Source organism: Emydura macquarii, unplaced genomic scaffold (assembly GCF_026122565.2).
Source record: "Emydura macquarii macquarii isolate MOO-44397 ecotype Brisbane River unplaced genomic scaffold, CSIRO-AGI_Emac_v2 contig_691, whole genome shotgun sequence".
Taxonomy (NCBI): domain Eukaryota; kingdom Metazoa; phylum Chordata; order Testudines; family Chelidae; genus Emydura; species Emydura macquarii.
The window spans coordinates 12,210,579-12,460,807 of record NW_027130828.1 but is presented as its reverse complement, the minus strand read 5'-3'; the positions used below and the strand labels follow the sequence as shown (position 1 = coordinate 12,460,807).

The following is a 250,229-nucleotide window of genomic DNA, read 5'->3' as shown; positions in this document are numbered from 1 at the left end:
ATTGTGATGGCTAATTCTACAAACCCCAATAGGGTTCTGGAGAATGGAGTAAAAGGAAAAAGGGTTGAGCCCCTTTTGGTGTGATTTTCCTCTTTGCTGCTATTCTTGTATGCTTCTGTAAACAGCTGATCTGTTTAAACCGCTCTGTGACGATCATCTGAACGGAACTGTCAAGCCGTTGGTCCGTGTAGCTCCTAGAAAGATCAATTACTCTTGACTGTACAGTTCCATTTATAAAGGGTTAATAAATGATGAATGGATGTTAGAAGCATGTTACATACATGAGCAGCAGTATTATAAGCACATCAGTGTAAGCCGTATAGAATGTAATGAACCCTGGTTATAAGTCACCTGTGAGGCTCTCTAACGAACAACAAGAGATTAGCTATTTATGAGAACGTCTGTTAATCATTTATTAACCCTTTATACACTATAAATGGGACCGTAATAGAAAGCGTGACCTAAAAATCTGGATGGTAACTTAACAGCACGTGGTTGTACCATTTAATGGGAGACGTTTGCTAGACAAATAACTAGCAATGCAAATAAGCGGAGCGCTGAGGTTTGCTTTTTTTCACCCCTCTCTATTGTTTGGGCTGTGGAAGAACTTGGCAATGAAATTTCTTCCCCTCCCAGTTCCATCCTTTCCCATCTGGCAAGCAGGGACATTTTCCAGTGTTTTGAATGGATCTCTGCACTGCCTCTTGATTTAACAGTAGCATTAACATCTGGGGCACCTTATCTCACCACAACGTCCTTGTTTGTGCAGGAGTTGCAGGGATGGTGTCACAGCAGCACCGGGAAAAGCATTTGTTCACTCCTGCTACTGTGCAGGCAGCCCGGGGAGCATGTGGCATTTTGCTTGTAGATACAGATAGTGGCCACTATTTTTTTTTTAATCAATTTTTCAGCAGAGGAGTCATGGATTTAAAAAAACAAACACACGGGGTACTGGGAATCCAGCTGCCTTATGTTCAAATGCAACTTGACAGTCAGGACTCCGGGGTTCTGTTCTTGACGCTGCTGCTGACTTGCTGTGCCGCCTCCCTGTGCCTCAGTTTCCCATCTATAAAATGGGAGTCACGGTCGTAACAGAGCTCATGGGCATTGTGAGGCTTAATTCACTGTTTGAGATCCTCACATACGAGGTGTGCAAAGGATTATTACAGCCTCCTTAGATTACACCAATATAAAAGTGTTAGATTTTGAGCCTGAACTACCTGCCAGGACCCCTTTAAGGGGTTCGAAGTATCGGAAGGCCCAGACTAAAGGAGAAAAGTCGCTCTGTGCCAGATCCTCATCTCAGGTAGCTCAGGACCAAGCACTCTCTTCAATCAGCACAGAGGCCCAGATCCTCAAAAGGTATTTAGGCACCTAACTCCCATGGGAATCAAGAACTGAAAATTTGGGCCACAAGCTTTAGGTGACCAGTACGTTCTTTAGTGGTGAGAATTCAGTCCCCATTCCACCTGCTGCTGCCATTTATGAGCTGCTGTGAACTGTCGACAGAACAAATCTGGCAGCCTTGACTTGTGTAATTGCTTCCTAGTGATTCCTTGTGTCTGGGATTGTCTGTTCAACCAGCAAGGAGAGAATGTTTTGTAATGATTTGTCAGGGAATAAATATTGCTCGGATCTCAGCCTCCTTGTTTCTATGAATTTGGATCTTTTGTCATTCCAGGGCCTCGGAGAGGCCTGGCAACATCTATTGTTCGAGCCCTGCACATCTGTGGATATCCGCTTTATATCTGCAGGTGCCTGCGGGCCATTTTTGCAGATCGTGAATGGATGTGGACCCAAATTTTATACTGTATCTAGAGCCCTGCAAACCTGCGGAGATCTGCTTGATATCCACTGATATCCGCGGCCCGTTTTTGCAGCTCGCGGCTCGGATGCAGATGCAGCTTTTGTATCTGTGACTGTGCAGGGCTCTATCGGTAACAATGGAATGGACTTGAGTCACAAACTGTTTTGTGTCCTCTCAGCCGCCAGCGCTGTGAACTTCCCTCAGCAGTGCCAGTGCTGGCTCTGAATACTATGAGCTGCTTCCCAGTGCTCAGAGTTCTCTCAAGGACTCCAGTGTGAATGCTTCTGAAAAGGGGACTCCAGCACAGTGTGAAGTGGTGGGAGGTGCCCAACAGCAGCGCCCTGTCTGGGTCTGCCAGGACAGTTGGTAGAGTGGGAGGAAGAAAGGTCTGATGGGGAAGGCACTTAATCACTCTGCGAGTTTGCCATGGGGATAATACTCCTTCCCTGTCATTCAGGCGTATTGTGAGGATACAGCTATTAATATTGGGAGTTGCCCAAATATGCTGGTGATGGGGGCTGGATAAGAAGAGAGAGAGAAGGTCAGGGCCCTGGCAAAATCTGAACAAAACAAGAGAGTTGACCAATTTCTGATTCTGGGTGATGGCAAACGCTGCATGGAGGGGAGCAGGTCTCAAAAATCCAGTGCCAGCTGGTTTACAAAGGGCAGCTAGAAAGAAAGCAGCAGGTGCTGCTGTGACCAAGGAGGGTGGCTGGTCAGTTCTGCCGCACGAGAGCCTCTGTCAGGTTTTTGGGTGTCCACCATCCCAGCGTCGTCCAGCACAACTGGCCCTAATTAGCACCTTTGTTGCCAGGCTCAGCAGAAGCCAAGCAGTGAATGGGCCACAGAGACTGAACTCTCCTCTCAGCCCTGCAGGGATCAGAGACGTTGGCAGGGTAGCACGCTGGACGCTCGCTGGCTGTGTTACATCCGGTGTGTGGCTAGAGGGTGGCAATCTCCAGGGCTGGGATGCCAGCACTTTTCCTGAGCCTTCAATTCACTACTTAGAAATGAGGGTGATAAATAACGGAACAGAACCATGCCTAGGTGCTGAGACCTCCAAGAGCAAATGATTTCTATCCATCTCCCACGGGAGACACAGGGACCCACCCGAGCAATGATTCTGTTTGTTGAAATAGGTAAGTACATTTCTGCACAGAGGAGGAGCTCCGAAGTTCCAGGGCAGCTCTCGGTGTGGCAGAGACCAAGCTCCTCTGCCTTCCCATTTCTTCAGCTCCTTGTTACCAACACAAATTTAATGAAGGGATCTTCAGAAAACCAACTGGGCAAGATTTTCAGACGTGACTAGTGAGTTTGGGTGCCTCAGTGTTTGGGGGTTCAACCTGAAACACCTTCACGGGGGCTGGTTTTCGGGGGGCCGGTGATCAGCACTTTCTCGCAGTCGGGCCCCTCTAAAGTCAGGCCTTTAAAACCAAGGCACCCCAAAATGACTAGTCCCTTTGGCAAATCTTGGCCCATGTGTTTGTGTGTCTCGGGGCAAATTAAAACTCAGACCAAGTTTGTGTCATGCTAAAACACACAAAACAATGTCAAACTGCAAAGAGAAGCAGGTCGAGCAGCTGGCCTCTCTCAGGGTGCGGGGCCAATGTTGGGGGGGAGCCATACAGCACAAAGGGAATCAAACCTCTTCCAGCTCCCATCCCTTCATCAGTGTGGGTCTATCAGAGCAGGTGCTCCCTGGTTTAGATCCATTTACTACAAGTCATACCTGGGGTTCTGACCGTGCCCCACGGCAGGGAGCGTATAATTAGACACGGGGCTGTGCGCTGATTTGGGGTGCTCTGTCTGTACAGAACCTAGGATCGGGTGGATTTATACCGAGGCAGAAGGCTCCTCTCATTCACAGCATTAGTATTTTCTTGATGTCAATTGCCCTTCGCTATAGCACCCTGGGAAATGAGCAGTTAAATTGCCTATGGCACAGCTTCCTCATCTGAATAGTCCGGTATCAGGATTTCAAACCTGCAGCTGACACGACATTCAGCTCTTCAACGAAGTAACCCTAGGGAGTGATGGAGGGATAGCGGTGCTACTGGTGATGCAGACCATACGCTCTTTGGGAAGGGGCCATCTTTTTGTTGTATGTATACAGCCCAGCACGGTGGGGCCCCTGACCCTGGCCTGAGGCCTCTAGATACTACCTCATTATACATAAGTACTGCACACGGGTGGGCTGCTTTGGGACTTTTGTGTGTGTCTTCAGGCTGGCGGGACAGTGACACTGGTGCTGGCCCTATGGCAGGATCAGGGCTGCTGATGCAGCCATGCTAAATGGAAAAAGGCCTGACTCTGCTTCCTTATGGTGCAGGAAGAAGGCCTGAAAGATGAACACCCACTCCAGAGACAAGGGGAATGTCTGTATTGTACACTAGAAATTCAAGGTCTTGCCTTTTGCTCCTGGACTCCGTGGCCCACTGGAAAGCTGGGAGGACGCTGGCACCCAAAAGACACCTGCAAGTGGAACCCGATTAACTGAGAGGACAGATGATTTGTATCCAGCCCTCTGAGGGCACAGGTAACACCTGCTGGGGGGTGGGAGGATGGTTCCTATTGCCACTGCAGCAGCCGCCGGCAGTGGGGTGTCTGCTAGACCCAGCTTCTCAGCCTCATTTGAGCAGCTTCATGGGCAGGTCCCCCCAGGTGTCTGCCCTAGGCCTGCAGTGCAGACATGGCCCTGCTGTGGCCGGGGGGCTGGGCTTGCTCTCCTCTCTCCCAGGCCCTTCCGGTTCCCACACTTGGATGCTGCTGTCTTTGGGGAGCAGGCAGACCGCCCACCGGTCCTCCTCCGTGTAAACCCCTCTCCCTAGGCTGCCCTGGGCTCCAGCCTCGGCTGCGGTTTCTCCTGCCTGCCCCGCCCCGGTTTGAATTTGGGCTTGGCACGAAAAAGCAGCAAACAAGGCACAGAAAACGCCTGGGGCCACAGGTGGCTAACTACCCCCCCGCTGAGAACTGCAGTCCCTGGTCTGGGACCCACAGCCTGCACCTGCCCCCCCCGCCCCGATCCTGCAGCTGGGGACCCACAGCCTGCACCCCCAGATCCTGCGGCTGGACCCACAGCCTGCACCCCCAGATCCTGCAGCTGGGGACCCACAGCCTGCACCCCCAGATCCTGCGGCTGGGGACCCACAGCCTGCACCCCCAGATCTTGTAGCTAACCAGCCCCGCAGCTCCCAGCCCCCGTAGCCCTGACACACGGTCTTCAGCGGCTCAGTGCAGCCCCGCCCCGCTCCTGCAGCCCTGGACCACAGCTCCCAGCCCCGCTCCCGACCCTCTCCGCCCGCCGCAGCCCCAGGCGCAGGGGAGGAGGTCGCCAGAGCCGGCTCCTCCTGCCCCAGCCCGAGCCAGCGGGAGGAGCCTTCCCGGCCGGGCCGGCCCGGCCCAGCGCTGCGGGCTGCGGCATGGGCACGGCGGAGGCGAAGGACTATCTGTGCCGGAGGGAGATCCCGCGGCTCTTCGAGGTGAGGGGCCGGGCGCCCGGGCAGCGATGGGCGCCCCCCGCGCTGGGAAAGCCCAGGGAAGGGGCGGGCGGGGGTCCCGGGCTCGGCTCCAGCCCCCTCTGCGTGCGGACCCCTGGTGCCCCGGCCGCCTTGCCCCGCTGTAGCCCCTGCCGCCCCCCCGGTAACCCCGCCCGAAGCACTGCCCCCCGTGTGTCCCCCGGCATAGCCCCTGCCCCTAGCCCTCCCCTTCACCGCCCCCCACACCTCCTGCCCCCCAGCCCTCCCCTTCACCGCCCCCCACACACCCTGCCGCCAGCCCTCCCCTTCACCGCCCCCCAAACCCCCTGCCCCCAGCCCTCCCCTTCACCGCCCCCCACACACCCTGCCGCCAGCCCTCCCCTTCACCGCCCCCCAAACCCCCTGCCCCCAGCCCTCCCCTTCACCACACCCCCTGCCCCCAGCCCTCCCCCCACACCTCCTGCCCCCAGCCCTCCCAAAGCGCTCCCTACCTCCCCCATCCCTTTTCCTCCTCCCCCCACGCTCCCTGCCTCCCCCATCCCTCCCCTCGTGCCCCCTGCCCCAACCCTCCCCCCACCCCCGCCTCCCTCCTCCACTGCCCTACCCCAGCCCTCCCCATTCTCGCTCACCCTGTGCCCTGTCTCCATTCTCCCTTTTTACCTCCTTCTCCTGTATGAGCTGTTCACTTACCCCCTTTCTCATTTACCTTCCCCCCAATCCTCACTCTTGCCTATAGACCCTTCCCCCCACCCCCATGTATCCCTTCACCCTGTATCCTCCTGCCTCTGAACACTGTCCACTTCTCCTGTGCCCTCCTCTCCTCTCCCAGTCCGTCACTTTCTTTCCCCAAGCCCCCTTCCCGACCCTCCTTCGGAGAGGCTGCTTTGTGTAGATCTGGTCCCATGGGCAGGCTGTTTTGCCCAGCCACATCCAGCGGTTGGAGAGGCTCAGAGGCTGTTTCAAAGAACATGGAAGGGCCAGGCCTTATCTGATCTGGAAACCTGCTGCCCCCAGCGCTGGCCTGTCTCCGATTAGAGATGCAACAAATCTCCATGTGTGGATTTTCCACCCATGCCATCAGCCTCCCAGCTCTCCAGTGGGCCACGGAGTCCAGGAGAAAAAGTCAAGACTTCAAATTTCTAGTGTAAAACGCAAGCAGACATTCCCCCCTCTGGACGGGAGTGGGGGGGGGGGGGGATCACCTTTCAGGTCGTCTTCTTGCCTCTAGCTGATGTACTGATCCAGCATCCCCTTCACTAGAAGGGACGTCCTGTATAGAATTCAGAACTGCTGTACATTTGAAAGGGGCAGCTGCTTGAGTGATCTATCAGCTACTTGGTTTCGAGGGGGCTTCCTCCCCGCCCACAATACCCCCCTGCAGTGTCCCTGCATTTCTTGGTCTGATAGATTGTGTGCTTCCTGTTTAACAAGGCCATGCTGCAGCGCGGGCAGAAGAACCTAGGGTGAGCAGCTGGCAAGTGTGAAAAATGGGGACAAGGGGCGAGGGGTAATAGGCGCCTATGTAAGACAAAGCCCCGCATCTCAGGACTGTCCCTCTGAAATCGGGACATCTGGTCACGCTAGAAGAACCAGACCCTGTGCTACAACCTAAATGCAGAGTAACTTTACTGATTTCGAAGGACTCCTGATTTACACTGATGTGATAGGATTGTGAGTTTGGCCCTATATCCCCCCCATAGGTATATGAAGCACTACCAGCGTAGCACCAAGGCCAGCATCAGATAGTCTTGATGATTGAATTACCTGAGACACGCAGTACTGTCCTTACAGATAAGGCTGACAGTGGCATGTGCAGCAAAATCAGCTCCAAACTGTTGGTCTCCTGTGATGGCAGCGGCAGGAATATTATGGAGCATCTATAAAATGGGCTCCAGCAGGAGCAGCTCTGGCTAATAACCTTATTCATGGTTTGTGAAGGGTTTTCCTTTTGTTGGACAGTAACAACTGGCTTTAAAACACAAGGCTGAGCAGAGACAGGAACTAAATGAGAACACAAATCTCCAGAGACCAGCCCCAAATTTCCCTCTGGTTTCTGTAGTCCCTGTCTATTATGCACCTGGTCCATTCTGCCCCAGGAAGAAGAATTTCATCCTGACCACAGCTGGTGATCACCTTGAAGCATGAGGATAAATAGCCCTTGTCTTCATCCTCGCTAGGAATGTATGGCCTTCCCCGCTGCAGAAAGCTGTAGATCATTCCTAAGGAAGGGTGACATTCAAAGCCCCTCCACAGCACTGTAACCCTTAGCCTGACGCTTCACATGGACCCGCTGTGCTGGTGTAAACGTCACCCTTGCAGGGCAAGAGAACCTGAGTGACCCCAGCCCTTGCAGCATGGGGATGACTGGCCTGTTTTGTGCTGGTTCGTTCTCAACTGCCCGGAGCATTCCAGGGATTACAAAAGAAATCTCTGTGAAGAACATGCTGCGTTTGCATCTCTCTGTCCTCCGGCAACATGTCTGGGCAGCCCTGGCACCTGCTGGATACAGTGTGGGGCCTGCAGCAGTGTGTGTGTGCACCACAGTTTGTTCCATTGCAATGTGGCTGTAATACTCCCTGTCCAGGGCGCTGGGCAGGTTGACCAGTGCCCGGGAAGCGCCAACACTGTTACTGAGACAAGGGGCTGGAAGAAAACCCTGCTGCCTCCTACCACCTTCCAGTGCGGGGCTGCTGGGCTCCAAAACCAGCACGTCACCAAGCAGACGTCATGGCACTGGGCCTCCAGCACGGGGCTTGCTGGTTGCTGGAGTGTTTCCTCTTAGAAAGAATCTAGCCGTCTCCGGGATAGGATAAGAGCAGGAGCCAGGCCTGCGAGTGGAGTGCCCCAGTCCGGTCCCCTCCCCGGTGGTAGAGACCGGCTTGTTTGCTTTCCAGGGGAAGTTGCCTGCTGTGTGCCAGACAGGAATTGGGTCACCTGACGGGTTCATTCTTGGGGACCGGGGGGAGCCTGAACTCAGCCTTGCTAAGGGCGGCCTTGGCAACTTGCCAGGACCCCGATTGCTGCTCAGAGGCCCTGCTCACGCAGTCACCTTGGCACGTCAGGCTAGGAGAACGGCTGAGCCGTGTCTCTCCCACGGTTCGTACACAGCGCCCATCGCTGGGGCATCTGGGTGCCTCTTCCTGCCCCCTGTCCTCACCCAGCTCTCCAAGTGCAGCCCCCAAGATGTGGCTCTCCCACCCTGGTGGACAGGGGAAGAGAGTTGGTGGGGGGAGACATGGGGAAGGGCGGGAAAAGACATGGGGGGGGTCAGTCTACCTTGGTGGCGCTGCCCGTGCCCCAAGGAGTGGCCCTGTAGATAAACGGGAGCTGCAAGACCTGTAGGAGTGCAGCACCCTACCAGGGGCTCTTCGTGCAAAGGGCGTGAAGTGATGAAGGGAGGGGGAGCGTCTCCTGGGCGTGAAGCTCCAAGGCAGAAGCCCCCAAGTTCCCTTCCTGGAGCTCTCATTGACGTTCTCTATGGCCTCGGGCAAGTCCCTTCCCCTCTCGGAGTCTGGCCCCCTGAGTAGAAATACCTCTGTGGGGAGCAAATCCCAGGCACTACAGGGCACTTTACTGTCCAGAGAGTGGTACAGCAAGAACCGGTGGCTGGAAGCTGAAGCCAGACAAATCCAGAGTAGAACTAAGGCCCCAGTTTTTTTAAGCAGTGAGGGTGATCAACCAGAGGAACAATATACCCAGGGCAGTGGTGGATTCCCCATCGGGTGATGTTTTCAAGACAAGACTGGGCGCCTTTCTGGAAGATGTGCTTTAGTTATTGGATTTAGTACAGGAGTAACTGGGTGAGAGTCTCTAGCCTGTGTCATACAGGAGGCCAGACCGGGTGATCTAATGGTCTCTTTTGGCCCTAAAATCTCTGACTCTAAAACCTTTGCAGAGTGCTTGGAGATCTTCAGAAGACAAGAGCTAGGGGTGGATTATTCAATGACAGAAGGCACTTCAGGACGGGGCCCATAGCAACATGCAGACCTCTGTCTCCTGACTCAGAGCACTTACCGCTCCCAGGCCCACACTTGCTCATGCAACATCACTTTGAAGAAACAGCTGTGAAAGGAGCCATGGCACCGATATTCCCTGCAGCCGCCTTTGATCCTGCCAGGTGCAGCCTCCTCCCTCCCTGACACAGGCTGTGTGTTCCAGTGGCTGGGCTGAGCGGGTTCAGCTCCGCCCTGCCCCCAGTTTTGTTCCTAGCTGCCTTGAATGGTTTGAGGTGCTTCTCATGGGCTGTTAGCAATCACTGAAGTGGAAATGAGCGAGCTGTCGCTCATTACTAATACAAGCAAACAACATTGCCAGCAACGTGGGCTCCGCTGGGAATCAAAGGGGGCGATGTTCCCACCTGCATGGAGTCGCTTGGCAGAGTCCCCCTATACTTTGCTGCCTTGGGGGACTTGTAGGAGACCCTGTGGTCATGTAGCTAAGAGACTGCATTTGTCTCTCATTGTTGCTCCTTGGTAATCTACGGGACCGTCATGCAGCAGTGCTGCGGTGCTAGCAGACCCTGGCTGTCACACGCTGCCAGAGACACAGGTGAGCTGAGTGGTTGGAGCAGGGGAATCAGGACACCTGGGTTCTCTTCCCTGTCTCTTCTATTGGCCCTTTGCCACCTTAGGCAAGTGATGTCACTTCTCTGTGCTTCACTTCTCTCCTCTGTAGGTGCCTGCAGGATCAGTTCGTTCATATTTGCAAAGAGCTTTAGTGACACCTGCTTGGCTAAGCACTGACACACAGGGCTGGATTCCACCACCTTCCCGCACGCCAAGTAGGACCTCATTCCACCTCTCGCCTTGCTTTCTTCCCTGGTGTGAGTTGCACCGTAAGGTGCTCTCAGCAGCAGGGTGGCAGAATCTGACCCACAGCCAACGTGCTACAGCCGGGCCTCTCTGTGCCGGTTCCCGCACGCTAGCGGTGGAGGCAGCCAGTCACGTCTCAATGCGCGGCTTTTCTACCTTTCTGCCACCCTCTCAGCCCCCTTTCCTGTCCAGCACCCACATTAGCCAGGCGTTTGCTGCGGCTTTTCTTTTTTTTAGCGTTCATGAGAAACCTGAAGGCTGCCGCTACTAGCCCTGACTCCCAGAGCCCCAAATAGCCATTCTCCTGCCTCGAGTCCCTGAAGGAAGCTGGGAGGAGTTTGCTCCTACATGCATGGAATCTCTGTAGAGGTGGGATTGGTTTAAATCCTTTCTCTTCCTGCCAGTGGATGTATTTGTGGTTTGGCCCCGTGCTGGCACTGAGGGACTTCCTAGGTTGCTTTTCCTTCTCCTAGGAACATAGGAACTGCCAGCCTGGATCGGCCCCATGGTCCATCTAGTCCAGGGGCATGTATCTGCAGTCAGCAGTACCAAATGCTTCAGAGGAAGGTGCTCTCTCACACCCGAGAACAGCCAGGGCTTGCTCACTGTCTCCTTGGACTTCAAAATGCCCAGACTTCGAGCAGCATAAAGCCAAAGCACCCAGCAGTGCAATGAGAGCGTGAGTCCCTGAGCACAAACACCCGCTAGGACTTGGACTCGGGTGTCCTGCTGGGCTCCTGGAGAGACAAACCCCTCCCTTACCTGCATCCCCGCCGTGCGGCTGGCTCCCCTCACCCCCAGCACATTAGAACCATGCAGCTGTCCAGAGGAGCGGTCAGAGGTGATGCCAGCGTTCCACAGATGTCCTCACCTCCCAGCCGCCAGGCTGTTTTCTCCTGCCCTGCTCTGCACAGTCTGTCCACCCAGTTCTCTGTCTTTTCCCTGCTGTCTCTCATCCTGCCTCGTCTGACCCATTACTGCTTCCTTCCCAGAGCATGCTAACGGGCTTGATGTATTACCGCCCTGAGGACCCCATTGACTACCTGGAGTGCTGCTTGCAGAAGGTCCGGGAGCTGGGTGGGCCCGAGAAGGTGCAATGGGACACGTTCATTGGCCAGGAGCGGCGGACCTTACCCCCCATCAATGGCGGGCAGGGGAAGAAACCCATCTTCTGGACAGGTGAGTCGCACCTTGAGCTGGCGTCTGTTCAGAGTGGGAGGGGCTTAGAGTCCCCACATCAGGGGCAGGACTGCTCCTGGGCAAACTTTCTGGGGCGTCTGAGTGCATGCAAGCAACCCCCAGACAATGCAGGTGCCAATACACACAGATCCGAATGCACACGTGTGAGCGCGTCTGCCCACGTGTTGGCACAGAGCTGTGTTCACCTGCACAGGCCCAGACACGTACCTGCTGCCCACCTGCATGCACAGCTGTCTTAGCCGGCCCATCGGTGTGTTCACACCTATATCCTTTGTGCCACTCAGGTCAGCTCCTCCGTATATCAGTAGCCACCTGAGTGTGCCAGGTGCAGTCCACTGCAGCTGATGCTTTGCCCCGACTTTCTCCTGCAGACCCCCTTGCGGGGCCGTACCGCCGGTATGGGTGCCTGCCGCCCATCCAGAGCCAGTTCTCCATCGAGAGTGACTCGGACATGACAGAGTCCACTGGATTGATCCAGGAATATGATGTGTTCGACCCCAGCAGACCCCGCCCCAAAATCATCTTTGTGATTGGTGAGAAGCTTGCCCTTCCCTGCAGCTGTGGGATGAGCCGTGCAGCTCGGATAACCCCTCGGGGGAGAGGCAGAGGGATAAGTGAGCATGGGAGAGGAAGGGGATGGGGGAGGGGAGAAGAGAGGCAGAGGAAGGATGGGGGGACAGAGATGGGAGACAAATGAAGGAACATCCCATAATCACCAGCAGGTTTCCCTATTACACAGCCACGTACCAAGAAGACAATCTGCAAGTCTCTGTTTCCTCATCTCTGCAGAGCACCAGGCGCTGGAACAATTTGTAGGGTGGGGGGTGCTGAGAGCCACTGAACCAAAATGCAAACCCTGTATATAATGGAAACTACTTCAAGCCAGGGGGCGCGGCAGCCCCCTCCAGCCCCACTAGTTCCACCACCTATGCAGAGGGCTGGGGACTGGAAAGGGTTAATTCATAAATATGTGTTAAGCACTTTGAGATCCTGGAATGGACGGTGCTGGAGAAAGATGATGCTCCCTCCTCTATTTCCCCACCATTCCCAAGGGGTTTGGAGGGTGTTGGAGTGTTGCTGTTAGCGTAGCTATTGAGGGGAAACGGCTTTCTGCTCCTTTAACGCCTGCGGCCAGCTTCTCCACATGCTTACACCAGTGGCTCTCCCCTGGTTTCCTCCTGATTTACACCCGGCTAGGTGAGAGGCAAACCAGGCCCTTAGTACTGAAGGATGGGAGCTCAGCTGCCCTATCAGAGCCTCCTTCATCAGTTCAGCGAGGAAGGCCAAAGCTGGCTAATCCCATGCAGGGGAATCGACCCTGAGGCCAGGGTGTGACCTGCTGTCATGAATCCACATGCTGCAGACAACAAACCTGGATGCTTGATAAATCCCACCAGTATCTGGGGACCCTGGAGCAGAACCCATGTTCTCCTGCTCTATGACAGTGGCATTTACCCTCCTCCAGTGCCAGGCGTAGGTAACTGACTTGTGCGTGCACGTTCCTTGGGGAAAACCTTGGCAGAAATGAGCAGGGCACGGAAAGATCCTCCTGGCCAAGGCGTGGGGGCGCTCAGGCACGTATACTCCTTGGCTCTTTCTTGCTTGGCAGGAGGCCCTGGCAGTGGGAAAGGCACTCAGAGCACCAAGATAGCCTCCCGCTTTGGATTGGTCTGCATCTCCGTCGGTGAGATCCTGCGCAAGCAGATGATCCACCACGCCACCAGCGACCGGAAGTGGGAGCTGATTGCCAAGATCATCGCCAATGGGGAGCTGGCCCCACCGGTCAGTCACTGAGGATGGGGCCTCCCTCATCCACCCCTTCAGTGCCAACCGATGGGGCTTCCATCCAGCCCACGATAGCCTCCCCACCTTCTGCACTCACGGCCCTGAGGCCCCTTCCCCCAGCCTCTGCCTGGTCAACAGGACCCAGCTGCCGTGGGGCAGATGTCTCATGGCTCCACAGCCTGCTTGGGGAGGCAGCAGGGAAAGATTCTCCAATCTCTGCCCTCCTACTTGTGCTGAGTTCATGTCAGTGGCGGCTCCCAGTGCTGGCACCTGGGGCCCAACATTTTCATGCTGGGGATTCCCGTCTCCCGTCGACCCTGAGCTGGCAAGAGCATCCCCTGTGGATGTCAGCGAGATAGTGGGCAAAACGGAAGCCTGTTTCGGGTCCGCCCAGTGTCCCTGTCGGGTCTTGTTTGGATGTATCCTCGGGAAAGGGGCTGGTAGGTCAGCCCTGGTGGGGGGGCAAGTATTGAGCCAGCAGCTGTGCAAGCTTCCCATGGCACCTGGCCAGTCTGCCTCTCCCTGCCCTGGAGGGACCCCCCTACGGTCAAGAGGGGAGTTAAGGCACCAGGGCCCATTCAGGAGTCTCTGCTGAGCCTGCCAACAGGAGGACGATTAGTGTCAATTAGAAACGTGGGTTTAGTGCTCTCTACACTGTTCCATCAGGAACCGAACTGAGACTCGCATCCTTGCGGCCGTCCGGCAGCCATCAGCTGGGAATGACTTCGGGTCCCCTCTGGGCCAGGCTGGGTTCAGCCCAGCAGCCCGTGGGTGAGAGGCTCAGAATCCATCCCCCATTCCCGGTCCCTTGAGAAGTTTCTTTGCCTTGCAGGAAACCACCATTGAGGAGCTGAAGCAGCAGTTCATCAAGCAGCAGGACGCTGAAGGCTTTGTGGTGGATGGGTTCCCCAGGGAGATAGGCCAGGCCTTCACCTTCGAGGAGCAGGTGGGGTGCAGGTTTTACAAAGCTTTCCTGTCCAAGCTGGGCTGCCCCTTTCACATGGCCTGCATCCTCACTGGCCACTGGGTTCCCTGGGGCCCTCTCTGAATGTGTGTGCACCTGGCACCCTGCCCCCCCGGCCCTCTCCGAAGGGGGTCCCCTCACCCGGCAATATACCCCTTGGATGTCCTGCTTTGTCCCTTCCCTTCTCTGGTTATTGCATGTTGGCTGAGCCCCTCCGCCCCCGTCCCCTCCTCCCCCGCCTAAGGACGTTTGCCCCTGCTCCAGTCCTCTGCTCTCTGAGGACACAGGTCACAGCCTGGCATTACCCAACTGCACAGAGGACAAAGGCCATTGCTCTCTGGGTCCCTTTGCTGGCCAAGGGCAGGTGTGCGGCTCAGTTTTCCCCTCCTCTCCTAAGACTCAGACCTGCGGTTCTCCCCCCCTCGCCCCATGGTGCAAGGCTGTGCTTCGGTGCTGCCACGGTAGTGCCTGAGAACGGGGAGAGCCCGCCCAGCACCACAGAGGGGGAGTCACGTCTGCACGCAGGGTCTCAGCAATGATCACGGTCGATTCACTTCAGCCCTGAGAGTCCTGGGAATGCCTGGGCCCTTCCAACCCCTGAGAGACAGGGCCACACTGATTCGGGGATGCTTCAGGGCTCTTCAGATGGCACGACTCCCTGGAGAGCTGCAGCTCCTCTGTGGAACAGGGGGGGGTGTTGATTTGGAGGGGCTCAGAGCAATCAGAGCCCTTTGCTGACGGGATCTCAGCTCCCAAGGGGCCCTGAAATCCTCAGTGCCCCTTTCCAGCCTCTGAAGGATTCCCCAGCACCCCCTGGAGAGAAGGGGTCATGACTGTATTGCCATCGCATGCTTGTCTCTGTCTCTCTGGAAGATTGGCTCCCCAGACCTGGTGGTTTTCTTGGCCTGCTCAAACCAGCGTCTCCGGCAGCGTCTGGAGAAACGGGCACTGGAGCAGGGCCGGCCAGACGATAACGCCCACGCCATTGACCGGAGGGTGGAGACCTTCAAGCAGAACATCCCGCTGATTGTGAAATATTACCAGGAAAAGGGCGTCATCGTCCGGGTAAGACTCCGTCAGGGCAGCCAGCAGCTGTATTGGGTCGCAGCCTTTCCCACTGAAGCTGGTCTGCTTAGCAATCCCAGACACCAGCACTTGCACAGATCCACGCCTTGGGTCTTCTCGTCCTGGTTACCAACTTCATTTAGGGTCCTGACACGTTCTGGGTCCAGGTACTGAACACACAGGATAAGCGTGGGGCGTCCTCACAGGTGGCCGGTCCAGGTCACCTGGCTCTGATCTGCATGATGTGCAGTATGGCCTTGAGGTCTTGCTCTTCTGAGATGCAGGTGGGGGAGTCCTGAACCCCAGAGTGCAGTGGGGTTTCGGGGTAGATCCTTTCCCAACAGTGGAGTCCCCAGTCTCCCTTCTCTCACTACACCCCTTCCCCACCCCCAGAACCCGACTGACAGCCGGCCGCCTCTGTCTTTCCTCTTTCAGTTTGATGCAGACAGAGAGGAGGACGATGTATTTGTTGACATCAGCTCTGTGGTTCAGGAGCGGCTCTTCCTGCATGGCATCGATCCAGCAGGTGAGAGGGGAGCCCATTAGGCGCAGTCAGGATGGCTGGCCAAGGGAACTGGGCTGCCCATGGGAAGACAGACCCCTGGCTGTTGTGGCTCCATGTCCGGATGGGACCCCCTCACCCTCTCTGCACAGGGCTAGTCCCTTAGGGCCGGCTTTAGAAATCTGGGGTCATTCTGGGGGCTCCCATCCCCTCCTTCTCTTCTCCCTCCTGTCTCTGCTAGAGCCTTGCACAACTAGTGGGGGAGGCGATGGGTGTGCTCAGACAGTGATGCACCCCAGAGTCTCTGGTCAATGTGTGAGCGTCCCTGCAAACTGGAGGCAGCGCCGGCCCGTGAATTGCGGGAGCCCCACAATGCCAGTGTCCTCATCCCACTGCCCCATCTGTCTCCCAGCCTCGCCGGTGCTCTGCAGCCCAGCTCACGGTGCTGCCTTGTCCTGGGTTCGCCCAGCGGCACCGTGAGAGAGGCAGGTGGGAGACTTGACTCCTGCAGGGCCCAAGGAGCAGCGCTCAGCTGAGTTCAGGGCATCCGGCCGTCTGGGTAATCCCTGAAATCCTCTCGTCCTTAGGGAATCAGCACATCCTAATGGTTAGAGCAAGGGCATGGGAGACTAGAGGTCTGACTCTGTACCGGGCCCTGCCATCCACTTTGTGTAATGCTGGGCAGTTCCCTTCACTTCTCAGCTTTCCCCCATCTGTACAACGGTGAGAATGATACAGACCCGGCCCACCGTGAGCTGCGAGGACTCATTAACGAGAGGGAGATTTTTAAAGGCACAAAGGGATCTTGGGCACCCAACGCCCATTGAAAATGAATGAGACCGGGGTACCTCACGGTGCTTTGCAAGCCTCCCTCTGGGTGTTTGCAAAGCGCGTTGAGATCCCTGGGTGAGAAGGGCGCAGTGTAATTATTCTGGGTCCCCGAGTGCCGTCCGAGGGAAGAGCTGGGAGCGCCTACCTGCCTGCTGCAGGAACGGTGGCTGGCAGAGATGATCTGCCTTTGGAAGCTCCCGGTGCACCATCCATCGTGGCTGAGCGGTGCCTGCTCACCGTGGAGATGCGTTCTTGTAGAAGCCTCTCCGCCGCTCTCGGGGGCATGTCGCTGCGCCAGGCGAGGGCTGTGGCTGTGCAGATTACGCAGCCCTTTGCTTTCGGGGCGTCTCCCCTGGGAGCCAGAAGGGGAGTACTTTCCAGCTGCAGCTGACTTGCTGGTGGGGAAGAGTTGCCTAAAGCAGCAGAGATCTCCTGGCTGCTTTTTTAACCTTCTCCAAGACACACCTCATCCTGTGACAGAGAGGAGCCCGAATTCCCCCTCCCCAGAGGGCCCATGGCGTCCTGGCTCATTCAGCGCTCCTGGCCTCGCCGTGTGTCTGGCAGGGAGAGACGAGCAGGGATGAGCTCCTTTCTGCATCAGAGCTATTGCACCAGGCAACATGGAACCCCAGGACAACAGGGATTTTTGCACGAGGCTGGCATGCAGGGCACTGCACCCACACACGTGCCAGGGCAGGGAAGCAGCTTGTGCCTCCTCTGTGCATAGGCTGCTGGGGGCCGTGCAGCTCGTGGCACAGGCTAGGGCGTTCACAGTGCCCCCTGCCATCCAGCCCACTAACCAAACACACTCCTGTTCCCCTAGACTTTGCACATCTCCCCAAAGATCCGACTCCCTATAAGGGAGCCCTGGAGCTACCAGGGAGGCAGTACTTATAGCCTGGGGTAAGCCATACTACCTCCATACGGAAACTGAGGCACAGAGGCATCATGTGACTTGCCCAAGGTCATAGTGGCAGAAAAGAATAGACTTCAGATCTCTCGACTCGCAGGCCAGTCTCCTGTCCACTGGGCCTTGCTGTCTGCAGCCGTGGGGGCTCTTCTCCTCCGCTGCGCTCAGTGCATCTCAGCCTCATCCTAGCCTGTTGGGAAAGGGTCCATTGATGGGGCACCCCCCAAACAAGCCCCTGGCTCCCCACATCTACCATGCCGGGGCTTCCAGCTCCTCTCTGGCTCTTCTTACATCAGCCCACTGACCTCTAGCTTGCTGATGCCACTGTGCACACATGCATGCACACACACTGTGCACTGACCCTGGACTAATCTTGCTGGGACACTGATCTCAGCCCCACTCCCTCCTTTTAATATCTGCTTTGTAACTCTGCAGGGCCCAGCTGATTAGCCCTTTAAATCTCACTCTCTGTGCAGTGTAGCCTATTGCAAACCAACCCTGAGTGGGTGCCGGGGCTCTGAGGCACCTGGGATCCAGCAGACACAGTCTGATCCTATAACAGATCAGCACAGCTGGCTCAGATAACCCTGAGAGGAACAAGGAGCCAGGGATGGCCTGGAGGTCGCCTAAGGTACAGAGGGTTAGTCATGGCTCTGATAAACAACTGCCCTTCCGGATGCTGATGAGAAGACTCTCAAACCTGTCCTATGGCTGGTATTTCCCCAGGTGACTGAAGGGCAGGTCAGAGACCCGAGCCCTCCCCTAGAGCCCTGGGGTGTTTGCCGTGTCTCCCTGGTGACTGCTTATCTCTCGGGCTTAGGGTCTCCGCAGTTGGCTCCGTTAGACTCGCCTTACGGTGCAGACCGAGACTATCCTCAGGAGGAAGATGAGGAAGGGCAGGTAAGGCTGCAGTGACGCTCCCTGGGCCCCAGCTAGCAGCGCAAGGGAGAGGCCATCGGAATTTCCAGGACCGGGATTGGAAATTAACAAAACTTCCTCCTGAAGGATCAAAAACAGGAACCAGGGAAGCTCCGGCGGGCCTGTGGAAACACCCAGCAGAGTCCACAGCTGGCGCCACCAGCAACCAGTGGTGGGCTGAGGTCAGGAGCAGCCGCAGCCCAGATCAGGGACCAGAGAATGCCGCGTGGGCGGGGACGACGACCCAGAGAATGCCAGGGGAGGAGAGAACAGGGCCGGGAGAGAAGGAGCAAGGGAGCGTGGGGGGCTGGAGAATGGGGAAGGGGCGCTGCTGGATGGGATCCCACGGGAAGGGAGGCAGCACCGGGTGGTGCGCACAGATAGAGGGGCAGCATATTCTGGATTGTTCTCAGCGATCCCTGGGGGGGGGGATGTAGAGGGAGGGGGCCTTGGCGTGTGCCTGTGTGTGTCATGGTGTGTGAGGCTTTGGGCCGCTGGCTAGTAGACGTAAGAGGAGACGGGCTGATGGCAGAGCTGTGGGGAGAGTAAGCAGCTGCAGGTGTGGGGCCAGTGCTTAAAATGGGAGGGGAGTTGGGGGGGTCATAAGGGGTCGCAGTTCGACAAAGGGGAGATTTAAACTCGCTCTGGGTTGCTGAGGGATGCACTTTAACCCTGCCTTACCAAAGCTGCTGCTTCCCAATTGTGAGAGCCCCTCCTTTCTTTCAGACCACTTTAAACCAGGAGGGTAGGGGAGGGGTTGGCCCATCCCTCACTCGCTGTCAGCTGTGCTGAGCCGGACAGCTGACACTGCTCCAACTGGGTCAGCCCCCGATGGATCCTGGCTCACGCCAGCGCAGCAGGGCACGGGGAGTGGCAGGCTGGCTGCGTTTCCTCCCTCTGCTGATTCCTGATCGCCTGCCTCATGCTAACCTGGTGGCCCTGTTTGCGGGGGGTGAGGGGGTGGGGAGGGCAGCGCTGTGTTGGGTTCTCTCTGCCTTAAACCCCCCCCCCGGCTTAGGTTGTAAAACAGCCTGTGGGGACTAGTCCTATCTCAATCACATGGGGCAGGAGGGATGACAGCAGGCTATGGATAACGCCCCCCACCCAAAAAAACAAAACAAAACATTCTAAAGCCCCCGAGGCCAGGGGCTGTGTTAATGTTTCGTGTCAGTAATTGTTGTTTCATCACTTCTTGGCGCTCCAAGTAAGTGAACACACACAACAGAAGTGAACAAACGGAAACAATCCAGGAGTGATAACCAAGGTGCTAAGCGGCTTTGTCATTTAACAGTAACGCTTTGCACGTCTATCGGCCTTTCCATCTGGGGCTCTCATGGCACTCTATACGCACGAGGGACTTGAGCCTCACAACTCCCCTAACTACTATCCCCAGGGGGGGAAATGAGGCACAGGGAGGGGAAGTGACATGCCCAAGGCCATACAGCGAGGCAGTGGCAGAGCTGGGAATGGAAGCCCAGTGTCCTGACCCCCAGCCCTGTGCTCTAGCTATTCGCTCATTCCTTCTTCCACCTGGACACACAAGAGAAAGGGAGTAAGATGAAGAAAATCCTACAGCAGCATTTTAGCATCTGTGCTGCCTGATACACTGGATGGCTCCCCCTTCTGGTTCTGCTGTCCCCATGCAGCAGGCAAGTCCTTTGGGGGTGTTGCGTGCAGCGGGGACCAGCAGTGCAGGGGCTAACTCACCCTGAGCACTGTACCCTGCTTGGGTGCAATTCTGGGGGGGGGCCTGGCTGATGGAGGGAAGAGGCTGTTGGAGCTGGAGTATTTTAGCCACACCTGCAAAAACGACCCATTTGGGGGTATAATGAGCTCTCCCCCTTAGACTGAGCATGGAGCGGTTTGGCCGCCCCCCCTCCCCCCATGGCCCTTCCTGGGCTGGGGATTTGCAGCCAGTTCCTGGGGACGAGGCCCCCGCCCCAGCACCAAAGCTGAGCTCCCCGAGTGCTGCTCGCTGGCCTGCGGTCGCGCAGAGAGGCCAAGGGCTGAATAGCGCAGGGAGACCGAGGCTCCCCTCCGAGCACCAGAGGGGGTCCCTGCAGGGCGCGCCGGCGGGGCGGCATGTGGGGGAAGCTTGCCCGGCAGCTGCCCCTGCTACAGCTGATCTGAAGATCAACAAAGAGCCTCGCCCCCCCCCCCCCCCCCCCCAAGAGCTGTCCTACCTTCCACCCACCCTGACCACAGTGCTGGAAAGCAGGGCAGCAAACGGTGACCCAAAGCTGGAGGCGGCACTTTGGTCTCCTTTGTGCTCACCCCCTTCCTGGTGTGTACAGACCGGCTGAGCACCACTCCGCTCTCCGGCACGCAGCTGGGAAGCCGCAATAGCTCTACAGGCTTCCAGGGACTCACCCTGGATTAAGGGCCAAATTCTGGCCCTGTCGTTTTCAGAGGGAGCAGGCTTGGGCCCCGAGCACTGAGCTGAGACTGGGCCCGCTCTCCCTGCTGTCACTCCAGTTGCGTCTGTGGGCTTCCAGTGAAGCGAGCGCCTCCGTGCTCTCCCTGGCCTCTTTGTCTGCGCCGCACGCTCCCCCCACCCCTGGCCGTCCCTCCTTCACCCCTAAATCATTGCTATGCAGATCACATCCCCGGGCCGGGAGTCAGGTGGCTCTCTCCGCTGGCTCGGCTCAGAGGCAGTGAGAAATCCCGCTCCCGGCATGCCGTGCGGATGACAGCCTTATATAGGGTAAAAATAGCCAGGCAGGACATGCAGGGCAGCTGGCTGCAGAGAACCGGACCCGGCTGCTCGCTGCCTCCTTGCACGTCTCCATCCCAGCGCTGAGAGGTCAGTACCACAGAGCCCCCAGGGCCTGCGCTGGAGGGCGGGGGAACAGGGTTTTGCCGGGTTTCGCTGGGGGGAGGATTGCCTTGGACGTCTCCTTGCTGCAGCTCAGAGTCTTGTTTTGTTTCCCATCTGTTCTCCCTCCCAGGATCCAGTGGGGCGGGGGCGGGGGGCTGTTATTTTGCTGGTGAGGCAGCTAGGGGGCCAGCAGCGGCTGTACCAGGCTCCGTGCGTCTACTGGCAGGCTCTGTCCATAGCACTTTGTCTCGGGGAGGCCAGATTCCTTGCGCTCCCTGGGCAAGTTGATGTTTATCCCGTTCACTGCGTGGTTTGGTTTCTCTGGCTCTGCACACGTGCACGGGGTGCCTGTCCGGGTTCGCCTGTGACAGTGGTGAAAGCACCAGTCTGGAAGTCAGGACTCCTGGCTTCTGAGCCCAGCTCTCTCTGCCACTGTCGCACAATGACCGTGGGTGGGTCACTTGACGCCTGTGGCTCAGTTTCCCCATCTGGATGACAGCACCTACCATCCCCCACTCCCAGGGAAGTCCAGAGGCTTAACTGAGGTTGTCCAGGTGCCTTGGTGTCTGTGGCCAGACAGTGCAAGAACAATGCAAAGTCTATTATTACTGGTGCCTGACGGTGACTGTTGGCTGGGAAGCCAGCGTGTCCATTGTGTTGATGGTGCAGCATCGCTGGGCTCTCCCGTGCCTGCCGGATCCGCGCCTTGCATGTGTCGGCCTGTGATAGCAGGAGGCTTTGCTGCTCCCTCTGAGTGTTGTCTGCCCGGCTCAGTGATTGTTTGCTCCCCTTTCTCTCTCGGGGTGTATCGCCAGCCTGGGCGCAGGAGGGGCTCGAGAATGGAACAGCAGAGGGCGGAGCAGGTGGGAGACTCAGGCTGGTGTGTTTTGCTGAGCTGCCAGGGAAGCCCAGAGCAGGGGGTGCTGCCGGCACAACAGAGGGGCCTTGGTCTGGAATAGGGGGCTGGGGATTGCAGAGGGGCCATAGCTGCTGCTGCAGCTCAGGGCTGAGGTGCATTGGCAGCGCTGGGCGAGGGGCTCAGGACAGGCGTAGCTGGGTGGGGCTGCAGGTCAGGACCAGTGAGACGTTGGGAAGTTTGCACAGAGCCTCCCTGCACCACACTGGGAGCCCCGCACGGTTCTAGGCCCTGAATTCACTCACTGCTGCTTAGAAGAGGAATCACGAGGTGAGAGAATGGCTGTCCCCCTGCTAGCACTTCCCAGGCTTCCTTTGCACAGAGCCTTCCCAGTTCCCAGCTGGGTTTACTGGGCGGATTTTAGAAGGAGCTGCAGCTTCTCCACAGACAGGGCCTGTGCTTTGCAATCAGGTGGAGGATTAGTGTGGCAGGGGATATTGTCCTGCTGGATGCCCAGTCCCAGGTTCATTTCCACCTTCAGACACAGCCCTTCCTAATTTGGAGTTGCTTTTTAATTTCTCCCCCCTCCCTCAAATGGCAATGGGGGCAGGGCAGGCCACGGGGAGGTGTGGAGTCAGCACGGGGCAGTCAACAGCAAATTGCAGTGTGCATAGCTAAGGGTGATGGAGAGCTGTGTTCATGTGGGCTTGGGAGATGAGGTGTGTTCTGAGCGAGGAACTGCAGAGCCCACGTAGAGAATTCCCCTGGCTTCTCTGCCAGGAGTAATGGCTGATGGCAGATGTTCAGCTGGGGGAATCAGAGGTTCATGCGTCCAGCCATCCCTCTAATCTGTGGGTACCTAGAGGGCTCCCGTCTGCAGGCGAAACCCTCCAGCTCCATTCCTGAGAACTACGGTGGCTTTTAAAAATGGGAAAATAAATAGTGGATCTAGTCATTGGTAATATGGCTGCAGCCAGGCCAGTCAGGGCACGGCCACGTTGTGCTTTGTGCTGTACTAGCACATGGGAAGAGACAGGCTCTGAGCTTACAATATACGTACTGCACTGAACGAACGATCCTGCAGAGTCTGCGGACTGGGACAACACGGCCTCTTCCAAAACCTCACTAGTCTGGGGATGGAGACTGATCTGTTCATGACCAGGCGGCTATGACAGGGTTGCCTGCAGTAGCAGAGCACTGGACTCCGTGACCCAAGAGATCCCTTCTAGTCCCGTCTTCCTAAAAGCGATTCTCAAACGATGCTCTGTCTGCCCGGCCATACCTGTACCTGCCCCGGGATGTTGGTTTTGGACCATGCCCATCACTGCGGTACCTGGTCTGGGGATCAGCAGTGGTGGATGGTGAGTTTTGGGAGAGGAGAAGGGATATCCACTGGCCTTTTCACAGCACAGTCAGTAGGGTGACGTACCGGCAGCCGCCCGCCCCCTGCAATCGCTGAGCCCTCCGTGTGGGGGGGATGCTGTCCCCGCCCATGGGTTCCATTGTTAGCCATCATGGCTTGGGTCACATTTGTCCCTGTGAGGCCCTGAGCTCCCCTTCCACGCGTTGGCGCCAATGGGGCGTTCAGCCCGTTGCAGGATCGGGCTCCGTGGTCTGGCACATAGCCCTGGAGTTGAAGGACAGCACTGCACGATGCAGTCCAGCTCTGAGAGCGCCAGCCGCTCCCGCTCAGTCTGGGACGTCAGGGGAGGTGGAAAGGCCCAGCCCTCATGGGAGGGGAGGGAGGGTGACTCTCACAAGGGCTTTATTGTTACAGGGCCCATCTAGCACACAGACCCTGACCCCCACCAGGACGCCGGAGATCAGAGCGGGTGGGGCATGGGGCACACTGGGACTGTCAGGCTGGAGCCCTCGGTTGCCCCGCCTGTGTCCTGCTCGCTCTGTGAGCTGACAGCACTGGAAACCACACCTCTAACGTGCTCCCCCCTTCCGCCACTCTGTGGTGTGGGAGGGAGAGATGCTGGGGGGGCTACATGCCCATCTTGGTCAGCCAGAGGAGATGGAGGGGGTCAAACCACAGCTCTGGGCTCAGAGCGTCCCTTCTCGGGGCTGCGTGAGGCCCGGCTGGTGGAGGGGAGAGTCTAGAGGTGTCAGAGAAGGGGCGGCTATCCTGCCATTGCAGCGTGCTGCGCGATGGGGCACGGACGCTGCCTGGCACCCACAGGGTGTGTCGGGCGTTAAACTGATGGGATGCTTGATCTGAGCCAAGAGGTTGCTTGTCGGGGGAAGTTTAGGATTAAACCTGTCCTGGAGCCACTCATATTTGGGAGCCCCTCCCTGCCCCCTGCAAATACTGCCCTGTAACCCCAGCTGGATCCTTTTTCCTCAGCCTCCTAGATATCGTCCCCCAGCTCCCTGCCACGAACGGAACTGTCCCCCAAGCCTGCCCCATTGCCTTCCTGGTGCCCTTGTGGGCCCACGTTAGGAGCAGGTGCAGCCCCAGAGGAAATGCCCCCCCCGGGGCTGGATTAGGACCAGAGCCGCTCACTTTGGGCCCCTCTGGTCACAGGGGCAGCCCCCAAGCTGGAGGGCAGAGGACGGGGCCTGTGGGGCTGTTCAACGCCAGGGGAGCTGAGGGGCTGCGATTTCAACACACCCTTGGGCTCCCTGCCCCCTCCACCGTCCTCTGACTGACTGACCTTTGGGGAAAGGGCGAGATTCTGGCCAGCGGCGCCTTGGGGCCGACCCCCCTCTGGCACAGGTGTGGACGTGACCCCTGGAGGATTTATGTCTGGGCCATACTTAGAACCCCGGCACAGGCTGAAGGGCATCTGCCCTTTTTAGGCTGTAACCCGACCTCTGCTCTTCCCCACAGAGGCTGCGGTTGCTGGGGGGGGGGACACGGCGTGCGCTCTGGCAGGGCAGGGATCTATTTTAGGGCTGGGCTGCCCGAGCTGTTAATGCTCCAGGCCTTTTCAGGCTGTCCCTAGGGTCAAAGGTCTGGGCATGAGGGTGGCCCTGAGGTGCCAGGCAGGTTTGCTGCCCACAGGCGACAACCCCCTGTGGGCTGCAAGGGGTTGGGCCCTGGGATGTCCCCTAGTGGCAGGAATAAATGACAAGACAAGGCCGAAGAGGAACCAGGAGCCACTTCCAGGCCGACTGCCTGGTTCCCACTTTACTGAAGGCTGAGAGCTGCAGCTCCTTGCACAAGGGGCTGAGGCTGGGGGGGGCTCCTGTATTTGGCTGTGGGAAGATGAGTGGCTCTCTGTGGTGGGTGGGCAGCTGCGGGAGGGTGCCTGGGAGCTCGGCAAGTCGGCTGCTGTGTGTGGAAGGTGGGTGGGGAGGACGGGCTGTCCTGTGCGTGGCAGGAGTGTGGCGTCCTCTCTTTGCTCTTCATACAGAGGGGCACCGCGGGTCCCGAATAACGCCACGCTGCACACATCTAGCTGCTTCTGAAAACACACCCACACACCCCCGCCACTAGAGGGCTTGCAAACTATTCAGAGGGACACTATCCTGTTCCTGCACACTACAGACTGGAGTAAGGCCCTGGCTGCACGGGGACAGGGGTGTGTGTGTGTGTGTGTGTGTGTGTGTGTGGGGGGGGGGGGGGGGGGGGGGGGGGGGGCTATTGCACTAGTGTAGCTGTGCTGGTGTCCCAGGGGATTTACACCGACACTCAGGGTAAGCTGCAGTGATGCAAGTCACTTGTTCCAGTTGTGCAACGCGTCTACACTGGTGCAGCTGCATCGGCGTAACAAAACCGGTGCACTAATCCCCGGTCTAGACCCACAGTCGGGGGGTGAAAATGGGAGCAACTTCACCCCGTCCCCACCCTAACTGCATCTGCCTTCTCTTGTCCGTTTTTCCTCCAGTGCGTCTCTTCCCCGTGCTCCCGCTAGTGTTCACATGTCTGCATCACATTTACCCACACTCCACTAGCTGCTGCAAGGAAGTAGGGCCGTGCAGCAATCCGTGTCCCCACCAGTTTCACTCCGAGTGGAATTTGGCCCTATACCTTGAAGAAGGTGCTTACTTGGGCGGACTGTCAATCAGATGGCTTAACTTCCTGCTAGAAAGGAAGCTGGTGAGAGCTGGTCAGTGAGCAGCACAGCGGCAGGTAACTGCAGGCGTCCGATGCGAGGATTGTGTTTCCAACCTAAGGCGGCTGCATCGTGAGCTGTCAGGCCAAGTGCATTCCTAGTCTGACACCCAGGGGTTAGTGTGACCCTTCAGTGGAGTAAAGTCCGCTCTAATTAGGCTCTGTGTAAGGGTGGAGCCGTGACTGGGATGGAAGGATACATAGTGGAGGCTGGGTCATACCACTTCCTCTCTGAGAATCGGTGGGAGGGGGGAAGCTCTGAATTCTGGAAGTGAACGCTGAGATGTGCAAGGTCTGTGTGAGAGAGCATCCCTCAAGGAGGTTCCTATCGCAGGTGAGCAGCGCTGGGCTCACTCCTGCATATACCAGTTGGCTCCGTTTCCAGGTGAACGCAGCGATGCTGGCTCTGGCGATTTTATCAGAAGACTTGTGATACTTGGTGGGTTTTTTTAAAGCTCCAGCTCTTGGAGTCATGTGATTAGGTGAGAATCTCGGCTTTTGGTTGTGTGTGTGTGTTTGGTTTTTTTAAAGTCAGTTTCCAGTCCTCATCATGGCTGCAGAGAAAAGCTTGAAAACATGAATCCAAGTGTAGCCCAGTGACTCAGAAACCAAAACCCCCAACATTTATTATTTTAAAAGTCTCATAACTTTGAAGCAAATCTTCTTTTTTGGGGACCTGACTCATGATTTATGAACACTTTGGTTTGGCCTTTCTGGGGACACTCTAGGCTGGAGAAAAGTGACAGAGACTGTTGCTGCAAGTCGAAGAGTTTGAACAGGGGCTGGATGGGTCTGCTGGCGTGCTCATGGACGCGACTCATTCTGGATGGGTTTTGCTGATTTGGGCAGCTTAAGGGGCTGCTACCCACAAAGGCACTTCGACCTCTTGAGGTCCCTTCCAGCCCTACATTGGTATGATTCTCTAAGAGCTGGAAGCCCTGGAGGATGGGGAACCATTTACCAAGGGTCATGTTGGATGATCCACCACCAGCGACTTTTAAATCAAGCTTGGATGTTTTCCGAAAAGATCTGCTCGAGGAATTATTTTGCAGGCGTTCTATGGTGAGGTCAGACTAGATGATCACAATGGTCCCTTCTGGCCTTGGAATCTATGAATCGAGACAAACTCCCCTCCCCGCTAGAGTCCGCGAGGCAGATGTGCTCCATCAGTTGCTGACGGTATCACGGGAATGTTAGGGCCTGGCATCGTGGGTACCTGTGGGGAAGGGAGGGCTGAGTTAATAAAGGTGCATGAGAAACACGTGTATGTTCCAGCTCTGGGGCCTCCCTGAAGGCAACCAGGACGCCCCATTTCTGCTGGCGCCCTGAGCTGCTGACCTCCCCAGAAGCCCTGCGGCAGGTCACAAAGTGAGGGGAGGGGCTGCGGGACAGCCCCACCTGGGACTGGTCGTGTCAAGGCAGACATACCGCTGAGTGTAGGAAGGGAATTTGGGGTCTCTCTTCTAGTGGGGAAATGTACTGAATGGGGCTGCCCTGAGCTATCCCCACTATCACTTGTGTCCAGTCTCAGGGCTCAGGGGGTGTCTCCCCAAACTCCATCTCAGATGTTTCAGTAGTAAATGTTAAAGTGGTCCTGTTACCTGGCTCCTCTGCCCTCCTCGATTCCTGCCCTGGAAACGGGAGGCCCAAGGAGATGGAATATGACTATCAAGCTTGTTCTTGCCTAATATCAAACCCCATGGGCCGAGTATGCGTCGAGCCCAGCAGGGCAGAACTACATCTGGTCACGCGCAGCAGGACCAAATGCTCCTGGGCTGTTTGAGTACAGCGCCATGGAGAGGAGTTGGTCCTTTGTGAATCAAACACCGTGGCTAGGCTTTATCTGCAGCTCTTCCTGAGAAGCACCAGCCACCCTCTTGGTTTCCACCCCCAAACTCAACTTGAGAGCAGCTAGTCCCTCAGGTGAACGCTGCACACAGGAAGGGAGGTCTGCCTGCTGCTGTGCAGATGCCCCCTGGACATCACCCGGGGCTCCCAGCTGGGCCCCTAGCAGAGTCTAGGTGTGGGCTGCCAGCTGTGGCAGATCTTCAGCCAAGCGCTCTGCCTGAGAGCACTGCTCTCCACCTGCTCCGAGGATCTGGGTGTGCTTCCGCTGGCCACAGCACAATCCGAGTGTCTCTTGTCTGCTGGGGCGGAGCACTCACACTGAGTCACAGGGCTGGAACAGGTTCTGTAGGATGCTGCTCCATCACCTGGTCTCCCACTGTAACCCAAGCAACCCTTATTAAATATGCAAAGGCAGCCGCCAGGCTCTGACACCAAGAGCAGCTGCTGTGACAGGCAGGACTGGATCAGCCGGGTTGCGACTGGGTCTGACTGCTGGCATCTGTCCTCCTGCCCATCTCTGGCTCTCTCTGATTTCCCGCTGCTCAGAATCTGTCCCACAGCTCCTGTCTCGGGTGGGTTTTGTCTCCTGTGTTTTCTCTCTTGCCCTGTCCCTCCCTGGGTGGAAGAGGCGGCAGGAAGAACTGGTTGTCACAGTGACGTGCCATAGGCACTGAGATGCTCCCAGGTGGCCAAGGAACTGCTGTTCTCTGAATCAGACCGCGTAGCAGAAGGCAGCTAGAGGAAGGTTCTGAAGTGTCTGTGTCCATCAGGTAATGGGACCGCTGGTACAGGGACACTGAGCTAGAGCGGGCTATAGGCTGAGAGCCTTCTGGGATGGCGGGGAGGTCGGGGTGCCCTCCTCTCATGTCTTTGGATACATTTTCAAATGCACCAGCTTCCAGTAAGTAGGTGCCTGATTTCTGAGCAGCCAGGAAGCTTCAGGGACCTGTGCCTCTGTCCCCAGCCTCGTCCGTCCCTCACGGGAACAGAAAAGGAACCAGTTACTAGGCTCTGCGCTCACATGAGGGTAGCCGTGTGTGTCTGCAGGGGAGCTGGCCTGTCCTTCTGCTCCAAGATGCTAGCAGCCGAATGAACGGTGGGACTCCCCTTCTTCCATTCTCTAGGAAACGTATTTGACCAGCAAGGGGTGGGGAGAGATTGAAACCCAGCATGCTAAGGGGAATGCATGAGCACTGGGAAGCATTAAAGACTACTTAGCCTCGGGCGCGATGGGACTGGGGCCATTTCTGAAGGCAAGGAAGCCCCTTCCCAAAGCTCATGGCTGGTCCTCCAGGGCCTCCTGCACTCTCTAACCAGGAGTTCTGTTTCCTTTCAGACTGAAGAGCTTCTTTTTCCAGATCTCCTCAGGATGGCAACAGGTGAGAGCTACCCCTCCCCCCCCATGGGCACGTCTCCTCTTCTCTACCCGTCTGTTTCCATCCAATTGTCTAAGCCAGAGCACTGGGCCTGAGCCCCCAAGTGCAGATCCAGGGCGTGGGGAGATGTTGGATCCGGAGTTCCGGCACAGGGCCATCTCTGCTGACCAGTCTCGGGTTCTGTTGCTGCGTTTTCCCCTTTTAGAAGCCTTGTCCCTGCTTGCTTCTCTCCCTTTTTTCTACTCCTATCCCTGCCAGCTCAGTACAGCACAAATGCCAGGCTCATGCCTGCTGTAAGGATACGGAATGGGAGAGAACTGAGCATGAGCCAGGCGCTTTCCTTGGACAGTTGATTCCGGCAGCACCCATGCGTGATCCTTGCACTTGATCCTGGTGTGGGGATTTGCCGCTGTCAGGGTGTTTCCCCCCTCTCCCTCTCTCCGCTTTGGGTTTCACCTGGCTCTTTACCTGCTGTAGCCTGGAGGCAGTGGGTTGCATTGTGCTCCCACAGCCCTGTAAACAGAATAAATCCTTTGACTTCAGTGCAGTTAATCCACATTTACAGTGGAGTGAGAGAGAACAGAATCTGGCCCAGGGAAACTTTCTCCCAGTTCTCCTGCTTTAAATGAGTTCAGTGCTGGTGCAAGGTCCAGTCCGAGTCTGGCAGTCCTAGAGACTAACTGGGCTCAGTTAGTCCCATGAGACCTCAGCACTGCCCTGCGGGAACTGTTCGTAGGGCCGCGAGGGGTGTTCAGTCTCCGTGGCCCAGTCAGTCCTTGGCACAGCGGCTGCCAAGGAAGCTGATTAGTGCTGGTTTTGAGGGTGGTTTTTGTGAGGCCGGCACTTGGTCACTAGGACCTGGACTGAGAACCACTCAGCTTGTTTCTCCCAGGCCAAGGAACAGCCATCAGATGATGATGACGACTTCTGTTACTGCCAGCCTGAACCGGTGACAGGCTATACAACCCAGAACCAATCCCCTATCAGTACACCTCTGTCTTTGGCCCCATTGCCATGGGGTCTGAATAAACCTTACAGCCTCCCTAGCAGGTGTGAAGTATTATTGTCCCTGTTTGACAGGTGGGAACTGTGGCACTAAGGGAGGAAGGGTAAAAAAATTAAAATACACCCAAGGCCCATTTTCCAGAGTGACGTAGGCACTTCGGTGTTGGCTTTCAATGAGAGTTGAGGCTGCCACATGCGGAAGTTGCTTTGGGCTGGTCTACAATGGGAACTCCGATCGGCATCGCTACGTCTCTCAGGGATGTGAAAAATCCACACCCCGAGAGATGTAGCTATACCGACCTAACCCCTGGTGCAGACATTGCTGGGAAGAATTCTTCCATCGAGCTAGTTACCACCTCTCAGGGAGGTGGATTGTGGGCTTGTACACACTATCTCTTGTGTCGGCATAACTTATATCGCTCTGGGATGTGAATAAGCCATCCCCTTGAGCAACATAAATTACTCCGACAGTGCTATCTCCCACCGACATCGCTACCGCCTCTCATGGAGGTGGTTTTATTATACCAGTGGGAGAGCTCTCTCCTGTCGGCATGGAGCGTCTTCACCAGACGCTGTGGCACTGCTAGTGTAGACTAGCCCTCTGCGTAGACAAAGCCTTTGAAAATGGGCTGGGAGTTAAGTTCCTAAGTCACTTGAACGTTTTTGAAAACCTTGCCCACAGTGCAAATCCGTGGCAGAGCCCGGAATTGAACCCACCTCTCTTGAGTCCCAATATGGTACCTTAACCATCCCCTCCCTCAGTGCCCAGTTTTACTCCGGTTCCTGGAGAACATCCCCGGTGTCTCAGATAGTGCTTGCAGCCACTGTTCCCGTCTGCTCAGAGGTGTAATTTTAGAAGGCTGTAATCAGAAGACCTCTTATTGCTGGGAGCGGCAGACGCCGAGCCTCAGACAGCTCTGAGAACGCCCGGCTTTATTTTTAGCACTTCTGCCTTGTCCTTGCTGCACTCGAGACGGTTACATTCACCCAGTTTTTGAAAATGGTCTAGTGTGCTTGGGAAGCGGAGCTCTCTGTCAGCTCCATGCACTGGAATGAATGGTGACTTAGAAATAACTTGCCCACTCCCAGGGTGGTTGTAACCCTAAGGGACCCTCTCCGGTGTAGTGCTGGGGTGTTGGCACAGACTGTGTGCACCTTACTTTCCCTAACAACGTGAACTGGGTGGGGGAGGGCGGACAGATGGGATGTTGAGATTGCAGCTTTTCTGAGAGGGTCAATGGTTTGTCGCTGTGTCTCTCTTGTCAGGCGTCACTCTCTGGCTTTTTGGAGGGGTTTCTTCCCTGGGGTGGAGATTTATAGCTGCTGCCAAATGCAAGTGAGCCAGCGTTCCCGGTGCTAATCCACTGTAATATTTGCTGTCGTGCTTGGGAATCGAAAGGTGGCCTGGGGCCAGCTTCTGCTCTCAGTCACGCCAGTGTAAAGCTAGAGTAACTCTGTGCAGAGGCTGGGGGAGCCATCCAGGCTATGGCCCGACCACTTTTTGGCCAGGCCAAACCTGAGTGGCACTGCAGCCCCCACTTGCCAGGTTGCAACACTGCTCATTCAAATTTGGAGGGGGTGAGTGTAGACTTCATGGGCCGGAGGGATCAGGCTGCTGGTGCAGCGGGCACCTGAGAAGGGAAGCGAAGTTTAGGCAGGTGTGGGGGTGAAATCTGTGGGCACTTTAAATGGTGCTCCACAGCCCCTCACTCTCTGTAGCCCCGGGGAGTTACTTTAGATTTATACTGGTGTGACTGACAGCAGGACTTCACACAGGGAGAGCAATGGCCAACGATGGTGTTGGAGGAAAAGAGGAAAGTGTATCGGAGCTAGTGTGTGTGTCAGGTGGTGGGCGTACCATGAAAAGTGGGCAAATCTGGGGTGAGGGGCATGTGTAAGAGGTAGGCCCAAAGGATGGAATGGAGCAACTGGAGTAGGTGGGTGGTCTGGAATTGGTGGGGTGGGCTCAGTAGAGCTGGTGGAGGTATTGGCTAGGGCGGGCCATGGGCGGACAGGCAAGGTGAGCGGTCAGGGGGCAGAGATGTCTGAAAGGGGTCAGAGTTTGTGAAGCACCTGCCAGCTGAACGGGAGCCACTGGGAAGGAAATGTGTCCCAGGAGAGAGGAGAATCACCGTCAGATTTTGTAATGTTAAAGGAGGAGGTGTCAATCTCCACAGGCGGAAGGAGCTTCTCCCCTCCCTAGAAGAAAGCACCCGTATGCTTCTTCCCCCGGGGCACACCTTTCTCCCTGGGCTGATGCCCTGCCTCTCTGTTTGTTTCCTTGGTCTCCTGGTCTCACTGGGGGGGCCTGGATTTTGAGTTTACTGACAGTGGGCCAAATCCATCCCTGGCATAGCTCCAGTGAAGCCAGCTGAGTGTCACCAGGGCAGACTTTGGTCTGCTGTCTGGGCGTGCCCGAGGCAGTGGGGCAGAGGCTGATAGGAAGTCATCCCCTGGTCAGAAGGAAGATGGATGCCACCCAGTGTCCTGCCTTGTGTGTCTGGGAAACCTGGGCTTTCCTACCACTTTCTCCCCTGTCCTTATATATACATCAAAAGCTACAGCTCTGTGCTATGGGAGTGGGTCCCGGTTGGCACTGGCGTGGGTGTTGTATCTGGGAGGCTCATGGCTGTAGGGTACCGTGTATAAGGCTGTTCAGTCAGAGGCACCGCAGAGCCCATTTACACCAGCCCCCCCCTGGAGTCACTCTGGATTTGCCTCGGGCGAGCTGAAATCAGAATCTTTGCACATTGGCTTCTGTGAAGTGGCTGAGGCTTGGCTCCTGCCGTATCCTAGCAACCATCTCCGTGGCAATGTGTGTTAGCTCTGACCACAAGGCTCCAGCCTGGCCCATCAGTGAAGGGAGGCCGCTGGCTCAGGCCTCAAAATGTGCTGAGCGGAAACGGCTTGGCAAGAAGGGGGGGAGGAAAGGAGAACGAGAGCCATTGAGTCGGAGAGATGGGGACAGAGTGCTCCTGCCTGGCCGCCTCGCCGGAAAAGGCTGGCAAAGGTACCTGGGGGGGGGGGGCAATAGCCCCAGAGCGCCCTCCATGGAGCCGCCACCGCACGGCCCACTGCTGGCCGTTTTCTGCTCCGATTAATCCCCGGGGATCTGGAGGTGGTTCAAGTCCTCTCCTCCTCCCTGGGGATCCCTGTAAAGAGAGATTTGTCCCAGCCGGGCGGAGCTTTCCTTCCTGTGATCTGGCACTCGCTCTCTGACTAACCCTGTTCTCTGCTTTTCCTTCTCCCGCAGAAAAACTGAAGAACAGCAAAATCATCTTTGTGGTGGGTAAGTTGGCACTGGGCTCAGGTAAAGGCTGAGTGGTCTTGCGCGGTGCTTTCAGTCATGGCTCAGTTGCATAAAGCCCCATCTGCTGGGCTCTGTCACTCAGTACCTGTCCTGAAAATGTTCAGCCAAAGAGACCTGGGGTTTCAGGGGTCCAACTTGAGATGCTGTAAAGTGCCTGATTTTCAGCAGGCAAGTGCTTGGAGCTTTCTGCTCATCAGGTGCCTTTAAGGTGTCCTAAGTTGCACACTAAAAATCGCTTGTCGTGTGGCCCTGGCTTGATGGCCTCCAAGAGGAAGTCATGTCTATCCTCCAAAACCAGACTGGAAAGAGCAGATGTGAGTGTCATTGGCACTGAGATGGGGTAGAGGGTCTGTGGGGGCTTGCCATCTTTGCTTTCTGTGTTCTTGGGGAGGGTGCCGTGAAGGCCACCAGTTACCCCCAGATCAGGTACAACACAGGAGACAGCTTCCTCCACCTGCTGCCATTGCCTCCTTCCTGACCTGAGGAACCATCTCTGGAGGTGTGAGCGGGGAGCTCAGTCTCCAGGGCCCATTCAATCCTTCGCCCCTCTCTGCTGAGACTGCCAGCTAAGTGCCGTGTGTTGGCCACGCATCCCCTCCCCATCCCACGTAGGCCACCAAGCAGAGTCAGATGCTCAGTGACTGTCATTCCCAGCTTAGGCTAGGTTTGAAGTGACAGCTGAGCCATAGAGTTCAGGCGACATCCTGGGCAGCTGCTATTCAAAGACATGCTGATGCTTTATGGGGGAAATGTGGCTCCAGGTACAGTACTGTGGAGGCAGTTCTGCACGTATCTCTATTTCTCTCCCCACCGCTCACCTTTCGTCACTAGCAATAGTGACTTGAAGACAGGAGCTTTCTGGCTTTAATTGGGGTTCAGCTGCTGCCTGTTTTGCTACACACTGAGTCCTTGTGATCCGTTAATGCGATCACAATAATCTCCCCAGAGCTGGGAGAAGGCTCTGATCTCAGCAGGAGCCCTGAATTCCTTAGCTAAGGTCCCAGTTGCATGTAGATGCCCCTAGTAAGTAAGAACAAAGAGGAGGATGAAACAGGCTATTTCTAGGTGGGATTTTTGCCTAGGAGGCACCTGAGCTCTTTTCCCCTCCACCTCCTGTGCCTTGTCCTTGTGTGAAATCCAGGTGGGCCCGGCTCAGGGAAAGGCACCCAATGCGAGAAGATTGTCCAGAAGTATGGCTACACCCACCTGTCCACCGGCGACCTCCTGAGGGCAGAGGTCAACTCTGGCTCGGAGAGAGGCAAGAAGCTCTCTGCTATCATGGAGAAGGGAGAGCTGGTGCCCCTGGTGAGTCTGCACCATTTCTGCAGGGGGAGGAACTCGGTCTTAAAGCATTACATCCTGGTGCACATTCCCAGCTACCCGTGCCAGTGTGTGAGAGAACCCGATGCAGAGGCCATCTCAGGATGCCCGCTCTCCTGATTGTGGTGCATTGTGGGTGGCTGAGGCAGGTGCGTGGACGGGGCTGCAGTCGGGGCACCTCTTTCCCAGTTCTTAGGGGGTGGCTCATGGACCTGGTGTCCCAGGTGTTTGGTGGCTCCCGGCAGTTCCAGGAAGGAAGTACTCTGGCATCTGGGGAGGGGAGCAGGTTAGGATATAAAACGGGGGAGGATAAACTCCATGTCTGTGCGTGTCGGTGCCCAAAGACCACAGTGAGCAGCTTCCACTTGCTGTACCTCCTCTGGTGAGACAGGAGGGAGTGCACACGGTCCCTGGACCCTGCGAAAGGATCTGTCGGTTGGTGCAGTTGAGGACAAACACTGATGCTCATGTGGCTTTGCACTGACAGGTGGGGGCTGCCCATCGGGAAGGGGAGCCCAGCGGCTGTGGGAGGGGCCACCTTGCCCCGCTGGGGTAAAGGGAGCCCCGGGAGACTCTGCAAAGCTGCCAGGTAGCGGGAACTGAAAGCGCTGTCCCTAACTCTGACCTAAATGCCTGTGTTTCCCCTCCCCCAGGATACGGTGCTTGATATGCTGCGAGACGCCATGGTGGCCAAGGCAGACGTCTCCAAGGGGTTCCTGATTGACGGCTACCCCCGAGAGGTGAAGCAAGGCGAGGAGTTTGAGAAGAAGGTGAGGAAGGGCATGGCAGAGGCTCCATTGACCTGGCGTGACCCGGACTAAATGCATTACCATTTGCACCAACCAGAACCAGAGCCACACCAGAGGGCAGAGCAGGGGCTGGGCAGCCGCTTAGTGGGGCAGGAAAGGGATACGCTCACCAGGAGAGAGCAAGGGAGACAAACATCGAGCATAGGCAGCAGCAAGAGCAGTGTATTCTCAGCCCCCGCCCCCAACCACTTGACATCACACCTGCACTAGCTGTAGTCTTGTCCCAAACTCTGCGTGGTGAGGCTTGCTCAGTAGCTGAATAAGGCGATCTCAGAAACAGGGCAGTGGTGGGGTCGATTCACTGGGGCACACACATCTCTTCGGACTTGAACCAAAGCCCCAGCATGGCGCTAAAGGACGCTCTGCTGCTGGAGGCACCATCTTTAGGCTGAGATGTCAGACCAAGCTCTGGTTCGTCGCTATTTTTTATAGAAGGGGTTTAGACCCTGGTGTCCCAGCCAAACTTGAGTAATTACATTCTGCCTCCGCCAGTTACCCCAGTTACTTTCAACTGAGTGTCAGATTCGTCTTTATTTCCCATCCTAAACTGCTGAGGTAGTGTTGCTGCGTGTGGTTAAACAGCTGTCAGGCTCCACTCCGGAGGGGCTGCAATGAGCCCTCTAAACCGCCTGTAAAGTGTTTGCCGTGATAGGTTATAGAGAAGGTATTGTTCATGGGGTTAGAGCATTAAGGCTGTTCCGTGTGCTGCCTGGGAGCATGGCCTTGGAGGCAGGTTTTACTGTCTGCTCCCGGAAACTGTAACCCTGCTAGCACAAGCCTGGAGCGTCCGGGGAGAAAACTTGTGAGAGAGGAAGGTACCTGCACTGACGTGATCACTGGCTGTAATACACAGGACTGGCACAAGGTGGTGCAATGGCTGTTCCATAGTAACAGCTGGAAAAGCAATAGAAAAGGTGTGAACATGTGCAGAGTAACAACCAAATGGAGCCTGAATATGCCCCCAACACACACACAAGAGCCAGGTCCAGAGCAAAGGCAGAGCCAGGTGTTACTATGGGGTGCAGAAGGGTCGCCCAGTACTAGGAGGATCCGTACTATCCCCCATCTGTTTGCCATGGAAGAGCTGGGGTGAGGGCGTGTTGGTGCACACTGGGGTAACAGCCCTGACTCTGGTCTGGACTGGGTCAAGTGGTAGGGTGACTGCTCCAGAACCAGCTCTCCTTCCCTTCGCCCAGGTCAGGGTGATTCAGTGAAGGCTCGGGGCATGGTCTTCCTCACCCCTCGGTCACCATGCTGCGGGATTGGTGGAGAAAACTATGAACCCGGTAAAGGAAACGCTTGATCAGATAGAGAGAACATTTCCCTGGTTCTCCTCCCCAACAGATCGCCCCGCCCACACTGCTGCTCTACGTGGATGCCGGGAAGGACACCATGGTCAAGCGTTTGTTGAAACGGGGTGAGACCAGTGGGCGGGTGGACGACAATGAGGAGACGATCAAAAAGCGCCTGGACACTTACTACAAGGCCACTGAGCCAGTCATCGCGTTCTACGAGAAGAGAGGGATCGTCCGTAAGGTATATCGTCCGCAAGCCGCTCAGCTCATGACTGGAACTGGGTACAGGTGGGGGTGGAACTGGCCCTTTCTCATGTTTCCATCTGCTGAGACTCTGCAGAGCCCATTGTGGGTTTGGACAGGTCCAAGCCAGTTTCCATCCTTGTGTCTCAGATGGTCTGGGGCTTCCTAGGGGCCAAAGGGGCAGAACGTACCCTCAGATACCTCTGAGCAGAGGAAATCCCAGAGCACGCCCTGCGACTGTGGATCAACAAGGAGGGGGGAGGGCTAACGAGGGATGCGGCTCTGGGAAGGGAAGAGACGCATCAGAGGGGACTTTCCAAACTGGATAGAGACAGTCAGAGAGCTGACTGTGCTGGGAGTGAGGGGAGAAGGACCTGGTTGGGTTGGGAGGGAGGGAGTGGGGAGAGCAGGACCTGGTTGGGTGTCAGAGAGTGAGGGCCTGGCCCCCAAAATTCAGGCAAGTGTCAAATCATCCCCCAAACTGCTGAGAACTCCTCCATGTGCTTGGAGGCTGGTTCCTCACTCTGACACGCCCTGCCCCTCCCCCAGGGCCCGAGCTGACAGGGGCCCACACACAAGACGCACGTCCCCAACCTCAGAAACCTTCCAACTGGAAACCGGGCCTGAGACGGATCCCCTGGGAGAGCCCCTTGTGGACACTGGGCCAAATAAATCCCTGGTGCAGCCCCATTGCCCTCAACGGGGTTACACCCAGGTGAACTTGGCCTAGTGTCCTGAGCTCAGGCTAGCCTGATGCTGGATGGTGCCATGGTGCTGCGCCCCCAGAACCAGCCAGGCCTCAGGTGCTGCAGAATGGGTTCTGATGGCATTGCGCCTGCCAGAAGTAGATCCTCTGGCCGGCATGGAGACCTGGGAAGCTGGGCTGTCCTAGGCCTGTGCAGTGCTGCACGGTGCAGGACGTAGCCTAGGGGCTTCTCTAAGACCCTGTCCTTACTGGATCTCCCGCTTCGCCCCTACAGCTGAACGCAGAAGGCACCGTGGACGAGGTGTTCGTGCAGGTCTGCACTCAACTGGATGCCCTGAAGTAAAGCATGAAAGGGACTCCCTACCCCTCACCCCTTCCCACCCAGAGAGAACGTCACCCCCTTCCTAACCCCAGAGCCCAAGCATTCCCCCCACCCCTCCTTCGAGCTCCATAGCAGAGACAGCGGATGTGGCTTTATCCTGTTTTCATGGCCAGAGCCCCGAGGAGGAAATTCAAGGACATTGTGTTTGGCTCCTTCCCTTCTCGCCACAGTAAAATTCACTTTAATGAGCCCAGGCTTTATCTTTTTCTTCTGCACCAGGAAGTGAGTTTTTCTTTCCAGAGATTTTGTCCCCCCTGCTCCCTGAGGTTGATTAAAGACAGGAAGTGCCTGTTTATCCCACTCCACCGCATCAGCAGCAGGAGAGGGGAATCTGCTCTGGCACAGAGGGGGAGGATTCTCTGGCAGCGCAGGCCACATGCTCCCTCTTTCAAGCAGAAGATGCAGTTGAGAGTCTTAAAATCTGCCTGGGATAGAGGGAATTTGAATCAAATGCAGAGAAAACTTCACTTGAGCCAGGGCTGGGCAAAATCTCCCCGTCTGAGTGTAGAGCCAGACACCAACCAGTGTAACCACTGCTGACACCCAACCTCTCCCCGCCCCCCGTGTGTGAACATTGGGAGAGAGCAGTGACCAGGGGATGCCCTGGGGCAGACTCCGACTCCCCCATGGGATGTATAAAATCCCTTTCCTCCCGCTCCACTCCCCACTGTGATGCTGCCTGTTCAGAGCCAGCATCTGCCAGCAGAGTAGCCCATCATTAGCATCAGGGAGCCCAGGGTTGGGAGAGGGAGGGGGCATATCTTCTGCCAGAGTCCGGTGCCCTGGGCCTTTGTGTAGCTCTGTCTCCAGGGAAGGCGTTTGAGGCTGACATGCATCTCTGCTGAAAACCCCTCTCAGTCTGCTTTTTCCCAGCCCTCCCTCCCAACCCCTCCCTTTCCCCAAGACTGCCTAGCGCTTTGGGTGGGTTACTAAAGGCCAGGGGGACTGACTGATCCTGGGGGCTACCCCAAAAGGCTGCGAAGTGAACACTGTGCCTCATTCGATCTCTGTCTTACTGTGCTTTTTATTGCTCTGCTGCTCACGCACTGCATGCACACACTGTCATGTTTCACAGCTCCCCCCACACACACACACACGCATTCTCACACTGTCTCCAACACACTCATTGATGGCAGCTCTTCTCTTCATTTTTTTTTTTTTACAATGGTTTATAAACAACAGTATTTATGAATGAAAAGCACCAACACCGCCCCCCCCAGAGTCTTAAAGGCGGGATATTGCACCCGCTGCCCGAATGTACATTGACATATCGTTATTAAAGAGTGGCTGAAAAGTGCTTCTTGGTGTGAGCTGTACCTTTATTTGACTTCCACCATGCTCCGTCCAGTGCTGACCATGTCTAGGGGGGTAGGGGTGGGAGGAGTGCATCACTGTCCCAATTTGCCCAAATCCTGTCTGTTCTCACCAGGGCAGGGCCTGTCCCCACCGGGATAGGAGACCTCTGAGGAAAGCGCAGGATGGGGGAAGGTACAGTAGTTGTCCTCCATGAGACAATGCCCTCAGCATAATGTTAGGGGGCTCTGGGCCGTGAGTGGTGCCATCTTTAAGTTGCTATGGAAACCTTCAGTCCTCTGCCCTCGCGCCATGTGGTGCTTTTCACCAGAGAGGTATCAGCCCCTGGTGGCCTGGCCAAACTGCAGCCAAACATCTGACTCCCACATACACAAGACCCCTTGTCACTGCTCAGGCAGCAAGAAGGAGCATTAAAGAGTGTGCAGCAGCTGCTTACACCCCTTTCCGCTGCTGGCGCTCATCCTTCCTATCCGCAACGGGTCGAGACATCTTCTCCAATCGGACCAAGAGCAGCAGAGCGTGGGGGCCTGTCTGTGCAATGTGGGCAAGCTACGGTTGCCAGGAGAACCTAGTTATGCCTCTCCTGGTGATGTGCCATTCATATCAGGGTATTCAGGAGGGGGAGAGTTGATGAAGGGCTGTGGGGATGAGAGATGCTGAGTGAAGGTAAGTCACGGTGGTCCCTGCGTTTTCAGCCAGAGACACTTGAAAGCCAGAAAGCGCCCAGTTGACAAGCCAATGAACTAAACAGACCCATTGCCTGGGGAATCTCCTGGGTGGCTCATGGGCCAAGTTTGTCCTGCTTCGTGCCCCATTGGCGCTGCTCTAGCCATGGCCCATTGACCGCTACTCCAGGGCCAGTGGGTTTAAGTAGGTGCGCACTGGGCCAGGGCATGGTGTGTCACGCAGCAGCTAAGAGACGCAACGGCCGTGAACTGTTCTACCCTCCAAAGGACGAGAATCAGTGGGAGGCCTTTGTGAACTTGATCCAACGGCCACTGAAGTCAGCAGGGCTTTTTCCTTTGACTTGAAAGGAGTTTGGATCAGGCCCTTTCTAGAAAGTGGAAGATGCAGTAAATCAGCCAGCAAGGGCACGGGCAGATCCAAGGTCGGGGGAAAAAGAGGCTGTCTGGAAGAAACAGAAGTTGCTGAGACAGTGACGAGGAAGGAAACGAGCAGTAAAACATGCTTAGATGTCCGACGTGTTATGCAAGAGCTTGGAGTCTGGGTCACAAACAGGAACAACCGGTGAGTCTGCGACAAGCAAATAACCCCAGTCTGGCTGCTGTTGAGAAGCATCAGTCGGACACAGCGTGCGTCTGGAATGTGAGGCGGGAAGGATGTAGCCCATCCAGTCTGAGGGCACATTCCATCAAAGGCTCCTCCTGCAGCCGCTGAGGGAGGGTGTCAGGTGGTCAATGAAGCAGACGATTGTGAGGACGGGGAATCTGTCAGCGTACAATTTATGAAGTCCAGCTCGAGTTTATGAACTGCCTGTATTCTTAGGTCTTAGGGCTGTCGACAACTGTATTGTCCCTTCACACTCCTCCTGGGATGGTGCTGGATGTCTGTCTATGGCTGGCTGTTAAAGACTATCAGCGCCTGGATAGATTTTGCCCAGGAGTCACTGCCTCCTAGACAAACCTTCTCTGCAGCGAGCTAGAGGCTGAAGGAATGGAACTGCCCTGGGAGAGGGAACCATGAGATGTGTCCATCCAACCCTTTAGAAACACAGGGACTGGGTGGGTCAGAGACACCCAGGAAACTTGGGGCAGGAGAGAGGAACAAAGGGACCCGGTTTTTGGAGGGAGAGGGGCCATTTGATTGCAGGACCAGCCAGGCTGAAGGAAGTGGGTGCAGGAGGAGGTCAGAGAGAGCCACCATGGTGGTTTGGAGGAGGAGACGGAGAAGTCAGGAGGAGGTGGAGAAGCATGGCCAGCAGAGGGGACCAGGAACGAACACTGAGCCCAAGCCCAAGGAATGCTCCAGGGGTGAGGAAACTGCGGCAGGGATTTGTATGCAGGTGCTTTGTCTTTTGCTTGGATTTGTGTCCCTCTCCTGCTGGCCAATGGTTCGGTGATTGTTCCAGAAAGCCCTTCTGCAAAGCCAGGGTGTTATGTGCGTCAGCTGTCATGTGTCCCTGAAGAGCTGCCCCCCAGGCAGGAGCTCTGGGCTAAGGGTGGCCGTAAGCAGCTGGGAGGCTAGGGAGGGCGGCCAGGTGTCAGGGCCTAGGCAGCTGGACTGTGCGCTCTGGGCTGTCAGAAGGGGCTGCGGTGAAAGGTTTGCCTCGAGCGGCAGAGGCCGGGGTTGAACTCTGCTCCGGTGGATTCAGGGAGGCAGTGCCCAGGGCAGGGACCCAAACACAGAAACCTGGTGAATGCCCAGAAAGGGGCAGCTTGACCAGGGCTGTGGCCAGGACTATGGGCACTCAGCCAGCAGCATGGGATCTGAGCGGGTGACTGGTGGCTAGCATAGAGGGGAGAGGAAGCCAGAGACAGGCGAGCTTCCCGGGGCTGGCTGTAGATTTGTGTGCAGCTTTCCTGGGCTGCTAGAAGGAGGTTGCACGACATCCTGGTACCCATTGGGCAGGAACCCCAGGGGACGAGCCATCTATACATCCATAGATCTAACTGGACGGGACGCCAGCTCCCCCCCCCTCACTCCCATTGCACAGTAGAGTTAGCGGGTGTTCCCTGCAGGGAGAACCAGGCCTGAGAGGTCTATGCTACTCTCCCCAGCCCTCCTAAAACCCCATTGAAAGCCATCCTCTTCCTCCCATGGCAGCATGGCCTAGTGGTCTGAGCATGGAGCTGGGAGCCAGGAAATCCTGAATTCTAATCCTGGCTCAGGTACTGGTGCCCTTTGTGGATTTGGACCATGTCACTGCCCTGTGCCTCAGTTTCCCCAATGTGTAAAATGGGGATAATGCTGCTCGACCTCATGGAGGACTGGGGAAAATAATCAGTTAATGTTTGTGATGTGCTGACTGTTGCTGTAGATGGGGCGGGTGGTACCCTGCAGGGGCTGGCACTGAAATCATGCCCGAGCACAGGTGCTCGCCATCATTGCAGGGAACGACCTGGGAGCCCAGCACTCTGGGAAAGGAGGCTGGGTTCACGTGGAGTGAATTTCACTGGAAGAGCCTCTCTCTGTGGTGGCCGGACTGAGCTAGGAGCAGTGCTTAATTTGTGCCGGGGCTGAGCCCCGGCACGTCTCGGTTTGGCAGTTCATAGCCCCGGCACCTCTGGGCTTGTTGTGTCGGTTATGAAAGTAAAAACATTGCTAGAGCCCTGGCACCTCTCTCGTTACAAATGAAGCACTGGCTAGGAGCCAGAGGCAGCCTGGGAGAGGAGATGCCCTTTGGTTTCTTTCAGCGAACTCCCTACCCATGCCTGGCTGTGGGTTGTTTGTCCTTCCCCTAACCTGGCAGCCGAGTGAGCGAGGAGGAACGAGAAGATTCTGCAAAGCCCAAACAATCTTGCAGTCTAGGAGCCTGGGGGAATTGAAGTGCTTAGAGAGTTTCTGGAAAACAAAAGCAAAGCGTATCCAGGAAATTCTTGATGTGGGGCCTCTGCCTGTTGCGTGGTCAGAATGAGCTGGAGTGGAGAGGAGAAAGGACCAGGGCGCTGTACACTGAGTGCAAACACTTCAGGCTTAATTATTGTCAGTGCTGGTGAGTGGCTTTCCCTGCTGCTGGGGTGCTCAGAGAATCTGCCCCCGGAAGCCCAGAGCGAGGCCTAGTCCCTAGTCAGAGAAGCATTGACCTTACCCTAACCCTAAACGTCAGTACCAAGGCCATACGGCTCCTGTCCCCAGCATTCCCCGGACACAGGAGGAGCGGCCTAGCCCAGTCTCTTCGGGCCGGGCTTTTGAAGGTATTTAGGCACCTAAAGATACGGATGGGGCTTCATGGGATTTTCAAAAGTGCCTAAGTGCCCAACTCTGACTGAAGTCACTTTGGTGCCTAACTCCCATTGATTTCCTTCCCCCTGGACCAGTGCCATGGGCCCTGCCTGACTCTGCTCTGCCTCCTCCATTGCCCATGTTGGTAAATCTACCTACTGCCATCTTGGCAGCGTTGCCTTGCCGCGAACCCCAGCCAGATGAGACGTTCGGTAACGCCCTGGCTGCTTCCCTGCAAAGCTGGGGTAAGTGCATCTGCAGAAGTGCTGTTTCGTGGCACTCAGGGAGGGGTCCCTGGTTCAGGGGGCGGGAGCAGCTTTGCAAGGGGAAGAATGACCCAGTGTGTGATAGCTGCTGGGACACTCGCTGTATGTAGGGTGATCACAACTGTCCTGGCTAGTGTTTATGTACCATCACCTCCTCCCAACATCACAGGTCAGCACTTACTGCAGGAGCCTGGTTATCTTGTGCCTTGGGGAGAGTGGAAACCAGTCACCAGGTTATTCACCCTGCGCTGTGAGGAATAATACTCTGCACTCACAGAGCACCATCCATTCAAAGATTTCTCCAGCTAGATCTCCCAGACCCCCTGGGCGGTAGACATTGGCCCCATAGTACAGCTGGAGAAACTGAGGCCCAGAAAAGTGCAAGGCCTCCTGGTCTGTGGCAGAGTTGGAGTCAGGTCAGAGCAGGAAATGTTTGCTAAACAAGCGGCTCAGTCACGCCGTCATCAGCAGTTTTACCAAGGCCAACGCCTGAGAATGCTTTGGGAGAGCTGTCTGGAATCAGCTGTGTGCAGCATGCAGAGAGGGGTACTCCTGTGGTTTTGTAACTCTCCACCAGACCCTGCTACAGTACCTGGCTTTAAACAAGGCTTTTACCAGCGTCCCAGCGGAGTGCCTGTTGCCATTGCTTTTCCGAAGCAGTCCAGGAGGTGGCAGTGTGCTCTCACAGGAGACAGCCCTCTGGTTTCTCAAGATAGAGGAATATTTCCCAGTTGAAAACAATGGATGCTGGGTTGGGGGCCAGTGCCCACCTGTGATACTGCACAGCTCTCCAGCACGTCACGTGCAAGCACAGCTATCCCCCGGGAACCAGCCACGGCGGAGAACAGGTAACACACTGAACCCTGGGTGCCTGTGCCACCTACAAACACAGCAGAGGAATCAGGAATACAGGAGTTGCCAGACTGGGTCCCTCTAGTCCAGCAAGCTGCCTCTGGCAGTGCCAGCACCGGGGGTATCAGAGGAAGATGCAGGAAACCATGTGGCAGGCAGATGTGGGATAATCTGCCCCCTGGGAAGGTCTCCTCTAATCCCTAAGCGTTGGCGTTTGGTTTAAACCCTGAAGAAGGAAGGATTTTATCCCTTCCAAACGTTTCTGTGAGCATTAGCTATCCTAGCGCTGGGTCTTCTCCACAGAAATTTCTGATCCTCCTTTGATTTTATTTCAACACATAAACAGGTCTTTTCATTGCAGGGGATGGACCCCAGAGAAAACCCTAAAGACCATGTTTTCAAAAGAGCTCAGCCTGTTAGGTGGGGACTGAGGTCGTTCAGTCATGGGGCCGAGAGAGAGAGAGAGAGAGGGAGGGAGGGAGGGAGGGAGAGAGAGAGAGAGAGAGAGAGAGAGGTTTTATGCAAACATTTCTATTAGTAGTTAAAAAAAAAAATCACCCTTAATTTTAGCCCTAAAGTTCCCTGTGTGATCCAAGAAAAGAAATATGCATCATTTCCCATGTTGTCTTTGTTATTGGAAATGATCTCTGAAAACCCACGGGCCATTGGTTGCTCCTGGAATTGACCTGATTAGAAGAAACGGTTAAAATGTACCAACACGTAGAATTTCAGAGATTTACAGGGAGAAAGCTGTGAGACCGTGCTGTGACCCGTGCACAGCTGACAAAATTAGGACATCCCAGTGCACTTGCAAATCAGGGACTGGCCTATTGAACCCTGCCAAAGCAATATTTTATCCATGCTTTTGGCAGTTAGCAATGACCATGCAAGGAGCACGGCGAGGGAGAATCAGGCCTTGACACCCAGTCCATCCGCCCAGGGCTCAGGCACCTTTACAAATCTAAATTTGACCTACTAGGCCAACGCACTACTCTGGCCAGGGCCTGACCGACTCTTGTGCGTGTGTGTTGGAATGCTGTGACAGTGTGTGCGATGAATGGGCTGTCATGTTGTTGTGTAGCTCTGTGTGGGATGGAGCATCTTCTAGACACTTGTGTGCTGTGTCACACCCAGTGTGGTGTGTCCTGTGCGTGTCCATATGATGTGCCCTGAGTGCAACACGATGCTGTTTTTGTTTCACTTGTACTCTGTACAGTGGAAACTTCAGGGCGTTTTCCCTTTCTAAAAGCTTCACACCCAATCATTTGCATGAAAGCACAATTTAATTTGCAGTACAATTTAAAGCAAATTTAGTTGGGGTTGGTCCTGCTTTGAGCAGGGGGTTGGACTAGATGATCTCCTCATCTCCTCATCTTCTATGATTCTATGATCTGGCATTGGTCACTGTTGAAAGACGGGATACTGGGCTAGATGGACCATTGGTCTGACTCAGCATGACCATCCTTATGTTCTTCTGTGTCATCAGCACATCTGTACAATACTGAGTAAGAACGTGAATGACTTTCACATCAAATAATCTATTCCCACTAGAAGTCTCTTGCAGAGCAGACAAGAAGAAGGCAGGTACAATTAAATTCACTTGCAGCAAAATGCGGGATTCCTTTTATTTTAAGGCTTTCCCTGTAATTCACTGTATTTAGTGCACTGTGATAAGGGCTGGCTCGGTACAGGAGTAACAGGGTAGAATTCTCTGGCCTGTGTTATGCAGGAGGTCAGAGTAAATGATGATAATGGTCCCGTCTGGCTTTAAAATCTGGGAATCCAGCTGAAGTCAATGGCAAAGCTGCATTTCAAACAAATATCAAAAATACCACCTGCAGCTGTCTGGATATTCATATCCTCTTAAGCACAGCTGTGGCTTTTTTGCCCCCCTTTCAGGCAGCACCATGGACTGGTGTAGCCCAGTGGGTCATTGGCAGAGCTGAAATTAGAGCTCAGGGTCTCTCAACCCAAAACCTGACATCTGTGTTCATGCCTCCTGGCCGCTCTGCCCTTGTGCTTGTGTGGCAACCCTGTGAAATGGAGCAGACGTGAACGCTTGGTGACCGACTCCAGCTTGAGGCAGCATTGGGCTGTAGAAGGGGTTTTATGACCAGTGGGAATACACAGCCAGCCTCTTTTGTGCTGTAACGAATGCGGACTACAGTAAACTGCGCAGCAGTCAGTGTAATTGCATCAACAGTGACACGGGGGCAGGAACGGAGCTGGGTAGGTTTATACCTGTGTGCTCTGGGCACGATTCTCTTCTCACATACACTGGTGCAATTCAGGAGTAACTCCACTTTTGTCAGAGGTAAACTGGAGTAAACATGATGTGAGAAGAGAACTGATTCTTCTGTCCCCAGGGGACAAAACTTTATAAGAGGAGAGAACGGATGGCCCAGTGATTTGGGGGCTGGCCTGGGACTCAGGACACTTGTGTTAAATTCCTTGCCCTGCTATGGACTTCCTCCGTGACCTTGGGCAAGTCACTTAGTCACTCTGTGCCTCAGTTTTCCCATCTGTAAACTGGGATAATAGCCCTGCCATGCCTCATAGAGGCATTGTGAGGATAACTGCATTAAAGATGGTGGGGTGCTCTGTTACTATGGCAACAGGGGCCATGTAAGTACAATTGATGGATACTGTCTCAGGCTATTGGCCGGTGGCAGTATGATACAGCCTGGGAAGAGGCTGATCTTTGTTACTGTGCTCTGACACGGGCAGTGTTCTGTGGCTGCTGTTCCAGATGAGCAGGAAAGAGAGAGATGGTAACAAAGGGCTATGGACGCGAAGATGCACACAGGCAGGCTCAGGAAAGGACGTGTGTCATAGGCAGCAGGGAGCTGGACTGCCCCCAACCGTGAACGTAAACAGAAAAGCAAAAATAAAAAACTGCCCCATGCATAAAAATGGCAGGCCAGTGAAGAGCGCAGGCTTCTCCTCCCTCCAGGGTAAACTTCACCACAGCTACGTACACAGAAGCTTTTGGAATCCAGCTTCCTGAACGCTGTCGTGCCGCTTGGTGGATGCTCCAGAAACTGAAGTGGCTTAGCAGAACTGGGAATGGATCCCGAATTGCTTTGAGATCACAGCTCTCAGGCCCGCAGGCCCAGTGCTGCGAGATGATGAGCACCCTCTGCTCTCTGCCACCTCTCGGGAAGGAATCACCAGCTGGAAAAGCCGGAGCTGAATCTAAGTGTATAAAGATGTTAATGACGGCCAAAAGATGGCCGCAGCGTGGGGTGTGGCGTTTCCAGCAGCCAGGCCCTGGTGTATGGGATCCCGTTCTGACTGCAACCTGTTATCCTTTCTACAGTCAAGGAGCTTGCGCTGTTTGAGGCCCATCCCAACCTGTAAGTCAGGGTGGCTTGAGTTGGGGAAAATTGATCATAACAGATTTGTATGTGTAGACATGGGCACTTCCCCCCACCTGAAGGACAAATTGATCTGTCGATCTAATCGAGACAAGGCCAAAGACAGAAGAGGGGGGAAATGCATCAGCCCCGCTGTGAATGAAGCTAGGCGCATGTGTAGGCGGCGAGCACCTTTACGGGTGTGTCTCCGTTGAGTCTTTGACCCTCCCAAAGTGAATAGTCATTGGGGAAGGCGTCTATCCAGAAAGCACAGTCAGCACACACCAGCGTCCAGGGACGGACCCCAGCCGAGAGCCCATCGGCACGATAATTGAAACCAGGTTGCAGCTGGGTCCCCAGGCCTGTGTACTAACCATTAGACAACACTCCCCCTCAGGAATCCTAAAGGAAGGATTCAGTGCCCGGGGCTTGAGAACAGGGCTGAGTCCACATACATGCTGCAGCTGCACTGAGGCGGGCCCACGAGCCCAGTGATCTGTCTCCATGCCTAATCTGCCCGGAAAGCCTGGAAATCCCTCCCTGGCATAACCTGTGCAGATGTTAGTCGGGATGCAGCCATGCCAGGGGATAATATCAGTTACCGGGTTGGCTGAGGGCAGGAGAAAACCAAATGCAGGCCCACGTGGAGGCCAGGAAGTGGAGCTGCTGCCAAGAGCTCCAGATGTGCCGGGAGCCCCATCTCGGCTGTACTCCTCTCTGCAGAAAGAACCAAAAGTGCAAGGCGGCCTCCCTTGCTCTCCCTTTGTCTTGAGCCACGGCTCCCTTCTTGCTGTCAGGACGTGACCTCCAGCAGAGGCTCCAGGCCTCTGAAAACGGCATTTCCTCTTTCCATTTGGCGGGCGCTCGCTTGGCAGACTCTCCTCCAAAGGGAGTTAATTTCCTGCCGGGCCGGGTCATCAGGGCTGGGTTGAGTCAGTGCTACACATTCAGGCGTTGTGAGTCCTCCACCGCACATCCACTCTGCAGAGCAGCCCGGGCACAGCAAGCTGCGGCCACCTCGCCTGCCCCCAACGACCTGCTCCTGTTCTCCTGCTGCCTCCCCTTCTCCATTGCCGAGAGCTCTGAAACTTCCCAAGGCTGGAGTGGAGAAGCTTCCTCTTCCTCCGTTTTTTTCTCCTCGGTCCTTTAGCGAAACAGTGTGGCCCATCGGGGGTTCCTGGTGCGAGGCCACTGCCTCTGGACACAGGCTAAGAAGAGCCGGGACGCTGAGAAGAGAGGCAAAGCGGGGAATCGGCATTCTCACCCCATGGAGGCTGGGCTGTTCCTAGCAGCGCTGCTGCTGTCTTGCCCACTGATACGCACAAGTGAGTGGCTCCTAGTCTGCGTTCTTGGCGGGCAGCCCTGGGTGCGGGGTGGTCGGTTTGATTCCGTATTCTCCTGCCTGCCTCGGCCCCCTCCTTCCCGCAGCTGCATCTTTACATTAGAGCTGAATCCAGGTTAACCAAGCTCTCCGTTTTTTATGCTTCAAGCAGCCCAAGGCACTTTCGTGTGTGCTTGTGAACTAGACCCCGGGCCGTGTGCCGCTCTGTCCCCAGCAAACGCAGCCAAAGGTCCCGCTTTGCACCGGGAATTTGCATCCGGTGGGGACTCCACATTGCTCCTCTCGCTTTCTGTGGAAAGCCCCATGGCGAGAGTGAAACCTGGCTTTGCTTTCACTTCTGCCCACACCCTGGTGACCCCACCATGCTGGCTGGCTTTTTACTCAGCTCTCTGCTTAGCTCTGTCCCCGTCAGCGATTCCCTTGGTCAGCCTGGGAAAGCCGAGCCAGCACCGCCTCTGCTGTCCGCCAGCTGAATTCACTAGGCCTGAGTTTGCCGCACTGCACTCCCTGTGGCCGAGGGGAGAGTGTGTGGGGGCTGCGGGAGGCTGGGATCTGAGAGACTAGGGCTGTTGCTTTCTCAGGGGTGCTGTGCAAAGACTTATGTGTGAAATACCCCCGTGGGCGCACACACGCTGGGGCCCGAGACTGCAGCGTCAGGTCAACAGCCTGTGGCTGCCAGAGCCAGATCCTGTAAAGTGCTGAGTGCTTCCTGCAGCGCCTTCCGCGCCATTGGCTCCCGTGGGAGGCCAGGGCAATCTGCAGCTCCCAGGCTCAGGCTCATCCAAAACCCCCTGACGTCAGGGGGACGTCTGTTGTCTTCCACGGACGTTGGAGCAGGCCCATAATTAGCATACACGAAAGCAACTTACAGAAAAATAGCTAGAGGAGGGAAGGAAAACTTCTCCCCTGGGCCTGGGACAAGGTGTGGGTTTGTGACTTCCCAGTGACCCACCAGATAAATCTCAGTTCTGTGGGACCAGACAACGCAAAGCCTGTGTAAGGCCAGCTGAGCAGCTGTTATGGGTTTCCTGGGCTATGCAAGGCATCAAACTGCGGTGCTGCTTCCATGCCAGTGTTGGGCTGGGGTTACTGAGAAGCACACTCAGTGCTGGGAGATGCAGGGGGCCGGATCCTCAGCCGGAGTGAATCAGCGTATGCCCCAGGGGCACTGCTTGGCCTCGCTCCGCAAGGGAGGGAGGCTGATCTGGCCTGTTGCGTTTGGTGTAAAACATCTTTTGATTACTCGGTCAAATCAAGCTTGTGTGGCTGCAGCCAGAGTGTTGAGAGTTGGAGTTTTGCAGAGGAAATAGCTTGAAACGTTGGAAAGAGAAAGAGAAAACCACATACAAATGTTAGACAAGTGCACATCCCAGCTTTGTTGTTCTCGCTTTGGGATTGTAAAGAGGCAGCATGGGAGAGGCGAGGGAGAAGGGGAAATGAAAAAAACGTGTCCGGCTTTGAAAACTGACACTGTGAAGGATTTGGGAATGTGGGCATATACCATGGATTGGGATAAATCCTCTCTCTACAATCACCTACTCTGGGAAAGTGAGATGTCTGGGAAATTCCCCAGCTGCATTTATTCACCCTCATAAAAGACTGCACGTGTTGAGACCAAAGAGTAGAGCAACAATAGGAGGGGAAAGTACAATTCAGGATGAGCAAAAGTTTGAAAGGAACAAAGGTTGTGAGCGAATTAACAGAAATACATGGCAAGGAAACTAAACGAGCTCAGGGGAGAGCGCGAGAGCTGTTAGCACCCTGAAGAATGAGCGTGGAAGGGCAGGTAGCAGAGATGGAATTGAAATCTTGCACTGGAAATGAATTGTGGCTTTGCTGACGGGTCGGCCTATGTGGATCTGTCTAGAAAGGCAGAGTAGCTGTGTAGCAGGGACGTGCTGTGAAAATCAGCACTGATTCCACTCTGGTTTATAACACTGAGCTCAGGGGACACAGCCGGGCCAGCACTGTGCGATGCCCCCGTCCCACAACATGGCAGGCTTCGCCATGGAGACTGGTTCTAAACCAAGATCAAGTCTCCAGGGGGATAGCGGGGGTGGAGATAACATGGTTATGACATACCGGGGTACAATCCATACCAGTGAAGGGCTAGGTCACCCCTACCCTGCAACCTGGGGTGGCTCCCAATGCTTTGCTGCTGTAGCTCACAACCTGGGCTCCTCATAAACACCCAAACAGCCTGAAGGTCACACCCTTGACTGTCAGTGTATAGCCACAGCCCTGGTCCAGCAGCCTTGGTTACTACTGGCAGGGTGACCCCAACACACGCCCAGTCCCGAATCTTCCCCCAAGAGCATGTGTTCTGCACCGTCCAGCCCTCTCCTGGACACTTCAGATATATTGGGTCCATTGCCCCTCTAAGGGGCTCAGTGCACGGCTTGTCCAGTTCTAGCTAACCAGGGCTACGCAGGTGTGAACGTGTGTCTTTAATATCATACCGGGGGATTTCATGCCTTGACACACGAGGTTGCTCTGTACTTGTTGATATTATTGACCAATGAATGACTAGTTTTCAAACGATACCTCACATTTTGTACAAAGCTAATGCCAGTCGTGTGTGGGGTGTGAATACAGGGGTGCACGGGCTCACAGTGGTTACAGATGGTTTTTAAATGTGTACGCCCCAGAGCCCCAGCCCACAGAACGTGAGAGGCTGACAGGCGTGGAAGCATCTTCAGGGATATCGTCTGCAGTTTTCTCTGCTCAGGCGTGATCACCTCCGGGATAATTGCAAGATTCCCACTCGGCAGGGGCTAGGGACGAGGGTGGAATTTCCCTGAGTCCGCTGACTGGGAGAGCAGTGTGAAATCCCAGGACTTGGGGGGCACGCTTCTCTGCAGAAAAATGGTGGTGGAAATCTGTTAACAGGGCAGCCCCCAGAGAATGGGAGATGCTGCATCCTGAGATCGTGAGTCACTAAGGGAAGGCGCGTCCCTAGTGCCTGTGTGATACCTAGAGCTGTGCTAACCCCAGCACTGAGATCAACAGAGTAAGGGGGCTAGTTTAAGTGACTTCTCAGGAAGAGCTCTCGTAGCTGGATAATCTGGTTCAAATGGGAACAGACGGTGGCTAGACAGCCTCACTGGGCCAAGTCCATCCCTGGTGGAACCCAATGACTTCTCTGGACTTGCACCCGGGGGGAATTTGGCTCAGTGTCTGCACTAAAACCCCAGAGCGTTCTCGTCCTCTTTGGTGGCGCCACGAGGCTCGTCCCTTTCACCCCTGCCATTGAGGTTCCACATGGCAGCCCCCGTTCTCCCGGTGGACCTTCCTTTGGAACCCTGCAGGGTCACCGGAGGGGGCCGTGTGTTGAATGACTGGTGGGGATGGACACGCTGGCTCAGTGGCTGCTGCAGTGGCATTAGCCCCAGGCCAGCGTGTGTGTTTCCTGTTGCCCCTGGAAAGCATGAGGAGCACCCGGAGGAGTCTGACACCCACGCCTCCGTGTGACAGAATCACCCCGGGATGAGACGCTCTCTCCCTATATACAGGCAGAGGTGAGCCAGGCATTGCTAGGTGTGGCACTTCCCACCCACAGCACAGCGAGGCGACCAGCTGAGCATTACAGGGGGTCACACTAGATGATCCAATGGTCACTTAAAATCTATGCATCTGCTAGTAGCTGCCATACGAAGTGTGACAGATCATGCCCTCCTATGCACTACCTTTGGGGACCGGATTGTGTTGCACACGTAGGGACTGTACGTAACTCCAGTGGGGAGGGCTACCCCAACTTCTCCAGGAAGCACAAACCGCGGGAGATGACTGTGGCAAAGCATTCAGGTTGTAACTCTTCCAGAGAGATACAACCGCTTGGAGACATTTGCATACACTGATTCCAACTGGATTGGCTGGAAGCCATCAGACAAAGAAAGGACATTTGGATAAACAGTGGGATTCGCACAGGCTCAGGCCTTCTTTCTGATCCAGCAAACAGACAGGACCATGTGTCCAAGGGTCCAACCCTTGCAGAAGAGTTGGAAAGACTTTGGCTTGCTAGGGCCCGATAAAGCTGACGAGGGCAAGGTGTTAGCACATGAACGGGAATGTTGCTTTGTTACCTGTTTTCGCTGTAAGGCTTTTACCTTAAGAATAAAGGTGCTGGCTTAGAAGGAGCCGGGTGGCACCTTGTAATTGCTGGCGACGCGCTGTTCAGAGCCCTCGGACAGAAAGCGAAGCACAGGTGCTGGTCTCTAGGCAGACTGGCTTGCGGGGGACGTCACGGTGTAAGGCACGGAGCTGTGCGGCCTTAAAACACTGGTCAGGGGGGAGAGAACTGCGGGTCTCTGCCCAAGGAAGGTGCTGGCTGGGAGCCAAAAACCTTAAGTAGGTGCCATCGAGGGACCTTGGCAGGAGATACAGGAGCAATTACCCTGCCCCAGTGACACCGAGTATAGCTGCAAAATGAACATCTGTGCCCCTCCCCCGTCCGCTCCCCATTATTCCCTGTCCCTTACTCCATTTTTCACTTCCAAAGTAGATAATTGGTCATAAGAACATAAGAATGGCCAGATTGGGTCAGACCAATGGCCCATCGAGCCCAGCATCCTCTCCTCCGACAGCGGCCAATGCCAGGTGCTTCAGAGGGAATGAACAGAACAGGCGATCATCACGTGAGCCAGCCCGTCGCCCATGTCTTTAAAACATGTGAGAAACCCTGGTTATGGAAAAACTCAAAAGCCTCCAAAACAAGTGGGGGGAAAAGCTACACTCCCCAGCTACCATCTGGGCGTCTGTAGCACCATGTGCTGTGATTCTGCTGGCTGGCCCAAGCTAAATAGCGTTGGACTGCATGATTGCTTAGCGGGGCGACCTTTCAGAGCCCCCCTGCGGGAGTCGGTGGTGCAGTAGGTGGCATTCTTCCCTTGGCCAGAACCAAAATCATGTCCTAGGAGACAGAGCTCTGGTACCTGTAGCCCCTGACACCCCTGGCAAGAACGGCACAATGACCTCAATTCCCGGGTGGGTTTTTATGTTCCGCCTCCCTCACATTCCAGCTGCGGTTTCCGATGGAAGAGGCATTTCTGACTTTGTGTCCTAAACTGTAGCTGAACGTTGGTGCTTGCTCTTAGGCAGCTGCCACGTCCCACCCCAGAGGTGGCTGTGTTTCAGTGACTGTTGGAGCGAGCCCTGTGTATACTCTGTTTATGAGTCGGTAAAGTGTTGCGGGGTGGAAGGCACTATGTGAATGGATGATCCCCTCGTCAGTCAGCTGCCTCCCCTTCTAACCAGACCTCCCTTCTCTAAACCCCACCCCTGCCTTCACCACCCTTATGTGTGCATCACACCCACCACCCTTGCCTACCCTCTGCTCTGAATTGGCATCCCACTGTATTGCTGGCCCTTTACTGGCATTGTTTTCCGGCTCGCAGAGAGGATCTGAATCATATGATTGAGTCCCGGTGTGCTGATCTCCTCCAGCCAGTACCGTAGCAGTGACATTGAAGGGGGAGCTGTGTAACGGGTGTGCTGCCTTTGGTGGAATTAGGGGTTGTCCTAGGGGTCCTCAGGTGGCAGGGTTTACCCAGCTCTGTCTGGAATGGCAGCCGGGGTAGATTCTGCTGCCCTCATGTCATAGGAAAGGAGCCGGACAGAATGAGCCACAGGGAATCACCAAATTCCCATTCATGGCAACGGGACAACGGTTTGGCCTCATTTCCCTCCACCCGTGGGGGCAGGAGGGAGGCGTCTAGGAGACCAAGCGATCGTCCCGGTTACAGTTCTGGGGTGCTGCTGGATTCCCAGCAGCAAAAATCTGTGTTGTCTCCCTGAAGCCCCAGGCCCGTAAAGAGGCTCAGCAACCCAGAGGCACCCCGGCGATCTCCCAGTTTTGTAGGGGCCGGAAGAGACGAGCAGAAATGATATTGCAAGCCTCACAAGGGGAAGGGTTTGTTCCCGTTGCTTAGCCCCGGAAATAGGCTGGTTCCTGGGAAAACAATTTCCCCTCACCTCTGGTGATAGTTTTCTTTAGCCAAGTGTGGCATCAAGCCTGGGAGAAGGAAGTGGTCTGAGACAGCTCTGCCCTGCTCCATTGACCTGGAGATGTCTATCGCCGCAGCGTGCAGGGGCTGCTGTTAGTGAGCCTAGGAAAATACCGTCCTGGCTTGATGTGTTAACACAGCCTGAGCTGCAGCTTCCTTGGGGTCCGGGCGGGGGGCTGGCTAAGCCAGTGTGCTGCTGAGCACCTGCCCCTGGAAGCTTTCCAATGTCACGTGCGCAGTGGAATTTCCTACAGGCAGAGATGCTAGTTGGTCTGTGTGCCCTGGCTAGCTAAATCACGGGCAGTGAAGGGTTCTGAGTGCTGAGTCTGGACTTTAAAGTGACACGGTCCATGTAAAAAACACCACTTTAAACGAACGTCTTCCCTGAGTTACTAACAGCACCCTCAGTTATTAAAGCTAAGAGTCATGAATCCTGTTGGCTTTTCACCAGTGTGTTCATTCTCTGTGTTTCTCAGCCTGTACAATGAGAATCAATGTCACCAGCTGTTAGTGTCATTGGGGAATTGACAAACATATATATACCCCCAGGATCACATTTCCTGGCCTCAGGTTTAGCCTTACAGAGTCTGTCTGTGGGGCTGAATTGGAGCTGAGAGAGCCCAAGACATGGAAGGGAAACAGCTTGATTCAGAAACAATTAAATAGTAAATACAAATGGACTCCCAGTGATTCCACCGAGGAACCTGGTAAATGGCCACCAACTCCAAAATCTTCCCCGATGTCTGGCCAGTCAGCCCAGCCCAGGTCTGAGTGAGTGTCTCCAGGGCTCTGTGTGTGTATTTGGTTTTTTAAATGATTCGGTGCTGGTGAAAGCCCTAGGGGCTGATGATCTCTGCTCACCCCTAAGGAAGATCCAGCCTTGGCAGTAGCGGAGTACCCTTCTCCCCCAACTCTGCTTCCTGCCAGGCACACACAGCCCTGTAATGGTGAGCTGGATGGAGAGAGGCCAGTTAACATCCCATGGCCCAGGCAATCTTTGCCCTCTCGGCTGACACAGCCAACGAGGGACCGGTTAGTGCCAACGCTGGTCTTGGTTTTTGTGACACGTGGGCTCTCGTGCCAGTGGTTCCTGGACTGACACCCACCAGCTCATTCCATATGTGCCAAGCCAAGATGCTTCTCATGGCCATGCTGGTTAGTCACCGCTTGAAACCATCAACCTAGAGGTGAAAGGCTCCAAATCCCATTATCGATCCCTGGATCCATTCAATTCTCCCTGGACTGTGGGTCTTATGTAGGGGTTCTCTGCCCCCCCCACCTCGCGATCTCTGCAGTTGGTTTCCTCCATTCACCCTATCACTGCGCCCCAGGGTCTGTGCCATTGTTCTGCACTTGTTTGGTTAGCGTCTCCTTGATCTGCTTACAGAAAACAGGACTTTCCCCACCCCCACCATGCCCAGGCTCTGGGGAGACAGGGTGACGCGTCAGGGCCTTCCCAGCTCCTTGGTCTCTACGCTGGAGTAGGGGGCTGGGAGGGAAGGAGTTTGAAGGAGATTTTTTTTTTTCTCAAGTACAAAAATAAACCCTCTCTTATCTGATGGCCCTGGGGCCCTGCAGGCTGGGCCCAGCTGAGCGTTATCTGATCATTACATAATGCTGGAGCCAGGCTGCCTTCCCCACTGACGGGATACCAGTGGGGCCTGGGCAGGGCGGGGAGCTGCCAGCCGTGTTTACATGGAGGGAGCTGCTGGGCCTGAGTGTAACGCTGCCAGCCCTGAGCTCTTGGGGAAGGATAACGCCCGTTCGGTCAGTGCCTACAAGAGAGGCAGTGAGGTTTTCCCTTCTCAGCTCAGCATCTGCACCCGCTGCTCCCGTGGAAGGGAGGGACAGTGGAGAGAGAGGTGGACTCTGGGCCCCGTAGGAGCTGGGGCAGGAGAGGAGTCCAGCTTTGGGAGCGCTGTGCTGAGGGCCCCTCGATAAAGGGGCTGGAACGTAGTGATGTGGGGGTGTTGGCCAGGGCAGGGCGGTGCTGTGGGGGGTGTGATGAACTGGGGACATGTGGATGTATGCAGCCTGAGGCAGCATAAGGAGGGTTAGGTGATACCAGGACCAAGCATAATTTTTTCAGGCCCAGTACAAACTTGTAACACGGGCCCCCAGCCACACACATACCCAGGGGGGTTGGCCCCGGTAAAGTGTACCCTTCCCCCCCATGTGGGGGCCCCGGGTGATACAGGGGTGTGTGGCGTGCGAGGGCGTTGGGTGATGGGGGTCTCTGATGGCACAAAACGGGGGGATGGCGTGCGAGTGAGGTTTGGGTGCTGTGTGGAACAGAAGGGGGCAGTTAGTGAGGTGGGGGGTCCTTTTGGAGCCGGAGGGAGGGTTAAGTGACATGTGGAGCTGATGGGTTCTAGGGGGAAGGTGTTTCACTGACTTGCGCCATCGGATGCTAGTGAGTTGTTGGGCACAGCAGAGCAGCCTGATGTAGCGCTGGGGGACGTGGGGAATTTGATGGAATGGGCTGTGAGAGAAAAGTGTGCTGGGCAAGGGGGGGATTTGGGGAGGGGGGGGGCTCAGAGTTGCTGGAGCAGAGTGAAGCCTTGGCCTATCTTCTCCTGCAGTCACCAGAGGAAAGGGGCCTGCCGAGGACCCCTCTTTGAACGTGCCGGCGGCTGGCTCCTCCCCGCTGGCGTGGCCCATCTGTCACGGGGCGGGTGGGAAGGTCGCGCACTCGGGCCAGACGGCTGGGTAATCTCCCCTCCGCCATAAGCGATGGGTGCAGTGCTCCTTGGCAGCCGTCTCCGAGCAGCTCCCCGTCGCCGCGCAGATCTAATCTCTCCTCTTTGTGTGCTAGTCCCTGAAACCTCTCAATGCGAGGCGAAATCAGGGCCGTAATAATATCAACCGATAAAGCCTGTCTGTGGTGCTCTGGGCAGACACGGGAGGTCACTGTCTAGTCCTGGCTGAATTACCCTAGACTGGCTGCTTGGGGTAGGGCTGGAGGGGAAGAGTGACGCTGCCTGTGGAGCCCAGATAAGCCTCTGTTTATCTTCCTCCTGATGCTGCTGACTGCATGGTTGGTCTAGGTTGGTGTGTCGAGGAAGTGCAGGACAATAGGTGGGTAGTGGATGCAGCGTCATGGACGAGGCCTAGGCTGTGACCCTAGAGTACGGGCTTCTGTGCAATCTGCCGTCTCCTTGCTTGACTTCTCTCACATCTCCTCCCCCCCCCCTCCATTAATTCATCTTTTCAGCTGTCATGCTGTGTAAGTTACAGCTGCGGCCGCGTCTTCTGCAGACTCGGGGCAGGAAACTGGGCTTTGACATTGACTGAGCCCATTAGCAGGGCTTGAAAGATCTTTACCAGAGGAAGATTTCCTTGTCGTGTGTGTGTGTGTTTGTTACGTTGCGGGGCGGCAGGGTCTAAGCCATCAGTTTCGGCAGCACATAAACTGTCATTTAAAGGTGTGTGCCGGGGCTCCTGTGTGGATTTACCCAGGATATTTCCTAGTTCTGATACTGGTGAAGAAACCTTTCCAGAGAAGAACAGAGCATAAAGGGATGCAGGGCTAGTTGTCTGTGTCTACAGACAGACAGCTTCACTCCTCTGCTAGCTCTGCCCCACAGCAGAGTGCAATTCACAAGATGCCGGTCCATTTTCACGGCTGCTATTCAGACCCTTTGAGCAAGCCAGGAAAACGATCAAGAAAGAATCATAAGGCCAGAAGGGACCATTCTGATTATTTCATCTGAGCACCTGCCCATAACAGACCACAGAGCAGGGATACTCAGAGCGCGGCTCACGAGCAACAAATGGCTCTTTAACCTGTTTCCTGAGGCTCTCTGCAGCACAGGATATTAAAACACGGCGTGATTTCATTATTAACTAATCTACGTTAGTAACCAGTAGGGATGCTTTTACTATGTTGTTAACCAATTATGTTACCAACTGGCACTGTTATTAACTTATTTGCTGTGAGAATAGTAGATATATAAAAACAAAATATGTCCCCTGTCCTACCGTTTAAATATGACTAGTACTGTAGTAAGTGAAACAGTGAATTCTCGCTGTTGTGACTCTTTTGGGTCATGTGGATGGCTAATTTGGCTCCCGAACCCCTGAGGTCTGAGTATCACTGCCGTCGGGTGTTGCCCAGTAGATATCATCACTGTCGTGTTTCCATTGATTTGGGCGAGCTCTGAGCAGAAACTGAAGCAGGTGAGCTAGTGCTAGGCTGGGGGAGACCCACCTGGACCCTGCAGCTTCCAGGAGGCTGTGGCTGGAAGGGATGGTGAGGACAAAGCGTGCTCCTTCGCGGCTGGTGGAGGAAGCCGGGCAGTGCTGTCCCAGGACTCGCTGCTGTTACTAACACTGGGAGGGGCTGGCCAGCACGGGCAGGGGCCTCCAGCCAGCACAGTGGGCTGAGTACCTGTTGCTGAGTGCATTGCATCGGGCCCAACTCCTCCCCAGCCTGACTGTGTCTGACCTGGGACGAGCTACACACAGCCGTGTCCCAGCCTGGGTCCTTGGGGAAATGGCTGAGATGGAGACTGGCTTTAGTGGGAACCGAGTGTGCAAGTCCCTCGGCGGCTGAGCAGATCTCAGCCTAGGGCTTCCAAATACACGTCCCTCCTACTACGGCCAGTCCAGGATCCCAGGGGTTGGGGTTGGGGCTGGGGCTAGGAGGCCCCTGGGTTTAGCAACTCCCTGCACTGCTCCAGCCTAGGCGCCTCAGTCCCCTGAGTGGATGCTCTGGGCTGTTCTCTAGGCTTACCGCGGCTCTAGGTGGGATCTCTATGGTTAGAGTCCAGGACCTCAGAGCAGTCGTGGGCAGGGCTGTAGGAGGGCAGCAGGCCAGGCTCAGAGCCACCATCCTCCTAGGAGCTGTGACCAGAGCTCCCCTGCCCTGCCCAGCCAGGGAGCTGCCCAGAGCCCCCCTCGCACAACCCAAAGAATGGCAGCCTGGGCCAGAGGCTCCTGTCCCCCCACCCTCAGGAGCAGCAGACCGAGGCCCCCCAGCAGGAAGTTAGAGGCCAGGAGCCGCCCCAGCAGCCCAGCCATAGCAGCCATTAGCTGACAGCAGGGAGCAGCCAGGTCCCCCTCCCTGCCCCCTCCCTGCACTCCCAGGGCAAGCCGCAGAGGTCAGCAACCCAATGCTGATCCCCACCTAGCCTAGGACAGGGAACAAGGAGGGGCAGAGCCGGGTCCCGGAGCAGCCGGAGTTCCCCAGGCGCCAGCCAGGCCAGCCGGCCGGCCCTATGTTCCTACAGCTCCTTCCCTGCTGCAGGCTTGAATTCTGGGAATCGGGACACTGCTGGGAATGTGTGTTAATCAGATATGCAAATTAAGGGATTGTCATTTGCATAATACCTGCATCCTGCACTGGCAGCTTCCTTGTGCCTTCCCCCTTATACGTTCTCCTCCTCCGGCTCCCCATCCCCCACTCTCCGGCTCCCCATCCCCCACTCTCCGGCTCCCCATCCCTCACTCTCCGGCTCCCCATCCTCCTTTCATTCAGCACGGCTGACACGTGTGTGTAAATTTCCATTCCCATTCCTCTTGCCTTCCATTTCCTGTCACTCGCTGGAGCTGCAGATAGCATCGTCCAGTCACCCACCCTTCTCCCCCTTCAACGTCAGGGCGTCTGGACAATCCGGGCCTCACATCCGGCCCAGCCCCTCTGCCTCCAGACTCCTCGGCTTGCATGCAGTTGTCTGGAGCCACTGGTGAGCGTCAGTCCCCCGAGGGAAGTGATGGAAATCCTTGCAGTGGCTGGCCATCTCCAAAGAAAACATTACCCAGAGAAGGGCAGCCAGGCCCAGCTGTTGAACCCCACCTCACCCGCCTCTGCTTCAGACTCCTTCTCCCTTCCTCTGTGTGTCGGACTCAGGAGGCTTGTCAAAGGAGGGACCATCTGATATTGCGCTCCCTTTAAGGAAGGGCTCGTGTTGTGTTGGATGTCCAAATTCCCCACCACCGCCTTAGGGAATTCTTTGCTACCTTAAAATGCTGTTGTAAAACATCTGTAGCCACCTAAGGCTTCACAGCCATTGCTGTGCTGAATGCCAGGGCCACTAGGAACTTGACAGAAGCAGCAGGGACATCAGAACTTGCTCCAGTCGTCCAGGCCTGTGTGTCAAAGCAAAATCTCCATTAGCTGTTGGCAATATAGGGCCTCTGACACACAACTGACCAATTCTGATTCAATTCAGTGAGAGCAGTCTCTCTCTCTCTCTCTCTAACGCACACACACACAATTTAACTAGAGCATTTTCTTTCTTTGCCTTCATTGTCTGCCTGCAGGAAAGGGGTCTCACCACCATAACATCCTGCCTTGGCCCTTCACATGGGTGGGCAGAGAGTTGTCGCCCTGACTGTCATTCTCTATCCATGGAGCCTGTTCTCTCCCCACATGCACCTAACCCCATTAATAGCAATGGGAGCCACAAGGATGCAGAAAGGGGAAACCGCCCTCCCGCCATCATCCAGAGCAGTATGGGCAGTGCCTGCCCTTCAGCAGCAGTGAGTGCTCAGTCACAACATGCCCTGAGCTGGGGACTTGTTCCTGGGGGGGTACGGAACCAAATTCCTCCAGGTCACTGGTCTGAATCCAGCTCCGCTTGGTAGTTACTGTCCGGTATCTCGCCGGAGCGTCGCCCGCTTCTCTGGGTCTCAGCATGAGCAGGATGAAATTTTTCCAAGTGCAGTGCAAAATGGCAAAAAATAATATATTTCTGTCAGGCTGGATTTGTTCGGTTTTTATTTTATTGTATTTTTATTTTCAGCAACATTGTTGTGTTTATTTTCCTGCGTTTTGGCCAGGTCTACTCTGAGCTTCTGCCAAACAGAGCCGGGGGGCCATATTCCGATAGCCTTACTCACACCGAGTAGTACCCTTCTCCTTAAGAAGTCCCACTGCCTTCAAGGGGACTACTCCCAGTCATCTTCATTGCAGTCTATGGGACTGTCCGTGTGAGGAAGATCTGCTTGCAGGATCGGGTCCGTACGTTGCCTCTTACAACAAGGATTCCACATGCATTCCAGTAACTTCGATTGGCTGTTTCGGTTTTTTGAATTGCACATTGTTTACCGTTCCCTCAGTAAAGTGTTGCGTGCCCCAGTTTTTAGATGATTTAAATAACAGCGTCAGATCTTTCCAATTTCCTCTTGCCGTGCTGCAGACCTGGGGTTGTACGTGGTGGGGAAGGTGGGGGGGGGGATAATTTCTTCTCCAGCTCAATTGTTTGTGAAAAATATAGCATGATTTTGGCAAGAACCAGTTGTAGCAGGGACATTGCATTTTCCATACCGGATCAGAGCTTTATGAAGTTCAGTCGCCTGCCTTGGGCAGTGGCCAATATGTGACACTTCAGAGGAAGTTTTAAAAACACCCAACAAAGAGCACTTGGCTGGTTGTGAAATGCGATGTGTTTAGGGGGGGAGGGAGCAGGGCTGCAGTTCCTGACCTTCGGAGGGAATTGACCGTTCATGTCCTGAAGGGTGAGATCTGATCACGCACAGTTTGTGTGATTCACAGATGTCTTTGGGCTCTGGTGTGCTGAGATCTCATCATGGACTCCTGTTCAGTTTGGTATGGATGGGTCTGAGCTGCAGAATTTCACTGTGAATAAGGTTTGGGATTTCAACCCCCGAAGTACCGGGGTGTTTTAAGGTGGAAGATTTGCGGCTGAGTAGGCCGTGTGGTGTACTATCTGCGGCTCTGGGACAGGTGAGTCTAGGCCCACACAAAACTAAAGGCCCCCTCCCCCATAGCTATGGGGGAGCAACCACTAAGCTCAGGCCCCAAGGGAGTATATGGAGCAACAAATTTAAAGACCAGGGAGTCAGGTCAAAGATTGAAAATCAGGGAACCAAAGGGGCTCACCGAGCAGAGAATCCCGGACAGCACCCAGTCCCCCGCAAAGACAGCTAAGGAGTCAGTGGACACTGCCCAGAGGACCTCTGCCCCATGAGCTTATACAGGCTCTGTGGCACAAGGGAGCGTGCGTTGGCCTTCCAGCTCCATACCAGGTGCAGTTAGTCAAAGGGTGTGGGTTTGACTCCCACCGGTGTCATGTTTTGCGGGTTAGACTAGATGACCCTTGTGGTCCCTTCTAGCCCTCTGAGTCTATGATAAGGCATTGGGCTGGGGATCAGGAGACCTGGCTTTTGTTCCTGACTCTGCCGCGGACATACTGGGTGATTTTGGGCAAGTCACTTCATCTGTGGTTCCACTCCCACCCTTGTCTACGTAGATTGTAAACTCTTCAAGGCTAGGACCAGCTCTTGTTATGTGCTTGTACTGTGCCCAGGGCCCCAAACTGGACTGGGGCCTCTAGGTGCTACAGGGATATAAAGCACAGCAGCACATGTGGCTGGCAAGGTTATCCTAGTGGATAACCCACTGTTCAGTGAGTTAGCCATTCCCTCTCTGGGGCTGGCTAACCGTGGATCTGATTGCACTACAGGAAGCATCTAAAGGGGTTATCCCCTTCAGCTCACAATTCTAGTGCTGGGACTCTGGTGTTCAATGCCAGGGATGACCAAGGATGTCCATCGTCACACAGGCATAGGGCAGAAGGAGGGGGTGTAGCCTTCAACTTGGAATTTCCTCTCTATCAACGTAGTTATAGTGTCTGAATTATTTTGCTGCTGCTTTTCCCTGGAGCTAGTCTCAGAGTTGGCCCTTACAGACCCTGATGAAAGTCAGTGCAGCCACACCATGGACAGAGTGCGGCCTGCAAACATGTGGTAAAGGTCATATTAAGAGAGAAAAAAACACCTCCCTGATCAGATCCATCCAGGTGGAAAGACAAGATGCTGTCTCCAGAGAGAGGTGTATTAACGGTAAGCTAGTGCTTCCTCTCTGCTTAGCCAAAATGCTGGGAAGAAACAACAGAAATCTGATTGGATATGTTTTTAAAGCGCGGTTACAGTTGATTGAGGAAATGCATTTTTCAGTAACCTACGAACAGTTCAAGATATTTGGTCCTTCTGTCCTTCCTTGCTTCCTTCCTGTATTTATGGCCTCTAGAACAAACCCTTCAGGTCTAAGTGTTCTGCCAGAGCAAATTTTTAACCTTGACGTTGTAAACCCTTGGAAACTGGTGCTGAAAACACCCCTCCCCACCACACGTTGAACCCCAAGCCCTTATCCCACTGGCAGCATCTAATAACTGACAGACGTGCTTCCTAAGTGCTTCCCAGCCCCCCGTGCTCAGACACATTCTGCCCGTCCCAGCTCCTGCTGCACCTCCTTCCTATGGCCCCCCCACCTGGAGTCCCTTCTTGCTGTATTGTGCAGGAGACGGGCTCCCAGGAGCCTCTTGTTCCAATAAGGACAATGCACCACAGCCTTCTCCCTGCCCACCACACATGGCTGAGATAGTGCTTCAGTTGCCCTTTGATCTGTATCCTCTCCGGACCTTCCCACTCCTGACCCCTTCTCTTCCCTGGCCACTCTGTGCTCCTGCTCGCCTCCTGAGGTCCCAGGCCCTTCTGTCTTCTCCCATCCTTCTATGCTCCTTGCCCCCTGGAGCATCCCTTCTCACTGTAATTGTCCCATCCCTCAGGACTGCAGCGAAATGACTCACATGGAGTTGCTTTCCCCGTAGGTCCTGTGAGCGCTGATGATTGCATCCTTCGGCCGATTGCGAAAGACCAAGGAGACAAGGTGTCTTACACGACAGGCAAAGCTGTGAGTGGCTGCGTGAGCCGCAGCACCATGCGGGGAGACCAGGAAGTCCACGTACTCCACGTGAAAATAAAGGAGCAGGTCAGTGATTGTGGGGCTTTGGAGGGTGGGGGAGAGACACTGTGACACACTGTCTGCTTCCCGTCAGCAGACAGACCAGGCGCTTTCACTTTCTGTGTCATATGCCCTTGGAACTGGGGGAAATCTTCCCCAGCAGTGAGGTATGGTACAGCTGTTTTGGGAAGGATCCTTTATTTATAATGGGCTGGGAAGTCATGCTGTGTGCTACTGCGCTGGCAGCCTGAACTTGATTCCCTGCCAGGCCGGGGGGAAGAGGGGAGCAGAGCAGAACTAAGAATGACTGGTGCAGTGTGGGCCGTGTGCACTGGTACTCCGGGGAGAAATGGTGTGTGGTTAAGCCATCAGTGAGGTGGGTAAGGGGGCTGGGTGCGGTGGTACCACTGGGGTCAGGACATGGCAGCTGTACAGGGCAAGTGGCAATCATAAGCAAGGACATCTGGGTCACTGGCACCACCCAGGTGGTAGAAAGCTGGCACATGAACTCAGGGAAGCCCCTCCGTGAAATGTCAGGAAATGCCCATGGTGAGCGCTGAATGGACAGGAATGTGGTAATCCCAGCGCTGATAAGGGATCTGTCCCTATCTCCATCTGTGCAGCCCATCTGAACTGCCCCATGAAGCCCAGGGACATTTCTGCGAATCAGTAACAGTGCCCTAAGGCAGGTCTTTGTGCTCTGGGGCTGATGCTGATTCCTGGCTGGGCTCCCTCCCGATTGGGATGTGGTACGACAAGGGCAGCATCCTTGGCTTGTTGTTTACACCTTCCTCTTAGACCCTTTTAACCAAATTCAGAACCAGCTAGTGCATGGTTGGCTCTGACCATGTGTGTCTCCATGTGCCCATGGCTAATACTGGGTTCGTAACCATGGCAGCTAACGGTGGTTAGCTCCCGCTGGAGGTCTAGGCTGGCCCCTGAGTCTAACCCTGTAGTGGTCTGGCCTGCTAGCTTTTTCGCAGTTCAGACGGCTCACCCGGGCCATGCCTTTGTAACTAGTTTGGCTGAGCCGCTTTCCTCCTGGCTGGCTGTGCGGCGTGCCTCGCCGTGCACGCTGCTGGTGCTTCCTTGTGTGCACATCCCCAGCGCGTTCCCCGTGCTGAGGCGCCATGCATGCACTGATACAAGTGCAGCGCAGAGGGCTGGTAGGTGTAGTTGTGCAAACACGGTTGCGACGGCAGAAAGCTGCTGGGTGGACAGACTGCACTTGCAACCAGCTCAGGCGATTGTATCTGTAACAGGTCCCAGTCACGGTGGACAGGGCTTAAAGCATCTTGTGTTGGTTGTTGGCAAGGACAAGTTACCAGACTGGACGGATCATCAGTCTGTGTTCGAAGGGCTCCTCCTTTGTCCTTATGTGAAACAGGAGCTCTGGTAAAACTCATTCACCAAAGTCAGTCAAATCTAATAAACTGGGATCCAGAAACCTTTTCTGCAGGTGAATTTAGTGTTGATGAAAGGTGTCAGAGAGACAGCCCTGAGCTGAAGCCTTGTATTTATCCTGCTAACTGGTATGGCAACAGCATCGCAAGCTTCCCTCACAAGTTATCCTGCTAATATGCCTCAGCCCTCAGCTGGCAGGGCCCTGTCTAGGAGCAAAAGGAAGTTCATGTCCCAGTCCATCCTTGCCTTCTCTGCTGAGACAGCCGGCTGGAGGGGACCAGTTGGTGCAAATTATGATAGCAGTTTCTGTGAAGGGTGGGGGAGGGCATAGTTCAAGTCTGAAATGCTCAGTGCGTATCGCGCCATAGCTGAAAATCCACAGGCATGGTGTGACTGCTCTTGTCCACATTGTGTATATGCAGGCAGCTAACATGAAATTCACAAGCATAGCAAAGAGCGTGGATCTTGTGAACTGCACCTTGCTCTCTGCAGAGGCGAGCAGAGCAAGGTCTATAGCAGCGAGGGAAGGAGAGGGAAGTGTTATGTGTGTGAGAGTGCCTGTCACCCTTATGTGCATGGCTATAATAGAAAACACAACAGATTTGGACCTATTTTTAGCTTGTCAGCCTTGACTGTTTCCTTGTAAATGATGGACAAGAGAATCAGGGTATGTCTATGCTGATGCAGCAAAGTCGCTTTGAACTATCTGGATCGACTGAGTGACCAGTGAAGACCTGCTCAATCGATACAGAAGTCGACTCTGGTAAACCACCCCTCAAGTGGCGTAGCGCTGCGTTGACAGGAACGCGGTTCCCGTCGGTGCAATGCAGTGAAGACGCCGCACAGAAGGGGGAAGCACAGCAGTCGACGTGAGTTACACAAGCTACTCTGCGTAGTTTGCATAACTTCCATCGACTGCTGCTGAATCGCCAGGTCAGTGTAGACCAGGGCTCAATGGATGTCAGGTTTTAATTTGGGCTCTACAACTTTTTTTTAATTATTCTGGGTTTCCACTAAATTGTTCTGAGTCGCCTGAAGTATTTCTCCCATTTAACTGAAGCCACCACTGTTTTTTATCAAGGGGGATTCCATTAAAATAAAAAAGTGCTAACTACCTGAAAGCCTATGCTACATAAACTATAAAGATTCTTGTCTGAAATGAATTCCTGCCCCGGACTTTCAAGGGAACAACCTTTACAAAACAGGCTCTGATTCTGAGTTTTGGCAAAATCAAATGGCACTAGAATCCCTCTGTTCTCAATTTAAAAATCATGGGCCTGAATTTTCAGTAGGGCTTTGTCATTTTGGATTACTCCACTTTTAGGTGCCCATTTCAAGACACCTTAAGGGGCCCTGATTTTCAGAAGTGCTGAGCCCTGGCCCTCTGAAAATCAGGCCCCTTGAAGATTTCCTAAGTTGGGCGCTTAAAATCGCAAGGCACTTTTGAAAATTTAGGCCCATTATTTTTTCAGTGACACAGCTTATATTTCCAACCCTTGCTTTAAATCCATTAATAAAGACCAGCAATTTCAAAGGTGGAAAGCTAAATTTAGTGACCTAAATCCAGTAAGTGGCTTCTTCCCTGTGCTCTTTAGCACCCGCTACACATATTGAAGTCAAGGGAGATACACTGGGGTAAAACCAGTGTGAGAGAGAAGGGTGTTGGACTCCGAGTCTCTGAGTGTTATGCAGAATATTCAGTGCCTGATGATAAAAGGGTCATTTCAAAGGGAGGTTTAGATTGGTAGAAAACTGCATACTCTGTGGAATCGGCACTTGTAATTTCCCCATCAGCTCTGTTGATGATTATCTAGTTCTGCTTTTGGAGGCGGGCTGGGGTGAAGGGAGGCTGGAAGTGAAAGTCAGTTGTTCGTAAGAAATGAAAGAGTTTCCAGAATGGTGGCGACAGTGATCTCTCTCAGGGTCTGTGGTACAAGATCACTGGATGTTTAAAAGGTATTTGGAGGTGCCATAAGCAACCTCTCTCTTTCAGCCCCTTCCTTCATACCTGCTTTTCTCCTGAATTCCTGCTCAGAGCTGATCTCCCCGGCAGTGTCATCTCATCTGCTCCCACTTCTGCACCTGCTCATGTACCATTTGTATTGACTTTGCCTGAGTGAAGCTGTAATTTCTCTGGGGGAGGGAATCCTATTTCTTTGTGTGCCGAGAAAGGGCGGTCGTGCTAATCGTGCTCTCTAAATAACCTATTTATTGTTCCTTTTGTCCCAAATAGTTTTACCAAATATTATTAAAATACGACTGTTCTACATGCACGAAGAGCAGAGCACGTGGCTGTTAGATTAAGAAAAAATAGCCAGGAAGACCAAAAGTGAAGTCTCTGAGAGAGAGAATACATGGTGCGTGATTCCTCCATAACTGGGCGCACCCACTCCGAGACCACAACTGTGTTTTGATCTGTGTTTCTACAGCACTTAGCGCAGTGGGGGTCCTGGTCCATGCCTAGAACTGCTAGGCGCAACAGTAACACAAATAATAAACGGTAACAATAACAGCGGCTGCTATCTCTGCATACTCACAGAGCTTGGAAATTCCAAGGCGCCGTGTGCAGGGAACAAAAAGCATCCCGGCTTCTGAACTACGTGCAAACAAATGCAAAGTGCCAAGAGAAGGGTAGGGCTCAAGACTTTTTCTGTTTCCTCTTTAACTCTGTGTCCAAGGACTGGGTGTGATATTTACATTCTTTGTCGTGTCCAGTGGGAGGAAGGCTGCTGGGCTTCTCCCCTTCGCTCTGCTTTCTATGGGACGCGTCACCCGTTGGTGGATGCTGAGCCAGATCCTCTGCTAAAGCCAGTGGCACGACATCAATTGACGCCAGCTGAGGGTCTGGCTCACTGATTTCAGTTATAATTTCGGGGTCCAGAGGCCTTTTGGGCTTTGGGCACTGGGAAGAATCAAACAGTGCAGCGGGGAGGCTGGCCAAGGTGGTTTTTATTTTTATGTGAATTTTCACCTGTGGGTAACTTATTGCAAAACAAGGAGGTGAGGAGCCGTTAGGGCCTGTCAGCCGTAGTAGAGAAAAGTCTGAACCCAGTTGTAATCAATCTATCGGAAATTGTGTATGGAGGCTCTGTCACATTCCGGGGTGCAATCCAGCTCAGTGAAGGGCTGTCACCACCTGCCCCATCACCTTGGATGCCCCACAATGCTTTGCTGTTGTAGCTTCCCGCTTGGGCTGCTCACAACCAGGTACCGTCGTGCAAGTCACACCCTGAAGTGTCTGTGTGCTAGACAGCCCTGGATCAGCAGCTCTGACCCCAGCAGCCCATCTACAGCCCCACTGCCCCGCGCTGCCTTCCACCAGCCTTGGTTACTACTTGCAGGGTGACCCCAACATGCTCCCAGTCCTGGATTTTCCCCAAAATGTCTGTTTTGCACTGTCCAGCCTCTCCCAGGCAGTTCTGAGAGATATTACAGTTCGCTGCCCCTTTGAGGAATCAAGATTCAATAGCGTGTTACTTTCACTGGCGTTACCAAACAGTTCAGTTTAAACATAGCACTGGGTTGGTTTAGATTAAAAATAAAACAAATGTATTAACAAAAGAAGATAGGATTTGAGTGAGTTCATATATAAGAGAGAACGTGAGAGATGGTTACCAGCAAATAAACGTGAAAACACAACAGAAAGTCTCAAACTTAAACTAGCCGGTTTTGGTTCCAGGCTTTGTTCAGAATGGCCTTTCTCATCCCCCAGTCTTTCAGCAAGCTGGTGACCGACCGTCTCCTCGGTTAGGATCTCTCCCAGGTGCCCAAAGGTGCTGGTGCCTTTGTCCTCTTGAGTGAAGGAGATAACTGGAGGTTTTCTGCCCCTTTCTTTAGAGTCCAGTGAGCCTTTGAAATGGATTCATTTGAAGGATATCCCTCACAGTCAAGTTTATTCAAACAGTGAGGAAGGTGACATGGAGCCTGGTGGTGAAAGAGGCTCCGTGCTCTTTTTCCTCCCACTTGTGTTAGCTGAAATGGAAATTTGTTCTGTTTTCTACCATCTCCTTCCCCTGCTGACTTGAGGACCCTGTTTATTACTTATATGTAAAGTGAGGTAAACACACATTTCTGTGTTTAGGATAGACGATTTAACAACTTTTGCCTAGGCAGAGGTGACTGGCTTCGAACACGTGTTTATCACAGTGGAATTCATGTAGTATTGCTATATACATTTCACCATGATACCACTGACCAGGGATTTATTAGTTTTCAGATGACACATATTTTGTACAAAGATTATTACACTGGTGTGTAGGGTGTGCATACAGGGGTGCTTTCCATCACAGCCTCCTGGATTCAGCCAAACCTTGTGGTTCTCATGGACCCTGTACCTTAGGTTTGTGCATTCCCAATTAGTCATTTAAAAAGAGGAGCTAAAACCAAACTGAATTATTTACGTTTTGAGCCTCCAGGGCAGTCACAGATAATTTAATTTTGTGGAGAACTGTGAATAACGCAAGTGATAAAATTAAAAATGTTATTTATTATAAAATAGCTAGTTATGTAAACAGGCATGGCACCATAATCATACACTGTACTGATACTCACTTTCGAAGAGGAAATGACACATTTTGGGGTGATCGGTCCCTAAATGGGGTGAATGGGTATAATCATGTCTCTCACAGTGCCTGGCGGTGGAGGGGTGTGCCTAATCTGCAGTTAGCCTGCTACCCTTTGTATAATCAGTTATAATAATACCCCATCATTAATTAACGTTAAATCTACCTTTTACCATATCCGTATTTCCACTACCATAATTCAGTATTTTCTACTTTCCTACTGGCAATTTATCATTAAGCATCATTTTAATTGACATGCCAATAACTAGCAATAGAGAGAACATTTCCCAAAGCATGAACATTTTATTTAAAACACTTGTAAGAACCAGTTAGGACCAGAACAGGGTCACAACATAACCTGTTGTACGGTTATAAATACGGTTATGCCCATATTTATCTCCAACTTGCCTCTGAAATGTCTCACTTCACTTTACTCATCTTTTACCAGGCCTCACTTGGTTATTGTCAGCTCTGTTTTTAGGAAATAGGTTTTTGAGCCTGCTTACATTTTCAACACATTTTTATGTAAACATAAGCATCATCTCCACAGGCTACAACATGGGCTGACTAAGATCACCACACAGGGTGTCTTTAACAATGCAGTCATGGAAGGGACCACTGACTGCCCTTCAGACCCCTGGTTAGCTCCTCAGATGGATTACATTTGGGTAGCTTAATCTTCAAAAGAGTAAGGCTGATTTTTGCTAGCTGAGCGTCTGTGTAGACTGTGTAGGGTAACACAACTCTCACTAGCCTGTGTGGGTGAGCGTCAGGGGGGCCAGGCAGGGTAGCATTGTCATGTAGAGTCTGTGTCAGCAGCTGCATTGAGATGGTGCTTTGAGTCATAGAGATTCAAGTCCCACACGAAAAGTTTCCCTTCTTGCCATTCTAGACTATCTAAGGATCGATCTCAGGTATTTATCTGGCCCCATCACCGCACTGTCTCAGCACCTCATCATCTTTGATGTACTTATCCTCCCAACCCCATGTGAGGCAGGGCTGGGTTGTTATCTCTGTTTTGCAGACAGGAAACTGAGGCACAGAGAGACTTGCCCAAGCAGGGCTCAAGCATAATGTTTTCGGGCCCAGTACAAAGTAGTAACACAGGCCCCCTGTCACACACATACCACAATCCCTCGTCCCATACATACAATCTCATGAGACTTACGACTGCTCGATCACTGCTTCTGACTGGCTCCAGCAAATCTTACAGGATCTGGACCATAGATGCAGGAAAATAAATTTCTATCAATATCCTCAGGCATGATCTACAATTTAGCCTCAATTTTTTCCTCATGGTAATGGGGGTTGCAGCCTGGGCCGGGTCCCGCAAGGCCTTTGGGCCCCAGTAAAGTGTACCCTTTTCCTCCCCCCCACGTGGGGGCCCTGTGTCCAAGCAGGGATTGGAAGCCCTTCCCCCAAGTCTCAGGCTAGCACAGAACCACTGGCCCATCCTTTTATTCCAGGAGAGGAGCCTGAACCAAAAGCCTGCCCGGGAGCTGCCCCAAGCCGAGTAGTTTGCTTCGGGAGCCACACCGGGCACCTCTCCGCAGGCTATGCTGTGAGTCAAGGCCAGCGACGGCAAGGCCTCAAGCGCAGTGTGTGTGCGGGTGCAGCCGGTGTCTTCATCTGCTGGAGGACCCAGGCCAGCTTCTGTGATGGCGAGGCTGAGCACCTGGCTGCGAAGGCAGGAGACAGCGGGAGACCTGGTACACGTGGGAAAAAGAATTGGGCCGTGTTATACCATGTAAATAAATAGCACGGACGTGCCCCTTCCCCCCCACTCTGTGTATGTAAAGAGGCGATGGGGGGAGCCAGCCACTGATGTCACAACTGTGGCATTCAAGATAGCTGGCACCGAGCCCCGACCGAGGGGGGGGGGGGCAAGCGTGAGGGAGCGAGACCAGGCTCCGCTTATAGAAGAATTACTGGAAGCCGGTTTCTATAAGCAGATCCCCATGAAAAAGACTGCACGGGGTAAAATAAAACCTCCCACCACTCTGGAGGAGAGAAACAATGGCCTCTGGAAAAAACAGGTGGTAAAAATAGAACCAGGGCCCAGGGGACTGACCGGCTGGGGTCCTGTGGCCACCCACGCAGTAATATTTACTGGACGTCTCGTGCCGTCGCATCACAATTGGACCTGTAGGAGCAGTGAGTTATTAGTAAGAGACTGGTGCAGACTTTTTGGCAGTTGATTTCCAGTAGCTGCTGATAAGATCAGCTGGTAAAGGCAGGGCATGTGTTTGTGCAGCATTAATAGGGTTGCCAACGGGCCGGTATTACGAGGAACGTCCCTTATTTAAATAGAAGATTGCCTGTCCCTCGCTAAGTCAGCCCAGGGTGCCTGCCTTTTATTCCTGGATTTCAGCATATTACAAAGATTCTCATTATGCACAGCCCGTTTGATTATGCCTGTCCCTTCCAGTGCTGTACAGTCGGTGACGTTAGACGGTGTAGTAATGCTGAATCAGTCCCATGAACCAATGTACCTTATAGCGCCGAGGTTCCCAAACTATGGGGTGTGGAGGGGGTGCGATGAGGTTATCGGCGGTGGGAGGGGGCCACAAAGACCTGGTGGGAACACACCGAAAGGCTGGAGTCAGGAGGGGGCTCTGTCCGCCGGGGGAGGCATGCAGGGCTCTGCTCTTGGCTGCCAGGAGCAGGCTCCCTGCTCGCCTCTGCCCCCCCTCCCCCCCACAGCAACCACCACCCAGCAGTTGTGCTCCTCTGCTGGGCACATTGGCAGAGACTCTGCAAGTGGGGAGGCCACGCCCCGGGAGTACGGGCCCCCCTGCCAGGCAGAGCTGCTTCCCAACCCTGGTCCATCAGCGCAGCTCCAGGGCACCCAGCCCTGTCCAGTTGCCCTGCCAGACAGAGCCTGTGCAGGGAAAGCAGACGGGGCCACGCTCAAGGGCTGGATTCATCGGGGGCCCTGTCCGGGGGGGGGGGTCCAGAACTCACAGGTGTATCTCTCCACTCCCCTCCCGACCCTGGCACTTATTCGCTCCCGGAGCTGGGTCCCGACAGCCCAGGCTGCCTGATTGCTGCAGAGCGTGAAAGGTTTCCACCGCTGCCATGTGGTTAGTACCCCCAGCCCCTGTGGTACTGGGCACCCCACTCCTGGTCCCCATGGGTACAGGGTACTCCGCCTCCATACACCGGCTAGGAAAACAGCCCTGTATTTTTGAACTACGATGTTAGCCACCCTGTGCGGGAAGCTCTGCCCTATATCACAGAGCCTGCACCCCAACCGCCACCAGCTCGTCAGAGCAGGGTCAGCCTGGGGGGATTTCTAGGGAAAATCCGGCTCTGGCAGGAAGCGGTTTGAATGAGTTGGTAGGGGGTGCTCTGCCCTGAGTCAGTGCCCTGCGTAGGGAGAAGGTGCTGAGCTGCTGGAGGGCCTCTCTGTTAGTCCAGTCCATCCATCACTGGGGTGAACTCATGGCGGTTTTCCATCCTGTCCGTAGCAGCTTGGTATTTGGGGGGAACAGTTTCAGGGCAGTTTCCAAACTTGGTACCTGAAGTTTGGAGCCTAAAGCCCGGTTTAACTCGAAGCACCCAAGACTGGCACAGAAGTTTTCAGTGTCTTAGGACCCCATGACTGTCTTGAAACTAAAGAGGTAGCAGAACTAGATGGCCACTGAGCTCGTGAATCTATGTCTACAGAGGAGGGGTGGCTGGGGGGTGTGTGTGTGCGAATTCTGCATGTATTTCAAGAGTGGCCAAAGCATGACTAGCAGGCTGCAGCGTGGCTCGCCGCTGCCTTAATTGTTGATTCGGAAATGCAGCTCACGGAGCACGCAGTGCTTCACCTTCATCTGAGCGGAGGCGAGCGAGGTTCTCCAGGCCACAGGCCCAGGGGGAAGGTGGGTGACTGCAGTCTGCTCTGCTTCATTTGTATTGCTTGCGGCTCTTGTGCTCATGGCAAGCTGCTGCGGTGGCGCTTGGGTGGGCAAAGTTGGGACATCCCCGGGCTTTGGGATTGGTTGAGACAAACGTGGGGTTCCCATCCAAGGTGGCGGAACGGCTCTCCTGACTGCCGTGCCTCGGACTCCCTGCACTGGGAGGGCGTCTGTGGAGGGAGTTAGGTGTTGGTTTAAATTGTAGGAGGGGGCGTCAGGCAGGAAGGGCTGCACAGAGCCTGAAACTCCCGGCAAACTCCTGCTTTCAGCTCCGCACTGCGTGGCGGTAAACAGCACGCCTGCCTTGGCAGGGCCTGGGACTGGGGAGCTCCCAGGGGCTGCAGGTGCAGCCGCATTGTTTGAGCTGACATAGGATGCGCCAGGCAAGGTGGGGTGGTGGCTTCCCGGGGCAGCTGTGCGTGTCTGTGCACTGTTTACAGCAACCGGCGCTTCCACTGAAACGAAATCAAACCACCTGGGAGGCACATTCCATTCCCCCCCCCCTCGGAGGAGAAGCGTGATGACCTTTTTCTCGTGGCTCGCCAGTCAAACTCACACGTTCCCCTCCTGCGCCAGCCAAGGACTCAACTCCCGGCCCATGGGACTTGAGAATCTGGGTCCTGATCTTCCCTGCTCTGCCAGTAAATCCAGCCCAAATTAGACTTTCTTCCTTTGTGACATCAACCCCCTTCGCTCCGCTCCCTAGCTGCCTCTTAGCTGCTGTCTAACTGTGGTAGCCCAAGGAGAGAGGCCGTGCCAACACGCAGGGGGTTTTGTGAAGATCTTTCCCCCTGGCACCTAATCTTAACAAGTCCCGCTGGATCTTCTCAGTTGCTTCTGACCTGAACGGGAGCTCTAAGTCGGGAAAGGTTCTCCTGACTCTAGTAATAGAAAGAGTTTGCGCTCTTTGCACGGCAGGGTAAATGGAGAGTGTGGGGGTACTGCGGGGTCCAGTTCAAGATAGCACAGAGGGGCAGACTTAACTGAGGGCCTCTAACAACAGGGATTGGGTCATACACGCATCAGCTGAGCATAGTCAAGGTCTCCTTCTCTCCTCCAGCGACCCCAGAGAACGGATCTGGCCTCTTCCGTCCCTGCCTAGGTCCGGGGCAGCTGCCATGAGGTGCCCAGCCCAGAGGCAGAATGGGACCGAGCCATACACTTTTGATTTGTTTCTTGCAGTGGATGTTTACTTTTAGCTTAATCTGCAGCAAAAGTAGCCTCAGCTGAAAAGCCCTTGTCTGCCCTGTGTGGTCGGCCAATGTTCTGACAGAGTCGTGGCTCGTGTAGATGTGGATGTGAGGTTTCTTCCTCTCCCCTGCTATCAACTCAGGCCCAGCCCGCTTTCTCTCCACTTCACTGCACCTGTCTACAGTAAGCAGGAGTGATATGATCCCCATTCTTTCCTCCAGATAGGGAGCTTCCAACTGAATGTGTCGTCTGCGGGAAGAACCGCCCCACCTGAGCGGAAGGTGCTGTTTGTGATCATCTGTGACAAGTATTGTGCAGTGACGGTTCATTCGGCGGCTCTCGACCTGACCTATGTCACGGTGAGTATTGTACAACCCTGCATTACACCCAGAAACGTGTTAGCAGCATTGCGCAGAACTCCCGAACACACGGGACAGTCATACGTAATACCAGATGTGTTCCCACTCCCGTTCGCTTGCTCGGAACTTTTTCAAACCAGTTCCGTTGGGGCTGATGTTTTCCAGGCTCAGTCTTGCTCCATGGAGAATTTTCTGAGCATGTTTGAGTAAAGTCTGAGCCAGCCCTTGCTGACCGATGCGAAGATGGAATGTCTGATTAGAACAGCAGGGGAAGGATACTTCACGAGCGCCACACTCAGCTCGCGAGGGCAAGTCGGATTTAGTTCAGACTTTCCCCACAAAAACACATCAGACTGGGCTGAGACCGCACCTGGAGAATTTCACTCACAAGGAATTTGCTTGAGACAGTTCTGAGCTGCTAGAAGAGGAGGGGGGAGAATGGAAGCTGGAACCCCACCTCCTACTAGCAAATGGGATAGTCTCGGAGTAGCACTGCGTACTGCTGGGGGGGAGCCTCCTTCTTAGGTCTTGTCCCCCGGTCAGAAGGGAATCGGATGAAGCTCAGCCCATGGTGGGGGAGGTGGAGCCTCTCACATCTCCAAGGTCTGGCCCTCCGTGGTTAAAGAGCAGCATTCTGTATCTTCATTATTGATTTGTTATCATGGCAGCACTTAGAGGCCCCAGCTGAGCTCAGGGCCCCATTGTGCTAGGCACTGTACACACGGAGAGTGAGAGGCAGTCCTTGCCTGGAAGAGCCGGCGGTCTGAATATACAAGACAGAGGGTGAGAGTGACTTGCCCAAGGTGACCCAGCAGCTCAGTGTCAGAGCTAGGAATAAGACTCAGGTCTCCTTATTCCCAGTCCAGTGCCCTATGCGTTAGAATACGCTGCCTCTCCAGTCCTCCTTGGCTGAAAGGAGGGTGGCCACAGTACAGGGCCTCCAGGTTCAGGGACATAAATATATGAAAAATGGGGACCCCTTGGGCTCCCTGTAGGGCTGTGAAGGCTGCCCCAGCCAAGAAAAGGAGCAGATGTCACTGTGACCGATTCAGCTAGGCAGGTGAAGGACAGTGCATTCAAAGAGAGAAAGATCCAACCTTCTTCTTCTTCATGTTCTAACTAGAGGCAGGCTGGAGGTGAAGTGTTAGGTGCAGGTGCTGATTTCCCCTGACCCCCACCCCCTGGAAAATGTGTATCTTGGGTGTTGGGTGTCCCTAGAGTGAGTACACTCTGTGCTGTTCCGTGATCTTGGCCATGTCAGTGGCAGAGGCAGGAATAGAAGTGGGGCTGGTTCTGCCAACTGGCCAGGACAACAAAATGCTCAGAATCTGTGTGTGTGTGGATTACTGTGGCCTGATAGGGACAGACATTTGGAAGGATGACCCCGTGGTTAGGGGGCTAGCCTGGGGCTCAGCAGACCTGATTTCAGGTCTCAGCTCTGCCACAGACCTTCTGTGTGACCTTGGGCAAGTCACTTATTCTCTCTGTGCCTCAGTTCCCATGTGCAAATAGAGGATAACAGCACTGCCCTGCCTCGTAGGGGTGTTGTGAGGATAAATCCGAGATTGTGAGGCACGTTGTGGGGGACATATAAGCACCTTAGCTAGATAGAGCTGTTGATTTGCAATCTGAAGAGCCCGCTCTGAAAAGAACTCTGGAGTTCTGGATCTGCTCACTAGACAATACTACCTCACTCCATGGCTACAGTCAGTAACATGAATGTTGTTGTCACTAACATGTGCTGGTGCCTTGACTCCCTAACCCCCCAATATCTGACTTTGCTTCCCTTGGGACTCCGGTCCCTGACTAGTTCCACACCAGCTCCCTTCTCCTTACAGGGAGGGAGGACAGCTGGGGACAATAAATCCCTTACAGGGAGGGATATGTTACTAAAACAACACCAAAGTGTGCCCTGGATCGGAGGGAGGGGAAGAGAGCGGGAAAGAAGGAGAGAAGGAAATCTCTCTCTCTTGTCTCGGTCTTTCTGGCTCCTGTGTCCCATTGTTTGTCTTCGTCTGTCAGTCGATTTTTCTGGCAAGAACTGGAAGCAAACAGCTGGAGGCATCTGGGAGGGCAGCTCAGCTCAGCTCCTCTGGCAGGGTTGTGCAATGGGCCCCATGGAAGGGGGAGTTCTTGGCCCGTTAGCTGCTGGCTCCTGCCACAGCTGGAAGAAATTACAAACCAAGCCCCCCCAGGACCCATTGGTATTGATAACAAACAACAGGGGCTGGAGGTGGCATGTGATCCCATCAGAAACATGTGCGCTGCCTCCACGTGACTGAGGAAACAGCCCAGCTGAGAAGCCAAATCCTGCACCCCTCGTCCTCCTCCTTCCTCCGCAGCCGGAGCAGTTGCGAGTGCTCCAGGAGCCGCTGGGGCCGGGCCGGGGACTGGAAGGAATGCGGAGCTGGGACAGGAGGTGAAGCAAGGACTGTAAGGGCCGCACTGGCGGTTAGGCAGCAGGGAGGGGAGTGGCCAGGCCATTTATCAACAGCCCTGGCACAGCTTGTGTTTGGTGCCAGAGGTGGCTTCACAACTCAGGGAGCATTTTGTGGTTAATAAAGGCTGAGTTGAAAAGGCCCCCACTTTTCTCATGGGACCAGGGCCCTAATACCCTACAGGGGAGGGAAAGAGAGGCCCTGACTCCCCCTAGACCCAGAGAGGGGGAGATCAAAGCCCCATACACCCAGCAGGTGGGAAGGGGGGCCCTGAGTGCGCTACATCTAGCGATGAGCCCGGAGTCCCATGCACTCCACGGTGGGTCCCGATGCTGGCAGCTCCTGAGCCCCGTGCAGTCAGTAGCAGGCCCTGAGCCCCCTTCCTCTAGGACTCAACCCCCTACGCCCAGCCTCGGTTGGCCACGCTGTCTTGCATCCCTTTCCCACGGCTGTTTAATGTGAAAACACAGGCCTAGATTCCCCCACCCTCAGCGCTCCCCAGTGCAGCACCCGCTTCCCCAGCAGGACACAGGCACCTGCACAGCCCGGGGGGACCCCCTGAGGAAAGCGTGGCAACGCGCGACTGGCTCCTGGGCCAGGAGGGCGCTCGGGGGAACTTGTCGGAACAGCCCTGAGCTGGGGCTCGCTGCGGAGGACACCCTGATGCTTCGCAAAGGCTCCGCTCATCTTGCTTGTGGCTAGCAGGGTTGGCCGCCAGGCCACCGCAGCCCAGCTGCTCTCAGGGCTCCCTCGCTTCTTCCTCCTCAGGAAGCACTAACTGCCAGGGCCCCTCATCCAGCTGCATCCATCCCCTTTCTACAGCTGCCTTCCTGTTAGCAGTGCCCCCTGCGGGGCCTTTGGGCCCCTGCCCTCCTATTGGGAGGCAAGCCAGCCCAGACCCAGACAGCAGCAGCTGCCCCGAAGCGTTGGGGCATGTGGAACTTCAAAGGGCCGCATGAGGAATGGCAGAGGAAGAAGAGAACAGCTGGGTTCATCCTCCCGCCAGCCTGAACTGGAGCTTGGCGTGCTGCAGGCATGGTCTGCTTGGGAGGTCCTGGCCCGCTCTTCTCAGGGGTCTCCCCATATGTGTCCCTGGCTCCATAAGGTGTCCCTCTGCCTCCCTCTGTCTGTCTGAGTCGGGAGAGGCACTGTCAGAGTATTAGCAGTGTGTTAACAGAGTATTAGCCTGTGAGATCCTCTGTCTGCAAATGGTTTTAAAATCCCAGTCCCCTGGGGCAGCCTGGTCCATTCCCAAGGCAAAGATGGGGCTCGTCCGAAGCTCGGTGTTGCGTCCCGGGATAAGCGTTGCCTGCTGGAGAGGACTTAGCAGCATCCAGGGCCTGAATCCCCCAGATCTCCACCTCCCTGCACATTAGCGCCGCAGCGTCGTCCCCCCCGCAGCTCCGTGGGTGTCTCGCTGACACCAGGAAGTGGCTTCTGGCCACTGTTCCGTGTGGGACAGATGCTGCGGCCATTTGTGCCCCTCACCCTGCTCCCGGAGACGCCCCAGTGGGCTGTGTTGGCAGAATGACTGCCCCCGGCAGAGCACCTCCTTCCTTCCCCGGCTGGCACACTGTCCCCATGTGTGCGTGGGGTCACGCAGCTCACCCCTCCCCCAGATTGCCCCCCCAGCTGGCCTGTCTCCCGCTGCCTCCCGCAGTGACCCCTCCCCCTTTGGCTCAGGCCCTGCACCCCCCTGCCCTGTTCTGCTGCCTCCTGCGGCGGGTCCTTCTCTGCAGCCCAACGCACCGTACTTGGCCCTGGCTGGCTTCCCTGGCTGGCCCTGGATCTGAGCGGAGGCCCAGTCTGAGCAGCAAGTGACGCACAGAACTTGAAAAAGCTCCCGTTTCCTCTGCCTGTTTGGAGGAAGGTCCGGGATGGGATTTGGCTCCAGCGAGCTCAGCCGGGCTATGAGCTTTGTTAGCAAAATAAACCTCCTTCCTATTTGCGTCTAATAATAAACCGGGCTGACAATGGGGGCGGCAGGGGCAGGGTGCACAGTGCTATCAGATCAAACATGGCACCACTCCTGCTCGCGGCCCCTGGCTCCATTCAACCCCCCCCCACGCTCTGTCCGGGGGGGGGGGAGTGACTGGCCAGCCCGGCTCTGGCGCACTCTCCCCGGCCCCCCTCCCTGGCGTTTGCTCACCCGGCCAAGGTGAACCGGGAGCTCAGACGGCCAGACCGGCTGGATGCTGGGTTCCTGGAAAATCCCCATGCCACGCCAGCTGATTCAGCCTGCCTGTCGGGCGCCCAGCCCCGCCGCTTACCAGCACCCAAGCACAGCCAGGCTGCTTGCGTCTGAGGGGTGAGCCTGCAGGGCTCTGGTCACCCCTGTGGGAGTTGTGCCGAGCCAGCGGGGCATCCAGGGCAGGGTGTTCCCTACAGCCAGTGACTGCGCGGGGCCTTGGTTTCTGGTTGCTTGGTCACCCTTGGGCCTGATTTCCAGAGATGGGGAGCGCTCACAGCTCCCATGGACCCACTGGGGTGTTTGGGTCTAGCCCGATATTTGATAGTTTCTATGCTGTTGCTGGGTTTTTTTCCCTCAGCACAACAGCTTTCTCAGCAGAGCGCACATCCCGACAAGAAATTTGCCCCTACGGGCTGAGTCCGCCAGCGGTGAGAGGCTGATGCTGCAGGTGAAAGAGCATTATAAGAACATCACATCCTTCACCGAGCTGGAAAACCCCCACTGGATCCACTTCCAAGTGGGCAAAGGTGGGTCCTGGAAGAGCGCGGGGCCTGCGGCTGAGGTGATGCCTCAGGGAAGGACATGGCCCTCTCCCTCCTTGGCGGGCCATCGCTCAGGCTTTAGGCTGTTAAAAGAAACGGGTCGTTTTTACAATGAAAATCCACGTGGGTGAAACACGTCTCGACTCGGGAATGGACTTTCATTGAAGGCTTAATAAAGACCCGGCAGTTTTCGGGGGGGGGGGGGGGTGTTTGTTTGTGTTTGTTTGTTTGTTTGTTGGTGCTGTGGCCTTCCTCACAGCAGTGTCCTGTCCACGCCAGCTGGCGTTTCAGCAGCTTGAGCGTCCACACAAGCAGGCGTTCCTTCTCATCGCTGCCTGCCGGAGCTGGTTTGGAGCGAGTCCGGCGGAGGCCGAGTGGGGACGGGTGGAAGGCGTCTCTATAGGCAAGATGCCTCGATGGCAGATTGTGCCGCTGGCAATCTCAGCGCCGTGTGGGTGTGTGTGACCCACCGCTCTGACGCCCGTGGAGCTCAGGGAGTAAGGGGCCAAATTCAGCCATGGTGTAAGCGGCTGCCCCTCTCACTGGAATCAGTAGACGCTGGGACCATTTCTGCCAGGGTGCAATGTGACACCCCTCTTCCCCCGTCTCTCTAGTCACAGCGTGGAGGTGAGGGGGCTGGCCGCCCAAGCCAGACATCGCCAGTGCTCTTCTGTCCATCTTGCTCCGTCCCGTTCCCTGGCCTGGCGGTCCCTGCAGCTCTGCAGTTCCTCACGCTGGAAAACATGGTTGATTTTTCTTCTCTCTCCCAGATACCGCCAGTCCTGAGGAGTGCATCGTCCAGCCTGGATTCAATGCCCGGCAGTACCTGCAGACCGAGGTCTTAGTCCAAGAGGTTAAACACTGCACAAGCCCCAATGGGATGAGGAGGAAGGAGGCTCACATCTTGCGCGTGCAGCAGGGCCCAGAGGAGCCCAGGTAATTAGTGTGCCGCCCAGGCTGGCATCGTGAAGGCCTTCTCCGCCGTGGGCTGCCCCAGCAGAACTCACCTGAGGCTGTCTGTGAGCACGTGGGGCAGGCTCTGCCCTGGAGGCTGGCCCAGCAGTTGGCCTGAGGTTAGGGTTAGGGTGGGAGGTCCATGGGGCCGGGAAAGGTGTGGAGGGTCTTGAAACCCTCTCTGGCTAGGCCCGTGTGTGAGGGGCCTGAAGTTGGCAGGGGCTTTGTTAGCAGAAGAGACCTGCTTTGCGGGGAGGGTCGGGGGGGGGCCGCATCCCCTATGGAGGTCTTTGTCCAGGGTCTGGCTGTGATGGCCAAGAAGGTAGCCACAGAGGAAGGCCATGTTGGGTCACGCTCCCACCAGTTTATTCTGTTGTACCGGGGTTTCCGTTGCAGCGCTCAGCCCGTGGAGGTGAAGATGAGTGTGGTCTGTCCCGAAGGAAAGCCGCTGCAGGAGCTAGACATGCTGCTGGTCCTCCAAAGCCGACCCAGCGTGACCTGGAACATTCATATAATACAAAACACCGTGAAGATCTTGGTAAGGCAGCAGTGAAATGTTGATCAAAAGCTCTCGCTTCTATGGTGCCTTTCAGCTCGAAATGTCTACAGGGGGCCACCCCACCTGAAAAGCAGCCACCTCTGGGGCAGAACGCAGCAGTTGTTTTATAGCTCACAGCAACGCTGCAGAGCACTCTGGGCTGGGGAGTGAAGCGTTCTGCATCCAGCTGAAACAGCAGGAGGCATTTAGGGAAGCAGAATGTAACTGAGGGAGAATTTGGCCAAGCCAAGGAGCTTAACAACCTTAATCTCTGTGGAAAGCGTCCTGGGATGTTCACAAGCCGTAGGCCGCCAGCACTTCTGGCCAGGGCGCATACGAAAAGTGGTACCTGCCAGCGGCACAGTGCCACCCCGGGCACTGGCTCAGCACTGACTCGACCAGAGGAGCACCATGCAGAGGTTAAAGTCAGAGAGAGTGGAAGGAAACGCCGCTTCCCCTCTTCTCCTGGGCAGCGGCAGGGGAGGCACCGTGATCAGGAAGGTTTTCCCAGGGCGAGGCTCATTCGTTGCACCGCGGGCATGCTGACCCTGGCGATTGCCCCAAATACGGGAAACTCGACTGCATAATTCGCGCTTTCCTGGGGGGGGGCTCTCTGTCTCTGGCCCCCCGCTCCTGTTTTGATCTATTTGAGCTATTGGCGCCACCTATTGACTCCCCAGCGCTATTGCCTGTACTGGAGAGCTCTCTCTCCAAGTACCAGCCTGGCCTACATGGGTCCAACGGGCTCCTGGCACCAGAAGAGAGCGGCTGCTCCGAAGGGACAGGCCACTCTCACCTGGGCAGCAGGGGGCATTGCAGCCCTGTTCTGCAAAAGCACAGCTTTCGTTTTGCCAGAGGGGCTTCGGTCCCGTGGGAAGCGGACATCCCTGTGGGCTGCACCACGCCGCCAAGTGGAGCTCCTGGCCTCCTGCCGGCTTCGTCTTGAGGCTGGCGAGGGCTAGGAAGGCTGCAGAGGATGCACCCGATTGCGCCCTCATTCAACCTGGCTGAACGGTGGCAGGCCCCCCCTCCCCCTCTGCTTCAGCCAGCTCTGTGAGGGCTCGCGGCTCAAAGACCAGCATGCAGCAGCCCACCCCCACCCTCCCACCAGCACATCACGGCCTGTCTTCTCCATCTCCTTCCCTCCTCATTCGCGCCCTCCTGCTTCTCCTTCCACAGACCTCTGGGAGTTACTCGATCTCCAAATTCTTCCCCATGCAAATAAATGGCAGCGTCCTCCCTGACAGTGAGCTGGGCCTGATCGACTTGGCCCGCCAGACGGGCTTTGATGACATCACTTCATATGCGGACATCCCGTCCGCTAGCCACGTGACCCTCCAGCTGCACAGATGTGGTGAGTCTACAGTAGACGCTGCCTGTTAACCCCCCGTGGCGGGCCCACGTCAGCTGACTCGGGCTGGAGTCCAGGCTCTGGGACCCTCCCCCACTGCAGGGTCCCAGAACCCGCGTTCCAGCCCATGCCCAGACACCTGCATCACAGCTAAACAGCCCCGTATTGCAAGCTGGAGTCTGCTGACATGGGCCAGCCGTGGGCGTTTAATTGCAGAGTAGATGTACCCTAAAGGCACCCCAGACAAAACTGCTAGGTGGCTCAGGGGGTTGGTAATGGGGGGTAGAGCCTCTCACCCCTGTAGTCACTGGTTCAATCCCGGCCCAGCTCAGTTGTGACTGAGGGAGGCTGTCATCTGACGGCTCTTTGGTGGGCTCAGTCCAGGGCCCGTTGACCTAGCGTCTGCATCAGAATTTGCGATAATTGTTTCCCTTATTAGCAGCCTCAACCGGATTGCCCAGGATTGGCTGGGCCATGGGGACTGGCCTGTCGCCCTCCCCCCCACTCCAAGAGATGGCTCCCTCCAGCTCAGGGTCATGGCCCATTGGTGGGGCAGCATATGGGAAGCTGGCCCTGCTACTGTCAAGATAACTTCCCCCCCCCACAGCTCAGTCAGCCCCTTTCCCCAGCACGAGCTCAGACCCTCTGGGTTTTATCGTCACCTGTGCGCTCAGGGTTACTCTTGAGTTTGTGGGGCGACCCCCAGTGAGTTCACTGAGTCCCAGGGAGCTGTAGACACCAGAAACCTCTCTCTGGGCTGCCAGAGGCACCCAGCCATTCCAGCCCAATGCTTTCCTGATGTCCATTTCTATAGAACCAGAAGTGAAGACTTTGCCACCGACATCCGCACAGCCCCTCGGTGCCGCCACTTTCATCCCAGAGGTTTTTAATCTGCTCCGACTGTGGAACTGCACAGACGACTCCATTGAGATAGTTTTTCCGAAGATTAATATGAACTTTCCGGTGAGTGGCGAAGCTAAAGAGCATGGGTCGGAAGAATGGCGAACTCCGTCCAGAACTGAGGCAGTACAGACCAGGGCCTGGAGGGGAGGGGCTCAGCCCTTGCAGAACTGGGCTCATGGTTTCTTGCTGCCTCTGACATCTGGACGCTGGGGGACTGAGGATTCTGCCTTAACTCTGTCCCTACGGAGGGGGGAGAGAGGCAGCAGAGGGACCAACATGTTTTCCACACACAGGGGGCACTGGAGGGGGTGTGGGGGGGATCTGGGATGCTGCCTGTAACAGGTGATGGATACGTTGGTATCTTTCTCTTAGCCTTTAAATAACATCAAGGATATCACATTGCTCGACACCCGTTGCAGAGCTGAACAAAACAAAACTCACTTTGTGCTGAAAAGGTATCTGGGGGACTGCGGCACCGAACTGGAGGGTAGTGGCCAAGCCAGGAATAAGGTCAGTGAAGATCCAGCACAGTGCTAACATCTATGTTCTTATCCCCGTGAACAGCCTGTTGTTACAATCCACCCTCCAGCACATTGATTCCTGGTCTGTTGCTCTGGGATATTGTCCCACCCACCCCTCCCCTGGTGCAGAGATTCCTGCTGTACGTAATCACTGAGGTATTAATCTGCCTTCCTCGTTTGGTTCAGAGATTCCAGGTGTATTTCACTGAGACTTGGTCACCTTCACGTATCAAGGAAAGTCCTGGCCCATTTCACAGCATGGGACTGTTTGAGCCCCTTTCTGTCCCCCAGTGAACGGGTGTTTTTCCAGTGCCTTCAGTGGGAGCAGACTCAGACTCTTAGCCACTGGCTTTGTCTCAGGGCGCTGTCCAGGGTGTTTCACTTAATTCCAGCCCCCCTCTTCTAATGCACTCCCGGCCTGATTTTCAGAACAGCTGATCGTCAGTAAGGCTGACTTCAGTCACTGGCAGCTGTGGATGCTCGGCGTCTTTGAAAATCAGGCTAAAGATTAATAACCCAGGTAGCAGGACGTAGTCCAGAAGTCTTGAGCGACATGCTCATGAACACTTGTTCAGCCTGCCACTTCTGATGTCTCCATTTCAGCCTCCCAGTGGTTAGATGGTTTGTGAGTTTGCACCTGGCCACTTCCCCAATCCCAACCCAAGCGTTGCTGCTTTGAGCTCCTAGTAATTGTAGGAAAATCAGATTTGGCTAAAAGGAGGGACTCAGTGGGAAATGTTACCTGCTAAACAGCCCTTGTCTGTCTGCTCTGGCTCTGCTAAAGAAAGTGGTCTTTGGGCAAGTTGCATGAAACACTCACATTGCTTTCCTGGAATGAAACCCACACGAGCTGTCATGCATGGCAAGTGACGCCAGCCACTCAGCTTGAGGAACAAACCAACATGCAGCACAGCTAGATCAATTTGATGGGAGGAAGGGGCGGAATTTCCAATGATCAGCAGCTGACTGGATTATTATTTATATAGTGTCAAAAATATGCTTCTATGTCCCCTGCCCTGGAAAGCTTCCTCCCAAAGGGCTCTGCCTGCAAACCACAAACACTCGCTCACAGGATTCTTCTCTCAGTTCGCTCCTGTATAAGACATGCTCAGTTTCTAAGCAAGAAGCTGCTGTTTTTAATCTGACTGCCAGCCCTGCAGTCTGACGGCAACTTGGTAAACCGTTCTGTTGCTGATGCATGATAAAAGGAATAGACTCCAACTCCGTCTCTCAGAGCTGTGTTGGTGCTGCTGGGCTGCGAGCGGTTAAAAAAGCAGTGAAAGCATCTCTCTGTCACTGGAGTAAGCAGATATTGATCTCTCCATTCAGGGACCAGATTGGCTGAGTAAGGAGGAGCCATTTTTCATTGTTGATTTTTGCGCTAGAACCTCGGGTTAGAGAAATGGCTCCAAGCTGTCGTGTTAATTAACAGATGTATTTAAGGAAAGCCAAGTGGATGATCCTGTCTTGGAGGAAGGTGTGAGGCCCTTAAGAGAAGAAGACAGACCCTTAGTGCCATTCAGAATTGCCAGTTTCTTGGTTGGTCCCCAGACGTCCATTACTTCTGTTAAGCAACAAAAATGGACTCAGTCACTTCCAAAAAATGTCCATGTTTTTCACATCATTCTTAGGCAACCCAAGTAAAGGACTGATCCTCGTCTGTGTGTCCCAGCCGCCCACGGCTCCAGCAGGCAAAACTGCATAGTGAACCAAGTGGCTAGAAACCAGACCGTCTTCTGGGCTTTTAACCCTTTTCTACCCCAAGTTATTAGCTACCACATCTGAGAGATGCCACACACGGCTCTTCGGGAAACAGGAGCCAAAGAACTAGCTGCTGCATCAGTTCTGTGCACCATTCACCAGAGTCTCATGTTCTTTCTTTTCTCTTTGTGTTACCAGCTGATCGTGACGCAGGTTTCATCTCCAGAGAAAGTTGAGGTAAGAGAAGTGTGTTTGGTTTTTTTAAGTTCCAAATCTCCAAGAGCAGAGAGGAGGAGTGGAGAAACGTTATCTGGAGAGCTCCATCTGGCCAGCAGGAGTCCCAGGCTGGGATTCGAGGGGATTTCTCTCTCTCTTGGTCGCTTTCTTTCACTCTTTGCTCCTCCTCACTGCCCCAGAGAAAATCCCAGTGACTAGAGAACACTCTTCCTTCCTCCCGCCCTGTCAGGGGTTTTACAGCAAAACCCATTCGAGGGGAAGTGAAAGCTTTTGCAATTTGCTCGCGACTCAGCTAGAAGTGACTGAGATGGTAGAATTTTTGTGGTGCAGCAGCAGAGAGCATCGCCAGTGGCCGTGGGGATAAATACAAGATTTCTACCCTCCTGGAGGCTGGCTGGTGTCACAGATCCCAGCAAGTGCCCCCTTCCAGCGGCCCACTAGGAGTGCTGTGAGGGGACGCCAAGCCGCTGCTGTTCCGGATCCCATGTTTCAAGCCCCCTGGATCCTAGACAGAATCTACCCACTGCCCCAATCTCAGGGTCCATAGGCATGCCCTGATCCCGCAGACCTTCTATCTGGCAGCCCCCTCCAAGGGCTGGAACCCCTTGTCTAACCCCTCTGAGCATGGCCCTGACCCCTGGGAACTAAACACACCCCTCTTCCAGAACTTCACTCGAGCGCTGGGAAGGATTGCAGTTGTCTTCCCGTCTCTGAGCTATTCCTCCTAAGGCTCCCAGGAGCGCAAGGCCTAAGTGCTGGCTCTGGCAGCTAAGATGCCATAGTGATGCCTGCAGTCCAGCAGGCTAAACCAGCCCTCGTGAGCTCCAGCTTCCCATGGAAAGCCTGTCAGAGAGCTGGCATCCTGTCGCTCAAGCCTGTGTCCTTCCCTCGTAGGTGCCGTTCAAGTGCGACCTGCCACGGAATCCCCATTTGCAGCTTTACCGGACCCAGGACTTCAAGTGGCCTTCTACCACCGTGCTGGAGGTCAACAAGCCGGCTTACATCCAGGTACCGTGCACCTCTCCTGCCGCCGCTGTGCCCGGCTTGGCTGGGCTGAGTTCATGAGGCCGTGTGAGGCGCTAGGAGGCACCATGCCATTCGGAGAGTGGCTTTGCCCAGCCCTTCCCAGCACCTTGGCTTTGTTGGTTCCCCGCTGAGGCTGGAGGTTGGGTGATGCCTTGCGAATGGGGCGTTAGTGCAGTCGCCTCTTTGCCTCTGGAAAGCTGGACTGACATCCCAGGGGGGGATCTGAGACTGGAATTATTTGTGCACCTCGTCGAACGATCCCCCGGTTTGGCAGGCTCTGTCCGGGGAAGGCCCAGGCCAGCACTTACTGTAGAGCCTTAAAACCAAGAGTTAGAGGCATTGGCACAACCCCGTAGATGCTCCCAGCACAAACCAGGCGTGAGGTGCGTTGGCAACGCCACAGGAGCTTAGAGCGGGATTAACCGAGTCCCGCAGCTCGGCACGGGGGGGCTCAGGCAGAGATGTGCGGGGCTGTGCACTTCGCTAATTGTCTAACTGAGACGATTACAGGCTTAACTGGGGCCAACTCACTTGGCTTGGCAGGGCTTGTTGCCCGGTCTACACGAGCCGCCAGCACACCTTGGATTACAGGGGAGACATCCCCCTAGGGAGAGTGTCTCAGTGTTAGATGGGGACAGACTGTGCCATGGATCGACCCCCGTCATAACATGCCCCCGTGTATATACAAGGTCCGGTCCATTGCCCCAGTTAGACAGGTATAGCAGGGTAATAAAGGTTTCCAGCACATTGCTGCCTTGGGAGCAGGGGATGGGACCTCATCCTTCTAGCCTACCCGACACGTCTCTGATAGCCAGGTCTCTGATGACTCAGGCCTCGGTCTTTAGTAAAGATGTTACTGTATCACTTAGCAACCGGGATCGTATCAGGGGGCTCTGCCAGCTGCAAACACAGCCCTTCGGCTTGGTGTCTCTCTCCTTCCCAAACCCCAGCTGTAAGCGTCTGATCCTTGCTGTCGGGTCCCGATAGCTCATCTGGGCCTTCCAGCTGGGAAGGTAAATAACTCCCTTTCCTTTCCTTTGTTCTCTCAGAGCCAGGATACACAGTGCATGTCAGACAATTGACTGGGAACGTGTTCTTTGATTCCAGATGGTTCAGGCTGCCCCCTCCTTCCACAAATCTGGTTTAGGGGTCAGGATGGATCAGGGCTGATCGCTTTTTTCCAAACAAGGTGGCTCCAGCCTCTTCACGTGCTCATAGCCTCCTGCTCGAACTCTTCTGGCTCAGGAAGTAGGACTCTAGATTTCCCGACCGTTTATCAGCCATCTGAAGGGTTGTCTCAGAAAACCACACTGGGCAAAATCTGCTTGCTGGGTGTCTGCTGACGAGCCTGCCCCAGGAACACAAGGGCAGTCTTTGGATCTGGCTCTTCCAGCGCGGCCCTGTCCGCACAGGGGGAATCAGAGCCAGGCCAGCCACAGCTGTGTATTGAGCACTGCCGTTGCAGTGTGGGTGCTGGTACGTTGTCCTGGACTGAGTGGATAGGGAATTATTATGGTCTGAAGCCAGGTTAGAAACCCAGATATAAGGCGGTGGACTAACTTGGCAGGCAAGTAACGTGTGTGCGGTCGACAAAGCCTTACTGGCCGGGGTGAGGCGTAGAGCACGAAAGCAAAGTCGCTTACCCTGAGGAAAACTCCCCGCTGTGGGGCCCAGCCCTGTCCTGCCGTCACCGAGCGCAGAGTTCCCCTGACTCAGCAGCATCTTCCCCTCTCTCACCATCCTGCAGCCAGACCACAGCCTTTGTCCTTGAGCACCTGGGCTAAGCTAGAGTTAACCCCTTGTCCAGGGGGGAGCAGGTAGCCTCTCTAGATCCTTGGGAGGGCGGGTACTCAAGGGCTGGCGTCCACAACACGCCGGTGGCTCAGGTTTCCAGCAGCTGGCACACACCGCCCGCTCTCTGCTTTCCCTTGTACACGCACTGACTGCACCCAGCAGTGCTTGGCAGATCCCTTAATGCCCACACCTTTGACTAAGCTTGGGGGCAATGACGGTTTATTCTGCTTCTGCCGTCCTTACTGTCCCTCCCTTCTGGGCTACCGTCCGTCCAGCTGCCTGGCGCATGGTGCAGGCGTGTTACTCCGGCACGGGGCTTGCCACATCGCACAGGGGGAAGTGATGCCGCAGGGGCGAGTCGGGCGTGATAACCCCAAAGTCACTTGGCCAGCTGAAAAGCAAAGCGAAATTGGAGAGTGGCTCATCCCGTGCAGAGCGGGGGAAAGGCGACACGCCTCCAGTATTTGCGTCTGGCTCAAATACCACTGGGTGGGCTAGAAAGTTGTATGACGGTGGGTCTGGGAGCTTGGGGGAGCAGGCGGATTGCTGTGTGCACTGGTGACAGAAACCCTGCTACAACTCTGCCACGCCAGCTGTGTCTGAACAGGGGTGGGGTAGCCCCGTTCTGATCCCAGCGTGGACGGAGCTTCACAGCGTCCAGGGCCCATGCCTCGGAGAAGCACCCAGCCAGGCCTTGGGGTGGCTGTATTCACCGATGAATGGGGATCAGGGCTGGATTGCCCCCTCCAGTCCTCAGCCTTGGCCGCTACACGGCTGGATCCTTTGGCTTCCTTCCCTCCCAGCCCAGCTAAGGAGCCGAGGCGAGGTACAATCCCCGAGACTCGCTAATCAGACTCTCGTTCTCCGGCTGCCCCTCTGCAGGTCTCGTTCCGGGCAGCGAGTGCCCAAGAGCGCCTGGCACTGAAGGAGTGTTCGCTGCAGGCGGCTGGCGAGGAGCGTAGGCCGATCCTGATCCCGCCGGACGTGAGCGTCCTGGGGCCGACCCAGGACACGCTGGGCCGGGAGCTCCATCGGTTCAGCTTTGTCTACAGCCCAGCTGTGGGCAGCCCCTTTCCGCCTCGCGCCACCCTGTCGTGCAGGGTGACCGTGCCTTTCAACGTGAGTGAATGGGGGGGAGTCTCCTTCGCGTGCACCCCCTCCCCCCCCCGGAGACCAGCTATCCCTGGCCTTGTTGCATGACATGGGGCCTGGGCCTATCTGCCCAGCAAGGGAGCTATTCCCACTGCCCTAGCTGGGCGGGCTGGGAGGCACACATCTGTTCCCGTGTCCCGCTGCCTGGGCAGCGCGCTTCCATTGCCCAGGACACACACACAAGGCTGTGTGGGAGCTAATGGGGCTTAGCTCTCACTGCCCGCCCCCCCCTGAGCCCGGTGGTGTTTGCCCGGGATCGGCAGTGTGCAGATGAGCCCTGGCGTCCCTGCTTCCTGGCCACCGCCCTAGCCCTCGCACGGGGCACCAGCCGGGCGTGAAGTCGCCTCTTTGTTCCCAAGAGCAGGGGAGCCACTGCCAGGGGAAATCACGTAGGGGAAATCACGCTGTGCGCCTGCTGCCCAAGCGTCTAAATGTGCTTTGCAAGCAGGAACGAATCAGGTTGCACACCAGCTCTGGGGATCATTATCCCCATTTACAGAAGGGGAAATGGAGGCATGAGGCAGGGAATAACGCCCTCCTCAGGCTCACCTGGGCACAGGTTCTGTGCCAGAGCCAGGATCGAATCCAGGTCTTCTGGCTCGCTGTCCTGCACCTTAACCACAAGGCCGGGGTCTCTTCCCAGTGTGACATCTCATCCCTCCTGCCCTGCGGGGATCTGTGGGGCACTCAGGCCTCCCCTGCTGGGCGCGGCAGAGATGTGTACCTCTCCTCCTAACGGTGTTGTTTCTCTTCTCACAATCACAGGGTAGCACCATCAAAGAAGCATTTTTAGAAGTGACACTGCAGGATACCAGCCTGTCTCCCAGTGAGTTCACCAGCGCCTTGTCTTGCCACATAGGGGCAGAGCTGAGAGCTGGAGCCGAGCCGCACAGGAGGGTTGGGGCGGGCCGGAGCCCAGCCTGCACTGGGAGTGGGTGGGAGCAGAGAGTATCCCATGGTCCCTGATGAGTTTCAGGTCGCTGAAGGATCTTCTGGCTTAGCTCCTTGCCCGGCTGGAGAATGGGAGCTGGCGAAAGGGGGAGCGGGGTGAAAGACCACGTCAGAGAGCAATATTGTTGGGTGCAGCAGGAATGGGCAGTTGAGCAGGGAAATGAGTGATCTCTGATGGGGCCATGCCCAGATTGAGAGGCCTGGCAGGTCAGGCTGAGTTGCCTTGTAGCCCGTGAGATATGGACAAGGCTTGTGTGGCCAGAGCGTGGAGGGAGCCATCGTGAGAACCGGCCATCTCCGGGCGCCTGGGTTATCCAGGCTCCAGAAAGTGAGATCCCGTCCCCCCCAGGGCAAAGCTCTGGTTGGGGGTTAGCGGGAAAGGGGCCAGGCTGGGAATGAGCGCACGGCTTAACCCCAGGCTTTTCCACGGAGCCGTCCCACTGGCGCTCTTATTGAATTGCTGGCAGCTTCCTGCTTTCCTCCTCCTCATTCCTCCTCGAGCTGCATTCCCTGCTGTAGCTGGTGTGATAATGCCGTGCTCCTAGAGAGAGCACTGACCTGTAGGAAGCGTTGCACTGTGACTATGCATAAATTGTCCGTGCCGGATGATAGGCTGTGGGGGGCAGGGAAGGGAAGCGATGGTCTGATGTGAGCTGGAGCCCATGCAAACTGTCTTGGAGTGAGAGGAAACAGCACGACTTGGAGCAGGCTCAGTCAAAAGAGCCCGGTGGCAATTAGACGCAGTAGCCTTTACTTCCTGTCCCAAACTCTTGTGTAGCCTTCCTATGTTGCTGTTAAACAGCAGCCATGTCCCACGCAGAGGTCGCTGCATTGCGCTGATGGGGTAGTGATTTCACTAGCTAGCGTTTGTAAAGTGCCGTCAGGTCATTCTGAATGAAGGATGCTGCCTGGAGGTAGATGTCTTAGTCCAGTTGGGTGTTTGCATTACTATTGACCAAGACATTTGTATTCTCCTCCTAAAATCCTGGCAATCAGAAGCTGAGTGTGGGGGAAACGCTCTGGATTATTTGGTTCTCTGATAGCCAAATGCAAGATGGCCAAGTCGTGCCATTTTAACACAAGTCTCGTGGGGTTTGGAGTGTGTCTGAAACACCTGCTCCTGGAGTCACAGGATGTAGGCGACCAGCTCAGCTTTCATTAAAAAACCAGGACGTTTCTGGCCTTGGTGGCTGCAGAAAGAAGCTTGACAATGTGACCCCCCCCCCCCCCCCAACATCTCGAAAGCCAGCGGGCGAAGCAAAGACCCCGGGCTGGCTTTGGTGGGGGCTGGCTCATGCTTTTTGAAGATTTGGGGTTGGCGATGCTGCAAAGAAACAGTGACGTTGAACTCTCTGGAGCAGGGACAGGGCCTGGGTGTGAACAGCACCTGGCCCATGCCAGGTGCTTGGGAACGAGAGCGAATGAGGGATGATATTGGACAGGTAAATTCAGCCCCTAGTGTCTCCTGAGCAGCCGTTTCCTTGTGGTGCTAGTCTCTCCTGGCTGAGGCCGCGTCCTGCTGCTGTCTCCAACGCGCAGTGATCCTTGCGCCACGAGGGGCGGGCGCGCAGCCCATCTTCCTGCCCAGCTGAACCCTTTCCAGGCAGGAATGAATCTTCAGCCCTTTCCAAGTATGGATGATTTCCTGCTTTCCTCCCACTGCGCGCCCCTCTTCCTGCCTCTGTTTGCTGAGCTCCCCCAGGACAGCCACACAACAAAGCAAGGAAAGGCTTTTGACACAAGCGACCCCGACTGGAATGCATGCCGCACATCACGCTCTCGGACACACACGTCTCACCGCCCCGGTGCGGTAACGAAAGCCGGGGCAGCGAGCCAGCCACAGGGCGGCGCTGCGGCACTCAGCAGAAGAGAGCGGCTCCCTCTGGAAGCTGCCCGGAGGGCGGTGGAATAGAGAATTCCATGAACCAAACCGGTTTCTCCCTCTTCCATTCAGCTTGCACCCACCCATCGCCCCCGCCCGGTTGGCAGCGCCACCCAGCTGAGCGAGCGTGGGAGCACGCACAGTCGAACTAAACCAGAGCGAGGGTTTGCTCATTCCTGGGCGAGGGGCTGCCGGCAGCGGCGGTGTGATGGCGCGCTGCTTTTCTGAGTCACTGTGGAGCCAGTGTCCCATGTGTGCCGGCGGGGCCCTGTGTTACTGGACTTGCCCGCTCTGGAGATGTGGCGCAGAGATCCTGAATACCTGGGCGCATGAAAGAGCCCAAGAGGTGCAGCCCCCTCCCGTGTTCAGTTTAACTACCTTCAGCCTGACCTGCAATCCGCCGTGTGGCTTCAACCGACAGACATTCCTGGTTAACTCGCACCGGGGGAGCGTTCCTGTGCGCTGCAGTTCAGCCATGCCCCACAGCAGGCCTTGGTGCCTGCACAGGCCCGAACGGTCACAGTGGGCGGCAGTTTGCCGGAAGCTGCGGCCCGAAGCGAATGTTCGGTGCTGGAGGAGAAGGGCTGTGAGACTGCCTCTTGCAGAGACCAGGGGCGCGTCCGCCTGATGCCGAGGGGACAGGGGATAACGCCCCTGAAAACCCATACACTTCGCTCGGTCACACACACGCTTTCTCCTCCCCGCCCGTTAAGTGGGTAATTGCCAGTCATTGGAAACCCTGGGCCCCGCCCTCACGCCTGCTGTCCTGGTGGGGTTGGCGCTGTCTGCTCGCAGACTATTGCACAGCCTGGGAGCGGCCAGTCCTGCTCGGCGCCTTGCAGACCTGGCCACACAGGCCTTTCAGCCGGCTCCTCCCCGCAGGGCTAGATCTGGTAGTTCAGTTCCCACCACGTTGTTGCCTTGCCTGTGCTCTGAGCTGTGCGGATGGCGGGGGGGTGGCGCTCTGGGGCAGGAGGAAGCTGCATCTCTTGCTGGCCCTCCACACGTGCACGGGATTCAGGAGACATTTGTACACATTCTCCTTGTGCTGGTGCCCGCTGGGTGGAGAGAGACGGCTCCATCGGGCCTTAACCCGGCTGGAGCCTGGAGGGGGGGAGGCGGGAGGTCTGTGCCGTAGGGAGCGGAAGGGACCCTAGTCTGGGGAAATGGGCTGACTGTTTTCCATGCTCCTCTCTCCTTGCTGACGGCTGCTTGCCTCCTGTGCGGATCAAGGCCTCAGGATAGAAGCAGTTGTGGGGATCACCTTTGCAGCGTTCTTAATCGGCACCCTGCTCACCGCCGCGCTCTGGTGCATTTACTCCCATACCCGTGAGTATCTACTGGTCAGCCTCGGCCCTGCCCCCATCACCTCCCTCTGCCCCCGCCCCCCCACCCCATGGGTCCCAGCATTGTGGCTCTACTGACCAGCTGGGACAGTCCCGACGTGGGGCTTTTTCTTACATAGGCGCCTATTATTCCCCCAGCTCCAGCTGGTCGCCCTGCTCTGGGGTGAGCCTTAGTCTGCCCCACAGGGGCCCTGGTCTCTCCTTGGTGTGCTGGGCGGGGGGGAGGGATCCTCACCTGACAACTTGCTGTTCAGCTGTTGGGCTGCTCCAGCGTCAGACCTGCCATAGGATGTGCCGCAGCCCTAGCGCTAGGGCCAGCTCCCCAGTGGGTGCCTCTGCCCTGCAGGGCAAAGCTCTCGCGTTGGTACAGTCCTCCCGGCCGGTGCCTGAGGCCTGCAGCTGGGCGTGCTGATGTTTGTTGCCATGGGCAGGCCCTGCTCTGTACGGGGCTCTCATGGCCTGTCGCACTCTTGCCTTCCTCTCCCACGCTGAGCAGGAAGCCTTGCTCCTCTTCCCAAGGACTGGCGCAGCTGCTCCATGTGGTCCCTGTCTCCGGCCGCTTATCAGCATCACGGGCCAGGATCGATAGCGCGACGCCAACACACTCAGGCAGCCTCTCGCCTTATCGTCTGCCTCACGAGGCCGGCCAGGCCTGGCCCCGTGGGGACAAGATGATGGGTTTATCTCTGGCCCCTCACTCCTTTTCCTTACAGTGCCTGTGGAAACGGGGGACATTGGCTTATCTCGCTACTGCAAGGGCTGTGATTGGGCGAGGGCAGGGTGAGCCCCCCCCATGCTCTGTTCCCTTGGCAGCACCTGCTTGGCTGTGAGCAGCCCCCAGGGCCGGGCAGGGGAAACAGACGCCCCTGCCTGCCTCATATTTTCCATTTTTTTCTGACATGTAACATACGCCAGGCCCCACGGCCAAAATGCAGCCGGTCTCCACCGCCACGCCGGCCTCCGAGAGCAGCAGCACCAACCACAGCATCGGCAGCACGCAGAGCACCCCCTGCTCCACCAGCAGCATGGCCTAGGCAGCAGGCCACCCGGCAGCCCCCAGCCCCAGGGGAGAGAAGGGCTGTCCGGGCGCTCCCTCCCACGGACCTCAGCAGCGCTGCAGGCACCCAGCATCAGAGCTCCCCCACCCCGGGCCATCAGTGGGGGAGAAGACAGCGGGGCCAGGCTTTGGTGCCCATCCCTCGGCGTCTGTGCCGCTGGACAAACGCAGCTGAGAGGAGCAGCTGCACCAGGGCGTTTTAACGTCCTCCCCTTGCAGCCCAGGCGCCACGCCTGGGACGGTACCAGCAGGCGGGGATGTGAGCGGGAGGGCTGGCAGCCAGCGGGGTGGGAGAGCGGGTGGCTCAGGGAATGGCGAGGAGACGGTGCCTTTTACCGCTAGGTCAGGCGGTCGCCTCTGCCCAGGAGCCGGCGTGCCCGCAATCCCTGTAACGCTCGCCTGCAGCTGTTCACTGGCCAGCGGGAGAGGAGCTGGGGACAGCTGGCCATTTCCTGAGGCAGGGATGTCCCCACTGGCGCCCCATGGGCCTGTCCCCTTTTCAGGCTGCCCCAGGAAAGGGGCCAAAGCCTGAATGGGTGTAGGGACCGACCTCGCCTCGCCAGCGTCCCGCGCGGCAAGGAGCAGGCTCGGCTCATGCTGCCCGCCCCGTGAGGAAGGCAAGCCGGTTAATCTCCTGAGACCATGGCCTGGCCAGGCTGGAGCTAGTGTTGCAAGCCCAGCCTAGGGGTGAAAGACCCGCCCCCCCCCACTCACTTCCAGGCCCGCCAGCCACCTTCGCGCCTGCTGCAGAATTCATGTCTTACCCGCCCACAGCATCGCTGAGCTGCGTGGGATAGTCAGGGAATGACGCCGTTGGCTCACACACGCTCCCCTCGCGCCCTCACACACACACACACACACACACACACAGGCTCCTGGCCAAGACTGAGCCCAACCCATCCCCCCCACTGGGCTCCAATCAAACACACCCGCACTCCAGCCCCTCCCCTCCCCCCACCCCTTTAATCCACCTGTAGCACGTCCCAACGAACGCCAAGGCGCTGCCGCATGCCCAGGCCCGCTTCGGGGCAGGAGAAGCAGCTGAACTCAGGCCTGTGACTCAGCGCTAGGCCCCTGTGGGTCGTGCCCTCCCGCTCGTACGTTCCGTCTATAACCCTAGCGCGCCGCCCCGTGCATGCCGGGGCTGTTCGTGTCAGTTCCAGGGTCAGGATTTCACCCATGTACCTATTTTTTTTTTTTTTTTTGGTACCAAACAATGACTCAGGCGGGGGGCAGGGGGGGGCTGGGTAGAGCTGGGAGCCGAGCTGCGTTCAGCCTGAGCGAGCGGGTATTTGTGGGTGTGCCGGACACAGCCCTAGCCGGCAGGCAGGGCAGGGGCGCAAGGCAGCGGGGAGGGACTGAGGCCCCGTGCTAGCCCAGGGGCCCGGGTGGCACAGCAGCTGGGCCAGCTTTCCACGGGCGGCAGAGCCGGCGGCTGGGAGTCGGGGCTCCCCAGGCCTGCGGCAGAGGGTTGAGGCACCCAGGCTGGCCTCGGCAGCGTGCAGCGGAGCTGGCCGGGCTTTTCGAGGCTTTGTCCTGGCCCGCCGTCTGCACAGCTCCCGGGGCCTCGCCGGCCGCTGCCCTCCCTCACCTGGCGGCAGGGCTGTGTCTGGGCACCGGCAGGCCGCAGCAGCACCTGCCTTCGGGCTGTAAATATTTGTGCCGACCCCCTGTAACCACGGCAATGTATAAATATAATTCCTCTTGGGTTGACTGGAGCCTGTGGTGTTGAGTCCTGTCCCCGCCCAGCCCCCTCCAGCTCTGGGAGGGGGCCCCTGGACACACACCGCGCAGCACTCGCCCCCTTTCCGGCGTTTCCTTGTGTAGCCCAGCCCGGGTGCCGCCACCTTGGCCAAAGCCAGCCCGTGCCCCACTTGCTGCATCGAGCAGCCCCCTGCGCTGCTGTCTTGGGGATGCCCGTGCGGCAGCCCCCCTGCACAGCGAAGGAGGAGAAAGCAGCTCCCGGTGCCGGGGTGAGTGGGCGCGCCTGCGTTTACCCGGGCAGCTGACCCTGCAGCGGTGTGTGGAAGGACCGAGCCAGGCTGCTCACAGTGAGAGGAAGCTGCAGGGGAGCCTGGACTCAGTCACCGTCAGGGCCGGTGTCTGGTGTCAGCCCCCCCCCCCCGAGCTGCTGCTGTCGGCTAGCCCAGCAGAGCAACACCCCCCCACACACCTTAAATGGCCCTTGAGCAGCAGCACCCAGGCGAGCGCGGGGGGCAGGGGCCAGCGCTGCATTCAGCCCTCCGCCCCATTTACTGCTTCCACACCAGCTGCCCCAGCCCTGCAGGTCCCGTGGAAGGGGGGCACCTGCAGAACCGGTTGGTTGGGATCCAAGGATGAACACGACTTGGCTAAGCCCTGCAGGAAGCACCTGGGTGCAGATAGCCATCCGCTAGGCAAACACCTGGCCGGGGCCCTGGCTCTACAGAGCAGGACCCAGCCAAGATTTGTTAATGGCCATTACAAAAGCCATGGCGCTCTGAGCAGCAACTTCCGCCCTGCCTGTGCTGCTAACAGGAGAACCCAGCCCATGGCCCCAGTGCCCTTGGCGAACGCAGGGACAGGGAGGCGCCGTGGCCAGCAGCTCCTTTCGCCCCAGGACGACGGGACAGAGGCGTCCTCTCTCTCTCTCTCTCTGCAGCCTTGTAGCTCCAGCCGCACATTTCCCTCCATGCCCACCTATGGCAGGCCACCACCCCTTTGCCTCATGTCCTTTCCAGCACCCCTCTACATCAGCAGGCATCAGAGCAGCTGGCAGCCTCCAGCCAGACGCCTCCTCCCCACGCCTACACCCTGCTGCTGAAAACCTCCCCTTCTCTGAAAGGGCACCAGTCAGCGAGGTTTCACAATCAAACTCGGGGTGCAGTCCGGCTTCTGACTCGCAGCCAGGCTCGTGGCACACTTAGCGCCAAGCTCCGGCGCAGATCAGCAGGGCAGAATTTCATTATCAAAACACTGATTGATGCTCCTCCGTTCTGAGCTCAGCAAAGCATCAGCCAAAGCTGTGGGGGCGCACGCCGGCCCCTGCTGTGATGTCTTGGGCAACACAGGGGAACCCTTTGAAATCAGTGGCCAGCGAGAATGCTCCTCTTTCAGGAGCAGGCCTTTAACCTGGCTCAGTGTCCCCACGGGAAGGGGGCGGTGGGGTGTCATTTTCTTGCCCCAACAGGCTCAGTAACAATTTCAGTACTGCTGCCTGGCGGCACAGCTCCCGGCCTATGCCCACCCGGGCACCCCACCGCCGGTCCACACAACCCAGGAAGCATGAGACACCGCACGGCGCTACAATGAGCATGTTTTTTATTTACATCAACAGTTCAGTGGGTCAGATGCTCATGTCACAGCAGCACCATCGTTTCATGTTCAAAACTATACATCTCTTAGAAAGAAATCTGGAAATCTAGGCAAAAAGGTTTTTGTTTTAAGTTACAGAAGATTTAATTAAAAAAAAACCTCTTCCCAGTTAAATTATTTGAGACTCGGTAACATTTAGCCTTTAAGCATCATCGGAGGTTGGGCGTGGGCAGCGTCAGCCAACCTTTCTTCATGCCTGAACCCTACCAGTCTAGGCTACAATCAAGGTGTGATGTCAGCGCAGGCAGACATCACCCAGACCAGCTGTGGTCTAGCGAGCGCAAGTTAGCACTGGCAGTGAAACCAGAGCAGCATGAGCTGTACACACCCGCCCAGGACCAAGGCACTCACTCGGGCCAGCCCAGGCTGCTGGTACTGGTGCTAGCTAGATCCAAGCTAGCTCAGGTCTGGCCATCCATGCTGCACCGCAGCCGCAGCCCCATCTCCCTTCAGGCTAAGCTGCGCAAAGACAACCACAGCCAGGCCTCAGAACCGTCCTTCCTCTATTCTGAGTACCGGGGCCCCAGCCCGGGTTAGGTAACTCAGGGGAACACTGCCCAGCTAGCAGCGCGTTCCAGCCAAGGCACATGCAGGCGTCACAGCCCCATCTCCCTGCTGGGGACGCCAGCTGCTTCACGCATGGCTTGTGTGTGGCCCCTTCCTAAGGGGCAGGCTGCCCTACGGAGCTGTATCAGAGCCGGGCCTGTGGGTGCGACTGTGCCACAGCCCAGCTCCGCGGCAGCACAGGGGGGGCCGTGCCGGGGGGGCCCGAGCAACAGGCTTCTCCTCCCATCCACGCAGCCAGGGCCAGCGTCACAACCTGGCCCTGGGGAGGGGCACGGCCCAGCAGGCCCCGCCTGTCAGTAGTTCGTTGCTAGACCAGGGGCACAGGAGGCTCTGCGAAGGGGCGCGGGTCAGGCAGTAGCAGAGCTCTTCTGTCACCCAGACCCCCACGCCGAGCGGGTGGGCCCGAGGCAGTCCACTGGCTTTGGTGGTGGTGGTGGTGGTGGTGGTGGTGGGGGGGGGGGGGGGGGGGGGGGGGGGGGGGGGGGGGGGGGGGCAGAAGGGGAACACGAGCGCCCAGCTGCCCAGCAGCGCCAGGCTGCACTTGCTATGATCTGTTCAGGGACTAGACGGCCCGGCCCCAGGCTGCCTGCCCAAACACCCCTGCCCGGTGTGCGTTCGAGGATGGGGTTCACACCACAACCCCACAGCCTGGCCCTATGTCCGGGGTGGGACTGCACAGCCTGGCACAGATTGACGCACTCCAGTGTGAGGGCACAGACAGACAGATAGACAGACAGACTGATTGTGTAGTGCACCCTGTGCGACCAAGACCTTTGCAACAGCATCTCACCCATCCTCCTCCCACCCGGGGCTCCCACGCCCGGATCTCTGTAACAAGCTCGCCCCAGGCAGGCTAGCTGCTCTAGTGCAGGGTTAAGCAGCCATCTCGGCGCATCCTGCCCCACTGGCAGGAGCCCAGCTCCTCTGAACCGTTCCCAAGTTGGGGCTCAGTCCCTCTCTGTGGCGAGTGTCTGCAAGGACCGCGCCCCGGAGGACAGCAGAGATAATGGCCAAACTGTGATGACACTAGGTGGCTCACAGCCCCATTTCCACAACCCGTGCACCAGAGGGACTCGGCTCCTCCAGACGGGGGCTGCCTGAGGTCCCTGCTCAAGCTGACAGATCAGGCCGATCCCCAACACCCACTGCTTGCCCAGGTGCTGCCGGGAGGTGAAGCTGTCACCCAGAAAGCGACCTAGGCAGCGGGCCAGCCGGCAGCGCAAACATAACGAGAACCCAGAAAGCAGGTCGGGGCCTCAGCGGCTAGGGTTTCCCAGACCCAGCCCGACGTCCTGCCCACCAGTCGGACACAGTTACTGCCCAGCAGAGACAGCGGGCCCAGCCCGGCTCGGCCCATCCGGGTGCAAACCGTGGGGGCGGAGGGGAAGGGCCATCGCCCACTTTGCAAACGGCAGCCAGACAGTCCTCAGACCCTGGGCCGGGGGTCTCGGCCCCAGTGCACAGATCTCTGCACTGGGGGGGACAGGGCCAATTCCTGCACGAGGACCCCTGTGCGCTCAGGGCAGACCTGCCGACACAAAGCTGGCATTCGTGCGCATGGACCCCCCTGCCTCGGGGCTGGCCTGGGAGAGGCTCCACAGCACCAGGGCACCAAGACCACGGCACGAGACTCCTCGGCTCTAAGACGCACGGATCTCACCCCACAGGTTGTGTGAACATACCCGGCACCGATGGGTGGCAATGAGCACGCCTCCCGGCTCTGCGCCCTGGTGCACAGCTCCCGTGGGGTGAGCACAGCCCCAGCAGGGGTCTGCAGTAATGACTCAAACCCAGGCCCGGACCACGCACTGCTCGGCTCGTATGGCTCAACGGAACGGACGCCAGGGAGGAGACAAAGGCACCAGGGCGGGGAGGATCCCCCCAGGCAGGCTCTGGGTCTGCAGGCGGCCAGGGCGCCTCCCAGCAAAGGCAACGCAGCAACCAACGGAGGCTGACTCTCAGCTGGGTGCATGCCCCCGACACCTCCATCGACCTGGGCATTGAACGCCCAGCAGGGGAAGGCCTCACCACGGCAGACGAACACTGCCTAAAAAACTTACAAGAGTTCGGACAGGGAGAAGGCAGCACAAGGGCCAATTCCAGTCCAGGCCAAGCAAGAGCTCCCCGCCCGTCTGTGCTTGGGCTGGCCAGGGAGGGCGAGCTCCCGGAAACAGCAGCGCCACGGAACAGCAAGTAACGTACTGCACAGCCGGCCCCCGCGTGCTGCACTGCGGGCTGAGATCAGCTGCCGTGTCCTCACCCCAGACCCCATGCAGTGGGCCTGGAAAGGGGAAAGGGCCAGGATTTGGGCTCGGCCCTAAGAAACGGATCCTGCTCCGGAGATGCGGCATCTGTGAGTCCCGGTGCCAGGGCGTGGCTGGCACTGCTGAGAAGGGCTTGGCACGAGATCCTGGCGCTGGGGCGTGGCAGGATTCTGGCGGCACCAAACCCAGGCCTAGGGGTGGATCCCGCTGTCACCAAGGGCTCAGCGCGAGAATCCCGGCAGCACATGCAGTGGCCAGCCCCTGTGCTGGCAGCGCCCCAGCTGGGGGTGGAGGGGGCAGCAAGCTCGAGGAACAGCTGGTAGAAGGTGCCCGGGAATATTCAAGTAAAGGCTGGCAGGGAGGCCCCGCCCACAGGCGCCTGCTACTGCGAGAGCGATTGGTCGAGCAGCTTCAAGACGCCGCCCACCAGGTGCAGGCTTCCCGTGACCAGCACACGGATGGCGGCCGCTTCCTTGAGCAAGACAGCCCCGCTGCCGGCCACGGGGTGCAGGTGGAGCCCCTTGGTGGCGGGCGCCTGGAAGTGTGGGTCCCGGCCCTGGGTGATCCACTGCAGGGCGTGGGAGATGCAGGGGAACACCAGCGAGTTGGAGTTGAGAGGGCGCTCGGAGGAGGGTACAAAGAGCAGGGACCCACGCAAGGGGTCTGGCTTCAACAGGCCCCCCACCTCCTCCACCTGCAGGGGGGGAGACAGCCAGAGGTCCTGCCCCACCTTCTCCTCCATCAGCCGGTTCCACTTCTTCTGGTTCTCCAGGCAGCGGGTCAGCACGCTCTCCAGGGTGACGTTGAAGTTCTGTTGGTCTGCAAAGGAGAGAGGAGCAAGCTGGCAACAGAGCAGCCTTGCAGACGCTCCCACCCAGCTGCCGTAATGGCCTCTCCGCCAGACCGCTGCACCCCACCAGCCGGAAAATCCAACCCCCCGGGGCAGGAGGGTCACAGATGAGGGGGGAATCCTGGAGCAGGCCAACAGAGCAGCGCTGCGGAGCCAGCAGAGTCACCCGCAACGCCAGCCTGGGCTTTGTAGGTCCGAGAGGGTGGCTGGCCCAGCCCGTGGGGGCTGCATGCTTGACCCTAGGAGAGGGAGCAGGACCAAAGTGATCAAAGCCACCTGGCCAGTGCTGCAGACAGGGCCTGAGCAGAGCAAGAATCCGCAAGAGACCCCAACCCTCTGCAGAAAAATCCAGCGAGGAAGTTTCCAGGGGCAACTTGCCCCCACCCCAGCAAACCCATTGCCCTTGGGGCAGGAATATTCCCCACACAGACGTCCCCCCTACCCAATGGGCAGGAGCAGAATCCAAGCCAGCCAGGGTATTCCTGCACCGGCTAGTTCCCAAGCAGAATCCCAATGGACCCCAGAACGCCCGGTACCGACCTGCGTTCCCCACCACAGACACCTCCGTGAAGTTGGGGCAGAAGACGGCGTAGTCGAACTGGCACGGCTGGGGCACAAGAGACACGGGGTCAGCACAACCATCCACGCCAGCACAGGGCCTGTGTGTGCAGCCTCGGGCAACCCGCACGAGGGGGAGGGGAGAGGAGGGGAGGACAAGGGGGGATTCAGGAACGACCTCAGCTACGGCTCAGCACCAGTCATCATTTGTCTGGAACTGTTACAAACCAGCAGGGTTTGGGCTAGAGCACAGAGCAGGAAGCTGACGGCCAGGACGCCTGGGTTCTATTCCTGCAGGGGAGACCAGGCAAAGCAGCCAGCCAGTCACTGGAACACCCCCCAGCCCTCCCTGTTCTATTTCACTTCTGCCAATCCAGCCCCCACAACGCGAACCCGGGATCGTCCCCCAGCCAGCGCACAGGGCTGCTGGACGGCCCTGAGAGTCCCCGGGGACCGGCAGTTACAGGGCGATGGCAGCAGCAGGGGACGGAGGTGGACTGGACTCTGGTGGGGACGGCTGGGGGACTAGCGCCACCAGCTGGCGCCCTGCGGTACACGTCAAAGCAGGAGAAGAAAGCGCCTCCTCGATCTGCCGCCAGCCCATATTCTGCCCTCCCCGGCACCAGCCTCCACCCACCAGCCTGTGTCAGGCCCTGCCCCACGGTCCAGAGAGACTCTCACCAGCAGCAGCTTGAGCAGCGCAGCCGTGTCCCGGTCCCCCGTGGCGTTGAAGAGAAGCACCCGCACCTCAGAGCCGCTGTAGACGAGAAGGGACCAGGCTGGTCAGCTCAGGGGCCTCTTGCTCCCAACCCCCCCTCCGGAGCTGGCTGTGCTAGCTGCTACCGCCTCGCATGGCCCAGGAAGTGCAGCAACCCCGACCCGAGCCTGTCCCGCTCGGTGTTAGGGCCTCGGCGGGACGGCTGGCTCCGCTCCCCGGTGTCCTGGGACCACGCCATTGCCGAGACAAAGCCTCGAGCCTCCTCCCCACCTGCCACCCCCAAACACACCCCGCTGGGCAGGGGCCCACCCCCACCTGCAGCAGGGGAAGGCAGCCCAGCAGGCACCGTCTCTGGGACGTCCCCACACAAGCCTGCTCCCTCCAGCCGCCCTGGGTGGGCCTCAGGCAAAGCCTGTGTCAGCAGAGCAGCGGATCTCCCTCCCCATCCGGCCGCCCGCTCCCCCAGGGCCTCCTTACTCCACAGGCTTCTCCTGGTGGAGGGCCGCCTGGCGGAACCAGCGCACGCAGGCCTGCACGCTGCTGGTGGTGTGCGCTCCGTCGATGTACCACGTCACCGCCCCGTGCTGCAGCACCTGCGTGCGGCCCAGCCACTCTGTGTCCTGTAAACCTGGCAGGGGAGAGCGGGCAATGAGGGGCCAGGCCCACGCAGCAGAGACTCACAGCCGGGCACTGCCCGCCCCACGCTCCCCCTACGCACCCCAGCGCACACATCCCCGTCCGCCAGACGAGTTACAGGCTCTCTGTCAGGCCCGGCCCAGCTATGCTGCGGCAGCAAGAGGGAAGAGGAGACAAGGGATCAGAGAGCAGGGGCACAGGGCAGGCCTGGCTGGTTAGGGAGCTGGGAGCGGACATGGGGCCCGGCTGACAGCGTGTAAGCTGTCCACTGTGGGGCCTGCACGTAGGTCCATTAAAGCCACACAGAGCCATGCCTTCACCAAAACCTGCCTGGGGCATTTCACTGGGGAGACCCCGCCACCCTCCCCTTCCCCATGTGCCCCCCCAAGCCCTGTACTGTGCCAGCCCAGCCTGCCCCCCTCCTCTCCGAGGGGCCATGGCAGCCAGCCTCAACAGATCCATTACGTCCGCTGCCTGCCCACCTCACGCCCTGCCAGCTCCCAAGGGGGCGGGTATGGCTTCCAGAGACCCAGCCACCCCGGCCTGCCTGGGCTCCAGCCCTCACAGCAGCAGCCTGGGACCGTGGTGCGGGCCGGCTCACTGACCCCAGGGGAGGAAGGATGGTGCCGGGCTGGGGAGATCGGGATTCAATTCCCTGCTCTTCCACCAACCCCTGTGTGCCCTCGAGCCAGTCACTGCGTCTCCCTGTGCCTCAGTGTCCCCCTGGTAAAATGGGGAACAGCCTCGCTATTGGTGGGGAGGAAAAATACTCCTGCAGGGACAGGCCCGGCTAGTGGCTGCTTTGCACTGACTGGGGACCCCCAGTGGGGCAGGAGCACAGCAGAGAGAAGGCCCCACTCACTCTGCAGCAAGGGGGAGAGCAGTGGGAAGCCCTCTAGGGAAGGTGGTGGAGAAAGAAGGGCCCCCAACCAATGAACTGCGTTACTAGGGGGCAGGGGAGACACCCAGCACAGGCGGGGGTGGGGAGAGAGTTTGGGTTGTTGCTGGAGGCTGGTGACGTATAGTCACCCTCAGCACTTGCTGGCAGTCCAGAAAGCCCCAAGCTTCGAAGTGTTAAAAGTGAGGAGCAGGAAGAGCTAAAGGGTGGCAAATTCACCCTGTCAATGGGCAGAGGTGGGGGGCGGAGGAGGGACAGTCCAGGGCTCTGACCCTGTGATCGACACAGACGCGGTTATTTCCCACAGCACTTCCTTACCTCTAACAAGCGGCAAGTCTGAGCTGACCCCACTGAGCCAGTGCCAAGGGCAGGCACTAGCCCAGGGGACTACAACAGAGCACTCAGGAAGTGCCCAGGGTAGGCAGGAGGTACCAGAGCAGCAGTGGGGTGTGACACACCCATGACCTTACCCTGTACCATGGAACGGCTGGGCTTGAACACAGGTGCCAGGGGCACAGGTCTCTGGCCTAGGAGCTCAGCGCCCGGCTGCAAGTCTTTCAGCGCCCCAGTCCCTGCAAGGAGATGGAAGCCGCCCTGAGTCACCCTTCGAACACCCCCACACGGCCGCCTGCAGCCCCCACACCCGTCACTCACCCCTCCCGCCTCACACCTGCTTGGTCAGCAGCTGGACTCCAGGCAGCCGGGGGAGCCACCCCGGGGGTCCATGCCGCAGAAACGAGGGGGGATTCGTTTAAATCAAAGCCATTTAAATGTAAACGTCTCCGTGTGTACGTCTGTTATTTTGCATTCTCGCGGGACGGAGAGACGTTAAAACGCTGATTTCCAACGATAGGAAACTTTGACACTGGATTTGATCCATCTTTTTTCCAGAGTGCTGGCTTCACGTGCTCTGCCCAGCAGCACACCCCCTCCCCGCCTGGAGTCCCATGAGCACACGCCTTGCAGAACAGCGCAATCCTGGCTTTCCCGGGACCCCCGCGGGAGAAATGCCCCAACCCAGGAACTACAGCAAGGCCTGGAATGTACCATCCAGCGTGGGGCAGGGCGTCCCTGGCCCCGGGCTCCTCGCACACACACAAGCTCCCCCGTGCCGGGGCCATGCGCCTTACCTTGGTAGTCCAGCTGCTGCAGCCACGCCCGTGAGAGCTGCAGGGCCAGCGTGGCATTCGAGCGCTGGTGCTCGCCCGCCAGCCCCAGCTGCAACGCGTTATCTGCCTCTTCGAAGGCATCCAAGTCAGGGCAGAGGTAAAGCGGGCACTGCACAGGGAGAGGGGCAGAGGGTGAGCCCTGCCCAGCTCACCCGCCTCCACAGGGCAGCTCCACCAGCTGGCTGAGCCCCAGGGGTGGGTTCTGCCCATCTGCAGCAGCAACGGCAGCAACCCCACCCCCAGGGCCCTGCAGCTCATACTCGGGAAATCACGTTGCTCTCTGGCTCGGTCTCTCCAGGGATGGACCCCGAGAGATGCCAGCACAAGCAGCGCCCACACCCAGCTGCTGCAGGGGAGAAACATGGGCACCCCTGGGATTGCCGGCTCAGAGGCCAGGCTGCAATGGACCCAGAGTGGGGAGGGAGCCCTCCCTGGGTAGGGGGGAGGGGTCTGGCGAGTTCTGAAGACCCTTGTGCCAGCACCATCCAAGGGGGCACGAGCCATCTGATATCCCAGCCCCTGCATCTGGAGTGGGTGCAGGCGGGAGAGTCACCTCGCCCGACCCAGGGCACGGGGCCCAGCGACAGCAGCAGGATGCCCTCAGAGGACAAGCACTACCGGCGCGCGGGGGTAGGGGATCCCGGGGGAGTTGCGTACGTTGCGGGAACTCACCGGGCTCTCCCTGGCGCGCTCCCTCAGTACCTCCAGCGGCCGCTCAGGCTGCGGCACTGTGAATGCCGGCACACCAGGCTGAAAGCGACGCAGACGTAATCAGAGGCCCCAGCTCAACGGCCTCCCAGGCTGCCGCCCAGTGCCAAGGCCCCTTCCATCCCCCCAGACACCTGGATTCTGGTTGGGGCCAGATTCGGAGCCCCAGGGACCCCTCACTCATCCCCCAGCCCTCCATGCTGTCCTATGCCCTCTGGCTTAGGACCTGCCCCCTGTGCCAGGGAGGTTTCGCCTCCCAGCTGTGGGCAGGAGCCGAAGTGGCCACGGCAAACGCTCAGTCCAGCCGAACCACGAATGTGGACCAGCCCAGCTCGAGGCGGTCACAGACCGTCTCTCCCCCACAGAGCCTGGTGGTCTCTACCTTGAAGATGCCTCCTTTCTGCCAGGCGATTTTCTCAATGGTGTCCCCCAGGATGCTGGTGTGGTCGATCCCCAGAGAGGAGACTCCACACACGATCGGCTTCCTGGAGAGAGAGAAAAAGTGAGAGCCCAGTGCCAGGCAGCCTTCACTCTCCAGCTCGGCTGCCAGCCATTGCCCAGGAGACCCCAGAACTCAGGCCATGGGGCGCCCCGGCTGGCTCATGGGATCAGCACAGAGCCCTTCACCTCCTGCGGCCCAGCTCATAGGAGCTTCCACCATGCTGGGCTGGGTGTCTCCTTAGGGACATGCCATGGCTGCATTAGCCAGGCCTCCCCAGCACAGCCACCAGGCATAGGGCCTCCCTGTCAGCAGAGGGGTCAAGGACTGACCGAATTCCCCTACCAGGCCCAGCTGGGTTGAGGTCCATTGGCAAGGCAGTGGTGAGCTCGCCCTGCCCAGCTGTACCTGCTCTGCGGAGAGCTAGGAGCCTCCACACACTCATTTCACACCGAGGCAATAAGGAGGCAGGCGCCTGGGTGCCGTGCCAGGTCCCGCCTGCGCCTACCTGATGATGTTGGTGCAGTCGTAGGCACCACCGATGCCGACTTCCACCACAGCCAGGTCCACCTGGAGAGGAGACAAGAGCGTGTTAAGGGGCCACGTGTGGCATCCGTGCCCAACACGCAGGAAACAAACAGCCCCACGGCCCAGTCCTGAGCAGGGAGGGAGGCTCAGCCACCGTATGCAGCAGGGCATGTTCCTGGACGCCACTCGCAGCAGCCAGGTGGGCACACGGGACCCCGGCCTGAACACCCAGGGCAGATCCAGACTGGTAGGCAAGCGTCTCCGGCACACACAGGTACCTGGAGAGGTGCCCACCTGCCAGACTGCAGCAGACAGACACACAGCACAGGCGTCAGCCCCTGGAGGGTAAAGGAGAAGCTCCACTTCGTCAGCGGTATTACAGCTTTTACCCTGTGGGCCGCAGCCACTAGCGAGTGGGCAACAGTCACACACACAGGCAACCCCAGGGGGCTGCTGCAGCTGTGCAGATCCCAGGACTCGCCTACCAGACATCCCTGGGAACGGAACCGGGACAGGCAGAAGAAACCGCAGGCAAGGCAAGGCAAGGGTGGGGAGAGACAAAGCCCCTGCCCCATCCCAGCGGCAGATGGCTGGTGAGAGGGGCCAGGGAGTGACAAGGCCCAGGGCTCTGGTGTCCAGACCCTCTCCACACACAGCTCCCGCTGGAGCCTATGGGGGCTGCAGGCACTTGGCACCGCTGGGCTCCATGACTGGGGCGCTGGCTGGAACCTCAGCCACCCGGCCATGAGGGGAGCGAGCGCTGTACCTTCTCCTGCAGGAAGACGTGGAAGGCCATGATGGTGAGGAAGCGGAAGTATGCGGGCATGCTCGCGTAGCCGGGGTCCTGCAGGACAGACAGTTACCTGAGGGGACTGCAGGGCAGCAGCACTCGCCCAGACCCATCGCTGAGCCACAGCCACAACCAGCTAACTGCCACAGGACCAGCCAGGGACTGACCCTCTCCCTGCACCGCTGGGACTCCGGCCAAGTCACCAGGCAAGAGCAGGGACACAGCACGTCCAGGGCCCAGCTCATCTGAGACATTTACACAAACAGTCAACTCCGCCATGCAGCTGGGGAAACTGAGGCACGGCCTGGGGAAACTGAGGCACAGTGCGGGGAACTGACTCGCTGAAGGACACCCAGCAAGGCAGTGGCAAAGTAGACCTAGGGGTCCCCTGCTCTAAGCACTAGCTAACCTGCCCCCAGCCAATCCCTACAACGCGCCAGCCCGGGGGCAGCAATCTGACTTTGCCTGGCTCCCCTCTGGACCCAGGAGCACAGACTCGGTTACTGGGCCCCACGGGGTGACTCCCCAGTGTGGGATCTTCCTGGTCTGGTCACAGGGCACACGCCTGCCGAGGAATGGGCACTCCAGTTCCTTATAGGGTCTCCAGGAGGCAGCAGTGGCTTACACCCACCCGGGGCAGCAGCAGCCCCCTCCCCGGAGCTGCCCCAACACGCACCTTGGTCTCCTCCAGCCGGTTATACACCTGCCAGAAGTACTTGCTGAACAGCTCCTTGCTGATGGGCTGCCCGTTGATGCGGATCCTCTCACGTACCTGGACCAGGTGGGGAGAGCTGGGGTGATGGGAGAACAAACCATCAGCACCCGGGACAGCTCCCCCATTGCACCCCCCACCCCCGGGGTGCAGTTCAGCACCCGGCAGAGACCGACTGAATCCCTCCCCCACGGGCTCCAGGAGCCGCCGTGCCACCCACCTGTAGAAGCCCGTCTTCAGGCCGTAGTTGCGGAGGATGTGCTCCGTGAAGGCACACGTCGAGCCCTGGAAGAAGTCAGCAGTGTTAACCCTGCAGCCAGCCTGCCCCACAGTCCTCCAAGGAGGGGCACCGGGACCGCCCCAGCAAAGGCAACCCCTGGATTGCCCTCCACCCACCACAGTGCCCCTCTAATAAACCTCCAACAACCCCCAGCCCGAGTGTCCCATGACCCGTCACAGGGCCGAATTATTTCCCCTCCCTCACCCCATTCCCCAGCCCGTCGCTTCCCCAGGGCCCTGCGCCGCACAGAATCCGCCCACCCCCACAGGCCCTGTTCCTGCAGTGCCCCACACAAGCCCACCCCAACTCCCCCCTTACCTTGCCCTTTGTCCCAGTTACATGGATAATGTTCAATTGATCCAGGTCTTCGACCTACCAGACAGAGGTGAACAAACCCATGAGAGGGGGTCAGAGCTGGGGAGACACCCCCGCCCGGCACCGTGCCAGCCCGGCAAGAGGGCTCACGGCCAGTCCCACCAAGAGGAGAGGCCGGTACAGCCTGGGACGCCCCCTCCAGCCGCCCATCCCCACCCACCCTGCAGGGAGCAGCACCGGGGGCTCCGCTGAGCCAGGGAAGGGGACACAGGACAGCTGCCTCACCCTCACCTTTAACCCACTTCGCTGCAGGAAGCCTTTCATGGCCTCCAGCTGCACCCGGGGGTCTCCTCGCTCCCGCTTCACCTGCTCCAGGTAACTGGCGTTGGTCTGGAGGGTGTTCAGGGTCCGGATGGCATCCTGGAATGAGAGGCACAGATCAGCGCTCCGTTCACAGGAGGGGACGGGTGGGTACCAGCCCCGACGCCAAGAGCCAATGCTCGACACCCCCCGTCCCGCATCCGCCTGAAGGGGTGGGGGGGGTCAAAGGAGCCCCTGGACCCACACACTGACCTCAGGGCTGCCAGGCGGCCCAGGCCCCATTGCACCCACCCGTTAATGGCTCACAATTCAGAGCTGCCAGCCTTCCGGGGGAGGGCGACATCACTGATCAGAGCCCTCCTCACCTCCAACCCCAGCGCCACCCACCCCGTCCATCTCCGCGCCCAGGTACCCTCCACTGTGAGTGAGGGGGCTCGCCAGCCATCCCCTTTGCCAAGGACCTCGTCCGCCCTGGACCAAGAGCAGTGCTGGAGCGTGACAAGGGGGAGCAATCCCCCGCCCCAGTGAAGCAGCAGTTCCAGGGGATGCAGTGGGATTTCACTCCTCTCTCTGCCAGGTGAGCGCTGATCAGAGCACACCATCGCCCCTCCCCCCCCAGAAACTGACCACAGCTTTTCCTTCCAGCGGGATCAAACAAAGGCTGATGTCAGAGCCAGGAGGAGGTGCACAGCCCCTCAGGGCAATATGCTGCACCACTGTTTACTCATGTGCTGGGAGATAAAACATAGCGGCCAGATCAGAACCAGCCACTAGCTCCGTCTGCTCCACAGCGGCCCTTGGACACACAGAACAGCAGCACTTGTACACGGCCAGCTTCTCTTGCCCCACTATCTTTATGGGTCTGCAACGCCACAGTCCCAGGCTGGTGTTTGGAGTGGGGGGGGGAAAGACAACTGAAATCCAGTGTTCTTTCGAGTTTTTCCCGCTAGCAAGGTGATTTGTAACTCTTTAAAAACACACAAGATGAATGACCACAAAAATAAGAGACACAACAGACATCCCAGGTGAAGCAGGTGGGAGATCCCCACAGAAGCAGCACTGGAGAGGAAGAGGATCAGCAGTAATTCAGAAAACATGACAGGAAGCTGCCACAGGAGGGGGAGAGGGGGAAGGTGCCTGAGATCAGCGCTGGCAACTATTTCCAAGGCCCAGGGAATGGGGACGGAGCATACGCCCATCACAAGATGAGCCCTAGGAATACAAACTGGAGCTTTGGTGTAACAGAGCCCCAAGGGGTGCTGGGTGGCTTCTAAGGGCAGGACAATCTGCTCACAATTTGCACCAAACACTTCAAGTGCAATATATTTCCATTATCATTATAATTCGTATTGCAGTAGCACCTAGAAAGCCAGAGAGAGACTGGGGTCCCATTGTGCAAGGCCCTGCAGATATGCATGTGAGAGACCCACTTTGGCGAAGAATTTGCAGTCAAAATAGACAAGACAGCCAGAGGGTGAGAAGGGAAACCGAGGTACAGAGAGTGCCTCCTGGATTAGAACTCAGGGCTCCCGACTTCCAGTCCAGTGCCCCAACCACTGGGCCATACTAGTACAGCAGAACCTCGGCATTACGAACGCCTTGGGAACAGAGGCTGTCCATAACTCTGAACAAAATAGTAGGACTGTCCTTTCAAAAGGTTACAGCTGGACAGTGACGTCCACAGCTTTGAAACTTTACTGTGCAGAAGAAAAATGCTGCTTTTAATCATCTTAATTTAGATGAAACAAGCACAGAAACAGTTTCTTTACCTTTATTTTTTGTTAATAGTTTGCATTTAACACAGTACCATGCTGTACGGTATTTGCTTTTCTTGGTCTCTACTGCCTGATTGCATACTTCCTGTTCCACCCGAGGTGTGTGATTGACCAGTCAGTTCATAAAACTCTGCTCTTCATAACTGTGAGGTTCTACTGCAGTATCTGGATCAGAGCATTTCAAGGGCTATATATTCTCACCCACTCCCGTCACAGCCCGGGTTGGGGCAGGGTGTTTTAAGGTGCTGCTTTTCCAAGGCCCAGAATAGCCTCTTTAAATGCTGACTAATGCATTTCCCAGAGATGGGTTTGGTTCCCATCTGCCTCATGCAGAGTAGCAATTTATTGGGGTTTCTTAAAGTGCCGCTGGGAGTAGACTGTGCAGCTCCAGCAGGGGCCGGACAGTAACCAGATATACTCCCCCCAATCCACCTCTATAAAAAGCACTAGCCATGCTCCTCCAGATACATGCGGCTATTTATACTGGGTGGGACACTGTATCTCCTAGGAGCAAAGATGGACACACATTCCACCTCTCCCCTTCTCTCAGATGAGTCAGAGCTGGACGGAATCAAGTCTCCCTATGCTGTACCAGAACCCTGCTGTCCCCACATCGCTTCCCTTCCCCAGCAGGGATAGGAAGCCAGCCTACTACCCATGTTATCCCAAGCGCTTCCTAGCGACACCCAAGTACAGAGTAGCTCATGCAGATTATTCTTAGGCACCACCACAATACAAGGAGGGATCCCCACCACAGACCAGGCTCGTATTGTGCTAGATGCTGTATGAACACGTCATGAAGAGACACTCCCTGCCCCAGGACTGTAACTCACCTCCCTCCTCTGTTACTGACGACGACTGACACCAGGGATCACCAAATCACAAAAGTGACACTACACCGAATTAAGCCAGCTTTTAAGACTGTGAATCCCATGTGACCGCACTCACTCCCTGCCCCCAGCATCATTTAATTAGAGACAAAATCCCCTCCACAGTATGTTCATATGACATGAAGCTGCACGGTCAGAGTTGTTGGGGGGGAAAAAAAAATCTGAAGTGTAAAAATCATGGTTTCCACAGCAATGTTTAACATGGCCACATCCCAGAGCTTTAGACTTTATAGGAGGAACTGAATAAGCAACTCAGTAAGCGACACAAAAAGGGAGCGAAGACATTAGAGGGGAACAGCTAGGCACATTAATGGTGTTTTGGAACATTACCAGACATTCCGAGTCAATTCAGCTACCTTCACATTGCGTTAGCAGCGGTTTTTGCATTTCATTCCTCAAAGACAGTAAACTTCTTGTATTGGCAACCTCTTTCACACAACAAGCCTCTGAGCGTGACCCCCCCCTTGTCAATTAAAAATACATTTAACACTATTTTAAATGCTAATTATATAACCCGATAGTTTAAAATGAATTTACTTTTTCTCACCACTTTTAAATTAAGACTGAAATACAATTTTATTGAATTATTGTTATAAGCAGAAAAAGTATTTTTTTAAATAGTTACTGTTTAATGCCGGGTGGTGCAAAGACACTTGGTCAATATCACTTTTCACAGCAACGGTAGTGCCCCATTGGCCACCCTGACTTCTGCACTGCTACTGGGGGCGGCGCTGCCTTCAGCGCTGGGCAGCTGGCGACCCCCACATAATAACCTCTGCTCTAAGACCATTTACATATATTCAAAGCCCACACTTCGGAAGAGTACACACATACAGATCTTCAGGTCACAGAGAAGGGCTCTCCGATATAGAGACCTCTTCTACAGGGCATGCTCAGTATGCAATTTTGAAGTGTAACTAACTGGCAGGTGACAGTTTCCCCTGCCCAACTTAAGTCATGGACATACTATCAGCATTTTCTATGTTAAGACTCAGCTGTCAGCTGTTGTGATGAAAAATGAGTGATTATTTTATTTGTACAGGAGTGATTTAATTTAACTTGACAAAATTCAGGAAGCATGGCTTTGCTGGTTTGGAGGCAGGCAGAGGATGAAGGAAGGACAGCTGGTGAGGGCAGCATGGCAGAAGAGGGTGAAAGGAAAGAGATGCTGTGGAAGTGATGGATGGATTGCATCAAAGACGAAGGTAAGCAGCTGGACCTCAGGGCCGCCACGGACACTTGCTTGACAATCCAACCCAAGCTGATGGGATAAGAAGTGATTTTGTTTATTGATTGGGTCTCCCCCATAAATCCAGAGTTGGTTGAATGATTTTCCACACGTGCTTCCCAAACTTTGTTTTACAAGTAAGGTGCCCTTTGCCCAAAGCCAACTGAAATCAGCAGAGACTTCCTCTGAGTTCAGTCAATGAGAAGACAGTTATGAAAGGAGGAAGACGGGGAGCACAAGCAGAAACTGTGATGCAAGCTCAGCTATTAGCACTCACTAGGAAGAGAACCTGATGCCAGTCACCCTGAAACTCATGGTAAGCCCATGGAGCTCCGCACAGCATCGGTAGGAGACACAGCACTGACAATGCAAATCCTTAGCGCAGTCCCCCCGTTCTGGGATCAGACTGGAGAAGGGGGGGGGGTCACCCATTGAGGTTTTGGCCATGACAGATCTGCATCCTAGTCCCGCAAACAGCAGCAAAACCCATTTACAAACAGCACCGACCCCCAGCACAGCGCCCTGCCGCCTCCTCTCACAGCTGCCCCCCAAAAGCCCCCCATCCCCCCCCCACATGCCTGAGCCCCCCATCCTCCCCCCTACAGAAAGCCCAGACCAGCCTCCCATTCGCTTCCATCCCGCTGCAGCTCCCCCAAACCCTGCCCCACACGTCCCACTCCAAAGACGTGCCCATGGAACGTGCTGCCCCACATCCGCCCCCCAGCCCAGCCCAGCCCAGCCCCCCCCGTCCCCACGTGTCCCGGCTGATGTAACCCGCGGCCGGCCGGCGCCGCTACCTGGTACTCCATCCTGGGCACGCGGGCCGGCCTGGTGCTGAAGCGGCGCTGCCCGCCGGCGCCCGCCGCCCCCAGCCGCAGCGCGGAGTGCAGCAGCACGCGGAGCCCGGGGGAGCCCATCCCTTCCCGCCTCCTGCTGACGGTCGGCCACCGGCCGCCACCGCTCGGCGCAGCTCCCGCCGCACCCCTCCCACGTGGGGGCCGCCCCGCCCCAGAAGCCGCCTCCCCCTCCCGGCTAGCGCGCAGGCGCGGCCCGCCATCTTTGTGAGTGGCAAAACACAATGCGAGGCCGGGAAGAGCGCGGGACGGCCGCCATCTTTGTGAGGGGCACCGCATTCTCTTAAAGGGCAACGCTTAATGATTTCATGACCCTGGCTACTGTTTCCCCTACAGCAACTTGACACGACCCACAACATAGATGCAGCAGCTTTCCCCCACCCTGCACACCGCTTTGCCACGTGATCAATTCACCCCCAACCTAAGACAGCCCCATCTCTGCAACCAGTAATTACATTGGAGGAGCCATGGCAGGTCCCTCGCTGGAAAGGGGCCTGTGTCCCGCTGGCATCTAGAGAGGCACGTCCTGTTCGCACACACCACCCGCCTAGTATCCGAAGCCCACCAGTGCACATGGCAAGGAAAAGGCCATCGCTGCGTGTGTTGCGGAGTTCAAGCCAGCTGGCACCGATGGGCCGCTCAAAGTCCAAGGCGGCGGCTGGCTCCATAAAAGCTGCTTTTATTACCAAATGGAAGGTTGCGGCGATGCCACGGGACAAAACCGTCACACCCCCACTGACGGCAACATTCCACTGCTGCCATGGGGCCTGAGCCACTCCCCACAAAAATACACAGCATATGCACCACACTTTAGTTGAACTAAACACCGTCCCGGCACTGTTTTCTCCCCACCTTGCAAATTCACGGGTGGGATGTGCATTCCATCACAGTTAAATAGACAAATGCGGAGATCTTTTCTAAAAGGATTTTGGTGAGAACCAAAACAATGAACATTTAATAGCAAGCTTTAACCACGCCCAAGCAAGATACACCATAGTTGGCACATTCCAATTAGAGCCTCTATTAACTAACAGCAAGAGGTGCAGCCAGCTGTACCTTGCACTCACCATTCCCAATTCTTCACTGTATTTATAGCTTTCGCAGTGAAGTTAGTAACAGCCCCAAATCTAAAACAAAAGGAAATTACCATCTCAATTCCTCGGGTGTAGGGGGCAGCTCCACATTCAGCCAGTCTCTCGCCTATGGTTTGCAGGGCTATTGCTCCATGTGGAGATTCAACAGAGATTGTAACTGTAGCAAAGACCAGTTTTTAATACAGGAAGGATTTGTTCCTGTTCCGGATTATTATCCGCTGCCTGTGTCATAGGAGCCCTTGTCATGAAGCAGGGTCCCATTGTGCTAGGCACTGTACAAACACACAAAGACAGTACCTGCCTTAGTGAAAAACACAGCAGTGGGAAGGGCAACTTTTTTTTAAATAGCACTTTTTGGGGAAGTGTGGGTCTGACCTGGCCATCCTCTAGGATTCCAGCAGTGCTCTGGAGAGAAATGAATCATAGCAGGAGTTCAGCTGGATTTTGTTCTTGCTTGTGTCTTGATGGAAGAGCTAATTTGTTAGCATTGTTCAGCATCATCTTTGTCAAAGCAGATTCATCTCAAGAAAAATAATGGTTTCTGGATCCAAAAGTATTTTCTAACAGAGATTTGAGTTCCCGCTGCCTGAGCTGCTGCCGAAATTCATGGCCAGCACCTGTTCTTATTCAAAACTAATCGTAGTAATTCCCCACCACTCTAAAAACTATTTTCTTCAGGGTAAGAACAGAGCAAACAGCTCCAGCCAAGCCGTTCAAGGGGACATCATTAATTTAATTACAGTTGTCTACACTTTTACCTATTTGCACATACAGCAGATCAAAGAGTTGCAGTTCCATAGCACTGTCATCAGCGTCCCCATTTGTTCAAAACTTCATACAGAGGAGAGAAATAATTTTAAAACAGGACAAATGATTGTTTCTTCAGAACTGGCAGAGGGCACCAGGGCTAGTGCATTGCCTGCAGCTAACTTAATTCATGTCCCTTTAACACAAAAGCTTCCCAACAACTCCCCATTGTTTCAGAACCCCGTCCCAGAGAAGAGATTACCTTATACATGTCCTTTATCATCCTTACTTTCTGCTCGGATGTGAGTTTGATCTCTGCTGCCTGCTGTTTACAGACATCACGCTAGTGGGTGTTGCTACTAGCCCAGTTGAAGGACAAAGGTTATCAGCGGTTGCATTCTGCACACATTACTCTCATTTCAAAGGCCCAGGGTTTTTCTGGTTCACCAGCACCACAAAGCAGCTGCTTCTTCACAAACAAATTCCCAAGAGCTTCTGAACCACCCTCTGTGGGAGACTGACTACCTGAGTAAAGAGAGTTTCCCTTCAGCACAGGAACCCATCCAGAAAACCTCCAGAGAGAGTTTCTATTAGGTGCAAGTCCGGTCTAATAAGCTCTATTGGCTGGATACATATTGCCGAAGTTAAATGCAGTCCATTTAACATGCAGTGCATTTGCCCTCTGCACTTGGAGAAAGTCACTGCTCTTAATCTAGACCCATATAAGCACACCCAGGTAAAGCGACAGGCACAGGAATGCTTGTAAGAATACAGCCAAGTGTCTAGGTGGGCCAGATTTCGCAGTAGCAATAGCTCATTGAGCATTGCCACTCCTTCGTTATGATCAGTGCCAAGGAGAGTTGGACAGACAACCTGCGATCCTCCAGTCACATCCACCCTCAGACTACGAACAAAATGTGTCCAACTCCCTTCAGTTCTGAACTGGTGCTGTCGCTGCACTGGTTAGTGAGTCAGAGGAACACACAGCAGACCAGGTGTCTAAGAAAGGGAACTTTAATCGCAGTTTACAACCAAAAGTGGCAGTACGCTGAACAGAAAGCAAGATGAGCTTTTATTGAAACCAACAACTCCGACAGATCCTGCTGGTCAGAGCAATAACAACGAGCGCTCTCACTCGCTCCTGATTAGTCACTGAGACCCTTTGTTTCTCATCGGCTCCGACCCTGTCTGAACCAGGAGGTTTTACGACAATCTTGAACTTGATGCAAGCTAGTTCTCAAAATCTGGAAGCGTTTTGTCGGTACTGCTGGCTCTGCACAAGGAAGACACCCACGCAAAGCTCAGTGGCACTTGGCAATGCTGCACTCACCCTGCACATAGCAAGGGACACTCCCTGCAGAAGAAAGGACCACACTGGGAACTGCAGCCACATGAGAACAATTCAGAAGAGATTTGAGGCCATTCTCAACGTGGCCCAATCTACCCTGCCAGCTGCAGCAGCAGTTCCCAAATTCATGAGTCGCCCCAACATCTCCTCAGTGCTGTAAAGCTTGGGTAGTGACAAAAACCTCCAACAGTGTCTCCCCAGCAGAAATGACCATTAGAGCCAACGACTGGTGAAGAGATGCTCTTTCTGGGGGCTGAGTCAGAAACTCGGTGCCAGATGGGATGAGAAATGATCCCAGGCCCTTGGAAACAGCTTCCAGAGACATCTAAGTTAGTAAGCACCCTTTCATTATGCACATGACTGTTCCAGACAGCTCGTCCAGCCCGACATCTCAGACTAGGGCCTGCAACTCCTTTCCATCAGACCTGCTGCTACAAGATACTGCAGAACTCAAACGGAAGGTCTTTCACCTTGAAATCAGAGTCGTTTAAAGACAAAGAAAACTCAGTCTGCTCCCTACTCAGTTTTTGAGGCCCCTGAACAGTCAAAACACTCTGTCAAACTCTGTCTGATTGGTTGCAGCTGGATTCCTGCCCTGATTAGCTGGCTGCTGGGGCATGTGTCCGCCTCTTCTCCTGGGGGGAGCCAGGTACTCAAACATTGATTGATTGTGAGTGGAGAGCATGTTCTTGAGATCAGAGGGCATGGGGTCTGACCAGAAGAAGTCATGATTCAGTGCATCGTCACTGTCTATTCTTTGGGCGGGATCCAGAACGAGCAGTTTGTCTATAAGATCCAGAGCGTATGGGTCTTTCACATACGCTTTCAGGCGATCTTTAACCTTGCGCTTTTGGCCCTTGGGCAGGTCCAGTTTCTGGTACAGCTCATACTTATCCACATTTGGCCAAACCTAGAGGGTCACAAGGGAAATTAGCTTTAGAGAGAAGATAGTTAACCCATTTTAGAGCCTGATGTTGGTGCTCTTTTCTCTTTAATCTAAACCCCACATGAATGTTTTTCTCATTAGAGCTGAATGCAGCAAACAAAAGTTATTTCACTGAACAATCTCTAAGACCCCATGACATCCATTAGGGATTTTACTGTTGGAGTTTAAAGTGGAATGCATTCAGATACTACAGAGATGAGCAGCAGTACAAAATCCAAAACCAGATATTGCACTTGGAGACACACAGAAAAAAAAAAAATCAAAGGGAAAAAAATCTAGCAGTGTCCCTTTAAGCTGCTTTATGACACACTAATTCTCACAGACTTCAGAGACCAGCTGTACACTAACATGAGAATTACATAAAAGAAAAAAACCTACCAAACAACACCTTTTATCCCAGCAGAGCCAAGAGCCCTTTGCAAACACACTCTCCCCCCATCAATCCAGCTCTGCATGGAACATGGAAGTGTTTGTTTATTTTAAAGGGTTGACGTTCACCTACACACAAGTGAAGGTCACAGGCTGGCAACCCTGGATCAGCGTTGTATTTATCCATAGAACAGGTACAGACAGGCAGCGGCAGTGTAAGTCTATCTACCACACCCCGCTATGTCACACCCCTGACCTGAAGGGACCATCTTTACGGGTTAAGACACAATAGCTAATTCAAGATATCGGTCTCTTTTCTGAAAATACCTGCAAGGGAACAGGGTCAACTAGACCCAAATATGGTGGTGTTCTGAGAAAGAATGGTCAACTAGTAGTTAGGCTGGGACCAAATTCATTTCACACAGACAGCCACAAGATGGTACCAACCAAGGCAAGTTTACTAATGTGATTGGTGCCACGTATTGGACAGATTCAGACCCACAACCTAGAAAAGCACTCTCCCCTTTCTCTCTGTAATATTAAGTAATAGCCTATTGCCAACCACCCTAATATGGTAGCTGTTGAGGATTGTCTTGAGGCAACTGAAAGCTGAGAGACCTGGGTTCAGTTCTTACTGACTTGCTGAGAGATCCTGAGCAAGTAACTTCAACTCTGTGCCTCAGTTTCCCCAGCTATAAAATGGGGATGATACTCACCTCATGGAGTAGGGGACAGAGGCTAAATTTGTTGCTTCATCTTTGGAAGAGATGCTAGAGAAGGGCAGTGTATCATTCTGGATGCAGTAAACATGCTTGATATCTTCAAGGAGTATTGCAAACCTTAAGTACACCTCTCACCTCTACTGGGATGTAAGGGACAGCCCTTTTAATGCACTAATAGGTCATAATACTTGCACAAGGTCACCCAACCGGTCAGTCTCAGAGACAGGATTAGATCTCAGGATTCTTGGTTCCTAATCCCATGCCCATATGGTTTCACTGCAGCTTCCCACAGATGCTGCATTCCCAGGCCTTGGAGCCTCTACCTCTGGAGTGATGGATCCACACAGCTGGCTGATGAGTGTGAGCTGGTGCTGTTCCGTGTTCCCCTGCATGATGGGGCTGCGAGTCCACATCTCTGCCATGATGCAGCCTGCGCCCCAGAGATCAATGGGGGGCCCATAGTCCCGTTCCCCTAAAAAGAGCAGCACCAGATTAATCATTTAAACTCTAATATTAACATGCTCCTCAAACAGCTTCGCACCCCACAGACTCAAAGAATGAAACTGAAAAGGGGACAGGGGAAAGAAAAACAAACAGAAGATGGGAGAATTCACTGTGCAATTTCTTCTCTCCCCAAGCCTCTCACCGACCTAAGAGAAGCTCTGGAGGCCGATACCACAGAGTAACCACCCGGTTGGTGTAGCGGTTGGGCTGACTGTTTTTTGCCAGGCTGAAGGCTCGAGCCAATCCAAAGTCCGCCAGTTTCAGGACCCCATCTCGGGTGATCAGTACATTTGCAGCTTTCATATCCCGGTGCAAGATCTGCGCGAAGAGGGAAACTGAAAGGTTAAGCCAATAAGTCATCTGCTGCTGGATCTAGCTCTATCTTCATCACAAAGATCCCCCTCTCAACAGGAAGGTGAATGGGCAATTCAGTCCCTGGAAAAGAAACATCGGAAAGTCTAGGATTGGACCTGGGTGAACACTACAGAAAATAAACCCGTTGGGAACAAACATCTGGGAGCATCTCCCTGAGCATGGAGCTGGCTGGAGAGTGAAATTACAGCTAGAGGATCCAGAACGGGTGAAAGATTCTACAACAATAACCCTCCTGTCATTCATGGGACAGACAGAGCGCAGACAGAAGCATGGCAAGCATCTCATCAGCTAATATGCCTCACCCCTGACATGAGAGAGCCAAGGTGAGTTCAGGTAACACAGCCCAGTAAGTCCTGGGCCCTCATAGGTCCAGTCACAGGGCAGCTCCTGGACCTAGAACACAGGCCACTTTAATTTGGCTTTCAGGGGCAGTGCTTCTTTGAACATGCTGCTCTGCAGAATTACGAACACTGTGGCGGGTTGGGAGTACTTGATAAAGATAAGGATCTCTCTACTCTGCAAATACATCTTATGTTTTTACTTGGCCATCACTGGCTCTGCTAAAGCTTCTCCCCACCTCCCATCCATGACCTATAAAAAGAAGCCACCCAGCATCAAACACTGAGAACAATCATGACCGATTCATTGCTGAGCTACACTGAAAAGTACACGTGTCCCAGAGTCTCAGTTGGTGCGGAACTGGCAGCCCAGGTAGAGACACTGACCTGTGCCCAGATGCCTATATCTCAAAAGGGCACACACAACGCCATTGCAATCTCAGCCCGCAAGCCCTGGGGCAAAGCAATACAGATCCTGTCCTTTACCTTATTCCTGTGGATATAGTAAAGTCCATTCAGCAGCATCTGCATCACTTTCTTGATCTCGGACAGTGTGAACTTCACGTGTGCGTTGCTGAGGAGGCCTGCCAGGTCGTGCTCACAGAAATCAAACACCAGGTAGATGCTGCCCTTGCAGCGATTGTATGGGGAGGCTACAAAAGAAGTGGTGTGTGGCAGATAAGGAAGTCTATCAACCCAAACAGTTCTCGCTCCCACACTATCAGGACGCTAGCCAGCTTTGGTTCAAACACCATTCAACTCAGGACTTAAATATTGCCACATGACTAAGAAATAAAAAAACGATGCGATTCCATGTTAAGGTCACACAGCTAAGCAATCAAGAATCAGGTGAACTCGCAACTTCAACCTGGCCTGCCCTCTTTCATCTCTGCCCCCCCAGATTATACAATTACACAATCATAGCTATACAGAGAAATGGTGACACGCCTCCCCCACCAAGGACCTTAGCATCTAGATACTCATAAGGATATTCAAAGGAGAGGTGGGGGAACGGAGGAGGCGGCTTATGGCAGTGAAGATCATCCCATGTGGACATAACAAAGCACATTGTTTTTCTGGTCACCCATGTTCAAGAAAGACTCATTCAAATTGGCACAGAATGGGCTACTAGGGTGACTGGTCTTATGAGAGGGAATGTTTATTAGCAAAATGAAGCTGAGAGGGAATGACTGCTCACTATAAATACATCCCAGGATGAACAGCAAGGAGGGAGAAGAGCTATTTAAGCTAAAGGACAATGGTGGCACAAGAACAAATGGGGATAAAGTGGCCATAGGTAAACTTGGGCTGGAGATTAGAAGGTCTATAAACCATCAGAGGAATGAGGTTCTGGAACAGGCTCTCAACAAGAATAGTGGAGCAAGGCACAAATCTGGCTTTAAAATGGAGCTTGATAAGTGTATGAACAAGATTAGATGACAGGGCTGCCTGCAATAGCAGGGGACTGGATTCAATAACCCAGAAGGATCCTTCCAGTTACGTTTTTATGTTCTAGGGGGCACACCCAAAATGAAGCCCAGCAACAGAAGACTGAGCAAAATGAAGGAATCTTCTATTTCCCAAATGCTGTATTATGTAATACAAGGTTTTATGCAGCCGCCAATCACATGATTTGCTTCCAGGAGCGCAGATGCTAGCACTATACAAGCACAGAGGCAGTACTCACTGCCCCAAAGAGATAACGCTTACAATGCAGTGGGAGGACAACCAGGCATTCAAGTGACTGCACTGTGAAACCACAAAGCCTTTGAATCCATGTACCAAAGTGCTTGCAGTTACCACCAGGGGAGGGGAACACTGAGCAAATCAGCTGCAGAGCGTGTCATTAACACAAAGTTTATCAAAGAGTCAACCTGTGCTAAACCATGTGTTAAACAAGAGAAGGGAGCACTCCAGCTATTAATGGGATATTAATACCATTTGTCCTTTCTTTAAAAAAAATTTGTAATATCATATAAATAAACCAACCAGGCTGAGAATGTTTTTTTTTTGTTAGAAACCCCAGAAACATGAGTTTTGTAACCTCCCACGCACACTGTCAACTGTGGTAACATAGCATTTCAAAGAAGCTCACAAAGGCATCTTCCATTAGAGCTGCAATGGAGTCAAATCTATACTAACTGAGGCATGGCTACATCCCCACCTCGAGCAGATCAGGTATTAGCTCTCATATAATAATGCCACCATCAGGTAGTTCTTCTATAGCACTTCTCATCCACAGATCTCAAAGTGCTTTACAGTGTCATTTAGCCCAGTTTTACAGATGGCACAGGTAAGGGAAGTGACTTGCCCAAGGTCACTCAGCAGGCCACAATTATTCAAAAGAGACCAGTATCTACCAAAACCTTTGGATAAATCAGGCTATTTTGTATTGGGCAAGTACATCTCATTGAAAGAAAAAATAAAGGGTACACCTGAGGTCAGCTGATGTGAGTGAACAAAATAAAAAAGAGGAACTAAAACATGCTACCTTTGGTCCTGCAGATTTCTATAAGGTTCACGACATTCTCGTGCTTGAGCAGCTGAAGGATTTTAATCTCACGCAGGGCTGTGATGGGGAACTAACAAAGGAGACAGAGAGCCACAAGTTAGAACTGCAAGAGAATATCCCAAGCTAGCCTAGAGCAGGTGGGGAGAGGGAGAGGAGAGATAATCGTGACAGAAATAGCAAAGAGGAGCTGTATTCAAGCACAAAACACAGCTAGAGCCAGAGCAGAAACTAAAACCAACATTGTGCAGTTCCAGATTCAGTGGCTGAGACTTCCAGTGCCAGTCTGCTCAGTTTACAAGTCAAGATAATAGACAGCTGATCATGTGGGGTGCTGAGTACGCTTAGCATCTAGTAACTTATGTAAAAGTTGAGTGCCCTGAACACCACACAGGATCTGGTCCTTAGGGTGAGGCACCAGCTACTAGAAAACAATGTGAGCTGTGGAAGAGAATCCAGTCTGTTTTCTGCTTCTGATGGTATCACCAGCAATACAGATGTTTATCATCAGAATTGGACACAGTTTGTTGATGTATGATTCGGATTAGAATACAGCTCACCATCTCCTCAGTGTATCAACTCCACCATGTTCACAGAAGTAAAATCTTATCTGGCTCAACAGGGATATGACTCAGACACACAAGAAGGCAATACAGAAAGAGGTATTGTTTTTAAACTAAGGGTCTTTCCTGATACAGAGAGAAACATGACACTTTCTAAATGGAAACAGTCTTGTATATTCTCTAGCCATTTCCATATTGGTGTTTACTGCAGTAAGTCCTGCAAAGTTACACACAAAATGAATTTCCTTGTCATCCCCACAAAGACACATGCCCAGCTCTCAAACCCCTGCCCTCCCACCCAGTAAACACAGGCCCATCCATCTTACCCCCTCCTTCTCGTTTTCCATCAGCACTTTCTTCAGAGCCACCTTCTTGCCCGTCTGTCGATGTTTTGCTTTGAACACTTCCCTGGGGAGAGGACGGAAACACATGAGCTTTCCTGGAGCAGTCGAAAAGGCCAAGTGGAGCAGGCGCGACCCCAACCCACGTCTCCCCCCTTCATGCCGAGCAGCACCATGATCGCCTAGAGAGCTGGCTCTCAGAGCCCAGGCATGGAGAGAACGGCTCAGGGGGGGGCTCACTCAGCTCCCCAAGGGGATACAGGGGGGCAGGTCTTGCAAATCCCAAGAGATGTAAGGAAGAGTCTGGGAGGAACCTCAGACACCAGACACATTCGGGGGGTGTCTCTCTCAGATCCAGAGCATTGGGGGTCGTGGGGGGGGGTCTCTCTCTCTGAGACACCCCCAATGCCCGGGATCTCTCGCAGATCCCAGCGGGGACAGGAAGAAGGGGATCGGGGGCGGGGTCCCCGGATAGGCGGAGGGCTCAGAGCCCGAGGGGGGGAGGCGCAAGCCTGGAAGGCGGGGCCCACATCCCGGGGGGGCAGAGGCGGGGGGCGGGCCCGGCTCTCACCCGAACGTGCCCTGCCCGATCTTCGCCAGCTTCTCGTACTTGGACACCTCGTCGCAGAAGGGGCACTCCACCGTGTCGTACTGCTTGGCCATGCCGCGGCCGCCCAGCCCAGCGGCTCCAGCCACCGCAGGCTCCGGACTGCCGGGCCTCGCTGCTAGGCCCCCTCCGCCTATCGCCCCGAGCGACGGCGCCTTTCCTGACGTCCTGCGCCGGGTCCACTTCCGGTCCCCGCACGCCGTGCCCCGCCCCTTCCTGCGCACCGCCGCGCTGCCCCCTGGGAGTTGAAGTTCTAGAGACGCCAGAGCAGGCCGCGGAGGGGAAAGGCCGCGTCGTCACGTGGCACCCCTGCATCCTCACGCCATGATCTGTGTCACCATGACGTCACCACGTGGCACCCCTGCATCCTCACGCCATGGTCTGTGTCACCATGACGTCACCACGTGGCACCCCTGCATCATCACGCCATGGTCTGTGTCACCATGACGTCACCACGTGGCACCCCTGCATCATCACACCGTGGCTTGTGTCACCAAGCTGAGGCATGGCATCATCACACAGCATCCCAGCAGTCTCACACTGGGCTCTTGTGTCATCATCACACAGTAACACATCCCCATTGGCTTGTGATGGCCCCGTGTCATCGCACTGCCTCCGAACCTTCTCCCGGGGCACCCCTGTGACATCGCGACATCTGGGGACCGTGTCACGTCAAAACATGCACAGGCCACGCATGCGATTCCTCGCTCTGTGTCTTCAGGTCATCGCTGTGTCCTCACACCGCTGTGCTTCATCGCCCCGTTTGTCTGCATTGGCCACGCGCTGACACCGTACTCCCATTTAGCTCAAGAGCACTGCGGTGCATTTCTATGCGTAGCACATTAAAGCCTCCTCCTGCTGGGACCTCTCTTTATCATATGAACGGCCTCGCTCTTGCCCCGTGCTCCCCTCTCTCTCAGATCTCTCTGTTGTTTCTCATCTTAAACTCGTAAGAGCATAAGCTGTCTGGGGCAGGAACCTTCTCTTTATTATGTGTGTGTTCAGCCCCTCGCTGCCCTAGTCTGTGATGGAGGCCTGGCTATCAGGTGTTAGTGTAATAATAAAATAATAATAATAGTATTTGCATCACCAACATGTGCCCTGGCATCACTCCAAAATCTCCCAGATGCACGTGGTAAAATGAGAACATCGGAACATTACCACATCGTGTTTCAGCACCAACACATCCCTCTGCAATATCCCCATCAGCTCATTGCACTGCATCCAAAACATCACTGGCATGTCAAAGCATCATCCAATTGCATCGCAAAGTTAAATCAGCTGTCGCTGCCCCCCTCCCTCTGCTTCCTCTCTCACTCATATGTACACACACTCTCTTGTGCATATGAGACAGACGCACATTGCCTATCTTCTCAGTGCCTTTCCCATTCTTGGCTTTCTCCCTCTCAGCCCACACTTGCTATCATAACTGTCCAATGCCCTGATTATTCACAGCTCAGCAGCATTCTCAGATGCAGCCGCCAGCAGCATCTCTCTCAGTGGCATTGATGGCTACAAAAGCAGAAAGCCAGCAGGGGGAGCTTTGAGACAAGCCATCTGAAGAGGGTCAGTATTAGCAGCTAGGCAGGTAGAGAGGGAAGTTTAGCTCTCACAGCAGTCCAGAGACAAAGTCAAGGCAAGATTTCAGGCCTGCAGAAATAGTACCGTGGGGTGCCACAAGTCCTGTCGCTGGGAAAGGAGCGAGACTAGATCACTGGAGTGGTTAGGATGGGCAATTGGGAGTCAGGCCTGACTTTGCCACTGACTGGTGGGGTGGCCTTTGGTAAGTCATTTATCCTCTCTGAGCCTCAATTCTATGATTAAGGTGAAAAGGGAAGCCTAGAGGACCAGTGTCAGAAGCCTATCACACATGCAGTGTTCACTTATAGGCCAGGACACAGGAGAACCAGAAACAAGGGGTGACCTGCATGGCTCCTGAGAGAAAGCAAAACACACTGCTCAGTTTTCATAGAGCGTTTCCATTTTGCCCTGACTGGCGTGCTGTGGCGTCCTAGCTACTCTCTGAGCCCTCGCATACTGCGTCCAACGCATCCTCTAGCTGTTGTCTGATCCTTTACACCTGGGGCCCCAATATCTAATCTCTGATCCATTGGGGGCTCTGTCAAATGCATTCCTGCGTACGTCTGGGGCCAGATCCTCAGCAGGTTTGAAGTGGCATTGCTCTAGTGACTTCATGGACCTATGTCAGTTTACACCATCTGAAGAGCTGGCCCTTAAAGTTTTGTCCGCTTGCTGTCAGTGCCAGTACGCTAGGCCGCCTACAGATGGGGCAACATGCTCGTTTCCTGACCTCTTGGGGAGGCACCAGGTGAAGCAGAAACAGTTTTAGTCCCTGTTCAGGGCAGTACAAAAGGTAACTCCATCTCCAAGCCACATCGGCACCAGTGCACCAGACTGAGTTCCGGTTCCTACCTGCACAGGTGATTCTAATGTCCATTGGTCTCAGGAACACAGAGGGTCTGGGAAATGAGTTCTGAGCTGGCCTTGCAGTTTGTCTGTCAGTGCTTCTGTGAGCCATTATTATAGGAGAAGGGGTCAGTTTTTCCCAAGACCAGAAATGAAGGTGGCTTCTCAATCCCAAGAGGAGGTCCCTGAATAAATAATTCCAAGGAGAATTCTGAGTGGATTCCATCAGCCCCCTGTATTTTCCATTCCCTCTTCCCAAAGCATGTGGTTCCCAACGCTCCATCAGTGGCCTTTCCTCAGGGACCCAGGCTCTGTGCTTTCCTGACCCTTGAGCAGGCTGTGTCCTGTGATGCACTTTGCCTGCTTGAGTGGTTCCGTTTCATTCTGGACACCATCTGCTGATATTGACTAGTTTCCAAGCCAGCCGCTGCCCATCTTTCACCCGGTAAGCTGCATAACAATGGAGTCATTTGTGTTAGGGACGGAGGGAAGTCTGAATGGCTTTGCATCAACCTCACTCAGTCACACCACGGGCACTGGCTCTGCAGGGGAGCAGGCGGCATGTAGGGTTTGTTACAGCTCTCCACCGGATCCACTCACCCTCCTGAGTGACGCAGTCATTAGTAGGCCTGATGAGCCTCTTGACAGCGCTAAGGAATACAATAACTTTCCACCTTCCTTGAGGAAACTCCCACCCAGGTCAGTTCACATGCCCTGCAGAATTAGCTGCTCCAGGCTTCTTTTCCTGTCAACACACAACATGTGCAATACACATTGTAGGGAACAGTTCTGCGCTGGTCCCGGGAGATGGACGAGATGTGACCTAACAGTCTCTTGTTCTTATGACTCTGTGATCCCTGCTCTCCCGGCTGAGGAGAAACTTTCCTGCAATAAACAGGATTTCACCTTGCTATGCTGAGTCGAAATATTCTTTGCATATCCAGAGATCCCCACCCCAGATTAGCAGCTACTCTTGCAAATGTGGTCCCTCCTTATACCTCAGCTTCCCTTCTTCATCAGACGGGGAGAGGAACGCTGCCCTGCCTTTGTCAGGTCCTTTGAGATCTGTGAGTGAAACATGTTCTGCCATCACCTCCCTATCAGGCGTGCGGGAGCGGGAGAGCATGTGCAAGGGACAATGTCCACGTGCATCCAAGAGAGCACGGTGCAGGACCCCGATAACTGACACCTCCTTGTAACCCAGGCCTACTGTTTGGCTTGGTGGTTCAGGCCCTCAGAACAGTTCTAGCAATATCAGGGCTTCCCATACGTCTCTGTCGACAAAAAACTTTGTGGACGCAGAGCAACAAGGAGCTCTCCGGAGCACGGCCAGCTGATAAAGCTGCTTGTTTATGGACAATAGCCTGTGGGGAGAGCGCTCCCGTCAGGAATGCGGTGTGCCGGCTCCCCTGGCAGCCGGCTCCCCTGGCATCCACACTCGAGCTGCTGCCGAGTGAATCATCACCTCTCCTGGCTCCAGCGCATGTTGGCCCCCCTCATTTAATGTGATCAATGCCAGCAGAGGCGCAGGCGTTTCACTGAGATGCAGGAGTGAGCCGTTGCTGCCAGGGCTGCTGCTCTCCATCCTATTGTATCATTTCCCTGCGTCAGGGGCCCGCAAGTGGATTTCTTCCATTGCCTCCGGGGACTTTGGCAGGAAAAGGCACAATAAACAGGAGCAGACAGTGAGCTCAGCTTGTGGGGGAGGCGACTCGTTAGATGCACTTCCAGAAACAGGGAAGGCAATGTAACAACACTGTGTTAACGTAGCGCGGGGGAGAAGTGCCAGATTGCCGGGGCCTGGACTTGGATGGCGTCTGTTTAACTAGCCAGCAGGTCTAGCCCATGCAGCAGGCACAAGCAGTGCAGGACAACGCTCTCTGGCGCCCTGACACTGGGTCTCCCCCCACCTGGCACAGAAGAACCACGCTGGTTGGCACAGGACCCTCCACAGCCCCCAAGGCAGGTGTGAGCCCAGATCTAACACTCAGGCTCAGGATCAAGGACACACAGCCTCCCTGACCTCAGAGGGCCCCACGAGCACCTGCTCATTCGCAGCTCGGGAGACCTGTTGTGAACTAGGACAGACGGGTCAAATCTGCTTCTGCGACCCTGCACTTTGCTTTCTGATTCAGCTGCGAGTCGCCGCACCCTGGAGAGGGTACAATGGGTCCCCAAGCCAAGCGTAAATGTGCAGGTCACTAACGGGGAGGTGGAAAGGACTTGTTGACAAATTTGAGTATTAGCCATCCAAATCCCACCTGCCCTTGGGCACCCGCTTTTCATTGTCCTGGCGCTTTCAGCCGCTTTGTAGCGTTAGGGGTCAAAGACTGAGAGGCCATCGCTTGCCCTGCTAGCAGAAAGCACTGTATCACATCATCTGTTACTCACGTCACCTGATTTATGCACCAAGAGATGTGACATATACAAACTGCATTGGCAGTTTGACTTCTCTGTGTGTGGGAGGGCAAGGGGCTTAATGCTATTAATAATAGGTATAGGTCTAACTTCTGGATTTACTGATTGCTAGTGGTACTGAAATTACAGTGGACTTGAAATCACAAATACAGTTTACGATCATTATTTAATCACCCTTAATTTTTTGTTTTAACTTAATTATTTGTCATCTTTCCCAGCTACCACTTAAAAATTAACATTAGCATAAAAACAATTTCTTGAATGAACAGAACCGAACACTTTAATGCAACTCTTTTATTAACCTTACTAAACTGAAATGCAATCCTTTTATGACATATGTCAAAATATATGTCTTTAAGAAAGACCGGTAGATCAGATATTCTCTTTCCCTACATCACCTTTTTAGAAAGCAATACACCCTGTTCTCCTGGGCTGGGAGGGCAATGGTCTTTTGTTGTTGTTCAATAAAACAAGTGTAAACTGTTATCTCAGCACAAAACAGACCCTGTCCAATCATTACAATTTTCTTCAGCACGTGCAATGCACACATTAAACAAATCCATTGCTAAAGCCTGTCCCCTTTGCCCATCTGCCTGAGCATATTCCACTCACATTACACCTTCCCTGTTCGCTCTGTCACTCACCTGGGCCCAAGGCAGTCACTGCACAGATGTTTGAGAAGCAGCTCAGATCTTATGTACACTCAGTGTTACTGGTGCTGATTAGACTGTGGTCCCCATGCCTGTGTTTCTGGGGCAAGTCTCTTATTTTATAGGCTAGTAAAATTGGAGCAGCCCCCACACTGAAGTTCTGCCGTGAGGATCAGGAGCTGCTCTCCTGCCTTCCCATTAGGCAGCCCAGGTAGGGAAGCTGACCTGGACACACAGAGCACCTGGCACCACCGCTCGTGTCCCCCCAACGTTCCTCCATGGGGAGCAAGCAGGGCCAAATAGAAGGGAGAAATCTGGGGGCCCCCTCACACATCGCCTCTGGGACATATCCAGTTTGGGGGGGCCACGCACTTCCATGCACTCCCAGTCTCCGTCCATGATTGCAGTCCATGGGTCCTGTGCAAACGAGGGTGTTTGAAAGCACAGCATATGCCAAGACTTTCATACAGCCTAGTTGTATATGCAGAAAGTGGCATGGACAACCTTGTGTTTAAGGCATTGTTTTGGGACTCAGGAGCACTGCGTTCAAGTCCCAACCCTGCCACAGATTCCCTGAATGACCTTGGGTGAGTCACTTAATCTCTCTGTGCCTCATTTTAGCCATTTATTAATTACCTCAAGAGGAGCATAGCAAGAATGCATTCTTGTTTTTGTAAAGCACGTGGACATCCTCAGATCAAAAGTGGTGGAGAAATGCACAGTCTTGTATAGTTACTACTTTTTGGCCCAGCGGCCTAGTCCAAGTCCAGAGCCCTGGGGATACTCAAGCTGGGAATAGAAATTGATTATGGAGTCTGGCTTTTTTTTTGATGCAATCTTGCTTATTTACAAGGAATAAATAAAGTCCTGCTTCTCCAAAGGCAAAAGGAGCAGTTTCTTAGCTTACAGACCCAAGCTTCTATTCAGCCCTGATCCAGAACCTCTCTCTAAGTTTATCTCAGGGTCAGACTGTGCTTCTAGGCTTCTGCTACTGCTTCAGGCTGTCTCTGTCTCTCTCTGGTTCCGTGTTCTACCTTTCCTCACCTGTCCCCCACCCCCATGCTCTCATGCAAAACAATACTCAGCAACAAAAACCTCTCTGCCCACACAGTCCAAATCTCCCAGGTGGGCTCACATAACCCTTTTGTCTTAGGTGGGGGATCGTGACTAATTATCCTTACAGTTATGTTAATTGAAGGGTGTGTTCACACCCATCAATCTTCATGAGGCTTTAATTCAGCCCAGAGCCAGGTTTTACTTCACACAGCACATAACAGTATTTTGAACCCTGCAGGGTTGGCAGAGGAGGAGGACAAGCTAATCCAAGTCCAGTAAAAGAATCTCACACAGCTCCAAGGACCTCTCAAGATTCAGTCTAGAACCTAGTGTGATAGACGCATCTTCCACACACCAGGGTAGGAGTGAGATACTGGGACTGTGTCTGCTGTGGTGAGAGCCCTGCTACGACCGGCAATAGCTCCACCCAGCCCAGCCGTGGATATCTGTAGCCCAGGCCCCTCTCCAGGAGCTACGCTTTGCTCTCTAACATGCCAGCTGGCCAGATCTCCTAGCCCACAACAGCTCGCGTCTCAGTAATGCATTCCCCGGCATTTGGCCGGGTGGGGTTAGCCCTGCAGGGTTCTGACACGGTGTGGGAAATGCCGATCAGGTTACAGGCCCTTTCAAACCCAGCCAGCCCAGCTGCTCCTCCGCAGCTGTGTGCGCCGGCCGGGCCTGGCTCCCAGGGGCAAGGAGAGCGCAGGCGACTTTCCCAGCAAGCAGAAGGGCCGGGGCTTCTTCAATCCTCTGGATGAAGGTCAGTGTCCCAGGGAGATGGGGAGCACGTGCAGTCATCAGAATGGAGTGGGCGACTGCGGTATGGGGAGTGGCACAAACCCTGTGTATGTGGTGCCCACCTCCTGGCATGGTCAATAACGAGCGCTCTCCTGCAACTCGGCCCGCCTGCCACAACACCACACCACCGAAGGGGTGGTGGGAGCCACCGTGTGGCCATGGCTCCCTCCCACATGCCCCGCCCGCCCCCTAGCCCTCCAAACATCCCACCAGCCCCCTCCCACACACCCCACCCCACACACAACCCTCCATTCACCACATCGGCCCAGGCTTCTCAGCACCACCCCTGCCATAGAACCCATCTGAGGTTCATTTGAACGCCCCTGCCCCCCGCCCTGCCTCGAGGTGTCCCCCGCTCCCTCAGGACAAGGACGTTTGGGAGGAGGGGTCCCAAGTGCCAAAGAAAAGCTGGAGGCTGGTTCCTGGACTCAGATCAGGGGCACTGACCTTTTCCCCTGGTCCCTGGCTGGGCTGTCCTCTGGATAATTCTTTGGCCCTAATGACCAGAGGAGTTTGTGTCCCCCCTCTGCATGGCCATCGCACCCAGTACAGAGCCTCCCTCATTCCACAGGCCCTGCGTTGCTCTGGCGTTAGGCCTGGCTCTGATCTACACCAGCCCGGGCCAGGGTTACAGAGAGCAGGAGTCTAATCCCACCAGCTCGGCATTTCCTACTTCGGACCAGAAGCAGCTGGTCTCCCTCTCCCCCATCGAGAGCTTCACGGCCCACCTGGGTCTTTCCAGGGCTACTGCTCCCATCGGGATGGGGATAAAGCACTCGGCAGGCAGGCCTGCCACCCTCTCTTTCCACGCGGTGCTTGCCACCGTGCTGCTGTTGCTGCAGCCGGATGCTGTTTAAACTGCACGGAAAAGATGAGGAGACCCAGCTGTAGGGAACACAGCCGCCCCGCCAAGCCGCCGGAGACCATGCAAAACGCTCCTCTGACTGCAGTCCCAGTCATCAATTCCTGCACAGCCAGCCTTCACTTCAACCTCGCCACTGCCAGCCCTCACTGCATCGCAGGCATCCGGCTGAGCTGGCCACTCCGGTATTTATTTCAACCCTCGAACAGGAAAACTTGATTCCATTCCAGAGATCCGGCTCTGAGACAACATCCCCCGAGATCATAACTGGGCCCAGGAGTTCACACCTACTCACGTCCTAGGAACTCACTGATTCAGCTATCAAAGCAAGGTCCCATTCATCGCCTGCGTCAGCTAAACGGGCTAACTATTGCCCATCAGTGATAGCCATCAATGTCATTGCACTGGGGGTACCTGGCCCTAATTACGGGTAGAATGTGGCTCTTGTGATCTGTGCATGTGCACACACAGTGCATGTGCACACACAGTGCGGGGGCTGTTCTCTGGTGCTCATTCCTTTCAAATCATAGGATCTGCTTTATCCCATCAGACCTTTGATCCATCCGGCCCAGTTTCCTGCCTCTAACAATGGCCAACGACTAATGCTTCAGAGGATGCAGCTAAACTATGCCATTAACCATCTATTGTTTAGACTGTTCATTTGATGTAGCTTTTGCTGATGAACTGATTACCCCTTTCGTGGGCATCTCACACATGACACCTGTCCCAAGGGTAAAATCCCATTTTAAACAGAGTTTGGCAACAGGAAATGTGCCAATGGGCTCACTGGAGATGGAGAGTTCTTTAAACCTCCTCTTAGCAAAAGGAAGGCATTGCTGTCTAGTGGTTAGAACAGAGGAGTCCGGCCGAGAATCAGGTGCTGTTCCCAGCCCTGACACTGAATCTCTGCGTGCCACTCAGCAAAACATGGACTCTCAGTGTACGTAAAACAAGGATCATGCTACTCACCCACCTCAGTAAAGTGCTTTGAGATCTCGGTTAAAAGGTGCTGTATCAGTACAATGCATCTATTATTCAATAATAGTATTTACTGAGTTATTATGAGTCCTACCACTATTATTACCTTCCACCCTCCAGAATTCTTCTTTTCTTCTCGTCAGAAAACCACTGTGTAGAATTAAACAGCTGTCACATTTTATCTCAGAGGTGGCTGCATTTCAGTGTTGGCCGATTGATTCCTGTATATAGGGCTAAACTCCAAACTCCAGTCTCCAGGACATTGATCAAAATCCGCCACAATCAGCGGCGTCACTCCAGAGGTACTCCAGTGTAAAGGAGCACAGAGCTGGCCCCGTTGTTTGTAAGGTGCAGTCAGTCAGTGAAGCTCGTAAAAGCACTTAGGCACCTATTGAGATAGTCAGTACAAATGCACAGTCATAACCAGCACTGTCACCCTTCTGTCTTGTTTTGCAACTCAGACCACAATGACGGGACCAGATGGCTTAATCCCTGAGCTCAGATGGGCAACATCAAACCTGACAAATGTCAACACGAGCAGGAGAATCGTGTCCTCTGCGGAGCCAGCAGAAATCACCCAAGCAGCAACGTTCGGCTCTGCAGGACCACGTGCCGTGGGAATGGGATCAGGCCCTAAAAGGACCAGTGAAGATTCCCCCTTGTCCAGAGTCACTAGCCAGACAACAGTCTCCCAGCAGAAACCTCTCTTGTGCCCTGGTGGACAGAGTCATCAAGGGCAGAGAGGATCTGACTATCTGCGCAGCAGGCTATAATCCAGCTAGCGGGATCCTCAAGTGCATGGGACATCACTTTGCAGCGGGGAGGGGGGAGTGGTTAAAAAGCCCTGGGGGTTCAATGATAACCTTCTTCCTCTCCCTCACGTCCTCCGGGAAGGCCCAGCTTTGATTCCTGGTTAATGCAAGAGCAGATATTAACCTCAGAATATGGGCCCTGGACTCCATCTTCCTCTGTGGTTGTGTGGGACCCTGGTCCTGACTGGGGGCTAGTAAAATACAGCTTATGCTAGCCCCCTGCTCACTGTGCTTGAGTCCAACACAGGACAGCAGGGCAGATGGTGACAACAGGGGGTGATATCCCCATGTGACGACAGCAGGGGGAGGGGGCAGGGGCTGTGAGTCGATGATGATGGCATTTTTCAAAGATAGAGGAAATGCTGAGTGAAAGAGAGAGGGGGCGGGGGCAGAGGAAGGGAGAGTTGATAAACTTAGACAGTGTTCGTTTCGGTGGCTCCATCAGACGCTGAAAATGGCAGAGAGCCAGAAGAGAGGGGCCTTCAAAAAATTCAGTAAGTAGCTCTGGGGAATGCGTCGCTGGGCCCTTGTGCACGCGCCTGGAGAAACCTGCCAGCCAGGGCTTTAAAGCAGGGCAAGGCAGAATGGAGAGGTTGTGGGGGGGGGCACTGTGTGTGCTTGCGTGTGTGGGAGTCACAGCTGGGGGGGCGGGTGTGTGTGCCCGCACTCTGTGTCTCAGCCTCCCTTGGAGCTGGGCACTGGTCCGGTGGGAGCCAGCCCAGGGGCTGTTTGCAGGCGGCACCGGCGGAGGAAGCAAACCGCCCGTATGCGCGCCGGGCTCGTGGCTGCCAGGTGCTCACCTGCCTTTCAGAGCAAGAGTCAGTTCTGCTTCGCTCTGAGTTCGGACGGGGCTGGATTTGTGATGATGGGGCCTCGCGGGTTTCTGGTCCCACTTCTCTCAGGCTGCGATAGAAAAAATAATCCAGTTCGTCAGCCACTCGCTGAACTGACCTGTTGAGCTGGGACCAGTTTGCTCAACTCCACTATGAAACTGGGTGCTGCAAGAAGCACAGGACAGGTGTCTTTCTCCTAACCCCCAGAACCCCCAAACCACCCTTAATCCCGCACCTGGATGGAGCCACACCTACCACATAAGGCAGCATGTGGTATCCCAGCCAGGGGCCGTGGTGGGACCGTGTGGAACAATGGAGTCAACCCAGACTGACTCCAGTGTGTCTAGACTCTAGGCTAGAGCTGAAATCCTGGCCCCATTGCAATGGCAGCTTTCCCACTGTCTTCACTGGAGCCAGGATCTCACCCTATATGTGCACAGGGCTGATAAGCCCTTTGGATTTGGTCTTGGAGGAAACGAACCAGCAGCAGCAGTGGGTTGAACTGGGGTTGTCCTGGGGTTGTCCCCAAAAAGTCCTTAAAAGCAGCTACTCCAGCATGTTTTAATTTTCCGCTACCTCACTCTCTTCCTTCCGGGCAAGCCTCCCTCACATGTAACTTGGCCTGAGGTGATGGCGCTAGAATTTTAATTTGCATTTCCCCCCATTTCCAAACGCTTGGTGTCCCCCCCAAGACCTTGCATAGAATTGTCCTTCCACCACAAGATCACTCAGTGCTTTGAAAATAGGAACTAATCCAGCCTCACAGCACCCCCATCAAATAAGGATTATCCCTGATTTAGAGATGAGGGAAACTAAGGCACAATGGCATAGCACACACAGACACACCCCCAAGTCAACAGAGGAGAAGGATGGTCTTGAAGTTAAGGCATTGCACTTAGGAGATCTAGGTTCTCTTCTCAGCTCTGCTACAGGTTTCCTGCATGACCCTGGGCAAGTCACTTAACGGGAGATTTTCAAAGGCACAAATGACAATTTGCTGCTTTCAGCTTTCCCCTCTAATCTCTGTGCTTCAGTTTACCACCTGTTGGCTGTTTAGACCAGTGGTTCTCAACTTGCAGCCCAATCAGCACACAGCTGCGGCCCATGGGACAGCCTCAGGGCCATACAGGTAGTATATATATTGTGTGGATGTGGCTCACATAACACACGGAGAGCTGCATATGCAGCCCACAATGGTAAATAGGTTGAGAACCGCTGGTTTTGACTGCACAATGTTGGGGGCAGAGACCATCTCACTATGCGTTTGTCCAGCCCTAGCATGATGGGGCCTTCATTTCAGTGGGGGCCTCCAGCTGCTACCAAAACGCAAATAAACCATAAAAGTGAACTGAATCCTTCTACGCGTGCGTTAGCCCCTTCTTTAAAATGGACTACGAGACTAGAGGTGGCTTGATCTAGTAGTTAAATTCAGCCCTGGGAGGGAGGTCCCTGGGAAACACTAGTTTACCGTATGACCCTGGGCACATAACTTCCTCTCTCTGGACCTGCGTTTTCCTGCTGGGGTTTTGGGAGGCTGAACACGTGAAGGTTTGCAAAATGCTTTGGGATCCTCCAAAAAATGGTGCTGGAGAAGGACAAAGCTTTGCATTGCAAAGCTACAGCCAGGGCTTCCTGGACTCTGGGAGCAGAAGGGATCACTGGAACTAGTCTGATCTCCTGCTAACCCAGGCCAGAGAGCGTCACCCAGTGATTCCAGCCCCATGTCCTGGCCCCACGCCCTGGAGTAGCACTACACTGAGCGACACTGCAACCTCCTATCAGGGAAACAGCAATCCACACGGGATGCCCAGTTATCTGCTCCCTGGACCATGCGGGGATGCTAATGGCACAGGAAGATGTCACCACTCGCCATTCTCGCACCACCCGGGCAGCGGGGTACCTCAGCGAGATTGTGTTCCGCCCTCATGTGTGGGGTGCATACGGAGAAAGGGTGGGGGTGACAGGCTGACCCTGTGCTGTGCTATCCTGCAGAGCAGAGCTGGGGTGTGAAACGCAGCCCATCCTGTGGGTTATAAATACGACTCCGCTGAACGCTCTACACTCAGCAATAACAGGTGGCAGCTGGGAGAAGAAAACAGTGCTCGAGAGGGTCTAATTGCTCGCTCGTTTAGTTAAGGAAGTGGGTAGATTGTATCCTTCCCACAGCGCATGCTGCTAGCTGATCGCAGACTGAACTGATAGCTGGGCTGTGCAAAGGGGCCCTGAGCTAGTTAGAAGGAAAACTCTCACAGACATGGTCCCTCACACAGGAACCTAGTCCCACACGAACCGACATACACACTCATGGGCACATGATCCCACCCACACAGGAACCCGACCCCACATGTACCGACATACACACTCATGGGCACATGATCCCACCCACACAGGAACCTGGTCCCACACGTACTGACATACACACTCATGGGCACATGATCCCACCCACACAGGAACCCGACCCCACATGTACCGACATACACACTCATGGGCACATGGTCCCACCCACACACTGACATACACACATGCTACTACACACACACACACAGCTACAGTGTCTCGCTCACACTGATCTACACAATCCTGGTGCACCGTGTACCAAAGACAGACACACATACACTCCCCTCCTCCCTCCAGAAATATACACACACTCATGGGCACGGGCTGTCCCATACCTACATACCCATGGGGGTCATATCATCAGGGCTCACTGGGTGTTACTGATCACAGCTTTTCAGGTTCTGCCTGGCTGAATGTATAGGCAGCTAGATCTTGGAGAAATGTGGGCTGTTTGATGTGGTGCTGTCCTGTTTGGAAGCTGAGCTTATCACAAGGCTGTTCCCTGCCTGAATCACTCTCTGACTGAAATAATCTCTTAGACGCAATGTGACTGAAATGCAAAGTGGATGTAAATGCCGGCAGATCAGAGCCGTTACATTTGGCACTGCGAAGGGGTTGACTCACCACTAGCACCTCCTTCTGGCCAGGCGTGGTGTAGCGGCTCTCTGCCTGTTCGGTACCTGCTGCCCATGGTTGCTCGGACACTGTGGTAGTCCCTCTCCCTGTGACTTGGCCAGGTCACTTTATAGTCTCTCCCCACCTGGAGTAGACAATGAACAGAAAGAAGGAAATGAACACGAATCATTCGTCCCAAAGTTGGGCTACGGCTCTCCTCCATCAGAGGCTGCTCGTTGGGCTAGGGCCCTGACCTGAGGTCACAGGTCATAGTGGTGTCTGTCGTGGGGTTGGCATGCCCCATCCCAGGCACCTACCTCGTACGGACATACTGACGACACAGGGTGCAAGGCAGAGGAGAATCAGGCCCTTAGTAGGGCCCCGCCCCGCCCCCCCCGTCACATGGGTGTCGTGCCGCTGACTTCAGTGGGTGCTGCACCAACGGAACCGAGGGCAGGATTGTGACCCTGTTGAATAGTAGGTGGGGGCAAGTCCCAGCACTCTGCCATTGACATCCTGCCATCGCTGCTGGAGTTGGTCCAGCCCCTCCCACACACAATGCATCCCCCATCACAGATTCTGGGGTTTAACTAATGTGCACAGGCCCTGAGCTGAGCAGCCCTTTCAAATGCTGGCTTATTACACACTGTGCAGAGCACACCCAAAACCACAACAGTGCAGAGCGGACCCGGGACCCACAACCATTCTCCCCGGGGGCAGAAGAGACCCCTGCAGAGAAAGGCGCAGAGGGCTGAAAAGAAGCAGTGGGGGCGAGAGGCTACTAGAACCAGGCTGGTGGCGATTTCCAAAGGGTGGATCCTGAGCGCTCTTATTTAGTTATTTGTACCATCTCTCCGGGCTTGTTTCCTGCTTTTTATCCTGCAGCAAAGGGCCAAGGCCCCCGGCACAGACAGGGGAGGTGGGGGGCAGACGTGTCATCAGTTTGCTCAGCAGCCTCTTCCCCTGCAGCTGTCAGTGTTTTGCTGCGTCTGGGAGCGAGAGCTACCCGGAGGGGGTAGGCGCAGGGGTGCCAGGTGCCCTGTTTACATTCCTGTGACCAGCTGGGAATCTCTTTCCAACTTGCTGCCCATCCCGGGCACATACCCAGGTGGGGGGGGGGGCTGTTCTCTATGGGGTAATGAAGAGTGTTAGATTTAGGTCCATCTCTTGGGGATCTGAGAGGAACCCAGCTCTGGGTTTGGCCCTCAAAAGCCCACTGGGCTCCCAGCAGGGAAAGGAGCGGGAAGAAACACAGATTAGTTTGTTGGTGGGGCGCCCCTCCCTTTAGAGCCACTCTCATCCTCCATGTGTCTGGGGGCTTCCCCCATCCCCACCAATGCTGTGCCTGAGCAGAGCAGTGATCAGATCCCTACACGTTTCGGTCAGGCTCGTTCTCCCCAGGGTCGAGACGACCATGCCCCAGAGCCAGCAAACAATGCAGGGGAGGCCAAAATTCCCCAGCAAAGCCGAGCTGCGATAGTGCCAGGCCTTGCAGCCAGTGGGCAAAGAGGGACAGCGAGCCCTAATTGTGTTGGCTCGCCTGGGCAGGATCAGGAGATGCCCTCTTCCCCGGTCTGCTGCTCCTCCACTACGTGAATTCCAGCAAGGAAACACATCTGCCAGATCTCTCTTACCGACAGCATCGCCCTGCGAGTGTGTCTGAGAACTGGCTGCCGCACCTCTCCTTGGTTTCCGTGGAGCCCACGGCTACGGTGCTGATTTGGGTTTCCTTGACAATGGGGCGCCGGGTTTGTTTCTCTTACCAGGTGTCTAGAATCTGGAGAGGAGCTGCTATTCCTCCCTATTACCCCAGTGGGGTTCTGTGGGGCCACGCTCTCCCCTGCCTTGCCTCTAAGCGTGTGTGAAACACAGTCACCTCCAGTGTGAGTGAGTGAAGGATTCCAGCTGGGCAGCGTCTTGCACGGCTGTAAATATTAACCATCCCTCGCTCCCGCATAGCACTTAGCATCCATCACTCTCCAAGCACTTTTCAAAGGAGGCATAGGGAGATGACGTGGAAGTGCCTTCATCACCATCTCTGTCTCATATCAAGAGCCAGACCCGGCCCTGGCACCCGCGTCCTCCCAGGAACTGACCCCAGATCACGTTTCCTTTTCTTTTCCAGAGTTCTTTAAGTTCAAAGGCTTCGGGAGCCTCAGCAACATCCCTCGAGCCTTCACCCTCCGGCGAGCGTCCGTCATCCCCAGCAGCCCAGAGATCCTGGGGACGGGCGTCCTGCATCCCAACAGCTTCCCGGAGGGCACCCTGGAGAGCACGCAGGATGACTTGAACACCATGCCCAAGAGCCCCTCCCCCTACGCCAGGTCGTCCGACATGTACAGCCACATGGGGACCATGCCCAGGGCGAACATCAGCGGGGCAGGGAAACGGATCAAGAACTCCCAAAGCTGCCGCGAGAGAAGGGCTGCAGGGGACAGAACCCCAGGCACGTCCCCACCCGCCAACCCAGAGTCAGTAGCTCCTGCTGTGCCTGCCCTGGCAGCAGATGCTTCCTCGGCAGCTGGAGAATCAGAGACTTTGCCATTGAATAACGTCCCCAGCCTGGGTGAGTCGATAAGAACAGAGGCCAGGGGAGGATCTGGCTCCTCCGGGAACAGCCCTCAGCCTGGGCAGGCATTTGGGAGCACAGGAGAGGGACAAGCTGCCAGTCCAGCCCAGGAGCCTATCCATGCTCCTAGAACTGGCTGTAGCAAAGCGGATCTGTTGCAAGAGCCCATCCAGTTGGAAGAAGGAAAAGAAGGAGCAAAGGAGGAGCTGCCGCCAGCCTCGGGGGAGAGCCCACAGGGGAGGTAAGATGCAGCTTGAGCGTGCTCTGCTACCCCAGTGCACCCTTGTTCCACGGCTGAATGAGGCTCCGCAAGCCTGCAGGGCGCGGAGAGCTCTGGCCCCAACCCAGCAAAGCATTTAAGCACCTGAATAGTTCTGAACTAAGCACATGCTCAAATCAAGCACCTGCTGCAGTGCTTGGCTGGATCGGGGCCAGAGTACTTAGCACCTGGCAGGATCGAGCCCCTCCGAGGCAGCTCCCTTGGTATCTAGTGATGGATTTTCTCCAGAGGTGGTAAGAATGCTGTGTTCTGCCTGCCCCAGCGCCTGCCAGCTGGGAAGCTCCAACTACTTCCCCACCCCCACGTTTCACACACCCCTGGCAGATAGGAGGGTATTACCCTCATTTTACCAACCAGGGAAAATGAGCCACAAAGAGGCAAAGCGAATTGCCCAGGTCACACAGCTAGCCTAGACCCCAGGAGGCTGGCCTCCCAGGCCTGAGTGCTAGCTACTAGGCAACACTCCCTTATATAAACACCTGGGAAAATGTGGCTGCTTATCAGAACCTTTCACATCTGCAGCCTGCAGTTGGAGACTTCATGTTTTCCCTGGGGATTTCTGGTCTTTCCTGCTTCCGGTCGGGACGGAAATGTCTCAGGCAGCCTTGTTTAGTCCAGTATTCCCGGTGCCTTGTGCTCCGTTTAGTTTCAAGTTGTGGCTTTATCGGTTTGCCCCACTAGAGAAAGCTAGGGAGCTAGAGGAGCTGCGTCGGGGAGCACGGGCGGAATGGGGCAGCGGGATTGGGACATCTCCGTTTCGTACACTATCCTTTTCTCTTTCCTTATCCTTTCTTTCTCTTTTTCTCTCTCTCCTTCTGGGACAGGAGTGTCACTTGCATAACGTAACCACAGTCTCTGGTTCAGCCAACAGCTGGGGAGACGGCACATGCAGCCACTGGGGTTTCTCAGACTCCAGCTGCCCGTGACTCCCAGAGGACAGCACTGCCCCTGGGCCTCACCCCTGGGCCTCTCCGCTCCCCCACAACTATTCGAGCCCGTGTCGAATCCATAAAGGAGGCCTCTGCTTGGGAACGCGCTGGTCTGTGGGAGCCTCGGGATGGAATGCAGCCGGGGAGGGGACAAGCTGGGATGAGTGGGTGGTTGCTGGGAGTTACAGCTGGCACGGACTGGCCCCTGCCATGCTTTTGTGATGAGAGTGGGGATCTCATCAGCATGGCCCCCAAAGCCCTAAAGGATGGCAACCCCCTGCCCTCCCCGATTTCATCCCCTGCCTGGGAATGAAGCTTCCCTCACCTTTAACTCAGCCAAAAGAGGAGACTTTATAATGGGAGCTGCATTGCGCCTTGGCGTCTCTCACTTGGAGGGCTGGCTACACTGAGACCATCTGATCCTGGTACACACAGCCATGAACACACACACACACACATGCACTGAAGCACTGGGCTCTGCGATCAGAGCCTGCCTACCCTTCTGCCTAGGAACTGGGCTCTCTTGCCTCGCGGGGCTTTGGCTGCTCCCCTCTCCCCGAAGCCCAGCCATAGGGCACAGCTTGTGGGGGAGAACACAACCCGGCCCAAGGGCAGCAGGGGCTCCCAGCACCGCAGGATCCATCTCTTTACCATAAACACCATCCTCTCAGCGTCGCCGCTCAGCGTGCCCGTGTTTCTGGCAGAGCGAGGTGCTCTGGATCCGGGCACGAGGAGGCACGTGTGGGTGTGACACAAGGGGCAGTCACAAGGGGGCAGTTTCCTTGGTTTAGGGGATTCTGACCCACTGCTTATATCTGACTGGGCAGTTGTCTCCCTGGAACTGGGTTTGCTTGTTCAGATGGTTCTGGGCTCTGGCCCGATCTGAGGGGTTTGTCCTGCCGCCTGTCCGCCTGTCCTCGCAGCATCTGGACACAACCCAGGGGCCCTCAGCTAATGCCCTGGACTCCCTGGTGTCAAGTCAGTGGGTCTGCACTGCTTTACACCAGCTGATTCTCTGGCCCTTTGCTTCTCCAGCAGGGACCTGCTCTCCCTGGGACTCAGCTGCTTGAGCCAGGCCTGATTCTGGAGTCTGGGTTTTACACCAGAGTGGCCCAGGCGGAGTCACTCCCGATTCCCAGGGAGGTTAGCGCCCGCCCCTGCCTGCCCCCCGGCCGGGGCCGGTCTGGTTCCCAGGGATCTGGGGTTTGTTTTCTCAGGCGGTTTGCGGTAGGGAAGGGACTGCAGTGCCAGGAGCATGGGAACGGAGAGGAATTCCTCCCAGCTGTGGGAGCCGGGCCCCTGCGCGCTCTCCTCCATTCGGGGCCGGGCGGAGGGGAGGGAGGGCCAGAGGCAGCTGGGCGGAGGGGCGGGCCCGGGCCGGCTCAGCCCTGCCCAAATTCAGCGCTGGCCGGGCAGAGCAGAGCCTGAGCAGGGCAGCGCTCCAACTTTCTTCCCGGCTGGGTGCGCGGCGGCCGGCGGCGATGACCGAGGTGGGCAAGAGACACCAGGGCCTGGGCTGTGGCAGGTGAGCGCCCCGCGGGCAGGGTCTCGCAGGCCGGAGCGATGTCCCCGTGCGCTGCGCTGCGGGTTGGCGCAGGGGCGCGGGGCGCAGGAGAGGTCTAACCCGCCGCGCAAAGTTACCCGCTCCGCTCCGCTGCAGGGGGGACCCGTCCTGAGAGGGGCGCCGGGCTGCTGCGGGCGGCTCCGCCTGGCAGATGCGGTCCCTGTCCCAGCCCAGCGGGCTCCCGGCCAGGGCCCGGGATGAGGTCACCCTGCGCCAGCCCCTGCGCGGCTCCCAGCCCGGGCCCAGGCGCTTGGCACAGCCGGGGGGGTTGCTCTGCAGACTACGCCCCGCTCGCTCCCCAGCCCTCACCCCGGGAGGCCAGGGCAGCCCCTGCCAGCCTTTGCCGTCCCCCTCCCCGGCCCGGCCAAGGAGGCAGGCAGGGGCAGGGCGGCATGGCCCTGCACAGCGGGGAGCGGAGCGGGGTGGAGGCTGGAGAGGCGAGTTCCCCGGCGCTAGCCCCTGCAGAGCAGGACATGGCCCAGCTGGCTCCTTTCGACTGAAACAGTCGGGCTGACTGCTCCCGGTTTCTTGGGGAAACTGAGGCACGCAGCGGTTTCAGTGACTTGGCCAGGTAATGTAGTGGCAGAGCAGGCCTGAGGCAGGAATTCTTGTCTCTCAGCCGCTCAGGCCCCATTGCCAGTCCGGGGGAGGGGAGAGGGCTGGCATGGGTCGAGGCCGTGAGACAGGCGGAGGCACCTGGGCTCCCAGGGTTGCCGTCGGGAAGAATGTTGGGCAGGTGGGAGCATCTCGCTCTCTCCTGGGCGGGGCATGTGCAGGGGCAGTACCAGCCATCTACACCTCAGACTCCTCAGAGCCGCCGGAGAGGGCACAAACCACGGTGCCATCCACAAGGACACCAGCCCGGCGCTGCAGCTGGGGCCTGGGCGAGGAGGGGGAGGAAGATGTTCCACAGGTGACTGCAGCTGGAGCTCCCTTCTCATCCTAGATGGACCATCCTGGCTTTCTGGAATGTCTCTCGTGAAGGGGAGAGTGGCTATCTCTGCCCCGGGACAGCAAAGGCACCTTTCCCCTGCTCTGTCTGACGCTAACTAATGGCCAGTGAATCATATTCAGATAAGAGTAGGGAGGCCAGGGAGTTCATCCGTGAGATGACCCGTCCCACCTTAGCCCCCCCCGGTTGGGCCCGACTCTTGCAGCACCGAGTCCATGACTGAATGCACTGATCCGCGCTCACTCTGGGGCCTAGCACTGCTCTGCCAGTGCACCTCCATCCGGCCCTGGAGCAGCCCCGGCTATTCTGATCCTGGTCCTCTCATGAGCACAAGTGGTCCTAGTTCTGCGACGTGGACAAACATCCACCAAGGTTTAGGCTGCGACCATCATTCGTGTGTAACCTGTGACCTAATCCGAGGAGAAAGGCTGGTGCTCCAAGCAGGTGTGCCAAGCGGAATGAAGTCTCTGGACAGGTCCTACTGTAGGTCCATAGCTGGGAATAGTGACGCTCTGCCCTTAGCTCATAGGCCCAAGGTCTTTGTTTCCTGAGTGTCCCCCTCAAGCATCCTTGTGACATGGGGCAGCCCCATATTTTGGATCCATCTCTGCTCCCACTCCGCCGAGGCTGCAGTCGAGGATTTAGCAGGATTTAGCTGGGTTATGGAACTCCCCATGCAGCATTCCCACTGGCAGGAAGCACAGGAAGGCTGCTGATCAGGAAAATCCTACGTGGATAATCTCCACTCCTCACTGGGACAAGACACCATCTGGGGAATAATCCTCCCAAAGAAACATGGACCAGCATTTCCCCCTTGTGTATTATCCTGCCACAGTGGAACTGACACTTCCTAGTTGATCCTGTATAAACAGCATTTAGCCACACCTCTTCCCCTGGTTAATAATCCTGTTTAAAGGTAGATAATCCTTCTCCGGGGCATGTCTTGTAACAGTAGCCACCAGAGTCAGTGGATCCTGTTACCTGTCAGAGGCTTTTCATCTTTGCAACTCTGACCCTTGTCAGGTGACTGGAGCCAGAAACTAAAGTTCAGTCTCTCCCCAGCATTCCTGTGTGCCCTGCTTTAGGATGTTGGGGGAAGCTGAAGCATTCACGATAATGGAGCAAATGCAGCTTCCTGAAGTGGGGGAGAACTGGAGGAGTGAATGCAGGGAGTCGAGGAATCAGAGGGTGAAATCTTCCATGCTACATCTGGCAGCGGAGAGCTACAATCCATTCCCGTGGGAGCATGAAGGGAACTGCAGACTGCTAGACCAAGCCTTTCTGAAATTTCAAGAAGACTGATCCAGGTGTGAATGTCGCTGGGGAGAGCATGTTTTCTTTTACAAGAAACCAGCTGCCAGATGAGACCATTGAGCGGTGTGTTACAGACACATGTAACACCTTGAATGTGAACTCTGACCAGATGGACTAATCAGAGACTGAATTAGTCATGGTGTAATTGACAAGCAGCAAAAACCCCAGGTTACTGTAAGAAAGGAATTTGACCTTTCTGAGAACAGTGGACATACACCGGGCTAATGAACACTGTACTTCCAAAAGGAAAGTGGTGACAAGCAGTTAGCTAGCTGCCTGCAGAAGCTGTATTGCAAAAACCCGTACCAAGATACAGCACTTTTATAATGCACTTTAAGATCCCTTGATGAAAGGAGGCAACGGTTGCTATTCCCATTTTACAGATGGAGAAACTGAGGCACTCAACACTAAAGTGACTTGGCCAAGCTCACCCAGCAGGCCAGTAACAGAGCTGAGACTAGAACCCCGCTCTCCTGAGTTCCAGTCCAGTGCTGTGTCCGCCGGAGCACAGTGCAGAGCAGCAGAGGAACGCAAACGTTAATACGGATGTGAAATGCAGGTGGGGTAAGGTGCACCTCGTAGGGGGAGCACCTCCGTGAGGTGAAACGCAAGGAGCTGCAGCAAGAGCCATTTGAAGTAAATATGGATCAATTCTGAGACCAGCGGCGCCACGCTGAGAGGTTGAATGCAAGGCGCCCTGGCCTTCCGCTGGTTGGCATCCTTGCGAGCGTCGTGGCGGTGCCACTGAGCCTGCCCCTCCCCCTCCCCCAGGAGGCATTCCAGGCCAGTTGGAAGGGGCTCCCAGACAGCAGGGACTCGCTCCAAAGGGAGCGCTGGAATTTCTCCCAGGCGCTTTGATGGGCTTCAAGAATGTTTGAGTCTCATTCAAGAATCCTCCGTCCATTCAGTCGCGCAGCTCGCTGCATATTGCAGCTGCCAGCACTCCTGTGCCTCTCCCAGGGCCAAGCGCCGGCCCTGCATCTGCTTACAGTTAGGAGAGGGGGTTATTTATAGTAGTTTCATTCTTCCCCGGCGCTGAGTGCAAGTTGGGGCTCTCTGGCACCGGATGCTGGGATGTGAGCGTTGCAGTTCATTAGCCACAGGCCCCGATGGCTTTGCAGAGCACTGGAGAAGCTCGCAAGACCCTCTTAAATTCCACTTCCCAGCTGTTCTCATGCTCCCAATTTCCTGCCTGGAGTCTCCCTTCCCCCTCCTTCTGTCTCTTTTTCTCACAGATTCCCAAGCACCAGCCGGTCTCTCTCTGGCCCCCTGAAACACGAAGGCTGGAAGGCGGCACCTCGCAGTTGGTGCAGGGAGGGGGCAGATTTTTAGAAACCTCGCCAGCCACAGCCCGTCCTTGCCATAACATCCTGTAATCACCTGGAAAATGCCAGCTGGGCTGGCAGCAGGAAGGAAAAACATCCTCTCCCGCTTGCTCTGACAGCACCCGGTGCATGAGCAGTGGCTGCAGCTAGATCTTCTTCCAGGAGCGTTACCCAAGGGAAACCAGCTTTTAAACTGAGACTTGCTCTAGGTCACTGTGGCAAACTGGCTGGGTGGCGCTAATCCCCTGCACTCTGCCAGGGCACGGCTGCTGGGTCAGCAGGGAAACCCTCGCTAAAGCATGGGAGTGGGCTTTGGAACAGGCCTGCTGGGTAGCTCATTTTGCCGCTGGCCTGTGAGGCTGCGGCTCCATTGACTGTAAAGCTCTTAGGGGCTTGCTGGGGAGTGGTGACACTGACTTCACTTGGGTTACTCGCGTGCTTAAAGTGAAGCACGTGCTGTGCTGGATCGGGACTGCCCGTGACGTACAGCTCCATGTGCTTTGTAACGCTGTTTGGGTTAAGAAGCCCTTCGCAGCCGTAGAAAAGCAGCCCAGGAGGAGGGGCTGGGGGAGGATGGTTTCAAGCCCCCCTTTGCCTGCTTTGGGTCCTAGGCTGCTGCAGGAGCGATAACATGCCAGGCTCAGGGGCGGCTTGAACTTATGGCAGCCTCCTGAGGGCAGCATCGCCGCCGGAACCCTGCAACGTTCCAGGCTAGGTGCGCACACCCGCTCTGCTGGGCCCTGCGAGGGGAGGCTGTGCAGGGCTCTGTACTGCTCTTGCACCGATACAATTCTTCCCCAGGCCCTGCAGCTTCTGTCCAGCCCCCTGTATGCCTTCAAACAGCAGAGAGGGGCAGGTGCTAGAACTGGCCCCTTGATCTCGGCTTGAAATGCCAGCCTTTACCATTTGCACTTCCCAGCCTATTGGGGGGGGGGGGGGGACGGGGACGCGGCTCTGTACAGTAGGTGTATCTCTGCTTGTTTTACACGCACACCCTTAAGGAACCTGACATCCCCGAGGGGGGCTCTGACACTACGGATGTCTAACGCAGGACTCCACAAATGATTTTCCTCCGGTCGAGTTATTGCTCTGACACTCTCAAAGAATGTTACACTTTCAAAGTTAAACCGCTATGTTTAAATATTGAATGTCCCTCTGCTTCTCCTGGTTACTGATCCTGTCTGCAGGAAGAGAGGGGGGAGGAGGGGAGATGTCTCCCACCACCACACTGCAAAGTGTCACCATTTAAAAAAAAAAAAAAAAAAAAATTAAAATCGCTGCCCCCCTGCGCCTGACGTGCTGAGTCTGACTGGAATTAAAAGCTCTAGCATTTCAGATCACTGCTTGGCTTGCTGGAGGTGGCAGGGGCTTTGGAGCTGCTTTTTACAGACCATAATTAAGACAAGTTAACAGCACTATGCCCCCCCTACGGACAAAGATGCAAAGGCCATGCATGGATCATGTCAAGATGCGAGGATTATGCGTCGACTATGCCCTGTCGTGTCTTGCACCTGCCGTATGCACGCCGCACAGTTGCCGACGTGGGCAGCTAAAACTGTCTGTCTGTTCCCAGAACGTGTAACCAACAAGGGTCGTGCTCAGAAACACTGACAGCAGTCGAGCAGCGTATTCCTCTGCCCTGGGGGCCGCACAGCCATCTTCCAGGGGAACTCTCAGCAACACACTTCAGATCTTTCAAGCTGCTGGGCTGAGCTGCTGGAATTCTTGATAAGCTGCTGTTTCCCAATTGATCACTAGTTGGCGCCTGACTGGTTTGCAGAGAATATTAAACTGGGAGCAGCAGTGACACCTCCTAGGCTGTGGCTACAGGCCAGAGCCCCTGCAGACGTAGCTGCCCCCATGGGCACAGAAGGAATTTTTCTGCCTGCACTTCACTCCCCCCAAACAGCGTTCGCTACAGCGACCGAAGCACTCTGCCGTCAGCGTAGCCATGTCGGTTGGGGTACGGGTGTTTTCATGCCCCAAGCACCATAGCTACGCTGAGAGACGTTTTAGTGCAGGCCAAGACCTAGAGTTTATAGTGCATGTCCCGTGGCTTGCACTTGTGTTACCTTGTGCTGTGACAAGCTAAGGACAGTTGTAATAGCTCAGGACTTCGCTGGAAGACCTCCAAAGAGACCCCCAGAAGTGGGGTTGGTGGTATTCCTTGGTACCTACCCAGTGCCCCTGCTTGGTGTTAGGGGTGGCTGGATAAGAAACTAAACTGAAGTTTGGGGGGGGTTGTTTGTTTTTTTTAAATGGCGAGGACCCCCTGCTGCTGGTAAGAATTGGGGGCTGTGCTAACTCCCATGTCCTGGCCAAATGGTCATCACAGTCCATGTCCCTAAACTACCCCTGCAGTTTCAGCTGGATACAGAGTTCAGCTTCGCTTACCCTCGACTTGTGCGCTGTTGCCAGGAGCTGGTAAACGGCTGCAGCTTCATGCCCCTAAAGGTGGAGGCGCTTTAGTAGAAGGTGATGTCCCTAACCATCCGTTACAAGATAACGACCCAGAGGTTCCCCGCTGCTGTGGTTAAACAGTTACCAGGGTGGACATTTGGGGTGTTCTTGGGAGGCTTAAGAGTAAATGCCCCCCTGAGAGCAGTGGGGAAACTCCGTGTGTTGTGGTGGAGCCAGCGCCTTTCTCCGACTGCAGCCTCACCCAGCCAGCACTGCGTGTCACACCCAGAGTGGGGTTTTTTTGCAACCACGAGGGAAGGAACTTTAATGAACATTTAAATTGTGCAGGGTTACAGGGGGCCAGTAAAGAAGCGCTAATTATGGGGTATTGGCCAGCGGGGCTCTGTCCCTATTTGATTAGTGATTAGTTCATTAGGTATTTAAGCAAATCCTCCCTCCTGGGGTGACTCTTCTCCCAGGGGTCCTGGTTAAAGGTAGGATACTCCTTCCCTCCCATCTCCTTAGCTAGCACTTAATCCCTGATCCTGTACCATTGATGTCGAGGGGAGCAGGATCCAGGCTTGCTGCATGCTCGTCGCTATGGTATCTGACTGCCTGGGAATCCCCTGCTGTTGCTGCGCCCCTCCCCTGCCAGCAGTCCCGTCAGGCCAGACAGAAACAAGGCTGTGGCAGAGGAAGCAGGTTGGCTTGTGGGACTGAATCCTTGCAGGGTTGTAGAGACCGAGAGCGGGGCCGTTTCCTGACCAGCCTTCCTAGGGCAGGTGGGGGCAGTGTCTGGCTCCTGACCCGTGATCCTGCAAGTTATTCTGGGCCTGCTGTCCCAACCCTTTCCGACCTGCAGAGCTCCCTCCTGCTCCGGCTGGCTGGGAACGCTTCCGGGAAGCAGATGGGGCAGAGCAGGGCAGGAAGGTGCAAAGGAAACTCGTGTGATCCCGTGTGTTCCTGTGACTCCCTGTTCCCAGAACAGGAAGGCAATAACGGGATCCCACAGGCCTGAATAACGGGAAACCAGGAAGGAGCATTCGGAGGGGGCAGCGGTGATTACAATAATTGTCCCTCCCCTGCTCTCCCCCAGTAAACACAGGGAGCCCCCACACCTGGTCTGCCTGCTCCTCTCCCCCTGGGTCCCACCCCGCTGGGTCTGGGGGATTCCCCCCACCAGCTTCCCCTCCCCAAGGTTCTGGCTCAGCTGCCGTGAACTCCCGAGACCCCACTGAGCCCAGCAGACGTGCGGAGCCTGGCCCTGCTCACATGACAGCCAAGCTGATTTGAGGCGAGATCCTGCAAGAAAGTCCTCATTCTTCTCCAGCTGCATTAGGGACTCTAAGCCCTGCGCCGCCAGGAGCTCCGGGCCGGGGCCGGGGGAGGGGGTGCCAGGGCTCTGGGAACTTTACATGAAAACATGCTTGTTCTCTGAGCTGTTTAGCAAGGACGTCTGGTGCCTGCCCAAGTCGGGCCATTCAGTGAGTGACCCAGGGCGTCCCCCTCCTCCTTGAGCCAGCGCAAGGCCTCCGGCAGGAACCGCCATTAGGCTGACGCTTTTCTGTCTTTCTCCACCGGTCTTCGGTTTTACAGGGACCAGTGGGAATAAGCGTGCTGTGTACAGTCCCGACAGCCACAACGGCTAGGGCGATTGGTCTAGAGCACGTACCGCCCCAACCTGCCTCTGTCTGCCTTGTAAAAGCCGCCACCCTACAGGGACGTTCCGGCTGGGAACAACAGCTAAACACCACCACTAAACAACAGCATTCCCTGTAACGGTGCTTTAGGCTGCTCAAAAGCTGCTACGGGAGAACTGCCCAGCAGGTGGCCTAACCAGGGCATGAGTCATGGTGAGCTCTGGACCGTCTCTCCACGCCCAATGGTCTGGCCCCGGGTGACAGAAGGACTTGTGTTACCAGATAGCCAGTGTGAAAAATCAGGACACTTTTTTTGGGGGGTGGGGTGGGTGGGGGTATATAGTTGCATATGCAGATAAAGTCCCTAATACCGGGACGTCTGGTCACCCTAACTTTCATGGGGACACATGAACCACGTTTTATTGCTGTCGGGCTCTGATAGGCATCAATTTTTTTTTGGTTTCTTCTAGTGCCCCCGATGGCCCGGAATCCTGCAGCGAATACGTTAAGGTAGGAAACTCTCCCCTTTCTACTCTGTGCATTTGAAGTGCTGTTCTGACCCTGGGAACACTGACTCTTTTATAAGCCCTGCTTTTCCTTTAAAGATCAGCTACCTCTGCGGTTCAGATCCGGCAGCAGCGGGGCCTGTTGGGTTGAAAAGGTGAAGGTGCAGCCTCCTCTCCAGAGCCCCTAAAGCTGAACATCTTTATGTTCTGTTCAAATCCATCAGAGATGCAGGAAGTTGGTTGTTTCTCCTATTCCCTTTACTCCAGTAGATACATTAATATCACCGAGAGAGAGAGATGCTGAAGTACCAGTCCGAGGATGCTCTCTTAGTGCGTGCAGGGCTTGGGAACCTCATTTGCTATTTACGCTGCTCCCTCCTCCTTGCCTCTGTAGGGCTCAGTCACCCAGCGGGAGCTTCCCACGGCTCCCTTTTGGAGCCTGGAGTGGTGATTAGCATCTTGCAGCAGGTCTGGCTGTGACTGTGACTGGGCCTTTTCACCTATGAGATGAGCCCAAGTCATAGCATGTGAATCCAGAGCTGCACGTCAGCCCGGTCTCCACCCCACGCTCCGGGTGTTCAACCCATTGTAGATTCCATCTTCCCAACTTGAGCATGGCTCAGAGGTGTGATTGCAGCGGGTGGGCAGGTAACAGAGCTCACTCCGGTACCAAGAGCAGCGAAGCTCCAGCAGCAGCAGTGTTTGGCGTGGACAAGCTGCCTGAGTAAGTACCTAGGGTCCCAGGTGGGCGTGTACAGGCCATGCTGAAGTCCATCTCTGCTGTTGGTGCCCACACTAGCTAGATTAAAGCTAGCTCAGGTGTGTCTACGTGAGCTGCAATCATCTCTGGTCGCAGTGTAAACATACCCTCAAATCCAACCCCAGCATGTGGATCCAGGGTTTTGGTTCAGACCAATCTCTGATGCCGGGAGATGGGGCAAGCCCTCTTCGGCTGGAGGGTCACTTTGCTGCCACAAGAGGCCTTTGACATTGGCAAGTGGGCACATCAAAGGGAGACCGTGGAAGGCAACTGCTCTCTAGTCACAAGCAACCCTCAGCGTGGGAGCTGCCTTTATTTCATGGTCTCTGGGCGATGGGGAGGGTGTCTGCTCTCTCGGGGACACAGCCAGTGTGGGCATGGGAGGTGCCATCTCGTCACTCACCCTTAATGGGGGAAAGCAGCATTTCAGCCACTCTGGAGCTGTCCCCTGAACGTTGGTGCAAATCTCTACAAATCCTTCGCAAAGACCCTGCTTTTCCTCCAGCAAACTATTAACATTCCTGAGCGTTCTTCACGTGCTGCCAGAAATTCCCCAGGGAGACAGTTGGCTTTATGGAACAGTGTGCTTCTTTCAGAGGGCTTCCCGGGGACTGGTTCAGAGGGGCAGGGGTGGGATCGGATGGCTCCGGGGATGGGGATGCAGCGTCTTTCTGGGGACAGAAAGTCTTTCACTTCTGCAGCGCCCGTTCAAATCCAGCCCAGCTCAGTAGAGAACGGAAGTTGCCGCTGGCCGATGTCTGTTTGGTGACCTATGTTATACGGGCTGGTGCCTCAGTCCAGGTCTGGGGGTCACTCTTCCCCTCACAACAGCCACAGGCCAAGGTTTCCAAACTGGCTAGTTAGTGATTGTGGAATTTTTGCTGGCAGGCTTGAGAGGCCAAGTCAATGGTGTCTGAGCTACGCAGCGGGAGGTGGTGGCCCAAGTCAGGGCTGGGGCTTGTTGGCAGGGCAGGGATGGGGAAGGCAGCCCTGCCATTGTTCATCACCAAGGGGAAGACACCAGGCTGTAGGACCATCCGTCCAGAACCTTTCACCAGCAAGGGGAAGTTTAAGGCGGTTGTTCTTGACTTTCCAGCGTGAGCCCTCGCCCCCATCCAGCCATGGGGGAAGGTCAGGGTGGCTGCATGCCATGAGGGCAGTTGAGAACTAACAGCCTCCAGGTTAGAAATCTAGACAGCCAGGAGCAGGACAGCCTTGGCTCTAGAACTGGCTCCTCGTGTTAGTGGCCAAGTTTGTTCAGCAGGCGGGTACCATGTGAGGCTCCTGTTTACACAGGCGTTGTCCGGAGCATGGTGATGATGTGGGGGGGGAACATACTGGGGAGGCAATGAAGGAATTCATTTTAGCCGACATTGATTATTGTGGTGGTTCTTGTTTATATTTGTACATGCCCCCAGAGACTGCGTGATGGGAGCGGTTTACAAGTCGTGAACTAACCAAACTAGAGAGCGCTGGGCATATACAATAGAGGCCCTTCAGCTCGGTGATCCATCCGAGTCCCCCGTTGCCAGGGCTTCGATCCACATTGATCTCGTTTACCAGCTGAGTCAACGGTTTCTGTTGAACTGGGCTGTTCTGTCTTTTGTCTAAGGAGCAGCCTGCCACGATTTGCTCGTAATAGTTAGTGACGTGCTAGCTCGCGGAGAGTCCCCTCAAACTAGGAGTCACAGCCCCTGCTCCGCATGGAGATGTCTCCTAACAGCCGTGGTGCTAGGAGCTACTGAAGTCACAGATACAGACAGACAGAGCCACTGAGGTGATTTATGCCCACAGCCTGATAACTTGCTGTTATGCACCGTACATCCTCACCAGGCCTAGTCACCCCATAGAGAGGAGCAGGTCAAGGCTCATGCACCCATTTAAACCCTAGCTCGAGGCTGTAAGTGGGACTGAAGTGATGCATAGGCTTTGTGCTGGCCATGGCAGAAGGGTGACTTTCCCTCACCCCCATTGCCTACGTGCACTTATCCAAGCAGAGACCCGTCTGCTGCTGTTCATACAGTGGTACAGGTATAGATGGTGCTTTATAGGCAAATAAGACCAGGTCCCTGCCTCAGGGACCTTCTCATCTAGATGAAATTCAGTTGCACATGGACAGAGCCTGAACCTCAGCCAGGCGCCAGCAGCCTCGCGTTCGGCAGTGAGAATTCCCCTGCCAACAGCTGTGAGCCATTTGCTGCTGCTAGTCATTTCTGCCTGGCTTTATTCGATACTCTACCCCCCCCCCCCCCCTGCGAGTCAACGTCCCCCTGGAGTCAGGAAGTGCTCGGCCTCTGTCCGGAGTTGGCGCTGCACATGGCGGACTATAACGCACACTCCTGGCTGGCGGGTCACCAGCTGCGACAACTGCCGTTCGCTCACGCCGCTCTCGCTGGAAGACAGCAGCAGGCAGAGGGGAATTCCTTTCTACAGCGAGATTCCCCTTCCCAGCTGTTACAGGGTCAAAGGTGGCATCTTCTCCACCAGTGACTGGCATTGATCTGCCTCCGATGGGGGCTCCACAGAAGTCACTGATCCCTTTTGCTTACTCTCCCACTTCCCAGTCATCTCATCACCACTTCTTCTTCCGACCAGCAGCTCACAGATTCTTCAGTCCCGGCTTCTCCCTGCAGGAGTCACTGCACGCAATGGTGCGCTAGTACTGCCCAGGGGAGAGCACCCAGCAAACACAGATCCAGTCCATTCCAGCAGGAGTCAGCTTCTTGGGGGATTGGGCAGGGGAAGAGGTACTGGGTGTAGGGGCGCTTCCAGTTACTCCAGCTCTAGCCTCTCTCCGAAAGAGGTCTGAGTGGGAACGGTAGCAGCGCTGGCCTGTTGGAAATCTGCTGTGGTACAGCCCCGGTTCTCAGCCCTGGACTCCGATTTCTCTCTGGCCCTGTGATGGCAGTAAAGCGACAAGCAAATAGAATGAACCAGCCCAGCTGTTTTGCAGCAACCAAGTGAGGCAAGCTAGAGAGAACGAGACAGAGGGAGCACGCACAGACCCCTGCTTAGACAAGCCCAGTTCAGTGCTAGCAAGATCTAGTGTTTCAAAGAGAATCAGCCAAGCTGGGCCCTCACTGATTCCACCAAGATCTGGTTGGGGCTGACTTTTCATCAGCTCTTAACCCCTGCTGGGTTTGCTCCTGGTAAGGCGAGAGCTGTTCCCACAGCCCAGTCCGTTCACCAGCACCATGGAGAGCATCCAGCCTGGGAAACGAAGCCCGGCCAGGTCCCCCTGCAGCCAAGCAAAGCAAGGAGGGAGCATTTGGAGCTGGGTTCTGGGCTGCAAGCTGCTTGTGAGTCTATTTCGAGTGCAGGCTGTTGAAGTGAGAGAGCAGGCAGGCTGGGCAGCCTCCCTTGAGGAGCCCTGGGCATACAGCAGTGAGCGTGCCCGTGTCCCCAAGGGAGCGGAGTGCTTCATTTGCTGGCCCTGTTAGCTCTCATTCACAGTTTCATTCTGACGGGGGAGCAGCTGCTGCCACTGGCGGCTGCGTTCCCGTGCCCGGCAGTCGCAGCACAGCGATGACACAGTCGAGTGGTGAATCTCTCACCACCTGAGCAAGTGTAAACGCCGGACAGCAGGGGGCCAGTGGAATAAGGGGGGTGGGGGGTGGCTGGCATCTCATTGGACAGGCCGAGCCTGAATCTCCATTGCTTACACTTTGTATAGTCACTTGCATGTGTGCAAAGTGCTACTGTCCTGGGCTGGTACCATCTTCCATTGCCCTGGCAGTGGGGTGAATTTCTATGGACGGTGCAGCACCCTGGAGCGTGGGGCTCTCGGGGGGCCTAGCACTGACCCTGGAGGTGGAAGGCCAGGCCCAGGGGGCTGATCTAGATTGGGGACCGAGGGGCATTTGAAAACTCGTCGGAATGCTTGGGAATAAGCACGTTTTAAACAGCCCTTAGGCGGAGGTTGCCAAGCTGCTTCAAGGATTGGATGGCCAGTGGTCATTCATTTCACTGGGAATGGGGCGTCCACTGAGGAGGGGAATTAGGGGGCTTTGACCATCTAAGCCCTCACCCTCCACAGACTAAGCCAGGGCTGTGTAGAAATGCCTTACCCGCCGGTGAGCTAGGGCGAGCCACACCACCCCAAAAAGCACTAACCTACATCTCCACTAGCGGCAGAGGTCATGGGGAGGTCCAGGCTAGCTAGCTCACCTTGACCTCTCCCTACTCTGGCCAACAAAAGCAAAACAAAGAAGCCAGCTCACCAGGCCACTGCACACTGGCCCAGTTTGAGCCCTGACTACTCCCATTCCCATGCTGAGGAAGAGACCGGTCCCCAAAGGCCCAAGGGAATGGCTGGCACTGTGAAAAGAGTGAGTGATGAAGTTCTGCAATTCTGGTCATGATCCAATCTCACTCTGTATGCAATCTGATTTCACTCTGTATGCAATCCCAGGCTCTTCAAAGGGCTACATAGTAGCGCAGATGAGACTCGGCCCTAGAAAGGCAGGCAGATAAGAGATGGGAGATAGCTAGACGTAGCCTATGGACCCATCAGCATAGGAGCTCAGTGCCTTACCAACCAGCCCTGCTTCCCCAGAGAGGAGCTGAGTCCCACCAAAACTCCAGCTCTGCCTAAGGAAAGCAACAAAAACCTTCAAGCAGGAAAAGACTTTTCAGGAAGACGAATCACAATCAGATTCTTTCCGTTCAATGTCTCCCTGTAAGCCACCTTCTGTTCCAGCCCTCAGTCTCATTCAGAAGGGACAAAGAGCCTACGCTCTCCCCTTCCAGCAGTGAAGGGCTGGAGATGCCTAGGGGAACGCGTGTACATCGCTGTCTCTGTTATCAGACAAAGGCTAGAAGGGAATCCAACGCTAGGCTCACATGGCAGATTTCACACTCCCACTGCACTTCACCATCGCTGGCATTTTCACAAGCACCTGGCCTGGTGCTAAACTCCAGTCAGCTGAGACGTGTCTCACCCCAGGCACCACCACTCATTCAAAACCCCTAGGATTCTCGGACCCCGCCACGTGCTGCTCTTCCTGCTGGAGTTACCTCCTGCAGGAAAGGTGCAGAATAGGGACGTGCCATGCCACAAGTTGGGGAGGAAGGACAGCCCGGGGGCTAGGGCACTGGCTTGGGGGATGTGGAACACCCGGATTCAATTCCGTGCTCCACCATGGACTTCCTGTTTTACCTTGGGCAAGTCACTGAGCTGCTCTGTGCCTCCGTTTCTTGTCCGTAAAATGGGATGCTAAAGCTTCCCTACCTCACAGGGGTCTTGGAGAGGAGATGGGCAGTGCGGGGATAAAAGCACTGCCCATTGAAACGTCACAGAACAAAACTCCTACAACTGAGTCAGCCACAGATCCATAGACGTGTCCCATGTTGCATTTGTTTTCCCTTTCTGATCTTCCCACGCGTGATTCTGTGCAGAGCTGCTACTCTGGAGAAGTGTGTCTCTTCGGCAGTATTTGCTTTGCCCTTTCCTCAGGATGCAAGGGACTTGTTTGAATTACTTACGTCAGAAAATGCACTGTTCATATGTTAACTGTAGCAGAAATACCTTTGTGTGTTAGCAGTTACCTAGCTCCTTGAAGGCTGCAATTAATACCTACTATTATATACCAGGCACTTCTGCACCACTATTGCCTAGATGCATATGCTTCCTGGGGCTTTGGGGATGGGGGCATGGTTGGCAATTGCATGGGTGGGGATTATTATATCTCCCTGAAGTATTTGGAGCTCCAGCAGTTTGTAAATAATTCACTCTCATACCCTTCCCCGCACACACCTCCCTTGTCACCCCCAAATTTTGGTGAATCTAAGCCTCTTAACCCACCTTTGGTCCATCTCATCTAATACTGGCAGTGACCAAAACATAATCACTCAGGAAAAAGTGGAGAAAACCCCTAGGATGCACCACCAGCTAGGCAACAGGATGGGTAGAGAATTCCTCCCACCCCTTGTGAGCAGCCTAAGGTTTGATTTCCCTGAGTGGGACTCCACGTTTTGCTTTCAGTACAGGGGAGCTGTGCAGAGTGGTGTCTTTCTGCAGAGACCTGCACCTCTCCCACAGCCGGGTCCCCTTTCTCCTGACAAAGATCAGAAACCTGCCATTAAAGAGTGAAGGGAAAAACAAATCAGCTGAATTAGCAGAGAATGAAGAGATCAGGTCTAGGCCTGGCCTAGGGTGGAGAGGAGAAAAACAATGGTATCAAATGGACCCGAGGCCAAAAGCATCCCTGACGTTATGCCATGAAAGCCACTGGTGTGACACCAGGGATGAACGTGCCATGGGCCCCGTTATCCCTGCGAAACCCTGTTGTGCGCAGAGATCGGCCCGCATGAACTTTAACTTTGGCAGCAGGCATCTCCCTTGATGGGCCAGTGGAGTTTGTTTCATTGAAGGGGATTGTGCTGGGTGAGAGGGAGGTGTTAATGGGCATGGGTGAGGAGGGCTAAACAAGGGGTGAACCTTGGTCCCCTTCCTTCCCTCCTGCGCTTAGTTACTCCTTGGATGAGAGAGTGGAAATGTGAGTAAACAAAGCTGGTGCCAGTGAAAGCTGGCTCTCTTTTCAGAGGTGGTCCCATGTGAACCACCCCTTCTTGGAGGCTTGTTAGCACAGCCGTGGTGGGAGAATGTCCTGAATAGGGCCGCTTGGCCTTCTGGCTGGTCTACACTGCAAAGTTAGATCAGCTTAGCTCCATGGCTCAGGACTGTGAAAAGTGTCACCCTGTGCACTATAATTCAGCTGACCTCAGGTGTAGACAGCATTAGGTTGTCAGATTTCTCCTGTTTACCTAGCTACTGCCTCTTGGAACGGTGGGTTTACGACAGCGACGGAAGAACCCTAGTGCCTACGTGATCAGCAGCGTTTCAAATGTAGCCATATCCTGAGATGTCCATGTTTTTCCAGCTGCCTTGCACGGGGTATGAGAACCCTTCACTTAACGCCTCAACCAGGTCTGCACTAGGAGTGCTTGACCGGGACAGCTATGTAGCGAAGCGCTTGTTGCGTGGATACAGTTGTGCCGTCAAAGCTGCACTTTGTGCCCGTCTACTAAAACTACCTAGTAAAAGGGCAGTTTTGTCACTGCAGCTGCATTTACACTAGTGACTTCTGTTGGGATAACTGTGTTGCTCGGGGATCATCCCCCCATCACCCTCCTGAGCAACACAGATGTGCCAGCAGAAGTCTGTAGTGTAGACTGTGAGTGTTGGGGGTCTTAGCTACTGTTGTAGCTGCACCCATTCAAACTCGTAGCCTGGACATGGCACGCCAATGTAAACCAAGACTTGCGTCAGTTGTAGTAACACCCGTGCAAAAAAACCCATGTGGATAAGGATCTAGCAAGAGGAGGATTCCCATGTTCTTCCAGGCACCGGAGAGACCAAGGACCAGCCTCCCTCCCCTCCCCCAACTAAGTGTCTCTAATAGTGGGCCACCCCAGAGAACCATGAGGCAGAGAAGCCGATGGCAAAACCCAAAGTCTGGCTCAAGAAGGCGAGAACTGATCAGGACACAGATAATGGGCCCATCCTGCTCAGGATGCCTGGTTAGTAAGTCCGCGGGAGTCCTGCGGCACCTTAAAGACTAACACATTTATTTGGGCGTAAGCTTTCATGGGCAGAAACCCACTTCGTCGGCTGCATGGTTAGTAGGTGTTTGCAGGATTGGGCCCAAAGGGGGGATCCTTGGGGGCTTGGATGTATAAGGCCTGGTCTAACTAAACTGGGCCTAAATAAGCATGTTAGCAATCTCAGATAAGGCCTCACACGGAAATAAGTGTCCTCCCAGGGGCCTTTGCCAAGGTCACTGGATCCGTTAGGAAGCAGATTTAGTTAAGATGGAGCCACATTTGTGTGGGGACACAGCCCTCGTAGGGCTCCGGCAGCAGAGCAGCGCACGGTTAACTGCCCCGGGGTGCGGGCTGGACTTCCTCACCCGGGAGAGAGATCAAGGCCTTGGGGGTTAGAGGAATACAAGGGGGGGGGACTAGACGGGTCCAGCTAAAAGCTGCAGGGTTCCCTCAGCCCCTGACATAAGAGGGGACAGGCGAGGTGGTGAGGTTTAGAGAAGTGGGTGGAGGGATGCGGGAGGCCCTGTAGCAGGCGGGGCTGGCGGAGCAGGACGAGGTGCCCAGTGGAAAGCCAGAGATGCTCCAGGGTGTGTGATGGGCGGCAGAGGCGGGTGGGATACCCAGGCGGGGGGGGGGCCCTATAGGCAGGGATGGGCTGGCAAGTTGGAGGGGGAGGGGGGCGGAAAGGCTGACAGGTTCCAGGGGTGGCAGGGTGCCCTGGGGGGAGCTGCCGGGAGACTTACTGGGATAGCAGGGCCGCCCTCCCCCCCGACCCGTGACACGCTCCGGGCTGGGTGGGGGCGGGCCGGGGGGCGGGGCTCACTCGCAGGGCCGAGCCCGTGCCCCGCCCCCGGCTTGACAAGGGATGAGGTAATCGGGGAAGCGGCTGAAATTGAAGCCTGGCCGCGGCGGCTGCAGCGAGGAGCCCGGAGCCCGGCCGGAGCGTTGCGTTGCGTTGCGGTGCCCGCGCGGGGCAGGGGCCGGGGGCAGCGCCATGAGCGAGCGGTGCAGCCTCTGGAGCGCCCTGTCGGCGGCCGCCTGCTGCTTCTACCGGGGACCCTTCATGCAAGTGCAGGTGAGGGGCTGGGCACCCCCTGCCCGCATCACTCCTGGGGGGAGCCGGGCACCCCCGTGTGGGGGGATGGTGGAGCTGGGCACCCCCGGGTGGGGGGGATGGTGGAGCCGGGCACCCCCTGGTGCAGCCCCCGAAATGCAAAGGGGGGGGCGCTGAGGTCAATTCCACCAGCCGGTCCGGATTTATTCCTGGGGTGCGGGCTGGGAGCTGGGCACCCCGCTGCAGCCTGGGGGAGGGGGCACGATGCAGCTGGGCATCCCCGGGGCAGAGTCCGAAGTGAGTGAAGGGGGGGATCCCCCTCGCCAGCTCTGACTCAGGGAGAGGGGGAGGTACTGGAGGGAGGTGGGTTGGGGAGGTGAATTGCACCCCTGCTTGGTTAGGTCTCTGGGGGTGGCATAGGGGGCAAAGAAGGCAGGGAGCACCTCCTGACTCAGTGCTGGGTGGGGCGGGGGCAGCCCCGTGGGCTGGACTTGGCGGCGGAGCAAGAAGATGCAGGTGCAAGCAGGGATGCAAGGGGGGGGCACAGGGCCCTGAGCTTCTGTCAGCTGCAAGGCGAGGGAAAGTGGGTGAGTGTCACCCCCCACCTGGCTGAACCTTGCTAGACTGCTGCTTTGAGGGAAGGGAGCTTTTGGGGCTCAACGATCAGACACTTCCCCCCCCAGTCACCCTGGCTCTCCCAGCCTGTGTGGAGGCCAGCTAGGTCTGCTTCCCCCGCTAGCACCCCAGAGCCCTGAGTGCAGAGCTGCCCCCAGCACCAGCACTTGTTGGCCCACACTGGGCTCTGGAGAGCAAGTGAGTCAGGCTGGCGCTAATCCCTTCGCAGCCGCTTGCTCTGCAGCACCCTGCCAAGCACTCGAGGAGGGGAGATAGGGCTGCAAGAGCTCACCTGGCACTTTAAGTCAGGCTGGGGACCAGGAGCTCCAAGCAGCCCCCGCTCCTGCTGCAGTCACTGCTTTGTATGTGCCGCCCACACCTCAGCTGGGGGAGCACCCAGGATTCCCCCTGCTTTGACACATCCCGTCTGCCGTGCAGGCTCAGCAGCAGCTGCCTGCCACAGGGATGCAGCAGGGAAAGTAGCCAGGTCCTCAGCCGTGTGTGCGCCACTCAGCGGGTACCTGCCCGGCAGCAGGGGTGGTGGAAGTCTCCAGAGCCCTGAGAAAGCCTGGACAGAGACTGCTGGGGGGAGATGATGCTCCCTTTTGTCTGACAGGGGCTTTTTAAACAATTTCATGAGAAGTGAATCCATCGGGTTGTGGCTCAAAAAACCAAAATCCCCTTTCCAGTAGCAGAGGTCTAGTTTGTTGGGGGGGTTTTTTTGTTTTTTTTAAAAAAAAAAAGTGTTGCAGTTTTTCCATTGCAGGTTGAGAACAGCTGTAAGATTAGAAAAATCATCCCCCCTTTCTTCCATACTTTACTTTGTAAAGTTAGATTGGATTGTAAGCTCTCTGGAATAGGGGCAGTCTCCCACTACGTGCATGTCCTGCACCTCACACAACAGGGACCCGACCTCAGTTGGGCTTCTGTTGCTACTGGACTATACATAGTGTTCAGCAATACTTCACAATGGGTCCTGTTTTCAAGTAACCTTTTCCCTCTGCTGCAACACCTCCCCCTCCCCAGCACACACACACTTCACAGGCTTCCACCAAACGGGATTAGCTGAATACAGTCTAAACTGAGCATGAAACGCCGAGTTTCTAGGTTTTTGCAGTGAATATTTTTCACAGAGCCCCAAAAAAGCAACATAAAGTCTGAGCTTCCTAACAAAAGGCTCTTTGCCCCCTGTCTTTGTCACTTCTTTTCTGACCTATGTCCTGCCCCGACCAAAGGTTCCCTTTGCTGTCTGATCAGGAGACGACCATGCTGGGCAGTAAGCTACATAGGAAGAGCAATGCAGGTGTGTAGTTACAGCAGGGTTGGCAATGTGCTGTGTTGAGGTTGACTGGTGACTTGGAAGGAGCAGGTACCAGCCAAAGCATGAGACCAGAACCAGACATGTAGGATGCGTCTATCAGGTGTTACCAGTGCTCCGTTACCACTCTTGGCTCAGCCCTCTCTTGCAGCTCACTATGCACAAGGGTGCACTCACAGCCCTCCTTAAAACATTTCCTCCAGAAACCCACTGGGTGGAACCCACCCAACATCAGCCTGACTTACCATAAAAACCCTTTACCTTTTGAAGTTCAGTTGCCTGGCTCAGGCCACTCCATTGGCTGGCTCTGTCTTCAGCTAAAGGGTGCTTGAAAGTCAAGCAGCCAGGGCCAAGTCCTCACCCCCTTACACGTGGTGTCACCACTTACATGTGTGCAGAGCGGGTGTGAAACACGACTGTTCCAGGCCCAGCACCTGCTTCGGCACGGGTGTCAAATCACACCAAGCACATACCAGGTGCCTCCTAAATGCCAGGCCCTGAACAGAGTCCAACTGCATTTGGCTGGACATTCAGAGGAGGGCCATCTAGCACAGCATAGGTTAAATAAGCCATAAAAGTACTGCAGAAGGGATGACTTACTGCTGGCACGCCCCTTCCTGGCTAGGCATGGTGTAGCAGCAGCTTCTCCTGTAGTAGTGTTGCTAGCAGACAGTCTGGTCCTGTGGTGATCACCCTCTTCTCAGGAGCCAGCCCCCCTCCAGCCGAGTCACATGTAGACTATTAGCCTGGAAGGAGTAAGACTAACAGAAACAAATGTCCCCCTCCCTCTGCCTGGTCTGCCACCCTTGAGTCTGACTTTTTCTTAAGACTCTGTACCACCTTACTAATAGCTGGCAGGGGAACCCAATCCAGGCCCACCCTCTGACTAGGCTCCAGTCCAGGAACCCTAGGACCAGCAGTGACGGGTCACTCAACCAGACTCCCTGCAGCCACCTCCCTAGACTTATTCCTACCAAGCCTTTTCATGGGCTTTTGTCTCACCCCCTAACACCCTATAGGTCTTTTGCTGCCTGCTGCCAAGAAAGTAGTTGCAGAGTTCTCCCTTGTAGCACCTTGTGCACTTCACTTCCTCTGTTTATAGCATCACCCCACCCTGGCCAGGTTTAATCATTAATTAGGCCTGGCCCACCCTCCAGGTGCAACCAGGTGTGTTAATTGGCCTCTCCGGCCCACTTTCGTTCTTTCATCAGCTGTGTGGGATAGGCACCATATCACAATTCTATTGCTTATGTCCCAGGTAACTTGGAACTCCTTAAATCTGGAGGACTCTCCAGACCTGTGAGGTATAGCCCTCTGAGCTTTAGTGATCTATCTGCACTGCCTGGGTGTAGGTAGAGACCAGCCTAAAGTCCTGTCAATGCAAGCACTGGCCTCAGTGTAAAACCTGGGCAGGAGTTTCTGGAATCAGCTTCTCTTCTGATTGTTCCAGAGTCTTGCTGAGAACATCCACAGGACATGCAGCTCTGGCCCAGCAGTGCATGGGTTAAAGAAAGGTGCTTTAGGTACTCTGAGCCAGCAGTGCAAGGGTTAAACCAGCCAGCATCTCTTGCTGGGACACTGCAGGGGATGTGGCATTAGTCCCAGCAATGCAGGGTTAAAAGTGAGCCCCAAGCCATCACCTGGCTCTGCCAGATCTTTATCTCCATCTATCAGTCCAAACCCACAGAGTGAACATGCAGTGAACTCCACATGAATGACTGGAGCCTTTCCAGCTGACAACAGCATCTCTGCCCCTCCACCAATAGCAATGCACCGCCACCCACCACTAGAAGCAATGACATCATTTCTGACCAATGGCAGCTCAGCAAAGGGATGCAGCAGCAGCCTTGGAGTGAGATAACAAATACCGGATAGATGGATGTGCATACGCATGCCCTGGCTGTGTCTACACTAGAGACCTGAACCAGTAGCATAGCACCAGGCTAAGTACCAACAGTGCAACGTGTCCACCATAGCCATGTTGTCTTGGCTTCAGCTTTGCCCCACATCCACACACCTATCTGCAGTTGCACTGGCTGCTGTTCCATAGTACAGCCCCCTAACTTTTCAGAGGCTCCCCGCTACCCCCATCCTGCACTCATCTTTCATTGTTCCAGTGGAACGCAGCTGCCATGAGAGGTCATGGTCATAGTCATGGAGAAAGGTGACTTGTTGAGTAGCCATGTCCAATTCTAAAAGGAGGCTTTGAATATCAGGACAGAGACCTTGAACTGGACTCTGACCTCAGTGGGAGCCAGTGCAGAGAGTGGCGTACTGGAACGATGTGTTCAGTGACCTATATTGCTACACAGACAGGTTGGTGTGTTGCATACCAGTTGGTGCTCTTTCGGGATGCATGGCTTCATTCCTAGATAGACTGGAGGAGTGAACTGTTGTTTGTTTTGGTATTAAAGACCAGTATGATTGATTGTGCTCATTACACAGACTTGTTTCCCAGAATCTGTTTCATTGTACACAAACAAAAATGCAGGCCAGCTGCAATGGCAAACCAGAGTAATGTAGTTACAAGAACAAGGGTAGCAGAATATTTTACAGGCGCATCTAGTCCATCTAACTGGGGATTCTTGTCCTCCTTGCCACAGTCACCTGAGGGGATGCAATTCCTGGGTGAGGGCTATGAATGAGTTGGAGAATAGGAGGTACTCCAAAGAGCACTCTGAACCTGTATCTGGCAGGCGCAGGGGCCAGTTATTGGGTTCAATGTGATGCCATTTGCCCCTGAGCCCTCCTGTATTCCTTGAAAAGCTCTCATTAGAACTGCCTGGCCTCAGGTCTCATTAGAACTGCCTGATCTCCAGTTTCATTCCACATCTGCCTGAACCTGTCCAGTCTCTTGCAGGCAGGCATCATTTTCACCTCCTTCCATCATTCACTCCAAGGTCTTTCTCAGGTCTCGCTACATGTCCAGGTATTGGTCTCCCTTGCTTTTCCTGGTCCTGGGGCTTCTTAGCCATTCCACTGTGGATCTTGTCCTCCAGCCCCACACCTGCTCTGCAATGTCTGTCGTGGGTGCGACAATGAAAAAGAAGCGATAGACTTGACAGCATCCCTGTACAGAAGGTCCTATCAAGGGACTGTCAGGCAATTCTTGAGCTTACAAGGAAATTAGGGTTACTCACATGGAACCTCTCCCTGGATGGGGATGGGGGTTCTGTGGGGTTCGATGGAAGCGTACATTGCTTCCGCAACTGATTTGCGTTTTCAGGCACAACTACTGAGGATCTGGGAGGGGGGGAGGCGGGAATAAGGCCTAAGATTAATTCTCTTTGCTAGACTGATAAAAATGTATCTTGTGCCTGACAGCAGGAGGACACGTCGCGGAAGGTAAATCTCATGGCCTGTACTAGTTGTACCTAGCAAAATATGCCCAGGACTGTCTTTCGTGCGTTAGGTAGAAAAAATGAAATGAGACTGCAGGTGGGTAAGAGAAACGTGTCTCTTACAGCTGTGGTCTGGCCTAGGGTGGAAATAAAATGGAGTGTAAATGTCTTGGCTACAGGGCCCCTTATGTAATTCCTTTCAATAAAATTATCTGATTCTCAGCCTTTGTCTGTCCCTTCTAGTCCAGCTGCATGATGTGGCTCAGCCAGTCACCAAGCTGGTCGTTCTCAGCCTGGCCAGAAGCTGGCCTAATACAACGGGGGATGCCAACCCAGGGGAACTAACCAGCTCGTCTGAGCTGATGGCATTCAGCAGCCCATGCAGTGGTGCATGGGGACGGGGGAAAAGCAGAGGGGGATGGAAACAGGGAGAGGAGGACTCTGCTGCCTTCTTCCAATAAGTAATGGCAGCATTCCCGAGAAACTGAAAGACTCTCTCAGCGCACATATACCTGGGGCAGAAGCTTCTTTTCCTCCTGCTGAGCCAGCATGGTTGCTGTGTTGGACTCCCTGAGCAGATCCTGGTAGTGTCTCTAGCAGCTCCTAATCTGGTCCGGTTCTTCTGGCATGACCATTTCACCTCCTCCTTCCTCCCCACTCTGCTGTGAGCTGCCTCCATGCTCTCCAGTAGCATACTGGGCTGCGTGGAAGGGCAAGTACCAAGCATGTGGTCCAGCTACTTATGGAACAGGCATGTTCTCTATCCTGCACCAGACGTACTGTTACTGTCCTGCTCCTTGTGCTGCACCGTTAGTCTCTTGATCGCCTCTTGGCATTGCTAACTGCTCCTGGTGATGTCCTTCTCAGCTAGTCAGCCAGAGTGCCCGATTACACACCAGTGTGTTCCTATGACAGCATTCGGCTGGCCCTGGTTGCACCATCTTGCCAGTGCCTGCTTGTCAGCTCCTGGCCCGCTGGCAGCACGCTCAAGGGAAGGCCTCCTCTGAGATGCTAGTGACTGAAGCAGAATAACGTTGATTGCTGCTGAAGGAGCCGATTGCTGGGATAATGGCGTGCAACTCCATGGTGTGTCCAGGGCTGGTTGTGCACATGGCTTCTGGCAAACATGGCCCCTGTGCAGAAGGCAGACCAGACAGGCAATTTAAGCAGCGACAGGTGCCCTGTGTGGGGAGGAGGAGGGCTTCATGCCCCAATGATGCTCTCACACCAGCAACCCCCACCCATGCGGGCACTGCACACTGGGGGACCACACAGCTTTATTTCAAGCATGTCTAAAGCAAATGGTGCACTGCTAACACATCTGCATGTGGATGTGCAGTGTGTCACAGGCCTGCGAAGGGGACCAAGTGGCGGCTAATGCAGCAAACTCTAGTATAGGCAAGGCCATCCAGTGACAGCTAGTGAATAAACAGAGATCTCATTGACTGGCGCAGGGCTGGAAGGCATGGCAGAGTCCCTGCAATGATGGGATTGCTCCAACCAGTCAGCATGGCAGCTCAGGGTGCTCTCTGCTTGCAAACATCCCCCCCACGCCCCCCCCCCGGTCACTCTAGCCCCCTCCCCCAGATCCCTAATTCAAGGGTCTCCTGCTCATTCAACAACACTTTCGGTGAGTTTAGCACCTGCCCAGCAGCACTAATGCAGTCCTGGCCCCTGGCCAAACTCTGGCTGGGGGACACTGGGTGCTGCTGGGCTGGACTTGTTTTGTTTGGTTGTTCTGCATATTTGCGTATGTGGATGGTGAGGATTTGGGGAAACCCCAAATGTAGGCTATTGATTGGAACAACCACTAATGGGTGGGGGGGGCAGGGGCGGCAAGGGGACGCGACAAGTCCATGACTAATCTATGTATTGAGGGAGTAACATTGGAGGTCCTCCGGTTGACTCATGCTAGTTTCTTATAAAACCAGATTGAAATAGACCACACTTACTCCTCTCACTTATTCTTTGCTTTCTTAACCAAAAAAGAGACTATTTCTGGATGATTACTACTGAACACAGATACTGTGGTAGAACTTTGCTAGCACCCAGGTTGGTGCCCCATCGCACTAGGTGCTGTATCCCTGTGGTTTATCTTCTGCCATGTGGAAGGGTACATCGGGGAGACTAATACGGTTCAGGCGTGTGGAGAGCATGAAGGGGTTGAGGGGGAGATGGCTATAGATTGCAGGGGGAACTGAGGCACCGAGAGGTGAGATAGCGTGCTCCCACTTTATATGAGGTGAGATGGCTCTACAAGCTGATCTAGTGTGGTGTGGGTCTCAGTGTATTTCCATGAGCGACAGCAGGGGGGAAGCTTGCAATGCCTGGATGGAGTTGTGATGGGAGCTTGGGGGCCCTGCTGTACACGCCCCCACAGTCCTTTGATTGTCTATTTAGATTAGTGGCAAAGGTTAAAGATGCAAGGTTGGAGGAGGAGGGAAGAGCCTCCTGGATCTTCTCTCAAGAGAGAATGAGGTGTGAGTGCCTGGGGGGGAGGGGGGTTGGAGAGAGATCTCTTGAGCAAGCTAATGGGGAGAGGGAAGGGCCATTCTCCAGCTAAATGATGCAATGACTAATTCTAGGCAGCAAACAGCTTTGAAAAAGCTCTTGCTGGCACTTTCTGAGCCTCAGCGCTCTGCAGCTCTTCCTCTTGTTCCTCCGTGCATGCTGAGGTGGGGTCACCCCCCTACACACACTCCTCCCCGCCCACGCACTCTGGATTGCCCCCAATTCTCAATACATCTCCCTGTTATTTTCCAAGGTGCCCCCCAGGAAAGGAGGAAAACTAAAGCAGGAATGAAACAGCCGGCGTTCTCTCCCACCTCCCTCCGTGTGGACAGGTCTGAGGCAGCTGCATCAGCAGAGAAGAGCGGGGATGGATAGGGCATAACCGCCACTTCCACTTCCCTCCCTCCCCGGGGCCCTCCCACTCTCAGACACTAGTGACTGCAATAGGAGCCCCCCCATTGAACCTGCAGCCCTGTGGAGAGTCCCCCACCAACATGTCCACCCCTCTGTGTGGCCATGTACTGCCATCTGATTGCTGCTGAGGTGCGCCCTGCCCGCTCCCTCCGTCCCCTTCAGCCCTAGAGTTCAGTGTTGGAGCCGTTTTACTGGGAGCTTTTGCTGCAGGGGAGGGAGCCGCAGTGAACAATCTGCTGCCGCTGCCGCCACTCACACCAAGAGATGCGGGCGGCTCCATGTCAGAGGATGGGGTTGTCATGGCAACAGTATCTGCTCAGGCCTAGACCCCCTGGGAGGGAGCTGGACATGGCTGCAGCCCCTGGCTCCCATTGATTGTTAATGAAGTTCAGCCATGTTGAAGGGGTTTGCCTGGGTATTGAAGGACCGGAGGGCAGGGGAGCACCTGCCAACAGAGAGCACACAGGGGCCAGATCCCGTGGGATACCTGCTGCTCCCACTGAAGTTAGTGGGAATTGTGAGTGCTCTGAACCTCACAGGATTGGGCCCCAGTGCTTTAAGGGGAATTAGCATCCAATGCTCCAGCTCCCGTCCAGGAAGAGATAGCTCTGAGCATGGGACTCTGAGCTTTGAGCTCATGAGCTCTGAGCCACACGGGCCATGGCTCTGAGCCATGTTTCGAGGGCGCCAGAAGAGGGCAGGACTTGCCCCACACACTTTGCTGCAGGTTCAGAAGAGCCACCAGCAGCTGACAGAAGGAAAGGCCTGGTGTGTGGGATCTGGTGGGAGCCCTTCCCCATGCAGTCAGTGCAGAGGATTCTGGGATACTCGGGGGAATGTCAGGAGCAAGGTAGCCAACCTCATCCCTGCCCAGCATGCCCCTGGGCAGCATAGTACAGCTTCACAGAGCACACAGCATATGGCTGAATTTGGAGCTGCTGTGAGCAGTCCAGATCCACTGAAATCAATGGAGTTTCACCTGCTTGTGGCAGGTCTGGATTTGGCCCCTTATTGTCTTAGGCTGTATCTAGGAGCCCCAAAATCCTTAGTAAGTGTTATCTGAGTCTGCAAAGTTCAAATAAAATGTCAGAGACAGAGGCAAGGGAGAAAAGAGACTTCAAAAACAGGAGGAAAGCTGGATGGAGCAAGAGAGAAGGTGGCTGTAGAGCAGAAGGATCTTGCACCACAAGCAACTGGTACATGCAAATGTGGGGGTGGGGACAGAAAGAAAGCACGTGCTTGCTGACCACAGGGAGTGGGAGGGTCTGAGAGTTAGCTAGGGCAAGCCTCTGCAGGAGTTAAAAACAAGAAGGGCAGTTTTCCGGTTCCAGGACAAATGAACATTGTGCCAGCAGAGCAGAGGACAGGAGGGTGTGATCATGTGTCTATGTACTTGAGACAGCTGGGGTCTGGGGAGACTGTAGAGAAGGGGGTTGTACGCGGAGACAAAAGGTTGGCTTGGGACTTCAGCAGAGTGGCACACTGCACGCAGGGAATGCCTGTGGTGTGATGACAGGCAGATTTGCAGATGGAAGGCTTGTGGTTTGGATGATGCCTGTGTTGAAGGCATGTGGGAGGTCTGATTGCCCAAGAGAGAACAATCTGCCTGAAGCAATTAGCTGAAGGAATCTGAGAGGAAACCACAAGTTTACTTGGTCAAGATGGATGGGGAGGAGTCATTACATGTGTCAAGAGCTGGAGCACTGAGTATCACCAGTGTGGAGACGGTTCAGGTTAAAAACAGAAAAAGGATTGAGGAGATGATGGTAGAAGAGCAGGAGGAGAAAACAAACCTTCCGGGACTCCGTAGAAAAAGCATCTCCACCAGTGAAAGAGATTGAAAGGCAGGAGCAGATCCGTGATCAGAGAGCACTTGATACGCTACACAGCTATGGAAGGGACCCAGGAGGCTGCAGTCCTCCATGGTGTCAAAGGCTTCCCTGAGGTTCAGGATGACTAACAGGGAGAAAACTCCATCATCAGAAGAGAGGTCACTACATTACAGTGAGCGAGAGCGGCTTCCTGGCTCTGACCAGAGTGAGAACAGGCCCCCGGAGAGGTGGTTGGAGAGCTGAGATGGAGCACCTCTCTCTATCAGAAAGAGGGAGCACTGCTGAGAAAGGGAAGGTTAGAGTTCGGCTGCGGTTAGTGGGAGGAGGATCAGGAGAAGGGGGCAGGGATTGATGAAGAAGCTAACCTACAGAGAAGTGGGTCTGGAGAGCCGGTAGACCTGGGGCAACAGAAGGAGGGGAAGGGGAGCAGAGAGGAAAGTGTTGGGCATGGGAGCAACATTCTAATGAACCAAGGCCAGCTCCCAGGCAAGCACAGGTCCAAAGCACTTGCCTGTGGATGTGTGTGTGTGAGACCCTTTTTATCCTGCCAGCTGGACCATAGATAGTGGGTCACTTCCAACTCCGCCAGCGTTGGGGTGGGCAGCCCTCAGACCACATAATCCAGATCAGAGACATGGGGCGATAGAACCAAAATTCTTTCAAATCCCCACTGCTTTCAATGGGAGTTCTGTCAGAGTAGGAACGTCAGAAGCCAGATATCAACGGATGTGATGATCTCAGCTACTTGGTGTATTAGCATCACATAATCAAAGGGGGCAACAAGGGGCTTCAAATCTGTAACTGATGGAACTCGGCTATCAGTTACACTCTTGATTCCAGTGCATTTGCACCACTGTGCCTGGGAATGTGGGCCAGTGGGTATAACAAGGAGAAGGAAAAGGAGGAAATTAAGCAAAGGAAACTTTGTAATAATGAGACCCTTATATACAGTGGTGGGTGCCCCATCTGAGTCATTTCTAACTGGACAAAATGGGTATTATATCTGCATTACAGATGAGGAAACTAAGGCACAGAGGTGGCATGACTTGCGTGATGTGGTATATGAGAATGAAACGCAAGAGTCAACTCCCCGGCCCTGCTGCAGTAGGTAGCACTGCCTTCCAAAGAAGTGTGCTAAATGAGCAGATGTTACTCTCCATAACCTTTGGAACCAATAGTTCAGTGCTAGCCCAGAACATGGGAGTAACACCTTGTAAACTGCAGAGCTGTGGGTCCTGCCTGTATAAAGTAGGGCTCTAGGATTCTTTCTCCAGAGAAGCCAGCATGAGTGTGGGTTGTGTGAAAACACACTAGGTGGGCCCCATGACACTCTCAGCCGCACAGGTGTGAATCTAGAGCAACTCCTTTGAGATGTTGCACTGGTGTATTGGAGAGCCCAGCTTGTCCCTCCCAGGAAGAGGGCTCCGGGGTCTGGGCTTGTGTATGGGAGTGCGTGTCCGGGTGTGATTATGTAGCTGCATTGTGCACTTGTGACTGGGCATCCTCTGCAGCCCGGTGGGAAGCCTGTCAGCTCTCTGCAGTGCTGGGCCTGAGCACATGCTTCATCTGATCTGAGACATTACGTCATTCCCTTGTCTCTCTCTGGGGAGGGGAGGAGTGGGTTGTATCTTTTAGGCTCAGGTGCATGAGTGTTTTTAAATGCTCATTTTTATGCAGAAGATTCCCTTTAAATTTGTCATTATTATTCATGATACCAGCAGGCTAACATAGAGTGGAGTTAACCCTTCGCTGGGTGGGCCTCTTCTGCTACTCCTTCATGATCTATTCTTAGCCACTGGGTGGGCTTTCCCCAACAGCAGATTGATTACAGTTCAGACGAACTGGCTTTTTTTTTTTTTTTTTATTTTAGTTGCTCCGACCCTGGCTTCAAACCCCCCTAATCCTGACCCCAGTGCCACTCATTTCTGGGGCCTCCTGCTGGGAAGTGTCAGTGCTGCTCCAGCTATGCTGATCATTCCCTCTTGTGTGGATGTGGGAGGGGATGGAGTAAAGGGGGTGGAGGAACAGCTGAACAGCTTTACAAGGAAAAGGCATCTACTTACATGTAGAAAAAGGCTTGAGTCTGGGGATACCCTACACGTCGCGTAGAGCCTACAGCAACAACATCTACACCCAGTGTGGGGAGTAGGAGGATGGCTGGGGGATCCCCGGGCTGACTGGGCAGTAAAGGGCAGTGCTTTTATCATAGAAAGCTGGTTGCAACATAATGTGTTTGTGGCAGTAAAACTAATTTCCAATGTAAACCAAAAAATAAGCGCCTCCAACTAGGGAACAAAGATGGTTCAGTAAAGACCTGGCTTAAAGTTCTGGTTCCAACCCAGAGACTTGAAGTGACTTGGTCAAGGCTGCTCACCTGGAAGGCCCTGCATACCCGGTATATACCCATTTTTCTCTGACAAGTTCCTGGATTTTGGAGGATGGGGGCAGGAATTGAGTTTTACCAGTTTTCACCTGAATTTTGGGTGAGCCAGGATCCAGCTCCCCCCTTGCAGTGTTCCCCCGACTGCGGTGAAGTGGGGGAGCTAAATGGGCAAGGAGCCAGCTCCCAGAAGCCCACACCGCAGGACTGCTGCAGCGACAGGCCATCAGGGAGCACATACCTGCTGTGAGCACCACGCATGCCTCTCCCCCCCCCCCAACTTCCCCTCCCCCCAGTGCTGGGCACTTCCCTCCCTCCCAACAGGATTTTCCAATTTTCACCCATTTGTTAGTTTTTTGAATAACTTTGAAAAATTCCCAGGAAATATTTCAAAAAATAAAAAGCCAAGGGCCTTACACAGCGGCTCTGGGCCTTGGTTCCCATCTGTACATGGGGAAAATACCTCTGTGATAAGGTAGCAGCCTCCAAAGTCAGGCAATGGCACAACAGATGCACCTGCCTCAGTTTCCCCCATGGTGTTTCCATTCATGGAACACGGTTTTCCACTGTCCAATACGAAGTCCCATCTCTGGGCATAATTTATGTAGATGTACAATAGTCCATAGAACTGTCATGGTAAAACCCTTCTCCCACTTCCCACAGTAAAACAGACAAAGGGTAGTGTGACTTTTCCATTCTCCCTCTTGGGATTTCACTTCCAGGTCACCCACCCTGGAGCCACCAGCACTTGGTTCCCAGTTCCTTTCTACCCTTGTTCCTGGGCGCCCTTCTCTAGGCCAGCCACATGAAAATCACCAAACACCATCCAGTAATTCAGCCCTTTTCAGCCGCCTGTCACTCACTGACTCTCCAGCTCAGGGAGGTCAGCATGCTCTCCCTTTCTTATGAGTCTCTCAGGTAGCTCTCATCTGCCCCTTTCCTTTCTCTTTCACTCTGTGCTCACAGGCAGCTGGTCCTCTCCAGGTCTCGCTCCTTCCATCTGGGTCCCAGCCATGTGTCTTCTTAAACTCCGTGGGGGTTCAGCTTACCAGGCAAAGGTGCCTCGGCCTCTTCCCTCTTAAAAGGGCCAGTGTCACTCTGTGACAGCCTTTGTTTCACAGGGACAAAATCCATTAGTATCTGAGCTCTTCCCAGGTTATGGTGAAGAGGGCCATATAGTTACCTGAATACTTCTGCAACAGAAATACAGCTAGTGATCTGTCTATGAAGAACGGGAAGTGAATTCTGCTCCATTAGCCCTGTGTGGGCACATTAACCATCAGACCAGTAGACAAATTGTGAGGAAGTGTCACCCAGTTAGAAACAAAGGGAAGTATGTACCATTTTGGTTGTTATCCCCCTGGTGGGGGAAAAAAATTAAAGCCATCCCTCTTGCATCTCCACAGGTGTCTTATGTAGCTGTCTCCATATTGTTCATGGCAAAATGTGAGCATAAGGCATGTGTGGATAGTAAATGTGTGTGTGTCTCCCATGTGCACAGCCCAGCAAGATTAGTGTTGAACAAGCCACAAGAATAAGGATTTGATCCAGTCCAGAAATCTTCCAGCGGATCAAATTCCCAGCCCCACTTAGAAATAAAGACTCATTTTCCCTAGCAGCCCCGTCGGAGATGGCAGATAGTGTAGAAGTGAGCGTAGCCCAGTTCAGATGTAGGGTTAGAATTGCATTACAAGGGGGGCCTGCAGTGCCAGCTGAAATGATAACTGGAAACAGAGGGAGCGCACAGCCTGCTGCGACTGGCACTGAGAACTGTGCTGTAACCACCTGCAGCTTGCTGCAGACAAGATCGCTGGCTCTGACCTTTTTGCTTCCAGCAGCTCTGCCTTCCGTTGCACGGGCGTCATCAGCCCCTGGCCTGCTGGGACTCTGACAGACAGAAATAACTCAGTGATGCTCTACAGTATGGTGGCAGAGTAGGGGGGGCAGAGAGGCTGTGTCCAGTGGGAGCTCTCCTCCACTGCAGGGGAGTTGCAGGTGATTTGATTCAGAGCAGCGTATGTATGCCCGAGTGGAGGAACGTGGACATCAATACATCTCTCCTCCCGTGTGTGTGTGTACGTACACACACGCACGCGCGCGCGCACACACACAATCATCCAGGAAGAAAAGCCATGAAGGAACCCAGCCTGCCCCAAGGGATATGCAGAGTGAAGGTCTCCTCACCAAATTCTTCTCAGGAAACCATTCAGTCATCTCAGGTCCACCGCTGACAGCACTTCCATGCAGCTCCCAGTGCACCCACTGACTGGACCATTTTGCAGCTCATGTTAGCAGATTGTTCTCTTTACGCATCATCCCCAGTCTCCTGCCACAAGCTCTCGTCCTCGGTCAGTGACAGGCCATCCAAACCATCCTCACTCTGCTGCCAGCCACAACTTGGTGTTGGTGAATCTCTGCTGTGGGGTGGCAGCTCTGTACTGGGGCGGGGGGGAAGAAGAATCCTTCTATAGCCGGTGGGGCTCGTGTCTCCATGGGATGTCCTGTGTGTCTAGGATGGGCCCCTCTTCTGGGGCCAAAGGCATGTCCTTGCGTGCTGGTTCTGCTCTGGGGTGGTTCTTTGCATGTCCGGAGGAGCTGCGTGGTGGCTGATGCGTACTTGTGCTCTCTCCAGTTCTCCAAGGAGAAGTACATCCTCGACTCGTCGCCCGAGAAGCTTCATAAGGAGCTGGAGGAGGAGCTGAAACTGAGCAGCACAGACCTGCGCAGCCACGTGTGGTATCATGGACGCATCCCCCGAGAGGTGAGGGGGAGCGAGGCTGCTGCCGGGAGCCCCTAGCCTGGGCTGTCTGCCCCGGAGAATCCAGGCTGGCCTGACGTACAAGTGCAGCAAGAGACACCCTAAGGCCCATCTCTGCACGGGGCTTTGAACTCAAGGCCTTGCCCACTCTGCCACACAGGCAGCAGGACTGGGAGGAGAAGGCAGGATGTCATGCGGGTCCCTCGTACTCCCGGAGAGGGATCACCAGAGAGAGAGACATGCCTCGTGGCTTGATTCCCCTTCAGGCAGCCTGGGGATATGATCTTGGCTGGGGCTAGCTCAGAAGAGAGACCCAGAACTCTGGAGTGACAGGGAGAGGTGGGGAGAGAGGGAGCAGGCTGGTCTCGCAGGAACCCACTCCACAGGGAAAGAGGCTCCTGGCCAGTCTGCACTGGCTCCATGGATCTGTGCTGCAGGGAACACCTGCCTGGCCAGGCAGTCCCAGGACCATTCTGGGCAGCACAAGCAGTTCCCTTGACCCTGATGATACAAATATCCCCATCCCCTTTCAGGGTCCCTCAGCTCCTCTCCACCCTCTAGCGCAGCCGTGGAACCAGTTCCCTCTCCCTCCCCCTTTTTCTCTCCCCGCTGTATAGTCTTTAGATCTAGCTTGGGGCAGGCAGGGGAGATGAATGCTTGGAGGAGAAACTCAAGTTAGAACAGCACAAAGATGCCCTACAGGACAAACCGGCTTTGTTCTAGGGTTGGCACAGAGGGACTTGCGTGTTGCAACACCCAGCACTGGCCTAACTTTTAGGCGCCTAGGGGAAAAAAAAAAGGAACAAAAAATATTGCAGGACAGCGACTGATCCACAAGCCTGAGTTCAGCACCCAGGCTCCCTATGCAATGACCAGGGGAGAGAGACACCTTACAGGAAAACCAGCATGCTAGGCAGGGAGCCGTCCAAGCTAGCCAATGGGAGATCCCGACCAGAGGGATGTATGCTGGGCCCCGCCCCTCTGCCGGAGATTGACACCTAAGTCCGGGTTGCAAGGAGCACCTATCCATGCAGGTGATCCACGAGTGGGAACCCACCGCCAGCAGCCAGATGGCTTCAGCACCTAAGTGGTTTCTTGCGGGAATGAATTAGGAGCCTCCCGTGCTCCACACGCAAATGGCTGGAGGAGGAGCCGCCGCCCACCTTATAACTTTTAGCCCAGTGGAAAGAGTGATTGCAGCAGGGGGATCGGCCCTCGGGTCTCCCACCTCCCAGGTAGGTGCCCTACCACTGGGCTATAGAGCCATTCTCTCTCTGGCCCAATGACTCTAAGTAATTACCCACAGGAAAACTGTCACTGGGCTAGAGAGAGGAGGACAGTGTAGCCCAGTGGCTAGGGCTATGGGGTCCAGTCCCCCTGCTCTGATCACCTGCCCTTTATCCCCAGTGGGAGAGCTTCAACAGGAGACAGAGCCCCACATCAGACCATCCCACAGCTCAGTGGTTCCTCTGCTCTCCTGGGAGATCCCTGCTTAGACCCTGCCTCTCCTTCAGTAAGGTGGCAGGGGAGAAACTGAACCCCCAAAGTGAGCGAGTGGAGCATTGGGCTAAAAATTAGAAGGTTGGCCCCTGCACTATCCCCTCTTCCTCATCTGAGCTGATTTTGAATGGGACCTGCTCCAGTAGGCACGCTGAGAGGCTACCTACCAGATCGGGCCCCGCACACAACTCAGGCAAACAAACGCCCGTCGTCCCCTGGGTCGGGAATCGCTCTGGGCTTAGGTGGCAGATGGGCATCTGGAGGCAGCAGTGGACGTGTCCAGAGGCAGAAACCGAGATGCCGAGGGAACTTTTACCCTGAAAACGTAGACGCTGAGCGAGTTTAGGTTCCTACAAGGTTCAGTGAGTTTTGTGGATCTCCGCAAAGCCTAGAACAGGGGTGTTTGTAGGTCCCATCTTACAACCTTCAGGGAATCTGGCCCCAGTTCTGTGTCCTGGAGCGTCTCTTCCCTCCACACTCTTTTAGAGGACGGGACTGAGATTCCCGCTCATGCTACAAGGAGCATTTTGAGAAGGAAGCTAGCAGAACTCCCCCCGAAGCTCCATGCAGCCACGTGACAGGCCTGGATCAGGGGCCCATTCACCACCGCCCTGCACCTGGTGGAATCATCTACCCCAGTGCAACGTGGTGCAAAATGCTACCTAGTCAGAGCTGCAGCACTTCATACAAACTCTGCACTGGTGTAAATGACTGTACAAGGTGCTGGGCAAGGGAGAATCGGGTCTAGGCTAGTGCCATCTCCCGCTTTCTCACCATGCGCCTAAGTCATCTCCATCCCCTCCATTGCACAATTTATTCAAACTCCACCTGTCACTCCCCTTCTCCTCCCACAGGTTCCAAGTTCCTGGATCCCTCTCCCCAGCTGACACCCTCCCCCCACCCAGGTTCTGGAAAGTTGCTTGTGGTGGCTCCCCACTCAATATCTTACTCGGCACAAGGCCCTGCTGACCCTTGGGCTGGCCCCACCGAGAGCAGGGGAGATCTGATCTTCTTCCCCTTGTGCCCCCAGGTGTCAGAGAGCCTGGTCCAGCGGAACGGGGACTTCCTGATCCGCGACTCGCTCACCAGCCTGGGGGACTACGTGCTGACCTGCCGCTGGAGGAACGAGCCACTGCACTTCAAGATCAACAAGGTGATGGTCAAGTCCAGCGAGGGCCACACCCACATCCAGTACCTGTTCGAGCAGGAGAGCTTCGACAACGTGCCCGCCCTGGTGCGCTTCTATGTGGGGAACCGCAAAGCCGTCTCCGAACAGAGTGGTGCCATTGTATACTGCCCCATCAACCGCACCTTCCCGCTGCGCTACCTGGAGGCCAGCTACGGACTAGCCAATGGGAAGCACAGCGGGTCCCACAGCCCCGCCAGCCAGAAAGGCGGGCACATCAAAAGGCGGAGCATCACCATGACGGACGGACTCACGGCCGACAAAATCACCAGGGGCGAGGGGTGCCCAACCAGGTAACGAGATAAGTGAAAGGCAGAACAGTAAGGGTCTCCGCGGGCCGTGGCATCTCACGGCATCCCTGGGATTATCCCCGTTTGGGGAGGCTGAGAGCAAGAGGGGAAATGACTAGCCACAGATCACACAGCAAATCAATGGCAGAGCCCGACTAGAACCCAGGAATCCTGACTGCCAGTCCCCAGCCCCCACTCACTGGGCAACACAACAAAATGATCAGCAACCAGCTGCATTCCTGCTAAGAACAACAGAGCGCTTTGCGCTAACACCCCTCAGAGAGTCAGATCAGTGAAAGCTGCAGCGAGAGCGTACAGGACACCCAATCCGCTTGATAGGGTTACACGTTCCTGCAGTTTCGTTTTATTAGATCATAAAAAATACCCTGGTCTTTCCAAGCATGCCAGAGATGGGAAATGGAAAGAATTTCCAAAACCTCACTGACTCTTCATTGCTCATTTCTGCCTCGTTCAGCTTAGGCAGCGAAACCAAAACTAGTCCATTTCCCCTCATTTCTTGGTTGTTTCACCTTCTAGTTCTCCAGCACTATCCCCATGCTGTCATGTTTGGGTTACCAGCCCCTGGGGGGCGGGGACAGGCTGGGGAGAGGAGAAAGTGAAAGCAGTTTGTCTGGATTTAAACAGACAGTTAATACGCAAATTGCACAAAACATTTCTCTTCCTACTTGGGTCCTACAAAACCTAAGCGTTGGGCCTAAATTAGCCGACTCTGATCCTTCAAATACTGACATGTCCTGAGCATGTCAAAGGGAATAAAGGCCTGATTTCCAGAAGTGCTGATCACCTGCAACTCCCATTGACTTCAGCTAGAGTTACATATGGTCAGCACCCTTGAAAATCCCATCATCATACACCGGACTTTCAGACGAACTCCCCACCCACATACTTCTGAAAATCTGGCTGCTTGTTTTGGTGTGTATATGGGAGCTGAGCATTCCTGAAAATCAAGTCATATGTGCTCTCTGGTGGGGTGTGAGCATCCTACCCAGGCCACCCCTGAATCCTGGGGACCAAATTCACTGCTGGCGCAAACAAACACAAGGTTACTGATTTTCATACATTTGCACGTATTTACACAGTGAATTTGTCCATTGGCATCTATCCTGGAGCATCTACAGGAGTCATGTGTGTTAGAGGAATCTGTGACTTGACCTGTTTTTACTCCACCCCCAGCGTGTCCTTACCGCATCACCGAGACGTCTTCCGGAACTGCACAGTCAGTGTGGACCAAATCCAAGATCTCCATTCCCCGATGTCTCCCATCTCAGAGAGCCCACTGTCTCCAGCCTACAGCACTGGTAGGAATCCCTCAGTCCACTGGAAAAAGAGTTGTACACAGAGAAGCAAATGTGCATTATCTGTAGTTTGAAGAGTGGAAGTGGAGAAAGAGAGTTGGGATTTAGTTTGGTGAGATGTCCGAGATTAAGGCACGCAAACTGGGCTGGGCTGCTACTAGATAGATACTGTAACACAGGCCTCTACATGCTTAATACAGATCTTGTCTGAGTCAGGCTTCACCTCTTCCTCACCCCAACACTACACTACACATACTGCCTCAGTTTCCCCACCTTGAGCCTGTAAATCCAAAACAATCTGGTATCGAAGACTGGCTAATCAACAGAAAACATATCCCAAACAGGGAAAGACCTTCAGTCCGGGTCTGTGATGCCACTCCTAGCTCTAGAGGTGGGGCCCTTCTTGCACAGTGTTGGGATCTTCCCTGGATAAAGAGCGTCCTGGAAGCTGGGGTACTGTTCTCACCAGTCCTTCAGTTCTCTTTACATAAATAACCCCAGTCCTCCTCTCTGGAGTTGAGGGTGCTGCTGTCAGCAGGACTCTTATTTTTCCTTAAAGCCTTCCCAGCTCTCCTGCCCAGCAGTGGGGGTCAATTCTCACCAGCCTCCTTCCCATGACTGGTTTGGGAAGCACTGCCCTTATTCAGTGTCAGGGTCTCCAAGAGCCTTCCTTCCCTCATTGATTGCCATGCTGATTCCTCTCCAACCAACTTCTGGTGACCTTTTTATTAAGGTCAGGTACTTACCTATCAGTTAAGCACTAACCAGCCAGCTGGATGAGCAATTAGCCCCTGGATAATCAATTAGCCCAAAGGCTGGCTCACCAGCTGCTGACTTGGGTACACTGACCCCAATTCCCTGTCATCCCATGACAGATCTCTGTGCTACAACTCTACCTGTCTGCTGCATCACTCACTGCTAATGAAATTAATCATCTAAAATAACCTCTCTTCAAATTAAGGGAAAACATCCAGAGAGAACGAAAGTCCAGTCTGAGAGAGAGCACAGTGTGAGGGTCTCCTGTGTAACAAGCTGCAGCCACTCTGAGAACACAATGGCTGCTGTCTTTGTACAGAGGCAGATCTTAGAAATTTAAAGGAATAGTACACAGAAAACAAGAGCCTCGGTCTTTCCTAACTACATACCCCACACAGACTCCATTAAAAAAAAAGAACACACCACCATTTAAAAGAAATCAGCTAGTCAGGAATGAGATGTGGGGGATTAAACCCTAGGGTTGTACAACTGTTAGAAATTGCTCTAATTTCTGCCAGCCCTTGGCAACCTCAATTATAACATGGCCTCAAAGTCCTGCCCTCTGACTGGATTGAAGTTCTTATGGTCAGTGACAAAGATATTTGTAACTTCATAGGTCCCGATCCAGGGTGTCTGGTCTATCTGAGAACTGAGCGTTTCTTGCATCCCTCAGTTGGACGTGCTGCATGTGGGGGTGTGTGTACCTGGGGTGCACGTCTCTTCTCTGAGCCACAGTAACTGGGTCCCTTCTTCCCTCTGCAGTGACACGGCTAAAGCCCCAAGGGGGCCAAGCTGGTGGCATAACCCCAGCCTCTCCCGTCATAAGAAGATCCAGTGAGCCACAGCTGTGTCCAGGAAACAACAAATCCCTGACAGACCTGGCTGATAGCACCCACTCCACTCCCTGCCATGGGTACTCCAGGGCCTCTCCTTCCCCCTCTGTGAACAGCTACAGCGACCCGGACACGGGGCATTACTGCCAGCTGCACCCCACCTCTCCTGTGAGCAAGGAGAGACTGACTCATGACAGCGGGCCGCTGCCCACTAAGAGCTACGTGGAGAGGTTAAAGGTGGAGGGGGGGCAGAGGGTGACTGCGGAGAACGGCTCCAGCGAGGCAGGGCACCGGATGAAAGGGGAGCAGGACGTTGTGGGCTTCGTCCCACCCACTGTGGAGATGAGCTCATCTTTCAACCTCCTGGCGTTCCACTCCCTGCTCATCCCCCTGGAGAACAAGCCCCTGGAGATGACCGTACTGAAGAAGGTGAAGGAGCTGCTGGCAGAGGTGGATGCTAAGGCTCTTGCCAGACACATCACCAAAGTGGACTGCCTGGTATGACAGGAGATGTGGAGGCTGGGAGGCGGGGGGGCGATGTCATTACCACGACCTGCTGCCCGGAGCTAACCCCTCCCTTGCTGGGCTTGTTGGAAGCGCTGACGTTTAACAGGAGAATTGAGCGTCTCAGAGGGCCCTACCTGGTGCCCTGTGCTCTGCTGGACTGAGCTGGGAGTGACCAGCTTTGACCAGAGGCTCTGTGTGATCCGAGGCGAGTCACTTCAGGGCCCTGTGCTCAGTTTCCCACCCTGTAACGTGTCTGTGCGGGGCCAGTGCTAACTACTGACCTCGCAGGGTGTTGTGGGGGCAGATTCATATTCCCTGTGCTCTAGAGAGATGAGGGGAATCGAGTCTCTTTGTCCCACTCAGCCCTTGGCCTCTCTGAGACAGCTGACAAGGGGACAATTACTGTGAGGTGAGGACTTGTCCAGCCAGAGCTGGACTGAGACAATCCACCTCATTTCACGCAGGCCACCTAATGGGGGATCAACTGGGACCAGCCCTGGTCACCACCCCCTGGGCTGGATGGGAGCCAGCTACCTAGGGCTGGGATCTAACCAAAGAGCACTTTCCATTGCAGCCCGCCCGGGACCCTGTGCATGATTATCATCCAGCAGCATTATCCAGGGGCCCGGGGAGGGGAAGTGTCTTGCCCCCAGCCAGACAGATCTCCTGACTCACAGACTTGTACCTTGAGAAGCTCCACCCCAGCCACCCCGTCCTCAAACACCTGCCACCTGTCCGGGACCCCATCTCCCCTCCAGAGTTTCTATTTCCAGGGCTTCCCTAGAGCTCTAGGGTCTGGACACTGGTTCTCCACATCCTGGGATGCTGGACTCTAAGGCCAAACTCATCCCTTGGGGTAAGCGGGTGCGTCTCCATTTGCTCACAGTGGCGCCTCCCCAGAGCCAAAACTTTCTCTGCACCTAGCCAAGGCCCCCTCACCTCAATTAGAGACGCCTCATCCGCTTCCCCTCCCTGTTGCAGGTTGCTAGGATACTGGGTGTTACCAAGGAGATTCAGAGGCTAATGGGAGTGAGCTCGGGCATGGAGTTACTCACCCTGCCCCACGGCCATCAACTTCGGCTGGACCTCCTGGAAAGGTAGGCTGGGGAGCCAGAGGGCCCGTGGGAAAGCAAGGGCTGCCCTGGCTCCTGTCCCAGGCAGCCCAGCCTGCCTCCAGCAGTGCTGCGGGGCCCCACTCAGTGAGACGTCTGGTGCTGGATCTCTGGCACCAGCCGTTAGCCCGTGGTTCCGAATCCAGGTGCTCTGCCCTGAAGCTGCTTTCAGCGGGGTACCGAAAGGACAGCAACAGGCCCCGGCGTAATAGCCCTGGAGATGGAAGTGCTCAGTTTAGCCACACACCCCAGGCAGCAGCAGTGCAAGCTCCACACCCAGTGCTGGCCTCCCCGTGGGCCTCCAGCCTGACCATGGTGGGCCACCGCTGGGGGAGTGCAGGCTCCACGGCCCCTTTCAGTCCTCGGCCTCTCTGCTGAGCCTCCCGATGAGGCCTCCAGATGTGGCCCGCTGGACTGAGGCAGCCAGTGCACTGTGCAGGGGGAACCACAGACCCATCCCGCTAGCGACTCTTCTGGGCGCGCCCAACTTGGCTCAGATTTGAACCAGGGGCCAAGAGGCTCCCTCTCCCCTCGCCACCTCCTAACTCCCTTGCCTCTACCTCCTGCATGCTCCTTGCTGTGCCCCGGTTCCTTGCTGACTCCTCACCTTACGGCTCAGCCTCGGTCTCCTCCCACATCAGGTTTCACACCATGTCCATAATGATGGCTGTGGATATCCTGGGCTGCACGGGCAGCACGGAAGAGAGGGCAGCCCTGCTACACAAGACCATCCAGCTGGCTGCTGAGCTGAAGAGCACCATGGGGAACATGTTCAGTTTTGCGGCTGTGATGAATGCGCTGGAAATGACTCAGGTACCAAAACCCCCCCTCTGGCGAGTGCTCGGCTCAGCCAGGCCCCTTCTCCCGCCTCCCTCCCCAAATCACACAGGCCTCGCTGCATCCCTCAGGTTCCTCGAACCCCAAACACCAGCACATTGGGTTGGGGGAAGAGGGGAGAGAGAATACTGGGGGGGAGCACAGGGTCCAGTTCAACTCTGGTGTGACTCGGCAACACTCAAAGCAGAGTAGAAAAGGGAGCTACAGGGAAATGGCGAGGATGGGAACACCCCCGCCCCCTGAAAATGGGCCGGTCCCATACGGCTGTGATCTGTTATTCTTTGCTGGGCTCTGCTCTTCGGAGGAAATGAAGTCGCCGAGCAGTATGATACAACGCTGTTTTAAGGCCACAGCATCTCACAATCCAAGCTGCTCCCTTCAGAAGATGAAAGGAGATTAGAATTCAACTTTAAATCAACCCCAGCTGGGAACTCTGTCCCCTAGTACAAAAGAATGGAGCTGCTCCCTGCCCTCCCCATCTCTCTTGCTGTCTGTCACCAGCCACAGAGGAAGGAAAAAATACCAGTAAAGCAAAAATTCTTTTTTTGAGCTCTCAAGTCTTTCACCACTGCTGCGTGGTCAAGCTTGGAGATGCCCAGAACTGGCACAACTGAGAGAGCCCGTGGAGGGGACCATCCGGGGAAGCTGCAAGTTAGGGCTGAGGTTTATAAACAAAGCTGTGGGGGATCCTAAATTGGTGCAGGTTAGGAATGAATCGCAGTAGCTGAGCTGCCTGGGTGTCCTTGTAGTGCAATAGCAGGGAGCTGCAGCTCAGGACCGAGCCACTTTGGCAGAGCTGTGTCTGGAAGGTTGTCCAGATCCACCTGCAGTAGCTGGTGCTGCTGGTCCCTCCTGAGCGCCAAACTCCCAATGCTTTAGCATGGCAGGGCCGGTCGAGCTGAGAGCGTGGTGCTGCTGGTCCCGTGGTCAGAGCCCTCCTTTGCTGCTGCTTCCAGATCTCGCGGCTGGAGCACACCTGGATGGCGCTGCGCCAGCGACACACCGAGGGGGCCATCCTTTACGAGAAGAAGCTAAAACCCTTCCTGAAGAGCCTGAACGAAGGAAAAGGTAACGGGGAGGGAGAGTCACTCACCCGTCTCTTGCTTGGCATTTCTCTTTCCCCTTTGCTCTGCTCTGCATCTCCTGTGCATGCTCTTGCTTTATCTAGTGTGGGAGTCCCACAGGGACTACAAAGGTCTGTACAATTCCTCCTCCCTCCCCCACCCCAGTCAAGCTGAGAATGGGCTAGCTCCTGTCCCATTTTCCCATATCATCCCACTAAACGAGTGAGGGGAAATGGACATGCATCCACCTGGCTTCCTGCCAGCATCTTCATCATCCCGACAGGTATTTCCATAGCGAGAGCCCCCTGGCAAGGGGCAGCTCCCAACACCCTGACCTCTCTGCCAGTCACCCAAAACATCCCTCCTACCCCGCTCAACCTTCCCCTTCCCCATTCCAGTCCCTGGTGGCTCTATCCTTCCGCTCCCCTTGGACCCTAACTCTCCCCTATGGCAGCAGCAGCAGCTCCTCCCAAGGCCCCTGAAGTCATGGGCCACCAGACCCCAGTGGGGCTTGCTGCCCATGATCTGTCCATCCTCCATGAGCTTCCCCCTGCCTAGTGATGCCAAGGGCATTACGGTCAGGATGCAGAAGGTGCAAGACCCTGCAGAAGCTGTAACCCCAAACTAACAGAGTCCAGCTGGTCACTCCTGCCACTGCCTCCCGACCGGTCCTGCCCTTCGCTTTCCAAACCCCATTCAAAAGTAAACAAAAGCAGTGGCTTCCTAGAGCTAACCCACCTGGGCCACTCATAGGTGACTCTGGTAAGTGGCTGCATGTTCCACGATACGGGCACAGGGTGATGTTAAGTGGGAAACAGTTGGAAAGACAGAGCCAGGTTTTCCAAAGGGCTCAGAGCAGCGTTGGGTACTGAGCGCTCTCGAAAAGCCGGATGCCGAGTGTGGAGCGCTTGGAAATCTGACTCTGCCTAATCTGGCCCTAGATGCAATTGGCGCATTCGTCTCTAGGTCCCTAGTTCAAATCCAGGTTAGGGCTTGTAGTGACTGATCATCTCATGGCTATTTAGTGACCTAGAGGAAATGATTTCACCATCCCAGCCCGAGCTCTAAGGGAGGGCTGTCCACATCACACAGACCGCCATAACTGGGCCGAACTGACCCCCTTGTCAGCAATGAGAGGCCAAGGACTGGACTGCCCTCCTTCTCTTAGGAGGGTCTCCCTCCTCTCTGGGGTCAGGATGGAGGCATGTTGGGAAGTGCCTATTTGGAGGAATCCTGCCCAGGTGGTACCTGCTCTGTGGCTGTCTGGAGGGCAATGGTCCACAGGGCTGTCTTGCACCTCTCACCATGATAAACTTTGAGCATCTGAAATGGCCCCTTTCGCTCTTGAAACATCAGGCAGTGGCCAGGGAATTCAGGGTGTGGGTGTGTTCTTGTTCTCTTGCAGAAGGCCCTCCGCTGACCAACACCACCTTCCCCCATATCGTGCCCCTCATTACACTCCTGGAGCGGGATGCTGCACTCCTGGACAGCCCTGAGCCCTGGGAAAACACAGACAATGGCGTGGAGGTTGTCATGGCCCACCTGGAAGCGGCGCGGATGGTGGCGCATCATGGGGGACTGTACCATACCAACGCAGAGATGAAGCTTCAGGGTAAGGAAGCATTGAGTCTCATCGGTGAGTTCCAACTCACTTTGGGTCAAGGTCATGCAGGATCATCTTCCCATGGGCCTTGGCACTCGCATCTTCTGGCTCTGAATAGCTGGGCAGCCTCAAAGAGCAACTCCAGGCTGTGCCACACAACACTGGATCTTCTTCCCCCAACTGCCTCTTCCCAGCCCAGTGGAGCTGGGTCTACACTGCGGAGGGTGCCGCGCTGTCAGAACCGGGGCCATTCCCCTGGCTGGAAGGAGGGATGGAATTACGTGGTGCCCTGTCCCTGGCTGTAAATAAGTGGTCTGCATGTACCCTTGTGGAAAGGTGGACTCGTCACTGGAGCGCCCCCTTGTAGCTGAGTGTGGCCCAGGGCTCACTCCTGGGAAGTCCAGATCCTGCCCTATTATCAGGATACCTCACCACCAGAGCCTGCTCCAGGCACGGTGCTGTTCTGTGTAACTCCTGGCTTCCTGCTAGACTTGTCTATTCAGGAGAGGATTCCAGGGCCAACTCTTCCCCTGGGCTTCCTCCTGGACCCTCCCACTTGCTCTGCTCTCTGGTCCCAGGGAGTGACTGCAGAGTTCTTCGGTCTCTCTTTCTGCTGCAGACTTCCTGTCTTTGCAGCACCACCCAGCTGGGCTTCATCTTCAGATAAGCCTGGCCCACTCTCCAGGGGCAGCCAGGTAGCATAACTGGCTTCTCCAAGCCACATTAACCCTTTCATTGCATCTGTGAGGTTCACCCCCATCACACTCCCACCGCTTCTCCCCAGGCTCTCCAAACTGGGTGACACAGCGGTTCCCAGCAATCATGAGTTGCAGGTCAGGGCAAAATCTGGCCCATGGTGTTTGAAGGAGTGTCGTTAAAGCCTTGCACTGGCTGTGGTGTAACTCGTAGCTTACTGCTGGAGCATTAGTAAGAAGGTCCATGTTTCGGCCAATCTTTCTCCAGCCTAGAGACAGGCATTGTGTGGCTGAACCATCAGCCTCCCAACTCTGCTCCTGGAATTAACCCCTAGGTTTCACCATGAATTCTCTTGACCTCATGGTCCCAGGCCAGTTTGCTTCTCCCGGAGAGCTGGCAGTGTAGAGGAATCCCAGCTGCTTTCGGCCTGCTCCATTTAGGCGAGGGCGCTTTCGAGCATGCATGCGATGCACTTGTCCCCTAGTGGGTTGGCTTCTCTCTGATGCTTTTGGGTCTCATGTCCTTTGCAGGCTTCCAGGCCAAGGCTGAACTCCTTGAGATCTTCAGCACTGAATTCCAGATGCGTCTCCTCTGGGGCAGCCGCGGTGCTGAGAGCAGCCAGAGGGAACGCTACGAGAAATTCGACAAGGTCCTCACCGCACTGTCCCACAAGCTGGAGCCCTCTGTGCGTTTCAGTGAATTGTAACCGATGTGGGGACTCTGAGTTAAATCACAGGGGGAGGGTGGCACCAGTCAGTCCCTCAAGAGGCCATGTAACCAGGTCCCCAATCTGAAAGCCAGCCCACTCCTCCTCATGCAGCCATGGGGGCTAAGCAGCTGTGGGTACCACGGACCCAGAAGGGGAGCCAGCCTGGCGCAGATGGAGTGTGTGAGGAAGAAGGCTGGCATTTAACATCTGCAAATGGAAGAACTGGCCAGGAGTGAAATCGTGGCATTTGAATGGGTACAGCTGTAGCACTTTGGAGAAGAGAAACCTTCTGAAAAATTTCAGCATACTCCGAAAGATCAGTCTGCAAACCTGAGGGGGGGGAAGCCCAGAACAGCTATTGTGATATAGGTCCACCCGTGCTCCACACATGCATATTACAGGAGGCTGCATTTTAATTTCCACCCAAAGCAGTGACCTCCCCTCCTTGACCACCAATACCAATAGTGGAATCTCACTGAAGGACCCTCCCTACTAACATCTTATCTAAATTCCCCGGGCAGTCCCGATGCAAATGTTTTGAGCTGCACATTGCTGGAGGAGGGAGAGCCATGACCATTCCCAGCCATGGGACCTCCTGCTGATTGTCAGCTATAGTTTAGGCCAATGTGTACACCCCAGCAGATCTACACAAAGACGCCTGTGAAGCCAGCAATCCATCTCCTCTGGCCCTGCAATCACAAGGTATCTCATTACCGTTGTGTTCTTCACTCAGCCTTGCTGCTTCTCAGCCACGTGTGGTCCAGTTGCTATGATCATCCAATGCTGCCCCCATTCGTACAGCCCGTTGGCCTCAGATATTTTACCTTTTCTCTGTCTTGTCTGAGGCCTCTTAATTCTGCCTGTAAATAAATTTCACATTCACTTCTTGCTGTACAGACTTGTGGGGACGCTTTTGTAAATAATTATGCTCACATCTTTTTGTCTTGTAAATAAATGTACATAGATGATGGGGGATTGGGGTTTTTTGTTGTTGTTTTTGGTTCTTACATACAATAAACTTTTATGCTCTTCCTCAATGGACTCACCTCTTTGGTGAATGTTTTCAAATACTTTTCTGTAGTGACACAGGCTTGTACCATTCAAGGTGCAGGTTTGTATTGAAGTTCCAAGCGTCGATGGTGTTGCTTCTTTTGTTGGCATTCTTAATCTAATGCAAATGGGGCAAACCAATAGAACAGCAGTGGAGGGAATAGCCCAGGGGTTCTCAAACTTTTTTTGCTGGGACCCCTTTGGAAAGATTTCAGGCTGTGACGATCCCCCTCAAAAAAAAAAGTGGCACCCCGCCATGCCATGTCACCCTTACCTTTGCACTGCTGCTGGGGGCGGTGCTGTCTTCAGTGCCCCAGACAGCTCATGACTCCCTGCATAATAACCTCATGACCCCCTGAAGGGTCATGACCCCCAGTTCGAGAACCCTATAGCCTGAGTAATAGCAGTTGCACTTGTTGGAGATGGGAACAAAGTGAAGCTGACCTTGTCCCTTCTGGTTTAACTCCAGTTAACTCACTGGAGTTAAGCTGATCCATTAAGTCCTAATTTGGTTAATGCAATCTTAACAGAAAAGCCAGCTGTAGTAGAGAGAAAAATGATGACCCAGTTCTTAATGTTGTCCTGGTTGTAAGGAGTCTGCTCAAAACCTAAAATGTCTATATACTATGTAGAGTCAAAACCTCACCCCAATGTGTAATAGTTAACATCAAGCCTTTTCATTGCACTTGGCTGCTCCTAGCGTTCCTCCTTCAGAAGTATTCAGCCCACACCCTAGATCCTTAGTCCCCAAAGGGTCACTTCCACCGCCCTTATCCAAATGCGGTAATGAGCCACCTGCAACAGTGAGTCAGCAGAGCCCATCAGGAGCAGCACCAGGATCAAGGGTTGAATGTTTCAGGAAACACTGCTAGACTTGAATAAGTCCATCTCTCTCTCACCATGCTCTATGGCAGTGGAGCAGTGCTTCTGTACTTCTATAGAGATAAAATCTTAATTTTTATCTAATTAATTCAAGTCCTTTTTCCAGCCTACTGTCAGGTACTCTTCTCTGACTGCTTCCCGCCCCCGTTCAGATTTGGAGCTTTCTGTCCTTAGGGCCATATCTGGCTATTGGATGACTTTGAAGTGTTGCTTCTGAGCACACCCTTAGAGGCTGTGCAACTCTTTAAGAAGCATTTCACAAGCCTTTCAAAGACTGTGGGGGAAATGATGTGAGAAGGGCACCTTCTGAGGACAATGCATTCAGCTACCTTCAAAGGATCAGTGGGCTTCTTCTGATAACGTTTGTCGCCTGGTGGGGACAACTCACCAGCTTATGATCAAAATAGGATCTTCCCCAGAATCTGCGGTCCACTATGGGCTTCATGACGTTCAAACAGTTCCACAGTCTGTAGGGCTGGGCCTAACCCACTCAGTCCTGAATGCAACAACAACATGCAGCATGTGACATAGAAATCTGGAGGTGTACAGTGAAATAGAGAGAGGGTATCATCAGCAGCTTGCTCTAAAAACCCATCTACCTTTTCATCAGTTTCTCTGCTTTCAGGTCATGCCATCTACCCATCTGTTCATAACCGTGCATTGCGAGTTATCACCCAGCCATCCTTCTGGGTCTGGCATTTTCAACCCACTGCAGGGTTAAAAACCTCTCCAGAACCCTTGATAGGCTTGTACTTTTTTTTTGCTTTGCTGTAATGCTTGTCACCAGAACAGCCTGTTCTGGCTGATGGTTGTACTACGGGCTCCAAAGCCGACTTAAAACCATGCAAAACCTAGGGTTTGAGGAATTATATTTATCCCACAGGAATTGCTGTGGCTACTGCTGGAATGTGATTGCGAAATGAATGGAAGAAGATCCATGAGGTTGTGCAGGGAGAGGAAGAAACCAAGAGACAATATGTGCTGCACCTTGTGGAGAGAATCAGAGGGCTGCTGATTTAGTGAGAAGGCACCACCTCGTGGTGGTTTTAGGGTTGTGTAACTCAAAGTGTCTTAGTGACAAGGTAGGTCGGATGATAGAATCTTTTACATCATCTACCTTGTCTCGCTTACCCTGGGACCAACATGGCTACAACACTGCAAACAACTGTCAAAGTGTCTTCTGAGAGGGGCTTGGCAGTGGGGAAGGGGCGGGTGGTAATTTACCCTAAAAAGGCAACAGACTAACACAGCCTAACAATGCCAGCCATCCATCCTGAGCTCAGGTCCCTAGTGTTCTCTCCTGCCCCAAACTACGCTTGGAAGCGCTGAAGAGTCACTATGCTCAGTGCTAAGTCAAGAGAGGCATGCTCAGTGATCCCCTCCAGCAACCTCCTCTGGTCAATGCCTGGGGGGTAGGTGGACCGGCTCCCATGGGAGTCAAAGGCAGCCTGTTTCCAATGCCAAGGCCTCCAGGTGTACTGGGCAAAGTGAGGTGTGAAAATGGGGCACCCAGGAGCACTCATATACCCCAAAATAGCAAACTCACCTGTGTACTAAGCACCAGTTGTGAATCTAAGCGCGGTCCTCGCTCATGCCATGCAGAATGCCTGTCTTGGAAAGATTTCTTAGCTGCCCCCATCCATGAGCGCAGGTGCTTGCTCCCCCTACATTGCTCCTGCCACATGGAGCAGCCGCCCTCTAGCTCACCCCTCATCAAGGCTCCATCTCATTTCAGATCTCAGCTGAAAACCTTTCCCCGCTGCTTGGCCTTAGAATTCCCACAAACGCAAGTTTGTCTGGCGGGGCAAACACATGCATCCCAACACTGTGGAAAGGGGACAGTGCAATGTGTGCTCCAGCGTCTGTGTGTGTGTCTGCGACCCCCGCATCCAGGCCTGAGAGCCATTTGGACCACTCCAAAACCAGGATGATCCCGGAGAGGCCCAAACCAACCCTCCCTACTGCCACTCGCCCCTCGGCTCTTGGGTTCACGTTCGGGGTTCGAGGCAGAGCTCGGCTGGGCACCTGTAAGACCCAGGGCAGCGAGCGGGAACAGATGTTGCTCGGCGGCGGTGGCGAGCATTGGGGACGCAGGGCGGATGGACGGACAGACGGACGGACGGATGCCAGGCACTAAACAATGCAGCACGGCAGGAATCGTCCCTCTGGGCCCTGTATCCCCAGGACCCCGTTCACCCGCTTCTCTCCCCCACTGGCGGGGAGCTGCCCTTCCACCGGCCCCCCGCATTGAGACTCCGCCCCCTGGATCCAGGCCCCGCCCCGTCTGCTCTGGCTCTTCCCCCTGCCGCAGCCGCCCCGCCCCCCCCCGAGCGAGGTAGCGGCTCTGCCTGGGCCTTTCCTTGTCCCCGCCCTTCCCAGAGCCGGGCTCGCCGCGGGGGCGGGGGCGGAAGGCCGCGCCGGAGCCGCGCGGTGGGATGGGGGGTGGCGCCGGGCCGCTCCGGCTCCTGCTGCTCCTGGGGGCCGCGGGCTCGGCCGCCCCCTGGGACCTGCGCTCCCTGCGCTGCAGCTTCTCGGCCGCCTGCGAGTGCGACTTCCGGCCCGACGTGCGCGGTGAGCGAGAGCCGGCAGCGGCGTCCGGCCCGGCCCGGCCCGGCCCGGGGGAAGGGTCCCTGGAGGGGAGGGGGCGAGGCGGGGCGAGATGGGGGGGGTCCCTGTGGGGCAGGGCAGCTGGGGAAGGGTGGACAGGGCGAGCTGCGGAGTGGGTCATCCCGGGGCGCACACGCTGCTGGAGGTCTCTGCACACACCCCGGAGCGCGCCGCTGTCCTGTCGGAAGGGCCGGGCCGGGATGACGAACGCGCACCCGTGCCTGCTGCTCTGTGACGCCCTGTGAAGGGGTGACTCGCCCCCTGGGGAGACACGAGATCCGCAGGCCCCCAGCACGGGTGCAGGGGGCAGGATCTCAGCGGTGATGGCTGTCTCTGGCTCTTGGATGGTTGGGAAGTGCTCCTTCTACGAGCATCCTTAGAGGGGAGGTGGAAGGATGTCCCTTTTCAGAGGCTTTGTCTGCTCTAGCAGTTTTGTCGGTAACAGGCACCCCAGACCGACGTAAGTTTCACCAACAAAAGCGCCCATGTGGACAGCACTGTGGGGACAGGAGACACTCCCCCACGGACATAGCTACTGCCACCTCTTGGGGGTGGTTTAATTATGTCAGCAGGAGAGCTTTCTCCCATTGGCATAGAGCAGCTACACAGGAGACCTTACCACAGCTGTAAGGTTTGTAGTGTAGACACAGCCTGAGAAATCCCACAGTAAAACCAGCTCCTTCAGGACTAGGGCAATATAGATGTTCAGAAAGAGTTACCGTTTTGTGTTGACTAGAGCCTGATGCAAAGCCTATTAGAAAGACGCCCATCTGCTTCAACAGGCATTGAATAGGGACCCTGCTCCCTGGACAGTTCCTTCCTGTCTACTCAGTGTTTCTGTCCATTCTGTTTTCAAATGCTAAAGTAATGGAGCTTCCCTCTGGAAACCTTTCCTCCAGCCAATATCCCCTGAAATTCATCACAGTTTTTCCTTTTCTTAACTGCATCCCATTACTCCCAATTAAACTCTATACTACCATTATGAGGCCTGGCCTACATTTAAAGTTTTACCACTGTGTAGCTGTTGGTTAGGGATATGATTTTTTTTTTTTGCTGAACTAGTTATACCAGTAAGAGCTATAGTGTGAACGCAGTTATACTGTTATAAAAGTGCCTTAACACCACTATACCTTTTCAGTTCCTGAAGCACTTTTATGCTGATAAAAATGCATACACAGTGTTTTTACTATACTGGTATAGTTAAAGAAGTATACTTTTAATTGTTGACAGGCTCTGAGCCAGATGAAGTTATCCCAAAGGAAGAAATATCCCCCAACCCAGCATCTGAGGGGAGAGGGCAGAAATGGCTTCAAATAACTTCCAGCTCTTAATCCAACGTATTCTAAATCTTGATTTGGATTAATTCCAGGTCTGGAGTGTGACTTGGCCCTGAATCTGGTTGGGCAGCACCTGGTGAGGCAATTGGTGGTGAAAGGAGTGGGAGAGTTTTTACAAAATCATAATCCTGTCAAACCTCTGGTAATGTCCTTCCATGGCTGGACTGGCACAGGCAAAACCTACGTGAGCTCCATGCTGGTCCGCTATTTGTTCCAAGATGGGCTCCGCAGTCCGTATGTCCACCAGTTCTCCCCACTAGTGCACTTTCCCCACACCGAACAGATGGAGCAGTACAAGGTAAGAATGGAGGTTGCTTCTGAAAGCTAAATTACAAAACTTATTTCCTCTCATGATTATCTAGTCAGCGATTGTATAAGTGTTGAGACTCTTCTTCCACTTTCCAACACGTACTGTGAGGTGCAATATAAGCACTTGTTACAGCACTGCTTATCTGGGACTCTTCTGGTGCTTTCCAATCACTAAGCCTGTGGGATACTATCTCAGCTTTACAGATGGAAAAACTGAGATATAGCTAGGGCAAGTGACTTGCCCAAGGTTACACAGCAGGTCAGTGGAAGAAGTGGCCATATAACCCAGTCTCCTGATTACCAGCCTGCTCTAACCACTTGATTATACTCCCATTAACCGTGGCATTGCCCAGAAATTAATTAGCTGACAAATACTGAAAGGAACAGGAGAACTAACAGTATTTGTGGGTTTTCTTTATACCATTTTGGAGAAAAATTTGTAACTCTCTTGCTTCCTCAGAAGAAAGAAAACTTGAGTTAAAATCCTCTGTTGGAAAAAGTGCTTCATTTCACCAGGAAGTATGTACATTAAAATATGGAAATGTGTAAATATTGGACCTGCTGCAATCTTGGTGTAAGCATTGCAACTGATGACAGAGGATCTCGCATGCTTACACCAGAACTGAATTTGGTTAAAGGTATATTTTCCTAAGCATCCATCATGGCTGGTCTCAGCACAGGGTGAAAGGAGAGAGTATGTGTTCAATCATTTCTGGGGTCTGATTATCAAATTTGTGGAGCTCTTGTATTTCAGTTTGATCCACTCTTACTCTCTCTTCTTTAAATGGATTTGTATTAGTAAGACTATTAAATTAAGCAAAATTCACTGTGTTGAATTCAGAGCAACACAGTTTACCAGGGAACCTTCACACGTTAGTCAGTCATTCTTGTACTGTACAAAGTAGACACTTCTTTCCAGGCAGAGCATTGTAGGTGCTGTTCTAAGGAACAGCAGGTTTTGGAGGTTGCAGTTCCCGGCATTATAAGCCCAGGCTGAGTTCTCGTGTAAGCTTAGCTCTTTAGTAACTCAAGCTCTTCTCACAAGTTCGTAGTCCTAATTGACTTGGTTGTTTGTTTGTTTGTTTGGGTTTTCTAGGAAAATCTGAAGAGTTGGATCCAGGGGAACTTGACAAACTGTGGCCGATCAGTGTTTCTCTTTGATGAGATGGATAAGATGCACCCAGGTCTGATCGATGTGATTATACCATTCCTTGGACCCTCCTGGGTTGTGTATGGAACCAACTACCGAAAAGCTATCTTCATTTTCATAAGGTAGGAGAGCTCCCTCTGCAGCAAGTATAACTGGGTTGGGATAATTCTAATGCACTGCTACTAATTTGGTCAAATGTTGGTAAGTTCCTTCCTATTTTAATCCCTCAGAGCAGGTAATTTCTGCCAGTTCCATGAGATCTCAACTCATTTTAGTTTCCAGTTTTAGGCTGTGCTGATGTCATGGGATAACTCTCTGGTAATTTCTTGTCTTGGTCTTGCTCAGCAATGGAGGAGGTGAGCAAATTAATCGAATGACACTGGATCTCTGGTATGCCCGCAAGGACCGGGAAGAGATCAGCCTGCAAGATCTGAAATCTGCCGTTTCAGAAGCTGTGTTTGAAAATCCCAATAGTAAGTCTGTCCATAAAGTGGGAAATGAGCATGTTCACCAGTAGGGAGAGCCATGTCCTATTTCAAACAAGCCAGTGATATTTATACAGCATTTTACAAATACCTGCCAAGCTGTTTTCAAGAAGCCAGAGATGGAGTTAGGACCTAGATGGGTTGCTTTGACAGATGAAAGGAGTGGTTCTGCTGTTCAAGCCTACAGAAATGTTACCATGCTTAGCAGAGCTCTGTTGGGAGAAAGGGCACCCACAACGGAATAGGAGGCAGATAGGGTAGCAGGGCCCAGGGAGAAGTTAATTATTAAAGGCCTGATCCTGAGAGGTACTGGCCATCTAGAGCTTGCCTTTATATCACTGCTTGGCAAATTTTTGAAATTGGGCCCTAACATAGGTTGATGTGTCTGAAGTATCAGTACAGAGATTAGAAACCAAATGTACTTGGAGAACACTGGATTTGACTACTATTAGTGGGCAACAGATGGATCTAGCTCCCTCAATTGAATCAGGAGGAAAAGCAGATCTATAGTCTCTTCTGGGTACTATGACTTCCTGGAAACTAGCTCTTGTGGTGCTGGCTTTGACATCCGATTCCTCCTAGAGGGTGGGGGCGTCTCCTGTGCTAACAGGGTTGAATTCCATAGAATGGAGAGAGACACTGAAGGTAAAGCCCTTTGCCTCTTCCGTTTCTCCTGCAGATGGCTTCTGGAAGTCTGGAATCATCGAGGAGCACCTCATTGATCTCCTTGTGCCTTTTCTCCCACTGAAGCAACACCATGTGAAGCAGTGTGTGGTGAATGAACTCACCCAGCAAGGCTTAGAGGTACGGCAGGACATCATTAAGGCAGTTGCTGACAGCATCCCCTACTTCCCAGAGGAGGAGAGAGTGTTCTCATCAACGGGCTGCAAAACAGTGTCCTCTCGTGTTACCTTCTTCTCCTAATCTGAGAGGATGAATTTCTCTAAAGCAGCATGCAGTTGAGGAGCTGGTAAGCAGCCCTCGGAGGATAAGTTTACCCATCTACTTGCTCAGATTCAGAGGAGCGGAATTTAGGAATTCTTAAAGCTGCTGTGCCCAGTAAAACAGGGATGACCATTGAGAGCAACAGACTGTGGCATTCTGACAGGACAAGTGCTACCGCCGTGCTAGTCCCTCTGCCCTCCAGCAATAAGTAAGAGACTGCAGCATGCAATCTTGAGAACAAAGGGCAAACTGACCTGATTCTAAGCACTTTATCAGTCTGTTCTTTGCCCTGCTGGAAGGTGAACAGCGAATAGCCAAGATGTGTATAACCACCGTGATGTGTATGTGGATTCCAAAGGGGAAGAATATCAGAGGCTGGGAAGGATTCTTGGCTACTGCCACCTCCCTTTCATAGCCAGAAATGTGCAGGGCTTCCCCGTTCCTCTCTAGGCAGCTGTCAAGAACTGAGCAGTCAAGATTCTCTGGCCAGCTACAATGAATGTTCTTCCCTGGGCTGCAGACAAGGGAGTCTCACCCTCTAGTGCTTTTTTAATGGCATTTTTTAATACTTATTTTAATGTGAATCTCAGCGTGAAAGCACTAGTCTCCTGGAACCTGCCCAAGTGCCCTGTGAACATTCTAAACAGATCGCCCAGAGACTCCTCTTAAATCTCTGGAGTCAATATTAAGAGCCAACTTTTCTCAGGTTTTCTTTCACTGTGACTAGGTGCTGGTAGGGGAGGTTCCAACTGCAGTATCCCCTATGGTGTATCGAGCACAAGGGAGAGAGGACTGTGTGATTTCTGCTGCTAGCTCTGCCCATGACTTGACCTTGGGCAAAGCCCTTAACCTCCCACCACAGAATGGCAGGTCACTCCCTTCCAGTCAATGGCAGTTACCCAGGTCAGTCTTTCCCGCTATAAAAATGGGGATGCCTACCTCACAGGGAGACTGAGCTTTAACTAATGGTTTTAAGTACTGGGCTTGTGCTGTATTAAGTTGCTGGTGTGAATGTGTCTCTGAGTTGTGTTGGGCTGCTGAACCTCAGGCACATATACTGGCAGTTGTCGTTCTGATAGTCAGGACACTGCCGGCACTTGCTGTCCATGGCAGAGCCAACTTCCATTCACTGCCTCAGATGCAGTTTACTGTAGCACAATTAAGTGCTGCTAGAGGTTGGAAATAATTCATAGGAATCTACTTCCCCAAGCTCTCCTATCACTGACCAGCACAGCACCCTGTAGAAGCTGGCTACCCAGCGTACAGTAAGAGGAAACAGTGTTAGGTCTATCTGAGCAAACAAGTTAGTGGCTAGGCAGAAAGTGAGATGCAGGCACTCTCATGCCAGTTGTCTCAGGAAGATCTCTCCAGTACAGTACTGGAGCAATCTGCACTCAAGTTGAGAAGGAGCTACCGTTATCAAACCCTGTTCAGATCCTGTTCAGGATACAGTTGGACCAAGATACAGATTTACAATCAAACATTCTGCCTCTTCCAATACATTCATTGTTTTTCATTTAAAATAAATCTGTTTGAAAAAACCCAATGTCTGAGTAGCAGTCACTTAGTGGGATTCCAGCTGGCATGGTAGGAGGGAGCTAACGATGATCCTGCACTGGAACAGCTGCCTGGCCTCACAAAACTAACTGACGCGGGGACATGGAGAGAAAGCTACTGCCTGATGGTGGAAAACAAGAGTGGTGGTCTTCCTCTGGAGTAAAAGACCAGTGCAAGGGCCATACTAAACCATAATCAAGCCGGAAAATGCATCCTTGGGCGGGGGGGAGGGGAGTAGCTGGCTTAGGCTATACTGAAGTCTCAGCTGCTCTCTGTCAAAGTTAAACCCCAAAAAAACACTGGCATCTGTTTTCTCTACCACGAATGTCCCTTTGTTTAAAACGCAAGGAGTTTCTCAGGAGACCATTAAAAACAACAGCAGAGGGATTAGAGCAGAACTAAATGTTATCTTTTCATTCACCCTACAGCCAGAGAGTTAGCAGTGACATTTTCATTTTAAGGGGGAGAACCCAGTTGCCACGGTCACTTTTTCCTCAGGTTCTCATGGTCAACTTCCTCAACTGTTTTACATGAATTTAAACTGAAACCTTTGTTGTCATTGTTGTTACTCTCCTCTCCACCCAAGTCAGAGCAATTGAGGTGAGCGTTTGCAGTAGAAGGGACAGGCATAACTTCACAAACTTTCAATACATGGTATATGTACATCAGCCACTCAGAGTGAGTTGCATTAGATTAACACCAGTGATTTAAGAGTTCATCCTAATGAAAGCATTTCTCCTGCTCATCCTGCATTCAGACAAATGCAGTGCACAGAGATCATTCACAGCTCCTCTGCTTTCCTGTCCCTTACAAAATACAAATCTTATCCCTATGTTGGAACATCCCCCTTAAATGTTCATCTCTAAAGCAGCAGTGTTACAAGTTTCCTGTTAATCTAGAACCCTTCTGTAGCACTAGCTTGCAGTACAGCAGAGCCTCTAAATATAGTGACTTTCTAGAAAATAACCTAAAGTTCTTGGCAGAGCTGGCTTTCCTGCTTTAGCAAAACACAGCTCCTAGGTTACCGGGACAATGGCTGGGTCCATACCTAGCAAGATGAAAGGGTGTCTCTGCAGACGCCAAAAAAAAAAAAACAGGAGGGGGCTACAGAGGAAGATGAAGAGAGAGAAGCAATATATTTATGAATAAATTTATTAGAGCCAAAGTAACAGGAAAGGAGTCTAAATGCATCCACTTTCCCCTGAAACACACAGCTTGAGATCTGTAACCCAGACAGTTCGGGTGCTGTCTCTACAAAAACTGCTGCAGCTGCATGTTACTCTGACTTTTCCTGCCGCCTCACCTTTTCTCCTCCAAGAGAGCTGTACTTACTTTGCTCACTTTCCCTCTGGAGATAGCTATCTGCTTGTACAGTTCATGTTCCATCACACAGGGGCTGATGACGCTCTCTGAATCCTGCGGGGCGCTCTCAGGCTGCTCAAGCGCTTCACTCTCAGCATCTGGTTCATCCTCCAGAGCTCTGGATGGCCTGTAAGGGCGCACACAAGGCAGAGAACTTACTTTGCAGAGCAGCTGCAAAAGGTGAGACATGAACAGATGCCCTCAGCCAGTGTGAGGTTTGTGGGATCGTGTCCTTGTGACAAGATTCACAGTCTGTCGAAAGACAGCAAGCTACTGTCCTTTCTTTTAGGATCACAAAGGGACAGAAAACTAGCTGGAATAAATCTGTCTGCTTCTGCTCCCATTGAAATCGGTGCAAATTTTGTGGCTGACTTGGGTCATGGGTGTCCTACCTAACCCAAGAATAATTAGCGATACAGTACTTCTAGATCCAGGAAATGATCAGGGTTATAAGATCTGTATTTTGTTATCAGCAATTATTAGATTTTCAAAACAACATTAGCCACCCTGAGTCCTCTTTCTGGCATGTACCCACTACCTACTCCATACCATTTGAGTTTAGCTGGGCTGTTGGAGTAGGGGCAGGCTTGAAGCTTTCTTTCCAAGATTGCTTTGGCAACATCGGCAATCTTACTACTAATAATATCCTGGATGGGCTGTCCTGGAAAGAGGCTGGTTACAACAGACAGAACCTGCAGAAGGAATGAGATCACAGTTGAATTGGCCATGCGTGAGCTGAAGGAAAAAGCTCTTCCTCCTTCCATCATCAGAAAGGACAGAAAGGATTAAGTGGTGCAGTTTCCATTAGAGCAGCCAAACACTTACATAAGTTACATTAAAAATATAGTCCTAGCGTTTACAGCCATAAGGGACCATCAGATCATCTAATTTTACCTACATAGCCCAGGCCAATAGCCATCCTACCCCACATCTAACTGCCGGAATCAGACCGAAATGTTACAGCCTTAAGGCATTGGCCGCAGTGGTAATGGTTTTTTTAACCAAATGAAATCTTGCTAGAGTAGGGATTCTGGTTTTAAATTAAAAAAAAGATTTTCTCCATAAAAACCTGTCAGGAGGAATGCAATTCCTGGAAAATGAAGGACGAGTTTATACTCAACACTATGCAGTAGTCTGTTTAGATAGCATGCTAGGTAGATGTGGGGTTTTGTTTTTCCACTAAAGTCCTGGTCTTGTTTCCTGATAGCTCTTAGTCACAGGGGGCTGCAGGGAGGGGCTGATGCTCTGAAAGCTACGTGCATCGTGAACAGCTTGAAAAGAAAACTTTACAAGAAACTGGAGTTCTTGGTTTATCGCTGACAGCAGAAAAAAGCCTCCTTTGGTTTTTAATTTTAGAAAATAACTGCTGCAAACCTCAAGCCCTAATCATTACAATAGTGTGAAGGAGCCTCAGTCCCGGACCAGGACCCCCACTGTGCTAGGTGCTGTACAGACACAGAACAAAGAGATTGCCCCAAGGAGTTTGCAGTCTTAAGTGTGAGAGTGTTTATGGGCCCAAGTTAGTAGGGTGACACAGATTTTCACTACTCAGTCAGTGTCTGGCACAGGGAGTGGTGTCAGTGAGGTACCGCCTCATTTTCAGGGTCCAGCAACAGAGCTATGATCACATCCTCCTTAGCGTTCATCACATCCTGCAGGAACAGGCGGCCCTTGGCTCGGTGCAGGTAATAGCGTGGCATGCGAGGGTTGTTCTCGATAGCGCCAGAGAAACAGTACACTGCCCGCTGGTACTTTCTGGGAAAAAGAAGATACAGGGAAACAGAAGAGTCAGGTGTGCAGAATCCCTAGGCAGCATGAGCTAGGGGGGATAGGAACTCTGTCAACTGGATGTAAGGTGGCAGAGAGCCATTCCAACATACCTGTCCTTGAGCTCCTGCAATCCTAGCTCATCCAGCAACATGCCAACACGTCTACGCAAACTAAAGTCCATCGGACTCAACTCCAGTGCCTGCTGATAATCCGCCAAGGCAAAGGTTAGCTCTCCCAGCCTAAAGAGGCAGTCTGAAGTGAAGCAATACAGATTCCTTTAGCACATAAAGTGAGGTGAGTATTTGAGTGTCAGCAGCTACAAAGGCCAGTAATTGATGCTGCCCTGTTTGCTCTCTCTAGATCTCTCTAAGTTATATAAAATGCTACAACAACATGTCTCTATCATGCCTCCCATCCTGAAGGTTCCAAACGCTTTATACAAACTGTAGACACAGAGAAGCAACTGGATGATAAGTGCTATATAAGATGTAGGTATTATTCACTGAAATGTAGCCACCCATAGGGTGGAATGCAACAGCAGTTCAACAGTGCTCACAAACACCATGTAGCAGATTAGGACAAAAAGTGAAGACTGTCACAACAGGAAAATTACAGCAGGATTTTAAGGAGGCAGAATGTAGTTGCCAATTTGGAATTAACAAGGTGACAACCTCGACTGATGCAAACAGTTCCATGGGATCTTTACTGGCGATAAGTTGGATGAGACAGGAACGTGAGGGCTCAACCAAAGAAGGTGCTTCCAGTAGCACAGGTGAGGAATGAGCCAATAATAATCATTAACGCTTAGCGGTTATGCAGCACTTTCCATTTTCGAAGGGATTTACAAGCATTGACTAGTTAATCCTCACAACCTCCCATGCAATAGGTATCAGTTAGGTTTTAAAGATGAGGAAACCAGGGTGCAGAGAGACTAAGTGACTAATTGTGCACCCTGGGATGAATCAGTGACAGAACTGGGGAGAGAAGACAGGAGACCTAGCTCCCAGCCCCTTACTCAGACTCCACTGCCTCCCTGTTACAGGGAAGTGGAAGAAAAGTGCGTCACCTGCAGCAGCCTTCAAGGTCTCCTATCTGAGCACTGACTATGCTTTACTTATGAGATTCAACAAGCCTGCATCCCGGTCAGGGTAGCTACATGCATTCTATACCCCCTTCAAATGTGCATCTGTATATACACAACTATGTTTCCACTGCTACTAGCACACTCGCTCATGCATTCCCTTATCCCAAGGAACATTTCTGGTTCACAACCTTTGACTCTTAAATATGTTTAGAAACAAACAGCTAAGCCATGTCGGAGAGAGAGTCCACCTCAGAGAACAGCTGCCCCACCCAGGGATACCCTCACACAAACTCAGTCTCCAGCCAGGAAGAGCCCTGCTACCTCCTCTGTTGACATAGAGTCCCTTCTCATTCTTCTCCGCTTTCAGGGCTTTGTTGAGGAGCAGCACAGCCTCTTCGAAGAAGCCCTTAGTGTAGCAGTGCACTGCAAAGTCGTTGTACGTGAGCAGGAGCTGCCGTTGTGCCTCCGTGGCCTCAGCTCCCTCTTCTTCACAGAGCTCTGTGGCCTTGATGTAATCATCAATGGCTGAGTTGAAGTCCTTGAGCCTTCTGTGTAGAGTCCCTCTGCCGTGAAGGGAGGGAGAAGACATGGAAAGGAAGGATTAGAGCCCACAGGTTGCGGAGGATTGAAATGATAGGTGCATTGAGAACCTGGAACCAGCAGTCAGTCACTAGCGCAGACTCCCACTCCCCTCAGTGAGTCACAGATGTGCACGTGAGCCACCCCAGTAATGACTAGGTGCAATGGGGTCTCTACCTGAAGATGAAGTACCCTGCATCTAAGGGGCTGTTCTCTATGGCAAAGGTGATTTTGAGCAGGGCATCCTTCAGGTTTCCCTTCAAGGCCTTATTCATAGCCTGGTTCTTGGCTTTCTGTGCTCGTTTCAGCAGCCTCTGCATCAGAACCCGAGCTTCTTCGTGCTGCGGCTCCAGTGCAATGGCCTCCTGGATGTCCTGGTAACACAAGGCAGCCTGAAAACAGAGGCGAGGAGAACACAAAGAACTTGCACTCTCGTCCCTCTGGTCCCGAGCACTTTATAAAGGGGAGCTCAGGATCATTATCCCCATTTTGCAGACAGGGAATTTAAGACAGGCTTGCCCAAGGCCACGCACTGCATCAGTGGTAGAGCCAAGACTAGAAACCCAGATCTCCTGACTCCCAGTCTGGTGCCTGCCTTCTAGGTCACACTGGGCAGAAGACAGTTTCTCTGATCTCTGCTGTCTCCTTCTGTCTATGCATTTGACACACCACTGTGAGCAGCTGATAAACAGGTGGCTCGATGCACTCTCCAGAATCCTGTCATTCATACCTGTTTTCTAATCTAGGGCATCAGCTGCTCCTGCAGGGGCAGGGCAAAAGGAGTCACATTTCTAACAGGAAATACAAAACAGAAATAAGATTTCCAGTTACTATCTCTGATCTCCTTGGGGGCACCTCTCTTCTGCTGGGTCAAGAAATGTGTGAACTCCCATAAGGGACAGGTATGCTACCCACAGAGTGAGACTCTGCTTCCATCTCTGCCTGCTTTCTATAAACCAAGGAGAGAGAAGGCTCCCAAAAGGTTTAGGAGGGGAAGGTAAGAGCCCTGTCCCAAGAATGTGGAATGCCACAGCCCAGGAGGCTGTCACCTAGAAGGGATAGAAACAATGTTTCCCCAAAGGGGTGAGAGTAGCTGGAAAGGTTTAGAATTGTCTCTCTTGAAACCAGTTTGATGCTTTAAGCTACCTGATTAACCACAGAGCAACCTAGCTCTTCTGTGTCCTTAGGAAGCAATTCCATATGAAAGCCGTATGCAGACTTGGACATATGCTGTTGCTCCCCATTACTTAGGTAGCTAGCAATTCACCCAACAAAGGATTAATCCTGGAAGTGTTGCCCCACCATCGTCCTGCAGATTGAGAACCCTGGCTGTAGGCCCATGGGGACAGGAATGTGCCATTTGCTTAGAGGACCAGAAAAGACTGTTCTGTGAAAATTCCCTGCAGCCAGCACACCATGGGCAGAGTAGGTGCCCCTACCTGACTGAAGTGCTCATACAGCCTGGCTCTCAGGATGTACAGATCTGGGTTCTTTGAGTCCTGATCTAGCTCTTCACTGACCAGCCGAAAACAGTCACGGAATCTGTTCAGTGCAGCAAGACAGGCAATGCTAGAAAGAAAAAGAAAAAGAAAGGACACCATTAAGTACCAGTGGGAGAATACAGTTACTAGAGGGAATTACAATAAAGACATTCCCTATCACAAACCCCGGTTTACCTCCTCCTGCGATAGACTGAATTGTCAGGCTGCAGCTCTGAGGCTCGAGTGAAGGACTCCAAAGCATCCCAGTAGACCTCTTGGTCAAACAGACATTGGCCCTGCAGATTCGAACCACACAGCATAGAATCAGTCTGACTCAGACCACCTGCCCATTGCTCCGGGTTAATGAGAGAGAGATAGAGCATCTCTCTAAGCCAACCCAGGAATGAAAGTGCGGCTCAAGAGGAGAGGCAGCTACACTAAATACCACTCCCTCCTAGTTGGAGAGCACTGAGCATGCATGAACCCCAGATGGGACATTTGGCTCTTTCTGTGCTGCAAATAAGATAGCACACTGAGAGGAGGCCCCAGCAGACTAGCCATGAATGTGAACCGTAGAAACATGAAACCTTTCAGAGAGGGAGGATTGGACAGAGTCCCCCGCGCCCAAATATAGACAGGCACAACGGACCTTCCCTTGGAAATCCAGGATCCACTTCAGGTAGCATCTCCAGATTTCCCTCAAGGTCAGAGGTCAGTCACTAGACCCCATGTTTTAATGCTGATACTGAGAGATCAAGGAAAGGTACATGGCTGGGATGGGCAGTCGTGGTGCTGCTGGTAGGGGATATTCTATATCTCTCACCTGCAGGTAAAGAATGAAGGCCATGCGCACAACATATTTTTCCTTTGCAGAGGACAAGGAAAATGCCTTCCTAAGGTTCAGCACAGCAGACTGGAAATCACAGAGCTGGAGAAAGGCTTCTGCCTTCTGTACATAGAACTCCACCTGCAAATGCACCCACAGACATTCCTTGGTCCTATAGAATAACCTTCTTCCTTATCCGGTTTATCTTGTATCTGGACACATTAAAATTAACCCTTTGAGCCTCAACACAGCAATCCCACGCAGACAGACATTCTAAAACATGCCAACATTCACCTCCCCAATGACATTCTTCACTGGATAATCTAAGAAACACAAGAGCACTACAGGCTTTGTCCTTTGTACTGAAGATGCTCCATGTCCCTATGACACGCAAGGTGGACTTGTAACTTCACCTAACTATACCTGCTCTGCATTTCCCCTTGCCTGATTATGAACTTTTTACCTGTTGAGGGTCCAGGTTAATGGCTTTGGAATAACAAATTACAGCTTTCTCCCACTCGCCTTGGGAGAAGAACGCCTTCCCTCTCTGACAGCTGTGAAGAGAAAACAGCATTATGAGCTAATGCAGAAGCACATTTCCCCTCGCTGCAGCACAACCCTTGTGTCAGTCCCATGGGAGCGCTGACTCAGTTTCCCCTCCTGTAAATTGGAGATAATGATTATCCCCCCAAATGTGTCATGAGGCTTAATTCATTGTCGGTTAAGCAAATGGAGATCTTTGGGTGGAAGACAGTAGAAAAGAGGGGGGGGACTGTCTCTGCAAAGCACACTAGCCAGTGTTCTGAGCCTTCTCAAGATCAAGAAGGGGAACTTGTAGGACTACAGCTCTGCTAATTAACTAGCCCTGCCCACCTACTGATTCTGCAGGAGATTCTGGTGACCCATTGCCTATATGAACAGGGAGAACAGATTCTGAAATGCGGGGATCAATTGGTGGGTTTAAGGCACTAGTAATGGGAAAAAGATGTTATCATCTCTAGGTCACTAGTTCATATCCTCCTCTGCTTGGTAGTGACTGAAGCCATCTGTTGGTTCTTTGGTGGCCTCACCATATAGAGTTGATTGTCTGTTAGAGAACCTATGATTTTCCTAAATTTTATCCTTCTAAAATGGGTTTTGGATGACTGTCCCTGCTCTGTCCATCCTGATATGAGGAAACCCAGGGGCAGTCAGCATAGTGAAACATTAGACAGTCTCCCAACTAGCAGACAGGTAGTTCAACTGCAGACAGTCTGCCCCCAATTTCAGAAAATGACCTAAGGTGGCCCCCACTTCTGGGGAAAATTCCCATCTTAAGTTGTTGGATCTCAGTTCAGGACAGGTAACACCATCACAACAAGCACTTACTAGGTCCTAGCCGGCAGTAAGATCAAGGACCAAGTAGGCTGTGCAGCCTGACCATCTCTTCTGCTCAGCACCCACACCAAAACTAAGATTTTTTTAAAGTTTTGTTCCCAGCCTTCTTGCAGGACATGGACAAGAAAGCAGGTGTTTGTAACAGTGAAATTGTCTGACGTGTCTGCTAGGCACTCACTGCTCCTGTATCCTGTTCTGCACAATCGCTGTCGGGGACTTCACTCCACTGGGGTCCTCAAGGTTTCGCAAAGTCTGGCTGAGCCCGAAGATCTGTCGCAGGGATTTCTCCTGGGCCTTCTGGAGCTTCTCTTCCGACACAGCCGTGGGGCACAGCCCTTCGGTCTCCTTCTTCATCTCCACTCCCACCTGCCATGGGCAGGGCGGATAGTCACTCTTCCTCCCCACCCCTACCCGCATCACTGACCTTAGCCATCTCCCCACATCTCTAGGCCCCAGTGACCTGTCTCAGCTCTCTCTGGCCTCCCCCAGCTCTGCACCTGGTGCCCTTCAGCCCCCAGCTCCCTCTGCCCCTCCCTGGCTCTGCACCTCCTCCCCCCTGGCTCTACGCCCTCCAGCCCTCCACTCCTTCACTCCCCCAGCTCTGTGCCCGGTGCCCTCTGCCCACGCCCCACGCCCTCCACTCTGTGCCCAGCACCCTCTACCCTATACCCCCCCATCTCCTCCACCCCCACCCCGCCTGTGCCCAGTGCCCTCTGCCCATCTCCTCCAACCCCACCCCGCCTCTGTGCCCAGTACCCTCTGCCCCGACCCCACGCCCTCCACTCTGTGCCCAGCACCCTCTACCCCCTGCCCCCCATCTCCTCCAACCCCACCCCGCCTCTGTGCCCAGTGCCCTCTGCCCCGACCCCACGCCCTCCACTCTGTGCCCAGCACCCTCTACCCCCTGCCCCCCATCTCCTCCAACCCCACCCCGCCTCTGTGCCCAGTGCCCTCTGCCCGACCCCACGCCCTCCACTCTGTGCCCAGCACCCTCTACCCCCTGCCCCCCATCTCCTCCAACCCCACCCCAGCTCAGTGCCCAGTGCCCTCTGCCCCCCCCCATCTCCCTCCAACCCCACACCCTCCGCTCAGTGCCCAGCATCCTCTGTCCCCCCGGCTCTGCCCCGCTCACCCCCAGCCCAGCAGCACAGGGGCGGCCCTCACTGGCCCCTGGCGGCCCCAGCTGCGCCGCCGCCATCCCGGAGGCCCGGCCCCCCCGTTGCTAGGCGGACGGGATCCAAGCTGGGGCCGAGGGGCGGGTCCGGAGTGAGAAGGTTCCATGGCCAGGGCCGAGTCCCTGCTGCTGCCCTCCCCGCACGGCCCCCGCTCCTGTCGGGCCCGAGCCCGGCTTAGCAGGCAGGGGCTGTTGTGAGCCCTGCCCCTCCCATCCGGAGGTCAGGATCATCGCAAACAAAATCCCGGTGTCCCCTCAAAATGCAGCCAGACAGAGGGGTCGGCAGGGGCCTGAAACAGCCCCTCAGCAGGCGGGCTTGTGTGCCGGGGGCCAGGACGCCTGGGTTCCTTTCCCAGCTCTGACACTCACTCACCGTGGGCTTGGGGGCACGGGTTTCCCACCAGAGCTTCTCCACTGCTGTGGACCAGGCTGTTGCAGTCACCAGTGTTCTGTAGCCTAGGGTGACCAGACGTCCCGATGTTAGGGGCTTTGTCTTGTACACACCACTATCCCTCCCTCCCCTCCTGAAAAAAAGTGTCCTGGTTTTTCACACTTGCTATCTGGTCACCCTACCTCCCTCCCCAGTTCTGAGCATTAAACTGGTTTAAAAATTAGGAGATTTTAACACTAATATATTTGGGATTCTTTTTACTTGCCTTCTGGGGCATTTAAGGATTTAAGCATTTAAGGATCAAGTTTTTTCTTTTCTCCCCAACCATGAAGGCTAGAAAGTTTCTCTTTTCAATTAAATCCTCAGGTAATAACCTAACTTTGGTACTTGGGGCATCAATATAAACATCAAATATCATGGCACAATAAAATCACAAGAGTTGCCAACTCTGAATCTTGTCTACACTACTGCTCCCACCATCTCCACCAACAGTAGAAGTGACACTCTCCTTAAAATGGCATCAAGTAAATATATTAAAGATTGTGAGGTGCTCAGATACTATTGTAATGGGGGCTGTATAAATACTTCTTAGACAAATAGGATGTCAGTTGATGGCCCAGTTAGACTAGTTCTATGTCGACAGCATTCATTATCTCTATAATTTTCCACCATTACTACCACCAGAGTAGCTGTTACCAGTGGTAACAATACATAGCAATAATTGTAAGGAATTTTCAGAGTAGTTTTGTTAGTAAAACAATGATCAGAATGCAAGGATTTTTATCCTCTAATAATACTTGTGTTTCTCTAGCATTTTCCATCCAAGGATCTCAAAATGAATTGCAGACATGGTTATGACACAAGACTGGGATTCCAGATTCCTAGGGTCTAGTCCTGGTTTTGCCACAGACTTTTGGTGTGACCTTGGCCAAATCATTTAATCTCTGTGCCTCATTTTACCAGCTGAAACAGGAGAATAATTTCCTACAGGACAGGAAGTTTGTGAGCTAATTTCATAAATTTATGTGAAGCATTTAAAGTGTTTGGTTGAAAAGACCTAAGGAAGTTCAACGTATTTTAAAAAATATTACTATGAATTAACCCTCATTTTACGCCTTTACATCTGTATTAACCAATGTTACAGAAATAGAAGTACAAAGAAGTTACCATAACTGTAGAATGCAACAGTTCGGACTCCTAGATTCTTGCTCTATTCATACTACTTCGATATTTCAGCACCCCTGGAGACCTGGGTTTAAGGCTGCCATTTACATCTACGATCTAAATGGGTAAAACATAATTTGAGAAGGGAATCACATAATGTGGATCTTTACGATGTGATGCTCATCCCATGGTAGTGATGGAACTTTTTTTCTTGCCCAAATGTCAATTGAAGGGAGGTTTTTTTGAGGCAACCGGTTTTTTGTCCGGTGTTAGTGCCATGCAGAGTGACTGACTGTGATACCGGGTCATCTCATCACCAGCTACAAGTGCATGAAAGGTGATGACATCATGGGGCAGACCGGTCAAGGAGGGTTGGTCTGATCTGCCAGCTTTGATGTGGGCATGAATCCTGTGTCTGGTAGCTCTGCCAATAAGCAAGCAGTTGAAGCTCCTTGGTGCGCTACATAAGTCACCCACTCTTCCTGATAAAGGGACCGACAACGATTAAGCGAAGGGCCCTCAAAAGGGAAAGCAAGCAATTGAAGGATACATGCCCAGCATCCAGTGTCGGAACACTTCCGCCCACAAGAAAGATGGCCACGTCTACAGACTACGTAACCTACGCCCTTCCTGCACCATAATCAAAATGGTAGCGCCCATCAACCCACGTGATATGAACCCCTTCGGCCCGCAAACAAGATGGCAGCACCACGTGGTAGGCTGCGATCTTTCTGATTGGTCGCAGGGGGGCGTGACGCATTAGAAGCAGAGAGGCTGCTCCTAAGGGGAGTGTTTGTGCCGGGAGGTCTCAGGCCAGCGGCCAGGGGGGTGGAGGAGGGATGCTGCGGCCGCTACCCAGGCGTCTCGGGAGGTTACTAATCCGCACCATGAGCCAGCGCGAGGCCGAGCTGCGCGCCGACGGGAAGCGAGTCCTGGTAAGGAGGATCAAAGCGGGTGGATCGTTTCCGGGTTCATGGGGGAGTGGGTGGGACCACTTCCGGGTCTTGTGGGGAGGCGGGGCAGCAGGTCCCGCCCGACTGTCGCGGGGTGGCCAGGAGCTGGGCGGGGCCTGCCAGGACAAGTCCGCGAGGCGTCGTTAGGCGCCGCCCCCTCCCCCGGGGCGCAGCCTGTCGGCATGCTGGAGGAGGCCGCGTGCGCTGCTGAGCTCTCGGTACCGCCCGCCCCGCCCCCGCCGCATTGGGGCAGCGCCGCCTGTGGAGCAGCCCGAGAGCCACGGGCCCTGCAGGGGGCGCCGGGCAGGAGGAGCCGCACAGGCGGCTCCGGGCATAGCGAGCCCGGCGGCCGGGTCTGTGCCCTGCGCTCCGCCTGCCGGCCTCGGTGAAATGGGACCGTCCAGGCGGATCTGACCGGGGCGAAGCGCCCAGTGGGTCGGAGCTGCGGGGCGAGGGGAGCAGCGGCAGTGCCCGGCTCCCAGACCGCACCGGCGTGCAGACAGCGGCGGCAGACGTGTGCTTGGGGTGTGCCCCCCCGTCACCTCGCCGCTGTTTGCACGCGCACCCCCCGCCCACGCGCACACACCCGGCCCGCGATTCCCAAGTAGAGGGGAGCGGAAGAGAGCAGACTAACCCGTTCACACGTTCTCCAGCCGCTTGGGGATTCTGCGGCCTGCTTGTTCGGAACAATCCCGGCTCGAACCTGTGACACTGGTGTGGCTAACGGACATTCACAGTGACGCTGGATAACACATGCAGGGGGTGACAATTCAAGGCAGAAGCCAAAGACGTTTCCCCCCTGATCAGGTTATTTTCTGGTTGCCGGCTATTACAAGGGCCTTGCTGCCGTGTTCTGAACAGGGGGTGCTAGCCCCTCTTAGCAGTGTCCTGATCAAGCGAGATCACAGCTCTGATCTGCTCTGGCAATTTGTGTTCCCTCCCAGCTATCCCACAACACACACGCTGCTTGGGTCCTGAATCAATTCATTGTGTTGCCCACCATGAAGGGCTCCAGAGATGACAGATTCACAACCAGTGTTTTAATACAGCGGTTCCCAAACTGTGGTACACAGGCCCCCTTCCCAATGGTACACGTCCACCTGCTGCTGGGGGACTGGCTGCGGAGCTTCCAGTGGTGCTTGGCCATGCAGGGGCAGAGTGCAGCAGCCCCCAGGGCAGCTCAGCCATTCTGACCCCTCCTCACCCCTGGACACACAGCAGCTAGCCAGGAACCCCCCTGGCGCCAGCCCTGCCCCCCAAAAATTGGTGGTGGTATTACAGGTGGTGGTGTTTTATGTTGGTGGTATGCAGCGTGGTAGTTTGGGAAACACTGTTCCAATAAACTAATAATGAACAGAAAAAAACAAGACTCAGGCCTGCTACTCCCAAACGTTCCTCTGTATTTCCCTGGTGCTCTTCTACAACTCTCCCTTTCACAAATGCTGTTGACAATTACTGTCTGGAGTTCCTCCTCTTCAATTCCATCCCAGACCCTCTCCAACCCAGCTTCTGTCCCTTGCACTCCACTGAAACTTCTCTCACTGAAGACCTCTATCTCACCAAAGCTCAGAACCAGTTCTACATCCTCACTGACCTGTCATTTGCCTTCAACACTGTCAGGCAGGATGTTGGAATCTTGTCCTGCCTTGGCTTGTCTGACACTATCTTCTCCTGGTTTTCCTCCTAGATCTGTAGTTGCTCCTTCAGCGTGTCCGGGAGGATCTTCCTCATCCCCCAAGCCTTCTGTGGGAGTTCCACGGGGCTCTGTTTTGGTCCCCTTCTCATCTGTAATCTCATGTGTGAGCACAAATTCAGCTACCATCTCTATACTGAGGATCCCAGATCTACTTTTGTACTCCAGACCTGTCTCCTGTTCAAACTGAAATCGCAGCCTGACTCTCTGACATCTGCTGGATGTCTAGCTCAAGTTCAACATGGCTAAAGAGAGCTCTTAATCTTTCCGCAAAAGTCCTACCAAGTACCTCCCCTCTTCATCACTGTGGACACCCTTCCCCCCCCCGCCTGTCACTCAGGCCCATGACACAGGCATTACCTTTGACTCTGACCTCTCAGTCCTCACATCCAGGCTGTCTAAGTCTTGCCAATTCTTTCTCCATAACATCTCTAAGATACAGCCTTTCCTATACATCCACACAGGGAAAACTCTTGTCCAGGCTCTCATCATCTCATTTTAATTACTGCATATCCTTCTCTGGCTTTGACAAATGCCGTCTTGCCCCACTCCTATCTGTTCAGGATGCTGTTGCAGAGGTCATTTTGACTACATCGCCCCTCTCTTTGATTTCCTGCACCAACATCCCCTTCTCTCTCGCTTCAAACATAAGCTGCTTGTCTTCACTTTCAAGGCCTTTCATGGCCTATCCTCACCCTACCTCTCCGCTCTCCTTCACTATAGAGATTTCAACTCCCACCTGTGATTAGCCCTCTATCACCCACATTACATTTTCAAATAAACACCTGTGTGCTTTCTCCTGTGTTGTGCCACATGCTTGCCACAAAGCTACCTTATTATCCCTCCTTAAATCTCTCCTTTTTTCTTGATGCCTAAAAAAACCTTGGTATCATCTCATTGTTTTCTTGTACTCTACCTATCTGACTGTCTGTTGTCTCCTGTTTTATACTTACATTGCCAGCTCTTTGGGACAGGGACTTTCTGTTTTGTGTTTGCACAGCACCTAGCACAATGGGATCTTGGTCCTTGACTAGGGCCCCTAGGCATTACAGTAATAAAAATAATACATTTTGCCATTTCTCCTTGTAAATGATCTCATGACACTGTGTCAATGTACTGTTATTTCACAGCTGGAACTCATCTTCTTTGGATTATGCTCTTTGCTCTGCCAACTGCAGTTAGTCATTTAAGGGACTTTGTCTTCCCCATCTACGGATAAGAAATCACAGGACGGATACGGTTCTTAGTCACCCTATGGCTTCTTATTTCCGGAGATGGGAGGTACAGCTGGAATGAGTGGGGGGATGGGGATCCTTCACTAAACTCATGAGCATCTCACTCAATCCCAGCACTAAACCCATCTCACTTCTGTTTAACAAGAGAGGGACAGGCCTTTGTAGTTACAGTCTGGCCCTACAGTAATCAACAATGGACATGGTGATCATGTTGCTGCTTCTGAAGGGAAGCAGCTGGTTTTGCTGGTGAGTTTCCTACCCTGATAGTGAACGGAGCAGGGCTGCAGGGAAGGCAGATTTGATCTTCACTGCACCACAAGGGCTGGCACCAATGACACAGTTTGCTTGGATGCTGATATAGAGAGTCCTAGTAACAGCTGTTGCTGGTTCTCTTTGCAGGTGGCAGGGCTGGGAAATTACGGGCTGCGAGGAACCCGTCATAATGTGGGCATGGCCGTGCTCAATCAACTGGCCCAGAAGTTGAACGTTGCTGACCAATGGAAAGCGGATAGACGCTGCTGCGCAGATGTGACCATCACCAACGTGGAGGAAACAGAGCTGGTGCTGATGAAACCTCGGCGGCTCATGAACATCAATGGACTCAGTGTAGCAAGCGCTGGTGAGCGACTCCGAACACCTCCAGTAGCCAGCTGAGCAATGCACACAACTGTAGCCTTCCAGGGTCCTTTGTGCTTCACCTTCGTAGCCATAGGAGACCACTCAGGGCTATAAGCCACGAGTTTGAAATACTTGCCCTGGAACTACAGGTCCCACTTCTGCCAGAGTTAATCTCCTTTTTCTTTTCCATGGATGTAACAATTCTGTGGCTTCTTAGGACTTCCTTCCCAGGACAGTTTTCAGATCAGTCAGGATTTTCCCTGGCGTCCTTGGCTACGAGGTCCCCTCCTCACTCTATTGCATAGCGTGCTGCAGACTAGTTGGTTACCATCTTCCAATCCACTGTGTTTCAGTGGTATGGATTGTAAAGTACTTTTGGCCAAAAGACAAGAGCAGTGTTTAGCAACATCATGTAATGCAGACATCAGACCGCTCCAGTGACCGCGTGTGCAGTTAGCTTGCCAGCATTGCTGATAGTGAATTCCTGAGGTTGGAAGTTCTCTTGTTCCTGCCATGCCCTTCCTGCCTTCCACGTCCCCTGTCATTTTTCTCCACTGACACATTCAATGTCCTTCTTTAGGTCCCCGAGGCTGTGGGATGGTGACAGATGGATTTAATTTCTCCTCACTTTTTGTGCATTGTTTCTTTTTCAAGCTGAAACTTACAACCTCGGGGTAGAAGACATTTACCTGGTTCACGATGATCTGGACAAGCCTCTGGGGAAGATGGCGATAAAGCTGGGAGGCAGCGCAAGGTACGAAGGGAAAGCCCCTGTGGAAAATGACCTTGAAAGATTTGCTTGACCTGGCCTCTTACTTTGTGTGTGGTAAAAGGGGCATTTGGGGCTGTGCCTGTGAATGTCCCATCTCCACCCCCAGGACTGCAGATGTGGCAGCAGACAGTGGCAGAACCTTTCTGAGCTCTGGTCACTTTTGTAGTGCTTTACAAGCTCCAGCTGAGTTTCCTCTGCTGTCTGCCCAACCATCTGCAGTTTCCAAGTCAAAGCACCAGTTAAACCAGAGCTCTTTTAATGAATTGGTAGGCCTCAGATTGTGGGCTCTGGCAGGAGGTGTGCAGGAAACAACTGGTGCCTGGGCTGCTGTGATAATGCCAGAGGACTGCCCAGAGGGGTGTTAGGCAACCTAAGTGAGTCACACACATCCTAGCCTTATCAAAACCTGAGCCCAAACAGAACAAGTCACCCGCGATCTATGCTCGTGCTGACGGGGATGTCTGATGGAAGAGCAACCTTTCTGAATCAGTTACATTAGCCACACACTTGTCCCTGGGGATCTCCCGTCTTGTTACCACATGTTCCATACCTGGCTGTGTTCAGACCTGCCCAATACAGGCAGTGTGCACATCATCTACTCCCTTCGCCAGCAGCTGAAAGCAGTGGGTGCCAGAGGCCCTGCTGGGGAGTCCAGTGCAGGGCAAGGGATGCTCTTTATCTGCACGGCCCTGTCCCTAGCTGAGCCCCCTTTTTGGCACTACGCTGTGGATCACCCATGGGGTTTTGCCCAGATGAGAGGCTGCTGCATGTAAGTGAGGCCTGGTCTGAGCATGGGGCTGGGAGTCAGTAGCTGCTCCTCTCTGACACTGATTGCCCCTCTAGCCATGAGCATGTCACTTAGGGTCTGATTTTTCAGAAGTGCTGAGCAGCCAGAACTCCAGGTGCAGTCAATGGGAGCCGCAGGTGCTCAGCATCTCTGCAAGACAAGGCCTGCCTGCCTGGGCTTCCTCTGCACAACCTTGCATTAGTTTCCCTCTGTGGATATTCAGATGTTGCGTAGAATGGCTTCTTATGCTCTTACACTGAAATCCAAGTGTCCACATGGGGTTTGCACCAGCTTAACTAACTTGGGGGTAAAGTCACACCTCTCGTTAAATCAGTGCAACTTTCTGTGTAAACAAGCCCAGTGCCTGGGTCCTATGGAAAGGGGGATAATAAAGCATCCCTGCTGGCCCCCAGGAGTGGGAGCAGGGATCAGTTACTGTCCATACAGAGCAGAGGATGGAGAGTTCAGTGTGAATCCCATGGATCATAGTTTCTCAACCTGTGTACGCAAGACACAGGCAGGGGGGTACTTGGGAAAAAAAGAGAGAAGGGGAGGCGGGTGGCAGCCCCCAGCTTCTGGGGGGAAGCGGATAGCAGCCCCCTGCTTCCCGCCAGGTCCCAGCTCTGAGCTGGGAGGTGGGCGGTGGCCCCCCACTTCCCGCCTGGTTACAGCTCCCAGCTAGGAGGCAGGTGGCAGCTGCTAGCTTCTGGGGGAAACGGACAGCAGCCCCCCACTTTCTACCAGGTCCCAGCTCCCAGATGGGAGCCCAGTAGCAGCCTCCTGCATCTTGTCAGCTGGACTCGCAGCTGGGTGGCAGCCACCCCCACCCTGGCTCCAAGCCGAGGGACAGCCTCCAGCACCCCGGCTTGAAGATGGGCAGTAGCCGCCTGCCCACATCTCCGGGTCCCAGCCGGTGCGGAAGCCTCCTCTGCCCCATCTTGGAATGGGTGGCAGTCGCCCACCTCCCAGGCTGGCAGCCAGGCAGCAGCCCCCCTCCCTGGCTCAAAGCCCAGTGCCCAGAAAACTTGTCAATTTCACGGCTCTATGACAGCCCCAGATTTTACCAGTTGCCGCTTTTACTGTCTCTCTTTCTCTCACCCTCCTTCCCTGTCTCTCTCTCACCCCTTCCTCCTCTCAAATCTATGGCAAAAAATTTGGCACAGCACTTTATAGTCCCCAGCATTGGCATACCGCTCAAAGCCTCGTCGCTTTGGCCAACATCACCTTTAGCCCAGGTACATACTTGAGCTATGCACCCCAGGTGTAAAGGTGGTAACTCTACCCACACTAGATCTGACGTCATATCATGGCCTTGTATACTCAGCCCGTCTTCCAACACACGGCTCACATTAGTCTGTAAATATAAAATCCCGTGGAAAATTGGGTGTTGGGTACTTATTAACATTTTCAGACATTAGGGGGTACGTGCTTCTTAAAAGGTTGAGAAACACTGCCATGGCTGATCCCTTTGGGGTTCTCACCTACACGCTGACAGTTGGTTTGTCTTGCTTTCTTTAGGGGGCATAACGGGGTCCGGTCCTGCATCAGCTCCCTGCACTCAGATGTAAGTCAGTCTGGCAGCGTAAAGAACACTCTCAAGCACACATCTTAGCAATGCATCTGTAAAGCGCCATCTCTCCCCAGCCCCAGAGTGCGCTTATCCGCTCTGAGCCCCCCAACACCTTAGCTTCTCCTTGTGGTTGAGCTTTCCTCTCGTTAGCAGACATGGACCTTCATCCACCGCCCCCGCCCCCGCTCTTAGTTTGTGTTGTGCGAGGATTATCAGATGTGAGTCTTGTTTCTGAGTCACCATGAGCCAGGGATGTGGAGGCAATTATCTAAAGTGGAACCACATGGCCTGTCTCGGAGCTCAGGCCCCCAATTTAACTGTGCTGTTGGACAAAACTCTTTCCAGTTTCATGTTATCTGGAGCCCAGCCTGAAACCAGCTGCAGCACAGGGCCTCAAAGAAACGGACCGGGATACAATCCTGGCTCCCCTTCCACTGCTGAGCTCTGCCGTGTGGGGCTCTGGGCTCTAGAGAGGCACTTAGGATTCCCTTTCGCCCCACAGGCTCCCCCTTTGGCTGGTCCCTGGCTAACAAGGGTCTCAAGCTCCCTGACACCAAACTCTGGCCCCACATCAGAGCCTCCAGCATCTGCTTTGGCTCCAGGCTGTGCCAAGCCCATGTAGCACTTCGTAGCCACTGCCAGGCTGTTCTGAGAGCCCAGCTCGGGTGAACAAAGGGCCCCAGGAGCAGGTGGCACTGGGGAGAGGACACAGCACACACTGAATCCCCTTCTCTCCCTGCAGTGCATGGTGAGGCTCAGGGTTGGCATCGGCCGGCCGGTGGGGGAAGCCATGGTGGATCGCTACGTTTTGGGCAGGTTCAACAGCGCTGAGCACGAGGTCCTGCCGCGAGTCTTGGAGCAGGCAGCCGAGCTGCTGCTGGAACACATCCTGCAGAGGAGCTGTGGCAAGGCGGTGCACAGGGGGCAGGACTGCACGCCCGCTGGCGACAAGGGGGACAGGACAGCGTGTTAACCCTTTGGCCGGGTGGAAGTTGCTATGAATCTGGTGCCGATGGAAAGCAGTGGTCCTGGACTTCTTAATGGGCCTCTGGGTACAGCTGCCAGGGTGGGCTGGGGAGCATGATGTGCTGGCGTGGCGCTGAGCAGACAGCGCTGATCCCACAAGCGGTGTTGTGCAGGGGCCGGTGCTGTGTGCAGCAGGCCTGGGCTGAGGGCAGCTCCTGGCAATGAAATTTGGGGGGTGGCAGCGAACTGCCAGGCAGGTGCTATTTCTGTACTCCCCCCTCCCCTGTGTCAGGCTTCTCTGCACACTCCCCTCCCCCCCCAAACTAGCACTGACCAAGCCAGCAATGAAGGAGGAGCATAACTTCCCCTCCTGCAGCTGGCCTGGCTCCACCCGGCCCGGACTGTACTAGGACCACCTGCCCCCGCCTGGCACTGCAGCCCCTGCCATGACGGCAGTGAGGAGGAGGAGCCTGAGAGCTACTCAAGCCCCGGCCAGGTTCCCCCGCACACCCCAGCTGCAGGCTTGTAGTGTTCAGGACCGCCTGCCTCCTCGCTGAGCTTGGGACCAGTCTGTCCCAGCAGCACCTTCTTCCTCTCCCTGCAGAACCGGGCTGGGACTTGAGGCTGGTCTTGCCTGGCCTCAGATTTGCCTTGAACCATCCAGACAGCTCAGTAACGCGAGAGGTTTTATAGGACAGTTTTGCATAGACTAAATAAACCCAGGCGCCCAATCTGTGCCCGCTGCGCCCAGTCCCTCTCCTTCACGCAGGCATCCTGGGGAGTCGGGGAGGGAGTGAGCGGGTGTCAGAAAGAGGGGCTCCCTCCTCCCCCTGCTTTCACGGCCTCTCCCTATTTGGTCAGCAGGCCCTGCACGGAGTATCTGGCCACTATCTCCGGCAGGGGCAGAATCGGCTGCTGCTGCTTCTCCTCCGGCCAGGAAGTCATCAGTGGCTGTTGGGAAATTGGCAGTGATTCAAACTGTCACATCAGTCACTACATCCCTATGGGGGGGCGAGGTGGGCCAATCCCTCCGGCACTTGGATAAGTTTCTCCTGCCCCTGCGGGTCCGTGGAGGGACCCATTAGAAGCAGGGACAAGGGACTTAGGGTGTCAGTCTTAGTGCTTACCTCAGTTCTCAGCCTCTCTACTGAGCCTGCCCAGCTCTCCTGGGCAACTCCCCTTTCTAACCTCCCATGCTGCCTTTGCCCAGGAGCCAGCCCTGCCCATGCCCGGCTGGCCTGAGCCCCCCTCACCTCCGTGGTGCTGGTGTAGTTGCGGATGGTCCCGAAGCGGGTGGTCTTGGACAGCAGGCCCATCTTGCTCATGCTGTGAAAGAGTCGTGCCCCTCGCCCCGGCTGTGCTATCAAGGGATGCGAGACAACAGGAGAGGCCTTGAGGTACGGGGCTGGGAGCAGCTGGCTGGAGTGGAGGAGAAAGGGGATGGGTTAGCCCGCATGCCGGGGGAGGGGGGGTGCCTCAGCCCAGGAATTAACATACTGCACTGAAGGGGAGAGTGGGGCAGAGACTAGAACGTTGGGGGCAGGAAGATACTGCAGGCCCTGGGTGGGCAGGGAGTAGAGCAAGGGTAGGGTGTCTCCTAAGAGCCTCCCCAGCTCAGGCTTAGCCAGGCCAGGTGCTAGCAGTGACTGTGTGCAGCAGTCACCAGAATCTCAGCCTGATTTGCAGGGGGGGGGGGAAGCAGGAGATGGGGGGTAGCATCTTGGCAGAAGCAGGCAGGCAATCAAAGAGCAGTGTGGAGAACTGCATGCTGACCGGCTCAGTAAGGAGCGTGAGACGGCGCCAGCCCGGGTCGGTGGTGGTGGGAGATCGTGGCCATCGATTGCTGGTGGGTGGCCTGCATGGAACGAACTAAAGGTGACCCAAAGGTCTCATCTGCCCTGCTTCTGGAGGGCTGTGGGAGAACTGGGGGGAGATGGGAGTCATGACATCACAGGGCAGGGAGGGGAGAGCTGATTGGCTAGGAGTTTTATTCCCATGCCAAACAGAGAGTTGGAAATAAAACCTGTTACAGACTCAGCGCCTCGCCCCACGCCGTCAAGGGGGTGCTGAGGCTGACAAGGCTCCCGACCCCTTGGCCTGCTCCTTCCAGGAGCCCTCCCTGCACAGGGGCCCAAGCTGGAAGGTGAAAACGCAACCACGTGTCCTACAGGGCTACAGAGACCATAGAACAGAGGCACGACCCCATTTCTCTCCCCTTTGCCTTTGGGAGTCTGGCGTGGCCTCCAGATGGGACCTGCCTCTATCGGGTGCAGTGAGATGCTGGGGTTGGGCCCGCACACGGCGTGGGGCTACTCACTGCGTTTCACACACTCCCACCCACCTCTCTGTGGTGGACTCCAGTCGCTGCTCCCTGCCGGCCATTTTCTGTGGCCAGGACGCCTGCTCCTGAGGTGCGGGCCCAGCCGTGGTCGCCCGCCTCAGCAGACCCAGCAGGCTCTGCAGCATCTCCTGGTGGCGCAGCTGGAACATTATGTCGAAGTCACCATCCTCCTCATCAGCTGGCCTCTCCTGTAGGTGACAAGATGGGGGAGGGGAAATGACGGCAGCTTCTACTTCCCCCTCCCCCCATGACTTCAAAGCACAGGGGTTGGGCCCCCACAATTCCCACTGGAGGGAGAAGAAGCCCCATGGCTCAGTCTCCACTACCTCAGCCTGGCTCCTACATTCTGAGCGCACCCAGAACCCAGCAGCTGCAGTAGGCGAGTGGGATGCCCGTCTAACACAGGATCCCCACGGCCGCTCCGATCTCTGCTGGGACAGTGGGCAGGGAGCTGGAGGGTTTGGGCTGGCCTTGCAGATTTAAGTCAGACTGTTTAGTGGGGTTCCCTGGAACAGCAGCCCAGCATCTCTAGGCTCTTCCCCGCCTGATTCCCGTCCCCAGCACAGGACATGCCGTCGGATCCTCACTTGGATGCAGCCAAGGGCTCAGCAAGCGACTTAGCATAACAGGAAGATTTCTGGTCACCATGTGCATTAAACACCCTGTATGTGCTGGTCTAGAGCATCTGCCCCCGCAGCATGGACCCATCCTTCCCCATGACTATCCTCCAAGTGGACTCCACAGCCTAGCGCCCCCTGTAGGGGAGAAGGCGAACTACTGTGAGTCCAGCCAAAGTAGCCCTAACACATACTGGTTTGGTGCAAAATAAAAAGCAGGAAGCCGCTGCCACAGAAGATTCAGTGCCAAGGTCCTGGGTGGGTGTTTGGACAGAGTCCAGGGCTCTGGATGTGGTCACTGAAATTGCAGAGTCCAGGGCAGACCTCGTGCAGGGCAGGGCAGGGCAGGGCATTTGTGCCATGACAGCTCACCACAGTGTTTGCACGGAGGCACAACACCAACATGAGGCCATTTTATCCTCCCAGATTATCACAGCATCTTCCTCAAGTGACGCAGCAGCCCCAGGAATGGATGCAAAATCCACTCCTGTTCATTTTACATCTTCCCGAATTGGCAATGTCCTACTTGCCTGATGTAGAATCAACTCCGGTCAGCAGAAGGGCCTTCCAAGTCAACAGCGCCATTAAGGGAATCCCCCGATCGCGCAGGACTCTGGAATTATCCCATGAGTCAGCCGCTCAAGATCGGGACAGAGCCAAGGAAGACGGCGGCACAGGAAAGATGGTCCAGGGGTTGGGGGCTAGCCTGGGACTCTGGAGGCCTAAGCTCACGTCCCACCTCCACCCCAGACTTCCTGTGTGAGCTTGGGCAAGGCACTTCGTCTCTCTATGCCTCAGGAAGCACAGCTCTGCCTCACTGGAGCGTTGGGACGGGGTCGGGGGGTGAATACATTAAAGCTTGTGGGATGCCCAGATCCTATTAACAGGGTCCATGTAAATACAAAGACAGCCAGGGTTCAACGGCTCGCTAACCGCTAACTCTCCTTAGCAGGATTTTTGGCAAGTTCTTTTATCCTACCAGAGCTCAGGAGTTTCCCAGCTTTGCTGCCCCACAGCCTGTGCCTGCGTTACCCTGTTATTAATGGAAACGTTTTGCTCTGCTGCCTTTCCTTGGAAAGAGCTCTGAGAGCCTTTAAACACTAACAGCCACCAATATAGTCAACTTCATTTTACACGCGGGGAGACAGGCGCACAGCAGCACTGTGCCTTGCCCATTGTGCGAATGGTAGGGCTGGAAACAGAACCCAGGAGTCCTGGTTCCCAGGCTGCTGCAGATAATATTGCTCCCCTTCTAGTTCTCAAGTCTTTCCTAGCCTTTGACCTCTGTGATCCTTGGTGCGTCTGTTCTGTTCTGGCTTTTTGGAGCAAAGCAAGGAAGTGTCACCATGGCAGAGGCATGCTGGGCTCTGGCCCATTTAATGGCAAACAGCCATCAGAGCATATCCACCCCAATCCTTGAGATTGTTTGAGTCTCACCTGCAGCAGGTCCTTCAGGGCACGGCCAGCCTGGTTCAGGATCCTCTCTGCATTCCTCCTGCGCTTCTGCTCTTCTTCCAGGAGCTTGGCCTGACTCTGCCCTTCATCTGACTTCCTCCTCACCTCCTCCTTCACTTCCTTCAGCTCCTGTCTGCAGGGACAGAGACCAGACAAGGAGCTCCAAGGGTCAGGTAGCAAACAGCCACTTCACCTCGCAGTGCAGGTGTTCTAGGGGGAGCACTCACCACCTGCAGCAGGCCTGGGCAGCTGTGTGCGCACGCACATGCACTTGTATAAATCAGGTTCCCCAGGGAGGTCTGTCCGTCCAAGTCAGGTCCCCAGGCATGTGTGCGTCTGTCTGACTGCCTGTCCCAGTCAGATCCCCCCCGGGAGATATGTGAATGTGACTGTCTGTTGCCTGTCTACCTTTCTGTCTAAGTTAGGCAACCAGGGAGATCTGTGAGTGGATGTGTGGGTGTGTCTAAGTCAGGTCTCCGGGGAGGCTGCTGTGAGCTAAGCCTCTCTGCACATCTATAGAAGCAAGATCCCACAGACAGTTTACTTTCCAAGAGTTCCAACCCCTGTAACTGCATGGGAACACCAGCCTCCGCTTTCTCATAGTAAATCCCACCCCGGGTAGGGTTCCTGAATATACTGTACATACAGCTCCCAGACAGCAGGCCCAGGGCCCCAGCTGAGTGGTCAGAGCATGCACGCAGAGACCATGCGCTGACAAAGCATGAGCTGACATTTTCCTGGCTCTGGGTCAGGCCTTTGTGAGACCTGTGTGCAGCACAAGGCACAGCAACTCTTCTGGGGGAACCAGGGGACATGACAGAGTCCGTCAGAGGGTTGAGTGGGCTACGGTGACACAGACACACTCAGGGTAAGCATCATTCCGATAATATTCAGTCCTTCTCTAGTCCCTCCCGGGCTCCTGTCCAAAGGCGCTTTACAGACAGTGCTGACTTAAGAGTCACAAGGCCCCTGTGAAGTAGGTGACTAGAGATACTTGGACCACTTTCCTCAGCATTTAAATGCAGCCATCTCTAGGGTGGAAAGTGGCAACTATTTAAAGACACACAGCAACACCGCATGGCAGTTTAGGACAGGAAGTGAAGACAAGTCTCCTGTTGAATAGCAATTGCAGAGAGCATTGAGCCATGACACTTCGGTTAACACCACAACTCTTCCGAGTTCCCGCTCTGCGGGGTTAATGGGCGCAAGGGGTCAGGACTAGCCCAGGTCAAAACATTTGGCAAGACAGTTCTCCATCAAAAAAAGCACTTTCATCAAAATCAGTGTGTCGATTTCAACAACATTTTCAATGGGAAAAAGTCAAAATGAATCACATTGACTTTCATGTTGCATTTTGAAAAGGCAAAATGTTTCCTTCTGGCTTCCTTATTTTGATTAATTTCATTTAGACATATTAAAAAACTAAATATCCATTTAATTCTATATTGTGTTAAATGCATAATATTAAAAAGTAATATTTAATATAATATTAAAGTTTAAATTTGGTGAATCAAAATAAGAAAGTCAAAACTAAAATGTTTTACCTTATTGAAACAAAATTATTCAACATTATCAAAATGAAATATTTTCGCAGCCCCAAATAGACACAGATTGGAATTTTTGTTTTGTTACAAATTTCAAAATTTATTCTAAACAAAAAAACTGTTTTCAAAATGTCAGAATTTCCCGTGGAACCAAAATTCCAATCCCCAGCCCGCTGTAGTCAGGATCTGCATGTTATGTCTCCTGTAAGCCTTCTAGCACCACACCAAGCCGTGGTTTCAGAGGCAGAGCGCCATTTTCTGAATCACTGAAACCAGGTCCTGTAATACCGGAGTTTTCCTTGGAGGTCTCCCATCCAACTTGGCCTGGCCCCACTTAGCCTGGGAAACGTGATGGGAATCTTAGCACAAGGACTCTGCTTGGCCTCTATGTAGCCGTGCAACAAGACCCAGCTGCAGCATAGGAATTAAATCTGCCCCCCGCATCCTGACAGCTTGCCATCACCTCCACTCTGCTGCACGTACCTTAGTGCCTGGTTTTCCTTCTGCAGCACCTCATGGGCTGCCTCCAGCTGGTGCATAGCCTCCTTCTGCTGCTTGTACTCCTCCACCACCACCTGCTGCTCCTTGCACTTATTGGTGAGCATCCAAATCATCTGAAATGAGCAGCAGGGATGCGGGTTCGGGACCAGGAGACAAGAGGGACATCACAGGCACCAGCCTCAACCCAGGCTCACTATCCCCCTCACTGCTGCCCACACACAGGCTGCAAGTTGTCTTTCCCGCTGTCAGTTCCCCATGGCCAAGGTAATGAGCCAACGAAGCATGAGCCACTTGCACTTCTATGGGGGATCTGAACAAACCCTAGGGCAATAGCGCTACCAGTGGGGGGGGGACACGACCAAGCCTCTGAAAGCCACCACATGGTTACTAGGTGCAGACAAGCTGGAGCAATGCCAGAACCAGCACCCCGGGGACTGCAGCACCCCACATCCCTCTGTGCGTGGGCTGAGCTCCTACCTTCTGGTTGCTGAGGCTGTTCTTGGTCATTTGCTTCTCATTGTGCTCCAGCATCTCCAGCTGCTTCTGCATCTCGGCCTGAGCTTCCTTCAGCTTGTCGTTCTCCTGGATGAGGTCGTAGCTGCGATCGGACATCTTGGCCAGCTGGACGTTGACGGCGACGTTCTCGCGGAGGGTGTGCTTTGTGGTCTCTGCCATCTGGCTGTTGGAGACCTTGCGGAACTCGGCTGCCACCACGTTAACACGCTGCATCATCTCCTTCTTCAGCCTGCAGGGGTGGGGTGTGTGCCCACACACACCGAGAAGGAGATCACTCCTGGGGCAGGGCCCACCGCAGCTGCTAACGCCTCAGCCCCGGCAAATCGGACCCCGGGGCAAAAGATTCAATACAGCCCGAGGAAAGGACTGCTCCTCGCGCTCCACCCACAGGGGAAGCTTTCACACCATCCCACTCACCCCCAAGTCTGCTGAAGGAGCTCTCCTGCCAGCCTGCCTACTGGGGAAGCTCTCCCAGTGCCCCGCCAACTCCAACTCCCTGCACAGCACCCACTCATCACCTAGCTGCAGAGGGTAGCTCTCTGGGCATCCCACTCACCCATGGGAGAGAACCCTCCCTGGATCCCATCAACCTGCCTTTCTTGAGCACCATCATTCCAGGATCTCAAAACACTTCCCAGTCATCAATGAACTGAGCCACACTCTTCCGCTGGAAGATCATCCCCATGTTACAGATGGGAAACTGAGGTGAAAGGATCTGCTCAAGGTCACACAGCGAGTCAGTGGCAAAGCCAGGAATATAAAGCATGGCTCCTAAATCCCAGACCTTGGCACTAACCATGAGACCACACTCCCACCTTCAGACTCAAGTGGGGAACTGCACAGTCAGCCACTGTCTGGCACTGACCGGTCTTTGTCCAGCACAGCTTTCCTCTCCAGGTTATAGATATACTCCTTGTGATCTTCCTCTTGTTTCTTCAGCTGCTCCTCTAGGGCTGCAAACTTGCCCATGAGATCATCCTTGTGGATCCTGAACTCCTCCAGTGCAGTCAGTTTTCCACCTGCCATAAGAGAGCACTTAGCAACCCAGCAAGACTGCTGGGGGCTTCACTCTTAGTCACAAGAGCGAAGTGCTTCAACAAGCTGGCAAACCCCCCTGTGAGATTCTCCCCCGCTGCTCTTCTCACAACCATGCATCTGGTCAACCACCGTGATCACAAACTCTACAGGGCCAGGACTCCCTTTAGTACGTTTGTACAGCACCTAGCACAATGGTGCTGCTGTGATACCAACAATACTAGGCCAGTATATGGGAAAAGCTTGCCCTGAGGTTACCCAGGCTATACATGTGGGAATCAGCAATAGAGAGCAGTCTCCAGCACTGGAAAGGGGCCATCCACAACCCACATTGTGGTGGAAAGAAAGGGAGGCTTCAGTGTGTATACACCACAGAGCTCTGCCTCCACACCCCCATGTGTACTCCCCCACGCACGGCTGTACCTAGGGCTGGTCACAAATTTTCCAGCAAAAAACTCCTCTTCTACGGAAAATCAGCTATGCGACTAAATGAACATTTTTGTGGAAAGTGGCTGCTCACCCTGAACATTTAAGGTTTTTCCTCAGAAAACAAGAAAAAAAACCAAAAACCTTTTCCCGAATGCCAAACATTTTTTGGTTTTCAGCAGCTTTGGGCCAAAAAAATATTAAAAAACATATCCATTTTCCAAACAGTTTATTTTGTTACTAAAAGTTGAAGTGTTCTGCTGAAAATCTCAATGAAAAACAAAAATCATTTTCATCAAAAAAATGTGGGGGGGGGGGGAGGGGAGGGGGAGAGAGGAAGAAAGAGTCAGGGAACAAATTCCCATCCACTCCAGCCAGAATACTTCTACTGGCAGTTCTCCCAACAGCCCATGGCCACAGCCCCAGGCTGGAACTGTTCCACCCTCTGAATTAGAGGCTCTGTCCCTGCACTGCAGCAGGAAGAGGGACCATGGTGCAAGGGGGAAGAGGAAGGGACCGAGCTGAGCCATGGCACATTACTTAGTAGCATGTTCTCCGAAGTGAGCTGGTCCTTGGTCTCCTGAAACTCATGTCGAACCTGGGCCAGCTGGGCCTCGAAGGCATCCTTCTCGCCTTCTTTGGCCTGCTGCAGGCTGAGCAGCTGGTCATTGAGGTCGGCAATCTCATCGACCCGCTGGTTCAGGGTCTTCTTGAGAAAGGCCACAATCTCCTTGTTGTCATTGGCCATCTGCTCGTACTCCATCCTGAAGAGGGTCTCGTTCACCTGCAGCTCGTCCCATTTCCGCTGGTACCTACCAGGGGCAAGCAGCGCCGAGCAGGCAGTCAGAAAGCAGTCTTCGGGAAGGGGCGACTGCCTGCCCCCATCTATTTATAGGTTGGTCCAATCTCTCCCATTGCCCGGGCACAGGCACAGGGCGTGCACAGCTCACAGCCCACATGCAGTGGGGCTGGAGAGGGGAGCTACTCATGGCCCATTCCCCTGCGCTCTCATCCAGCAGCTTGGGCTGCCCTGGCCCTACAGGTGGATGCTAGACTGGTAGTGGACAGGATCTCTCTGCCCAGCCCTGCCATGTTGTAAAAGGCCGTTCTAATTCCAACCCACGAGGCCAAACAGCCCTGCGGCGACCAGGTAAAGCGCCTTCATTTCTACGGGAGCTGCACCCGCTTACATGAGAACTGAATGTGGCCCACAGGCTCCAGGCACAGCACCTGGGAGCAAAAGAAAGAGAAGCTGCACCTTTGACCCAGGGCTTGGTCCCTTCTTTTTGCCTTATGCTAATGTTTTACCTGCACTATAACTGGCTTCTGCCGCACCAGCAGTAAAGGGCTAACGTGAGCCTGGACAGCGATCCTAGTAACACTTACACTTCTGAAACACCTGGACCCCAGAGCACTTTGCAATCCAGATTAACAAGAACCGTCTCACCCCACACCGAAACGCAGCCAGCTCTGGGGAGGCGCAGGGGCAGCTCTTTATACAGATACCCCTCACCCACACGGAAAGGCAGCCAGCTCTGGGGAGGGGCAGCTCTTTATACAGATACCCCTCACCCCACACGGAAAGGCAGCCAGCTCTGGGGAGGGGCAGCTCTTTATACAGATACCCCTCACCCCACACGGAAACGCAGCCAGCTCTGGGGAGGCGCAGGGGCAGCTGTTTAACCCCGACACAGCCGGGTTTGGCGGGCTGCTGGCTCAGCCCCAGACGCCCCCTCCCTGCACCCCGCTTCACCCTCCCGGGCCCTGCTGGAGTCGCTTCTCTGGGGGGAGCCGGGCGGGGGCCGCCCGCCGGGCCGCGGGGGCAGAGCGCGGGGCGCCCGTCGGCACAGACCGCCTGGCAAGGGCAGGGGCGCAGCCACAGCCGGCCCCGCGGGCCGCTCACCGGGCCAGCCGCGCCTCCAGGTCCCGGATCTGCAGCAGGTAGAACTCGCGGCTGTGCTCGGCCAGCGGCTGCTCCGCCCTCCCGTCCGCCCTGGCCTCCTTCTCCTTGGCCGCCGCCTCCTTCTTGCCGCCGCCGCCGCCCTTCTTCTTAGGGGCCATGGCGGCCGCGGCCCGGTAGGCAGGAGCCGGCGGCCGCTTTACGAGCCTGGCTGGAGACCGCGTCACCGGGGCAGCCGCTGTACATAGCAACGGAGCGGGGGCTTAAAGGGCCGGGCACAGGGCGGGGGCAGGGCCGCCCGGCGGGGATCCCTCAGCTGGGGGGGGGCCCTGGGCTGCACCCTCCCCGCAAGCAGGGCCCCCCCACCCACACACACACTGGGGATCCCTGGGCTGCCCCCCCACACACACACACACATACTGGGGATCCCTGGGCTGGTCCCCACCCACACACACACTGGGGATCCCTGGGCTGGGCCCCACCCACACACACACTGGGGATCCCTGGGCTGGGCCCCACACACACACACACACACACACTGGGGATCCCTGGGCTGGGCCAGCTTCCCCCCACACACACACAAAATGGGGATCCCTGGGCTGGGGCTCCAGGCTTTGCTGCCCTCCATCTCCCCACCTGAAGGGTGTTCCCTGGCCTGGGCTCTTTCCCTCCAGGCCAGGGGGCTTGTGCTGGATGCCCCAAACTTTGCTGTCGCAGGCACCTTCTGACCCCCCCTGAAAAATCAATGAGCTCCTAAAGGCTGTGGGACCAGAAGTTAGGAATGAGCAACGGGATGGATCACTCGCTCATCGCCTGTTCTGTGCATTCCCCCTGAAGCACTTGGCATTGGGCACTGTTGGAAGACAAGTTAGGGGCTAAATGGACCCTCCCTGACTCAGGGATTCTGAGTCCCTGACACTCCCCCCTCCACCTAATCAACCCCCTTTACGTGGGAATGAGCATGAAAAGACCCTCCCAGGGCAACAGATTAGAAGGGTGCAAAGCTGCATTAAAGACACTGGCCCTGCCCAGCTTGGTTTAAACGCAGCAGCTGGGACTTTGGTTATACAGGCCAAGGAAATTCAGCTGCTTTGGATGTAAAAAGATGTCATGACATGTGAAGTACTTTGACACCTATCCTACATGCACAGTGACAGTCCTAGGCCTGGTGCATTTAGTCCATAGCTTCCTCTCCCCTTCTGCCCTTACTGAAGGCCCCATGGAGATAGGGTCACCCTGTGATGGCTCCAGGCCCTGGTGCAGTCTGAAGCATGTATTTTTCAATCACTGAACAAGAAACTTTAGGGGCCATTTCTTTGATGTCACCCAAAGACCTGGCATTAAATTCTCCAACACATGGGGTAAATTCACAGCCAGAAGGCAGGCAGCTCCCTCCCTCAAGACACAGAGCGCCAACACCCAGCATGTTCTTCCACTCAATGCCTCATCTTTATAGTTATGATGGTGCTAAAGGTTTCTCACACAGTGACATCCCCCACTGTAACCCATATATACTGGATCCCACGCTGAGTCCACCCCGCAGTTCTCTGTTCCCACTACCGGCTGATTTACACACAGATTTTGTACCATTATAACTACGTCAGTTAAGAGTGTGATTTTTCTATCAGTTATATCAGTACAGCCCCTAATGTGGTTGCAGTTATCCTGGTATAAAGGTGTCTTATACTGGAACAGCTCATTCCTCTTCCATGGGGCATTCAGAGGCATGCTCTGGGCACTGCCAGTGCGCTGTACACACAGGAAGGGAGGCAATCTGGGCATTGCAGACTGTTGTACACATGCTCATTGCCCCCAGGAGAGAACAAATGCAATACACACTAGAAAACACTAGAAGGGGCTACAGCGAACAAGATGGTGACAAGGTATAGGTGAGTTGGCTTAAACAGAGGTTAATCCTCCTGCTGGCTTGCTTACTTCGGTCAAAACATACCACACAGGAGGGAAAAGCCCAGCAGGCAGCCCGGCCTAATGCAAAGAGAACCCTAAACTGCAATCAGCTGCATTGCTTTTGCCCTGTACTGGATTCTCCGCCACAACTCTAGAAGTCTGTCTGGGGCAAGGCTCTTCCTCTTAAGCATTGCTTAGGCACCCATCACCTCCTGTCTAGGTGCCAGCCCCTTTTCAGCAAGGCACACCCGGTGGTAATCGGCTCCAACTGGAGGTGGAGAAGAGAAAGAGCTTTGATTCCATTGGAGCAGAAGGATGAGCTGATCAAATAAGACAACATCCAAACAAGTATTACAAAAAGAATCAATACACAGCATAAGCCACCGGCTCTAACAGGGCCCCTGGCTCCACAGCCAGGCAGATCTCAGCCGAGTGGGCTCCTGTGTCCCTACAGGAACGAGCTCAGTCTGAAAATACCAGGCAAGTCAATACCTGGAAGGCTACCGAGCCTTGTACATTTCCAAACGGCTCTGTCCTTTCAGGGAGATGCACCATTAGAGATGGGGAACAAGAAGTAGTAGGTTGCAAAGGGCTAAACCAAAAGTTTCACCACCCAGCAGAGGTGTCCAGATAGTCGAGCACGATCCTCGGTGCAAATCCTGCATATGGTCTACAGTGAGTGAAGGTTATGGGCCCAGCTTAAACACCCGCCTTTGGTCAAGCGAACACAGCTGCATCTTCAGCAAGGAACCAGCAGAATCCGCAGCTGGGCAGAGGGCCCGCAGTGTTCCTCCTTGGTAGTGCCCAGGAAATGGGAAACATCCCTGGAAAAGGAAGCGAGATCCCAGTGTTACTGGTGCAAAGCAGGGGTTGGTTGCTGTGCCACTGGGTGCAGCGAGGCGCCTTTTGCTGATGCAGCGCCAGCTTGTGAAACTAAATACTTTGCTGCCCCTAATTCCCCCCTTCCTGGGCATTGGGTTTCCCTGTGTCCCACAGGACGCTTGTCCCCCTATTCATTGCAAGAGGGCCTGGCTGTGTTGCTGTGCATCTCCCCTGCCACTGCTGGCCTCTCTGTGGAGAAGGCCAATAAAAGGAACAAGGTGTGAATGGGCCCCACAGAGCAGATTCCACTCCGCCCCCAAAGAGGGTCCCACGTGGTCAGGGATCGGGTGGGGGATCTGCGGGGAGGAAGCTTGCCCCATTGCTACAGCTGCAGCCTCTGTTCTGAGGCTGGAGAGGGGACCTCAGTGTGCAGGGCTGGATACAGCTCAGAATCCCCACCACATGGTCACCATCTACAGCCAGAACAGAACTGGAGAGCGAAGGAAGAAAGTTGCCCACTCTTTAGAACCCAACCCTCCCCCCATGTGGCAGCCCACGACAGCATGTTCAGGCTGGAGTGTCAGCAGTCGCTTTGAATTTCCTGCTCTGTTTGGCTCATCTCAGATCCAGACAGGGTCACTTAACAAGTCTGGGTGTGAAAGATAATCTCTTCCCCTTTAGTGAAGCCCGTCAGCCCCAACTCTGCGCAGCGATCTCCGGGGAGGAGGGTGCCAGCCAGCTCAGGGCAGAGCAGGGGGAGAAGGGACGTACTAGCACGCTAAACTCCAGACCGTCTGCATGATCCACCATGTGCTTACCACGGAAATAAGGGCAAGTTATTTTTGTTTTCAAACTTTGCCCAGCTCATTTGCTCCCAGCCTGAGCCCTTCAATGCTCAACTCTTGCCCAGCGATTGTTTTTCTTTTAGCATTAAAAATGCCAGACAGCAGGACTTTGTCCTGGAAATTCTGACAGAGGATTAACGATTGCTGTGTTGGTTTGGGGCAGACGACGTGTAGGTTTTTAACAGGGCTGCTCTGCTGTCTGGCATCATGTACTGTCTCATATTCCAATTACAGTGCAAGTCCTGTGAACTATACCATCCACACTCCTTAGCCAGTAGGCAACAGAGCGTGAAGGGAGCCTTTGGGATGCCAGGAGCAATGTATTCTTTCCCACTGCCGCCTTCACCTGAGGAGCTCAAAGCACTTTACAAACAACAGCTAAAATGTAGCTTCACCACCTCTCCGGGAAGCAGAGGAACATCATCCTCATTTTACACATCGCAGTAAAGTGACTTGCCCAAGGTCACACTGAGAATCAGTGGCAGGCAGGAATAGAACCTAGGAAACTGGACTCACAGTCCCCTCCTCTAGCCAGTAGACAACATCCCCTCCCAAATGTACACTGTTAGTACTGATGGAACCTCCTATGGTTTGGTTTTGTATCTTCCTTCCCAAGTCCTCAACCCTTGGAATGTAGAACAATAGGGAGTTTCTTGCTAATTTATATATAACATTGCAGCAGCTGGTCAGATGTCAGAACCCCTGGGTAATGACGAGTGTGAGCCTCCTGGATATTCCTGCATACCCTCTTGGGGGAGCGACTGGTATTGAGGGGGAGTAGTGGGACAGCACTGCTCACACAGGCTGTAGTCTAGTAGTTAAAGCACAGGTCTGGAAATCAGGAATCCTGAGCTCTGTTCACCTGCCACTGACAATGTGCAAATCCAGCTCAGAGCTGAGGTATCCCCCTCTGAAGAATAGGGATGAGGATACCGACTTCTCCCAGAGGGAGAGGGTTGGGAGGCAAATTCCCCACTGTCCATAAGGAAAGAGGGTAGGGAAGGGGAAGTTGCTATTGAAGATGAAAAGGATGATTTCAGACATATCCATAAGACATGTTTCCAGGGCAGCATTTCCTGGCAGCAAACTCTGCACAAACTCATGATACGAATCTGCATGTGTATACACATGCACTGCAGATGTTCCTGGGCCTGGCTTACCAGCCAGATGTTAGAGCTCATCCCTGGAGGTCGAGCGGAGGGAGTGGCCAGTGTTGCTTCTGGAACCCTTCAGTGTTTTCTGCGAGCCGCTCCAGTCCGTCTTCTTGGAGTCGTCATCCCAGATGGTAGAAGTCTCTGTATCGCTGAGCCACTTGGTGTCCCCGGTATAGTGAGTTGGGTAAACCAGCAGGGGGTGCACCGAATACACCAGCAGATCTCGGTTAGCAAAATGCCTCTTGTAATCCTGGCTAGAAAAGGGAAAGCGGAAAAATCTGTGTGGCTGGGTAAGAATGTAAAAGGGGCTGGAGAACAAAATCCATACACCCAGGGGGACAGCAGGGTCTGCCCATAGCGTGGAGGGAGGGAAGCCCCTTTCCCCTCTAACGCTGCGGTCCTGGGCCTCTGACACCAAAGAGGAGGAAGTGCCCTGAGACACAGCACCTAGATGGATCACTAAGAGCATTTCCTGCTGGGGATGGCAGCCAAGAACTCCAGGGGGGCTCCTGGTTCAGTGAGAGTCTGTAGGTGAGAGGAGTCCACCCATCCCCCGGCCTTGATGGAGCAGCTCAAAAAACGCAGCCAAAGCACTTCGCTTGGCTTGGGCCGGCTTCCCAGAAACATGTTCCTCAATGTCCGCAGCAGAGCCAAGCAGTTCCCAGGCTCCTTGTTAAACTACAGCAAACAAGGAATCCCGGGATGAGCTCACCCTGCAGGCTGCCAGGGCTGCAGGACCCCGTGTGCAGCAGGAATGGGATGCTGGGCAGCCAGCGGCTTCCTCACCTCCTCCTGATGCCTCTTGAGAGGCTCCTGGCAACCCACTCCCCAAGATCCTGCATCCCAGCAGCCCGGGGCAAGGTTCCTGCCAGCCCTTAGCTGGACTGGGGGGTTGCTTTGGAGTGATCCGTGGTGCCACCTTCTACACCTGGGGGTCATGCTGGTCACATCCATCTCCACAGCTCACCCAGCCCCGCCTTGTGCCGTTCATAGCGAACTCGGGGCTCCTTCAGAGGAGGGCGCTCAGCTGGCCCGTCAGGCCAATGGGCTGGCCCAGGGCCAAAGGGCCTATGCAGATGTTATTCTAGCTAGCTTGGAACCTGGAATAGTTCCTGGTTCACACCCACCTTCCTCCTCCAGCCCTCCCTTTACTCTTTTAAGCCCTCTGTTTTTCCATCTCTCTCTCACAAACCTTCCCATCCCCCCATCTTTCTCCCCCCAGCCCAGTCTGCATTTCTCTCCCCCACCCTCCCACCAGCCACAGGAGGGGCGGGAAATCAGCACTGGAAAACTAGAGCTCCAGCCCATTGCAACAGCCTGATCAGAATGGGAGAGCACCTAAAACAGCTGCAGAAGATGCAAGACACATGGCCATCCTGGAGTGGCTGGGCGGGGTTGTGACTGAATATCTGTGGGACTGCACGTTCCATGGGGATGAACAGGGGACGCAATGCTGAGGGGGAGCTGGTGGCCTTGTACACATGCTGTACTTAGAGCCTGGTGTCTGTGCAAAGGGGCTCTGAGATCCATAGCCAAGCATGCACGGAGACCCTCAGCCATGTATGCACAGACTCCTTAGCCAAGCACACTGCACTCTCAGCTCCCCCAGGTTTTTCAGCACTTCTTCTCCCGCCTCACCGCCCACGTGTGAGTTCAGTGCTGCTGAACACCGTCTGGTCAAGAGCCCTCCACCTACCGTAGAACATGGGCAGCAGCAGAGCAAGTGTCCTGTAGGCTGGCCTCAAACCTAACCTCGGGGGGGGTGACCCATGGGTATCAGGGGGGCTCAGTCTCCATGGCCCAGTCAGCCATTAAGGGGAGCCAGGGGGAGAGATCAGCCATGATGATAGGACAGGGGGATGTAGCTGATCCTTCATTGGAAATGGAGCTGAGATCCTCCAAACTCACTTGACGGATCATTCCCTCTGCAGCACCTGGCATTGGCCGCTGGTGGAAGACAGGACATTGGGCTAGACAGATGCTTGGTCTGACCCAGCATGGCTGTTTTCATGTTCTTAAACTCGTTTCACACAGCCCGCGCTCAGCCAGCAACGACTCTGTTCTCCCAGCGCTGCGCCTCCTCCCCCCAGCCCACTGACGACTGTTTTCCATAGACCAGAGCGCAGCGACGGCGGAGGGGAACGAGTTCATGGTAACAGATGTTTTCTTTCAGCGCATGAATAACACGGGGGGTGGGGGTGGGGGCATGTTTCTTCACTTACACAGCCAAGCTGCTAATGGAGCCTGAGCTGCAAACCAAACTAGTAAAGGGACGTCACACCTGACTGGGGAGGAGACCAGATCCAAAACCCTTTCCCAGGCCTGGGGGGGATCTGCATGGACTGGAGCCCACCAGCACTGGGCTCCTTGGGATCTGCCCCCTCTTGGCCAGCCCTGTGCCAGCCCTGCCCGGGGACGGATCAGCAGCCAGATCCTATCCTTACTTCGGGTGCTTGTCATACATGATGGGCAGGAACTCATCCACCGGCAGCATTTTGGACAGGGGCTCGGCCGCGACCAGCTTCTGGGCCCCCCGCTGGGAGATGATGTAGGCCAGGGTCCAGTAGGAATATTCAGCCAGCACCAGGTTCCGCACGTCCTCCACCGGCTCCTCGTCCTCTGCCGTCACCTGCTTCCTGCCCAGGTAGCTGCAAAGGCAAAAGTCGCCCATCAGCTAAGGGATGGAGCAGGGCCTGCAGCAATGCCAGGCAAGAGCCACGCTGCAGGGGTCTGGGTGGCTCGAGGGGATGGGAATGGGACAGACTCATCTCCAGGCGGCTGGCTCCAATCAGTACTGGGGGCAGTCTGAAAGCAGTAGCCAGCATCGGAGGGCATTAACCTATGGGGAATCGGGCAAGGGCCCCCCGGACCATGGGGGGATTCAAGTGATGGCACTCAGAAGGCAAACTCGGGATGGGTCCAGCGTCCAGCCCTGTCCCTTCTCCCTCCCCTGAGCCTCGCTGCGGGCTAATCCAACGTACATCAGGTCCCAGTCCAGCTCTGCCCACTCCAGCTCCTCCATCAGCCGCATCAACCGCACCTTGAAATAGGCCTCGAAGCGCACGTCATCCTCAAACACCACCGACTTCTCCAGCCCCCGTTCCACGATCTGCAGGGAGAGCCCGAGTGGCTGTCATTAGCGACCCTGCCACTGCCTCCTGGGCCTCCCGTCCCTGCCCTGGAACAGCGGCACCAGTCCAGAAACTAAATCCGGGTGGGGGCTTGTTGTGAATAACGGCCTCCCAGAACGGAGGAATGGGGCAGAGGAGACACCACCCTCTCGGGCTGCTGCTGATGGCACCATGCCAACCAGCAGAGCTGCTCAACAGACTCCAGTGGGCTGGGCACTGGACTAGGACTCAAGAGATCTGGGTTCTAGTCCCAGCTCTGACATAGGCCTGTTGGGTGACCCTGGACCAGTCACTTCCCCTCCCTGCTTTGTCTGTTTAGACCGTAAGCTCTGTGGGGCAGGGCCTGTCTCACTCTGACTAGGGCCCCATGGCAGTTGTGTAATCTCCCCCTCCCTGTTTATCATCTCCCTTTGCCTTCGGTTTTTACCTCTTTCCAGATGTAATAATGGCTGAGGAAGCAACCAACCTCCCCCTTGGTGAGCGTCCTGCCCGAGAACGGGTCATAGTATCCTGGGAGCAGATCCACACCCAGGATCTTAATGTCACTGCTGTTCAGGGCGCTGGAGGGCAAGAGGCATGGTTAGAGAAGGGCTGCACTGGAGAACAGGCCATAGGGAACAATCCTGCACTGACCGGGGCTGGGGGTGTGTGAAATGAGGTGGCCATGATAGATCCTTCCCATCTCTAACTCCCACCACTCTGCACCCTGCAATAGCACCTCCCTCTTGTAGCCTTACTCCTGGCCCCGTCAGATCCAGGCACTTCAACTGCCCAGCACCACCCTCGGAGGGGAGCTCTACCTAGCACGGACACGGGCTAGTTCCAAGCGGGGGCAGGTTACTCCCTTCCCACAGATGCTTCCTCAACCAGCGGAGCACCCCCCTGCTACCCCAACAGCACCTCGCAAGAGGGACCTGGCCACACCTGGGGGAGGTGGAGCGCTCCGGCACTGCTGCCTGTGGCCAGGTGCTGAGGATGCTGAGGATTCAGTGGGCTGTGCTCGGAGAGGTTGGCAGGCTGAGCCCAGGGCCAGGGACTCGTGTGTCTTACCCTGCCTGACATCTGCCTTTCTAGTCCCTTGCTCAGGAGACAACCCAGCTGAGAACACAATGTTGGTCCATCCCAGACTAGCAGAATCTCCCCCTCTTGGTTCACTGCGCAGTGTAATAACGCATCCCCCACCCCAAGCACCAATGAGCGCACTGAGCTTTAGGAGCAAGAAACTGGCCTGCACCCAGCATTCAAAACACGTTCCCCCCAGGAGGTGTTATCGTCCCACCCCGGCTCAGAGCAATCACCTCCCATCCACAGCATCCACCACCAGGGGGTCAATCTCCAGCTCATAGAAAGAACTCAGCATCCGCTGGCGCCGGTCCGGCCGCCGCACCAGGTTGATCAGGAAAATCTAAAGAAGAATCAAATATCCCAGCCTGGGAAACACTGGGATAGAGACCCAGGCAGGATGCAGTCTCACGCTCACCAAGGGAAGCCGCCAAGAGAAGGGGACACAGTCTACGTGGGGTTCTTCCAAGCAGTGGCGGGCAGGCCACTGTGACTGAAGGGAAAGCGATACACTGGCACACAGAGGAAGGACAAAGCTCTATCCCAGCTGGGCAAGCGGAGGGGAACAGGCTCTGCTCCATGGCAGTGAGCGGGATGAAGGAAGGACCCTCCTCTCTGAAGCAACAGCAGACTCGTTCCCCAAGATGGGAACACAGGGACCTCTGCTCATGGGACAGGGCTGCTGCCAGACTTCCCGCGCCAGCCACCTGTCCTCTCCCATGATTCAACTCTGCGCTGGGCCTGAACGTGCTGCTCCCTGAGGTCCCAGCATGCGGGTCTAATGGGGCAGCCACCGGCTCCCAGGGTAGGGATCTGGGTGGAAGAGTGTCCTTCATTCAGCAAGGGCTACGGGGCAGCACGCTTAGCTGGGCTGGGGTACTTCACATCACCCTGCAGCGTCTCTGCCGGCCAGTGCCGCAGGGGCAGGCTCCAGAGGGCGCGGGGAGGTGGAGGGACAGGAGGGGGCTGTGGCTGGGCAGGGAGGGGAAATGCTCTCTCACTTCCGGCCGGCTGCTCACCTCATCAAATCCCATTTTACCGGGGTGCTTGGGGCTGACAGAAACATGCTCAGAGGGGTACATCAGGGGGCCGTCCACTGCAAGAGACGGAGCAATGGCTAAGATGAGTTACTGTGCCCACAGCCCTCACTCCATGGGCCTAGACAGCACCAATACCCTCCCCTGGGTCACTGCCTCACCGGACACAGCTGGCCACGTTGAGCTCAAAGCTACTGGGGACTGTGCCCCCCCTGGATTCGGTTCAGGCTGGTTGTTGGCATAGGAGCTCTCAGTTCAAGTGAGTTTTAGTGTGGGCTGGGGCTGGATGGACGGCTCAGAAGGCTCAAGCCCTCAGAGCCCCCCAGAATGGTACAGGCAGCCCCCCTCATCCCCTGCCAGCATGCCTCATGGCTGACCTGGGGTCTTCCACTTTCCACAGCTCATTCCATCCTTAGGCTTGCTGCTGTGACCCCCGGCAAGAAAGCCCGTGAGCCCCCACACGGCACAGACACCCAGCCAAGACCCCGCGTGCTTCCCTCACGTCCGGGACAATAATCGCTTATGCTTTGTCCATCCATTGCTCAGACAAGTCCACGGGCCAGATTCACCACTGGTGTAAGCGGGTGAAACTCCACTCCCTTCAGTGGAGCTGCACCTGTTCATGCCAAGGCTGATCCGGGCCCCAGGCCTGGGACCCCAGCCTGAAGCTCCCTGTCCTTCCCCCAGTGCCAGCAGCTGGGCCCCTGCGCCCTTACCCATGGCTTCCAGGATGAGGTGCACAAAGTTGATGCGTTCGTCCTCTAGCGTCTGATGGGATTTCACCGGCACGTTGATGTAGCCAAACCGCTCCTGGTTACAGACGTAGACCTGGACTCCTGCAAGACAGCAACAGGCAGAGTAACCCAGGCCACCAGCCCCTGCTCCCAACCTCTCTGCGGAGAGCTCTGCACACCAGCCTTCCCCGTGCCACTCCACCCCCAAAGCACAATCGCTGGGCCCCTCCTAATGCCTCAACCAGGCCCACCCTCCACCTCCTCCACCCACCACCCTGCCTTGGGCAAAGGGGCTTGTGCAGGGCCGGCCCGGGGCAGGAGATGGCTCATCAGGGAATGCCTTGCTCTGTCTGATCCATAAATTCCACATCTACATGGGGGCTGATTCAAATTTCACAGCAAACATCCAGCTGGCCTCGAGCTGCCCCCCTGGGCCGGGGATGCCTTGAGGAAGTCCCGGGTCCTCCACCTCTTCCCTTCTCACTCTGCCCCTTCCCTCTCATCCTCACCCGCTGCTTGGCAGGAGTAGGCAAAGACGATGATGTCATCGAAGGGCCAAGTGTAGTTGGGGTGCGGCGGGTGGAAGGCGAGTTCGGCGGTCCCTTCTTTTCGCAAGTCAATCAGGAAGGTGGCGTACACCATGGGGACGGCGAAGCAGCCCACACGCTGGCGGTTCTTGGTGGGGAAATAGTCTGCTGTCCTGCGGTAGTAACCCTGGGAAATAACACACACACCCCACCGTAATTCCCACTGACCGGCGGTGGGGGGGGTGCCAAAGCAGCACATCTCCTCCATCCACCGTCTCCCCCATCCACCCTGAGCAGGCAGGGCTCCAGCATGGAGAGCTCCCTCAGCGACGCCCGGCTCCTTGCCTCCCTCCAACACGCCAGTTTCTCCTCCATCCTCAACATCCAGCCTCTGAGCCAGGGAGAGAGACACTGGGGGGGATACTTTCCTCCCTACTGAATCCCAGCGCCCAGCAGATCACACCTGCCCGGCTGAACACAGACAGGTGGGGCTCGTAGGTTTCCTCCCCAGTCCTAACCGAGGCTCCAGAGTCTGGACCCCACACAGCAGAGATGGGGCTACATGAGAGGCCACTCGGAGCTTTCAGGAGACAGTAGCTCATGTGAAAGTGGGGGGCGGGACGGGCAGGTTGGCACACATCTGATAAGATAACGCACTGGTGGAATTTCTCAGAGGAAGCCCGAACTGACTGGGTGACTTGGCTCTGAGGGGCTGGGCTTGGGAGCGACTCTGGGCTGGCAGGGGTGCCCGGAAGGGCAGAGGTGGTGCTTCGAGTGAGGTTCCTCACGCAGCTGCACAGAAGCCGCCCCAGGGCGAGCACCGAGCAAGCGGCGCACAGCTCATCTGAACGTCACCGTGCCAAGTGTGACGGTTCAACGCGGGGGCCCAGCCCAAGAGCCTTCTTCAGGCCAAAGGCCCCAGATTTCAGTGGAAGCTGTGTCAGAGGAAGGACTGAGCAGGAATCTTACAGACAGGCCCCTGGGCTGGAGATGTTTCCTGGCTGTGGTAAAGGGAGAAGAAGTTTTCCCAGGCTTGGCTCCAGGTCCATCGGGAACCACACGACTGGGGCAACCCCAAGGGTAACATACACCACTGCTTGGCAACAGCACCCAGGCGGAGTGACAGCAAACAGGACATCCTCCAGCACAAGTGATTCCCCCTGCCCGCCCCAGGTGGCTTACCTGCGGGGTTATCCCACACCAGAAGTTGGAGTAATACGTCTGGGAGTCCAGCATGGGGGCGATCACGGATTTGTTCTGGGAGATCAGGAAGGTCAGGGTCTGGTTGTTGGTCAGGATGCTGTCTGTATCAGTGAACTAGGGGCGGACACACATCCTGCTTACCAGGAGCAATATACTCAAAGCGGGGCCTGCATCCTTGTCACAACACATGCAGGCAGGCGAGCCACCTGGCAGCCGGGCACTAGCAGGGAGAGCTCCCTCCCTGCAGTGGCCTGCCCGGAGCAGGCAGGATTCCATGGTGCTCCGGGAAGCCCCAGGGTTCCCCTGCCCCCTCGACATCCAGCCTCTCAGCGAGGGAGCGAAACCCTTTGAGGGTGTTTTCCTAGCAGGGGGCTCTCAGAGACGTACACAGACAGCCCTGCAGGGTGCATGGGGAGCGATGTTATCTATGGACGGTGGTGCTGGAGCAATCCCAACAAAACAGAGAGGAGCCGGGGACATCAAGTTTAAGTTAGGAAGACGCCAGGCTTCCAGAACGGGGTCACGTCAATGCAGGCTGGACGCAGCCCCGGAGAAATCGGCCGCAAGGAACAATTCTGCCCTGGGCCTCTGTGGGCAGGGCTCAGTGCACCTGAAAGCTGGTCATGTTCCCCCAGATCAGGCCTTCAGGGAGGGCTGAAATTCTGCCTGCGCTAAAGGAGGGAAGGGGGCCCTGCTGGGCCAGTTACAGAGTTCTCTTACCAGCAGATAATCAGCCCCCTCCGCCCGGGCGAAGCTCAGGGCTTCCTGCTTGAGCCTCATGACGTGTTCATAGCGTTCGTCTGTCCAGTGCTTGGGGCCGAGTTCGTCAGGGTAAGAGCTGCATCAGGCAAACCGAGAGTTAATAACCTGCCCGTGGCTGTGAACTTACAGACTCGCTGCACGTGCCTGCCTGATGGCTAAGCAGCTTGGCAGGGCAGGATCAGCTCAGTCTTGACTAAGGGCTCATCTTGGCAGGGTTTGCTTAGCTTGGAGTCCCCCTGGGGCAGCAGGGGGAGGCGTCTCCCACTGAAGAGCCATTCAGCTCCCATAATCCTTGCTCTGCCCAGCCCACTCCTCCCAGGTGGGGAGAGGAGAAACATGAAACTGACTAGTGCTGCAGGCTCAGGATTGGGTCAGGCTGCAGTCAGCTACCCTAGCGCACGCATTCCAGCAGCAGCCAGGAGACTGTATGGAAACAGACTCTCCCTGTCTCCATCTGTGTGCAGGGCCTCTCACTCCATCTGTGCGTACGGGCCTCTCGCTCCTGTGGGATCTCTCTCTGTGCAGTCGGCTCCAGGCAAGAGCAGGACAAGGCAGCAGAGAACAGAACTGGGCAGGGCAGGTTTGGGTAGATCAGAATAGGAGAGGCAGACGGCAGCTGCCCTGCCAAACAGCGGGCAGACCTTCACAACGCAAATGGGTCGGTAACCTCAGACGCCTTCTTCATGGTGACACCCAAGGGCTTGTGATACCAGCGACGGTGCTGGGAGAAAGCCATCCCCATCCGACCCCATCTGTGCGTCCTGTCCTCAGCTGGATCAGAACCAGCATAGGGTGGAAGAAGGTGGTAGACCCACTTCCATGCAAAGACTTTTATGCCCCAGATCCGGAGCTGCAAATCACACACAGCCGCATGTGAGAAAAACACTGCAGTGACTAGGTCTGGCAGGCTGAGTGCAGAGACAGGAGCCAGACATTTCTGGGTTCTGATCCAGCTCCGACTGACTCCCTTGTAGCCTTGGGCAAGTCACTCAGCCCCTCTGTGCCTAGGCTTCCCTATGCATGAAATAGACAGAACACCCTCTGCTAGGACGTGTTGCTACAGCAAAGCCCAAGGAGGCCATGCACCTTACCTGGGCTTCTCCACTGGCCTCCACTCAATGTAGCGATAATGTTTCTCCATGGCCGTGAGCCATTCCCACAGGATCTGGGTCGTGTTGTCAATATTGTGGTCCGTTGCACACCTGAGAAATCAGAATGCAGAGGAGACATTCACTTCTCCCCTTCTCCCCGCTGCGTTTTCTGCTCCACGTGCCTTCCAGTCTCCAGCCCCAAACCCAGCAACACAGCCCTATGAAACTCAAAAGGAAACCACAGTGGCAGCTCTTAGGGAGATACCTGTCCCCAGCTGGCCTATGTAACCCCCTCCCAACCGCCAAAGCCCACACAACTGGACATCAGCAGAGAGCTACTGTACAAACAAGGATCCCAGGTAGCTGAGAAGACTCATGACCCCAGAGAGGCACAGGGAGTGTGAATGAAGGAGCTGAGTGTCTCAAGCACAGGGCTAGCCTTACAGGCAGAACTGGGGAAGACAGTGCACAGGAACTGCCAGACTGGATCAGACCAATGGTCTTCCTAATCCAGAGTCCCGTTTCCAACAGTGGCAAGTGCTAGATGCTTCAGGAGAACCCACAGTGGACAATTACGGAATAACCTACCTGCAGGGGAAGTTTCTTCCTGACCCCTGTCAGAGTGTGGTTGATTCATGCCCTGAAGCATGAGGGGTTAAATCTAATTTTTTATTCCATCTGATATAAGTGGATGTTCGTACCCATACAAAAGCAGGTTCTTCCTAAAGTGCTCTCAGCTGAGTGGGAAAATTCCATGGAACTGGCTAGGACCACCACCTGGACTCATGGGCAGTGGCAGCATGAGACTGACTGGGACTGCTGACTATTAGGGAGCAGGGCTCCACCAGGAATTTCCCTCTAGCAGCTGTCAAGACTGCCCAGCCTTACTGGCAGCATGCCAGCCATGCTCTGCAGAGCAATTCTAAGCATGCAATTGGTTCCCTGCTCTCCTTTGTCACAAAGCTATCAGTGCTACTGGCCCAGAAACACCCGTTTCTGCAGGGAGTGTTGTCTAATGGCTACGCAGGGGGTAAAGGGAATCAGATTTCCAGGGTGCTAATCCCAGCTCTGCGGACAAGTTATTTAACCTCTGCATGCCTCAGTCTCCCCATCTGTTAAATGGGGATTACACCATCTCTGTAAGTGCAAAGCTGTATACTGATTTACCAGTTTTCTAATATGGACCAGGTGGGCCAAATTCATCACTGGTGTAACTGTATGTGCCTCAGGAATACATTTAACCCAGGATGCTCCTATCCAGGCACAGAAGAGCTTAAACCATCTTGTGAATTCTGCTTCCACCCTGGAGGTGTTGCTATCCCTTTAAAAGGGGACCATGAGCAACCCGGTCACATAACGTTGGCGTCTGCGCTATAAATACCTCCTGGGTATGCTGGCACCAGCAAAGGCAGCAAGCGGGAAGCTTTTGGAGAATTAACATATAATTTTAAGAAATCAAAACTCTGCTGCTGGGAGAGGGAACGTAAAGGGATAATTCCTTCCGAACTGCAGACTCTCCGACTAGCACAAAAGAGACACACACAGTGCCCCGCCTGTCCCTGGGTAGCTGCCAAACACAAGGGCTCATTTGTCCCCAGACCAGGCTCTTCCCAACTTGAAATTAGCCGATCTCATCCTTTCATTTCTCTGTTCCAGTCCTTCTGCCACCTCCCCACCCTGCTCACCACACGCCTTAGTGCGGGACTGGGCAGCCACGCAATAGTACACAAGTGTGCACGTTCTTAAAAACCACTCAGGACCTTCCAGACTGCTGGGCTTCTGCAGAACCCAATGTAACAGGAGAGAGACAGAGAGAAAGGCATCGCTTCATCTCCATCCCACATTGCCCAGACATCAAACACCGCACCACGCTTGGAGGGAATCTCAGCGCTCTGGGCCCTGCTGTGTAGCACTCCATGCAGGGCTGTCAGCTGCACAGACTGCCTGCAACCTCCTTTCCCGGTTTTATTTTCAGCCCCGCCTTGGTGCCATGTCCATGATGACACCCGCAGGACATGGCCAGGATTAAGTGGGGAGTCCTGTTCCAACTGAGATGGGGGAAACTGACTAATATAGTGTATTGCTGCCCAGCACAGGTTGGGGCTGGACAGGCAGGGCATGTAATAAGAGTCAGCCCTGCAGGGCAGAGCTGAGCAGACCAGCCAATTACTCACCAGTCCCCTCCCCCTCTTCTCATCCATGCTGCTCTCCTCTAGCTTCTCTCTCCCCTTCTCTCTTGTGCAAGTGAAACAGTAAGAAATAAAAAAAAGAAAACACCTTTTGGAAGTGCCAGTTCTCAGCCCCGGCCAGCAACACCGGGCAGAGAGGAGTCTTTGCTCCCATGGTCCTGATCGTGCCCCAAAGGACAACATCCTCTTCCTCAAATACTCCATCCCTCACCGATGAGTCTATGCCAACTCACCGAGACCAGTAAATATTCCCACCCACTCCTGGCCTCATGAGGTCACCACACACCCGGCAGTGACAACAGTTCAAAGGGGACCCACCAATGATCCTCTGTTTGAGACTGTCAGAGTAATTATTCTGCAGCAGCAAGCCGTTCCCCACAGTGACTCCCGATGGGAGAGCTCAGCTCCCCCAGGAACTGTGCGCTTGCACTTGCTCTACAGCACCTCCTGCTGGGAGAGGCCAGGACTGGTGTCTCCTCTCACACCCCACTGCTATTCTGGGCCACAACGCTGGGAATTCCAGACAGGGAGTCAAATCACATGAAAAACCTCAAGCAGCCGAGGTGGAAAAAGGTAAGGATGGAACAGTCGCCCAGCTGGCGCTGCAGCCTGGATTGATGGCTCCCAGATCTGGGTCTCTAGCAGGGCATGTCAGCTGCGAACAGACATTCGCTCAGGGCAAAGAGATCAGCTGCTCTTTACAAGGATTATACTCCTGGGGTAATATTTCCTACAAGCTCATATGAGAGGCTGTCAGATCTGTCTGTGGTGGCTGCAGAGAGCAGATGGGATGAGGGTCCCAGCTCCAGACACCAGCGTCTCATGGGTATGCAGAGGGGCTTGAGGATGGCAATAACCCTCCAGGGGCAAAGAGAGAACTTCCTTCCTCCCTGGGGCGGGGGGTATTTTCTTCTGGCCTGTGGAAAAGCGTCCAGCCCATAACTCAGGGCTACCCGCCCCTCTGCCGCCCCACTGCCCAGCATCCCTTTAACTGGGGGAGGGGAGTCTCTAGAGAGAATCTTACAGGGGGCTCCCCCCAGCCTGGCGGTGGGAGGAAGGAGAGAACTGATGGCATTCATCCTGCACCAGCACATCCCTGCTTCACCCCCCGTGTCCCTGCTGCGCCCTGCAGCACCAGGCGGCCCCTCCTCGCCCTGGAGCCCGACCCCAGCCCTGGATTATTCCCCAGGGCCCCTGTGAGCTAGGAGGCACGCCCGCACTCTTGCCCTCCCCGAGAAGGCTTGGTGCCCCCCTGAGCCGGGCCGGGGGCCGGGGCAGCCCTTACCAGAGAGAGATGCGCTCCTTGGGGTAGTCCATGCGCTCCAAGGCCCCCAGGTAATGGGGCAGCGAGTGCTCCGAGTTGCGGGCCAGGATGGCGATCACCACGGTGGGCAGCTCCTGCTGCTGCTGCCCTGCGGGGGGGCTCCCCCGTCCCTCCCCCCGCCCGGGGGAGCCCCCCAGCAGCTGCAGCAGCAGCAGGGCGCAGCGCAGCAGAGCAGCGGCGGCGGGGCGCATGTTGGGGAGGGAGCGGGCGGCCGGGCAGAGGGGAGCGGCCGGGGAGACGAGCTGGGAGTGGGGCGGGGAAGGGGGCGGAGGAGGGAGGGGCCGGGCTGGGAGGGGAGGGGAGGGAGGTGCACACAGTGGGGAAGGGACAAAGCCTGGTAGGTCCGGAGCTGCAGACGGGCTTCTGGTGTCACCCACCTGGCATCAGCAGGGCTGGCCTCCCTCTCACCGGCC

At 54.8% G+C, this 250,229-nt stretch overlaps 10 protein-coding genes across 19 annotated transcripts; 5 read left to right on the top strand and 5 right to left on the bottom strand.

Annotated features, from left to right (window-relative positions):
* Positions 1-5,106: 5,106 nt before the first annotated feature.
* AK1 (adenylate kinase 1) lies at positions 5,107-39,597 on the top strand. Of its 3 annotated transcripts, XM_067542121.1 has the most exons (14): positions 5,107-5,286; positions 11,087-11,273; positions 11,666-11,827; positions 12,904-13,076; positions 13,912-14,025; positions 14,917-15,108; positions 15,544-15,634; positions 18,172-18,251; positions 29,191-29,233; positions 33,489-33,524; positions 34,687-34,850; positions 35,519-35,635; positions 37,019-37,210; positions 38,193-39,597. In XM_067542121.1, the coding sequence occupies exons 1-14, from the start codon at positions 5,227-5,229 to the stop codon at positions 38,259-38,261; spliced, it is 1,680 nt and encodes a 559-aa protein (XP_067398222.1). In that variant the 5' UTR covers positions 5,107-5,226; the 3' UTR covers positions 38,262-39,597. The 3 variants fall into 3 exon arrangements, with proteins under 3 accessions (XP_067398222.1, XP_067398224.1, XP_067398223.1); XM_067542123.1 differs by lacking the exons at positions 5,107-5,286; positions 11,087-11,273; positions 11,666-11,827; ... (3 more) ...; positions 15,544-15,634; positions 18,172-18,251 and adding an exon at positions 20,942-21,072; XM_067542122.1 differs by lacking the exons at positions 5,107-5,286; positions 11,087-11,273; positions 11,666-11,827; ... (4 more) ...; positions 18,172-18,251; positions 29,191-29,233 and adding an exon at positions 33,118-33,245.
* Positions 39,598-48,960: 9,363 nt separating this feature from the next.
* On the top strand, positions 48,961-98,755 carry ENG (endoglin). Its single transcript, XM_067542119.1, has 15 exons — positions 48,961-49,316; positions 64,911-65,071; positions 76,328-76,465; positions 81,453-81,621; positions 82,407-82,572; positions 82,987-83,128; positions 84,308-84,482; positions 85,294-85,442; positions 85,755-85,892; positions 87,803-87,841; positions 88,736-88,849; positions 91,544-91,780; positions 92,579-92,639; positions 95,880-95,975; positions 96,908-98,755. The coding sequence occupies exons 1-15, from the start codon at positions 49,259-49,261 to the stop codon at positions 97,024-97,026; spliced, it is 1,962 nt and encodes a 653-aa protein (XP_067398220.1). The 5' UTR covers positions 48,961-49,258; the 3' UTR covers positions 97,027-98,755.
* Positions 98,756-103,413: 4,658 nt separating this feature from the next.
* Positions 103,414-117,018, bottom strand: FPGS (folylpolyglutamate synthase). The gene is made up of 15 exons (XM_067542118.1): positions 116,847-117,018; positions 112,127-112,255; positions 111,839-111,892; positions 111,461-111,525; positions 111,205-111,319; positions 110,505-110,582; positions 109,719-109,780; positions 109,154-109,256; positions 108,736-108,813; positions 108,025-108,172; positions 107,365-107,466; positions 105,838-105,988; positions 105,324-105,399; positions 104,625-104,691; positions 103,414-104,053 (listed from the first exon to the last, which is right to left on the bottom strand). Exons 1-15 carry the CDS (start codon positions 116,964-116,966, stop codon positions 103,617-103,619), a joined length of 1,785 nt encoding a protein of 594 aa, XP_067398219.1. The 5' UTR covers positions 116,967-117,018; the 3' UTR covers positions 103,414-103,616.
* A 2,724-nt stretch (positions 117,019-119,742) lies between these two features.
* Positions 119,743-127,559, bottom strand: CDK9 (cyclin dependent kinase 9). 2 transcript variants are annotated; one of them, XM_067542117.1, is made up of 7 exons: positions 127,370-127,559; positions 126,745-126,826; positions 125,838-125,928; positions 123,833-123,999; positions 122,780-122,951; positions 122,453-122,601; positions 119,743-121,002 (listed from the first exon to the last, which is right to left on the bottom strand). In XM_067542117.1, the coding sequence occupies exons 1-7, from the start codon at positions 127,420-127,422 to the stop codon at positions 120,637-120,639; spliced, it is 1,080 nt and encodes a 359-aa protein (XP_067398218.1). In that variant the 5' UTR covers positions 127,423-127,559; the 3' UTR covers positions 119,743-120,636. The 2 variants fall into 2 exon arrangements, with proteins under 2 accessions (XP_067398218.1, XP_067398217.1); XM_067542116.1 differs by having other exon boundaries at positions 127,331-127,558.
* A 10,223-nt stretch (positions 127,560-137,782) lies between these two features.
* Positions 137,783-192,595, top strand: SH2D3C (SH2 domain containing 3C). Of its 2 annotated transcripts, XM_067542114.1 has the most exons (12): positions 137,783-137,861; positions 143,278-143,962; positions 154,596-154,635; positions 179,034-179,162; positions 181,690-182,138; positions 183,330-183,454; positions 184,970-185,538; positions 186,529-186,644; positions 187,301-187,472; positions 188,453-188,564; positions 189,966-190,172; positions 191,390-192,595. In XM_067542114.1, exons 1-12 carry the CDS (start codon positions 137,822-137,824, stop codon positions 191,563-191,565), a joined length of 2,820 nt encoding a protein of 939 aa, XP_067398215.1. In that variant the 5' UTR covers positions 137,783-137,821; the 3' UTR covers positions 191,566-192,595. The 2 variants fall into 2 exon arrangements, with proteins under 2 accessions (XP_067398215.1, XP_067398216.1); XM_067542115.1 differs by lacking the exons at positions 137,783-137,861; positions 143,278-143,962; positions 154,596-154,635 and adding an exon at positions 163,808-164,011.
* A 3,263-nt stretch (positions 192,596-195,858) lies between these two features.
* On the top strand, positions 195,859-202,396 carry TOR2A (torsin family 2 member A). Its single transcript, XM_067542113.1, has 5 exons — positions 195,859-196,071; positions 197,477-197,742; positions 198,850-199,025; positions 199,249-199,376; positions 200,068-202,396. Exons 1-5 carry the CDS (start codon positions 195,936-195,938, stop codon positions 200,310-200,312), a joined length of 951 nt encoding a protein of 316 aa, XP_067398214.1. The 5' UTR covers positions 195,859-195,935; the 3' UTR covers positions 200,313-202,396.
* Positions 202,397-203,173: 777 nt separating this feature from the next.
* Positions 203,174-211,567, bottom strand: TTC16 (tetratricopeptide repeat domain 16). The gene is made up of 12 exons (XM_067542195.1): positions 211,502-211,567; positions 210,548-210,735; positions 209,456-209,546; positions 208,990-209,133; positions 208,362-208,462; positions 208,125-208,254; positions 206,863-207,077; positions 206,428-206,669; positions 205,133-205,274; positions 204,842-205,007; positions 203,802-203,944; positions 203,174-203,379 (listed from the first exon to the last, which is right to left on the bottom strand). Exons 1-12 carry the CDS (start codon positions 211,565-211,567, stop codon positions 203,190-203,192), a joined length of 1,818 nt encoding a protein of 605 aa, XP_067398296.1. The 3' UTR covers positions 203,174-203,189.
* Positions 211,568-213,716: 2,149 nt separating this feature from the next.
* PTRH1 (peptidyl-tRNA hydrolase 1 homolog) lies at positions 213,717-222,544 on the top strand. Of its 4 annotated transcripts, none has more exons than XM_067542110.1 (5): positions 213,717-213,813; positions 217,379-217,598; positions 218,252-218,351; positions 220,675-220,720; positions 221,469-222,544. In XM_067542110.1, exons 1-5 carry the CDS (start codon positions 213,745-213,747, stop codon positions 221,697-221,699), a joined length of 666 nt encoding a protein of 221 aa, XP_067398211.1. In that variant the 5' UTR covers positions 213,717-213,744; the 3' UTR covers positions 221,700-222,544. The 4 variants fall into 4 exon arrangements, with proteins under 4 accessions (XP_067398211.1, XP_067398210.1, XP_067398213.1 ...); XM_067542109.1 differs by lacking the exon at positions 213,717-213,813 and adding an exon at positions 213,882-214,033; XM_067542112.1 differs by lacking the exon at positions 213,717-213,813 and adding an exon at positions 214,219-214,269.
* On the bottom strand, positions 220,726-232,216 carry CFAP157 (cilia and flagella associated protein 157). 2 transcript variants are annotated; one of them, XM_067542107.1, is made up of 9 exons: positions 232,031-232,216; positions 230,668-230,939; positions 229,532-229,685; positions 228,628-228,895; positions 228,133-228,263; positions 226,088-226,238; positions 224,034-224,221; positions 222,946-223,111; positions 220,726-221,907 (listed from the first exon to the last, which is right to left on the bottom strand). In XM_067542107.1, the coding sequence occupies exons 1-9, from the start codon at positions 232,186-232,188 to the stop codon at positions 221,764-221,766; spliced, it is 1,632 nt and encodes a 543-aa protein (XP_067398208.1). In that variant the 5' UTR covers positions 232,189-232,216; the 3' UTR covers positions 220,726-221,763. The 2 variants fall into 2 exon arrangements, with proteins under 2 accessions (XP_067398208.1, XP_067398209.1); XM_067542108.1 differs by lacking the exon at positions 220,726-221,907 and adding an exon at positions 222,343-222,643.
* Positions 232,217-233,164: 948 nt separating this feature from the next.
* CERCAM (cerebral endothelial cell adhesion molecule) lies at positions 233,165-250,007 on the bottom strand. Of its 2 annotated transcripts, XM_067542106.1 has the most exons (14): positions 249,778-249,915; positions 248,478-248,534; positions 246,304-246,414; positions 245,171-245,288; positions 244,430-244,564; positions 243,230-243,434; positions 242,703-242,822; positions 241,969-242,045; positions 241,186-241,292; positions 240,315-240,447; positions 239,738-239,865; positions 239,201-239,404; positions 236,763-237,034; positions 233,165-234,759 (listed from the first exon to the last, which is right to left on the bottom strand). In XM_067542106.1, the coding sequence occupies exons 2-13, from the start codon at positions 248,498-248,500 to the stop codon at positions 236,773-236,775; spliced, it is 1,623 nt and encodes a 540-aa protein (XP_067398207.1). In that variant the 5' UTR covers positions 248,501-248,534; positions 249,778-249,915; the 3' UTR covers positions 233,165-234,759; positions 236,763-236,772. The 2 variants fall into 2 exon arrangements, with proteins under 2 accessions (XP_067398207.1, XP_067398206.1); XM_067542105.1 differs by lacking the exon at positions 248,478-248,534 and having other exon boundaries at positions 236,763-237,010; positions 249,778-250,007.
* Positions 250,008-250,229: the final 222 nt, after the last annotated feature.

What these genes read in the sequence shown, in the direction of transcription:
- AK1 (XM_067542121.1), top strand. Translation starts at nt 5,227, where the DNA reads ATGGGCACGGCGGAGGCGAAGGACTATCTGTGCCGGAGGGAGATCCCG. An exon ending in CCTTCACCTTCGAGGAGCAG is followed by an intron (nt 14,026 to 14,916) that starts GTGGGGTGCAGG and finishes TCTCTCTGGAAG; the next exon opens with ATTGGCTCCCCAGACCTGGT. An exon ending in AGAGAGGGATCGTCCGTAAG is followed by an intron (nt 37,211 to 38,192) that starts GTATATCGTCCG and finishes TCGCCCCTACAG; the next exon opens with CTGAACGCAGAAGGCACCGT.
- ENG (XM_067542119.1), top strand. Translation starts at nt 49,259, where the DNA reads ATGGAGGCTGGGCTGTTCCTAGCAGCGCTGCTGCTGTCTTGCCCACTG. An exon ending in CCTCCAGCTGCACAGATGTG is followed by an intron (nt 84,483 to 85,293) that starts GTGAGTCTACAG and finishes CCATTTCTATAG; the next exon opens with AACCAGAAGTGAAGACTTTG. An exon ending in GGGTGACCGTGCCTTTCAAC is followed by an intron (nt 91,781 to 92,578) that starts GTGAGTGAATGG and finishes TCACAATCACAG; the next exon opens with GGTAGCACCATCAAAGAAGC.
- FPGS (XM_067542118.1), bottom strand. Translation starts at nt 116,966, where the DNA reads ATGGGCTCCCCCGGGCTCCGCGTGCTGCTGCACTCCGCGCTGCGGCTG. An exon ending in ACGTCTTCCTGCAGGAGAAG is followed by an intron (nt 109,781 to 110,504) that starts GTACAGCGCTCG and finishes TCTCCTCTCCAG; the next exon opens with GTGGACCTGGCTGTGGTGGA. An exon ending in CACCAGGAGAAGCCTGTGGA is followed by an intron (nt 105,400 to 105,837) that starts GTAAGGAGGCCC and finishes TCTCGTCTACAG; the next exon opens with CGGCTCTGAGGTGCGGGTGC.
- CDK9 (XM_067542116.1), bottom strand. Translation starts at nt 127,422, where the DNA reads ATGGCCAAGCAGTACGACACGGTGGAGTGCCCCTTCTGCGACGAGGTG. An exon ending in TGGAAAACGAGAAGGAGGGG is followed by an intron (nt 125,929 to 126,744) that starts GTAAGATGGATG and finishes CTCCTTTGTTAG; the next exon opens with TTCCCCATCACAGCCCTGCG. An exon ending in ACTATATCCACAGGAATAAG is followed by an intron (nt 122,952 to 123,832) that starts GTAAAGGACAGG and finishes CTCTTCGCGCAG; the next exon opens with ATCTTGCACCGGGATATGAA.
- SH2D3C (XM_067542114.1), top strand. Translation starts at nt 137,822, where the DNA reads ATGGCAGAGAGCCAGAAGAGAGGGGCCTTCAAAAAATTCA. An exon ending in AGGGGCCTTCAAAAAATTCA is followed by an intron (nt 137,862 to 143,277) that starts GTAAGTAGCTCT and finishes TTTCTTTTCCAG; the next exon opens with AGTTCTTTAAGTTCAAAGGC. An exon ending in ATGGACGCATCCCCCGAGAG is followed by an intron (nt 179,163 to 181,689) that starts GTGAGGGGGAGC and finishes TTGTGCCCCCAG; the next exon opens with GTGTCAGAGAGCCTGGTCCA.
- TOR2A (XM_067542113.1), top strand. Translation starts at nt 195,936, where the DNA reads ATGGGGGGTGGCGCCGGGCCGCTCCGGCTCCTGCTGCTCCTGGGGGCC. An exon ending in CTTCCGGCCCGACGTGCGCG is followed by an intron (nt 196,072 to 197,476) that starts GTGAGCGAGAGC and finishes GATTAATTCCAG; the next exon opens with GTCTGGAGTGTGACTTGGCC. An exon ending in TGTGTTTGAAAATCCCAATA is followed by an intron (nt 199,377 to 200,067) that starts GTAAGTCTGTCC and finishes TTTCTCCTGCAG; the next exon opens with ATGGCTTCTGGAAGTCTGGA.
- TTC16 (XM_067542195.1), bottom strand. Translation starts at nt 211,567, where the DNA reads ATGGCGGCGGCGCAGCTGGGGCCGCCAGGGGCCAGTGAGGGCCGCCCC. An exon ending in GCAGGGTACTTCATCTTCAG is followed by an intron (nt 206,670 to 206,862) that starts GTAGAGACCCCA and finishes CCTTCACGGCAG; the next exon opens with AGGGACTCTACACAGAAGGC. An exon ending in ACTCTATGTCAACAGAGGAG is followed by an intron (nt 205,275 to 206,427) that starts GTAGCAGGGCTC and finishes GCTTCACTTCAG; the next exon opens with ACTGCCTCTTTAGGCTGGGA.
- PTRH1 (XM_067542109.1), top strand. Translation starts at nt 213,938, where the DNA reads ATGCTGCGGCCGCTACCCAGGCGTCTCGGGAGGTTACTAATCCGCACC. An exon ending in ACTCAGTGTAGCAAGCGCTG is followed by an intron (nt 217,599 to 218,251) that starts GTGAGCGACTCC and finishes TTCTTTTTCAAG; the next exon opens with CTGAAACTTACAACCTCGGG. An exon ending in AAGCTGGGAGGCAGCGCAAG is followed by an intron (nt 218,352 to 220,674) that starts GTACGAAGGGAA and finishes TGCTTTCTTTAG; the next exon opens with GGGGCATAACGGGGTCCGGT.
- CFAP157 (XM_067542107.1), bottom strand. Translation starts at nt 232,188, where the DNA reads ATGGCCCCTAAGAAGAAGGGCGGCGGCGGCGGCAAGAAGGAGGCGGCG. An exon ending in CTGGAGGCGCGGCTGGCCCG is followed by an intron (nt 230,940 to 232,030) that starts GTGAGCGGCCCG and finishes TGCCCCTGGTAG; the next exon opens with GTACCAGCGGAAATGGGACG. An exon ending in TTCGGAGAACATGCTACTAA is followed by an intron (nt 229,686 to 230,667) that starts GTAATGTGCCAT and finishes CTCTTATGGCAG; the next exon opens with GTGGAAAACTGACTGCACTG.
- CERCAM (XM_067542105.1), bottom strand. Translation starts at nt 250,007, where the DNA reads ATGCGCCCCGCCGCCGCTGCTCTGCTGCGCTGCGCCCTGCTGCTGCTG. An exon ending in GTAAAATGGGATTTGATGAG is followed by an intron (nt 241,293 to 241,968) that starts GTGAGCAGCCGG and finishes ATTCTTCTTTAG; the next exon opens with ATTTTCCTGATCAACCTGGT. An exon ending in GTGGATGCTGTGGATGGGAG is followed by an intron (nt 240,448 to 241,185) that starts GTGATTGCTCTG and finishes CTTGCCCTCCAG; the next exon opens with CGCCCTGAACAGCAGTGACA.